Source organism: Agelaius tricolor, unplaced genomic scaffold, assembly GCF_023055355.1.
Source record: "Agelaius tricolor isolate 1412-34295 unplaced genomic scaffold, bAgeTri1.0.p SCAF_8, whole genome shotgun sequence".
In the NCBI taxonomy this organism is placed as follows: Eukaryota; Metazoa; Chordata; class Aves; order Passeriformes; family Icteridae; genus Agelaius; species Agelaius tricolor.
Window position 1 is genome coordinate 1,374,746 of NW_027269268.1, and position 256,935 is coordinate 1,631,680.

Consider the following 256,935-nt stretch of genomic DNA (forward strand, 5'->3'; position numbering starts at 1 on the left):
AGTAAAGTGTCTGCTAAAAAATAGAGATGCTGTCTTCTAAAATAAAAGCTGCTGGAGCCAGAGTGCTTTGAATTATAGAAACTATTAATAAATAGCAAGATTGATAACCTATGTCAGCTGAAGTGTGGATGTGGACCTATGGGGTGGAGACTACACCTGAGTCCCATGGTTTAGGCCAAGATGCTTCACTTTCCTATTTCACTAAATGACACTGCTTTGTTTATTCAGTGTGATTTGGTTATTTGATAATAACTTGTGTAAATGCAAGTGTTGGTGCAGCTCACTTCAAGGGCAGCAAGGAATGATGCAATAATTAATGCCCAGCTTGCAGTCAGGTTTGCTGTTGTAATTTCAGTATCATCTGCCTTACTCTAATATTCTTTCAAATGCTCCAAAAATAGACTTTAAAGACCGTTGGAATTTGCAGGTGCTTTTTAGCCTTTTTCACCTTCAATTCCTCACATCCTCACAAATAGCTCAGTACCAGGCTCTGTGGTGGCTTGGGTTGTCTTTGCACTTTTCCAATCTCAGGGATGTTCTTGTCCTTCAGAATCACAGAATATTCTTTACTGCAATGGGTTTATCACAAATGTGAATCTGCTGCCTTCGACTCGGAAACATTTGGTGAGTGAAGTGCAAATAGAGAAATGTATGGTATTAGAAAAATATCACTGCCTGTTTGAGGTGTGAAAATTACCAGGGAAATGTCATGTTTTGCCTGCTGAGTTCTCTTTGGAGTGAAATAGCAAAAAAAATACCCCACAGGCCAAGAATGAGGGTTGCATTTTTCCACAGGTACCAGCTTAACAAGATGATATTGTCAATGCTATAAAAAAAAGCAAGAGTGCAGGGGGTCTCCTTTTCAATTAAATGTGAGTTCCTGGCCAGCCATGGTCCCTGACAAAGCAAACTGTTTCATGGCTGTTACTTACAAAGACCCTGGAGAACCACAAGATTTTCAGTCACCTTGTTATCCTGTAGCTGTGTTTCTCTCTTGCTCTTCAGCCAGTTCCTGCAGTTCCTTGTGGGACCCATCCATTTCTCCTGCCAGTTCATAACTCCCTGTGCACAGGGGTTGGCAGGTGAACACATGAGCTTTCTGAGTAAGGTTGCCTCCTAAGGAGTTTCCTGGTTTCTCCCTTTGTCATCTGAAGAGTCTGCCCAGCATGTCAGTGCATACCTTAAGATAAAAATACCAAAATGCAAGACAAGATTCTATCCCACAAGAGTTTTTGCTAATTGTGCAGAGAGAAGAACACTCCAGCCTTTAAAGTTCAGCTTCTGGTACTGACATGAATATATGAATGGGTTCCAAGGTTTTAGAGGTCATTCTGCAACCTGTGATGCTCAGATATTCACCTTCAGGCTTCACCATCTCATCATCTCATGATGATGTAAAAATCCTCCTCTCCTACCTAGATATTCTAATTTCATTACATAACCATACCAGTCAGCTCAAATGGTATCCATTATTCTTACTGACTTCAAACTTCCTTCTTTCTACATTAGCTCAGTTGTTTTAATTCATACCCCTATCCTGCCACTTCATTGAAATTTTCCATCATCTGAACACCACATTCTGTTCCCCAGCAAAAATCATGGCCATCCTGCAAGCAGTCCAGGTCTGACTGTGATTTTTCAAAAGGTATCATTAACATTTCTTACTTATATATTCACTACTCAGAAAGGTGCCACCATGTGTATGAGCAAACAGCAAAACTATCACAATTAGATTCTTCCTTTTAACCACAGGGTCTCACCTGAATGTGCCACCTTAGCCTGCACTAGTAAAGGCGTTGAGTGCAAGCAGAAAATGGAAGGTTTAGATGGACTTAGAGGGTTTTGATGGCAGAAGCCTCTTGGATATTCTAAACTGACATCTTGCTTAATTTACTAGAGATTTTGTCCAGTGGTTCCTGGCCTAAATACTGCTTTCTGCTGGGTGAGGAAGCTAGCAGTCATCCACTGCTGGAATTTAAATGCTTATGGTATCACTTTAAATCTAGCCCAAAATTCCATTTTCTCTTATTTCTCTTTTTTGTATATGTGAGAAATAAGTCTATTTCTTCAGATGCAGATAAATGCAGGAAGCAGGTGTTCTAAAAGTACAAAAGCATTAGATTTGGCTTGCCATATTTAATTTCAACTGCATAACAGTAGGGAGTTATGCTGCAGGGTGATAGGGATCTGGGCAAACCAAGGGTGCTTCACAGAAAAACGATGGGAATTCTTGTCTTGAATGAAATGAAATTGAGTTTCAGTTTGTCTATCTTGCAAGGTGGTGTTGCACTAAGTTTGGTTGTTTTTTTCTTGTTGCTAACAGGGTAAAATGAAATGTGATTAATTAATCATATAGTTTCTATCCAGGACATTGCATATTAATATATTAGAATGAACTAAATTCAGGAGGGAGTTGTGAAGTTGTAGTGAATTTTCCTGAACCTACATCTGAATGGCTGGACTGACAGCTGGATAGGAATCTTTGCTGCATCCCAGCTTGCAGAGTTTCTTGGTGTCTTTCCCACAGAACGTGACACACATTGGAACAACCCCTGTGTATGCCTGGTACCTCCAGTTCTGTCGAGGTTTTTGGTGCTAACATTAATCTACACTACCTTGAGGCAAATATGCAAAGCAGGACTTTGAAATGTAGATATTAGGAACAGTTTAATTAGGTAAAAAATTGCTCGTGGGTACAATTGAATAGATTGGGAAATTCATCCATTAATAGTAAAAAAAACTTTGAAAGAACAAAAAATGAGAACCACCATGACTTTTTTCTAACCCATGACAAATCTCATAGTTGCTTCAGCACAATGTTTCTTTGAATGTACCTGCAAATGAACAGAAAGAGTTCTGTATAAAACATTGACCTGGAGGAGTAGGCACACAGTTATGGTGAATGTGCATTGCCCAGCATGAATTAATTCACCCAGAGTGATTCCAGGAGAGGCTGCTCCTGAGCATTTGCAGCTGGGGCAGGATCTTCAGGGACTCATTCCCAGCTCCCTGCCTTCTGATGCAGAATACTCAAGACACTTGATCTGACACATATTTAAATCAAGGAGGAGCTTTCCATATGAAGCATATCAAATCCCACCTGATCTATATTAAATGCTTATTTGGCATCTTTTCTCATTTTACCCAAGAGCCATTTCTGGGTGATGGCCAGACAGGAAAGCAGGTTCTGTAGAACACTGATTAAAGATGAGGGCATCATGCAGAGGCTTCACATCAGGCAAATACATTCAGGCAGAATTGTGAATAAATCAGTATTGGGGGGGGGGGGGGGGGGGGGGGACGACAATGGGAAAAGGAAAGTTTTGTGTGCAAAGCTCCTGTATCAGCTGCTTGACATACTTAGTCTGCACAGACCTTGATTCATGGTTAGGGCAAAATAACTCTGAGGTCTTACATGACTGCTAACACATGACATTAAAACATGTGGAGTTAAAGACTTGGCTGCTTGTCTCGCTGCATCCTCAATACTGAGCGTTTATATGTAAAAGAAGTGAGGGGTTGCACTGATACTGAGTTCTGTGGTGTGGTAGCAATGTTATTAGGAATGAAAGCCATCAGACAAGATGGGACAAGAAATAAGCGAGGCTTCCTTAGAGTCTTTGTTTCTCCTCTATTATAGTTGCAGGACATAGATCATAAAAGGCTTTAGGAGCTGGCAATCTAAATGTTGGAGCTGTGCAAAACCAGAGTTTCTTTCAGGGGAGGTTTTATAAATTTCAAAGTCTGGTCACACTGGGGAGTAGAACAAAATGCTAGCATTTCAGAATCCTTTACCAAGAAAAAAATGTTTGGTATTTTAAACATAAAATCACTTCATATTTGCAGTGACATATTTTAACTATTGTTCTGCTTTCTGCTGAAACAAAAGAAGACAAAAGCCATGCATTCTTACAATTTTGATTTGAATACGTTGGCATATTCAGATAAAACATGCTTCCAGTGCTGTTTTTGCAGCAAGCTGTATGAATTGACATTTCCTGTTCAGATGGTTTCACCTCCCCAATGACGTTACATGTATCTAAGCATGAATGAGCTCTAATGTATCACTACACTTTGTTGTCATGGGCTCGGGGCCCAGCTTTCCTATGGGGGACATCAGAGCCATTTTCTCTGGTGAAAGCCTGGCAAGTTTGCAAAGCTGGGTTTTCCAGAGGAGTCCGAACCTCATCCCCAGAAGGAGGCTTCTCAGGGTGTCAGACCCAAGAGCCATGGAAAGACTGCAGTGGCCTTGGAGGACATGTGTGGAAGTGTGACATCTGCATCTGCATTTCTTGATAAGATTCCAGGCCAGTTCTGGCCAGTCTTGGTGTGAATTCCAGCCCAAAGCATCCAGCAGCAGAGGGGCTGATTTGGCTCCCAGCCTTTCCTTTCTCTGATTCTTGCACAGAGCAATGTGTATCTTTGGCTCTGGTCTCCATTCCCCTTAGACCAGGCAGAGGCCAGCTGGAAGCACGAGGAGAAACTAGAATAGAATTCAGCTAGCAGGATTTTATGTTGTTATTAAACAGCTGTCCAAATACCATGTCACAGTTTCTTAGAAGAATTCTTTCTCTCAGGTTATAATGTACATTTCTCAAGCAGGATGATAATCTCACATCTTTATTTAATGCCAGATTTATTTTGAAATTCTATGTTCTTTATAGTTGAAGAGGATTTGCATGGCTGTAAATGGCAAGTGAATTTGGGTCATTGTGTGGCTTGTGATGCTTTGTTTGGTAAATATTGGCACAAAAGGTCTAAGTCCTGTAAAAAGTTTACTTCATACCACTGCAAAATGTGAATTGTCCTTTACAATGGGTTTTTTTGAGAAGTGTTTTCTCAGGCATATGTATGATTCCGGTTTTGTATTGGTGTGCTATAAAAGAGAAAAGTTTGCAGTTTTGTGTTTGATCAAATTATTGATTAAAAATTCCCTGTTTGCCCTCTTGGAAAACACAAAAATGGGTCAGACTCTAGTCACAGCTTGTGTGTATTAAGCATAACATGTGTACTTTACCTTTTCAACTTCTTTCTGAAAAAATACTGAAGAAAAACAGGGAGTTATGCCAAAAGTAGATGAGCAGAAGATTCATATCAGGACGGGTGGATTAATGGTAAATGGTGAGCTGGGCTAAAAAAGTCCTTGATAAATGAATTGTACTAGTTATCTTTAAACAGAGAGTTTAAAAGCAGGCATGTGAAATTCCAAATGGTGAAGAATAATGCCAAAGTTTTTCCCACCAGTTGCACACCGCTCTGCATCAATGACTCCTCCTCAGCTTGAACTTGCACCTTCTCTGATTAAATGTCATTGCCACTGTCAGCAAAAATGCAAGAGAGAATTGCAGTATGGTAGGGAGGCATTTTGATTTTTTGCTTTTAGTACAACCTAGACTGAGTCTCTTTTCTGACTGTGATAATTAATTATCATTCTAACAAGGGAGGGGTCACAAAACAGAGAAAAGGCCAGAACGACCACACAGATGGACACAAGAACCCCAGGGTAGCTGTGTTTACAAATACACACTTAGTTCTCAGAGATATTCTTAACAGGAGCTGGCTGAGTTCATTCCCCCCAAAAGTTGCACCCAGGGTGATCTATGGGCGTCAGAGCTGGTTTTCTCTTCACAGTGTACTGAATATTGCCAGATGAGCTTCACCTTGGTGACTGCTTGGAAAGCAAACAGATAAATGCCCCCCACTAGGAGTGGGCAGACTGGCACAATTGTTTAGTGTTGTAACGTGTGGAAGCCACTATAATTAGCTGCAAAGCTTAGGGAAAGTAGACTTCTAGAGCAAAATCTTTTTTAAACTAAAAGGAAAATCTAATGTGTATTTTTAGCAGGAAGAGAAGCATTTTTTGCAAGGTCTGCTCTTCCCCCCTTTGCTGTTCTGTGTGTATTTTTGTCAAGTTTTCATACTTTGGTGTTTTCCAGGAGTGGAAACATTATCTAGATTATCTACTAGTATAAATAATTGAGTTCTATGAACTTCTGCCTTTTACACCCACAGAGAATCTGGTCCATTTTTCAAAGACACATATGGGCACATTGAAGTGACTAATCTTTAAAGAATGTTCTGTACAACCATTGCCCACCCTTCCACTGCTGAGCTGCCCATTTGTACTTCTAAGCCTTTCAGTTTATTTTGGAATAATAAATAACCTGAATGTGCAAATCCATTCTATCTTCCTGCCCCCTTCCAGCTGCAAAGATTTTGCTTTCTTCTTTTTGAGCTATGATTTAATTGTTGGGATATATATTTTTTTATTCATATCCTTTTTGCTATCCAGTTCCCAACTGCAAATTCCCAACATTATATTCAGCTTTTTCACCATGTGTTCAAAATAAAGAGCCATCCTTTCCCACCCCTTTGGAGAACAGATCACTCCCAACTCCACCAATAAGACTTTGGGGAAAGACTTGCTAAATACCACCAGGCACAGAGGGGAAAAGGCAACACTCATGAAGATTCTCCTGTTTCTTCTCTCCAGAAGTGTTTCCTCACTGCAGCTGAGCATGGTAGGGAGTTATTCCCACAGGGTTGTGCTTTCAACAGAGTCAAAATTTACATTCTGCTAGCCCTTCTCCTTCCCACATGTGCACACAGAAGGGAGATTATTTTATATCTTGAATCTTGCAATATAGACATTAGCAACTTGTCTGAACAAGTACAAAGAGGACATTTCTTGGCATGCAATGCTTTTCCATGTTGAAAAAGTGAAAAATCGCTGCATTTACTTACAACTTCCCTCTCCCTTCAGCATATGGACACTAATCAAAGAGCTGGAGTCCAAAATCCCATTTGGAAGGTACAGAGAGAGCTGTGGGATGGCTGATGTCAGTGGGGGAGGTGGTTAATGGCTACCAGGGTAGTGAAGGCTCACATGGCTAGGATGGCTAAAAGGCTCCCACCCTCCTCTGTCAGAGCTCCACCAGCTTTGTGGTTTGTACTCCTGAGAGCCTCACAGCAGAACTTGAGGAGTCCTGGATGTCAGCAGCCACAGGCTCCAGAACCTTCCTCCTACAGAATCCTTGTCCAGGACAGTCAGCCAGATCACGACCTCTCCATGGGGCATGGAGCTCTAGCAGCCTCTTTGGTTTACTTACTGCTATTCCCAGGAATTTAGATTATCTGGTCAGATCCATGCCTTGCATGGAAACTCCTCTGTTAGCAGAAGAGCCCCAAGCTGGCCACTGGAATATACAGCAAACTTCTCTTGTTCTTTGGAGTCCTGGTTGTGCATGCCAAAATCACAGGATCTTTCCAGCCCCCAAACATTGCAGCAGACACCTAAGGCTTTTAGGCACTGTGTGCTTAATTCTTTTGCAGCCCTTGATTAAGTGAAATAAATTTCATCATTCACCTTTGGAAAGATCTATCCCACTTTTCTTTCAGAGTGTGTCTGCTGGCTGCTGACAAATTCCAGGCGTAGCAGCTCTGATCCTGAATCAGAGATGCCCCTGCTGAATTGCTGTCAGGAGCCACCTGCAGCACTTGCTGTCTTGACATTTCTTGCACTCTTGGCAAACTTTGTATCTTTCCCAGCTGCACCTGGGGCCATGAAAAAGAATTCCTTGTGTCCATGCCAAAGTGCATAACTCTGGAGCAGAACCAGCCATTCCCCAGGGTTCCAGAGTAGTGACACATTGCATGAACTGCCCTCACAGATGGGATCCACAGAGACATTTCATTTAAAATTAGATTGTTGGGAAAGGGCCACACACCTTTGGAAGTCCCTTCCCAGTGTTGGGCAACAGCTGGAGAGGTTTATGAACTGTCCATCAAACTTTTTATTCCTCAGGTACAGGCTTTGAAGAGCAGAGGTGAGCTGAGTTTCTGGGAACACTTTTGGAAGTACAGAGGCTTCAGCTACCCTTGGAGCAATACTGTAGGTGACTCACTGGCAGTGTCTGTGTGAGGCATATTTTCAGGAGCTTGTCAGAGGTATCTATAAGGGGGAACAGGCTTTATTTGCAGCTATAAGGAAATAATGGTCTTATCAGCAGGACACCAGTATATTTACTTCACAGTAAATAATATCTGGAAAAAACTAATCTTCACATGCCATAAAGCAGGAGAGAGCTATAGCTTATTTATAACACACTCACATTCTTCTGCAGAGCTAAAAGATCTATTATTGAAATAGCATTTTGCAGGTTTTGTGAAATGAGGCCTTAAAAATTATTTCAGCAAGTAAAAACGCTCAAGTCAGTCTTTCTATAGCAGGAACTATTCTTCCATGACATATCAATATGTCATCTGGACCAAGAATTAGTATCTTATAAAATGGTAATTAACAAGAAAAGGAGGGCAGATGTGAATTGTTTTGAGCAAGAATACCTGTTATACCTCTCCAGCCTCTCTGCTATCTCAAATTATGACAGAGCAAATTCAGCCATGGTATAAAACCAGTGATTTTCATGAGGCTGAATTAGAATTTGAAGTGAGGAGAGTGGAAGTGATCCATTACTCTTTCTCAGCTAAAAGAAACGGATAAGTGATGTCTATATCAAAAATATGGCAATAGTTTTCTGGGTTTCAAAAACTTAACAACTGTAATCCCTAAAGCTCTTTGTTCAGTGTGATGTTCTTCTAGGGAACAGCATGCTCTTCCTCATCTCCTGCAAAACAGGATACACCAATTTGGGTCTCTGGCTTGGTAAAGCAGGGCAAATTCACTGTGAGTTGAGAACCTGGCCCAAAGTGTGCTCAAGAGACCTAAGGGTGTCCCAGACAGCTGGGGTTCTGCAGCTGTGATGTGTAGTTAGGTGGAAAGGTGTAACTGCATCTTTACAGCCATTTATAAAGTTGCCTGAGTCAGTTAGTTCCTCTGGAAGAGTTAACCAGCCACATGTGGTTCTGGGGAGAATACAGACAGATGTTGCCTCTATAATCTGTAATCTGTATGTGGGGTGTTTTTCTGAAAGTAATGCAGCAGCAAAATGTGGAAAAAATAACATAACATAACATTGCCTCTGCTTTTCCCTAAGTTCTCCAAAGAATATGCATCATCACCAGTTGAAGGCTGTCTGAAGTATGACACCTTGCCTTGGAGTTTCATGTCTTCATAAAGAAATGCAGGGACTTTAGTGTTTGGTCACTGTCATGCCAAAACCCTGGGCAGCGATTCTGTTCCTCATTACTGGGCATGAACTGGACAATAAGGATGTCACAGAAAAGGCTGGCTGGCAGGAATGAGATTTGCTTTCCCTTGAAACTCTAGAGAACGGGGAATAAGTGACTCCTCCTCCTTCACTTGATGATTATCCAGTGCCTTGATAAGATCTGCTGAAGCTGGATTCTTTTCATCTCTGTGCTTTGCATGTGTTGTCTCAGCGAGTTCTGTCTTGCCAAGGGTAGGGCCCTGCTTTCTAAGTAACCTGGTGGAATATCCGAGGGTACTGCAGAGGACAGCACAATTCAAAGTGTAAAAGAACATTAAAGAGAGACCATTAATGCTCCTCAAGCAGTAGCCATGTGTTATTGGAGGTCAGTGGTACTCTGATCCCTGAGCACCACAGAGATTGGTACACTGCAAAGTGTTCAGTCTTCCTTATAGAGCTGTTCCTGTATGGAATAGCTCTATAACCTATGGAATAAAGGTATTTGCATTCCAGTAGAAGAAAATTGCATTTATATCACAAAAAAGAGAGTGCACAGTGTATTCTGAGTAGGTAGTTTGGTGGCTACAAGGGTACACGTGAACCTCATTAATTACTTGGTTTGAAACTTAAAATTCTACTAAGGTACTCAAGTTTTCTGCCAATGTCATTTATTTCTTTTTTTTATTGAAACAATGAGAGAATAAATCATTTCCCTAATTTCCCAAAAGCCCAGCTAAAGCAATACTTTCCAGCATGCATGGTTAGTAAAACGATTTGGGTTATTTGAAAGCAGGACAAGACAGTTTGAAAGTCAAGGAGTAGTCCCAAGAAAATAGCAGCCTTTTGACTCCTGTCAGGGACTCCATCCATCAACAATGTCAAAACGGGTAAAAATAGCACATCTTTCCATTCAAGTTCTGCACGGGGGAGGTAAAGCAACGGAACTGAGGCAGCTCTGGCCACTGGAGGGCTCCTGGATTTTCCTGGCTGCCTGCAGGCCGGGCAGGTCTCTGTGCCTGGCTCAGAAGGCTCTCACAGAGCCGGCGGTGATGCTGTCCTGGAGAACAAGCAGGAAAATAGACTTCAGCTCAGTCGTGTCAACACTTCCTCTACCTGCGCTCCAAAATCAGCTTTTCAGTCCTGAAGATTGCTGTTCTCCTTCCTTCATCTTGACTTCCTTTTACTGAGCTGGGAACTGTAACATCCGCAGCTGCTCTTGCTGTGAGGATTGCTCAGCCAGCCTGGGGAAAGGCAGCTGGTTTGGAAAACCTCTGTTGTCATGTAAACAGTCAGCTCTGAGTGCTTTTTTTCATTCTTTACCAACAAAGATTAGAATTGCTTTCTTGGCTCTACAATGAATAACAATGTATAAAGGGATTAGCAAAGTGACATTTAAATTCAGTGTTTTGGAAACGGGATGTGAAGTGAAATGCTGGGAATGGAGGCTTTTCAAAAACTTTTGGCTACCCCCCCTTCCCCAGTTAGGGCACTTGACATAAAGGATCCTTGTGTGTGACACTGCCAGGAGCAGATCTGTTCAGGCACAGCAAAAGAACAGAGCTGTGTGGCAGGAATTCTTTCCCAGTGCCCCTCACACAATTCCTGGGAAACTCCGGTGGTACTAATGTTTCTTTAAAAGCCATTTCCTGGCACATCTTTTAAGGAAAAAAGTCAGGAACTGAGCTGCTGTCTCTGAGCAGAGGCAGGTATGTGGCTAATGAGATATGAGCTGTATACATATAATTAAAAAGAAAAGCACACAGAGAATGTTATGGCGGCCTCAGAAGAGCTTTAGTGATGGAAACCATTGAATATTGAAATAACATGCATTTCCTAAATCTGATTGAGACAGGCTTCTAAGGTTCCAAATTTGCATTACTTGCCCCTAGACACTCTAGCTCAGGGTCAGCTGTGTCACGCAGTGCAGAGAATGACACTAGAAATACATTTACACAGAATTTCACAGTCCAAGTAGGAGATAATGAAATGTGAAGCTGAGTATGAAGAACCAATAAGGCAACACTGACTGCTCAGAGAAACAATATAACACAGATGCATTAGAAACTCCATTACCACAGGCTACCTACATAAACCTGCACAGGTTTTCGCTTGCTGCTTTTACTTAGTCCATACAGAATCTGCTAATTGAGGTCTCAGCATTGAGTGGGTGCTTGTGTATAATTGAGGTTCTCATTTGAACTCGACATCTTCTTGTGGATCTCTTGCTCATATTTTGCAAAGGGCTTGTCACCTGGGATTTGTCAGCACTTTCCCAAAAGGCTGAGGGAAGAATGCATGTGTTCTGCAATTTATGTCCTTTCTTGACTGTAATCAGGAAGATTATTCTAACAGCATCTTCCTCTGCTGAAGCTGTTCTCTTAGAGGATGACTGTACATGCTATCAGTAGACTTTCATCCCTCAGGATGTTATTATTCTTAATGTTATAAATATCAGGATAATGACTCAATGGTCTATTAGGCTTTCTTAAATGTTCTGAAGCACAGTGTGGTCAGAAGCTGCTTTGAACTTACCACTTCACTGATTTTTAAAAATATACCAAAGCTGACATTAAGTCTTAAATGCCTCATAGAAGCACCAGAGATGCAGCTGATGAAAATCATAAGATCTAAGTTTACATGGAGATCTCACTCTTTTTTCCTGTGGACAGCAAAATGACAGGCTCAGAGAGCACCTCCTGATGGAGGAAACAGGCCAACGTCTTCATCAGTTTTCTGCGCAAGTTAATTTTCCAGAATAGACACTTGATTGCTCATTGCTCATTGCTTTGAGATTATCCAAATTATAAACAGACATCTTTGTGTAAAAACACAAAAGGACTCGATTAGGAGAGGATCTTAAGGCAAATGTATAGAAGAACCTGTGCACCTGAGATCTGTCCAGTTTTGGACACCAAGTTCTGAAATACACGAAAATACTTCTGGTTTTCTGCCACAGCACTCTAAGAAAGCCTGAGTCTTGAACTGGTATTTTGTACATAAACATTCACCTTGAAAATGGGTCTGTAAAAGGATCCCTCTTTACAGCAAACTATTTGTGCTTCCTTTCTGTGGGAGTCCTTAGCCCTGCTGTGATAAAGGGTTTAGCCTAAAATTCAAGTGATCCTTCCAGAATCTAAAAGAATCCAAATTGGATTTGGAATGAAAGAACATGTTTAAAAAGACCATGGAAAACTGGTATTTGCAGCTCCTTTTAAAGAGACACTCTGCAGTAGGGACTGGTAAAAGTTTCTCCTTGAAAACATAGTCCAGCAATGAAGGAACAGGCTGAGATGAAAGGACTCAGACATTTAAGCATAGGTGGTATTTCAGTGAAGGCAAACAACCCCTGCATAAAAATGGCAAATGTAAAAGGATTTGCATCCTAAAGACATTTTGGTAATCCTGGGGATGTGTGTTTAGTGAGGGCTGCAGCAGGAATAGCAGAGTTTGGGCAAAGGGTGGTTAAAACTAAGTGTTCCCACAAGCTGATTGTGTAACTCTGAGAAATCACTTACCTCTTCTTGGATTTTTTCTCTTGTCAGTGATCTGTGGCTGGGGAAAAGGAAAAAGCATTGTAAGCCTTCATTCATAAATATTAGTCAAGCACTTTCCACTCCCTGATCTCTTGATACTATAATTGTAAAAGGAGAATATTGGAGGACTTTCCCTTTTTCAGTGCTGACCAACAGGTTTGGGGTTGGGCCTGAGACTTTCCATGGTGGAAAGTGGGGCTGTGAAGCAGCTCAGAACTGAGGTGCAGAGCTAAATACTGAGAGCATTTGGAAGAGATTAATGTTGTGTTATTAATGCTGTCCAGGCTAGAAAGTGATGGCAGTGCCTGGGGGTGACTCAGCAGTGGGTGGTTCCTTGGATTTCCAGCAGTGGTGTCACCTGTTCGGCTTGCAGCCACTACATCTCACCAAAAAATTTTTGGTTTCCATCAACACCCCCGAATGTTGAAACTCTGCATTTTCTTGCTGATGGATATAGTGATATTTAATGTGAATTCTGTGCCTTTACCCATTTGGCAGAGGAACCACTTGAACTATTGAGGAGGTGTCAGTAGAAAATTGTGAGGCATTTATTTGAGCCTCCAGCATCAGAGTGTTTCCTGAGCCACAGTTCAGGGCTTACACTGCTGAGTGGGAAATGGAGTTTGCCTGCTGGAAATAAATTAATGGAATGTCTGTGAAACAGGAGAATTCTTCCTGTTAGACTTTTCCCATCCCACTCCTCTTGCTGTGGGTCATTTATTATTGCTGCCATGCTTTATTGAAGAGGGTATTTCACAGAGGGAAATGCTTAATGAAATAAAAAAAAACTCACTTAGGAGAGTGCAGTGTTACAATATTTATACTGAATAGGAAGTGAATGGACTATAATAAGTGTAAATAATAAAAGAAAATTATATAATTCCTGAGATAAATGCTGTAAACAGTACAATGTTAAACATGTAGCTCTGTGGTATAAAGGAATGTACCATGAAATCAGAGAATCACAAGGCTGGAAGAAACTCAAGAGATCATTTAGTCCATTCCCTTTCCCCCACAACAGTGCACCAAATGCATTTGTCATTCCTGACACAGCTGTCAGGCTTTTTCTTCATTTTCCAGTGCTGATGTTCCAAAACCTCCTGAACCAATCTTGCTGTTTCAAGGATTTTTATAATATGAAGATTTTCATAAATCTTCCTTGATCCAATTCAATCCTTTTTTCCTTGTCTTATCCAACATGTACATGAAGAAAGAGAAACACTTTCTTCCATTTCCCAGCACTTACTTCTAATAGGTGGGCAGGAAAGCACTAACATTTGCATAATCCTAATCCAGCATTTATTATTTCCTTTGGGCCATATCTTCCAGGCCTGTTAAAATTTCTGCTGATTTCCTTTGAACTTTATCCACTTGTTCCAAGTTTTTACTAAAACACAGCATCCAAACTGATCATAATGTTCTACTGCAGGCTTAATCAGTGTTAACTTGAAAGATTTTTTAATGTGTCTCATGAACACTGTGATACTATGATAAATTCAAGGATAACTTGTGTTCTCTTTGTGATCCTAGGTCTTACTGTTCTGCAAGTAAAGTGAATCGGCATAATTGCTCCCTCACAAATTCATACTGGCATGAATTTTCTGTCCCTTGAACAGAGCCCCTCCTTATCCATTCTGAGATTTGGGGTTCTTTTCCCTCACAAAGTATGCTGTTCCTTTTTTGTTTGGAAGTTCTGTTTGTTCTGTTTTTTATTTAGCCCTGTATTAAATAGCACTGCTGTTTATTTGTGTCGATGTAGGGGAAGAAGAAAATGTATGTACCCTGGCAAAAATGCTGGGTGGCCTTCCAGAGCTTTTAAATGTAAACCAGAGAATGGTACAATTGAGGCTGATGTGATGCTTTTAAAGGAGAGCTTGTTCCTTGTGTGCAGTGGGAATTACAAATGAGTGGATTCTCACATACACATGAGAGCCTCATGGCCCACAGAACTGGCACATCAATCCCAAGAGCAGTTTCCCTCCCCTTGCCCATTTCTGAAGGGCAACCTCCACATCCAAACCAGAGATGGTATGCTTGAGAACTAGCAGCCTTATTAGTGACTTTTTTCTCCTTAGACTACATTGGCTTAAATTATTTGTACTGCTTCTGTTCTGTGGAGTTTGTGTTTTGTTTCCCTGTGTTCGGCAGAGCTCGCACGGCATCCTGATTCCCTGGAGCTTGACTTTGGCATTGCACACCTGCTGCTGTTGGCTGATCTGAGTTCAGGTTTCAGAGCAATGGGGGGGTTTCCTTCATGGAGATGATAACACAAAATGTGTGTCATCAGGTCTCTAAAATCTGTGTAGTTTGCTGCGTTATGCTCATGAAAAGATTTGAAAAAGGTACTTTTCAAATACACCAGTTCATTTGTGAGGGTAACAGGCATAAGTATTGAATTTGCAGGGATCCCCAACAAAGGCAGGAACAACAAGGAGGACTCCATTGATATCAGAAGGCTAATTAATTACTTTATTATACTATATTATTTTATATTATATTACACTATATTACATTACATCTAAACTGAATCTGCCAAGCACTCAACTCTGCACACACTGCACAGAATCTTGTGACTGTCAGCCCACAGTCCTGACTCACACACACACCTGGCCCCGTTAGGCCAAGGAAACAAAACACCATCACTTTGGATAAACAATCTCCATATTGCATTCTACTTTGGCACAAACATAGGCACAGCAAATGATAAGAATTGCTTTTCCTTTCTCTGAGGTTCAGAGAATGTGAATCTCAGAAATATTCTTGGGAAGAATTGTGCCTTGCTTTTCTCTGTGAAGAGAAATGTGGTGACACATAAGTGCATGGCTCCCTGAACTCCTGGAGAGGAGAAACACCAGACCAAATGGCTTTTCAGAGAGGGGTTGTGTCGTGCGGCAGTGGGAGCTTAGTTTGGGAAGTATAAAACCTTGCTGTGCTATCATTATCACTGTTTTTTAATGAAGGAATGGGATCTCATTGGGTTAAGAACGATTTATTGCTCAGGTAAACATCAGTCTCAGAGGCCGTGAGATTTTAAAGGAGTAAGTAGTCAGTTATAGCCTAAGGTAGTTTAGGCTAAAGAAGTTCTTTGTTATAAGACAATATATAATTTTCTAACTTAATAGACAGTTGCTACTAGGCTTATTTTGCTTTTTTAACTTATCACCTTTACTTGCTCTTATTGCACTGCAGATACTTTTGCTTAATGGGTTTTTGTTACACATCTACACAGACGCTTCTATTAGAATTTCTAAACTTTTAGCTTAATCTATATAACCACACCCCTACATTATAAACCCTTACCATCTTATCAATACAGTTTCTCACTTACTAAGGCCTATTCTTTCTTACAACTATAGAAACATAAGTTTATGATTTTTCTACTTAATGTCTGTGTGCTTTCTTTTTACATCAATCTAAGCTCCCCAAGGCTGCAGATCAAACCCTCCTGTATCTGTAGAAATTTTTATCTTTCCATTTCTCACATTGTACAACTTCTGTAATGACACAGAAATTGTCACTTGTTTGTGTGCTAGTTCCCCTTGCCAGGTAGGCAGCTCCTGCTCACCTCTGAGTGACAGAACATCCTGTTCTCTCTGTTCCAGCAGCACAGTACCCAAATGCTCATCTGCATACCTAGATATTCATTATCATTTACAAAACAAGTTGTTTTCTCTTCTGCACAGATAGTTTTCATCAATACAAACAAAAAAGAGCTAGAGCTGTCAAAATTCATCCTTTTGGCAGCTTCCCACACTCATGCCAAAAGAAAAAGTAAGGATTGACAAGGCTTAAAGGTAATAATAATAATAATGAGAAATCAGAATTTTCTGAAATATTTATCATGAGGAACCAAAACCAAGATACGTAAGCTGATATATTCTGAATAATTTGGTAGCTTCAAGCAAAAAAAGGAGAATGTAAAGAGTTGTCATAAAAATCTAATGATGACAGGTACAATGAATCTACACTAGCAAAAAGTTTGAGAAAAATTGGGGGTATTTTTCCTTACATACCCACAGTCTTCAAAAACCATTATCATCTTTTCTTTACCCTTGATCCAAGCTGCTGCCTCAGGCCAGTTATTTGAGCTCTCCATAGCTTAGCCAGCCTGGGTAGAGGTGCTAACACAGGAGCAAAATGTTGGCTGTTCTGTGGCCTTCTCAATCTGAGCACAGATGGAGTCACCCCTCCGAAGCCAGACCCTGCTCCTAGTGGAAATTGCAGCCACTGCCACAGCTTACTCTGCTCCTCCTCTCACCTGCCTGCAATGGCCGGGGCTTTTACAGCCAGAGACTTCCCCACTGGGGTTTGCTTATCCAAAAAGCACATACCTGCTCCCCAGGGTGTGGATTTACTGAATTACCATTATTAAACTCCTTTGTGTGTGTTTTTGTTGTGCTGTGCTGGCACGGTGAATGCAGCCATGACTGGCTCCCTGCCCTGCTAATTTCCTGGGGAGATCAGGAGTCAGGCTTCCCCAGAGAGGTTTTGCTCACAAAAGCAATTTCCAGGGAGCAAGAGGAGAGGTCACTACAGAACTTCCATTTTTTTATTGAGTAAGTTTGAACCATCAGCTCAAATGAGCAACGGCAACAGGTAAACATTCAGAAATAGCTTTATTCACAGAAGTGGACATTGCATAGCAGATTTTTGACTTACAAGCAGTCACAGCATTTCCTTGCATGTGGAGATGAGTGGAAGATGTGTCCCTCTATATCCTCCAGCTCCTTGGAATCTCTGACCCCTTGCTGAGCCTGTCCCCTTGTAACCTGGGCAGTCAGCCTGGGCAGCACACAGCAGATATGGTGCCAGTGAGAATATGCACCTGTGTCTGCATCCTGCCTTCCTGGGGATCTGCAGAGCTGTACTGGAACAGAACAGAGCCTGCAAGGCACTTGGTACAGAGGAGAAGAGTACTTAACCAGTGTTTTTCCCCCCAAGTGAATCTTTCCTTTCTTCCAAAGAACCTGCAGCATCTGAAGGGCTGCCTCTACTCAGCCCACAGATTGCTGTGCTCCAAGGATGAGTCAGGTAATCTCTTTATATAACCTGTAAATTACTTGGTCGTGTTCTGCCAAACCCCATCTGGTAGAAGGTTGCACTTTTCTATCTTCATATTTTATAAACCTCTGCCTAAGCTGCCAAGGCTACTTCGCTGCAACATAAATATTTACAATACTATCAAGAATATTCCCTGTTTTCCCTCTCATTTGTCTCAACCCTGCAAACACACTGTGTTTGCGCAGTGTGACTGGACACAGCTACGTACCTTCTTCACTCATTCCAACTTTGCTTTAAGTCTGGTTTTAAATTAGAAAGGTTTTCCTAGACACATCTTCTCTGTTGTAATTACTAATCACAAATACTGCAAAAACTTCCCAGGCTTGAAAGAGAACTTTTATTTATTTAGTCTGTTGTTCTACCTAGCATGCATACTAATATTTTTCACAGTTGGATAACATAAGAAGTGGAAGCAATTTGACCTGACATTTCTCAAATGGAACTCTCTTCTAACACTCTCAGTGGCCCTAAGCTCTCCCTCTCCTTGTAAACAGTCCTGTTATCTCCCAGATAATGGTGCCTCACCCAACAGTGCCAGAATTGCACCCTAAGTGCCTTCATAGAGCAGACTTCTATTAAAAAAAAAATTCCATCTGGGTGGAAGAACTTGGTACCTTTAGAGGCACTAAATCATTTTCTCCCTTAGGGATTGTTTTCTTGATTGGATTTTATAGGGTTTGGCAGCTTTTAAATCTGCTCATGCAGTCTTCTGTCTTGAAGAGATGCTAATGAAACCTGGTTCCAACAAACAAACACAATGGCAAGAAAGAGCTTCCAACTCAACTGCTCAGGCAGGGTAATTGTGGCAGTGCAGGATGCAAAGTGGGCAGGGACAGCCACCAGGCCAAATGATGCTCTGGGAGCAGCCACTGAACCATGGCTGATAAAATGGGCCAAGGACATTGGAAGGGGAAATAATGGTAGGACACAGAGGTCCTACAGTGCCATCTGGAACTTTGGGAACCTGGAGCTATATATAAAAAACGAGACTTAATGCAGCCACATACAGTGCTGCTCACCCTGCAATGAGAAACATCACTCATTGTAATTTCTACAAAATATCCCAAATTTTTTTTAAAAGCAGTAGGTAAAACTTTGGAACTGATTCTACCTCACAGCTCTCACCATATATTTACTTACATTTAATTTCACTTTGCTTGTACATATACTCTGGGAGAAGATACATGTGTCCTGCTCCATCTCTGGCAATTCCTAAAACACCTCAGACACAGTAGAAGTTAGAATGGTTGTATCCAATTCTTTTTGCTGAAGACTGGAGTCTGTAAGCTTGAGTCCTTACAGTGACTGGTGCTGAAATAAAATCTACTTCTTACAAGTTTCCTACCTAGGAACACAAGATGCAAGTTGTTTATGCAGAAACATAAATTACAAGTTGGTGAAGAGCTATTGTAGAATGATTGATAGGACTTCAGTTAAAGATTTTTAATGACTTACTCTTGTACATCAGGCAGTAATCAGTGGGTGGTGTAGGACCCAGGCCTAATTAATTAGCAGATAATCATAAGCCATGAATACATGCTTAGAATTAACTGTGTAAAAAACAAATGTTCTTTGGTATTTGGTGGTTTAGAGCTTAGTAATGAGATTGTAAATTTGAAATCAATTTTCCTAATTTATTATCTGAAAAAGATGAAGTCACTAAAGAACATAAGTGCTTCCAGTAGTTTTCTGGAAAGAGCTAGATAGCCCATAATAGAAAATGTCTGACTCAATGTGCCATTCCTGCTGTCAAAAAGACTGAGTACAACAGCTTCATAGAGCAGAGCACACATCTTAGTGGTGCTGCTGTTAAAAAAAAGGAGGAGCAGGAGGACTGGGCTTCTCTGAGAGCTCTCTGTACCCAGCCCCAGTGTGTGCCTTAGGTGGTGCATCCCTGAAATGGGAATGGTGCTGTCAGTGTGGTTCAGATTCCCCACAGAGGAAAAGAGGGGGACTTCATCCCGTTCTGCGCTGGCACTGGGAGCACAGGAGTGCCCCAGCTCTCACAGACCTGAACTGAAATAACCAGAGCAGGAGACTTGCCTCCTTTGATAATGCCTTTATTAAAAATCAGCTCGGGTGGGAGAAACCAACGGGTCCACTCTCATGCCACCACTGCTTCCAGAAGTAGCATAGTGCATAAGGCAAAATACAACTCCATCTGCTGGGCCGCAAGTTAACCTCAGAATATGGCCTCAGGAGAGCACCAGAAGATTCCCAGGTAATTGGTTAGACATTCGAGGTCCTCTGTCCGGCCAACATGTTTTGAGGTTAGGGTGAGGGGTAAAGGTCTTAACGGATACTGGATTCTGTTCCTCATACCTAGACATCACTTTGATCCGTTAATTCCGTGTTGGCTCGTTGTTTTTAGGGTTTTTTTTCTAGGTTTGGTATGGGGTTTCCTTCATTTGCATGCCAACTCCGATGTCTCCTCCTCTTCACCGTCCGGGTGCCATCCTCCAGGAAGCAGCAGGGTGCCACTCCACAAAAGGGGGAATTCTTAACCATCAACAACAGGTAGTTCATGAAAACGACAGGTGATTACAACAACAGTTGGAACTCCACCCTGGCAGCAATTAGCCTAAACTGTGAACTCTGCAACCTTTTTGAAAAATGGGCAACTTTTCTACTCATAACATGAACCCAGCAGCAAAAGGCTCGGCAAGGGAGCCCTAAGGCTCCACACAGCGCAGCCACATGTGGGCAGCCACAACCGTGAGCTTCCTGCCAGTGGTTTGCCAATTCCCCTCATTCTGATGTGTGCAGAGCGGCTTCCCCAGCGGCTTGGCCGAGGTTTCCTTCTGCCTGCCACAGGCTCCTCCCAGCCCTAACAGCCAGGGAGCCCGGGCACAGGCTGCCCCATCCCTGGAATGGTTGCAGGCCAGGTTGGACAGGGCTTGGAGCAATCTGGGAGACTGGAAGGTGTCCCTGCCCATGGCAGGGAGTGGGACTGGATGAGCTTCCAGGTCCTTTACAACCCCAAAACATTTTATGATGAGTTATTCTAATGTGCATTATCATTATAAATAAAAAAGGACAAATAGTAGCTGGTTTTAGCAGACATACAGATGTGTAAGATTTCTGCACAGTGTTTTTAGCTGCAGGAATTCCCAGAGCTGCTCATTCCCAGGGTGCCTTTCTCTGTAGCATTTACCCCACAGGACCACCTATTCAAGGCTATACTTGGCTCAGATGGGAGAGCATTTAAGACCATTTTCTGGCACTGGAAATTTCTCCTGATACCACATAGTCTGTCATCTGAAGTTAAAGGAAGTCTTTAAAATCTTTAAAATCATTAAAATCTTCCTCTTTTAATGTCACTGTCCTTACAAGGCTTCACAAAACTTTACAATCTCCCTTACAATTTTTCCTTCTGTGCTGTTTGTCTTGCACTGCTTCGTTTTTCTCTCCCTGCCACCCTTCAACACACGCATGGGAGTTTTTCTTCCTGCTGCCTCACAGTGCTTTCTGAGATATATAAGATGCTGCTGCTTGACAGTGGTAATGAAGAAAAAGCTGGTTAATATCAGTAGTATAGGGATGTTTTTAACTAAATGCTGGCTGCAGAAAAGAAAGTAAGAACTTCCTAGTGAAATGTCCCTTCTACAGAAATGCCCAAGCTGGATTATGTCTTAAATGTCTGCCTTTTAATAATAATAATACTAATTCAGCTTCAGTCACGAACTGGAAAAGAGCTAGGGCTGTAAGGAGCATGATTTCATCCAAGTTCCATGATATGAACTACATCTCAGCAAAAAAAAATCTTATTTAAAAATATGAGCAAGGGTACACTGAGAAGAGCAGAGAAAACCCTTTGAGAAAGGTTTCATAGATACTTATTGTAATAAAGCCAGACATTTGTTCATTGTTCATTGCTTCCAGCAATGCCTTTCTCACAATCACAAACTGCTAGTTAAAATAAATGTCTGACTGCCAGACATTCATGGGTCATAGGTAGGCGTAATCTGCTTATTTTTGTTTGATGATATATTTAAGAACAAGTACATAACAGGGATGATTGAAAGCAAAAAGATACTTTTGAAATATTTTATTGATATTTTTGGGTTTCAAAATCTTCCCAAAAGTTGCAGAACTCTTAGCCTGAGGGATAGAACCAGAAACAATATTATTTGCAATAGATGATCCAAGCAAATGCTGCCTTTTGATAATCTTGTGGCATTGTTGTACCTTGGACTATGGCCTGCTCATGAATAAATAGTTGGTAAAACAAATTGGGATGTAGGGATCTGACTTTTTTGTGCTTGATCTTACTGGTCAGAACACGGCAAACATGAGCATGTCAAATATTCTTATACAAATGTTGAGATGGTAGCAAACTGCTTCTACCTCTTGAACTCAGTATTTCAGCCGAAATCCCTTTCCTGTGATTTTGATTCAAACATATTTTTACTCTATTGAAAATCTCCCAGTGATGTGGCTCAATTGCTCCAAATCCAAGGAAATCCGATTTGATACAACAAAGTGAAAAAAATTAAGAACTTGTGAAAAGTGTGCTTTGTGTTTTTTCATAAGCAACTTGCCACTGTGAACATTCCAGAAACATTCCTGTCATTAAGGGCTGGCTCTGTCTCTCAGAGCACACCCCATTTCTGCCTTTGCAAGGATCTTGCTGCCCGTGGATTGGCTGTGTAGTGAGCATGCACTCTGTTAATTAAATGCTAAGTCTTTATTTTCAAAGATGAAAATAATTGCACTTTTTGCATTTGACATGGCAGCAAGCCCTTCTGCTAAAATGGAAATTAGCCACCAGCTTCAATTTTACCCATGAGTCTTGCCACATATTTTGCCTGTCAGACCTGACAATATGTCTAGTGCTCAAATTACTCTATAAAAAACTGGGACAGTTTCTTTTTGGTGCACCAGAATCAGGAAATGACTACAGAGTGATCACATTGCTATATGAAAATCAGAAATCTGTCTACGTGCTCCATTTTGGCTGGGACTGCTGTGTGATGGCAAACAATCCTTGGGGCTCCAGGGGAGGAGAGGAGCCTAGATTCTTCAGGGAAGGAGAATTTCAAATCAGTTGTTCAAATATGAGCCAAACCAACATGTGATGTCTCTGCTGAAGGAACAGCCTTTGCTTTTGGGTACTCTGAATTGGTGTGCCCTGACCAAGAGTGAAAATCTAACGCTGTTCCCTCTCCAGAATCCCTGCATATTCTGCCACTGAAATAAAGGAAAATACCTTTGCCTAAAGTACAACTGTTCTGAACCTCTCACAGCAGAGAGGAGTAGGTACAGTAAAGTGTCAGAGTAAGAAGTTGTCTCTCTCTCTCTTATAAATCAGTGGAGCCAGAGATGTTTTATTAAACTGCTCTGCAGGTCCATTCACTTTTTTTATGTGTAGTTTCCATGCTTGTGTGTGGATCAGCCTGATCTGTTTCTAAGGCAGATTTGTTTCTGATTTTTGCTGAGCTTAACACTTTCTCACATGGCTCTTCAGGAAGCAGGAGGGGTCCTGAGGCTTGGACTGGATTGTCAAAGGCACACAGGCATTTGCATTTCTCTGGGAGATTTCCACCAAGGCAGGAACTCTGTAGGTGGCTGCTGAGCTCATCTCAGTGTTCCTTGCTGATGACAGGGAAGTTCTCCTTCCTCCCCACCGTGTTCCTGTCCTCTGTATCTGGCACTGGCACATTCATCCATCTGATGCAGGAGAAGGTGGCAGTGTGAAAGCCACCATCTGTGGTGGCAGAAGTTCTGACTGTCCCTGCCATTTCAGAGACCTTCCCTAAAGCTCTTCAAGTAGAACATCTGAACACTTCAATTTGGCTTCATAGCAGTAGCTTAAACTCTTATTTTCTTTCTTCTTTTCTCCTTTAAAAAGCAGAGGAACAGTTTGGCTGAGCTTTCTCTTTACTTCCCAACTGTCCACACTTTGCCCTCAGCTTTTTACCACCCAGAAAAATACAAATCCCCTAGAAGTTACACCCAGTTTGTTTTCTTCCTCTCCTTTTGTCTTTTCACAAAAACTCTGCTGGCTGCACAGTGGCAGAGCTCAGGTCTGAATAGAAAGGCCTCCACCCAGCTGATGCCACAAGGGGAAGGGTGGGTTTGGATCCACTTGCAGGTTCACTGTCATTTTCCAAAGACCACACTGGGCTGGCAGTCTGCTTCAACACAGACCAGTTATTTTTATTAGTTCATTAACCTCCTCATTTAATTACCAAGGTTCTTCTGGAATCTTCCAGGGCAGTTAAAAGCTTTCCTAATAATTTTCTGACCATTTTTTGACTTGTGTTTTAAGGGGTGTGGTTCTGCCACATCCCTGACCACATTTGGGCTCAGGGAAATCACTGGGGCATGAAACTTAGAGACTTGAAATTTTAGTTCACAAATGCAAGCGTAGTTCTTAGCATGGATTTCTTAGCAGAGGGTAGAAATAAAATCAGCTGTGATCAGGGTGCAAAGAACCACAAGGCTCTGGAGCTCAGGTTTCATTCTTGGTCAGGTTTGGTGACTGGAAGATTGAGCACAGAGGAGTCAGACACATCAAGCTCCAGGACGCTCAGAGGTTTCGGGCACTTGCAGGCTGTGAGCCTCTTTCAGGGCTGCTTTCAAAGGTCACTCAGCTCTGCAGCTTAACTTGCCATTCCCTTTTCCACGCTCCTGGTGCATGCAAGCTCTTTCTTGCTCTACCCACTGCAGTGAAATGATTGTTTGCCCTGTGATACAGTCCCATGTAAGCTATCCCAAGCAATGTGTTCTTTTAGGCAGCTGCCATCCTCAGAGACTAAAAAGCTATCTTTGTTCATGGAACAAAATCAATGTAATAACCATCACGCTCCTTCCTATTTACTTGCTTTACTACACCCCTGATTCACAGGGAGTACCTAATATTGTTCCCAATTGCATTCCTCATGTAACCTCTCTGCTCTGAATGATGACAAGTGTAACACTTACACTTTGTCATGCACCCTCCAGGAATTACATTTACATCTCTCAAATGATTTTACATAGACTGGAAGTGGTATTTGAAACAGTGTTACATATAGGCAACAGCCAGCCAAAAAGGGCAGTGAAAGCATTTCAGGTTCATTTCATAGCAAAGTAGCCAACAGATAGTCCTGTTATGCTTCACCCCTTCCCTTAATAAGATATTTAAGATCTTTGTTTTGAGTTAGGCAAGGCATAGAACCTAAACCCAGAAATTATATCTAAAATCTGGCTTCTTAGGAATGAAAACAAAGACAGCAATGTTGAGTCATTTATTTTTCAGTAGATGATCATCTTAACAAATTGATTACTTTTGTGAGTCTTTCAAAAGGTTACTAAAGCACTTGGAAGTAGCAGAGACATACTGAAATTTGAAAAAACATATATCCTTTTTTGTTCAGGAAAACAATCACCTGCTATAACTTCATAGGACATTTCTGAAGCATTTCGCTGCCATTGGAAATAAAATTTAAAAAAAACCAAAAACAACAAGTAAATCATGGCCTGGAAAATCCTCTTTAAAAGAATGTTTTATAACTGTTTTAAAGTCAAGTGGGATCCATGGCTTGTGGGCTTCCCATAAAATTATGCATTTTGCAAGTTGCTTTAATTTTTTTTCACTCAGTGTGGTATTTTTTCAGGAGTATTTCTGCATGCAGGTGCTAACCCAGCCTATAGCAACACCACAGCACAGGAAAACTGAGTGCATTTTGCTGTTCTTAGGGAAATAGCACATACATTCAAAAGGAGTGAAAAATAAGCATTGCTATGATTAATGATCCTCAGTTCTTGGAGAGGATGTATGAGACTGATTTCTTCTGGCACTTCCAACAAAAAGCAGATCACATAATTTTATTATTAACATAGGTTCTTATATTTGTCTGCACCTTCCTGCTGTGGTAAACTGTAGCTCCCTTTGGGATTCTTAAATCACAGAAAGGGAACTAAGGAAATAGAAATTAGAAGAAATAAACTCATGCTGAAAATCCTTCTGAATTCTTTTTAACTCAAAGGTGACCCTGACTTATATAAAAGGAAGGAAATTGCTTTAGGCTTATATTCTAGCTTGCACTGGAGGAATCTCTGAAGGCTTGGAGTTTTCACAGTAACTGGGTAAACATGCAGGGATCTATCTTTTGCACCTGCCAAAATGTACTGGAAATCCTGTGACAACAGGTTTCTTGGCAAAAGTCACTATTTTGCTTTCAGACACAACCAGACCTAAGAAACGCAGAGGTGCAGAAAAATCAAAAGGAGAGGGAGAAAAAAAAAGGCAAGACAGGTTTTGAATCTGAGTGAAGTTTGCTTGCTGCCTTTTGAGTTAGTTCAGATTGGTTTTTATTGCATCTTGTCCCACTCTGAGTGGGCTTTTTACTTTATTTGTAATAAAGTCTGGCAGTCTCCCACAGCTCACTCATATTGTCAATCCCAAGTGGTTTATTCCTCCACACTTGGCTCCAAACAAGCAGAAAAGGGAGAATATGAAATACATCTCTAGCCTGGTACTGAGAAAGTAAAGAGACTTTCACAATCATAATGTAAATGTATTTTCTTGAAAAAATGCAGAGTGGAAATGTGCAGAATGTCAAAGAGCTTCTGGGCATTCAGGTTTTGGAGAGAAATAAGGGAGTTTCCTCACCAGGAGGGTTGGAAAAGCATCTATTATGATGGAAGAAGGGGAGTTCTGGTCTTTGAAGCAAAGCTGTGCCCAGGTAGAGAATTTTTGTTTATCTGTGTGACTGACACACTCGGAGAATGTGCTCTGCTCTGACTGTGTCACATAATCTCACTAAGGTACCACAGCCATGGCTGGCACTGCTCCCACTTGAAAATTTTAACTCTGAGATAGCTCACTCCATGCCTGTGGTAACTTTCTGTTGTTGTTATTGTTGAAAGAGTGAAAACATTTGTGAACAGTCTTGTATCTACAATTCCAGAGCCTGAATCACTCCAGCGTTTGTCTGGGTTTATTTTGGCACCAGTTTAAATGTTCTGGTCTACAGCATTTGTTTATTTGCTTAACTCTTGTCCTAAACTTTCAAAAGAAACCACCAATTTCCATTTAGTCACTCAGTTGCTTTTCTGAAAACCAACACCACTGGGGATTCAGGGAACACAGGAACAGGGAAAATCTCCATGCTTGCATGGATTTCTTTAAATTCCCATTGTCATCCACTGTGACAAGCAAACTTACAGACTGAAACCAAGTATCCAAAGCCAGCCAGGATGTTGCAGTGGAACAACCTAGACTCTGCTGCAGTGAACTCCCTAAAAGGAGACAAAATGGTTTTACAGTTCAAACTCCAAAAGCTTTATTAGAAATAAAAACAGAAGTGATTTTGAATAGGTCTTGAGAGAAACAAGACCTTTACCCACAAAACTCTCCCTTGCATGGAGCAAAAAGAGGAAGCTCAGGGTTATACCCAGCTTTCCTACAATCCTGCAGACATGCAGCTGCTGAAGTACTGCAGTGCTCCTGTTTCTGCAAGTAGTTGCAAGGAAGCCAAGAGATGTTTGCTGAAATCCTGAGAGGAACAATTATGTCAGGGAACTGCCAGGGAATTGCTTTCTGCTTGCTATCATACTCTGTCTTGCCTAAGAGCTGCTTGCAAGAGGGAATTTCCTCCTTCTCTGGCATTGCCAGCACCTGTTACTATTTTTCTTCAGGGCAGCTTTACTGCTTTACTTTGCTTTTGGGTTCAATTTCCTTCCCAGCGCATGTCCAAGGAAGATCTGCCTGAGGAAAAAGCAAAATTCTTCCCTGATATTTCTCATAATGCTGGCAAACATCTGCTTTATGTGCTTTAGAATCTGATCTTATTTGTCACTCAAAAGTGCTTTCTTCAAGGTGCATCTAAAAAGCTACTGATCATTTTTATCTTTTCTTTACCTCAATTTTGCTTGAAGCCATTTGTAATTTCTGCAGCAAGAGAGGAAAATCTGATGCTGTGGTTCTCATCCCTGAAGTCAGGCTTGTGTCAGCCTTTCCATTATATAAACCCTTATTTTGAAGAGTTTCAAATTCAGCTATAAAAATTCAGTCTAGGCTGGAAACTGGCAAATTAAGTCTTTGAATGTTCCTTTTAATTAAAGTATAAAAGAACTGCATTGAATTGCCTTTATGTTTCTCAAGTCCTTGAAAGACCTGTCAGGCTACACTTAGAATGGTCTTTCCATGCTTGCAAGATCAATTTTCAGAGATACTGAGTGCTTTTATCTCTCAGTTTGATGCAATAACCCAACCTTAGATTTTCTGTATTTTTCAGAAGCATTTTGCTCGTCAGGTTTTCATTTTCACTCTGTTGATCCACTTACAACAGTTTAAAAATTTAAACAATTTTCTTTCCTCTTAGTGGTATATTTACTCTAGGAATGTACATCACTTTCCTCTTCACTTCTATTCATATGCTATTTTCTAATAAAAAATGTAAAGGTTCTTTCTGTTGTGCTGTTCTAGCTATGACCATTGATTCCTACAGGGAAGTGGAACAGGGATAATTTAACTGACTCATTATTTCCATGGTGAAGAGTTCTTATTGCAACCTTGTTTACTGCCAGATTTTACCTAGTAAATCCTTCCACAGCAAAATGTGAAGGACGGGACGGATAATGCTGATCTTGTTGTTCTGGGAGATCAAAAATCACTGTAGGTCAGATGGTGAGGGAGGCTTTACTCTGTTCTCAGAAAAATCATGGGGGATTAATGTGGAAGAAATGGAAAAAACGGGAACTTTGCAGTGAAATGTAATCATTGATTAGTATATAAGTATTCTTCTGTATTGGACTTCTGTCTTGGTTAAGTGATACCAAGTTTGGAAGAAATCCATAAAACATGATCTTTATTTTACTGCTTTTTTCTATACCTGAAGTTGGCATCTCCATTTTTTTTGCACAGAAAAGCATGGAGTCGCTTGTAGACAAAGGAAAAAAAGCCATGAAATTACCCCTACAAATGGGCCAGGTGCCAAAGGAGAGTAGGTTGCAACTGAGTGAGCAGTTAGGCATATCCCTTTCCACTTATATGGGCTTAACTTTAAGTATGTGCTCACATCCCTTTGAAATCACACAGTTCAGTGCCTTGGTGAATGGAAATTACTCAAAGCCATGGTGGGACAACTGATAAGGATTGCATTTTGCAAGATCAGTAAATCATATTAATAGAGATTAGAGGAATGTAAGCTCCATTATTACAGGTGCGTACTTGCAGTCCCCAGAGAACTCCCCTTTGCTATATATTCACCTTTATACTATAACTGTTATACTGCCAATGTTATTACAACTATCAGAGAGAAAACTTCACTTCTTAATTGAAAACCCTTGGTTTTTTTCCTCAGTACAATTCTATTTTTGGCCCTGAAGTTTTATATTTCTCTTCATTTGCTAATCCATATCTCCCTGGCAATATCCCTGTGTTATACTGTACTTCAAACAATTTGGCAACCAAACGAGTGTTTGAAGCTAATTTAATTACATTAGCCTGAGAAGCCAATTAGATATTTGTAGAAGGATCTTGCTGAATGCTATTTCTTGAATAGCTGAGCAAGGCACGCTGGCCCTCAGCTCCTCATTTCCTGCCAGACTGACAATAATGTAAACTGAATCCCTTTCTACAGGCAGCCTCTCCACACAAAGGATAAACAGTGGATGTGCTTTAACTCCAACGGCCTCTTGTTGTAATCATCAAAAAAGATAAACTTCCAAGAAATGTCCTCATTTAGTTGTGTTTTGCCTTCGTTTTTATTTGAAGCCTTGGCACATTGACCAATTTTTGAGATGAAAATTGGATAACTTAGAGCTAAGGATGGGAAGCCAGTTTGCTTAAATTATCGTCCAACTATTCACTCAGAAACAATGTATCAAAAACTCTTGCATATTCCAGTTAGACATAAGGAGCAAGGACAGCTCTCATGAAGGCCAAGCTGATTGGTTTCCTAGTTTATTTCTAGGTTTTATGCAACGAGTTTCAAGAATGGGATTGAAGTCAGGTGTAAAATCCATTCAGGCTGTCAAATCATAATGCTCTGATCCCAGTAACAGCTTTTCTCTTGGTAATTCCCACTAAATCCCACTCTAAAACCCTACGGGCTAACGACTGTTCAGCAGCTCTACAAAATTCAACTTTTAGGAGGCTGGCTACGAATTTTGCAGCCTATCTGTGGGTGTATGTTTATGAAATCTTTTACCTCAAGCAATCATGATTCCATTATTGAGGTAAATCTGGGCAGCCTCTCTGTGGCTTCAATATATTGCTGTAGTTCAAGTTTAAATATTGATATGGCTCTAAAGGTGCTTGGAGCCATAGCAAAATTAACAGATGAGCATTTTGGCAACCAGTATGAAACCTATGGAAGGAGAAGACCTTAATGCACTACATTAGGTACTGCTGCTCCTGTTACTCTCTGGTCCTGGGAAGTTTGTCTTTGGAATGGGGCACTGAGAGAACCAGGAGCTTTGCACAAAGGCACAAAGCAAGCTAGAGGTGGTTATATAAATATATATATATAATATATAAATAGCAGTGGCTTCTGGGGCTCCTTTGCTCCATTGCAGCTCTGGCAGTTGAAGCGAGAGTTTCTCATCTCGGATCTTCTGGCAATATCCTGCAAAGAGCCACCCCATTGTATTGCACGGGCTGTTGCCATGGAAACGACAATATTTTTGGTAGTGCCTTTCAGCTGAAAATCTCCGGTTTCCAATGAACGCTGCCGGAGCCCGCAGCACCTGTGGGGCAGGGCAGGGTTCCAGAGCGGCGGTGATGAGACAGCGAGGGCTGAAGGGCTTCTCCAAGCACTCCCCACCAGCACCGCCCCCATCTCGGGGCTCCAGCCCCTGTAGCTGCCCTCCTGAGCACCTTTTCCCTGTCCATGGGAGCTGCGGGCAGTTCAGGGGAGACCTCATACCTAAAGAGACAAGCTGGATCTAAGGAATAATGCCTGTTACCGCTCATTACTGGGTTTTTTAAATTAAGAGTAATACTAACAATGAAGTTAAATTGGGGGAATTTGTCTGGCTGTTTAAAGAAATGTGAAAATAAAGGAAGCATTCTATTGAGAGAAAAAAAAATCCTTTAGGCTATGTTATTTGTGGATTGGTACTACCCTCACACCCTTGTCTTCCACAGAATAACTTTTTGTGGATGTACCTCCATTTGCTCACCAACTCCAGTCCTGATCCAATGTACGTAATTAGTGCTTGCACAAAGCCCTGTTTCCCCTGCTCTCCATTCCCTGCATGCAATGCCTGGGATTTTTGGTGCAGACAGTATGCATCTCAAAACATGTGCCAGTACAATCATTGCTAATGTGCAACTCCATCACATCAGTTGCCGTAAGTCACACAGACCAGCCAATCTTGCAGGATGTGGAACCTGTGTTGATATTATTTTTGGTTATTGTCACAGAGCACATTTAACTGTTCAACCAAATTCCTGCTACCGCCCTAACTTCTCTTTCCAAAAAGAGCAGCTTGAATTTCCTCAAAACTAGTAATAACTGGGCTTATATCTGGCTTAGAGGTCATTTGATGCTCTCAATAAAAATAATTCCTGAAAACACCCCCAAAACTCCCAACTCAGTTGGCAGCTCAGGGGCTGAAATGACTCCAAAGCACAGCAAGAACCAGTTCCATTTTGGCTGGAACCCAAGGAATCTGTCAGCCATTGTGCAGGGAATGTGGCTGTCCTCCCAGCGCTGACTTAAAACAGAAAATTAGGAGATACTAAGGGCTGGGGAAGTGATAATTTTATCTGGAATGTCAAGGCCAAATTCTGAGGACAGCATGAGTGTGTGTGTGGAGGAAAAGAGACCTTGCTTCAGAATGACCTCATCCAGAAGAAATCCCAGTGCCATATGTTCCTTTGGTCTTCATTTGATACCACAAAGACTCTCAGATACATGCGAGGAAGAGAGGGGGTTGCTTCTCTTTTTCAGAGGAAGAAACCTGTAACACAGTAGCTGTAGATCTGAGTCTTGGTTTGTTGGTGCTACTTATAATCACCTCCAGAGGTTTCCTGAGATGTAAAATGTAACAATTTTAGCTGGAAAAAGGGACATATCCTAGAGCAAGAGCTTACTGTTCTCCAACCGCAGACCACCTTATACATAGCAAGCAAGGCAGATTTGTCTTTTGATAAGCCTGGAAAACAGTGGTAAAACAGATTAATCCCTCAGTACTGGAGATTTGGTTCAAGTTTTTCCACCGATTTTGCAATCACCCTTAATGTGTTGTAGGAATATAATTTGTGATATAGTTGTTTTTTTTTTTTTCCTTTGAGTTTAAATCCAACTACTATGAAAGCAATGATAAGTGGAATTCGACTTTGGTTCCAAAATATTTTTGTAGAACGGGAAAGGCCTCTGTTCCCATTCCTTTTCTAAAATGAAATGGCTTATTCAGAAGCAGTGCTGCTGAGGGGCTTCCACCCAGAACACATCAACACTTAATTAAATTACAGTGCTATCTGAGGAAAGAGGTGCAGCAATTTCAGTGGCTGACAGTTAGATTTGCACACACAGATTTCTCCGAGGTGAGCCTCTGGTTTCACAATGCCCGGAGTCTGGCAGCACTTGGATGTCATGGCACGGTGCCCTGGGTGCTGCAGCTCAGCGCTCCCAGCTTGTGCCAACACAACCTCATCTGGCTGCAGGCTCTTCTCCTGCCATCCAGCTGGGCTGATGCTACTTAAAAATCCTGATCTCTCTCGAAGGCTTCCCAGAGATGCTTCCCAGCGCAGCCTTTCGAAAGAGAAGATGTCCCGGAAAAGGTGCCCCGCAGTCACGAACACGCTCCAGGAGGAAAGCTGCCAGGCACGCCCGGGGGCACACAGGCGCGGGGCGGGTGCTCCCCACCGCTGAGTGGGGCCATCCTCGCCCGGGCTGCGGCCATCCCGCTCCGGGGGATGGTGTGGGGGCCCCGTGGGGACGAGATGGGCCCTGCCAGGGCTCGATGGAGGCGGATGGAGCCGCCAGGGCTAGGCCTGGCGCGAGACCTGGGCCTGATGGCTCCCCTGGGGGCGGGGAAGGCGGCCCCGTAGCTCCCTCACCGGCTGATAATTACCGGCCTGATGATTGCCGCGCCCGGTAATGGCCGAGGTGTGGGATTACGGGCTCTTCCTGGGAGCCCTTCTCCCTGCGATGTACTCCTGGAAGATGGCAGGATGGTGTCTGCCTGCTGTAAGGGTGAGTCTCTCTGGTTTTTGTGGTTTGGGGTTCTTTTGGCTCCATGCTGGGCTTCAAGGAGGTTGCTTTGGCAGATAAGTGGAAGACAACGCAATGGTAGCGTTGTGGAAGGATGAAGGATTCCCTGCACAGTTGGAATGCGTGCACGCTGTAAAAGGATTAAGGATTGCCTTCACAGCACCAAGGCTGCCAGAGCTCGAGGAGCATTTGGACGAGGCTCCCAGGCACAGGATGTGCCTGTAGGATTTTCCGGGCTGTTCTGGGCAGGGCTGGGAGTTGGGCTCGCTGATGCTGATGGGTCCCTTCCAACTTGGCCATTCTGTGATTCGGCACGTGCTCCAAATGGGGCTGTGGCAGTTCACCAGGGCAGGTTTTATACCACATTCTGTCACGGAACTTAGCTGTCACTGTTCCTTTCAAAAAAAACCATCACACAGTACAAACAATGTTCTCTGTTTTATCTTAGTATGTGCCAAGACTTGCCCTGGTGTAATAACCGAGTGTTTTCTTTGAGTTTACTGCCTCATTTCCATTGTTCTTTGGTGGTAGGTACTACAATGATGGCAAGGCAGTGTTTTTCACAAAGATTTTAGGTTGGCATGGGGCAGTCGTAAGTGGAAATGAAGTAATTAAATGTTAAGTGGAAGGTTAAGATGAAGTAATTAAAGGTAAAGAATTTAACTTCATGTGATCAAAGGTAATCCTCAAACAGAGCCCATGGCTGTGCCCAGCTCAGGATTTTGGGCAGGTGATGTTGGCCCTGTGCTGCCGGGGTTGCGTTCCCTCCTCTGCAGGCGCAGCCGAGCTGCTCTGTAATTGAAAGGCAGGACGCAAAAGAGAGTGAGCACAGGAGGAGGGATGGGTCGCTTGCCCTCACCTTGAAGCCATTCATTCTCTCTAGATCCTTTCTGCAAAGGAATCACAGGCATTTCAGTGACCTCAGCTTAAATAAGATCTTCAATAAGTAATTGGATTTACAGATTGTTTATCTTCCCCCACTTCCCTCCGTCTTCAAGTGTATGCATTCTTATTCTGCGAGGTTGTTGAGCTTCATTTTAAAATGCTTTTGGTATTTCATTTGAAACAATGAATTTATGTGGAGTTTTCTCTTTCTTGTTTTGAAATTGTTTTGTCATAGGAAAGAAATGAAAATCTAATTCTTACATTTAAAAAACAATAGCATCTGGATTATTTTTAATAAGGTTCCTAAATTCCTTCTTTTTCTCTTGAGAGAGAACAATCTATCTAAAATTCTTGTCATTTATTGCATAAGAGATTCCTCTGAAGCACTGTGACAATTTGGATAAGCAACCAGAGATGTCCTTTGGGTTCCCTTCTTGTGGTCAGTTCTCTTCTCAGTTCCTAATAAAAAATATCATTGTATTTCCCTAGCAATTCCAGAGCATGTTGGAGCAGGGCAGTCATACAGTACCTTGATGTGTGTTCTCAGCCCTGCACTTCTCACACCCAGATTTCAGGCAGACTGGAATGAGAGAAATCCAGGGAGGATCTCCTCAAAGGCTGCTTTGCTAAGAGCCTTCACATATTCAGCCAAATAAGCTTTTCTGTAATAGAGCTCATGTGGTATTTGTGGATGTACTTCGTATCATGTATTTAGTAGTTTCTGTTCCTCCCAAATTTTGATTGTGAATCAACAGGTCAAGGCCCAAACTTCCTCATGGGGAAAATAATTGCAGATATGAGGTGCTTGCTGTGGTAATTCTGTTCCAGACTCCCTTTCCAGTGTTCTCTTTCCTTAAGTGTGCTTTGAAACTTTTATTTGAGCCCAGTTGTAGTTTCATACAGAATGGGACTAGCTGAATTGCCCATTCTCTTTGCTTATTCCTCAAAAAAGCAATGTGATCCCTAGAAAATTTGTTAAAAGCAAAGGGCAGTTGGCTCCTAAGTGGCCAAGATCCCTTTTCCCAAATGGAAGTGAGAGTTCAGAAAACACTTCTTGGGAAGTACCTTGTAGATTCAGAATGATTCCATGGCACTATGGTTGTGTCAGAGTACCAGGGCAACTCCAATCAAAAAAGAGATGATCCCTCTGGAAGAAATCTCCTCTAGGTCAGATGTGCCTGTGCTGCAGCACATCCATGATGACCTGCAGGATTTGGGGATCACTAAACCCACGGGTCTCACACAACATACTGAACAGACATTAAAAGTGTGACACAGGAGGCAACACTCAGCATTGATGAATTCTGTCTGTTCCACTTTCTTTGGCTTGCCCTTGAACATGGAAAGCAATTCCTCGTGTTTCCAGAGGAATCCCCAGTTTTTAACAAATGGCAGTACCAAGCATGACCACAGATTTTTTCTCTAGAGGATCAGCAAACTCTGCAGTTCTATATTCATTTACTAATTCATTTGTCAAACTAAAAGGCTCTCACTGTTTCCAGAAATTGAACTGTATAAACTCAAAACTTCCTTACCTTTATAATTGATCCTTGTGAAGCCATTAAACTTCCACATGTTTGGGTTTTTTTAGCAGTATCTGTGTGAACAATGCTATTTACAAGGTGCCACTTAGTACCTTGTGCTGTAGTCGTACCTGATAGCTCTCCATCATAGGAGACATCTGTACAGAGCTCAGAACTAAGCCCCAGACCAGCTTTTTTCAATCACATCCTTTCCTTCAGTAGCATGAGCTGGAGAAACATGCCTGCTTTGTAAAGTGAACTACCTCCTTTCCACTTTTATTTTGTTTTTACATTCCTTGCTTTCTCACCTTTGCCAGATATGATCTCCCAGCCCGTGACTGTGTTTGGGAAGGTGGAAGGAGATGGTGCTCTGAAAGGGTTTGGGTCTGCCAGAAAAGAGAATTACCAGGATAAAGCTGCTGATATCCAGTATTTTCTTCTGATTGTGTTATACATCTTTGTACCCATAAAAAAGCAGAGGAAAGAGTGACCTAGCTTGTTTTAATTCAGAAGTACTGTTGGATCTTTTTGCCTATTACTTGCTTTGCTTTTTATCAAGCCATTTTCTGGGAGACCTTTATTGCTTAGCGAGTGCATTGTGGCTGGCATTCATTTTGGTGATTAAAATTCAGATTCTGCAATTTGTTTTTAGCTCTCAGTGAAATGACACTTGTGGACCCATTCCTATCCAGTCAGCAATTCCATGGTGCCCTAAAGAGGAATGATTTCCACTCCTGCCAAAAACCGTGTGTGTGTTGTACTTGCCTCACGTGAGCAGTGGGGCTGTTTATGATTGGAATTTTGATTGTGAATGGCAGTGTGTGCAGGATCAGGGCTACAGTCAGCGTGGGGTAAAGCAGATGGTGCAGAGCACAGGTCTGGTTTCATTCCACTCCGAGGTACTGTGAGGAGCCAGCAGGGAGGAGGTGTTTCCAAATGCCTGGAGGCAGCACTCCCACACTGTGAAAATCCTGCTTATGCTGACGGATTTACCCCGGGCTTACATTTGTACTGAATTACAGGAGCTCCCCGTGTTTTCTGATTGCTGCAGTGTTTCTGCTTCCCTCTCCCTAGATGGGACAGCAGAGAGGTTCCATGGGTGGGTTATATTCCAGGTAGGCTTTTAGGGGTTTCTTCCATGCCTCTAAGAATTCCTGCAGAATTGCATGTTTAGCATTTACAGCTTGTGTTAACGATGGCTATAAAGTTGTTTGTCTTCATGGAATTAGATCTATCCATAAAGCACTTTCAAGCTCGGCTATGCTGAGGCAATAAAGCAAATTCTGCTGTCATTACTCACTGCAGTAATTCCCAAATAATTAGTCATCCTAGGTAATGGATGTGTGATGTGTCCCAGTCATAAAGTGCATAATGCAGGCTATGGACATAAAATACGATGACTGCTTGGGAAACACAAAACCAGAAGTCAAATTGCTCAAGTTCACTAAGGAGCCGGCTTCACACTTGCCTGTTCTCAAATCCTCCTGTGGAGCTTTTCTTCCACTTCTTGAGTTGGCAAACTCAAGGTCTCTTTTTAGACCTTGCATAAGTGGATTTCCTAGTTTTTCACTTCAATTGGCTTATTTGTTACTGAGAAGCACTGACGTATAATATATGCAGGCTTGTTTTATTTTCCCTCTCCTTACAAAGAGGAGTATCAATTGACATTCATATTGATACTGATACTGGCTGCCTTAAAAGCAAGAATATGGGGTGGGTTCCCCCCCCCGCCCCCAGTTTTACCTTTTGGCTGACGTTCTTCTGTCCTGGCATTAAAAGCTTCCCAGGGTGTAATTCATCCTGGTAAAGTGTTGTACATAGTGCTCACAGTGTTTAGCGAATGTTATACACGGAGGAAATTTACTGTTGGAAAATAAATCATCCTGGACTAATTCCAAAAGCATTCACCAAGTTTGTTTGTGTGTGCGTCTGTTTGTGCTTGGGTTTTGCCTGTGTGAATTTGGATTTTGTATCCCTAAACTAGTGCTCAATTTCCATAGAAACAGCAATATTTATAATATCCTAAAATCAGTTCAGTACATGGTATTACAACAATTAGCATCAATGCTGTATTACATTTTCTTCCTGAAGAATTTCTAAAACATATAAATATGTCCTTAAGGAGATCTCTGTGATCAGTGCAACAACAAAGGAAGGAGACAGATCGCTCAAAGCACAGTGTGTCATGCAGTAATTTCCAGTGGGCTAATCATATTAACAGAGAAAATACTGGTGCCAGTTTTTCTTTAACTAGTCAAGTTTTATTGAGTGCTACTGTCCCTAGCTGCTGCCCTTAACTTCATCTGATTACAAAACCATCTACAGTTTGGAACTGGTTTTATAGCTCACCCTTCTTATAAGGGAACAGCTGGCAAAAAGAAAAACCATGAAATACCAGTGCTTTAAATACAAAAAGTGGAAAAAAGATCATAAATATAAAACCCAAATATTGGTTTTCTTAAATCTGTGGTAATGACCTCACTGGGCTTTCCAAAATGCAAAGTAATCTGGATCTCTGAGACTCCCCTGAGTGTTATGAAAGTCAGTGGAATAAGCATGGTCTCAGTGAAATCCCACTGGGAAAGCCTTTTTTCTAGTTGATCCTGTGATTGTAGAGCCAATCAGTGATAAATTGGATTGAAGGGAGATTCCCCCAAAATAAGCCTCCCCACTGTTTTTGCTGTGCATCAGGGCAGAGCTATTCCTAATTGCAGATATGAAGTGATTGCTGTGGTGTCTCTGTTCCAGACTCCCTTTCCAGCATTCTCTTTCCTTAAGTGTGCTTTGAAACTTTCATTTGAGCCCATTCTCTTTTTTTTATTCTTCTGAAAAGCAATGTGATCCCTAGAAAATTTGTTAAACCTTATTTTAAAATTTTTTACACTTTCTTCCTAAGATATAAGTGGCTGCGACCCAGAAAACATTTTGGGGTCTCAGTTTTATGCTATTGCTAGGCCTGGCCTTTAAAGCTCCCTCCAAGGCAGAGCCAAGCACTCCCTGTCCCTAGCACACTGCTTTCTGTAGCAGGGTGTTTTGGGATTGACACTTTGTCCTTGCGCAAGTTGCAGAGTTCCCAGAGCCTCACTGGTGACTCATGTCTCTTTGCAAAGTATAGAAGTGACTCCAACAGAATTTATGGCAGCCAATTTTTGGGGTCCTGGCACTTCAGGTTGAAAAGTGACCTCATGGGGAGTTTAGTCCATTTTAACATTCCTGAAGCTATCTCAGAATGCATTTTCTTGTACATCCTTCCAGCTCTCTGTGTGTGATGTATTGGAATTTTGTGGCTCAGCAGTCTGTGGCAAGCAACAGGTGAAGAGAAAATCCTGTAGTTTGGGAATCATTGGAGTTCCATATGCAAACCTTGAGCCATATGTATTGAGTGATATAAGAGCCTCCACTGACCGTGTATTACTTATTTCTGTGAGTTGCTTCCAACCTCGCACACTTAAATCTTTTTAACCCCAAAATTTTACCCAAGGGACTCTCTCTCTGACTATTGGAAACAGTAGACTGGGATCAAGGTTCTGGATCGAAGTCTGATCAGCACAATACCTTCCACTTGAGAGTTAATACACCCACACTATTAGTCATAAAATATGGAAAGGAACCAAGTTTCCTGTTCCATGTCTCCAGGCATGTCCAAGTTAGTGTATCCTTGGAATGAGGACTATGGGATATTTGTTTGGTGAATTTGAAGTGAACCATCTAGGAACAGAACTGTGGATTTGATCTGTATTGCTAGCAATTGTGAGAGCTCTGCTGTAACCAGAGATTGGCGTGATTTGCTGTAAACCAATAAAGGGAAATTGATGTCTTCATCAGGATGGTGGGAATCAGACAAGAGAGAAGCCAGAGTTAGTTGCAAGCAAGGCGGTTCAGGGGTAGACCTCTGAGGTTTTTGGCTCCAGGTTTCTGCCGTGGCAGAGAATTGCCTCCTCAAGCCCCATCGAGACAGTTGCCAAGCCTATCTTTAATCAGTGACAGCTTCGGCATTAAGCAAACATAGGCCCATTTGATTTTCAGAAAGCAACTTGTGTGGTTTGCCTCTGCACAGACTGATTTTTACAGATGAGCTCAAGCATTCAAATCATAACTTTAAGAATAAATTCTAATCTACGCATTCTGCTGGTAAAATCAAAATCTATAAATTATGTTCAGTTAATCCATGTTTATGACAGTTCAGTCACAGATCCTCAGAGATACTCAGCTTTCCTTCCATGGTTATTCTAAACCTGATATTTTCTTCAATGTAAAATAGGTGTGTCCACTTTTATCGTTAAAATTGGCGAACATTTGGATGCTGCCTCTGATAAGGATGAAATACCGCTAAAGACAGACAGTACAGCTGCTGGGCTGCTGGCTTTAACGATTTTATCAGCCTCTGAAATTTACTTATGGGCTCAAACCTGAGTGTGAGAGGCGAGCGAAACATGCCTTCAGATTATTTGTGATAAAAATGTGGGACTGTTCTTGCTTTTTTCCCTTAAAAAATGAAGAGAAAATGCATTAAAACAACCAAGTTCAGAAGAGATATAGGATCCAAAATGTATTAAACAAATTAAATAAATTTTTATTAAACAAATTAGAGAAACTTTAATTAAACTTTTTTTTTTTTAAATCCCATGAGAATTAGGTGCCTGATCCATGATCTGAAGACATGGATCTTTGCCAGTGTTATAAATGCCCATGAATACATTTATAATTGTTTACTTTAGAGACAATATTAGAAGGAATTTCCTATAACAGTAAAAAAAGAGCTTCTATTTTATATCTCTTCACCCAAACCAAAAGATGGATATGGCTTACTTGTAAGTACTCATTGCCACTTGTCAGAAAAAGGGGCAACAGATTCCTTCTAGATTCTTGTATTTCAGACAGTTCTACTGCACAAAATACAATTTAGGTTTTTATTTTTTGATGATTGAAGTAGTGAAAGTTTAGACCATACATGTTCTTACTGTGTCCAGAATTCTGAGGGTTTATGGTAGCAGAAGTTCTGTGGGTGAAAGAACCTGTGCAATAAAGAGCATGGTAAATTAACAGAAACAACTATTGTTTTACCCATCATATATGTATATAAAAAAGTATTGACCTACAGGCAGCTGCAAATTATTACAGCTTTAAGAGTAGATATTGCCAAATACATGCACTTAAAGTCCATTTTCAGGGAAGAAGTGTAACCTGAGGATCAAATAACTCAAGGCTTTCACAGGCTGATACAGAAACTGCTGACACCCAGTTGAGGAAATTAGTTTCTCAGGGCTTTTTCCTCTGTTGGTCTTTTTTTCACTGCTGAGTGTGGTGATAGTTTCTATTTCACAGCATTTACAAGGCCTAGTACGGGGGAACAGAGGAAACTAAAGTAGTAAAACTTCCTCTAAGCTGAGGCAATTATTTTAGCAACTGCAGAATCGTGATGCTACAGCAGCTGCTGTCATTCCAAGAGCATTCCATAGCTCATTAGAGCTCCACAGCTGTATGTCCATGATGTTTCAATGGCTCTTACTTCAACCACTCCTTAGGTAAAGCATGTTCCTCCTTCGTGTAGGCACTGTGCAGTGGTGTGCACACTTCACAGGAAGTTCTTTTTTCCAGGATAGGGTTTGAAAAGGTAGCTGGGGCTGTCAGTACCCCCACAGCTGCTCGCACAGGGCATTCACACAATGTTCCATGCCTGCAGCCTGTGGCACAACTCAGAGATTTATTGTAAGCTCCTAGCAAATAGCAAAGAAAGAGGAGCAGCCTGTTCTGTATTGAGCACTTCCAGAAGAAAAGGCAACGTTTGCTCTCTAGAAACACAGAGGGACCTCTAACAACGCCTTCTTTGACCACTCTGCCCGTGCCTTTTCCTGCCCTGGGAGAGGGATTTGCTTCCCAACGCAACATGCAACGCTGCAGACTCCTCAGGCAGCATAAAAGTATTACTGTTCAGTGTCTGAAGGGATGTGTCCCTGGTGGAGCTGAGCTTAATGATACTGTCAGGAGTCCAGAGCTGGCAGCACAGGAACTGCATGGGTAATTCATCCCGAACGGGAAGGCCGGGAGACAGGAGGTTTTCATTTCAGCATGGGGAAGGAAACACAAACCCACCTGGGAGAGCAGCTTGGTTTTGTTGCACAGCTCTGAAGCTCTGTCTGCCTGAAGTCCTCTCGCAGGAGCTGAGCCTGTGCTTGGAAAAGGGATGGAGGAATGTGCAATTCTGAGAGGAGATAAGAACTGATGGGTGCTGGGGCAGGATAGCAGAGTGTGTTGATGAATCCCAGAGCGAAGCTTTACTTTGATGATCTCCTGGAAGAGGATTGAGTTTCCTCATTGGAGATGTTTCACAAGGTTTGTGTGTAATTGAAAAGACATCCTGATCCGAGCCATTGAACATGCCTGACAGGAATTCAGAAGAGGGAATTGGTGGGGCTTCATCCACGAGGCCAGGACGGTGCTGGGGCTATTAATGCAAGCAGCCATTTGTGTGATGTTACCAGAGCAGAACGCTGGAAAGGCTTCTCAGAAAATTCTTAATTTACTACGTGTGCAGTTTGGGCAGGCAGGGGATGGTATGTTTTCAGGAATCCTGGCACTCATCCAGGCCCAGCTGAAATCCCATCTAACCTGTGGAGCTGCTGACTTTGAGAATGCTCACACATTCCCAGAGGAAGTGAGAGAAACACTCTACCTGCAGAATTTCGGCTCCTTGTTATTACTAATACTGCAACAGTGCCCTGAGGCTCTCATTTGCATAACACACTCCTGTACGAGGTTTCACCTGGGATTTATCACCCTCTGTGGAATCAGAGGGGTTTTATGGTTTTTAATTACTGATTGACCTTAATCAGCAGTTTTTGGTTGCTCTGGTGTTCAGAACATGCTGTAGCCTACATTTTACATTTCTGTGATTCAGTGTGCCACTGAATTCCATTCTGGCCAGCTTTTGCTGTAGAATTTGATAAATGCATTCTTCTTCCTACTTACCTCTTGGTTCCTAAGCAACACTTATTTTCTGTCAGGTTAGTTATCCCTTTACCTGCTGCTTTATGGTGCAAAGTAGGCAGTAGTTTTCCTGAACACAGGAAGTGATCTTAGTGTAGAAAGGGGTTTTTAAATGAATGTAAAATTGCTTAATTGTCATTTACATGTGTAGCTGCTCTATTAATTTTGGGAGGAATTGATGATTATATCCTTGATCCTAGAAAAAAGTGCCTGCAGCAGAAAAAGGCACATGCAGCCATTATCCATCCACAAGAAGAATAGTCCTGGAAGCACCATGCAAGAGAAGAGCTTTATTAGACTGCTGTCCATTGAGGAGTCTCTTTCCAGCAGGCTGTAAATTGGGCTCACAAGGCTGTATCTGCACAGCAGCTTTAATGAAGTTTATCTTATTTGTAGATGGAGAAGTCATTTCTACCAAAGACCTTTTCTACCAAAGACCTATGAATGAGACCTAGAGTCTCATTCATAGAAATGGGAATAATACAGTGAGGAAATTTACGATATACATCCTCATATTCATAATAAATAGCATTTCGTTTGAAATACATTGTGTTCACACATACTTAGATAATTTACCAAACTTGCAGGAAGTATTGATTCATTTAAATATCAAAAAAGAGATTTATAGCACATTTCTCCCTAAAAGCCTTGTGGTTCTTTTTAAAATTTTAATCTTCTTTATCATATTCTGTCTCTCAATGCATGTTTTGGTTATGTGAGTAGGCAGAGAGTTTAGGATTGGATGAGGAATGCAAGTAGTTGCCTTGTGGACTGGACAGTATCAAATTCAGACTAGAAATAAAATACAGAAGTTTCAGTGATTGTGGTTAACAACTGGAATAGTGAATCAGGGTCTATAGTCATAACTTTTAAGTGAAGTCTTGGTTAGTTTCTAAAACATTTGCCCACATGTTTATAAGAGCATTATTTCAGGGAAGTCCTGTAGTCTCTGTGACATGAGTTGCTACACAGATGGTAATGGTGGGCTCTTCCAGCTTTAAAATCTGTAACTAAATGTAATTCTTACTGTCTGCACTAAGAGCTGGTGTGACGGCTTTGAAAATCTCACAGTAAAGAAAGCAAATGAAAGTTCTTGCAGCATGCAGTTGCAAAAATGAACTGTACTAGTGGGTTTCAAGCAAACCCAAGGCAGTATTTCTCACAGTGCATGAGCCAAACTGGTGATGAGATCAAAACCAGGAACAGGTTCAATAGAAAACCATATAATTTCCCTCCCAGTTATTGATTATGACACAATAAACTCAGGAAATCCCCAACCTGCTAGGTGCTGGAAGAGACCCATTTCCCAGACAAGAGGCATTTGTTGCAGCTCCAGGCAGATAAGGAATATGCCAAATCAAGCTTTACTGCTCTTTCCAGTGTGTGCAGGAGGAATGCAAGTTGGTGCTGCTCTGATTTGACTGCTAACTTCTGCTTTTGAGTTCAGTCCTCCTGTTTGGTTTGTGAGTAGCTGGGAGTAGTGAGCCACACAGATGACATTTATGATCCATGACCTAACACTTCTCTGCAGCAATGACATTCTAGCAGTTAATAATTCTGAACTAGGAACAAGCTGAACGAAATGGCCCAGGTAAAGGTGAAGAATTGAGGTGTTGGGGTGGGTTTGGGTTGGTTTGTTTTGGTTTTTGTGGAGGTAATGAGTGGGTGTTTTGGGGTCGCGATTGTTGGGTTTTCTGAGTTGTTTTGGGTTTTTTACTGTGTGTTTTGTTTTGTTGGGGTTTTTTACGTGAATCGTGATAAGGTGAAATTAGGTGTTATTACCAGAGTAATCTCTGATATTGCAATCTGTAGAGTTCTGTATGCACGAAGGCTTTTATTTGGTGTGTAGCAGTGAATCATCTAAATGCCATTTCTAGTATTTAACAGCTATTTAAAACATCCTGAGCCTTACAAACACTTCATTAGCATTCTTCCTTCTAAGGACAAGCACCATTCCTGGTTTAAATCATCCCTCTCCCTTAAAGCTTGCATTGGAAAGGTACGGCGTTTTTTCAGTTGTGCACCCGTAACCTTGAAATCAAATCCTTCCCAAGACCAAAAGAAATACTTAGAATTATATTTTTGCTGTAGTTGTACCCTTTTGACCTGTCTATATTTTCAGCTTTATTGTTGCATGGGATAAAAATGGCCTGTTGTGTGAATGCCAGGCAGTTGGTAGAACACTTGCAGCAGTCTGTTGTGTATCCTTCCTAAACTAGGAAAGTTTTGTTCTGGAAAGAGAAAAAGGGTTTTCTTCCTTTGTAAAACTTCAGTAATTTTGAAAAGAGAATAAATCTTCCATCCTGTTTGAACTTCTTAGATTTATGTTGCAATTGCATTCATTATAAGCTCATGCCTTGCCTCACTTCTCTTTCTCTGGCCTTTTTAAGTGCACTAGAGTGCAGTTTTAACCAAGAGTGCAAGTTTTAAACAGGACAGGTGACCTTTGTGTAAAACCCCACACTGTAGGAACAGATGAGGCTGTTCCCTCTGTACTGTTAGTGGCAAGGAAACCGTGCTGGAGACTGTAGCTGAGAAAGAGATTCAGCCAACATGCCAAAGCTTCAAAGCACTTACGTGCTGATGGCTGTGGCAGCCTCTGAATGTGTGCTGTAACCTCTTGAATTATTTGGCTCTTCAGAGACTCAGTAAAGCCAGAAAAGTGTCCACACCCCTTGCTCTGACAGCCAGAGAACTGTGACCTGTGCTCAGAGATCTGGTCCAGTGGGAGGTGTCCCTGCCCATGGCACAGGAATGGAACTGGATGGTCTTTAAGGTCCCTTTCAAACCAACCATTCTGTGATTCTGTGACTTCTCCTGGCACCTGCTACCAAAATGTCCCCTTTTCCTACAGAAGCACAGCAGTTGCTGTTTCCAGAAGCAGCCATTTCAGTAGGACTGCAGGAGTTTAAAGACTTGGTTCTGTTTCACTTGGGACCATAAACCTTATGCAACTGGGAAATGGGAGACGCCTCCAGGAAGGCCAGCATCAGCTCCCAAGTTGTGTTGTTTCAATGATTGCAGGGACTGACACAAGAGGGATATCTAAGGTCACATCCCAGATTTCCAGAGTGACTTTACTGGCATCAGTTGAGTGAGTGCACATTTACATCAGTGCAGGCAGCTGAGATCAGAATCTGGACCTTTGCCTACGACATACGGTGGGGAGCTGAGGAAAGTCTGTGTTAAATATAGAATAAGCTAAGAGCAAAGCTCTGTTTATGTCATCATGCAGCAGGGACTAAGCCATGGGTGGAATCTGAGCATTCCCAAGCAGCACATTTGAAAATTAATTACCAGGGTCCACCAAAGGAGGCAAAGGGAATGATGTCAAGCTTGTGACTCACCAGACTTCTATTCATGTTGTAGTTTGCTGTTTTCAGTAATGAGTGCCTGGCAAAAGCACAGCACCCACCTGGACAGCAGAGTGCAGGGATGTCCTGCCTTTCCTTCCTCTGTGAGGAAGGTATGCTCAGGACAGGGGTGTGCAGAAATGAGCAAGGTGAAAGGAAATGCACAGAAATTACTGTTCTTGGAAATATGTAGAATATTGACTCTGTGTGTAGGCCAAAGCCTGCTTCATTCTTTCTCTAGTTGCAGCAATTCAGCTAAAAATAGCAGTTCAAAAGCTGTTCTTCAGGCAAAGTTTCCTGGCCTCAGGCATGATTAGGAAGAGCACTGAATTGCACATCCCAAATTGCATCCTTCCTTGTTACTGACAGCTGTGAGTCACAGGTAAGAGAAACATGTAAGCTCCAGCTAGGAAGAATTACCTTTGTCCAGCTAGGAAGAATTACCTTTTCAAGACTGACCTAAGGGTTAGAAAAACAGCTACTGTAGGAGCCTTAGCACTTGAATCTATTTTTTTTTTCTAAAAACTGTCTTCCCAAGACCTCACTTACCAGTATTGTTCGTGTTTCTCTGTAACTTGGAGTGAAGCTCTCTCTCTCAGGAAGAGTGCTGGCACAAGGAATGGGAGTTTGCATGTCCAGCCTTCATGCTGGAGCTCTCTCCAGTCTCCTGCACCACAGGGCTGTCACCTTTGGGAGGCAGCTGGCACAAAGGGCAGTCAGGGCAGAGAAAGGAGACAGAACACGTGTTTTTTTTGGGATATCTTTGTGTGTCATACACATCTGCCTTGGGAAGAGCAGGTCAGTGGCAGCCTGACCCAAAAGAACCAGCAAAGGGCAGCTGTAAGAGCCCCCACCCAGGCTGCAGGTAACTGCAGATGAGCCTCCAACTGCAGCCGTCCTCTCTGCACAAATTTAATTTGATGGCCTCAATACACACAAGAGACTGCATAGCAAGGACTAAAAATATATTCTTTCCTAATGGTGTGCTAAATTCAGTTTTAACTAGTGTATGTTTGAATTAATGTTTTCACTGCACTCAAGTTCAAATACCTATGGATGTTCAGGATTTCTTTCACCTCAGGGAAAAAATACTTCCTTCTGCTTTCACAACTCTTCTGTTCCTTTCACTGAGCATCCTGAATGGGCTCTATAAACCTTGGCTACAATTTCTGAGCATCTACAAATATTTCCTGAAGTAGAATATTAGTAGCACATTATCTTCTAAGGCCTCTCTGCTTGAAGGTCACCTGAGTATTTTGCTGACATAAGCCTACTTTTGTTTTTGCAAAAGTGGGAGGAAAAAACAGAAAAAAAGAGGAAGCTTTGTCAGGCCTAAAAAGAGAGAAGGTCAAGTTTATAGATGTCTGGCAGAGATTGCCCTGGAATATTTTCATTTGCAGCTGGGTGGGACTAACAGGGATTGGTATGGTTAATGGGGCACTGGAAAGTCACAGGCTCTGCTCTCCTCCTGTCTTCTTAGACTGTTCTATGGCATCTTCTTGATAATATAGTTTTCCTACTTTACTGCTAGAAAATATGTATGTATAGATTTGATCAGATACTTATGATGTTCTGATTCTGATGTTTGCCTGGGTCCATGGTGCTACTACAGCTTATATTAAAAGGGAATCATCATATCTTGTTTGTGTTAAAGGCAAAATGGCATCACTAATCTGATTTGCACTTGACCATTTATGGATTTAGTGTCTACATACATTCTTTTGGTCTTGTAAGTGTGGGGAAAAGGCAGGAGTAAAAATTGGAATAGAATTAGAAAATTCTTTTAAAGGAAGTGTAACTTCAAGGAATCATAGAATGGTTTGGGTTGGAAGGAACCTCTAATTCCACCCCCCCCTGCCATGGGCAGGGACAGTAGATGAAAATGTCACAGTTTCTTAAGATTTTGGGTTGGTTTTTTTTTTTTTTTTTTTTTTAAGCTCTTGTGTTAATGTGCTGTGATTTCAGAAGATGTTCTACCTCAGAAGTTAAACTCTGCAGGTTTTACGGTGCAGTTGTTACTTTATTGTATCACTTTTCAGCGTGAACAAGCCTTTACTTAGCACACTGAAATCCCTAAATCTGCTTTTACTTCCATGTTTTCCTGCTGTACCATTGAAAACTTCAGCATAACAGTTAGTTATTTCTGAATGGGTCTTTTTCAATGGAAATTTTAGAGTGGGGACAGTTTTGTACAACCTGATGTGAACCGAATCAGTTAGATTCAACCCAAATTAAAGTTCTCTCAAGACAGCCCTACTTTATTTTTAATCCGGGAGGGATCCCAGAGGGATATAGAAAGTCCCTTGGCAGGGACCAGCTTTAGCTTAGCACAGAGGTGCAGGAACTAGAGGGCTTGGTCCAAGTTCCTGTTTAAGAGTTAATGCTTTATAAAACCTGGTGTGACTAAAAGTCGTTCGTGCTGACTCATGTTACACAGGTCAGACCTGCAGATTTACTTCAGCCTAATCGTGTGTGAATATCAGTTTCTGCTTGACTCGGTGTCTTCCAGGACAGGGCGAAGTTGTATTTTGCAACTGCAGCACATTCGTACATTAAGCCAAATTCTTAAAAGTGATTGTATTCTGCAAAGGCGCATTCCTGGCGTTTGCCACAGCCTCGCCAGAATTGGAGGGTTTGGGATTTGGGGCTGTTTTGTGGCTGGAAACAAATCCGGTACGTTCATACCTTCCAGATGTTTGTGGCCAAGTCAGAAACACTTAAAACAATCAATATTTCGAGGGGGCGGAAGGAGCAGGACCACCTCGCTGTGGGGGGGGAGGCCGGGGCTGGCGGCTGAACAGGGTGGGGGCTTTTCCTCTGGGATGCGGGGGGCGGGCGAGGGAGGGGAGGAGAGGGAAAGGAAGAAAAGAGTTGCGGACGGGTCGGGCCGGTGCCGGAGCCGGGCTTGTGGAGGGGCCGGGCAGGGAGGAGCGGGGCTGCGGGCTCTGCCGGGCCGTGGTGCCCCTGTCCTCCGGCGGGTCCGAGCACCGGGAGCCACCGGGGGCGGTGGCGAGGGTGGGCGGAGGGAGCGGGGAGGGAGCGGCCCGGCCCGGCAGCGCCGGCGGAGGCGGGCGGGGGGCGGCACGTCCCGGCCTGTCCCGGCCCCGTCCCGTCCCGGGGCGCCCCGGCTCGCCCCGCCATGGGCAGCGGCCCCGGGACGGGCTGGCAGCGGCGCCCCGGCGCGGGGCCGGGGGCGGGCCGAGGGTGCTGTGACCCCCGGCAGGGCCCTGCCCACCCGCCCGGCTCCGGCACCGGCTCCAGCGGCTGAAGTTGCCGAAGTTGGGGTGGCTGCGATGTCCCTCGCCCGGAGAGAGCCCTGACGGGCGCCGCCCGTCCCGAGGCCGCCTGGCTTTGTTGGGTTTTTGTTGATTTATTTCCTTTTCGTTCCTGTTTTTCTGCCCTCCCGCCGCGGTGGATGGCCCGCGGTGGGCGCCGCTGGCCGCGCCGCCCCAGCCCGGGGAGGATGGTGGCGGCGGTGCTGGCCGGGCTGTCCCTGCTCAGCCTCCTCACCTGCGGCTACCTGGCCTGGGGCAGCCGCCGGGGAGGTGCCGGGGAGGCGCCGGGGAACCTGCTGGGAGAGGAGCCCGCGGCGGGCGCCCCCCGCTCGCAGCCGCACATCATCTTCATCCTGGCCGACGATCAGGGCTTCAGGGACGTGGGCTACCACGGGTCCGAGATCCGGACGCCCACGCTGGACAAGCTGGCTGCCGAAGGGGTCAAGCTGGAGAACTACTATGTCCAGCCCATGTGTACACCGTCCAGAAGCCAATTGATCACTGGAAAGTAAGTTTGCTACTGCTTCATCATTCACCTCTCCAGCCTAAACGCTGTCCCTGTTGGAAAGAGCAGGGGTGAACCTGGCAGGTTCACGTGTGGGTTATCCTAAGGGCAAAAGGTGCCTCTGTGGTTCCCTTAAAACCTTGAATGGAATGGACTTGTGATAGGTTTGAAACAGCGAGATGGAGCTGTCACCGTGTGAGGCAGGAGGGTTCAGCACTGCGAGCTGCCCTGCAGAGTGCTGGAGCACGTTGGTGCTTACAGCATCACTGACAGACGTGCTGGTTGTCAAGTAACGTTGCTATTGCTGGGAGCGAGCAGCTCCGCTTTGCTATGTGATTTCCAGGGCACTCAGAGGAGGAGGAAATGCCAGCCTTTCGTTTTCTCCTCCTGTGTTCATTGCAGCTGGGTCACAGGTCTCACTGGCATTGTCTTGATGTGGGCTCTCTCCAAGGGTTATCCTGCATTTGTGAGCTGGTGTCCCAGTGTGTCACATGGGGACATGTGGGGCATGGGGAGTTCAGGTTCTCTCAGCACCCTCATAGCTGCAGCATGGCTCTCGTCACTTTGCAGACAATTACAAACTTTACTCCTAAGCCACTAAAATAGGTGCCTCTCCTAACTGGTGAGAGCTCTGGGTGGGTGTCATGTGCTTTGCCTTAAAGTTGTGTTATACTGTGGTCTGCTAACAAAATAATTACCCAAACTCAGGGCCTTCTTACGTCAGAAGGTTAATGAGAATTAAGGGGGGGAGTTTATGCATTTGAACTGTAGGAACAATTTTTAAATCTCCAAGTGTGGACGCATTTACTCTGGAACAGAACTTCCTTGTCTCTGTTTAGCTTAACTCCCTTTGACAGGAACAGGGAACTCCTAAAAGAGCAAAACAAAATGAGAGGAAAAAAAGTTTATTTTCTCCTTTCCCGAAGTATAAACAGGAACAAGGCACTGCTGGTAAAAGAAACACATGTTAAATATAACAAGCAACTGGCCTGGTGTCTCGCATCTCCATATGGTAGAGCTGGAGATAATTCCCAGTCTCGGTCTATTTCCCAGCCTTGCTGGACCAGGGAGATTTGCATGAAGAGCTGACTCATTAGCTAGAGCAAGAATTCCACACAGGTCTTTGTTTGGTTTTTTTTTTTTTACTTCTTTGTGCAGACTGTGTCTCAGAAGTTATTTCCAGGCACCTCCTCACTCATTCACAAGAACAGAGTTGCCCTGAGGCCGCTAAAGCAGCAGCTCTCAAGGGAAACGGGTGCCAGGGCAGCGATCAGTGCACCTCGGCTGTCTTTAGAGGCACGCAGCACTTGGAGGCCAGGAGCTCTGCCAGCAGCACGTAGGCAGCCAGCTTTCTGAGCATGATGGCTTGGGAAGCAGTGCTTCACAAAGGCAGTGTCATGCCGCACAGCAATGACTCATGCAGCAGCTGCAGGAATGGGATGACAGAGTTCCAGTGGAACCAGGGTGCTGCTCTGGCTCTTGGAGGCTGCAGAGATTGTCTAAACGTGAGAAAAGTACAAGTTAAGGATAACTGTTACTCAGTTTAACTATTTTCATCCTTCTTTAAATACAGTAAAAGGTAGGCATGTTCTGAGGAGCCCTCCTCTTTTCATTGGCTTGCCAGGTGGAAATGGTTCTGTAAATCTGCCTGCTTTGGTTTTGGAAACTTTTACAGGAAAAAAGAAATTTGCTTATACTTTGTCTTTATTTTCTTAGTCTGCTGGTCTGAAGCCCTTATAGTATTTTTTTTGATCTTGTTCTATGTTAGGGAAAAAAGGAGCTGTAGAGAGAGAACTGTTTCTCATGAGGGAGGAATCAGGAAGGGATTGGTGAGGGGTTGATAGGCTGGATAGAGTACTCACAGGGCAGGTTCAGAGAATACGGTTTCCATTCTTGCTGAAGGTAAATGCTTTGATGACTGCTTGTAATGCCCTCTTAGAAGAGGTGTCTTAATTAAAATGCCAGGATTTGGGCACTCCTAATCCAGGACAAGTGCTGGTATTTCTTGAGTTGTTAAATGTGTTAGTTCCAGGCTAAAGACCTGCTCATCTTCTGGAGGATCACCTGGATGCTCCATGCCTCCCAATACACATCCAGTGCTTAACAAAGTACCAAAGAATAGTTAAGGTTGGAAGGGACCTTTAAAAGTCCAGGCCCCTGCCATGGACATGGACATCTTGAACTAGAGCATGTTCCAAACATAGCCTGTTGGCTCAGTCAAATCCAGAGGGACTTGTGTAAATCAGAGTCATGATTGACTCAGGTTGCCAAGTGGAAGTTAAATTGTGGAGAAGACTTTGAACAGCCCAAGTTCTTCACAGGTCTCCAGACAGCCCCTCTGTGGCCTGTGTTAGTAAAAAGACCCTTCTTATGGTGGCTGTCCTGTATGTGAGCTAGTACAGGGCAGGAGGCTGGAGATGACCTGTTAGAAGGAAGAGGCAGAATTATTTTTTTCCCCCTGTGCTGTACCACAGTGTAGCAGCTGGTGAGTTTGTCATCCTGACCACTTCTGAGTCCCTATCAGCTTTCTCACACCCTGTGTGTGAGCCTTTGGCTGCTTTCATTCCTTGCTTTCCCACAGTATTGTCACTTTCCCCATTCACTCCATCCAAAACTATTGCTTTTAGGCCATTAGTAGGGCTGGCTTCCACAGCTTATTATTTTGGGCTGTACTTCTGGGTGTGTGTGGGGGGTTGCAGCTGAGCTGAGCCTCAGGAATGAAGAAGGGCGTGAGCAGTGGGCTGAGGGCCAGTGTGATGTGCAGGGGCTGTGAGGGGAGGTGAAGGAGCAGCTCTGCACAGCAGCTGCACAGCTGGTGTGGCAGCAGGGACCTGGGTGACAGGGTGTGCTCTGCCCTGGGCAGCTCTGGGACACTGCCTGGCCTCTCCCACCTCCTACAGCTGGACTAAACCTGTGGTTGTTGATGGGCTTGGCTGTGAGTGACATAAATTGTCTCCAGATGAGTTGTTTTGTGTGGTACAGTATTTTTTGTGGTTGTTTCCTTCTTGAAAGTATCAGGCATACCTCAAAACCTAAATAATTTGAGCAGAATGGGGTACCTGGCTGAAAGCCTATAAGCTTAGAGAAGCATGTCTTGGGGTAGCTGTCCCAGTTCTGTGCAGCAGGCATTATGCAATGCAGGGGTATTTGCTGGAACAATATCTAATTTAGCAAAGGAATCTGACAATTAATACTGACTGATAAGGAGGAATCTAGACATAATATGCTGTAAATGCTTTTGGCATTGTTTAGATACCTGCTTCCCCCTCTAGGCTCCTGGTTTTCTGCTGACCATCAGACTTGTAGCCTGGGGAACATGGTGTGCACTGGAATCCATCTGGGGCACACGAAGGTTCCTCATCTATTCAGGAATAGGGATCTCTCTTTATAGAATCTGAGGCACAGCTGGGGTTACAGATCAGTGAGAATCTGAAATCCTTTTCGTAGTCATGGAAGCCCTGCACTAATCTCTGGAATGAGCTTTGCACTGTAGATGGAATGCAGAGATGGAAGATGGTGGGAAATGCTGAAAGTCTGGGGAAATAAATCCTTTTTTTTTCCCTGGGATAAAATGGAATATTGAGAATTTGCTCATTCAAAGCAGACAGAAATAGAGTGTGTAATCAGTAAGCATAATCTGAGTGTTATTGTAATAGAAGTAATTATATCTCTTATCTAATTCAGAAATGTCACACATTTATAAGCATATATATATAGCTATGTGTGTTAGGCATATGGCTCTAGGCATCCCTGTGTAGTGATACCTAGTTCAGCATTAAAAATGACAATGTTTGAGCAAACTAAGACTTATTTTGGCAAACAGGAGTGGGCTCAGTACTTTGAGTTGCAGGCAGTGTAGCTGATTCAAGGCAAGCAGAAATCCTTTATTCTGTGGGTGTGAGTTGTTGGTCATCCTCCTCTCTCCCTGCTCTTGGGTGTATCCTGGCCCAGGCTGCAGTTCCAGCAGGGTGCTGCTCTGGGAAGGAGCCAGTACAGCAGTGTGGGACTGGGAATTACCTGCTGTGCTCTGAGTGCAGTGAAGGGTCCTGGAGCCTTGACAGGGTACTGGGAAGCATATCTAACACTCCATTAGAAACAAAACATCAGGGCTGCAGAATATCAGCCTGAAGAAGCAAAAGGTGACCTGATACTTTATCTGCTCTGGGGTAAAGGGACTTGGCAGTCAGTGCTCCTGAGCTTCATTCTGATCAGTGTTTCCATTAAGAACTGAGATGATGAAATAAAATGTTCTGATTAAATGGGCTGGTGAGAGAGGAGGGCCTGCCAGCATTAAGGGACTGTAGTGATACTGAAAATCATCTTGACAAATTAGAGACATAATCTGAAATAAAACAAAATTAAAGCCAGCAGTGATAAATAGAAGATACTCTGCTGAATTCCTGAAGCAGGAAGAAATTTAACAGGCTGAGATTGGTGATCAACAGTATTCCTTTAGAAAAGTATCTGGAATTACAGTGCATCATGCACTAGGTGTGAGGTCAGCAATGTCATGCTGTTACAAAAAAGGTGAACATCACATGAGTTTGTGAGAATGTGGGGCCTGGTGGGTCTGTGAGGAACCCTTCTCCATGGCTGGAGCACTTTTGCCCAAACTTGGGCATCATTCCCCAAGAGCAATGTCTGTATCATTGGAGAGTGTCCAGAGAAGGGTGATCTGATATCTCAGGGAGATAACTCAGGGGGAAGGATCAGAGGAAATGGAGCTGTTTAGTCAGAAGAAGAGAAAAATGGGAAGGGATGTGGTAGGCCTCTGGTGTTTTAAGAGCTTTGTAGAGAAGGGGCATTGTGTGTGTTCAGTGTCATGCTGGATGGTACAAGAAATGAGGGGCTTTCTGGAGCAGGAAAGCTTCAGGTCAGATCAGAGGGAGAACCTGCAACATAGAGATTGTGAAACCCTGGAATAGCTGGCTTTGAGAAATTGCTGGGTTTCTCCAGCGGCAGTCATTAGGAAGGATATGTCAGGAATGACATAACATAGCTGAGTCTGTCTTGGGGAAAAGAGTTGGATGGGGTCTCTTCCAGCTTGGATTCATCTGTGCTTCATTTGAAGTACAGATTAATACAGAAGGCCTTCTGAGGCATGGTGTGAATAAAACACTACTAAATGCCAGAAACTATTTCAGTGTTCACTCTGAGAGAAAATGCTGTGTGAAAGTTGAATTTCAGTTTTCTCCTAGAAATTCCTGTTTTCTTTATCCTAGTTTTCTCTGGAAATTTTCAAGATTTTTTCCCCCTAGGCCTCATAACTCTTGGATTATGTCACTGTTTATTTCTGCTGACTTCTTTCAGGACCATTTGTGGGACGGCTGCCAAAGATGTTGAGGTATCTTTTTCCATGTTCTTATGTCTTTCGCTTAGCATGACACTGTCCATACATACATATATATGAAGCACGCACAGAGAACAAGTAAATAATTAAATGCAAGGACTTATTTTTCTTTCTTTTCTTCTGCCTCTGTTTGCTCTCCTCTGTTCTATGGAAAATTAGATCCAGGTACTGAGCTGCTCTGGGGTATTAAGCTACAAGAGGTCTGTCTATATCATCGTAATTATTAATTGACTGCACAGAGGAGCATGTGGAGAACAGGGCAGGAAGGGAAACTACATGCAAGCAATCAAGATAAAAAGTGGCACATGCAGGAAGTAGCAAAGTGTAGGACAGGTTGTGATAACTTTTTCTTGCATCACTTTCTGGCAGCCTCTAAGAATATTGTTTGATAGGCAAAGTCTGTTGCATGGAGCAAACAGCATTGCCTGACATTTATAACTATGTAGTGGAAATTGATTTTTGTTTTTCATTTTCCAAGTTATGTACTTTTCCGAAGTACAGTAGGCTAAAGAAATAGAGTTGGAAATAAATTTAGAAAATCTGTAATTGTAAATTATCAGTACTCCAAAGAGCTTGTTATAGGCTTTTATCCTGCGGTTTGGTTTGTTGGGTGTTCCAACTGTAAAAGAGAAATTCAATTCCATGGAAAAGTTAAGCTTAAAGTAATTAAGGAATTTAGCCCTTTTAGCATTGTTCCTGATACATGCTTTGGCATGTACTGCCTGTGACAAGAAGCTGAATGAGCTGTGGCCATGGTCTCCTGTGCAGTTCTCCCTTTTCACTGTTACTCTTCCTTCAAGTGAATCAAGATGGGAACCTGAGATGGGTGGCTGAAAATAAAACTGGAAATTAAAATATGAGGTCTGCTTTCCTGTCAAAGGATTTAGACCAAATGAAATGGGACAAATTAAATTAATGTTTTCTTTAAGACACTTTACATTTCATAGAAAGATTTTCCAGATTTGTGAGCTGAATGTCAGAAGAAGGGAAGGATCTGTCCACATTCTTTCTGTCTCTGTGACACTTTTGTGGGTGGTAATACCACACCCAGGGCTTTGTCTTGACAATTGTGTGTATCTTAGTTCAGGGTTTGAATTTTTGTTGCACTTTGGGTTTAAAGTCAATCTTTGATATTTCCTATTCCCCCCATATTTTTTGCTTGGCTTTGTATTGATTCACAGTCAGATTTTCTGTGCTGAGTTTGGTCCATTCTGGAATGTCTGTTCCAGAATGAAGGAGGTAATTCACCAGCCATTTTTCAATTAATATAAATAGCACAAGGCAAAGAAGATTGGGCCTGTGCGAGTGATCTTGTGTAGGATGTGTTAGCTTTCTCTGTATCAGTAAGCATTTCATCAAAGCTACCCAATTTATTGGTTTTCTCACTTAAAAATCAGAAGACCTGGCTGCTGACCTCAGCTTCTCTCTGTACGTGTAAATTGGGAGGCTGGAATGCAATAGCAAGAGTTCAGAGAAAACCTAAGACAATCCTCATGGGTAACAAATGCAAAGGATTCATAATACAAAAGGTGTTTTTAGCATTGACTAAAATAGCTCCATGGCCTGTGATGAAATTGCAGGATTCTAAAAGGGGAACTTTATTGGTTTATAATAAGAAAGCAGTTCAGTATGTTTCATCATCCTAGTTCAACTGCAGTTGTAATACATTAATTGGTGGTGTCAGCTATCACCTGCTTATTAATTCAGGCTGTTAGCAACACATTATCAAGCTCGAGGTTGGAGGGACACAATGTTGCTGAAGTTGGAAAACAAATCTGGGATAATTAGGCAGATTTTAATCTGCTTCAAACACAAAATTATCTTCTCAAATGCATCTCTGCAGATATTAGATAACAAGCATTGAAGTAGCCATTATTAATATCATAAGTATGTTATGGCCCCAGAGCCTTTATTTTCAACCTTGGGGCAGAAATCTCACATCTGGAAACCAAACCTAGTCCTTATTTTCCTTACACTTAAACACGTGGTTAGTGAGGATGTTTGTGCCATAGCAGCTTTCTCACTGTCATGGCACTCTGATTGTGAGTGCAGAATTCAAACTAAATTACTTTGGCTTTTAATTTTTTTTTTTCCTTTTTTAATTGAAATATTAATTCAGCTTTTTGGGATAGATTTTAATTCCAGTGCATCCTCTTATCAGATTATTAGCTGTTTTCTAGCCAAATCTCTTGCGTCCATTTTCTGATTCAGTCTACTTTTATCTCCATTTATGAGTTTTAAAGCATTCCTTCCCTGAAAGAGATTTTTCTCCCATTATGTAATTTTTCTTAGCATTTATAGAACACAACTGGGTACCAAGGTACTGCTTTAGATGCGATCTCTGTGATAATAAGCTCTCATGAGAAATGAGTTCCCTTCTGTGTTGGAGAGGCAGAAAATTACAAATTTGAAGAAACACTATAATTTGAGGAAAATGGGAAGCTGAAGGGAAAGGAGAAAATTAGTCTCAGGATAGGGGGAAGCAGTGTAGTATCTTTAGACTAAATATACTCTAATAGACCCACTGTTGCCTCACAAATTGTACCTCTCTGAATGTAATAAATTTTGTCAAAACACCATTTACCATCACATTTTATATACTCCGATCTAGTTGCCGTGGATCAGTGTTGATGAAGTCCCAGAAAACTGGGTTTGAGGGGGCATCTGGAGGTTGCTGAATTAGGTCTCCTGCCAAATTACATCACACAGCAGGGACACACTGACTTTATAAACTCTTCTTTATTGTTTGTTTCCTCCTAGAAATAAAAAAATATTGCCAAGTATTCAAGAAATTGCAATCTTGACTGTTAGGGAGTTTCCTAACTTTACCATGCTGTTAATTTTAGTTAAGAAAAATGTTTTGTGAACTTTTTAATATTTTTCTTTCTCTTTTAAAGAGCCAATTGATCTAATTAAAGACTTTGTTAATGACCACAGCATAATGGCAGCTCCTTCCTTAATTTTTCCATGGTCCCATTTTCAAGAACCTTCAGAGGAAGCTATTTCAGCCTGTTTGCTGATTTTTTTTTTAAGAGCAGATTTTTTTACTCTTGTACGTACTTGCCTACCATCATTCCACATTAGTTCTGATTTGTGGTCTGTTTAATTCTTAATTCCTGAATTATGTTATGGTTCTGATTTGTCAAAATAAAATTGGTGGAGGGGAGGAAGGAACAACTTACTTCTGTGTTGTTTCTCCCCCTGTACAAGTACTCTAGGCAAAAAATGAAGTATTTGCTGCTTGGTTTATGGCCCTCTCCATTCTTACCAGCTTCTGTTTTCATGTTTCCTGCTATATGTGACCTGGAAGTGCACTGGGGTTTAATAGCCTGAATTTCAGCTGTTACCTCCTACAATGCCTTGTCTTTACCAGTAAACTGATTTAATGGGATTTTTAATATATGTATATATAGAAATGCAGCTTTTCCTGGCAAACCCCTAAAGTGCTTTTGAATCTGAAAAAATGTAACAACAACAAAAAACATTTATTTTGCTACCATTAACCATGGTGAGCCGTGATAATGCAAAATGAAATTTGTGAGCTACTTTGCTTTTCTTTATAAATAAGATCCAGCCTGAGATATCTTAAAAGAAAAAAAACATCAGAGTGGAGCATTTCTGTAGTAAATGATTTCATGTCATAGTTGGGTTTTGGGGGTACTTGGGGGACATTTCTGCTCCTTAATAAATTACTGATTTGCATAATAAATGTATTTGGGGTCAGAAGCAGAAGGAACAACTCAAGCAGTGAGTCAGACAACCAAGATTTTACTTCCTGCCCTTGTGATTGTTCACCTAGGTTCGTGTGTTTGGAAACCCTTCCTGTGGGTGAGGGTGCCCATCATCCAAGGGGAAAGTGGGGAGCAATCCCTTTGCTCCCCAGTCAGCCTGGAGAAAGCTGTTGCCTGGTTTGTGTTTCTCTGGTAATGGAGGTGTGTGTTTTACAAAATGGGACTATTTATTAGCTTGACCCAGTTGCCAGTTCCTTGTGCAGCCTCCCATCCTTCCAAGGGAAAACCACAGGAAATTATTGTATCTGCAGTAATACTGGTGCTCTGTGCCACCCTCCCCTCCTGTCCTTCAGGATGCCTCCCTGACCTTTTCGCACACTATCCCCAGTAAACACTCAGCCTTTTCAGGTCTTTCCAGAATTAGTTTGAAACATTTGCAGCCTCCCAAACCACTTCCAGGCTTTCCTGGACAGCAGCCCACCAGGATGTCCTTTCAGAGTCTCCTCTCTGCTTCCAAGGCCAATCAGTTTGGCTGCCAGTCTTAAATCCATTCTCTTCATTTTCCCCATTATCCTCTCTGGCACCAAGCGGAGGAAGGGCCAAACCAAGTCTTCTCCACAAGAATCCGTTGTCTCACCCTGTCCTTTAGTTCTCTAATTCTTCAGGTATTTTTTGGAATGAGAGCAGATTGATGTGTCTTTCAGATACAATAAGAATTTATGTTCCTGTTAATCAGTTATTGGCAGGTGTAAAGATTTGTATGCATAAAGAAATAATATTTATACTTTCCTTATCAGTATTTTAAAGCTGGATTAATTATAGCTGATTACAGTTGTAAATACACTTGAAGGAGTATAAAAGGTAATACTCCTTGCACAGTTCTGAAATTATTTTGAAACAGTTAAAAAGCCTGTTGTCAAAGGAGATTTTCTAATAAATGCTTGGGCTCACTGGATGGTGCTCTCTGGATGGTTCCCCTTATGGCTCCTGAGCTGACTGCCTTGCTGCTGGATAGTTCAGAAGGGAGGGAACAGACTGGCATTTGTTGCTTTGCATCCACAGAAAAGTCAAGAAAACAGTTTTAAGAAATCCTAGTAAATTACTATGTATCTCCTTCAAGAAATCATTAAAGATGCTATTTAAATATGTGGGAATAACTTTTTCCTAAAAAACTTTCAACAGAGATTTCCACACTTTCCCTAGGCAGTCTCAGCTGTAATTTGGGTTATATAACTTTGAAACTGTCTAACTTCCATCTTTCCTCCTGCAGTTTAAGCCTCTGATCTTTTGGCAATTTTCAGGTGAAGAACTTACTTTGCTACAAAAGGTGATAAATCTGTACATCTGAGTCTATTATCACATCTCTGCTCTTCCCTTCTCCAGCCTAAGTAAATTCAGTTCTTTCCATCTTTCCTCACAGACCTTGGTTTATATACCTTTGATGGCTCTTAGTGTACTCCTCTGGACTTTTATATCTGGGCCTATTTCTTATTGCAAAATGTCATCAGGAACAGGACACAATGTTCCAGTAAAAGTTTGACCAGTCCAGCCTTGCTATCTTGTTCTCAATCCCAAAGTTGCTAAAATATTTTCACAGTTGAGTAATTGGAAGGCAGCATAACAACTCCTTTACTGGCATGAATTTACCTCAGCAGAAAATCTGGGCAAAGCGTCTGTTTATCAGAGTCTTTGAGGCTTTTCCGCCACTGATGGGTAGGGAATGTCACAGAAACAACAGATCTTGTACTATTTTTACCAGTTCAGCTGTGATCTGCCAGTTAAACCAGGCTGATCATCCTTATGGGCTTGTTCCTTTGACAACTCCCACATTCTGTGCAGCACAGGGCGAGGTGCACTCAAACCACACCATCCCATGACAGGATAACGGCCAGGTGGGAGCTCTGTCCCCTTTCTCAATGCTTGGATATGAAGCAAATGCATTTTCTTTTCCTCTTAGAGACCTGGGGAGCCTGTGTTTTATTGCCTTACTTAAAGCAGGGTGTCAGGTTTTCCCTAACCCCTCGTGTAGGTCCTGATAAGACAAAGCTGTTTTCCATAGCACCAAGTCATTGCTGACTCACCCTCAGGCTGGGCTAGCAGCAAGCCCCAGATCTTCTTTTCTGCAAGAAACATAAGTTACTGTCATTGATTATTTGACCCCAAAAGCACTGCTTTGTGGTTATTGTAAGTGAATTGCCTCCTGTTCAGTTCAGGTTATTCCTCTAATTCAATTTCCTTTTGAATTTCAGCTCTTCAACAGGCAGTGCAGCAGTTTGATGAGTGCAAATTTACAGTCTGAACAGGTTGTGGAATTTAATCTGTATAAATTTCACCTTAAACATATATTCATAACCCCTATGAAAATAATCACTCAAAATGTAATTAACCCAATTGCTTTTTCTAATTCCTCACAGATGTACTTTAGGAATGAAAAAGCCTGCAGCTTAAATTTATTTATTCCAAATTTTTCATTTTACAACTTGAATTTGCCAAATCAGTTTTCAGGGTTAGTTAAAGAAATCATGTGGGCATATCATAAAATGTTTTGGGTTGAAAGGGACCTTAAAGCTCATCTTGGTCCACCCCCTGCCATGGGAGGGGACACTTTCCACTATCCCAGGTTCCTCCAAGCCCTGTCCAGCCTGGCCTTGGACACTTCCAGGCATGGGGCAGCCACAGCTGCTCTGGGCAACCTGTGCCAGGCTCACCCCCTCACCTCCTCACAGTAATATGTTTTCTTCAGGATGTCTTTTTCAACCTTGAGCTTTTGGAGTCTTGAGTGTTTGTGTTTTTAGTTTGTTTTGTTTTTGAAGTGTTTCTGCTCTCCCTTCTCTGTGTTTCTGGTTCATCAAGCAAAATAATGATCTAGAGTTTTGGCATTCCAGTGTCCAATGACCTGTGCCAGTGTCCATGTATCCTGCTCTGCTGGAGTGTCACTGGATGTCATCTGCAGGTATTGCAGAAAGATAAGAATAGGCTGATTGTTCCATCTTCATTTGGTTGGGTATTTCTCTGAAGAAATGAGGCAGGCAGTTTCCCAAGGAGCAGACAGAGCCTCCTCTGTAGCTGTGGTGTTGTGCTGAGGCCAGCAGGACAAGGCTGGAATGAGCTGGGAATCCAGGCTGTCCTCATCTGAATCTTGGTTGTGTGCAAGGAAGGATTTGTCTTTCACAAGTTGTAACAGATGAAGTTGCTGGATTGTGTTTCATCACAAAAAATGGTCTGTGTTGCAGGTCAAGGTGCTGGTAAGTCATATGCAGGGCCAGAAAACTAATAGGCAGGTACAGCTCTGGTATTCAAAAATACAAATACATTTGTGATCTTTAAAAATCTTACTTCCCTGCTGAGCAAAGACCAATTTCATGATGTAATGAACATTGACATATAAAGACATTTTCTTAAAAGACCATTTGAAGCTTTTGGCTCTTGTGGGGTGGATATATGGTGTTTAACAGCAAGGACATTTCCTACAAAATTACTGTTGGGCCTTCATTACATTTTAAAGATTGGAGCTGACCAATTAGGCACGCTCCAGGTGTTTGCTCTGCTATAGCTAATACAGGTTTTTATTAGAATTATGACCTTCATTTGCTTTTGAATCATATCCAGCAAAATGGAATAGTCACTCATTATCAGTGAATTGGATTTTGGTTTTGGGAATAAACCATGCCTGCTGTTATTAGTGCCATGAGAGTTTCTTCCTTGCCAAAAATCCATGGATTTGATGAAGAAGGGAGGAAAAATAATTCCTTGTCAGAGTAAAACTTAAAATATATATCTATATCTATCTATGTCATATATATGTATATATATATGAATAAATTGCCAGTTTCTTTTTATAAAATGGCATTACTGGAGAGGGCAAGGTCTGTTGCTCAGCTATTCTTGTATGGAAGGTAAATGTGCTGTCTCACTTGATCTCAGTCTTCTGGCAACCAATGTCCATGGCCAGGGTATTTGGCTTTGCAAAAACACAGCAAAAGTGTACAAAGAAAACCCCCACCCTTGTCTAGCCTAATTCCCTTGGCTGCACAAGGGAAATTTTGACTTTAGCAAATGGAACAAGTGTGCTCCCAGCCTGATCTATTTGGGAGCAGTTGATAAATGGTGTCAAAACAGTCCTGTGTACTTGGAATTAAATCCTGCACATTTCTGAAGAAACACTTGCAAATATTGCTGTTCTGCAGAAGTGTCTGAAACAGTTGGTGCTGGTGCAACACTGGCCTGACAGGAATGGAATTAAAATATTTCCTCTCTGCCTTCTGCTCGAGGCTTATCAGCTGCTGATGCCATAGAGAAACTTGGTCTATAGTACCCTGATCCAAACTGAGGATGTTCTCCTGCATTAAGATTTTTTTAAAGAAATCTTTCAGCAACCTGGGCTTTCACAGCAATGCTTTAATTGCAGTCAGTTTGTCTCCCCACAAAACTCAGCATAAAGCAAGACTTATTTCAGTGTTCTTGTGCTTCAGAAAATGCAATTTAAATTTTTTAATTTTTAAATTTTATTTTATTTTATTCTTTTTGCCAAACACAGCCAGTGAGTGTCCTTCACCTCCCAGGCTGTGCTGGATGAATGTATGTGACCTGTGTGGGAAGGTGTGCTCCCTGTTTTCCTCTGCCTTTCTATCCTGTCAAGCCAGTGATGCTCCATTAGCAGCAGGGACTAGGAATGGAACATGCTCAGTGTCCCTGCCATACCAGGGACATTGGAGCCTAAACCATTCTGTCATTCCATTATTCCAATTCTATGATTTTCCATTAATTTTTACATTGATACATCTTCAGTTTGTTATGTAAATACACCTGAATTTAGGAGCCAGTGAAGCTTGTATTCACAAGATTTTATTTAATACACACAGTTTTGCCATGGTTAAACTAGAAATAATTCATTAAACACAAAATGTCATTCCCTTGAAGCTATAATTTGATATACCTCCTAGGAATAAAAGTGTGTATTTTCTTAAATAACTTGTTTAGTTAAACAACTCTAAATAAACCCAGACAGTCCCCTTAGGTAAAGGAGTAGGTGCTTGAAGACAGGAAGTACATGCAAAACAGAAATGCACCCACAGCAACACACGAAATTCGAAATGTAGCTGAACTGTGTGTTCTTCCCTTTTCCTGCCCCCTATTGGGACTGTGTCTATGTGTACAAGTGGAGATTGGCATGCCAGGAACATGACAGGGAGAGAACAGATTGCTTCCCTTCACTGACAGGGATGATTTCGCCTATTTATGGCACTAGAGTGTTGGTACAGAAAAAGCCAAGCGTGCCCAGGCTGCTGATAGCACTTGTGCTGAATTCACACCTCATCAATCCATTATCTAAGGAAAGGAGGGAACAAAGGAACCATGGCTTAATTGGAGTGGGTGGATGATAATGCCAGGGAAGCAAGAGGCCACCCTGTGCCTTAGCTAATTGCAAAACTTTTTCTGGGAAGGAAAATGTGATTCTCTAACCTGTGATTGTTACCATGAGCATGGAGAGAGTCCCTGAGCCATGGACACGGCCACTTCTTGGCTCTTAAAGCCTTTCTTGCTGCTTCAGCTGCTAGCTTGTTTTAGGATGGAAATGGGCAGGCACAGTGTTTAATTTTTGTCACTTCTCTGCAAGAAAAGAAACTACCTGCAGGTAGAGAAAGGCCATCAACTGGCTTTGGAAAAGCAGCTGAAGCCATGGTCATTGTTGGGAAGAATTTTGACGTAGGAGTTAAGGCAGGAGAAATGGAATTTTTTAAGCACATTCCTGAGAGAGTGAGTGTGAGAAATCATTCTGTCTCCTGAGAATATGAAATAATGTGTGTGCATTTTGGGGGTTTATTAGTAGGCAACATGTGCTTTGTGTCATTTCATTTGTTTAACTACTTAATTCAAATCTATCTCTTCCATCTACAGGCTGATCAAGAGCTCCATAGTAGTCAGGCACTTGAAAATTTTCACCTTTGTCAGATTGTTGTTTTGTTGCATTTTCTTGTCTCAGTAGCACACCTTAGAAATTGTAGATTCAAGAAGAGAATGAGAATTTTCTTCTTTTTTTCATCCCTAGGTAAGGCAGGAATAAAGTAAAATTGTTGTTTTCAGCTAGAAAAGCAAAAGAAAAATAAATGGATGGGCATCATACACAGCTCTTTATTTTGTTGGCTCCATTATTGTGTTTGTTACCAGCAGAGTATCTGTATGAGCTATATTATTAGCTATAATACAGGTGATAATAGGGCTTGGATGGTCTTGGAGCAACATGCTCTGGTGGAAGGTTCCCTGCCTACTGCAGAGGGCTTGGAATTGGATAAGTTTTAAGGACCCTCCAAGCCAAATCATTCTGTGATTGCATGGCCCCAGTAAGGAGCCCCAGTGACCCAGAGAGGCTTTTATTCCAGCACATCAAATCCTTAGAAGTGCCTGATGCAAAGAATATTTATAGGCTCAGGAGGAATACTGATGAGAGGTCTTCCTGGAGCAAATGAAATAAAAATGAGGTAAATGAGGTTTGTTCCCAAGCAAGTGCTCTACATCATGGTGAAGCTAACATGTTAATTTTGAGTCCAACTGGGAAAGAGTTAGAGCAGTAGTTTCAGATCCTGTACAGGGAATACAGGTAATCTCAGAAGAAAAGGAGGTATTTCCTTGTCAAACAAAGCCTTCCAGCTTAGATCCTAGAAATGCAATTGGCTGTATTTTCAAGCATGGGGTTTGATCCTTCATCCCATAGGAATGAGAATGAAGACAGATGGGAAGAAGGGAGGGGGAAGAAAAAAAAAACCACCAAAGTTCTCTTGAACTGGAACAGTTTGGAGGATTCTAGAAAATGTAGTCAATGATTAAGAGCTGTTTACTAATGTTGGACTGGTAAATAGCTCCATGGACCATGTTAAATGCCTTACATTAGATATTTTTTCTTCCACAATATGAGAAAGTCTTGTGCACTTTGTGAAGCATCAGATGCTGGTCTGGGATTGCCTTGGAACAGCATGGGTATCACTGGCACCTACAGATAATTCCAGAGATGCAGTAAGATCCATAGCCATTATTTTGCTGGTGAAAATCAGGATTTACATTGTTCCACAGCAAAAGTGGAGCTGTTCTTCCCTTTTTCCTTTTCTTACATTTTGTTTGGGGGTGGCTAACTAAAAGAATATAAAGAATGAATTAAAAGCTGTTTGCACTTTATGCCTTTAATATATCAGAATGCCAATGTCTCCAGCAACCTTGCTATTAAGTGGAAATTTATTGTCCTTGGAGTTGACTTGTAGCATTGGCAACAAACAGGATTACTGTTGTGAGGTTTATGTTGGGTTTTATATGACAGCCCAGGATGATGCATTTCTCAAAGCACTTGAGATGCAATTTCAGAGAGGCAAATGAGAATCAGTCAATGGGTCAGAGCAACACAGTTCAAAGGCCCATAGTTCATAAAATATTTATGTGCTGTTATAAAAGTAAAGAGGAAAGGGAGCTTATGTAACATACCAAAAAAAAAAAATGAAGAGCCAGCAGAAAACTTCCTCTCCCATCCCACAACTGAACTGAAGTTACGTATTTCCAGAGAAAGTGTGTCCAGCCATGGCTTTTCCACAGCTATCCCAGCATGTCTGCCATTTCAAATCCAATTATTCAGTTCTTTCCTATTCTATTGTTCCTAGATGGATGCATCATGTCCAAGCTATGCTCACTGTGACCAACTGCAGAAAAGTAGTTTGCCGCGAGATTTTTTTTTGGTTTTTTTTTTTTTTGGTATAATAATGTAATTGCAAGGGAAAAGGGGAAGCAGGAGAGCGACATGCGAAAATATACTGGAGTGTTTAAATTTGAATGACATTTCAAAGAAAATCACCCCAAACCACCAAAACCCCCTAAGCAGGAAAAAATATTTGAACTTCTAATAAAAATCTGAGAGGAAATTTTGTTGCCTGTTAGCTGACTCATGGTGTCCTTTACACTGTTGTTGCCTATTGTAATTCAGATTTTTGGATTTATCTGGATTTTTAGATTAGTGTCTATTTGGTTTTAAAATACTGATTTTATACTGGCTCTATGTCTGAAAGTTCTAAAGGAAAATGTAAAAAAATAATGAAAGGCTTAATTTAAACTTTCGGGTAATGTTACTCATTGGAGGAAGCCCTGTTGGAATCACTGAGTTCCACTCTGATTATAATGTGGGGTTTATGGGTTTTTCATCTTTTCCTTCTTTCTTTTACCTTGTTTCTCCATAATCTTCTTACCAGGAGATGTGGCTGCAGTTTCCCCAGTGACCATCAGCCCTGCTTCCATCTTGAGGAAGTAGATTATATGAGAAGTTATATAAGAGAGATTATAGGAGTAGATTATGTGGGAGAAACTTCCAAGTCAGAGCCAGAATGCATATTCAGCCCAGACTCTTGGCTCCCAAGGAATGCAGGCAGAGGTTTTACAGACCTTTTGCTGCTCTCCCATTCTGCTGCTGCTGACTCTTTAGTCACCTCCTCTGCATTTTGATTTTGAACACACAGACCTAAGCCTGGGTTTGAGAAGCAGATGCTTGACTTTAACACAAATAATAGCAAAGAAGTTGGTCCTGCAGTTTGTTGAGCACTGCTCATGAAAAGCAGGGCATGAAATGGACTGTTGAGGAATTTTACTGTCATGCAGCCAGATTACCAGAATTCAGTATACTTTAAGCATGCAGCCATTACCAGAATTCAGTATACTTTAAGTGCTGGATATTGAACAAGCCAGCTGGGAGAGTTCATGAAGAACCAAGGCAGTGTGGTTAAGTTGCAGGGGCATATTTGTAGAAGAAGTTGAAAATGTGTTTTATAGCGTGCACCCACTCCTGTGAAAAACCTGGTGAGGTGATCCTGGACAAGCCCAGTGCTCTGACAATACATACAAAGTTAGCAGTGACTTACTGCTCTGACTTTGTACAGCTGTACACAGGGCTGTTGATATATCTGTTTGGTGGGGCAAGTTAGTAATGCTGTTCTAATTGCTGTCACTAATGGGACAGTAAAGATAAGAATGTGAGCTGACAGGCTCCCTGCAGTGTTCACAGCTTCCTCTGGCTCCTGTCTCCTGTGTGACCCATTGGAGCTACACCCCACAGATTTGTTTAGGGAATGCGAACAAAGCCGAGCAGATGTTGTGGTTCCAGCAGTGTTCCTGCCATGTTCTCATCCCCTGAACACAGCCACGGCTCTGTGGTGGTATCACCACTCGTCACCTCTGTGCTGTGGTACAGTCTTAGCTGCTACAGACACTGTACACAATGTCAGCAAATTGCTGTGGGGCTGATCTGCTCCTCCTTTAGCCTTCCTGGCTCCTGAAGAGGAAAGATTTTGCTTTTTCACTCAAGACACATGCAAAGCATGCCTGATTCTTATCTCTTCTCCTTCCCTCTTTTCCCTTTACAACCTCCACAGTATGCAAATTTCTATTCCCACTTAGAGAAGAACATTGAAAATAAGAACAGATTCTAACTGGTGATGCTTTGTTCAGCATTACACCATTTTGTAAATTTTGATGTTATTGCCAGGATTATTAACCACTGAAATACATAATTTCACAACCTGGACAGGATGTAAGTGATTTGGAAGCCACAAGTTACTTGCCACTGATTGAGTAATTTTCCACAGAGTTAACTGTGCTTCAGAAGAATGGATGGGTTGTGATCTTGCTGTCGTATTTTTCCAACTACATTTCCCACTGGAAACCCTGGGGTTGGAGACCAAATATGCAGGAGCTGCTTTTCTGTGATCACACACTGATAAATGCTAAATGTGTTTCCCTTTCTCCTGAACTAGTGTTTCTCAAAGAATCACTACTTATACCTTTTAATTTCAATTTTTAATGGGGATCCTCATTTTCCAGGGGGTGTCTGCCCTTTAACCCCTTCTCACAGGGTATGTGATGCTAATATCACTTTACTTAAATAAATGTTTTCAGACAGGGGGCAAAAGCCCCACAGAAGGCAGCATACAGTGCTGATGGTATCTCTGCTTAGGTTCCATTAGTGTATTGAGTTGCTGGATATGATGAATGCAAACGTCCAAAACTTTGTGTGTGTCCCTCACTTACTCTTATCCTTACTTACTCTTATTTACACCTCACTTACTCTTATCCAGTTCGCTCTGCTACATGAGTCATTTTTGAGGAATTTTGTCCAGGCTCAAAATCACCTACTAGCATCTTTAATAAGGCACAGCTTCATTAATACATTAACATTTTATAGCAAGTGCTTTATGTAAGCTTTGTCTGCTTTTATACATAATTGCTAGACATATAAGAGACTCTGTTTCTAGATTTTTGTGGGACCAACAGCAATAAGGCACCTATTTTATGCTCCATTTTATTTCCAGGGATGTTGCACCACAGCCCCAGTTGCTGTTAGGCCTTTGGACACTGCCTCAATGCAGCAGCAAAACAAGATGTGAGCGAGGAGCAGTGTGAATGAGAGTTAGGAGGGATTAGGGAGTGCAGCACTGACATCCAAGAGAGCACTGCTTGTTTTGCAAAGCCGGATTTAGGAGGGAAATAAAGAAGCATTTTTCCAAATCTCTTCATTATTCATTGCACAGTGGCCTAGAAACAGATGTGCTGTTAACCTCTGTCCCCTGTTAACTCCAGTTTGTTCCTTTCTGTGGTGGGGGAGGCTGAGGGAGGGGGAGAAATGCAGCAGAGTGATGTGAGGGGGCTTCACAGTGTCTGTGCCATGGCATCTTGCAGCCATCAAGAGTGACAGGGAGAGTTCTCAAATTCCATCACATTCCTGCTCCACAGAGAAGCCTTACATTTCTCCTAGCCCTTGTTTAGTTTGGGCAGGGAGCCAAGGTAGCAACTCAAATCTATTGGTACAGGAGCGGAGAAATTCCTGTGAAGTACCACTGAGCTTCAGCAGGTACCATTAGTGACAGGACAAGAGGGAGGGGCCTCAAGTTGTGCCAGGGGAAGGTTTAGGTGGGATAGCAGGGAAAATATCTTCACCCAAAGGACTGTCAAATTCTGGAACCACCTGAAGCTCAAGTCAGCATCCCTGACAGATTTAAAAACCACATAGGTGTGGCACTTAGGGACATGGTTTAGCAGAGGAATTGGCATTGTCAGGTCACTGGTTGGACTCCATCCTAAGTGTCTTTTCCAGCCGTGGGTCACAGTGAGCTGGTCATGTATCTGCTGAAGTTGCTTTGCTCCTTTTGAGTTCCAACATGTGGTGCTTTGAATGCAGACATTTTACTTCCCTTTTTAATGCTGTACTATGTAGTGTGTGATGTCTGATGTGGTAGTTAAAAATTGTCACAGAACTGACTGACAGCCCTGCAACACTGCTCCCCACTCTTCTCCCTGTGCTACAACAGCACACCTACATCCACTCAGACACTGGCAGTGAAAGCAGCTCCTTTCCATGTGGAATCTCTCCTGTGAGTAAACAAAGATGTTCCATTTCCACATGGTGTCAGTTAGGAACCTGTCATGTGGGACCCAGGTTAATGCAGTACCTCATTATCTTTGTCCATTATTTCTTTGGGAACCACACACAGTGCCTTTGTCTTGATCAAAACTGAACGAGAATATTGTGGTGAATTCTGAAAAAGGGATTTTCATGTTATATTTCTCAGGTGAATCAAATATCAGGAAATAGAAAGAAAATCCAGCAGCCAGCTAGATGTGACTGAACTCATACATGACTGCTGGCAATCACTGTAAATAAGCAGGTGCCTGTAAGTACCGTATTTTAACAAATACGGTTCCTAAGTGGTTTGGCATCAGGGTGAGGCTCATTTGCATCCTGCCACCTCTTTTATCAGGACTAAAAAGCCCATTTTGAGCTTTAGCTGTGTTGTGCAACAGGCATGGTTCCATCCCTGCTCAAAGGCATGAGCAGCACAATAGACCCAGAAACTGATATCAGAGTGTCAGAAGGACAAAAGGACTGGAGGTCAGTGGGGATGCTCAGGCTGAGAACTGTGCAGAAGCCAGAAGAGAGCATCCCTTGGCTGCCAGTCCTCCCTCCCTTTCAGGGCAAGGTAATTCCTTTCACTAATGGTTCAGTGCCACTGCTGTTGCCAGTAAACATCAGCCCAGAAAACCAGTGATATTGTTGAAAAGTCAAATTAGAGTTTGGAGTTTTTTTCCAGATGAAGCTGTTTTTCTTATTATTAAGGCTGTAGCTTTTCTGGGAAGGTGCTCTGGGGTGGCATGGAGCAGTTGTGGGTGGTGTCTGTCCCAGGGTAGTGTCTGAGCACCAGAGGGCATTGCTCTCTTGCTGCCAAGAACAGACCTCACATAAGGGGTCTGGGTGGGCACAGCAGCCTCTGTAAAACTTGAGCTTTGCTTGTTGAAGTGAGTGACACCCTCAGTTCTGAGCAGCACCTTATCATTTCATATGCAGCAGCATCCAGTGCTCTGGCAGAAATGCATAATTAAACTCCAAAGACTACAGCAGGAATCCTGCTGTCTCAGACTGCTGTGCCATACATTGGGGATGAAGGAGAAGATAATTTCCTTTTGATGCTTGTGTACATGTTTTACAATGATGTTATGTGATAGAATGCATTAAGTAGAACAAATAGAATAACAAAGTTGAGATGAAACAGGAATAATCATCCAAGAATGTTTCTTAATTAATCAGCATTCCTGGTGAACCTCCACATGAAAAAAAGGAGTTTGGTGCATTAATTCATAGACTCATTTTGATACTTTGATGACTCTGAAAAAAATTTACCTAGAAGTCTATTCAATTGAAATTGATTGAATTACACTTTTATTTAAATAGGTACATATTGATTATGGGGGGCAGAATCTGTTCTCTATCCTGTTATAGAATCTTGGAGACAGTTGAGCTTGAGACATCTCACAGAGCAGGATAATAGCAATATTATAAATACTAAAGAGAGCTTGTGGCTGTTACCACTTGATCATCATACTCTCCCAATAATAATTTATCTCCAATGTTAAATTACTGTCTGTAAGACTTATCCAAGGATTCAAATGGAGCTTAATGGCCTATGGTACACTTATGCTCACTAAAGCAGTGGAACTATGTTCTGCAATGTCACACTCAGAAATGGTGTGTTTATGTAGTTGTTCAGTGGTTAATAAAAAATTACAGCTGTCACAAAGCTCAGATGTTGTGAAGGTGTCTAAAACACTTGAGATGTCTCTGAAGCACCAAATAGTCCTATTTTTCTTTTCCATGTCATAATGTTCTTTAATTATAAAGCAATTACCTCTCTCAAATGATGCCATGTAAGCCTGTGATGTGGTAGTTGTTAACCTGTATTTTACATCTTGTGTTTTTGCCCTCAGTCATCCTTGCTGTCAATTCAAGGTCATTTTATAGCATTTAGGTTGATAAAGGCTCTAAGTGCTGGATGTGTGAATAATAGCTAAGGACAGTTTTAATTCAGAAATGGTACTAAATGCTCAAAGTGAGAACTTTAATTAGAGAGTAATATAAGACAATAACTGTTTGGCTGCTACCTTAAGGGCTGCCATCAAATATGTCATTTTTATGAGAGATATCTTCTTATGAAAGGCAGCCATATAATGAATATCTTTCATGTCCCTTAGGTGCAGTCATTGAATAAATTCTTCCTATATAAAGATGAACCAACTTTCCTAAACTGTCACAGAAATAGGTGGAAAATATTTCACACATGTGCATGGCAGGTAATGTAAAAACTCCTGTGTTATTTGCAATTAAAGTATTCTTTTAGACAGAATATGAGACACCTTGAAGTTTGCCCTGTCTGTAGCAGTGACTATTCTGAGATATTAGGAGGCTCTGGGGTGCTGTTCTCCCTGGCTCAGCAGAGAGCAGGGACCGGAATGGAGGCACCTCTCCTTTACAAACTGGGACGTGCTGTGTCCCTGTCCCGGGGCGGGGGGGGGGGGGGGGGGGCAGGGGGGATTCTTCTGCACACAGTTTTTAGACTCCATTTATCTCCTTTTCTTCTGGTTTTTCTCCTGCAAAAATGACCAAAGCAGGATGACAAATCCATCTCTAACTAATGGCAGAGTCATTTTAGGTTCCTTTCCCCTGTACCATGGTGATTAGGCGTCATATCCACTGGCATCTGCTGTTGCTGAGCCCAGAATTCGGTGGTGAGGCCTGGGTTTATGGTTGGCATGCAGAGCATTTGGTGACATTGCTTTCTTTCCATGTCACTCGCGTGCAGACATGGAACCGCAACACCAATTATGCAATCACACATTTCCCCTTTTCCTAAATGAATTCCAGTGATAAAGCTGGAAACATTGTGCTGTTTCCACAGCTGCAGCAAACTGGGAGCAAAGAAAACAATAGCTGCATGAACACATGTGCATTTCAGCTGCTGCCAACTCCCACATTCTCCCTTCTCCTTGCTCTCCTCCTGTAAGAGCCAAAATGAGGGATGTGAGAGTTCAGGGGCTCTCCAAAATGCAGTTTATTCCATCCAAGAGGTTACAGCAGTCCAGGGTCATGGGTGACAGAGCTGTGCCTACAGATGTCAGCTCCAGCTGCAGGCAGGCCTGGAGACCCTTTGGTTTTGGTTACAGTGCATTATATACTTTTCTTTGCTGAGCATCTTAATACAGTAGAACCAATCTATATTTTAACTATTATCTATAGCCTATAATAACTACTATAATTACCATATTCATGTTACTATTCTCCAATCACCAAAAGTTAGTACATTACAGTTTAAGCTAGAAGTTGTTTTTCAGGTTTCTGGCAGTGGAAAATTCTGAGACCATTTTTCTATTTGCCACATTTGCTGACTTGTTTGCCTGTGTATCTTTCTGCTTGGTAAAAACATCTTCTTGTTTGAGGTGGGTTTATCCTTTGCTCTAAGCCATAAAAACCCCTTCTAAGTAACACACCCTTTGTCTCCTTGGTTAGCCAGTAAGGCTGGCTCAGCAACTCTTTTCTTCTATATCAAAACTTGCTTCCATCTCTATTCCTTCATCAGACTTGACATTTAAAAATCTTTCTTCTGAGCATATATATCTGTGAGACTTTCTTGTCAAACTTTCATTTTTCCCAACATCCTCCCATTGGAGCAGATAAATGGCCTCAGTGACAGGAAAGGTTGGTAGCAGATAAGCTGCCAGTTGAAAAATAAATGTTTGGTAGAAAATTTGTAATTAGTGTATGAAAATACTAATTGCAACTTAATTTGGAGCTTCAAGCTTCTGGAACCAGGGAAAGAAGCCCTGAGGAAATGCAGATGAAAGTTTCTGTTCTTTTCCCTCCCAGCTTGGTCCCATAGTAAGATATTTTTCCTTTAAAACTCACAACTCTGGAGGCAGCAGTTGCTTTCCTGCTGTTCACTGAGCACTGCCTCACTCCTTGGGGTGCCAGTTGCAGCTGCAGGAGTTGGGAAGATAAAAGAGAGAGGATCTGGTGCATATCCTGGAGATGTAAAACTATTGGAATAGAGAGCTATGGAGAACAGCTTTTTGTGGCATGGTTCCCCAGTTTTCAAGCATTTCTAGGTGCCAGGTGATAAAAATCCTTCTCGCAGTATAAACAATATCAGGGTGTACGGACATTATTTAAATGGCCAGATGCCAGGGCTGGTGTGAGATCAGAATTTCAACATGATTCTGAGGTTGAGTTCATGCATCAAAATCCAAATGGCATTTGGCAAAGTAAGGATGTCTCAGCTCCTCTAAGTCCTTGGAGAAAGGTCATGGGAGCAACACTGATAACGTTATTAGTCTGCAAGGAAATTGCTACTTTATTTTTCTTTTCCTGAATTTGATGGAAGATCCTTAACTGATTTAAAAACAACAATGAAAAACTTGAAAGTAGGGCAAGATACAGAATCTTCCAAATGACACATATGCAATAGCATTGCCAGAGTGATAAAACAGTAAATAATGTGAGTTAGCCTTTTAATGTAAAGAAGTAGATGTTTTTTTCAGTCTGATTTATAAGCACATAAAAATTCTAGGAATACAGCTGAGGATGAAATAAATGTGTGTATGTCTGAGTGAAGACTTCAGGTTTGATTTGTGTGGGCTGACTCAGTGAAAGTCTGTGAAGGTTTGGAGTTTGTATTTAGTTTTTAATGTTGCATTTTCTTCTCTGATGCATTTCCACTCATAACCCACCTTCCCCCAAAATCCCAAAGTCATAAGCCAGAAGATAAAAATGGTTAAATGATAGATAATGAATGATATATCCAATATAGAAAATTGTATTTTTCTGCTATTTTTGAAAGCTGAAATGTACACTAATGTAGTGTGGGCTCGGGGCTCCTTGGGATAGGCACTGAGCAGACTATGTAGCATGAAAACTTTGATGCTGACGTTTAGAAGTGTATCCCATGGGATTACACGCAGTTGCCATAGACTGTAAACACTGAAGAAATGAGATAGATAGGATTTAGCTTAACCTGCTCTTGTCCAGAACAGATGCATAACCTGCTGCCCTAAGGAGTGTCAAGATGCCACCACTGCTTGGGCTCTCATGGCAGCTTGGCATTTGGAAGTCTGCAAAGTCAACCCTTGTCATCAGTCTCTAAGTTAGGGAAAGAATGGAAATAAGAAGGACATGAACATTTAGAAAACATTTTGCTTCTCAGCAAATTGACATAATAGCAATGAGACAGAAGCACTGTGGCTACGCACTCTGGCTTTGTTGTCATCAGTCTGAGGGAACCAGGACTTGCTGATGGCTTGGCAGCAATTCATGTCAGGCTGTAAGGGCTTTATTTACATCCAATTTAAATCAGCTCAGCTCTGCCCTCTGCCCCAGGGTCTCCTGGATCACCTCACCCCTTTTCCAGCTTTACTCTGATTTAGTTTTAAAAACCTCAGCATATGCAGCATGAAACATTTCATTTTTATGGCAGATATTTCTGCTGCAGAGTCCTTTTGTGTGATTCTTTCATGCTGGTCCATACCCAACATGCCCATGGCCAGGATCCCCTGCCCTGCTCTTCACCATCCTGGGTGGAAGAGCTCCTGAACTGCTCCTGCTTTCCTCACAAGCACCTTACAGAGCTGAAAACAACTTTGAGATGATTCAGAGTGAACATCCCTGCCCAAAGTAACAACTTTGTCAAACATGTAGGGCTTGTGGGCTCCATGCTAAAGCCTCAGTCCACTCTAAGAATGTCTTTGTTGTATCTGGTTTCTCTCACTGTTCATGGTGTCCTGCCTCTGATGATTTGCTGGTGACAAATGGAATCTTGGGGTTTTTTCCTCCCAGTAACTTGGATGTCTGAGGACTGAGAGCCCCCAAAATCACATACTTCCCTATTTTTTTACTCACCTGGAATTCCTTTGTTTTAGCTGTTGTGTTATACAAATAGTTTCAGGTAAGATGTCAAAGACTGTTCTTTAGTAACCCCTAAATTGATGTTCTTGACTGGTATCTGCTTATTGTATCTCATTATTTTTAACAGGGAAATGCACAATCATCAATAGTGATCTCTTTAATATATGTAGCATGCAGACCTCAGTGCTGTCACTCTCTATGCAACTCCTGGCAAACATGGGGTTTTTATTTAAAGTATCCTTTTCTGAATCCTAGGCTAGAGTTTATTATTTTTAAAATTGAGGTTTTTTTCAACATATCCTGAGCTATGCAAGCATAATAAAAATACATTTTCCACATGTACTAACTAGAGCTCTGCTAGCAAAAGTTCCTGAAATTAGAAACTTCCAGCTGAGCTTCTTTGTTAATCTACAGTGAGCCTTAAAAGAATCTCAGTTTGAAGACAAATAATGCAGTATTTGAAAATTGTGAGAGCTTGAAATCAATAGTGTTATACATGCACATTACAAAATCAGAAACATCCCAACTTCTTCCTCAGCATGGTGCAGAACCCACCCTGAAGTTAAGGGGGAAAACACTCAATAGAAAACTCCTTAGGGAAAGGTTTGTTCAGGAAAGTTGGCTTGGCCTGCATGTGTGTGAGGCTGTGCAGGGGATGTGGGGTGTGCCAGGAGAATCCCTTCCCCTCCACAGCCCTCCCCAGCCCTGCTCTCTGCCCTGGGGAGCCGCAGTGAAATGTGCAGAGATTCTGTCACTGCAGAGGAGAGCTGGAAACTAATGCAGCACTGCTGAGGGCATCAGAAGGGGGAAATGAAGCCTCCCTCCCAATGTTAGCACATTGCTCAAGCTCTGGTCTCGCTGACTTCAGTGTGCCTGTGGTGCTTTGCATCCATAACACTCCAGCACTTCAGTGTGCAGTTTAGTTTACCTTCAGCAGCTTCATGGGCTCTGCACCTTAGGACTGGAGGTGGGAGTGCTGTGAAGCCACTGCCTGAGCTTTGTGTCTAAATTAAAACAGGAGGGGAACTCGTGTTGGAAAGGGGTGTCATGAGCTCACACTCAGGAGGGAGGATTTATTTGCTTATTTATTTATTTTAAGAACCCTCTGAAATATTTCTCTGAGCATCCAAGAAGCAAAGGGCAATGAAGTCATTGGGATGCTCCCAGAGGGAAGCCATTGCTTTAAAGTTTCCCCTGCAAACAAGAAAACAGCTCAGTGTGTCAGTGAGCCAGCACTGAGCATCTGCCTTGGCTGCAACAGTCATCACAGTGGGTTTACTGTGAACATCTGAACAGCACACCAGGAAAACAAAAACAAGAGTAGAAAATGCACAAAGAGCCATCCCTGTATAGTGAGGAGAAATTAATTTTCAATATGCTTCTTATTAGCTGAACACTTCACACAAATTTTACTTAGTTCCTTGTTCTGCAGATTGGGAATTTCAGGTATTCTAAAGGAGACACCTATGATCCAGAATGTCAGAGGAGCAGGGAGAAGGAGAGCACAGCACATCCATCTAAAGTATTCCCAAGTCTTGAACCCCCACTCTTTTAATGGCCTCTCTCAGCAGTTAATGGCCTATATGCAAATAATGCCCATGAAGGTCAAAGTGTAAAAAACAGTAAAATTAGATTCTGTGGCCTGTCAGCATTTGCTTAAATTTGACTGGTTACTGGTGCTGAAATTCTAATAATGAATTCCAGACTATTCACAGTCCTAACTTACTTTCTGCATTTGGGATTAAATTCAGCCAATTTATTCTAAAAAATAGAAGCCATGAAATCTATAGGATGTGTCTTACAGACATTTCGTGGTAGTTGGTGAACTCATGACTTTATCTGGTAGAAAACACCCTGAAATCAGCATCTGCCTCCTAATCCCTTTATGTTTTTCCTGGTTCAGTTTTTTTTTTTTGTCTTGCACAGTCTAGAAACAGATTCAAAACAGTTGTTTTGAGACATTTTTCTATTGCTGTTAGTGCCATTTGCTTCCATATCATCACTGTCTTTTGCTGAGATTACTTTGCTTTTCTATGGATGCCCTGCAAGTCCTTTGAAAATTAAATGCTTTCACTGAAAAAGTAATGTTGGCACACAATGGATCAATTAGAAAGGCATGTGGTACAGGAAAGTGTACAAATCTTGACCTTTTTTGTCACAGTGAACAGTCTTCTGATAATCAGAGGTTGATATTTCTTTGAAGCATTTCTACACTTGAAATATTTCAACTTAAAATGTATTGGTTTGCAGACTTATTTTTTACACATAAGAGTGTAAAAATGTCTCTCTTTGTCTGTGTGCCTATAGGTATATTCCAAAGCACAGCCATGCCAAAAATAGCTGCCTTGTTTCCCAGACACATCTGGGAAACACACCAGAGTCTCCTGCAAAGAGGCAGCAGCAGGGAATGTAAGTGCATATAGATGGATGTGTGTTATATGTGCAGTGTTACCAGCATATTGAATAACTTCCTTAGGGCACTGCTGAAGCAAGGGGCACTGTTGAACGCCTCTGTGACTGAGGCTAATTCTTGCTGGGTTTTGGTTCAATATTTGTCAGATCAACAGCTTAGGAATTTCATGCTTGGATCCCTAGTTGAAAAGCCCTCGCTAGGGAAACTGCCTGGTGTTTTAGGAATTCTTGATGGGAATGAATGTTGTGTGACGTAGACATTTGCCTACAAGAGGAAGATTGGTTTGCAGTGTTTTGCAGATTCTGTGGCCTGTTCCCCTCAGGCCTAGCTTCTCAGTTTTCAGAGGAGAAGGATGGTGGAAGGATCCGGCTGGGTCCCTTCAGAGAAAATCCTGACTTCCAGCAAAATCAGCTTGTTACGGAGGAACTGCCCAGCTGGGACTGGGGGCTGACCTTGTGATCAAGGAGCCTGTCAGAGTTAAGAAAGCAGAAACTATTAACTAAAATAGCCAAGTGGGGACAAGGACTTTTCCAGTTGGATCAAAAAATGGGAATTTTCTGAAAGGATTTAACAAGGCAGAGGAAAAAGAAGGGGAAGGAAATGAAATGCCTTATGGACATAGCTCCCTGAGGAGTCCCAAATATGGCATGAGCTGAAGTATAGAGCACTGCATGGCTTTCCTGGTGTAGTTTACCTGTTTTAAGAAGAGAATGTTGTAGCTGAACCATTGGAAGGATGTGGGACTTGTGTGTGTGACATTTCTTTTACAAAAGCAAAGTGCAGATCCCAGAAACCCATAATTTTGAGGGTGTGTTTTAGCTCTCTCCTGCAGCACCTCCTGTGCTGTCAGCACCAGCCTGTGAATTTGGGGACAATTGGGTGGCATGGCTCCAGGTCCCCAGCCTGGTCCCAGAGACAATGCTGTGCAGAGGGGCCAGGGGGCGGAGCACAGCAGCAGCCCTGCAGTACGCTGGGTCCAGAGCAGCACAACAGCCAGAGCTTCTGCAAGCAGTTAGTGAGAGCAGAGCTTCTGGGTCCGAAGAAATTAGCTCCAGAATGAAATGGGAGTTACACAATCCATCCATGCTGCCAGCCATTAGAGACAGCTATGGCGCCTTTGGAGATCCTGGCCAGGAAGCCCTCATATGAAAGCAGGCTTCAAGTTATTTATGGACAGGCAGAGCCTAATGGTTTTAATTTTCTAGACAGCTCAGGAGGCCAATCAGATTGGCAACACCAGCAGAATTTGTCAAGAAGCCCCAACTCCTGCTACCACAAATTAATAAGAACTGGTTTTGAGGGAGATGCGCAGTATTGGTGCACTTGGCTGTTCTATGCATTGTTGAGAATTGAACCTCTTCTCACACTCAGGGAGAAGTTTTCTTTGGTGTACTATCTCCTGTTACATTTTCTTTTTTTAGTGTCAAACTGGTAAAAATATATTTGCCCTTGATTTTTGATACTTACTGCTGCCCATGCTGGATTCATTTTCTCATCATATGGAAGCCATATGTATTCTTTACACATAGCTTGTAGTGCACTGCAGAATTTATTACCCCATCCTTTAAACATACTGCTCTTACATGCTCAAAGCCCAGCATTTTTATATGCTGTAGATACGTTCACCGCTAGCAAATTACGAGGCACTGTAAAAATTGTATTTATCCACATAATTTTCTATAGCCATTGTTAAATGGAGACATGTGGAAGAAAGAAGGGTGCCTTGAAGTACCTGTGCTCCTGTATATGTAGGTATTTTGAGTAGCTCAGGTCATGGAGGGAAATGTTTCATCCCTCAGTGAGGCGAGGACAGATTCGATGGTGTGACCGAGCTGGTTTTTGAAAGCAGCGTACACAAGCACTCTGAAGTATTTCCAGAGAAGGCTTTGGCATGCATAGGGACATTTTATGTTAGGATTAAGGTGTCCATACACCTGAGCATTTCCTCCACCACCCTGATGCCTGTCTCCTCCCACCTCCAGGTACCAGATCCACACGGGACTGCAGCACTCCATCATCCGGCCGACACAGCCCAACTGCTTACCTCTGGATAACGTCACGCTACCTCAGAAGCTCAAGGAGGTCGGGTACTCCACTCACATGGTGGGCAAGTGGCACCTGGGCTTCTACCGCCGGGAGTGTATGCCCACCCAGAGGGGGTTTGACTCCTTCTTTGGCTCGCTCCTGGGCAGCGGTGACTACTACACCCATTTCAAGTGCGACAGCCCCGGGATATGCGGCTATGACCTGTACGAGAACAACAACGCTGCCTGGGACCACGACAACGGCATCTACTCCACACAGATGTACACGCAGAAAGTGCAGCAGATCCTGGCTTCTCATAACCCCAGGAAACCCATATTCCTCTATATTGCCTACCAAGCTGTCCATTCGCCTCTTCAGGCACCAGGCAGGTATTTTGAACATTACCGCTCAATAAACAACATCAACAGGCGGCGGTACGCAGCCATGCTGGCCTGCTTGGATGAGGCCATAAACAACGTGACCCTCGCTCTGAGAAAGTATGGCTACTACGAGAACAGCATTATCATTTATTCTTCTGATAACGGCGGGCAGCCGATGGCCGGAGGCAGTAACTGGCCGCTCCGAGGAAGCAAAGGTACCTATTGGGAAGGAGGTATCCGCGCCGTCGGGTTTGTGCACAGCCCCCTTCTGAAAAACAAAGGGTCTGTATGCAAGGAGCTGGTGCACATCACAGACTGGTTCCCCACGCTGATCACGCTGGCGGAGGGGCAGATCGATGAAGACATCCACCTGGATGGCTACGACGTGTGGGAGACAATCAGCGAGGGCCAGCGCTCCCCGCGGGTGGACATCCTGCACAATATTGACCCCATCTACACCAAAGCCAAGAACGGCTCCTGGGCCGCTGGCTTTGGGATCTGGAACACTGCCATCCAGTCTGCCATCAGAGTGAATCACTGGAAGCTGCTGACGGGAAACCCAGGCTACAGCGACTGGGTGCCTCCGCAGGCCTTCAGCAACGCGGGTCCCAACCGCTGGCACAACGAGCGCATCTCCTGGTCGGCCGGGAAAACCGTGTGGCTCTTCAACATCACGGCCGACCCCTACGAGCGCGTGGACCTGTCTGCCCAGCACCCCGAGGTGGTGAAGCAGCTGCTGCGGAGGCTCTCGCAGTTCAACAAGACCGCGGTGCCCGTCCGCTACCCGCCCAAGGACCCTCGCAGCAACCCCAAGCTCAATGGAGGAGTCTGGGGGCCGTGGTTTAAAGAGGACGAAAAGAAAAAGAAATCAGACAAAAGCAAAGGTGCAAATAAGCAGAAGAAGATGAAGAAGAAGAAGAAGAAAGCCAATCGGATAAAGGGGCAGTCATTTCACTGCCGGTCACGTCTTGCTGGTGGGTAAACTCTAAGCAGGGTCCTTTACAAGGCCTGAGTCAGCCTGGCCCCACTTCTTGAACTTCTGATGGAATAGACTAGAAATGCTAGTTCTGCACTATGAATGAAAGTTGTCATCTTTTAATTTTGTCTCTGATTTCACCAGCACAAGATACCTTAGCACTCTGAGTGACCATGTGACAGACTTTCTCCTCCACAGGATGAGTGGTCCTCACCCATCACCAGACACATTCCAGATAACAACAGCGATAGCATCTTGTTTCAGGAAACTTAGCTTTGATGGACAAATGATGGTTCCTTGCCTTAATTAGCTGGAATCTTTGGAGAGCATGGAGATGTTAATGGCAGATGTTCTCAAGCTGACAGATGGTTCAGAGGGAGAGAGGAGAAACAAAACCCAAGAACCTCTGTGTGTCAGTAAGTGTTAGTCATCAGACTGTGACATGTTTTGATACAGCACAGCAAAACTGAAGCCATCAGGGTAACTTTGTAGAGGTGCTGGGGCGGGGGGCATGATAGGAGGAAAGCTGCTTTAAATTAGATTTTGTCCATCTTAACTAAATCTGAAATATTTTTAACATTTCCTAGATGTGCTGAGCTCCCCCTATTTGCAGTAAAACACATGACCAACAAGCACACACCTCATGTAATTTATTACAGGATAGACAAAAAGACATCACCAAAGTGAATGTAATATTTAAACACTTTAAGATAACTATAAAACAACATGTAAAATAGATAATTTATTTTACAGCACAATCCTTATTTCTCTTCCATTAAAATTTCCTGGCTGATGCAAGGTACCCCTGTGGGTGCCAGAGTTGTTTGGGTTCTTTTAATGTTGACTTTTTAAATTTTATTTCCACCCTGTCATTCAGAGTTTATTTAACAGATTCATATCCTCAGAGTACTGTAAACCAAGGAAATACTGTATACACTGCTAGGATGAGGAAGGAGAACAATTCAGGTGCATCACTGCATTATGTATTTGCCTTCAGTGGTTTTGAATGTAACAAAGGGTTTATTTAATTTAGGAGTCCCATGAATATTGTTCATTTCTGTACAGAAGCTAGGCCATCTTGATGTTCGGGGGGAAAATTCTACTTTTAACCTTTTATTTATGTACCTATTAAAATAGTTTATTTTTATGGCATTCATAAAAGCGGTCTGCCTCTTTTTTTGCATCCAAAATAGCAATTCTGGCCTAGTTTGTTTTAAACAAACTCAAGTAAGCTGTTTCATTACTATTATTTTTGGTACAGGGATGTTTTATGACATTTTGCTTCTGAAACAGAATTTCTTCTCCCAATATATATATCATTTGAGACATGCTTCAAAGTTTGCCCTTTTCCAAGGTGTCTGCATGGATGATGGATGCACGGACTGGCTGCACATTGGTGGTGATCTGTGGTAATTGATAAAATGAACACACACATATAAGCTTCAAGATGAATTATGTTAAGTAAAATTGATGATTCATTTGTTGAATGGCTATAATTTATTTGGGTAAAAGTTCAGATAAATCTGATTTTCAGCAGTGTGTTACTTAACTCAGAAATTATATTTATATAAATGGATTATGGCTAAAAAATTGAGCATTCCTAAAATCAATGCACACAGAAATCTGAGTGAAATACAGCTGTCCAGAACTCCAGCAACCTCTGACCTTTTCAAAAGGCAACTAACTGCAGGTACATACTGCCAAACCCCAGTAAATGGCCTACTTAAAGATGTAAAGAAGAATAAAGCTGCCATTAACAAAACACAGAAACAAGTCAGGCAGCTCTTCGAGATACTTCTGTAATGAATATATTGGGGAGGACACAGAAAAATGCGCTTGGAGAATTGCATGTAAATAATAATTATAAAAGGATGGTGTGTATCTGCATAACTGCTTGATATTGTCACTGTTATTTTTCATGCTGCGTGGTCCTTAAGATGACTAATGAATTCCTTAGAAATCTGTCTAGCTTTTCTTCACATCCACACTATCCAGTGAGTAATCAGGAACTCTGATGTTCTCTAAATTCTCAGTTTTTAAAAGACATGCTGTTGATGTCCTTAAAAGAAATGAGAATAGCATATTGAGATATTATTCTTCAAAATGTGATCTATAAAACTCATATCTGTGAGAAGATTAATTTAATTTTCCAAGGTAGTTTTAAAAGACGAAAATTAGGTGTATAAGTTAAACTATATACAGAGAGACTAGAATATTTTAATTTATTTTGTCATAATAGCAGCAAGGCAGTGTGATAGAGTGTTATCCTCATAGAATTAATTATTGCCCTTTTTCCTGAAAGTTTTATGATGGCTTTGGCTTTCATTGGGCAAAAGCAGCAGGGAACATTATTCCCTGACAACATTTTATTCTATAATTATTTATATCTGTTCTCTGTCAGGCAGAATGGGAGTCCTTGAAAGTAACCAGTGCAACGCAGAGCAGTGAATCAGTTCTCTGTGTATTAAATAAATGTGCCACGAGAGTAAGTGTTCATAGAGTACTCAGTGGGAGTACATTTTCAGTGAATCTGATATTTTAATCTAGTGGAGGGCAAAATTTGGCTTTAGAATAAGGTAGGAAATAGCCACAATTGAGCTGCATTCATGAATGTTTTGCTGAAATGCTCTGTGTCTGCTCTCACACAACACTTGTTTCACTGCAGCAGCACCTTGGGCTCTGGTTCATGGGGGTGCTGTGTAGCTCTCAAACCCCACTGTCTGTTTGCTGAGCTCTCAGTAGCTCCTACACGCTCCCAGCTGGATTTCACAGCTTGTTTGCATCTGCAGATATGTTCATGCCCACTCTTGGGGAAGGTTTGATGGGTAAACTCTGGAAAAGAGACCTGGAGAAAGGCTGGGTAGGGGACGGACAATGGGGAGCATTTACTTATGATTTTTCAAATTGTCTCAAGCTTTCTCCAGACTCTGTGTGGGCACAAGGAAAAGGCAGGCTGGATATAACTCTGACCTGGTCCCAGAGACAACTACACCTTCAGGGGGCCAGCCTATTCTTCAGAAGAATACTGTCTTTTCCGGGTTTTTACAATTTTATTTTATAGCTCTTCACAAACAATCTTCTAATGGTAAGATAACTTTAACATCATCAGTGACTTTTAAAGTTTTATTACCAATAATATTGTTATTGTTGTTATTATTATTGTTGTGTTGTTGTTACTTAGTTTGACATAAATTTGGAGACAAAACACTTGCACAGCTACAGGTAAAGAGGAGTGGAAGGTTGTGCCAGGCAGGAATGGTGAGTAAAGCAGAACTGTCAGTCCTTCCCTGTCGGGAAGATGGGAGGGGATGGCCATGTGGGTGTGAAGCTCAGCCAGACCTGCAAACTTCAGAGCACGAAGGCATAGTGACATACTCTGCAAATTTTAAACACCACCCAAAGTAAAGCATGTCACAAACTTGAACTTGATAAACTTTAACTTAGCCAGACTTTGACTGATCCAGACACAACAGGGCACTTTCTAAGGCATTGTCTGGAATTTTTTAGTTTGGTGTACAATGTATTTTCAGAAGAAGGTAGGAGAAGAAAGAGGAAGAAAAAGGAGAAAGGTATGTAGGCAACACCCCGGGGCCCAGCATGCCCTGAGGGCCTCTGGATCCATGGCAGGGGAGCCCTGGGAGCTCGGGGCGTGTCCCAGGCTCTGCTCCGCTCCCCTGCAGCTCCCCGGGCACAGCCGCACTTTGATGGGCCCTGAGGGTACGCACGGACACACAGCGCCATTGGGGGTGAGGGGGACAGGCAGACATCTTGGAGAAGGGCAGGGGAAGGTGGGGGTGTTGGTCTGCCATGGTGAGTGAGGGTGTGTGAGGGAAACGGTCTGCGGGTGTGTGCTGGGCTGTGGGGTCAGGCCACCATTTTGTGTGGGGCTGTGGGGTCAGTCTGACATTTTGTGTGGGGCTGTGAGTGACAGCCGTTTAGTGCTGGGCTGTGGGGTCAGAGCACCATTTTGTGTCAGGCTGTGGGTCACCCCACCATTTTGTGTCAGGCTGTGGGTCACTCACTCTGCCATTTTGTGTTGGGCCGTGGGGTCACTCCACCATTTTGTGGCAAAGCATGGATTACTCTGCCATTTTACGGCAAGCTGTGTGGTCACTCCACAGTGTTGTGTCAGGCCATGGGGTCACTCCACCATGTTGTCAGATAGTCATTTCGTCCCAGTGGTATTCTTTCGTGCAAATGGGGGAGCTGGATGTCCCAGGTCCTACTCTGAATGGGTGCAGGAAATCTCTGAGAAAAAAAAGAAAGAAAATTACTTGTAATATGTTTGATAGGATTTTTTTTTTTCAGCTAAGGAGATCTATGAACAAAGAGTTGTTATTTTGATAACTATTGATGTGCACTATACCCAAGTACTGGAAGAAGTACCTGTTGGTTTTCAGGATGTAACACTCCCAGATTAATGCAGGTTCCTTTTGTCATCTGCAAATGACAATGTGACCACAAAAGAACACAAGCTCCACTTCAGCATCTCATTCTGTTCAGAGGAATACTCAGTAATGTACATGATTTCCTTTCTGTGGATCATAAGTCAAGGTCTTGATGAAGTGGGGGATTTGTGTCAAAGGCAGGCCAATGTGAAAATACAAAAATGCTTTCTTTTCCTGTGTTATGCTTCCTGCTTTCATCTCTGCCAAGCAAGCTAATAACAAAAAATATAAATACAGATAACCACGTGAAAGAAGGTATAATTAAGTACCTGAATTTGAATTAATGGTGCAGCAAAAGTATAATCCATTATATGGTTTAAAGTTATTTCATTAATTCCATTTGTTTCAGGTATAACCAGGGCAAGGTTGCTGAAGTTTAGCTTGTGACTGAAGTTACAGAACTGATTAACAACTGTTATTGTAAATTTCCATAACAAAAGGAGAACAGGGTCCTGAAATGTCGTATTGATGTAGCCTGAAAAATACTTTTTTGTAATTCCTTATAAACATCAGTGTCTCAGTAAAAGTCAAGTATTTAATCACCTGAAATCAATGCAGGCCATGACATATGTTTTTGTTCCCTAGATTTGCTTCAAAAGATCACTTACGAGCATTACTTGGCAAGAGCCTATTTATTCCTCATTAAATGTGGTTTGCTTCTGCTAGTTGAGCTGGCTCAGCATGCAACAGTGTGCAGGAGAAAGTCAGAGCCTTACTCTGAGTGTAGGAATGGTTCTACACCAGCAGTGTGTGGGCACAGTTTGGAAAGGGACATCACTAGTGACAACATCTGTAAGGATTTGCCAAAATCCAAAGCTAGGGACTAATTCCTTTTAGATAACCAAGCTGCATTTGTGGTTTTTAAGATGGCTGGAGAAGGAGGGGAAGTGTGGCCCTGTGAGAAGATGAAGAGCACCAAGCTGTGACTACTGTCAGACTTTGAATGAAGAAATTGCACATTGCTTAAAAGGCGCATTTTGGGACAGTGAGCTGTATGCCATTAAAGAAATTCTTCATATATCATCATCTAATATTCTTCTAAAGAAACACAAGCTTCAAAGCTCTGAATATTGGCAAAACTTGAAGGGCATAACTAGTAATGTCCTACCTTTGGGCAACGTTCTGAAGTCCTTCTCTCACGGCATACTTTTTTACAGTAATTGGTTCCAGTTTTATTTTGGTTTTCATCAGCAGATTCCATTACATCTTGTCACTCTGGATGGAGGGAATATAATTAGTGTTGATAAAAAGCATATTGAGTCGGTGGTGTTTATCTTCACCAAATTGTTTAGGCTCTCAAGTGACCCCTAAGCAATCTCTTGGCAGACCTAAAGAATTGATCTCTTATTACTCTGTGGCTGTGGAGAATTTGAAAGAAATCCACAATGAAGGATTTGAAAAAGTACAGAGGGAGCACATAGCTCTGGCCTTCAGCCCAGGTGACTTCAGCATCTTTTGTCTTTAAATGTGATTTCTTTGAGGTTTTTACTGCTGCTAGATTTTTTTTTCTCTTATCTTTGCAAGGAAAAAGGCTGCATGATTAATTCTGCTTTCAACATTGGATGTGAAAGTCTGCTTAGAAAGCCCCTGCATGGAATGGCAGCAGAGAAGAGCAAGAAGTGTCTGCTTTTTGTGAGGAGGAACACAGTGTGCTGTTTCCCCTGCCACAGCCACTGAGCCCTCACCAGCAGTCATTCAACTCCTTAGCCTGTGAGCCTGCCAAGATCCAGTAGTTATCCCAGGTAATGAGCAAGCTGAGATTAAATGGTTTTCCTGTCTTTCTTTTCCATCACTCTCTTACCCTGCAGCCTGACTGAACTTGTGGAGTGCTTATGTTGAAATCTGTGGAAAAGTCTCAGCAGGCTGAGATCCCTGTGACATTCTGTTTCTTTCTCGTCCATGCCAGAGGCCAGCATGGACCTGTACTAGGAGACAGTCCTTGAAATCCAGGTGGAGTCATGTCTTTCCTGTGTTAGCTGTGGTTGTTCCTCAGAGGCACACAGGAAACATTTCCTATAGCAGAGTCCTAAATTCAGCTAAATTCATAAACATCCAATAACCATTCTCACTGTCCTGTCTGCTTACACAGTAGCCTTCTGAAACACAGAACACAGTTCTGTGCCTTCCCAAAGGCACAGGGTTTAGGTTGCCATTTCTTATCATTGTCTTCAAGTCCCATTTCATTGCTCAAACCCAGGAAATTCTGTTTAACTGGAAAGTAGCTGTTTCTTGAACTAACATGAAGAAAAGCATCCACCTCTGACTTAGATCAGAAAAATATGGAAAATCCATTGCTTCCCACTGTAAATCTCTTGCAGTAGTTAATATCTGAGTTAAAGGTATAAATGCCTTCTTTTTAGTTTGATTTTTGGTCTGGTTACAGATTCCAGCTTTATGTTATTTTTATCACAAGAGAAAGAGTCCTTTGGCACCTGCTGTTTTCCTCTCTTGATTGTACATCTGTATTCCAACCTTGAATATTTTTTTAGAAGCTGAACAGATTGGCTCCTTAGAGTCTAATCATCTTATGGCACTTTCTCCAGTTCCCAAGTAGGAGCTGAAGTTTTTTTACACCCCTTCTCCAGATTTTCAGTAGACTGTACAAAGTGTGGTCATCAAAAGTAAATAAAATACTCCAATATTAGTGTCCTTCAAATGATGTACAGGAATATTACCTCCTGTGGAGAAAGCCCTGTGGGCTGCACTGAGCCTAGAGCATCCCCTGCTGCTCTGGGCTTGGGATGGCACTCCTAGGCTGGGAACTGGCTGTGGAGTTTGTGATTATTTTTGTTGTTCTGTGTGAGGCAATCTTTTACTCCTTAGGTGTTGTTTATTCTTAGAAAGAAAAAGAAATAACCAAACACTCAAGATTGAAAATATCCCAGAAAAAGGATTTAATGTTTTCTCACAGCATTTCCATTCTCTGTCTCAACCCCTACAACCATATTATAAAAGCTGCCTGTGCAAAGCAGAAAAAAGAAAAAGGGTACAGAATAAACTTTCTCATTATATTTTATATCCCATAATCTGCTCACAGCAGCCATGCCTATAATGTGTAATTCAGGAAAAATACACCTGTCCTTGTATGAGGATTATATTTTCAAAAGTCACTTTTTCCCATTTCCTCATTACAGAGGGTAGGAGGCTCTGTTTAATTCCCCCTAACTGAAATCAGAGAAATTATATTTGTTCAGATATAGCCCTCGGGTCTCATGCATAGTAGGAGTGTTTCAGTGGTTTCATTTCCCAGCAGAGCATGTTGAAGATCTTAGAGGTGAGTAATCAGTGCCATAAAATAGCTGCTCCATTTCTATAGTTAGAGGGAAATCTTCATTCTGATTTTCCTGGTTCCAAGTGCAGCGTGCTGGTTTGTCACTGCTGAATGAGGAAATTCACTCAGTCTCTCTTCTAATTCCAGAATTCATCAGGCAATAATTATCCAGTGATACTATTTCCCCAAAGCTCATTTATTTTACACTGGTTTTTTTTCACCAAGTACTTTCAGAACATACCAGGAGAAGTAGAGTTGCAGTTCAAGGGAGTCAGTACTGCTGGAAGCATGAACAGCTTTGATAATGAGAGTGGGGCAGGTCTGCGAGTTTGAAGTTCCTGCTGTGCACACATCCAGGTGAGAGACACACAGGGGTGTAGAGGGGCATTTGGGGAATTACTGAGATAGGTGTGACAGCAGTAAAGCAAGATTGTTCATTATGGGGAGGGTAGATGGAAGGAGAGCAAGTTCAGGTGTAAAGTTCTCAACACTTTCCTTGTATTCCCAGTGGAAAAGCCACTCCAGGGACTCTTCTCTCCCAAGACAGAAGACTTCCCAAGGTGTTAAAATGTGTTTCTGGTGCTGAGATTTATCCTGCAACACTGTAACCTTGGTTTTCCTTACCTTAAAGAAGGGAAGGAAAACAAAGGTTTTATTGTCCATCTTTAGCATCTCCCACCCATTATCACTACATTAGGTTTCTCCTGATTCACCCAGCCCTCAATCTCTCACTCTTCCCTGGGATTTTACCAGTCTTCTTGTTTGTTCTGTTCCCTTGCAGTTGGAATTTCTTTTCCTTGGAGGCAGCAGTGCTTTCCCAGGAGTGCTGGCTGTGCACTGGCCCTGTGAGTGTGTCAGTTTTGAAGCGATGCGGGTGTTTCCTGCCCTGTAATACAGAATAAACAGGTTACCCTCTGCGTGGAAGACTAAATCCATGCTTTTGTTAGCAAGTTGAAGCACAGGCTTTAGCTAAATTATCCCCAATGCCTTTGCCTGGCCATCTGTTTCCAACGGAAATGAATCTTTGGCTTTAATTATAAATCTCTTATGAATATTGTTTTTCTTTTCTTTTCTATCCCAATCTGCCCTTCTGGAGATTGGTTCAACTCTGCCTGTGATGTCTGAAAGGTAGGTGGGATCACCAGTGTGGCTCATGGTGTGATTCATTTTTTCTATTAGCCTTCCTGTTAATGACTTTAAGTCTATTTATGCTCTTGCTAGAAGTTGAAGCAAAAATCTGTGTTACCAAACCGTGTTCATTAATTTGCTACAGATACGTGTTCATTATGAAGCAGCCTAAGTACAAACATGTTAAACCATATGGAAAATCCGCCCCCATCTTGCTAAATTGTTCCAATGTTTAATTACCCAGATTGTTAGAAGTGTACACCTTCTTTGTAATTGTTTTTCTGATTCTAATTTCCTGATTTAGCCCTCAGATCATCTTAAAATTCTTTATGTATGAAGGTGTGCATAGATTGAGACCAAACACAAAAAACTCCTAGTCCAGGTGCTGCTCTCCAGCAAAGCATTACTCATCTCCGTAAGGATTTGTCATTAAAATGCTGTGTAGTTTATTATTTGTTTCCAAAGAAAGGGTGAAGTCATTCACTTCAGTTTAAATTAAATGGGGGACAGGGAGGAGGACACAAGGTGCTCTGGGCTGAGATGTCAGGGGAGTCCTTGGTAAGATCCTCTCTGGAGCCCTTCCCTTCTTCCTGGGAGATAAAGGGGGAGGTATTCACATCCTGTGCAGTGCAGGGCAGTAACTCCTTTTTGTGACCAAGAAAGAAAAGACAAGCTCACTGAGTTACACATCCTGGCACCTTTTCCAGCCCTGCTGGGGAACTTGGCCCTTGCTAGTCGGCACAAAGACCTTGAGCAAGAGAGGAACTTATTTTTGCCAAGATTTCTTCCCCAGCAGAGGCCAACTTGTAGCAGCACGGCCTGGAGAAGAGTCAGTGCAGGATGGACGTGGGTAAGCACTGTTAGCCCACCTCTCCAGAGACAGCTGCATTTATTTCTTCACCCCAGAACCACTGAGCTGGGCAGGTGTTCAACACTCAGCACTGGAATCCTGGGCTATGTGCACATCTTCTGCTCCGGCCAGGTTCACTTCCCATCCCTCCCCCTCAGCTCTTGGTCTTGCCATCACTTAGGATCATTCTCTTTAAAGGATTTCCTGTTTAGAAGGGTGCTGGGTTGCCTTTTCATCTTCTTGAAGATGCTTTCTCTCCAGAGTGACCAGAGTAACTTTTATCACCATCACTGGAGGGATTTAAAAGCTCTGTAGATGTGCTAGGTGGGGACACAGTTAGTAGTGGCCTTTCTGCCACTGTTAAATCAACCCATGGGTTTTCTTCCTGTATGATTTTGCTCTGCTGAGTTCTTGTACAGAAGCTGTATCTCCACTAAGTGCTTCATACAGGTTTTAAAGCAGTCCTGAGCAGGTTTTGCTATTACTTTATAGAATGAGACAGGGAAGTATCTTCACACTCACCCCTTTCCCCCCATTTCTGTACTAAGTTCAGTGAGTGCAAATGATTCACTCTGATTTGTTCTCATTCGTGCTCAAGCTGTCTTCTTCCTTTAAAAATACAATATTTCTTCTCATGTTTTCTACAAATACTGTGTCTGTGACTTCTTCCTCCAACATTCCTCATAGAGAAGTGTAGCAGCAGCTCCTGTGAAGAACAAGCATCTGAGAAGCATGAGACAAAAGGTGGGATTGTATCTGGTACCACTCTCTGCACCTCTGGGAGCCCTTGGAATAAGGGTAGAGCTCCAAGGATCCTTCAGCTGGACCTGTAAGCTTCTGGGCTGTGAAATGTAGAATGATACAGAAGCAGAAGATGGAAGATAATGACAGGGTTCCCCTCAAATGAAGGCTCTGGCTTTACACACTCAGCCTCTACGAAAAAATACAGGTAGAATTGGTTTATGGAGCAGGAAAGATGTTGATTCTTTGTCCACTTTTGAACAAAAAACTCCGAACAACGGAAGCATTCGTGTGGATTTTTATATGAGGAGATGACTTTAGTGTATTCTCAATCACAGTCTATGTGAATATTTAGTACAAAAGCAGATATTTAGGCAATGAAAGACAGTCCAAGACACTTGTAACTGTTATGATACAATGCTAGGAAAGTTACTCTCATAGTAACACAAATAGTTGTATTAAGCCTCCTGACCCAGGACTTTGGGCACCTCTGCTTTTCCATCCATAAAGCCTCCTAAATCAGTGACCTCTGGGTGTTGATGGCTTGTGTTAGGCCCTCTCTACATACCTTAGGAAATGTTGCTTGGAATATTTGTTTCAGGTTCCAGCTGCTGTGCCTGGAGATGTGAGAAGTGTGCTCAGGCTCCTTAAACCTGCAGGACCTGGGAGCTGTGCCTGTGGTGACAGCACAGACAATATTCCACATGAAACCCAAGCACTGGAGCTCCTTGGCATGAGGCACAAGCAAGCACTCGGGAGCAGTTCCAGAGCTGACTCCAGCACGTCTCCTTGTTTTGCAGCTGCTCACCAAGAGGTGGTTTGTACAAAAAAACTCAGAAGGGAAACACGTGTCCTCAGGCAAGCTGGAGATGGAAATAGTTCTCATGTGAGGATCACACACACAGGGACTGGAGGCTGCTTTGGGAGTTTCTCCAGAGACCAGAGACCTTTGCTGAAGATTGTGGGGAGCTGAGCTTTCTCCTGCCTGGAGTTTTGTGGGGGAAACAAAAAGCAGTGTCAGATGTGGAGTTCTTGCAGAGGATAATATCCTTACACATCTTCATTTCCCCAGGCTGAGAGAGGACTGCTTTTCCAAAACATGGATAAGCCAGCTATGCTACTGTACCACTTCAGTTGTTTCCAGCTATAGGCAGAGATCCAGATGCATTCTGGATCCATAAGGTGCATTCTTGATTCCAAAAGAAGGAGTCTTTCCCTTTAAGCCTGCTCATTTCTTCAATCTTAAAACAACTAACCTGAAATACTCTTATTTCTTTTAAGCTCTGCTTCTCAATTTGCTTTTGAATTGCTTTCATCTAGAGTGTGAAATTCCAAGTGACTGCAAAAAAGCTGTCTGAGGAATATTCTTGGCAGTACTGCTAGCAGAGAGTACAGGAAACCTCACAAGAGAGTTGGTTCCAGCAGCACTGCCATCCACGTTTCACACCTGCAGGGACATTCAGAGCAAATCCAAACACTGGCTTTCCCTTCAGGAGAGCCACAGTTACCCAGGACACATCCCTGGAAATGTCCAGGGCCAGGTTGTATGGGGATTGGAGCCACCTGGTGCAGTGGAAGGTGTCCCTGCCCATGGCAAGGGGTGGGTGGATGATCTGTAAGGTCTCTTCCAACCCAAACTGTTCCATGCTCCTGTGAAAACACTTGCAGGGGCCCCTTGAGCTGCTCAGCAGCTCTGCATGGGTATATTGGCCTCATCTGTGCACGAAACACATTTTCTGTTACTGGTGCAAGCTCTCGAATATCACCTGATCTGCAGTGTCCTTGAGATGGAAGGGGTCCTCAGCACCCCATTCTGGCCAGGAGATTATCTCTCTGGAGGAGACATCATGGAGGAGCCCTGAGGCTGCCCTGGACAGGCCAGGCCATGATGGCTTTGCCTTGGAAATAGAGAGGCCTTCATTGCAACAGCCCCAAGGTCTACAGGGAGTGAGAGCAACTCAGAACTGCACTGCTGCCTTCACCCTGTGCTGTGTGTTCCTGGGATGGTGCAGAGCCTCAGTTTTGCCTTGGCTAAGCCATGCTGTATAGTATTCACAGGGAACTCCTGATGAAGGAAGGAATGATGAGGAGGACTTCATTTTATTAGAAGGTTAATTAATTATTTTATTATACTATATTACACTATGTTACATTACATCTAAACTGAATCTGCCAAGCACTCAACTCTGCACACACTACACAGAATTTCATGACTGTCAGCCCACAGTCCTGACACACACACAGACACTTGGCCCTGATAGGCCAAGGAAACAAAACACCATCACTTTGGGTAAACAATCTCCATATTGCATTCTACTTTGGCACAAACACAGGCACAGCAAATGATAAGAATAATTTTGGGAAGAATTGTGCCTTGCTTTTCTCTGTGAAGAGAAATGTGGGTGTACGCTGCTGCAGCTTTGGGGCTCCTCAGCATGCCCCTGAGGGCAAGGTAACACAGGCCCTGCAGCCAGGGCTGTACCCTCACACCTGTGCTGGCATCACTGCCCTGCTCTTGGGCCTTAATCTCACCTGGCCTTCAAGTCTGCAATAGAACCAGCACTTTGTAAGCCAGTTACTTTCAGTGTTATTTTGCTTTTAGGCAGTACAGGTGTTATTTATGTATGGGTTTCACTAAATTTTCTCATTTCTCTACTGGAAATGACAGATTTTTTTCTGATCCTGGCAACTGCAATAACCACATAACCCTGAACTTGCTATTTAACCCACTGGTGTTGATTTAGGTGAAACCATCAGACAGGTCTCATACAGTTTTAAAAAATACCATTTATAGCAGTGTGTTTGTGGATACTGTGAACAGTGAGGTGTGGCAGGAAAGACTTCATCAGGAGTTTTTATGGAGGACTCTGACTTAGCATTTTCTATCATATAATATTGGAATAATACAACTTTCTTGTGGCAGATTAATTGCTGAGTAAAATTTCAGAATGGACTAAAACTGGAATACAAGTCAACTAATATGCTTCTGACAACTTTCCCAAATATATTAAACCTAAGAAAATACCTGAGGGTATTTTATATTTTATATGTTAAGGTATTTAAGATATTTTAATATTCTAAGGGTGTTTCAGGAATAGGAGATACCATTTTCTTGCAATAAATGACTTTAAAACAGAAAATAGTAATCATGTAGAAGGGCAGAGTATTAACAAATACTTGATTGCACTAAATAATCCTCTTTAAAAATTTTTCTGATTTTCCTGACCTTTTCTTTTTGTCACTTAGCTGATCTGCATGTTATGAGTTACCAGTTGAATTGGGTGTAGAAACAATTAAACCCAGTTCCCAAGTCTTGCAGAATGACTAAAGCAAAAGCAGATGATAGCTGGCAGATAGCTGTGCAATAGTATTTACTGTTCAGAAAATAATACACAGCAAGCTATGGAGGCTTCTGGGGAAAACACTGGGAAGAGGGAGTATACATTTTTTTTCCAGTTATTTTATCATCTTCCAAAAAAAACAGGTCACACACATACTATGTTTGTAGTAAGTAAAGAAAGTCCTGTATAAATGTCATCATTTTTTAAATGTCATCAAATTCAAAGAAAATTTCTTGTACCCTAATGTGCGCACACACACATGACGAAGAGCCTGCTTTTGTGGTAAATAGTAGCTTTCCTTACAGGTTTTTATTCAGTAAATGTGGAATCTCTGAATTACGCCATATTGTCAATTTACAAAACATAAAAAAATCCCTTTTGGTCTCTTAATCCACCTGCTTTGGCAGCATGCCCTGGCTGCAGAGGACTGAGTGCTCACTTCTCATGCAGGAATCACAAATTTGGTCTTATTTATTCACTTATTTCCTACACATCCTAGCCTCTTGCTTATGCTTTTTTCACAGCTGCACATTTTTCAGAGACTTCAGTGAAGTTCTTTGTCAAGTATCAGTGCAGTATGAAAATCACTGAACTGGTTAGACAGAGATATAATTTACCCAACATATTCAAGATCAAAGAGACCGAATAACCTTTTTTGCTCCCAAAGTGGATTTAACATCAGAAAGAAGGAACATATGGTTTCATCTTTTGTTAAGTTATTACTTTTATTCTTTTTCCTTTGCCTTTTTTTTCTGATGTAAAATAAATAATCCATGAAGACAATGGAAAATAACGGTGTGAGGACTGAAAACTCTTTAAGTCAAGCAACAGGCCATGGAAGCAGAGCTGTGTGGAGGTGAAGGGTACCCTCAGGACTTATTTACATGTATCTAGATAATTTATTTTTGTTTTAAGAGACTGCTTGAGTCCAATTACAGTCACTTTGCATTGATGTAAGTGTCACACTTGATTTATGTGCACAGTGATTGTACAAAACCATACCCAGGTGAGATATTGCCTGACAGTTCCCTTGGAGTTCCAGGAAAAGTTTGCTCTGTACCATTTACTTTGTTGTGACTTGGAAACTGATAGGAAGGTGCAAGTGGGACGAGTACCTGCTGTGGGCACTCTGTATCTCCTCTTCCTGATGCTGGTTGCTGGCTCTGACTTCCCACTCCAGGACTAAACCAGAGGCTTGGCAGTGTGGGAGCAAGAAGAATCCGGGTACCATGTGAAAGCAGCACCTTAATGCAGCAAAAGCCCTGAGCAGCTCCTCAGGATTTGGTGCTGTGGAGTGCAGTGGCCAAGGGAATGAGTTGGAACAGGCAGAAGTTACCCACATTCTTCTCCACCACGTGTGGTAAGTGTGTTCTAATATTGTTTTCATATATTGCATATAATGTTGTTTTCCTGGGAAGCTGTGGGAGTTGTTCGTTGGGAATGGCAATGTTTTTCAACAGTTTCTCCTTCTCAGTAGGAGAAATGCTTGGAAAAAGTTGTCCTATCCCACTGAAACCCTGAGAAATTTCCAAGCAGGTGAGATGTAGAGGCACTCACTGGGTTGTAAACTCTGATTCTGCTTTACTAAAACATTATGATATTTCTGTTCAGTGTCTACATGTGCCCAAAATGCAGTTTTAGATCTTTGAAAGATTCCATTCCTCTTCCCCCCAGCAGTACCTTAGTAGTCCCCAGGAGCAGGCTCTTCCTGCTGGCTTGGAAAGCCATTTTACCTACTGCAAACCCCAACAGCCTTTGGAATAAACAGAGCTCCCAATGAGATCTGCAGGTCTTGGAGCAGGTACAGCCTGCTGCAGGGTGACACAGTCACTCACCCGCTCACACACAGGGTGCACAGATGCACACTCACCTACAAAACCCTCCAAAATCTCCACTACTGCTCAAAACCAATCAGCGCATATGAGTAAAACTACGGGGTTTTTTCATGGCTTGGCAGAAATTGCTGTAAGGACTCTCAGCATGCAATAATATTTTCCCCTTGGAGTTTGGAGAGTAAGATTTAAGAGAGCTCAAATCCTGTATTATTCTGGGCAGCTGTAAAGGAAAGTATTTTGTATTGCTGGAATTGCTGGAGCGTGTACTTTAAATTGAAAGTGCTCACCAAACTGAAGTGGTCTAAATTGAAATTACCATGGTTGGTCACAAGCTTTAATACTTCCACTAGTTTAAACAAGAAGAGGGTAAATTAATGCTAAAAAAGCCAAGTGTAACGCATATACACTCAGTCTGCTATCTTTGCACTCTTTTAGCAGGGTGATTGTTGAACATTTTATCCATAGAAAGGGAATCAAGCCCTTGTTTCATTCCTGTAGTGTTCCAAATATTGCTTCTGCAATGATCTCTTATGTCAGTGGGACAGCTTTTGAGTTGATGTGAACTGTCCCGGGTTCCCAGGCTTTCTGGTTTTTACTGTGTTGGTGACTAAGTCATTAAAGCCTAAAGCTAAAGGGAACTTCTGTGTGTAGCCACAGAGACAACATTCAAAAATATTTATAGCCAAGAATAATGCAAAAAGAGAGAGAATGAATATACAAGTGGTGGCTTAAATGCTTTTGTTGCTTTGGTTTCTCCATTTCAGCAGCTGGTATGGCTGTTAGAGTCCTTTTACATTAAAAAGAAAGGAGAGAAAGAAGAGCAGGATATCTGGGGGGAAAATAAAAGAGAAAACAAAATTGTAGCTTTTGGGACAGTAATTATTCTTTCCAAGCACAGCAACTCAAACGGGTCATAAGTGGGTGAAATGAAGCTGTGAAGGACTCCAGCAGATACAATGTGTGCCTCTTCTGTGATTGTTGCTCTAATCTCACTGTCTGTTCTGGGGAAGTGCCCCGGATGCCGCAGTTATTGCAAGTGACAGCTGTCCTTTGGTGCTGCTCCCCCGGAATGGCTGCAGGCCATCAGGAGACCAGGTCTGCTGCTCCCAGCTCCTCCTTCTTCCCCGCTGCCTTCTCCTTCAGCTCAGAGCTTTCCTCTTCCTCTGTGTCATAGAAGGAGCACCAGTTATCTTTATCTACCCTCCAGTACAGGGAAAGTGGTAATGCTTCATGTTTCTTTCATGGCCCATCATAAATCTGTCACTTTGAAAAATAAAAAGATGGAGTTAAATTAATTACTCTATATTGATTCCACTTGGCCAGATTCATTAGGCAATGCTATCCCTGCATTAACCCCCAAATACCACTCTGGGTAAAACCTGGCAGAGAAATGCATTGGACTCATTTATATTTCATTGTTTAAGTGGTTTCCTCTGTAAATATTTCACAGATGATGTATATATTGAGGTGAATAGCGAAGCAGAAAACTTCAAAAAACCTTGACTGCAAACTTTCAGGGCTCTTGTTAGGGTAACCTTTCTTAATCAGAAAAGAACTAACAGCTCTCTCCTAGCACAAGCTGATTGGATTTTTACAAATGGTGAGTATTTACCTAAATACCAACACTTATACAAATACTTGCCATTAACAAACTGCATTAATTAGTAAATGGTTGCACACAAGACTCTGCTAGTGACTTACCTGCACACAAGTCTTATTATTCACATAAACATCTATTATTTGAACCAAAATTGAACTCCTATGCCAGGATGTAGAACAGGAGAGGTGGCCATTAATTTCTTCCATGCCTCTAATACTTGACAGCAAAAGCATTAACTTACTATTTATTTATTATTATTACTGTTCCTTTACACTTGAGCTGGTTCAGAGAGACCATTGTGCTCCAAATGTGTAAATTATGGAGAGAATGGAGATGGCTCAATGTAAGTAAAGCCATAGTAGCTCACAGAGTAGTGACCCAGGAAGAGTCTCGTGTGGTAATTGATAGCAAAACTAAACATTAGACCTGTAATCATGCAGGGGCCATCAAAATTAATTGTATTTGAGTGCAAATTGTTGCAAAGCTTAATCTCTTCAGGGGAGGATTTGTGCAAGTGCAGTATCCTTCAGGGAACCATGCAAATCTGCATTGCAATGGCCTTTTTTCCTGAGGTTTCCTCAGGGATCACAGAGAATTTATAGGGAGGCTGCATTTTTTTGTAGTCACACTGCCTTTACCAGCTGCACGAATTCTTCCTTGAATGACTACATTCCACAAGAGCTATTACAGAAAATGATGAGATTCTTATTTTCATTGCCTGTAGTTGTTCTGCAGAGACAACTTTTCTCTAACAATACCCAGAGAATGCAGGTTCCAGGAGGGAGAAGAGCCTGCATGTTTATCCTTTCCACTGAGGGTGTTTGGAAAACAGTGTTACATCTGCAGGCACATTGTATGCAACTGAAGGGGAACAGTGGTTGTGATTGCAAAAGAAGTATTAAAAAGAGCCTTGACTTGTTGTGTGGGACTGGATACCCAAGGCCACATAGACCAGAGATTTAATTCCTGCTTTTATCTCTTCTTGTATTGCTGCCTGGGAATTCATTACCTTCATCGATACAGAAAAATAAGCTCTTTTATTTTAAAGCAACAGCACAGTAAAAGAAAGCAAATCGTGACCTCATTTGTTGGTAGCAGTGGTGAGATGAACTGCAGCTCTGACCTATTTCTCCAGAGTTACAATTATCTGCAGTAATGGTACCATTTTGCTTCTTAAATCCTGGATTATTGTCATTTGAGATTTAGAGAAGTTACTCTCTCTCTCTGCTTACAGACCTTGGTCCTTCATGGGCAAGCCAGCATGAGGGATGAATGAATACACATGAGGGAGCAAAGACAAGGCAGGGGATCAAGCCAGAAGGATTTGGTAATTTTCATTTTAATATTTTAGATATATATAATTTAAGAAGTTGTCTGTGTAATCAATATAATTTTATTTCCACGTATATATAAAATATATGTTTATTTTAGTATATATATATATATGTATATATACACATGAAAAAATGTACTTCCCTATCCATGTGTGTCCCCACATGGAATGATTTAAACCAGGGTCACATGGTGAGGGATCTGGGTTTTGTTCGCTTGTCTGGCAAACTCCACTTTGCTGAGACATGATCAGCCTCTCTGTGCACCATGGGAGTGATAAATATAAAAGACTTGAAGAAATCAAGTTCTTAGGTATTCAGAACCAAACCCCTTGGCAACTGAAGTTGACACAGCTGCCTTTAAATCAATTTAATACTTGCTTAAATCAATGGAAGGAAAGTGAATTTCATTGTGTGAGGATCTGGTATTTATATTCTGATTTCATTTTTTATTTATTAGCAGTGTGTACAACCTTGAAGAACAAGCTTTTTTTTCCCCCTGAGTTTTGCATGTATCTGTATCACCAAAACGAGCAGAAAATATGTTCATATGTTTTCCTCAAGTCAAATTTCCATGGTAAATTTTCAGCCTTCAGAATATACCATAGATTCAGTGGGTTCTTGGCCATGGCTGTATTTGGTAAAAGCTGAATTCGATGGCCTTGAAGGTTTTTTCCAGTCCCAGTGATTCCACAATTCCACAGGTTTTGTTGTTTCACCACTCAGGGTGCTGTGAGCAGCATTTGCAGCAGCGTTGTGTTGGTACCAAACACAGAAATCATGAGTCAGGTTCTCACCCAGCACAGGACCAGCTCTAAAACCTGATATTTTAGCAAGAAAAAACCCAACAGACCAAACCAACCAAACCAACTCATGTCTCTTTATTTACCACTGCTTTGTACCACATCTTCAGCTTTGTCCCAGCCCATAAACACAAAACACATAACTCCAGGACTCTTTCACAGTTATGTGCCACATGCTAGAAACTGAATTCCCTGTTGTCACCAAGAGCAGTGCACAGACCATTCAGGCTATGGATTTCACAGCAGTTTCACTTACTTTATTCAATCCTGCTGGTTTTCCTGCCTTCAGTCGAACAGGAAATCGTTTCCTTTTTGGTCCCAGATGTGATCTGTAGAAGGTGATCACATAAAATGGCTGCTCAGGGCTGGCTTTTCCTCCAGAGCCTTTCATCTGGAGGGTATCATTGTGTTGGGTATTATCATCTGTGTCAGGGGGATGCCACAAGCACCACCCATGGAATATGTAGATTTTGAGGAGCTCTGCCTGCAGGAGGCCGAGGTCAGGCAAGGATGAGTAAACTGCTCTTTGTGAGGGGCCTTGTGTGTTTGGATTCCTGTGAAAAGTCAGGAAGTTTTTTGGGGGAAATGGTGCTGGCTGAGGGTTTGAGGGAGACATTCATGGCTGACACACAGGCTCAGCCTCTGCCGGCCTCGGACAGGGATGCAGGGAGAGCGCAAGGGTTTGGTAGAAAACAGGAGGTGCTTGGGCTGAGGCAGCTGACAAAGCTGAAAAATTGCTGCTGTTGTTTAAATTACTGTAACAAATTTTAAATCTTTCCCATCCAGGTAGAAAAGAAGGGATTGACATTGGCACTGATGGGAAGGAGACACTGCCGTGGTTTGCCCAAAAATGAGACAGAACATTCTCTTTCCTCCTGAGGGATATGCATTGGAAACAGGCAAAAGGTGGGTGCCTCAAAGTCACAAGAGAGGTTTGCTGTAAAAATGAGAACACACATTAAAATCTCCAGCACTAACTCTAAGAGTAAATCAAACATTTTCCTCATTCCCTAAACACAGCAACTCAGCAAATGCATCCAAAAAGGCAGATGAATAATCAAGCCAGTGTTGGTTTACAGATGTCCAGGGAATTTCAGGTACTCTTGGAATTCTGTGGCTCCTAACATGGCAGTAATGTGCATTTCTTACATAGGACTTTCTTTAGAATTCTCTTCTTCTTTTTGTCTAAATTTTTTTTTTTTTTGTGATAGAAGGGTATGTACATTAAGATACCTTCCACTATATGATCAGGTTGTTATGGGTATTATCATAATTAATTATTTTAATTCCCCTTAAACTATGTAACTAGTTTCAAGGTCAAGAAAATTAATAAATGGCCAATACCTAACAATTACCCAGTATATATTGAAATAAAATTCCTGAGAAGATCAAAAGTTGGTTATTAAGATTTCACAATGGATAAGAATCACTAGCCATGCAATAATCTAAAACATACAGACAAAAATATGTGTCTTTTAGTGTAGCTGTAATAGAAGTACTAGTTGCCTTTTACATGATTCAGTGTTTAATATTAAAATTTCTAGACTTTACGTCAAATCCTGGATTATGAAGAGTATCCCATAGATATTTTTCAGCTGTTTATCTCTACTTTGCTACAATTGTAGTAACAGAAATTTGTTGCTAAGAAAAACATAAATACATTTGGTACAATGTAGCTTGTTTGCGTTTTATACTGTTATTAAAACTTAGAGATTTGTTGTGACATCGCTGCATCTTAAAACAAAAACAGATGAACTTTATAGAGTAGTAAAGAGTTGATCAATTTTGAGTCAGGTTTGAAAGTAAGAAATTTTGGCCAAAATAGGAGAAGGTTTTAAATGCTGATTAAAACCAAATATGTTTAGAATCTGCATCCAGCTCTGCCCTCTCCTCTCTTTTTCCATGCTACCTCAAATGTTAGTCTAGGAAGAACTGGAAATAAAATTTCTCTTCGCCATCTGTTATGTGATATTTGGAATAAGTCCTTATTTGACTAGTAATGAGAGAATTAGGACCAGTTGGGCTATAAATCATTACCCTCAAATTTACAAATCTGGTACATTTTTAAAGATAAAACAGATAATGCCCTATGTGGAAAGGGCCACGTCCCCCAAGAAACAGAGGCTGTTCCAAGCATTCAAGTACCAAACAGATGGAGGAGCCTTTTAAGGGAATATACATAGGGGAAAAAATGCTGAGGAGTACAAGGTAAGAGGAGCTCAACAGGAACACAGAAAGGGTTAATGACCCAGGGATTATCTGTTTCAAAACTACATGGAAGACACAACTAGGAAGAAAAGGCTTCTCCTAACACAAACATCCAGTGAGGAAATAGCATACAGCAACATGGGATTATCCCCCAAAAGATGAAATTGGAAAGGATTTCCCATCCTAATTACATCAACTTTATAAGGATCAAGTTTAGACAAAATATCCCAAAGCTGACTTGACAACTTCACAGAGGAAGGAGAAAATCCAAAACAGACCCAGATGTTGCATGTTACGGGCGACTTGATATGAATGAGTCATAGACATTATGTAAGCAAGGACAGGGAAGGAGCAGGGGAAGGTCACCCAGGAGCTCCCTGTTGTGCTAGGCACTGGGAAAACACAGAGCACGAGAGGAGCCCAAGCTCTGAATCAAAGCTGGAGAAGTGCAGAATGCTGGGTTCAAGGGGGTGTGCCTGGGAAGGGGTTTTGCCATGCACTGGGAAGCTAGTGAGAGAGGAAGAGAAGTCTGGGACCACCACAGAGCTCTGGTGAGGAAGGGCTGTGAGAATGGCAGAGCAAGGCAGAAGGGAATAGCTGGTCACGCAGGGCTGGGGATAGTGTGCTCATGAGCTTCCCCTGGGGATGTGTGGTGATGAGGAAGGGAAGTGCTGCTGGTGGCAATATTGTGTTAATCCAGTGCTGGTTTTAGGGGTTTGTGGTGCTGTGGTACATCAGAAGGTGATGGCTAGGCAGATGAGGAGATACATTCTCTTTTTTGGGGCAGAAATATAGGTGGTAGGTTTCGCTGACTGCAGCAGATTGTGCTTTCAACAAACGGGAACAGCCTTCGGGTAAGAAAGCTGTGAATAATTTCTGTGTCTGTTTCTGCATGCTGTGTCAGTTGCTCATAGGAGATCATTAACATGCCTCAACACTATCACATCTGAAGGTTTTACTGTGAAGGTCCCCTCCAAATCCCCACTTCCCACATGTTGTCATTTATATTGCAAAGGTTTCATATTGCTAGATTTGCATACCTCCTTGATGTTTCTGGTAGGCAGCTCCTCGAAGCACTGACTCCTCCTTCTTCTCACAGCAGCCAACTAACTCCAGTTCCCCTCAACCAACCAACCCACTCTTTTATAGCACTCTTCTTACTGGCTACAGCTGCAGCCTGTTAAAGTCGGGCCTGCTCCTAATCTCTAATAATTGGCTCAGCTGCAACTCCTTAAAGGGTAAGATTACTTTCTATACTACCTTTATTTTCTTACATTGTATCCCCCTACGCACACACACCTAGGGCACAGGAATTTCTTTGTGTGTAGGAGTGCAGCAGGCCCCCTGGCCATAAGAGGTAAGTGTGTACAATCTGTTACTGTATATGAGATACACTCTGTACCCCATGGGAGTGGAAATGGAAGGTGGTTTTTCTCCAGACATCCAAAGGGAACATTCTGACTCAGCCATGGCTCTCCTCTTTCCATCCTTCCTAAGGATTTTATTTGCTTGCCCCCTGGAGAAAAGGAATAGGTAAGAAAAGCCTAATTGAGGCAAGATTAATACAGTTCCACTGAGAATAAGGGAAAGATTTATTCTCTTCCTCCCTTCTATACGTGTCTTGCTGTGGACTCTGCCTCGCCCAACATATGTACCTTTATTCATTTACTTCCTGCTGGTCACCTGGGAGAAGCCTTTCTCCTGGAATTTATTGCCTTGGCTGCTTTGTTTCTGTCCATGCTCACAGTAAGATGTAGTGAATGCTCATGTATTTGTCTTATTCTCAGATGTGACTGAAAGGACTATGTGACTATGCTGAAAAGTATGTACTTTTGGCTTGGTGCAGCCAGGAGTTACCGTAAAGAAAATGTTAGAGAAACTGGAGCCTCTGAGCTGGCAAGAAATCTAAAGCTGTGAAAGAGTGGGCCCCAGAGGAGCTGCTGAAATAAAGCATCAGGTTCTGTAGGAATGGGCAGCCTTGGGATGGTGCTCCATGCTTTTCTTGCTCTGAGCCGGCTCTCACCTTGGGCTGACAGTGTTGGCAGGTGCTGGAGGAAGGAAATGCTTCCTTTAAATACCTGCTTGATGAAAGGCTGGAGAAGAGACCAGGGGAACATGGGAGCACAATTTAATTGATGTGTAATTGACTCGGGCAAGGGGAAGGAGGATGGGCCAAGCCATGTGTGCTGTGTGTTCTTGCTAAGCTTGTCCTTGAGACTGGCAGACAGAAAGTCCTTTACAGCTCTTTCTGGAAAGAACAGGTTTGAAGGTTAGCCTGTGGCATCACTGTAATATTTTACCCAGAAAAGAAGCATCTTTACCCAACTGTCAGACTCTCAAACCTATCACTGGCATTAATAACCTTCAAACAGGCCTTTTTCCCCAACAGCTGCATTTACTGAAATTGTCTATACTTTTCTATATTCAAAATGTCATTTTCATTTTTACTTTTCAATAGAGGAAGGCAGCTGTCCTTTGCTTCTTCATGTACAACCTGTCCTTGACATTTTACCACTTCACATCTTGCCAAACACAAAACTCCTGAAACAAAGGGCTTTTGGGGTGCTGTGAGTGATGCTCCTGCTACCCAAACTGCTCCAAAGCTGCCACGGACAGCATGGGGACCAAAGGTACATTTGAAAAGCTCTCAGTGTTTCAGCTCTGCTTGCCAAATGAATCTTTCCACACCTTTTGCTTCCCTTTCTTTAAAGTGAAAGTTTTCACTTAGAGTCACTGCTGTCACCTTTTCCTTCTTCTCTTAGCCCATGCCTGGGAATGAAGGGAATGCTGTTGAACAGAGCAAGGAAATGAAAACAGCAATATTTATCTTGCTGTACTGTGGCTTTCATTTCCTTCAAAGCCAGGCTGCTTTTTAACCTGCAGTTCCCTTTTTGAGCCCAGGCTTGTGGTTTTGGGGGCATCTACTCAAAGTGTTTTTATTAAGTTCTCAATTGTCACTTCCTTCAGTTTAATTCTATTTTCTCTCACACCTCGTGTTGTTTAAAATTGGTTTTGGCTTGTGGAACTGTCTCTTAAACACCAACTAAAATATACTGTTATTTAGTGCTGGAAATGGCTTCTTGTGTTTGGGGACTTCTCTGTAATTTGTAGAAATCCTGAGGCTGTTTCAGCAGTAGAGGCCTGAGGCTGCCATCAAACTACAGGTTTCTTCCTCCACTTAGTGCTCAAGGATGTTCTTGTTGAAGAAACTGAGGGTCAATTCCTCTTTGTGCTTCAATTTGTAGAGCTTTGTTCAAGACAGCGAGTGTCCAGTTTGTTGTCATCATGATTACCCACGTTTTTTATATTTACTGATGTTACTTCCCTTTTACCCATTTGCTTCTGGCTCCAAGCAGTGATTTAATATTTAATTTATAAAGAACAAAACCAACCAAACCAACCCCCAAACACCACGAGATGCCAGTGCTGGTAGCTCAGATGGATACAGGCTAAACAATATAAAATTCCTTGTGTTATTATTTCTCCACTGCAATAGACTTAAATGACATCTTTCCTTTTGTTAAGCAGCTCCTTGAAATTTCTCTTGCCATCTTGACTACTGCTAAGTTATTTTTGCCTTCTCTTTCCTGTATTTACTTTTCCCTTCTGTGTCAGTTTAAGGGTCTCCTTACCAGTGTAAGCCAAGGGTCTCCTTACCCTTGGCTCACCACAGCATGAGAACTATCCAAGATGCCTTTAACCGTTTTACACAGCCAGTGGGGCACTTGTGGATTTCCTCTTTTCCTGTTTCTAGAATTTCTTTTAGGATCCTGAAACCAAGCCAGGGGAGCAAACTGGGCTTGTGCATCTCTTCACTGCATTCAGAACTCCCATTAGTCAGTTGATATGTGCACTGAACTAATTTTCTACCATTTATTTGTTTCCCTGTGTGAGCACACTGATCACATTTAATGCCTTTTTGGGGAAGGGAAATGAGATGGTAATTTGGGAGTTATTTCTGAATGATGATGTTCATTTTAAATAAGAAAACTCTGTTGCTGCAAGGCACTAACAATTGTTTTCATGTCAGGAATAGTCAGTAGTATTTTAAAATGATTTCCACTGATCCATCTCCAAATGAAGAAGTGCCATTTCTCCTCTCAATCTGAGATCAATGCAGAGAATTTATCTTAATCTCTTTATCTGAGCCATCCATCCTCCCAGACTAATAGTTGCAATCAGGCAGTGGGCAGGCCACAGATAGCAGCGCTGGGAGGTTGTGGTGACTGTGAGTTAGCAATTTCGCAGCAATTTTACTGCAAGACAGGTCACCAAGAGACATTTTAACCTCAGCAATTATTTTTCACAATGCCAATGACATCATGAAAGGAGCCAGAAACAAATTCCTTTGGACAATTATAAGCAGAGATTGCTCTTGACCCTGATATTTATGGGGTGCCAACCATCAGGAGAGGTTATATGGGTCTCCAGAGCAACCCTGCCAAAACCTCAGAGAAGTTCCAAAATGGAAATAATTCCTCATTTCAGTGTGTATGGCTAATTGTTTTTCCTGAAAGAAAAGCTCACATTTGGCAGGATCCTTTGTAACAAGAAGATAGCAAAGGTTGTAAATCCCTGGACAGCTATTACTGCACAATCAGATGTGGTAACTCATATCTATCTCCCCTGGAAACACAGTAATGTGCTGCTAAAGTCAGGGAAAAATGGGATTTGGGGCCTTTATGAGCTGTACAGAGAATCCTTAGACTGTTTTTAAGAAATAGAGCAGTATGATATTGATCAGTGTATGTATGTGCAATATGTGTGCAGTGGAGTGGTCTGCAAGTTTGCTACATAGAATGCATTTTTTAAAACACAATAGCGACAGAAACACAACTGTTTCCCACAGAAACAAATTATTTCTATCACTGTATACAAATGAGCACAGGTAAGAGGAAAAATGTTGATAAATCAAATATCTGGTGTACCCTACTCAACCAGTGTTCCAACCCAAACTTTCTCTTCTCTCATGGACAGGGAAGGAGTCTCCTCTTTTGGATAAAATCCCAGTTAAATCTTGGCTGTCTCTAGTTGGGTGTCTGAGCATCTAGTTTCCTTATCACTTGGAAGCAACTATTTAGAGATGGGCTTGACTTTGTCTTACTCAGATGATGGGTAATGGGACTTGTGGTGTCAGAATTTATCACAGTAGATATAGTATTTTTTTTTTCTATTTTAAGCAAGCATAGAGAAGGGCTGATGAGATGTCCCGCAAATAATAATTATAATCTGATTTAGACATTTAATTTTAAGTAATGGGTAGAAGTTGGCTTTACCATATTTAAAAAAGAGGAAGTCCAACCTGAAAAGCTGCCAGGGGGATGGAACAGCCTGATCTGAACAGCTCTGAGCAGCCATTCAAAGATGACAGGGAAAAGAAAAACCTGTCTTCTGATCAGAGTCCGAAACCAAGGACCAAGAGAGGATGCAGCTACACTCTGAACACACAAATGGTATTAACAGCATTTGGGGACAAGCTTAATGGAAATTAAAGGATAACAGTGGAGCTGAACAAATGACTCCAAGCTGAAAATGGCTATGTATGGGCTGGCTACCAGCAAAGTTTTCTAACTGATAATGTTGTATTGGCTTGGAGTAGAATTTGAATCTGATTAGCAGAGCAAGGCAAGAGGGGAAGCTGCCCATAATATAGATGGCTGATATGGCCCAGAAACATCCTTCTGGTCCTATATGTTCAATTCCTGTATGCCTACAAAAAAGACAAGGCCTGTGGGGAGGCTGACCTGCAAAGGAATCAAGTGAAAAAATGGGAAAGAAAACCAAGTAGCTCGTAAATTCCTTGCTGAGATTTTCTGTTGCCTCAAATGTTGGCATTCACATTGCAGTTCCATAGATTCCACCCTTTCTGTTCCTATCAATCTGTTGAAAAAGTGAATTTGCAAATGCTCAGTTAGGCACATGCATCTGTAAACTAATTAAAGACGGGACAGCGAGCAAAGTCATCTTCACTAGTCCAGGATCTCCTGTGGAGCCCTTTCATTCCCTATTACTGTTTTCCTGAATGACCTCTTCAGTTTTCATGATACCCAGGTAGTTGCCAGGCTCTCAGGTAACCTGTCCAGACAGCCTGGGCTGGAAAGGCAGCAGTCAATGCCAGGCAGGGCTGAGCCCAGGCCCCCCTAACCCAGCAGCTCCTTGGGGTGAGCTCATTACCTGCTGGCAGTGCTGGCACACTGTCAGGGCTGTCACAGCCAGGGGTTCAGCAGGTGCCTGTGCCTGTCTCCCTGCACACACCAGCCCAGCTCTCTGTGCAGGCACCTCTGAAAACTCCTGGAGAAGAGCAGCTACTCATGTCTCAGCATTCCATTCTTACCTCCTGTTCAGTCATTATGCAAATGGGGAGGTACTTCTACCTTCAATCTCCCCAGTTCCTTGTTACTCCATTCACTTAGCTTAGTGTAACCTCAATTTTCAACTTGAGAAAGATTTCAGCTGACAGGCATTATTTATAATGCTTATAACTTCAACTGTGGCATTTGCTTATAAATTATTTGTATAAAAGCATATGCTTTCCTTTTATAGAGACACAGGAGATAATTCCATTAGCAGTAGTTCAGTTATTAAACATATTCATCCACCTTAAAAAAGAGTCTGAAAGGCAGAGCAAATGCACTTTACTGAGGAAAAATGTTTGGGACTGATATTCAAAATCCCTGCTTGCTAAGAAAAGCACAGTATGAGAAAGTGTCTCAACCACGTCTTTTTCACACCAGAAACTTGTAATGTTTCTAGGGGCTCCCCAAAACTGGCATAATTAAGAAAACCCCAGTGCATTACTTGTACTTGATGATTTTAATACTTTTAACTTCTTTTTTTTCCTTTGAAAAAAGATGAGTAAACCTTGACTGCAGGTAGAGCAGAGAACTGCATAGAACCACTTCATTTTAATCATTTAGAAAATACCTTTTCCTCATATCAGAGGGCTTCAAGGTCAAGTAGATGTCTTATTTTTCAGCTGAGATTGGGAAGGTGATGAAAGAAACAATACAACCAGAACCCTGTCTCCATAATCTGAAGTAAAGAAGAAATCTTACATCGTGGATAAACTCATTTTTCTGCTGATGATGGATGAAGGGTGAGTTTATGCATGAGCTATTGCTGTTTATAGTTCCAGGGATGCTAAATTACAAATGCAGATGAGGGCTGTGTTTTAACACTTGGGAAACAGCTTTCTGAACCCTTTGGCAGGGCTGTTGAACTAAACACAAAGCTTTTATCTCTCTGAATCTCTCAGGGCATATTAATCCTTCACTTAGAGGTTTGTCAGATGAAAAGCTCTTTGAATGGTTTGATATTTTTTTGATTGCAGCTGGATTGTATTGGTGCTGGGTACAGATCACATAAAGCCAGAGTCAGGAGTCCCAGAAAGCTTCTGCTGGGAGAGACCAGGGCTGGAGGGACTGGTGATTTGACAGCCCTGTGTTTCTTATGCTCTTAGGCTCGTTGGATCCTACAAATCCTTACTTACCAAGCAATCTTCTCCCATGTAAGTAGCTTTGAGCACTCAGGAAATACAGGAATCTTTATCTGAGCATCAGAGCCACATTTGCTATGAAACAAAATAGGTCACAGTCATTTTTCTTTCACTCTACAGGCTTTCACTCTACAGACCCACACCGAAGGTGAGCTAGTTTGTGGGGTTAGAGGGGAAGCCTGCTTTTCTATGCCAAGTCTTTTGCCAGCCATTCTTAAAACTGATCCTAGCCTGTTATTCTACACAGAAAGGACACTCATTTTTTCAGCAAAGTGGGAGAATAGCAGCCTAATTTAATGCAATCCCTGCAATATCTCTTTTGAAGCTCAGACAGGATTCAGAGATGTTCAGCCTGTTCCAGTTCTGAATGTCTTACTGAGTTTTGAAAAACTATTACTCAAATTTTCCTTTGATTTTAACTTAGTTTTTTTCCCCATTTTTCTATAAAATTTGTCAAAACTGTTATAAATGATCAAATCTGTAACCAAATTTATAAAAATTTAACAGAGATTTATTAGATCGAATGACAAAAAAAAATAGAGAATTTTGAAATCCCACCACAGCCAAGACAGCGTCAGCCCCGGGTGCAGCTGCTGGGTGACCTTGGGTTCCTGCTGACAGAGTGACAGCGTTCCCCCTAAGGTTCACCCGGAGTGCTCTTCGCAGTCAGCTTATATACAGTTTATTCTGCCTGAGGCAGAGATGACCACATATTTCTTTGTGTCTCCTTGCATGTCCATACATGTGCAGAAACAGACAAAGACAGTGTCCAAGACCCAGACAAGTGTCTGAATACCCAGGCAGAAGATGTATTCACATGGAGTAGGTGATGCCAGCTCCTTGAGTACTGTAGATTTAATCAGTCCAGGTGCATGGTCTTGTGAGCTTCTTGAGACATTCCATTAATCATCTCCAGGAAGACCCAGATGATATCTTCCAAATGCTGGTGCCAGAGGAAACCCCCTCTGATAGTTCCAGTCTGTCCTATTCAGATCTGGTATTGTCTCCGCAGTTGTCTGGGAATCGGTTACAATGTGCATAACTCCGTTCCAGGTCAGAGCGACTGCAAACGTAGCTGGTGGCCCAGGGCTTCCCCATTCATAGGGTAACAGGTTCAATATTATCTTAACGCTGTCCGGGAATTGGTTATAATGTGAATAGAATGCTGTTCCCGGCCAGAGTGGTTACAAACATAGGTTTGATTTTCTCCTAATATTTTATACATACATATATCTATGTCTACAGCATCAATTATCTCTATCATATATAGCAAAACCAAGGCAATATCTTTGAAAGTGTTTTCAGAAATAAAACTCGGTTGTTGTTTTCTACCTAGTTCTGAAATCAAGCAGACAGAAATACCCACTCCTATCTACCTAATTAAGGTGTCCAGGGCATCTACACTGGAGCGTGGACACTTGCATGTATATACCTAGCAAAAACTAACAGTAAGGTTAGGACTAAGTCTTTTGTCCTTGGGTGTGTATGGCAGCCATCTTGACATCTTCAGTCTCATGCTTTTTATAAGCTACAAGAACGTAAAATTTGGTGGGTGATTGGTTGATGATTTGTGATCATGGTGACTCTGGAAATCTCTCTCCTGTTGGTTTTCTTTTCCCCAGGGAGGACATACAACTGTAGGACAACTACAGAGGTCTGAAGGACAATTATGTCAACAAGGAAGCAATGCAGGAACAGAAACCTGAATCAATATTCAGTCAGACCCTTTAATTATGCAGCTCATTTTGTACCAATGTAAGTAAATCCTTAATTCTGAAGCAACTTGTGCCTCCGGGAAAGGAGTGCAAGAGCCTGTGGTATCCCCAGAGACAGCCCCTGATGGGGAAATCATGATACAGTCAAGAGAGGTAAAACCTTAACCAGTCTGGAACTGAGGAGCAGTGGAGGCACCCAAGGAGAAGAGAATATGGACCTCAGGAGAAGAAATTATTTTAGAGACATGTGTATATATATAGAGAGAGGGAGATTTGACCCATGTTTTTATCAGGTGAGAGATGCAATACAAAAGGAAGTCACTGTGGTAAAGAATGTAAGGTTGTCATCAGGCCACAGAAAATCTCTTCACAAATTCTTTATTTCCACGTTGGAGTTCAGGAACAGAGGAATGTAAGATCAAACCAGCTCACATGCTGCAACACTTAAAGTAGCCTATTTTAAAAATAGAAATCAGATCTGATCTCTCTTTGGAAGTAACAAAAAGTATTGTGCAGAAAGTTACAGGAAGTTCTGGATCAGATTATGTGGTCAGCAGCCTAAGTGGCTTAAAATGATCAAAACTGCAGTAAAAAAAAATCTTTCAAAAGACTGTTCAGATTGCTCTGGGTATTTTTGTTTGAGTGGTCACAGCATGAGCAACACCCAGCCCAGAGCAGCTGAAATGGAGGAGCAGGGCAGCACACGGTGGGGTGAAACACCACTGTCACTGGAGAGTGAATTACAGCCTGTCAGTCAGTGAAAGGTGACACCAAATTACAGACACTGTGCCAAAGAAAAAGACTCCAAGGGGCTCCTTGGAACCCACCTTGGTGGGAACTGTGTCTCTGTCTGGGATGCACACAGGATGTCCTCACTGCCTTGAAGGGGTGGTTCCCGGGGCTGAGCATCTCCTGGGAGTCAGGAAAAGCAGAGAGAAGTGCAAGAGGCAGCAGCCTGGCAGCTAATAAACATCACGTTACTCTGCATCTCATAAATCTCCACCAAGTCCATTTATTCTCCTCTGAGAATGAGTAACTAATGAGAAGCCTCCTCTTGCCAGTTATTGTAGCACTGCACAGAGCGGGTTGGATGTGGAGCAGCTGAACAAGCTGCTAATTGGGCAGTTATGTAATGGCTTTGTTATGAAACCTAGTTTGGGTTTGACACCTTCTGTTTGCTAAAAACAACAGTAAAACCCCCAAACAAACCCTGGGTTAGCAGTGCCTGACATGAAATAAAGGCTGAATAATTACCAATGTTTCAAAACTCAAATAGAATTAAAAAGGGGGGAAAGATCAATTTGCTTCTCTGGATTGCAGCAGAAGTGAGCTGGAAGAGAATCATACCACAGATCTGCTGTTCAAAGGGATACTTCAAAGTAACTTACTCTAATACCTGCCCTGCAAATGCTGAAAAAATCCTCCAAGCGACCTGTTTCTGCAACTTGTGAAGTGTCAGAAAGTATTTCTGTAATTTAAGAAAGTTGTGCTTTGAATGAGCACAGACAGAACATATTTGGAGAAAGAAGGACCAGAAAATGCCTGTGTGACACACTCTGGTACAAATCGTGCATGAGGATGAGGCACGAATCTCTGCTCTTGTAAGTGACTGTAGATAACCTATAGAGTTTGACATTTTTAAAGTAACTTATTAAAAAAAAAGAAAAGGGAGAGAAAGAGGTGGGGATGCCATTTTGTTCCCTGCTATAGAGGAGGAGAGAAGATTGCAGTGCATTAGGAGGGAAGCTTTTATCCAGGGTGGCCCTTTGGAGTGGCTCTATCCCTCGTTACTCTGAAGGCTGGACATCACTGATGCAATTTACAGCCTTGGGAGCTGCTCCTCCTGGTGACACCCAGCTCCTGTCCCTTGCTTGTCAGGTGCTTCTCCTCTGCATACACCAAACACAGCAGCATTCAGAGTCTGCAAGAAGGATCCCTACAGACGTTTGTAGTTGTATGTACAGTGTTGTAATATTCATTGAAATGAAAATTCCTGTGAAGTGAAAATCCACACTATGCCAGCGGTTGTTGTTTGATCAGTGTTATCCATAATCTTTCGGTGCTGCGGGAGATCAAGGCTGTCACTCCAGAAGGAGCCCACAAACCATCCAAAGAACACTTCATCTGTCTGTTTACAAACATACATCCTCGCCTTTGTGCAGAGAAGCACATGGAATTTGCCTCCAGCGGAGGGAGTCACTTTACATTTCAGGAAACTGGGCACAGATACTACACTCAGCTCTGCAGAGTTATTTCCCACTGTCCAGGTGATGATAAACCCCCTGGTTTATCCAGCATGGTAGATGAGGAAGCTTTTATTCCAATAAAAGAAGACTCCACTTCATTCCTTCATTACTGAAGTATCCAGAGGAGGCAGCCAAAGGGCTCACAGAGACTGGATGCACAATGTCCCGGCAGCACAGTAATTGCAGCCAGCATGCCTAAAAAGCTGTGATAATTTAGGATTCAGCAAGTGTTGAAGGAATAAGACTGGAAATTGGGTGGTCCAGATGGCTCCCACATGTATCCAGTTAATTATCAAGATCTAGAATCTCGTGTCCATTTTATGTGTGTGTGTGTATATATATATCAGTGTGCAGAAATACATATAGACACTATTTACTTCATTAGGATATTTTGGAATTACCATGTGGCAAATAATAGAAGGATCTTCTCCTAAAACAACATCAACAAGCTTCCCTACTCCTACACATGAGCTGAAAGGAGTTTCCTCCTCAGTGCATGTTTTCAGTGGTAGTACAGCTTGTTTGTGTTGTCACTGCTCTTCTGTAACCTCACGTGTGGGAGCAGGAGGAGGCACCCAGTAGCTACCAGGAGTGGTAACTGTTCCATATTTCTGCTGTGGTGGTGCTGAAGGGATCCAATGGAATACAAACTTCATAGAATACAAACTTTGACAGAGTTCAAACTTAATCCACAGTCCTATGATTGCTTAATTCTCAGTTTTTCTGAATTTATACTGGTATAAAAGCATGCTTTTGCAATACTTCAAAATTCTAAAACACTTTAAACCCCATATAAATCTTTAACTGTTGTTTACATTTTAAAACCCTTAAAATATTTTGAAATGTCCTTTAAATTATATTTCAATATGGGAATAATATTTTCCTGTGACTGATATAATTTTTTCCCTCTGTGATAGTTTTTTTTTGCACCCTTTGCATTGCCTGCCTGTAGTGATGGTACATCTACTACAATTCCCTGTGTATCCTGCTGATCCTTGTTTTTCCCAAGATAAGGCAACCCAAGCCTTCTTGTTGGTGAGTGCATGTAACTAATGTGTGTCTATTGTCTGCTAATACCTGTTGCCATTTCCTGCTGGATTGATATTTCATTTTGTATCCCGACCACACTTTAATTGATCTCTGGCAAACGGTTCTCTAACGGAGAAACAGAGAAGCTAATTCTCTACAGGGATATCATCTAGGAAGTACCATATTTTTGTTTCCTCTGGATTCTACCAAGTTTTTTTTTTTTCTTTTTAATAAATGGAAAGACCTCTCTGTAGTTCAGAATCAAAAAAAAAAAGAAAAAAATCTAGGTATAAATCAGGATGTGAAAGGAGTTTCTGTCAGCTGGAGGAGATGGTGTTTATTTCACTCACCTGACCCAAATGTAAAGAAGCAAACACTTTGTACATTCATGTGTGTCTGGGGAGGATGTAAGCAGAGATGGAACTGAGAATGGTAGAGCTCATTACAGCAACCGTTAGCACCATGAAAGCAGGGGAAACAAGAGATAGGCCAACAAGAAACAGCTTCAAGTTGCACCAGAAGAGGTTTAAGTTAAATATTAGGAAATTTTTTTTCATGGAAAAGGTTGTCCATCCCTGGCACAGGTTACCCAGGGAAGTGTTGGAGTCACTATCCCTGTAGAAATTGAAAAGACAGGTAGGTGTGGTGATTAAGGACATGGTTTGGAAGTTGTGCATATCTTTATTCTTATGTCTGTTTTATTCTTGCCATGAGCACTCCCTGCTGTCTGGGTCATGAAACCAGCTGCTGCATTTCTCCTCTACTTACGTTTAAAACCTCCACAGTCTCACAATTGTGGGTTTTTTAAAACTCAGCTTCTTTCTAGTCAACAGTGTCTCATACGCACTGGTTTCTTTAAGATCTCCTTTTCTGACCAAGTCTTTTGTCTTCAGTCTGTCCAAACTTTTGTTGTTAAAATATTTCCCTTTTCTCACCTCCCTGACCATGTTCCCCTGTCTAAAATCTCAATCTTTATTTCCGCCATAAAATTCCAGCCAACCTCTTTATCAGTTCTGGTTAAATCTGCTCCCTCCTCTTGGAAAGCCTTTTCATCTCCAGTGCTGGCAATGCCTGTGGATGGGAAGCAGGGGGTGTTGTTATTCATTTCCTTCTTCAGCTTCCTTCATTGAAAGCATGCTCCAAACCAGAAACATGTGGTAGATCAAATTACAGTCACCTCTCGCATTTTTCTTTTAGGAAATGCCTGGAAGTGTTTACAAAGCACTCACCAAAAGCATTCAGAAGAAAGGCTGGGCACAATTTCAGTGCTGGCATGCCAATGTGGGCTCCTGTGTTTCCGGCTTCCCTTGCAGCCCTGGCAGCCTCTATGGAGTTTGTCAGCCAAGATCACACTTAGTTCCTCACCTTGATGGTATTGAGGTTGTCACAGCCAGCTTTTCCACGTGCAGATATTTCTCTTGGGTTTACATGGCAAGGTAATATTAAAATGAGTCCTGCCAGGCCAGAGAAATGCACATATTTCCCAGAGTCTCTCACTACTCAACCAGAAGTAACAAACCCCTGGGAACTCTGGAAGAGGAACCATTTATGCTTTCTGAGTCAGCCAGTCACATAGGGTTCAAGACTGGTGCTCAAACTTCCAGAAATCATAGAATCATGGAATCACAGAATGGTTTGGGTTGGAGAGGATCTCAAAGTTCATCTGATTCCAAACTCCTGCCGTGGGCAGGGACACCTTCCATAGACCACATTGCTCCAAGCCCTGGGAAACAGCTTTGATTCACAGCTTGAAATATTTTTTTAAGTAATGTTTATATTTCAAATCCATGTCATGAAAGCCAGTGGCAAAAAGTCTTATTCATGGAGTGTTACTGACTCTAATTGCTTGTAAAAAGAACTGTGTAAACAATGGAATATTTTGTTTGCTCAGAATTCATTAAAAATTACTCAGCTTACTCAGCTCAAAATAACCAGGACAAGTGCATTAAAAAGAAATCACTCTCTTCAAAAGCATTATTTTAAAGGAGTATTCTTAATTAAGAATACTTCAAATTAAAAAAAAAAGAGAGAGAAATGTATTCTTCAAAATTCTGGGATGAAACTTGAATCCTATCAGAGCATTTCTTGTTTCTTTCCAGTGCAAACAAATGAAAACATCTGTTTTGCTCAAGCCTGTATTTTTGTCCTTGCCCCACACAAGAAAGATAAAAAATAAGGCATTAATTTTTCATTTCTTTCTCCCTGTGGTGCTTCCAGAGGCTGGAGTTAAGTGGCCAGCAATGCCTCCCAGCCTGTCAGGAGTGATGGTTTTTTAGGCCAGAGAGAACCTTTGGTCTCCTGCATAGCAAGAGCGTGACAGAATCACTGAGCTATCAAATCAGTTATTCTGCCAACATCTTCCTGGTTCACTGAGGAGTGAATTAACCCCACCTCAGAGTGCTCCAGCAGCAGAGGCAGAGAGCACACACACTGCTCTGCTTGGGCAGCAGGGTGCTTGCCAAGAGTGTCACTCATGGAGAAATAATTCCTTTCCTTTGGGGAACCTTCAAGGAGCTACGTAGTGGGACAGCAGCAGCGAGAGAGCTTCTCCAGGGGGAGGAAAGAAGCCCTGGGACAGCTGCAGCAGCTCCACCATGGATCTCCATCACCCACCAGAGGGACTGGCAGCAGCTTCTGGAGTCAGCACTGGTCCTGTGGGAAGTGGTGCTGAGGGAGCTGCCCCAGCAGAAGGCCTTGGGATGGGCTTTAGGGCACCCTCATCACTTGGAAAGGAGGGAGTGAGTCTGTGGCACGATGTCACCGGTCCTTCTGCCCTCCAAAAGCTTTGATAAATAAAGTCCAGCAGCTCCAGTGAGAAAATAAGAGAGGTGCAACCTGTGGTGCAGCAGAGAATTCCACACTGACCTAAATCTGTGCCTCCAGTTCCAGCTGTTGCAGTGAACTGCAAACCCATGCATTTTCTGTGATTTGTCCCAGTTCATTCTCTTTTTTTACCCTGTTCCTGGTTTCCACAGCCATTTTTGGTCTTTTCATTGCTTTACTGCAATGATGTACCTCTGACTGCTCCAGTGCTGTCCATTAGTTTCCTCAAGTGCTTTGCCCCAGGAATATGTGCAGCCCTGGGGAGGACCAAGATTTCTGTTAAAGGCCATCTGCTCATAAAGTGAGTATTTATTTAAACCCCAGATTCCTCAGGTGTTCTGGGCATTTCCTGCCCAGGCCTCTACTGTCAGTGGCTGTGGCACTTGGTCACAAATTAAACATACATCATTCCTAAAAGCCCTCAAAATGAGCAGTACACACTGACCTCTTGGAAGCTCTCTTGACTCCTGCAAAACATAAGAAAATTGAAAATCTGCATTTGCAAGGTCAGAAATAAAACAAAAACCTCACTTCAGCTGTCTAAAGCCATACAAAGCAAAGACCTCACCGAATAGCAAACTCTTAAAATAAATACTATTTCCTTTGCCACAATAAATGTTTCAGTACAAAGTTGAATATATAATTCATTCCACTTATCTGTAACATTTTGTTAAACTTCAGGAATTTTAAGTGAATGACTTCAGTTTCTTACAGGCTTGAGCTGCACTCTTGAAAACCTTTTGGAGAAGAAAAATGTGCCCTGGGATGGCTTTGAAGCATTTTTTTGGTTCATTGTTGAGATCTGACATTCTCCAACAGCAGACAAATTGTTTCTGTGGCCTTAATGGAAATCTGAAGCTCTAGCCAGCATTTAGAATTTCTCCTCATGGACCGGATCCTTGGCTGCCATCCTGCCTGCTTTGGTCTGCTCAGGAGGAATTTGGGGAATGTACCAAATGTTTAAACTGCAGCTACAAATTCAGGTTTTCTTCAGCTCAAGAGGGAACTACAATTAAGACATGATTGTTGTAAGGAGAAAAAACCCTCTCAGCTGAAGTGTTTCCAAGCTACTCATCAGTTCCCTAGTGTTTGTCTTACAGAAATTCATCTAGTCCTGTGATATCAATCTTGTAAACAAATACTTTCTTTACTTACCTCTTGTGATAAAATTAATGCTTGATATTTCTCTAGTAACTCCTTGGCCTGTTCTTGTCTTCTTTTAGATTGGGAAATGTGGAAAAAAAAAAAGTTAAAAAAAAATCTCAGTTTGGATCACTCATCCTTATAATGACTTTAAAAAAAAACATCAACAAGAAAGTGAATTGAAATAGAATTTAATATTTTCTTCTAAAAATTCTTAAAATTAAATAATAACTGTATGGCACAGCAAGAGCAGATACTTGGTCCAAATGCTTCTTCTCATAATATACCATGAGGTAAAAAGTGACGTAGTGCCAGGGGAATATGTTTCATTTTCTTGTGTCTGTGTACATGTGGATGAGGAACCTGGCAGGCAGGTCCTGTTAAATATAGGGGTTCAGCACTGCTGATTGAGTTACCCATGCAAGTATTATACCCAGAGATGCACAACTTCCATGTTACTTTTTAGTTTGAAGGGATTTGGAAATGTGCTGCTGTTCCAAGTGCCAGAGATGGGAACAGATTGGAAATGTGCTGCTGTTCCAAGTGCCAGAGATGGGAACAGATCCTGCTGGTCTGAATGGAAACATCCTCTGGTCTGTACTGGCCCTGCTGCACAGAGTGTTTCCCTGGAGAGGAACTGATGGAGTAAATGCTTTGTACATGCTCACGAGTTCCCTTTGCTGCCACCTTTATGTCACAAATTCAGTGTGTTTGTACAAGGCACAGCTGCCTCACCTCACCTGGAGGAAAACTGCCTTCCTGTGTAGGCTCTGTACGTTCCTGTTCCTTCTGGGAAGGGTTGACAGGTTTTAACTCTTCATACGAGACCACAGCTCAGGATGCTGATTCTGGAAACTCCAGAGATTTGATGTAAAGCCCTTTGTTGGGTGCGTTTTGTGCACGTGTCTTCCCACTTAAAATGAGCATGGAGATGCTCCAGGCTGCCTTTTGTAGTGGAGCTCTGCTTGTAGCCTGGCTGCTGCTTGTGCTCTGTGCAGGTGTGGACTCAGCTCTTCGCTTGGCTCAGCACCACGTGGTTGATCAGAAAGGAGCAAAATCAGTTCAGGTTTATCAGAAAGGACCGAATGGCCTTCGGTGGCCTGGCGACCTCATTCCATGTTCAAATGCTCCCGGCTCCAAGGCTGTCAGAGCTCAAGGAGCATTTGGACAAGGCTCTCAGGCAGAGGTGGGATTTGGGGGGATCCTGTGCAGGGCCAGGAGTTGGACTTTGATAATCCTTGTGGGTCCGTTCCAGCTCAAGATACTCGGTGCTTCTGTGGAAGAGACCGAGACAGCTCAGCTGCTTTCTGTGACACTTCACGCGTGTCCCCAGCCCTTCCCGGCGCCCTGCGCGGGATGGATCCCGGGGCCGTGTCCTGTCGCGGCGGTGCAGGGCTGCCTGTGCGCGGTCTCTGCCGCGGGTCCCTTTCCCGAGCGGGCGGTGACGGTCGCGACCCGGCGCACGCGCGGTGCGCCTGTGCCCCCACGCCCCCCCCTTCCCACCGCACGCGGCCGGGGCGGCCGTGACGTCACGAGGTGCCCGGGGTGTGTGTCCCCCCCTCTCCCCGCGCGCGGCCGGAGCTGATGTGACGTCACGAGGTGCCCGGTGCTCCGCGTCCCTTCCCGCTCCCCTCCCTCCCCGCGCGCGGCGGGGGCCCCTGCGACGTCACGGCCCCCTTGCCCGCGAGCGCACCCGCACGCGCTTCCCGCCGCGCGCCACCACGTGACGTCACAGGCGGCCACTGAGGAGAGGGGCGGGGGTGGGAGGGGGCGCGCGCAGGTGCATCCGCTTCCCTCAGGGTGCCTCCCGCCGCCGTCCCGGGGCAGCGCCCGGGGAAAGGTCGGTGTTCGCTCCCGGGAGGACAGAGCGCAGGTTCTTCCCGTGCTCCGCCCGCCCGTGTGAGACTCCCATGGGTGTTGCGCCTTCCCCGACGGCAGGGAGTCGCGGGCCGGGGTCGCTAGGGGGAGGCACGGCACCGGCGGATGGGCTGAGGCTCTGAGGCAGAGGGGAGCGGGAGGGGTGGGAGCGCCGCGCCCCCCGCCCCGGTCTTGCTTTCCCTTTAGCCGCTAGCTTTCCCTGGCGGGCGTGAGGAAGCGAGGAGGATACGTATTTATTTATTTATTTAAATATTTGTTTGTTTCCTTCCCTAAAGGGTGAGGGGAGGGGAGAGGGAAGACCGGAGGAGGGCGCGAAGGCAACGCCGTCACCAGAGGAGGCGGTGGCGGGGAAGAGGAGGAGAAGAAGCCGGCGCGGAGCCTCGCCTCACCTCGCCTCGCCTCGCCTCGCAGCCCCTCCGCCGTCCCCGCCTCGCCGTCCACGGCCGCCGGAGTCACCGGCGGCCGCCCGTCCTCATGATGGCTTCGACCACCTGCACACGCTTCACCGACGAGTACCAGCTCTTCGAGGAGCTCGGAAAGTAAGGACAGAACGGGTTGTGAAGGCACCGGGGGCTGCGGGGGTCGGTGCGTGAGCCCTGGGGGGAGCCGCGCCCCGGGCCCCCTCACCGCTGCCGAGAGCCCCGCGGGAGCGCCCGGGCTCCAGCCATACGACCCTGGGGCGGCGACGGGCTCTGGGCGGGTGGCAGGAAGCTGCCCCCCCAGCCCCCGTGCCGCTATTTATTGTTATTTATTATTTATTGGTATTTTTTAGCTCTTAGGCTGTCGCGGCGTGGGGGTCTCGGTGTATGAGGGGTGTCGGAGCGCGGCGGGTGCCCCCCAGCGGCGGGGCGGGAGGCGCAGCCCTGAGCGCCATGTTGGGTGTCGCCCCCCGCGGTGTCGCCGCTGAGGGGGACACGGCCACCGCCGCCCTGTGTCCCCCCGCGGTGCGCCGGCATGGACCCAGTGAAAACCCGCCCGCCCTCCGCCCCAGCTAGCGGGATTGGTCACACGGCTTCTACCCCGCGGAGTTCACTGTTCAGCTGAATAAAATCAATGCTGACCGTCCCTGACAGAAAACCAGAAAATCCCTTTTTTTTTTTTTTTTTTTTTTAAATTCTGCCGACCTCACACCCCTCCATGCTGCCCGTTAGCTGGTAATGGCAGTGGAGTGTTTCAGTTGGACTGACACTTTGCCCGGTTTTGGTTTCCAGAGGGGCGTTCTCCGTCGTGAGGAGGTGTATGAAAATCACCACAGGACAAGAGTACGCTGCCAAAATTATCAACACCAAAAAGCTTTCAGCTAGGGGTGGGTATATTTTAATCTGGCGTTTGTGATGCCTCCTCCCTGTTTCTTGTGTTCATGTGCTAAGCATTAGGAAATGCTAAAAATAGTCGAGTATCTTAACAGATTTTTTAATACAATTTTAATTATTATTTCCTGGGTTTGAATTTTTTCCCTTTATGTCTGATTTTTTTTTTCTCTGTTAAATGTTTCATGGATTGACTGCACGGGAGTCAGAGGTTGCTGTAAATCAAGAAAAGATGTTCAAAAACTAAAATCTAACGTAATGCAGTCCCTTCAGTTTTTAATATAAATAATTTGAGTCAAAGCATTTTGCAAGCTTTTTTTTTTTTTTTTGGGGAGGATGGTCAATAATAAGTTTCCATTACAGATTTTATTTTAAACATTTACAGCTTCACTGACTTCTGTGTTCTCATTGCATTTAAACATGAACATTAGGGCCTATCCGACTATGAGTGAATGAGGAAAAATGTATTTTTACCTCAGACTAAACTTTTTTGTGAGAAGAAAATTATGATTAGGGAGAAAAAAAAGTGGGTTTTGAGCTAACTGTTGTGGAGAAAGTCCCCGTGATGAAGTGGTGAGGAGTGTTACTGTTCCAAGGCTGCTGTACAGCTTGTTTCTGCCTTGCCTCTGATGTGCGTTTCCAGCAGCTTGTCAGCAGCAGCGGTGGGGTTGTTATGATACATTGTAGGTAAATATACACACGGTGTGGGCTGTTGTTGTGGAAAGGGAGTCTTAGCGGTGTCGTGTCAATTGCTCGTTAATTCCCAGCTGGAGTGCCTGTGACCAGGAGTCGGCGATTAGGGATCACTCACCCTTATCGTTTTCTGTGGTTTTATGGGAATTTGCAAGGAAGACGGCAGTGAATAAGTAGTGTCAGAGCCTAAAGGTGCTTGTGGCTGCTCTGCTTCTGGCCCACAGGAATCACTGCAGGTAAAGGGCAGCCTCAAGTCAGTACGTTTAACATAAGACTTTGCTTAGGACCATATGGCAAGTTCTGATAACATGCTGCTCTCTGATAAAGATCTTTCAATGGTTGTTACTTGTGGTTGGTGAAAGTTGTGTGAAAATATACTTTTCTCTGAATTTAACTCTTTTAACTCTTACTGCAAGATCACTTTTCCTTTATATTTGAAAGGTTACTTTAATTTTTTTGTACAGTTACAGACTTGAAGGTAGCTTAAGCAATTTATAATACTTGAGATAAATATTTTCACAGGTTAGCTTTAAACAGATTTTTTTATTATTATTTAGCACAAAAATGTGATCTGTTGAATGTTGATGCATAAAATGAAACACCACACTTGATGTGACTTCATAGATCTGAGTAATTTTCAATGTGAGAAGGCATAACAAGGTCATCATCAGGTTACTGGTAACAGGTGGGGAATATGTGCCAGTAACCAGGTTACCAATATGTCATGGGTTGTGTGTGTGATGGGGTAAATCCTGGAATGCTAGGCTAAATGAGGAAAAACTGTGTTTATAATTACTTAGCATTTGGATTTCACTGTATTTCAAGCTGTAATTTTTGTACTTGGTTCATGCAGGAGCAGGTTGGTCCTTGATGTGCTCTGTTAAGTAGCAGAAATATTCTGGGAGAATTTAGCTCAGAAAATGGATTGAGGCAAATTTGATACAGATTTTTCTGCGGGTTCAACCCATAAAGGAAAGGGTTACACTTCAGAGCTGAGCTGTGGAGTATCTTTGGGAATCAGAACATGCATGGTGCCTGCCCGTGAATGCAGGGAATGCCTTTCCATCTCTGTTTTCAGACATCCCAAAAATAATTGCAGTTTTTTACTTGCTGGGCTGGTTTTTGTGGAGGTTGTTTTGGATTTTAGCACTTGGAAATCTACTAAGTAGTTTCTGAAGAGCAAGCTTCTTGGAGAAATCTTTAGAATCTTCTGAGGCAGTTTTTTAATTGTAGAAAGGTGCACTTGAATGGCACTTGTGGTGCAAAAAAACTAAACCTGAAAAAGCCTCAAACTGTGCTTCTTTCTCCTGGCTGCTATTGGGGAAGGAGTTTAATAATAAAGTGCTGGTTTTAGATTTAAGTTTTGTTCTACTCCATCTGAACTGCTGCATGAGGAGGTAGCAGTTCACTTCTGTGTGTCACACCTACTGAAACACCCATTCCACTGTAAATCATTGAGGCAGCTTCATCTGTGAGCAGAGTTAAGTGGAAATGTGTCCTCTTGGCTTGGAAATGTATTCCTTGTCTAAGGCTTGCTTCCCTTCAAATCTTTTAAACAAAATGTTGTATTTGGGCCTTTTTGCTTCCCAAGCTGGACAAGAGCAGTTTCAGTGTATGCTATGGAGGAGTCAAGACTTTCAAGACTAAATGAAACTTCCTTAAAGCAGTTTTGAAATTAGAATTTATTTAAGTGCCTTCAGCCCAGTCAGAGCAGTAGTTATCTTCCCCTTTCATCTCAGCCATAAATGTTATTGGAGATTTTTCCAAATTCTTACTTTATCAGTCTTTCTAAATCTGATCTGGTCACCAGCTAATGCCAGCGAAGATGTGTTCCCACCAGTTTCCTTGTATAGTTACAGGGAAATTTCAGGCAAATTGCATTCATGCAGAGGCATGGGCTTTGGCTGGAATTTGGAGGGAAGCTGTGCCCCCCTGTTCTAGCAGAGGGAACCATGGTGCTTTCAAGTTGATGGTCAGTTCTTTACAGAATTCCAATTCCATGTTTTTCTGATTTTAGTAGTAGAAGTAATAAACATTGGCAGTTTGAATCTATTTCAGTATAGCAAAAATCCTTTTACTTGTTATAATTACATATATTCTATTTTTAAAGTCTTCCTAAGGTGCTATTCAGAGTTTTGATCTTGGTGTTTTCTAAGTCTAAACTGCTTGAATATCCACAGCTGGTTTTGTATCAATAGGTTATGTTCTTGCACAAGATGATTATGCTGCTGATTGGAAAAAAGGAAAGCATAGAAAGGTATGTTACCCTGTAGGAGCACAGCTTGTGCTAATTGGGAGTGGGCCTGGAGCCTCATCCCCAATGGGCTGCAGCTGTGCCAGGCGGGGGAGCAGCATTGAGGGTAAGGAGCCATGGAGTGCCCAGGGGCACTGACCAATCACCCAGGGACCCAGGGGAGCAGAGGGCACACAGGTGCCGTGCATGAACAGGAGGGCATAAAAGGCTGGGCTGAGGAACAGGAGGGGCAGATCCTTGCAGCCTTCTAAGGTGACCTGATGTTGCTGTGTATGAGCAGCCCTGATGCCTTCTGATGAGGTGTGGGGTGAAGCCTTCTGATACTGTATGGTGATGCTCTGTGTGTTGTGGCCCTCTTGACTGTGGCACATTCTGTGGCGTTATTCTTCTAAAATTAACTTCAGTGATGAACAAGCACACAGAAAACCAAGAATAAAGTGGAGAATGTGTGTTGGCTGGTTCTGGGCTCTGTATGGTTTCAGTTGATGAAGTCTTTGGGATTTCCTTACTCTTCAGTAAGGGCTCGGGCTTGTCTGTGTTGTTTTTCATGTGTAGAAAGTCATGCAGATAAAAGTCAACTTCTGTGAAATGACTTTACTTTTCCCCTGTCTCTTCCAAATACCAAAAAATGAGCAGAATTTCTGTTTTGCCATTATCTGTACATCTTTTTCCTTCTCTTTTGAAAGTCATCTAGCTTTGATCCAAATTGATTTCACATAAACAGACTCATTTTCTTAGTAGGTTTAGCCCTCATTTTCTGTCTTCCAAAAAAAAAATAGGTAAGAGGTTGCTTTTCTGCTCATACTTGAAAAGGTACAGATAGATTGGTAGATTTTCACTGGGTGTATATATTGCCAGTAACTCCTACTGCCGGTGTCTAGTGCCTTGGGTGCAATGTGGTGGTGTCTGTGGGAGGAGGGGGTGTCCCAGTCCCTGCTCTTTTCTGGGGAGCTGGTGTCAGAAGCTGGGCACACCTCTGCCAGCCCTTGGGCTGCTGCAGCAGGACTACCAGCGCTTTGTTGATGAGCATATGCGCTACAAGGAGTAATGTGAGAGTCAGCTGGAGCTTATTGCTGCTCCCTGAAAAGCTCTCCTGAGCTTTCAGGGAGCAGCCATTCCTTTAGCTTCAAGCCTTGGAGGTGTGTTGCTGGATATTTATCTTCCTTCTTAGCAGGAAATTTCCCAAATGTTTTTCAGTATTTCTGCTGTTCTTTTCTGGGAGCTCGTGCCTACAGGTGCACGGCACAGCCAGAGGGGTTGGAGCCGGGCTCACCTGCAGCCTGCTCCGATGGGTGTGGAGGCTGCAAACCCCGCCCCTGGGAACGGCGTTCTGTGCAGCGTTGAGTAATTGGGCTGTGGGAAGAGTGCTTCAGCCTCTAAAGCTCTCCAAGTAGGGCACCTCATGATCCCTAAAGTGATTTAGAGTACTTCAGGGGGATGAATGAAATGGGAAGAGTGCATAAGGTAGTGTTGTTCAGCCCAGCTGTTTGTGACACAGGGCTAAACGTTTTTGATGTGTCACTAGACTAACATTTCCTTTAGTCAGGTAGCTTGTGTCAGTCCATGCCAGATGTTGCGCAGGAAGGCAAGCTCTAATAAGGCTTCCAGTGTTCCACAGGAGGAGAAAATAACTCTTTCTAATCTAGCTCAAGATGTTAATCTCTGAAGCACACATTTACCTGTGCCAGTTTATTAAAACACACGTATTTTTAAAGGTAAATTCTGTTCTTACGCACACGTGACGTGACTCCCACACAGACAGGACTGTCCTTGGGGCATTTAGTTGTCAGTGAGGCAGATTCTGTCTTTGTTAGGACAAGATTTAAGCTTGGGATTTTAGTGGTTTTCTTCCATGTCTTGCTGTAGTCTTGTTTCTCTGGTTAATTACTTGTCATTAAGAGTGGTTTAAAACTGTTTTTCTCTAGTATGTGAGAAGGCTCACCTGCTAACATGTAGTCACCCTTTTTAACGTTTGTGGTCAATGTTTGTGTTCAGTTTAGTCATGGCATTCTTTTCAGTTTGACATCAGTTGTAACACAACACACTCATTTGAATGTTTATCTGCAAGTATTTGTTTAATTGCAAATTACTGTAATTTAGCAGGCTGCTGGTTCTGTTGAAATTGACTCCATTCAGACAGCTCAGGCTAATGGGGAGAGAAGAGTGTTATCAAAAAAAAAAAACCTCAAAAGGGATTTTTGGTTAGGTGCTCTATTTTGTGAAGGTTTGGAGCTTTTAATTCTGTTTTGGTGTTAGCATTTACTCTGGTGTTAGTGAAGACCTGAAGAGCTTTCAAATAGCACTGAGAATAAGGACTTTGAAGCTCTGTGATGGGTGTTGGTTGGTAGTAATTGATTCTCACAGTTAAACTAGATTGGAAATGAAATGTCCTGGCAGTTCATAGTTAAATTATTCATAACAAATGCTGTGTTGATTTCAATAATGTCACTTCTGGAGTTTTTGCAAGAGCCATTGTGACCAGAATTTCTCTTAGAAAGGCATGGAGAGTAAAAAGGTATTTGCATCATCTGTCAGCTCAGTTTCAGCAAGCTCCTTAGGGGAAGAGAGGGAAATGCATATGAAAGGGGATTATTGGGGACTTCTTTGGCTGCTGGTCTCCAGCCATCTTCTGTCAGAAGTTACACATTATGGCACTGATTCATGCGCTTGTACTGCGTGTTCTCTTCCTGCAAAGTGGAGACTTCACTGCACGCTTGAACAGCTTCACTTGGGGAATTGCTGCTATTGGGAGAGAAGGGAGAACTTAAGATGCAGGGGAGAATAGAAACAGAATACCTTTCTAAGCTTCCACATCCTAATACTGAAATAGGGATGTGTGCTGTTCCTCCTGGTCTGAGAGAGAATGTTTTGCTATGTTCACATGGTACTTCTGAATGAAAGGTTTGGGTCAAATACAAAAATAAGGAAACTAACACAGTGGTCAATACTTTGCATTTATTGTAGATTGGTTCTGTTTGTTGCACATAATACCATACATAGAAAACATTGTTTTGGGGGAAACCACAGGCCAGCTCAGGTGTTTGTGACTTGGATCTGACCTTGTTGACAGCCAAGTAGAAATACACTTGTTCCTGGAAGGACTGAGAATCAGGCACAGACCAACCAATTTCAAGCCCTCACTAAACAGTGAAATTGAATTGTGAAAATCCCGCCATATGTAGGCATGTATTGATCCAAATGCTGAACATTAATGCACCTTCTCAGGTTGTGACTGGGCTATGTGAAGCCATCTCTGCTATGTTTATTCACACTTGTATTGATTTCACAGTCTGGTTTGAGGTTTGGATCTTTTTTCTTTCCCAAGGAATTGAGGAATGTCTGACCTAAGAGTCTGGAATAAAAGTCAGTGAAATATTTTGATTTACAAATGTCTTTACTGCCAAAATAGTGCTTTTTGTGTGTCTGTCCTTCATTTGACCTCCTGAGAGATGTAGGCCAGGGTGTTTGATATATCCAGCTTCCTCCTTCGTGCACATGTATCGCACATTTGTCAAATGCTTTGTGAGGATATTGTGGGGGTTTGGGAGATGATGTGAGAAACATAACTACCTCTGTGCTTGGAAAAAGGTTACTAGAGAACAAAACCCTAACTTAACGGTGGCAATTCCTCTATTTAATTCCTTATTAAAATAATTGTGCTTTGAAATTGAATAAACATCTGCTCTGTTGTGGAGAGGCACGGGAGTCCAATCTGTCTGTTTATTCCTTGGATGTAAAGAGCTTGTGTACATCTTGCAGTGCATGTTTGTGCAAACTCCTCATCCATTTAATCCTTGTATTATAAGAAATGTCCTGTGTGTGGTATCAGGGAGGGTGGAGAGTTTGTGTGATACGGGCTTGGTGTTTGCTTCCAGGCACACAGTTGTGCTGTTACCCAGTGTTGTTTTCTAGATTGTTGTCAGCTTGTTCTGAAATTCATTGGAGTTGTTTGGATCAGAGAACTCAGCTTTGCAGCCCTGATAATTTCTGTGGCATCTGATCAGAAGCTGCTGGGTGTATTCTGCTGTAGTGAGGGGTTACCTAATTCCTCTTGAAACTGTCCTTTTAGATGCCACTGGACAAAAGCAGGAGCTGTCAGAAAAGCCTGGGAGTGGCAACTTTTGCATGGGTTTTTTGCAAATTTTGCAAATTTGCATGGGTGTCTTATCCCTGATGGAGCTTCTTTTCTGATCTGGAGCTTCTTTAGTGGGAATTGACAAGTGTAAATGGTACTACAGCATATATTTGTTTTTTCTAATTAGGTTTTTCAGTCTAGAAAATGATAGGCAATGTGCTGAGCAAACTATTACAGAGATGTTTGTGCAGTTATTGCTTTAAATGGGTTGTATTTGGTAGAAAGGAACTTTGCCTGCCTGGTAGTTTGAGGGAGCTTCTGTTACATGAATTCCTGACCTTTTGTCAATACTTTCTAAGTATTTCACAGCAAAATTTGAGAGTTAATGCAGGCTTAATTAAAAAAAAAAGCCAACCCAAACCTCTTAAAAGTATCAAAGTAGATTTTAATAATTGGAAATGTGATGCTGTGGATATTTGCTGGTTGAGGTGAAGCATTTTATCTTGTGGTGAGAGGCTTTTAAAATTTTTTTTACCAATAACAAAGAATTTATCACTGCTAAATGTATAAAGTTAAAATCCTGGTGATGCTTTCCAAGAGAGCTGTCTGGCATCCATAAAACCAGAATTAATTTAGGTTTGGCAGTCACTTTCAACTTGAATGTAGAGTGTGCTTGTATATGTTCACAGCTGGTTGTGGGCTTTGTCTTGCTCAGTTACAGCCAAATCAGTCATTTTGGGCTGTTTTGGGGACAGTCTTTCCCATTGTCCTACATGTGCTCTAGGGAGTTGGTTTTTTACTGTGCAGCAGTTTTGACTCAGCCATTTGCTGCCCACAAATATCAGCCTTGAAGCTGATATTTGTGAGCAGCAATTTACTGCCTGTGTTTTCAGAACTTTGTTCCTGATTTAATTGTAGTTGGGAACTGCTTACTTGTAAGTTTTCCACAATGTGGATGCGAGTGTTGCAGCAACAGTCACGTTGCATATTCATGTAGCTGCACAAACAGATGGGGTTCCTACATAAAATCCATATTTGTCAATCTGATGGGATTTGCCAAGGCTTAGCTTTCATTTAAATTATAACCTCCTGGAGAGAGAGGTTCATGATTTAGTGAGTCAAGAGAGGCCTTCAGGTTATTTGTATTGCACAGCAGTTCTCAAGCTACTGCTTAGGTGTGATTTAGGTTTGGGAGACTTCTTGTAGGAATGGTTTTAATGGGCTACTGCTCATTAGAATAAATACTTGCCAAATTCAGAGATTTCTCTTGAAACCTTATTCATTTGGGTGATGTAACTCATCCTGCAGAAAGTGAAAATGTATAAGCAGTTATAACATGGTGTAACATGGACAGACTGGTGCTGCCTTGCAGGGAGCATTCTGTGCTCTAGGGCAGATGACCTTTGCTTTCCCTCAGGGTAGCTCCAGGTGCTGCTGAACTTTTGGTAGTAAAACACACTTGGAGACCTGCTTTACACCTTTCTTTCAGAGAAAGATGTCACTAACATTGTGTCTCCAAGATGCAAGTAAGGATCAGTGCAGAAACCTTAAAAAACTAGGTTTTCCCCATTATTTATTAAATGCTGTAGTTACAAAATTGAAAAGCTTGTCTTGGTGCTTTTTATACTGAGTCTGCTGCTTCTAAAATAAATCCCCCTTGGGTGTAAGGTAGCTTCCTGCTCCTTGCATTGCACAGCATGGACAGCTAGGAATTTGTGATTAGGATTGCACTAAGAAATGCTCATGGGACTAAATGCCTTGCTGGTCATGGCATAAAAGCCCTTCATTTTCAGAAATTTTTAGTATCACTGCTGCAACTGGGGGATGGGAAAAAAACAGGGTTTTTGTCACATTTTTGTATCTTTTCATGGTACTTTGATGATTTTCATCATTGATACTCAGTAAACTTTTGCAGGTTGAAAACCTTCTGAGGTTCTCCCTCTTTCAGTCAGAGCCTCCTGCTAGTCTGGTAACTTGGGGGAAGTGTAAGATTTATAGGGAGGTGTGTACTGGTGCTGGATGGAAGAACTCCCCAAGCCCAGTGACATCTCTTATACCTATAGCACTCCATGGTCTTTCATTGCCATTGCGTTTTTGGGGGGAAGGAAGAGGAACAAGAGGCCCCTGGTTCAGTGCTCTGTGTGTGTGCACGTGCACATGTGAGATGCAGGAGAAGATCTGGCAGAGCCTGTGTGTGCCCAGCCAGCTTGTTTGCTGTGGGAAAGTGACTAATGCTAAATAATCTATTAACTTAGAGTCACTTAACTTGTAATGAGGGCAGGAATTGGTGTCTTTGAGTTTTTATTTATTTGTGTTAAACATGATTTGTCTCTCTAAATGAAGTAATAAATTGCTTTCATTGCCATGTTAATCAAAACATGTAATGAGATGAATTTTCCCAGAGCAGAAGTTGCTTATGTGTGGTCCATCCCCTCTGCTTGGAGCTGTGTTTGGTGTTACAGATGTTTTGGGGACCAGATCGGTGACACAGCTCATGGTGGGACACTCAGTATCTCAGAGATGCTTTGAGGAAACCCAAAAGAAGAGGACAAGAACTCACAAATTATGGATATTTCAAACCTTTAATAGGTGCAGATTTTTTTAAGTTTCCAAGTAATGGAATTTAATGCATTTTTCAAAATGGTCATAGTGTGTTCTTGTGGCTGTGGAAATTTCACAGCTGTTACATCCCAACATTTAGACTCCTGAAAGTGCAAAATATTTGGAAAAAATGGGTGTTTTTGTCCTTTAAATAGTGTTGATTCACCTCCATCACCCTGAAATAGGGTTGATTGCTCTGTTACAAACTGTGTTCTTGCTTAAGTAGTTTCAGGGATAAGGATTGCTCCTCTACCAAAACTCAAGGGAAGTCAAGTTCAGAGTCATGTTTTGGCTGTCAGTGGTCTGCTCTTTGTTACATGAAACAGGAAAACCAGGTCTAGTGAAACTGAACCTTTCCACTTCCAAATCACCTTTATCTGCTGTCAGACTTCTGCAGGGTAGGAAAACCTCTGAGCATTTAGCACCTGGACCTGACCTTCAGTGAAAATTGGAAAATGAAATTCAGGTGTATTTGAGGTAAAGTTGAGTCCTTCAACAGAATAAATATTGTGATTCAGTAATTGTCCTAGGGTGACATTATGATGCTTGTATCCCCATTCATGTGCTCTGTTAATGTTGGATGTTATGTTCTGTACCTTTAAGACTGGCTCTGAAGAGGGAAAGTTTTGTTTTGGTTTTCTTATCAGCCTGGCAGGACACAGAGACTGCAGCTTTTGCTGCTTTTGCTTTTCGCTTTGCTCTCTCTCGCTCTTGCTTGCTTCGCTTCTGCTTGCTTTTGCTCATTAGCTAGTTTAGCTAAACTGTCCAAATTTCTTCCTGGACTGTTTCTCCTTTCCTTTTTCTGACCATTTCAAACCTGCCCTGGACTGGGACCTGGGAAACACCGAGAGTTTGCACCCTGTGGCCTGCAGCAGCTGTCCCAGTGCTGGAGGGACTGAGAACAGAGCGACCACCCCCCAAGAGAGACTTTCTGAATTTTTCATCTTTTTCAGAGCGGTGTCATCTGGTATTGTTAATTTTGTGTGCTGGGGGGTGCTGTGCCTATTAAATAAACAGGTTCTTTCCACTTCTCTCTGAGGAATCCTTCCCGAACCGGTTGGGGGGAGGGGCCGTGTGGGTTTGCTGTCTGGAGGGGCTCTCCTTTGGAAATTCTCCTCCAAATTTGCCCTAAACCAGGACAGTAATCAAGAAAATTAACTGAGGAGGTGAATGGGTTGGTTATTTTTGCTTTATTGAAGACAGAATTTAGTGTTGCCCTCTTTTACTTCAAAGACTTTACTAAATCTGGGCTGTAAATCAGAAATGGATGGTGTTTGTTGTCTGTGCCTGGGCTGTCCTTCAGAGAAGGGTTCATCTTTCATCAGTGTATTTATCAAGGACAATCTTATTCTGATTATTTTATGTAACAGCCATCTTCCCTTAGCTTCCTCGTGTATGACAGACTGGCCATTCTCCTTATGCATCCTACAAGCTAATTTACATATTTATATGTGGATGTTTGGAGTGGGGAATTGGAATTGACCAGAAAAAAAACACTAGGAGAGGTTGTCTGAGTATCTTTAGTATCACTGGTGTCTTTATGGCAGGGTCTTGCCTGGTGAATTCCAGTGTTTATTTACAGATTGATATGGCTGGTTCTGAGGCTGGTAATGAAGGAACTCATTTAGTAATTTCACTTCAGCTTTGCCATTCATCACTAGGTGTCCTGTCACCTCTTTTACCAATTTCAAAGCTAGTTTGGTAATTTCCATTTTTACTCATTCCCAGTTGCCTCATTTTCTTTGTTTTTCCTAAATATCGGAGCCTTGCCGGAGGCTTTGATCCCTGTCTGGAACAATTCCTCGGAGTGCTGTTTCAGAGGACTTGCTGTACCCAAGCAGTAACTGATATGCAAAGATGTAGGTAGCTGCAGGGTTTTGGGGAGTTTCTCAGATGATGCATATTGAGACTTAAGTCCAAACCCATTTCTTTCCATCACAGGGATGTTGAGCAGTTCTTGACACAGGCGCTTTCTATAGCCTGCTGTTTCTGTCGCCTCTGTGCCAGGTCGAGTGGAAACTGCTGTGAAAATAGCTCCATGAAACAAAGCTAAATTAGGAAGAGTTTCTGTTGAGTGTTGACTTGTCTCTGCAACCACAGATGCTCATCTAGTCAACAAAATGGCTAAAGAAACAGAAAATTGTACAAGTGCACTAGGAGCAGCCTAGTTCATTGTTTAAAGTTCTATTGATTCACACACTAAATAAACTGAAACACTTTTAAAATGTTACTAATTGTTGTTGACTGGTTCAGTCAATAAGATAGTGTGGAAGAATGCTTAACCAGCTCAATGGAGTTTTTGAGGGTTTTCCCCAATTGCTTTGCATGGCCTTTTTTGATATTTTTTTTTTTAATTGTAGCGGTCCTTTTTCTTCATGTTTCTCAAACTGCAGCTTATAGGCAGCTCGTGTTCTGTAGAGCTGTGATAGAGGACAGCAGAAACTTCCTGAGCAGGGAAAATGCACGAGCTCCCAGTGCCCTGAGCTGTGCTTTGTGTTTGTAGTTTTGTGAGGGAACTGTGGCAGGTACCAATAGCTGTGCTGGTGGGAGGGGCTGTGTAAGAGCACCCAGGTGCTGCCTGGCCCAGGTTTCAAGTCTTGAACATGGGGAATGTGCTTTGGGCTTTTTTCAGCCAAAAAAGTCATTCTAATGATATCAAGTCTCTGCAATCTGACCTTGAAAATTAGGTGATTTTACATAAACCAACAGTGCTTGGGTATTGAGCAATAATGTAAATGTGACAAGTAACGTGCTGAGCTATGCCAACAGGTGTGAGTACTCATGAGATCAGCATCTGGGTTTGCATCTGTCAGGTTTTCTTTCCTATGTAGAGAATAGACATTTTCATTTAAAATTACATAAAGTAGGTTTTGAATTAAATTTTTTTATTATTAGTAAGCAGAAAAGTTCCACATAAAGGCACATGCTTTGCCTGTTTGGCATTAAGTTTTTTTTCAAGATCGAGAAGTGTTTTGATAAATATGGAAGATAGATATTTAAATTAAAGGAGTATTAAGTTCCTTGCTCTTGTAAATATTTTGGTTGATTGACTGATTTAATTTTTTAAAGGGCAAGCATGTCCCTTGATGTTGATTTTACTGAATCTTAATAATGAAAAACTGATGCTACAGCAGAACGACAAAAAAAAACTCCCATTATTTTTAGTGAAGTGTTTTGGTTGAATTTCTCCCTGCATTGTGTCTGACTTGGATCATCCTCAGGGAAGAAGGTAAGATCTCCACAAGGAGAGCAGTTTTCCCTTGTGGGGCATGTTACAAAAGTTAGTTTTACAGAATGGAGGGGGGAAAAAGTGAACAGCTTGTTTGCAGTATTGAAATCCAAAGTGGAGGTGTGAAACACATCTGTGCTAACTCAGAATTAGCACTGCCTCAGGCAGTAAATAACAGACTTCTGCAATCATACGAAGTTAATACTTCTTATATTGTCAGACTTAAACAGCAAACATCAGTGGAACCAGATGGATATTCCTGACATCTCTTTAATGTTCATCAGACCATGCAAGTTCTAGATAAAAAATGGGATTATGGGAATGAGAACAGAACCATATACCTAATGCTGCAATGGCATTCCTCTCGAATCTTAGTAACGTGACAAATCTCAGATATCTCAAGTACACCTGCCTGCATCTGTGTTTCGTAGCGCAGAGTTAATGAATCATCTCAAAGGTGATTGGAAAAGCATTTGTTAAATTTCCTCTAAATTATGTAATGTAAATTCAGTGTCAGAATGACATATACAACACTTACCTGAATTACCTGTAGTGGCTCCAAAATAAGAGGTCAAAACTCAATTAATTGTCTTACTAAGCAGAGATTATCAGCTCCTTTGGCAATGTTACTACTAATATTAGCCAGAATTTTTTAATGATACTGTGATATGTAGCTATATCAAATTATCACGGTGAGTTTTGGGTACTCACAGGCTAAATCTGCTTCTGGACTCGCATGCTGAGATGCACAGAAGACAGGAGTTTGCATATGATGTTTATGTTTTTGAAGGATTCCCCTGCCCTTCCATGTTCTTTAAAAATGGATTTATTCTTTGCCCAGAAAAGAGGGTGTGAAGGAGCTATCCAAGAGCTGTGCAGGTTGACTTGGTCTGAAAGCCTCTGTAGAGGATGTTTAAGCACATGTGCTTTATTTTGCAACACTGAGTGGGCAATAATTTCGTTCCACTGCTGTAACCTCATCATGTTTAGTCTGGTACCTGTATCCTCAGCAGCTTCAGGTGATATCATAGAGGATATGGATGATGTCCATGTCTGTGCCATTCATGTACCCTTCTGATGTTCTCTTTCTCCACCAATTTTGCTGAGCTTCTGCTTTGAGAACTGTTGTTCTCAGTCTGATGCTTGAGAAGGTTTATAAAATAGACATCTGAGTGGCGTGTATAGGTTTGTTGGGTTTGTTTTGTTTTGGTGGATTTTGTCTGTTTCTCTTCTGCAATTGCTACATCCCGTCTCTGAGATGGGGTCTCCCTGACTTCATTACAAGGTAATCTATTTTAAACTCTGTCTCTTTCATGTTGTCCCTTTTGCTTGTTTTTCTTTTCTGTGTTATGCAAATACTCAGTGTAAAAAAAGTTCTTGTAGTTAGTTAAAATGTTAGAAAATCCTCTTTTAAAATGCATACTGTTTTGAATTGAATGTATTTAGGTTTTGGATGTATTCAATTGTGGCATATATTTTAACCAAAGTATTTTAAGTGTTTAAGCAATTTTTGGAGGTCACTCATTTTCATGCTAACATTTACCCACTCCTACCAGAAATCCATTCTGCTTCAGTTTTAGTTCAACTTCCTGGATTTCAGTTATAACCTATCTATGATAATGTAAAAATAGTATGTGGGACATCAGCTGGGGTCTCTTGATGTAACAGAGGCTCCTTATCTGAGCATGGACTCCCTGCCAGGTAGAGAAGAGGAGAAAAAGAAGCATTGGCACGGCACAGAGAGTTTCATGGGTACCAAGAGAGGAGGCTTCATGATTATTTTAAAGGATGAGAAACTGGAAGGTCAAAAAAAGCCTGATTATCTTATGGGGAAAGTGTGATGGCTTTTTAACCTGGTTTTTGTTGGTAGTTTTGCCTTATCAAGAAATGAAAATATTATTCTGGCATCCTATTATCCTGTCCCTCTAGCATAAGAGCTGAAGAAAAAGGGTTTGCTGCTAAGAGATTATTCAGTCATAAACTATGAGGTGTAGCTTGGTCTTGCATCAAGATATCAAGCAGAGTAAGACTTTGCAGTACAGTGAACTTCCAATTGCCTGTTTACAAGGATACATTTACCTTGTGAGTGTGGGAAGATTCTCCATATTTTCATAGGCCTTTTTATGAAACAGCTCAATAAAATGCTCTGCCACTGCTGCAGCCTGCTTCTCATTAAATACATTGATATTCTGTGGGGGATTGTTGAGTGACAAGCATCGCAAATGTGCCTGAAGTTTTCCTTAATGACTAAGCTTTATTGCCTAATATAAAAATGAGCGGCTGCGCAGGAGTGAGCAATGTTGTCAAACCTGTCATCAAGTTCTCTGAGTTGGTTTGAGTGCTTGTAATGTTCTTCCTTTAATTGACTTGGAAATTGGCAAAAGTTGCTTATAAACGGGGAAAAGCAATTTTTAAAGATGGTGGGAAAATTTAGCTTTATAGTTAACTGTGCAAAGGCCTCGATAATTAGCTATGGTTATATTGCCTGCTTTCATCAGCTTGGGATTTTTATCTTTTATTCTGATAGGATGAAATAACTTATTGAAGAATCTGCAGCCCTTTGACAGTGTTTGTAGGTTGCACAAAAAAAAAAAGTAAAAATATCATCTTTTCATTTGTTAGGTGTGCATCTCTTGTCATTACCTGAATGTCACTGGTTTTCCTTTTGTCAACAAAAGGAAAAAAACCTTACCCTTACTGCTAAAGAGGTCAAAAATGAAAGTTTTCAGTGTTTTCAAAAATGACACATCATGGTAACAGTGTGGTGATAACAGATTGAAAATGACAAATAATTCAGAAGCTGTAGTTACATCTTCCTCTGCTGCAGAGGTGGTAGTTAAAAAACTGAAGAGTGCATAGCTTGGTAAGAACTGCTTTGAATGCCCTCATGATCATCCGTAGCAAGACCCTGTGAAGCTTTGGGAGCACAGCAAGGTGGGGATCTGAGAAGAATCCACAATGAGCTCTCCTTCATCTGATCTTTATATTTTAAGCCTCAGCTTAATCCCCTGTGTCTGTCGGAGCCAAAGGTAGGGCAGTAGTTGTGTCCTGGGGTGACAGATCTCTGCTGCATTTGTCACCAGTGTCATGACCAACCTTTGTCTTGTACCCTTGTGTGATCAGAATGGGACCTAATTTCTCCTCTGAACTGTGTTTTTCTGATTCGCCATCTCAACAGCATTAACTTTAAAGAATAGCTTGGGAAACTGCTATTTTTTACAGCAGATTTGAACAACTGCAGTGCCAAGGACCAATGGGGAGGCAGTGCTATCAGAATGGCAGGTGCCTCTTGCACCCTCTGCCAAAGAAATTGCAACAAAAGACCAAGAGTTTGCTTTTTTTTTTCCAAAATAGCATATTATATTTTTCACTCTCTTATACTTCTGCTGTGACTCCCCTTGAAAAACAGGAGCTAGATCAGGAGCCAAAGAATTGCCCCTGGGAAAGTGATAGAAATTTACCGATTAGAGGGGTGAATTGAGTTGTCTTTTGTCTTGGAAAAAATGAGCAAATAACTGAAATGGTGTCAGTAATTCTGTGTAGGTGTTTGTAATGCTGCAGCCTGTGTTAAATCGAGCATGGGATTCTCAGAGTGATGCCTTAACCAGCTTGGCTGAATCCAAGGAGAGTTTAAATTGGTCAGAACATGAGGGTGAGACCTGCGCTGTAATTCTGACAGGTGACAGTCTGTAAAATGGCAATTTCCATCCCTCTGGAAAGGCTTGGATGTAGCTGTGAAAATTACCTGTGTGTTTTCTGATGTGGAGAGATGCTACCCAGCAAGTGACCCTGGAAGTAGTGTCAGGGATTTATCCCATGAGCACTGGAGCCAATAGGAAAATTGCAGAGCATGTCAAACATTTGATGTCTGTGCAGCAATGCTGCCACTCAGCCAGGCAGTGTGGAGCCTGATGGAGGAACTTTAACTGTCCCAAGGCTTTGTGCTGATTCTAGCAAGGGCTGTGGGGGGAGAGTTTTCAAAGAGGTTTGTCTGGCTGCTGGGGTTGTCTTTGTGCAGTGTGTGAGAACAGGGGTGCAAATGGTCTTGGCAAAAAGTCCCATGATCTATACATCACCTGTGGCAGCTTTAAAGGAGAACTTGCAGCTGCAATATGCTTCAATGATCCAGTAGCTGCTGGGAAGGTTTTGCTTGGATCTTGTATCCACTTCAATACACATATTTATAAGTCAGTTGGTTTTTCCTTGGAGAGAGCTTTTTGTCAGTGTAATCCCTTTTTATCAGGGATATTCTTTGATTAAATCTCAGATGTCTGCTTTTTTTAGTGTAAATGCTGCTCTCTTAGGTGGAAGTTCAAATCTATGCACATGACCTATTGTTGAGGTCATGTGCGTAGATTTGAAATCAAAGATCTGATTTATTTTATGTATTAATCCAATTTAAAATAATTGTCCCAAGTGACAGTTCTCTACAAAAGTCTGGTTTATATCCAACCACAAATTACTATACACTTGCAACTTCTTGAACTGTACTAGGGTTTAGATTTTTGAAGTATGTGCTACCAGGCTATTTGATTAATGATTTGTGCAGAGCACTCCAGTGAGGAATTGTAATTTTGAAGTGAGGAACCGGGACTAATTTATTCTCATCTCTAGAATACTCATAAGAGAGATGTCTCCTGTGTCAAATGGGATGGCTGGTACTGGCTTGGGAAGAAGGTTTACTTAAACAAAAAGATACACACTGTTGTTTTATCCTCACTCCAGTGGTAGTACTTTTACTGTTAGGGAAATCTGATATTGCATAATGTTAAAAATCAAGTTGAAAGGTGGTGAAACTGTGTCACTTAGGAAGCTTTATATCCTGATTCAACATGACAGTTTTGTGACTTGTAGCCTGTGAATAATCCATGGCACTGGACGTACCCTAAATCTGGTCGTGTTTACATTGTCTGCTAAATGATCATTCCAAATCCATTTCTAACTCAGAACAGGGATCATCCTGCTTGGCTCAGTGATTGCCCAGTTCTACCCAAACCCCTGGGTGCTGGTAGCACAGGTGATCAGTGCATGCCATGGATTGGCCACCCCTTGGTGGCTTGGCTAATCTGAAATTTGACGTTTTATGTGTATATGTCTGTCTATAGCACAAGGATCAATTATTGGGGTAATTTCAACATAATGGGTGCTATTTTTGTTTGCCATAGAAATCCAGAGGCAAGGAAAGCTTATGTGCAATTTATTAGAGGTAGAACTGAACAGCTACTATATCCTACAATAGTATTAAATATCCTAGCAGAATGTGGCCCTTAATTGAAAACCCTTGTGAAATGAGATTTCTGTCCATGGATTTTAAAAAAGGCAGTTGTCCTTTCTACCTATTGCAGTGTGAGCTGTGCAAGCTGCAAACTGGTTACTGACTTGATTCAATATTTTCCTCTTAAACTCCTATCTGAGAGTTTTTGCCTCTCTGGGATGTAGAGAGGGGGAAATTGTTTGCAGGTAACTCTGGGAAGTAGTCCAAGAGATTTGAAACAGTTGTGTAGTGTTTAATGGAATACCAAGCAAGATGTGGATCCTTGGCACCTTGCTTGTGCTCTGCCTGCCTCTTCCACCTTCGGCAGCTTCAGGTATAATCATGTGAAGGGCCTTCTCCAGTGATGCAATGAGCAATATTTGCTCTTGCTGCTGATATGGCACAAACAAGACAGTCCCTGCGAGCTTCACTTCTAAACACTATTATGTAAAATTCATCAAAAATTTGTAAGGGCTGAGGTCAGAACATCTTGTTTGGGATTAGCATCGCTGAGTCTGAGCGACAGGCAGAAGGAAAATGTAGCTTCTGCTTTCCTCTTTTCCAGGTGTTTCAAACCCACCTGGTTTAAATGTATTATTATCGCCAGAAAAGAATTTCTACTGGTGTCAAATACTGTGTAACCTGTGTTATGTATTGGTCTTTATTTTCATATGCCACAATAAAACATCATTTATGCAAAATAATTTTTATGCTGGTAGTTGACTGAAAATAGCTGAGAGCAATATTTGACATCTTTAAAGCTCAGGATGAGATGCTTTGATCATTATTGAAAACTCTATGGAAAAGCCTGGAGAAATTGATGCTGGAAATATGAAGTATTTTTTTTACAGGTGGGAAGGTGATAAAAGGTGAAAGGCTCTTCAGCTTTTTACTCTCATTTGGTTCAGGTTAGGCATAGTGTATTTAAAATGACTGTTGGATCCTAGGACCAAAAACCTCTCCAATGTTCTTGAAGGGATATCATTGCTGACAGAATTTTTCTTGAGTGCTGGGGAATAATGTACAGCCTGACAGCTGCACAATCCTTGTTGGAGCAAGGAGCTGTGCCTGTGCCTGGAATGCTGGATGCTGTGTTGCTGTGTGCAGGGGGATGCAGAGGGGCTGCAGCTGCTGGTGGTGGGAGGAGTGTCCTGCAGAGACAGCCAAACTGAACTCCTGCTCATGGCTGTCTGATGGCTCCAGTGCTCACAGCTACTGCTGCGTGTGCCTCATGTTCCCTGGCAAAGACACGTCTTGTACTGCCTCTTCACCTTTCCCAGTGCCTGTGTGTGCTCCTCTGAGGGATTATCTCTGTCTGATAAGCTCCTTAGCTGCTCTGCACAGGCCTTCTCCTTCACAGCTCTTCCTTTGGGATATTTATAGGTGAGGCATTAACCATACAGACCTTCTTCTTACCGGGCTGAGGTGGGCTTCTGTATAGGCTTCTGCAGGTATGAAAAATGCCAATCACTTGTTTTTAAAATTTTAATAGTTTAATAGTAATAAAATGGTTATAAAAATAGTAATACGATTAGAATAATAATAATTTGGACAAATTGAATTAGGACAATATGAGACAATAGAGACAAAGAGTTACAGACCAAGCATGAGCCCGAAAAACGACATCCCTGAACAAAGGATTAACTCTTAAAAACAACAGCCTATTCCATATTCATACACTTCATACATGATGCATAAATTCCACTCAAACACAGGATTCTGTCTGGTCTGTGTCAACTTCTTCCTCTGAATACTAACAGTGCCTTCAAGGCAGGAAGAAGTTGATTTCTTCTGATAAGAGGGCAATAAATTCTTTTTCTCTGAAAGATTTAGGTGCCCTGTGGCTGCTATCTGGTGTGAGTGCCTCATTCCTCTCTTAAAAAAATATCCCACTTACATAGGTCTTATTTTAACTACAAAAGTTACCTTTTAACTACAAGACTACATTTACCATATTATTAAAATGTTAATACAGTGCTACCAATCAATACATCAAAATACATATAGCGAATATCTGCATAGAGCCATATAATATGCACTTTTCACAGCAGTCTTGTTTGCTAAGGAAATTCAGCTCTTGAGTCTTGAAATTTTGGAAGGTGTTCATTTAGAATTCCATTCATAAGGAATATTTGTTTCTTGTGACTAGTGGCCCTCAGGGCTTTTTTCACCCCTCTTCCTACATTTCTGCAGTCTGCATGGGACAGAGGTGGCTTGTGAACATGCAGCAGAAGAAAAGAGCAAATAGAGGAGGCGAGGCTGGAAAGAGAGTGTGGTTTTTTTCACTTACTTGTTGGGAAGCTGTGAAGCCATAATAGCTGTTTCTCTTCCCTTTTGATACTTTGCTGTGACACTGTGGAATCAACCTTCACGAGATGGAAGATGGCCTTGTGCTGCACAGAATTACTCACCGGAGGCCATTCATTCTAGGAGGCAGACTGTAATGGAAAGGAGGTTTTCCTGCTATAATTACCTGGCATATGTTTATGTATATCATCTCTTCACAAGAAACTCTTTGAAAAGATGACTGTGCCTTCAAATCCAGTTAGGCTTTTCAAATGGCCAGTAAGAAGTACATGGAAAAGATAACAAGGATCTCTGAAAAGGCTCCCTGACGGAAAAGCAGAAATTATCACTTTTCATGGAAAAGTCTCTCTCGTATAGCTTACGGTCATTTCCACATGAAATATTCAGGCTGCTCTTCTTCCCACACTGAAGTGTGCCTGTGAGCTATCATTAGTTACTGCACACTTGTACAAATCTGTGGAGAGTGTTGTTCAGATGTTAGTTCTGTGCATAAACTCTTCTTAAAGAACTTGCTAGGCCATTAATATTAGGCTGCTTGAAATAAGTGTTTCCTAACTGCTCTTACCTTTCTGGCAAAACTAGGAAATGTGCCTTGTCTTTTTGCCCAAAGCAAAAACATTATTGCTGCTGAAATTGGTTTAAAAGCATTAATGTAAGAAAGGCTTCAGTGCCACCTGGTAAATGACTTCATGTGCTTTTACACTTGACAATATGCAGATTGATTATGAAGCTTTTGACTGTCCAAGAAGCAGCCTTTGTCTCAGTTATTTCTCTAAGAATGACAGAAAATTCCTGTGTAGTAGTATAATTTCTAAGAATGACTTGTGAGTTTGGATAAAATAATTGTGTGGTTTATACTTATAAATTAATATCTCTGGACAAGTACCTTGCTAACTTCGTAAATTTTGACATGGTTCAGACAGAAAAGCTTATTTGGGGACAATTAGGTTAAATAGAATCTTCTTCTGAACAAGTCAGGATATGAAAAGTTTTGAAAAGTTTTGAGAATTTCAAAGTGCAATGAAATGTGCTGAAAAAGCTTTTCTCTTGTGGAAGGGGAAGAAAAGGGTTCTCCTTTGCTGGAGGGGAAAAAAACCAAACCCGAAATTGCAACCCAAAAATGAAGAGCTCATCTAGAGAAAAAGTGACAATTGAGGAACTTGCTCAAGACACTTGGACGTCTTTTGCCCACATTGTGATTCAAAACCTTGCTGAAGCGCTCACAGAGGAAGGTGAATGGGAAGCACTGTGCTTCTCATGTACCATGGAGGAACTGAAGACACTTTTGAGGAGGAACATTCCTTCTCTTTCTGTCCAGACAGAATGAGGTCATGACCCCTTTTCAACTCGCTGCTGTAGTTTTGGATTAATATTCTTCTGGATATTAAAGAAGAAATTTTACTTAGCCTGAAGGATCTGCATAATATTTCTGCCAAGGCTGTCCTTCATTCCAAGCCAGTGATTACCTTCCCTCCCTTCCCCTTGGACAGGTTATGTTTATAGGTCATAAAGAAGCACCAGCTAAATATAAAACAAATGTAATTAAGCAGAGCAGAGGAGTAATACATTATTCAATATTGATATTGAAAGGAACGTAAATACTTTTAATTTTTCAGTGTAAGTATTTAACTGTGTGATTCTGATACCCAGTTATGGAACACTGCCACTATTTTAACTGTAGCTGTATGATTGATGTGGTTTTATAGGCTTTTCCTTTTTTACAGGTTGTCTACCAGAAAATTTCCTTTTTAAATTTGAATTTAAAAAAATTCCATTTCTGAGGCTTTTTTATCCTACTGCTGCCACATGCATTCAGTGCTAGCAACTCTTCAACAGCTAGCAACCAGATTGGTGAGATCCTGTGATTATTAGAAAATAAGTGAATAACAAAAATCCTTGCAGCTTAGGGGTGGGTTGGAGTTTGTAGGATTTTTTTTTTCCTTTTATGTGTATGTTCATGATGTGCTTTTCTGCACTAAACTGCCTTAGCAAGTCTTGTGGCCTTAATGAGAATGCTTCTCAATGTGTTCCCCCACTGGCTGCTCACTGATGTGCTAATCTCTGGAGTCATCTGAAGAGCCAAAGGATTTTAACAGGTAGAGAATGTGAGTCAGACACAGCTTTGCTGATCAAAGGTTAACTTGCTCTTTAGGACACTTCTGCTTGGCAGCTCTTGGAATGCTTTTTCACTGTGGAAATTCTTCATGTTTCAACCTGGTCTGAATCCTTGCAAGATCTAGTCCAATACTTTCATTACTTGAGTTGTCTTCAGTTGAGTCCAGATTTGAAGTATTTGCTTTTGATATTCTCCTCTCTCAGATTCCTCCCTCCCTTTCTCCCTCCCTTCACTCTTCATCTCCCATTTGGAGAAAGGATGGTGCCTGTCAACCTCAATGGGCTATCAGAAGGGTTCGTAAAGCCCATGGAGTATAATTTCCAAAAACAGGTCTAGCTGATAAAACATTTATACAAGGAACTGTCGGGGAGCTTTTGGGCTGGTGAGGCCAAAGTTAGACTTGCCCAGTGCACTGAAAGCCAAATGTGGCCATCCTGTGATCATCCTTTGGAGCCCTCTGATGTGCTGAAGTTCACCAATAACCAGATACTACATGGAAACTTTTACACTACATTCCTGATGGTCAATTGCCATCCCAATACCTATTTTATTTTTATCTGATAGAATTCAGATTTTTATTTCATATTTTGGGAATCATTAGAAAAGAGATAAAGGAGTCCAATTTCATTATTATTGATCAATAGACAATTTTGTTCAGTCTGGACTCACTTCTGCATCCCATTAAACCTTTTGAACTGTCTAATTTGATCTATAAGCAGAGATATTGACACATGACCCTTAACTGCAGATATGTTAAATTGAGATACAAGTGGGCAATTAAAAATGTATCTTGAAAGAGGAGTGTAATGTATATGGTATCCAGCCCATTAAGCAAACTGTCAGACTGTAGTTTGGAATTCTCTTTGCTGGGGGAAATTGGAGATTAAAGTTCCTGAGGTAGTGCATAGTGATGAAAATAATAGTGGAGCTTGGGGGATAGAAGATGGGATTTAAAAAAGATGAGCATATTTCACTTACACATGTATTTTGCAGCAAGTGAAGGACTGAACTTAAAATCTTCTGTGAGAGATGGTTGATATCTCACATTATTACCCTCTAAACAAATACCTCAAGAAGGAAGAAGAATTATTTTTAATTTTACACTTGAACCATGGATCAATGAATTCACATCACTGAGGGTGCTGCACCTGGCTGGTAGCTTGGCTGTCCTTCTGCATGCTGAGCACTGAGCTCACTTAGGATGTTTCAAGGCTTTGGATAGCTCCCTGATCCTTTTGGGTCCCTTCCAACTCAAGATATCCTATGAATTCTTGTAGTCTTTTATGAAAACCAAGAGAAAATGTGAGGATGAGCTCTGTGTTTACTGATGAGTTGGTTCAGTGGGTTCCTGTGAAAGCAAACAAGGCCTGGTTCCTGCTTTGCTGCTCTGAGCTCTCCTGGTGTGTTATATATAGAGGTAGGGGCTGGGAAGGGATTTCTCCTATGTGTGCTCTGCCCTGGTGTTGACAGAGCACAGCATGGGCCATTCACATGAGCTCCTGATGCTTCCCTTTGCACCAGCCAATGGATTCCTGCAGTGCAGGAGCTCAGATTGGTCTGAGGAACCATGTTTGTTCTCCACTGAAAAACCTGGAGTACAAATGCAGAGGGGAATCTCTTCATACTGTAGGGTTTTCTTGTTTTCTTTGTTTTTGTTTTCCCTGTGGGAGTTACCAGAGCTGTCTTTGGTAGAGGCAACAAAGCCTGACATGCCAAGCTTTAAACTGTTTGAGGATTTGACCCATTGATCTTGCGTGCTGCTAAGTTAGAATGAACAATTAATTGGTGGTAGAAACCTGATAAACTTCCTGTTGCTTAACAACGTCAAAGCAAACAATACTACCATGTGTTTTCTCTGAGCTTGTTTGTATTTAAAATAGCTGTGAACATGTCAAGTGGGCACATGAATTAAGTGCTGTCCGGATAAATTACTTGCAGAATTAAATTGATGTGAATTTTAAGTACTCATTTGTTTAATTTGGTGATGTTGCATTGTGCAGAGCTATTAAATTGGGGGTTTTGCAGCTGTTTCACTTACACTGGGATCTAAAGGGCAGCCTGAGTTGCTTTGTGCTAGTCTCCTGTTTATGTGCAGCAAACATGGGATCCAATGGTAAAAACACTGGCACAGTGCCCAAACTTGTCTGCTTTTGGGAGTCTCCTGTTAGGTTGGGAATGGTGGAGAGAAGGAATGTTTAACAATGTCTAGTTACATACCTACTTCACAGTTAATTGGCATTGTGTAATCAAACCATGCATCATTTGGCTTCATCAGTTAGGAGTATTAATGCTGTAATAAAGGCAAATACTGATTGGCGCAGTGGGCTTAGTGGGTTCCAGACAATGGTTTTGTACAAGGGCTGCCAAATTATCCAAAACCTTGACATTACATTATTTAAACAAAAGAAAACATGTCCTCATAAAAATGTAAATGTAGAGGCAGTATGGCTGAAAACTTACACAAGAATTCAAATTTCAGTTTCCCTTATCTCTGAACTGCTGCATGCGGAGGTAATGCAGTTTCTGTATTGCAGCTGGATGCTGGCAGGAGCCAGCAGCTTGAACCCAGTTGTGCACAGGAATGAGCTGCAGGCATGTTTGGACATGCAGGCTGCTCCTTAGTGTCCAGTTGTTCTTTTCACTTCACTTGGTGGAGGGAAGTTATGAACCTCCTAAACAACAGCCCTAAAAATTCCTGAAGTTATTACCTCATAAAATAGTTTTGTGGTCTTGGAAGTCATAAGTGTTTCAACTCTACTCTTTAGATGGAGTAAATGAGCCCAGTGAATCAAATATTGACCAAGAGTATTTACGACCTTATTTCTAGTGGTGTGTGCACACCCAGAGCATTTAAGTGGGTAAGAACATGAGCAAGGATGGGTCAGTTCTGTGGAACTTGAACAGGTTGTAGGTGGAAGTTCAGAAGCATAGGAATGTTCAAGTGAGCTGAGCAGACTAGAACAGCAGGAGAACTTCAGCCTGGGACCAGTTTATTCTTGCTTTCATTACTCTGGACAGAGAAAATAATAGGAAATTACTCAATTTACCTAGTTACATAGCATTTCTTTCCTTTTGGATCAAGGATTCCTTACCTGAAAGCAGAGCAGAACATTATTCTGCTACTTGCCAAAGTAGATATAACCCAAATAGCAAATAATTGTTTCTAATTCTTCCATTAGTTCATGTTAGTAATTGCAATGATTAACCTACCAAGTAGCCTGAAAGTATCTTCAGGTAATGCCAAGAGAATCAGTAGTTTTTTTTTCCTGTAGGAGTGGGAAGGCAGCTCTTGGGCCCTTGGCAGTTAATGCAGGTAGCAGCTACACGCTTGTCTTCTGTTCAGTGTCCCTTATGCAGATGTTGCTGCTGGATGTCAAACAAAGCTTCCTGGACATTCTCCTAAGGAATAAAATGAATGCAGATCAGTCAGACCATGGCTGCTTCAGGCCAAGGATTGAACTGTGCAGTCAGAACAGCAGGTCTTTTATGCAGTGAGAAATGAGAGGTTTTTATGACTCTCTGTGGCTTTTGTCTGAAAAATGTCAGTGTGTTGAATGCTGCTTGGCCTAACTGGTCAAAATTCCATGTTTCCACTTAGTGCTTTCTGTGGGCCTGCTCTGCAGAGGAGGTCGGTGCCAGTGTTGCACAGCACTTGGATCTATCGCACTTTTGTTAGTAGAGAAGTTCATTTTTACTCTGCAGTTGCTTCTCTTTGCAGCTCCTAGGTGTGGTTCTCCCTTGTCCCTGTTTAGCAGTTCATGTTTTAGTTTTTTTGAGATAACACTGGATGGCATCGAAGAAAACAGCCTCATCTTCTGTATTAGGGCTTCCAGGTATAAATAGCAGAGTTGCTGCTGATAATTTATAGCTGGTGGCTGTGCCAGTTGGCTGTTTAATCTCTTTCTCACACCTCTGATAGATAACTTGTGTCACACCGCCTTTTGTAAGGGAACTTTTTAACAGATGCTATGAATTAACAATATTTAGTAGTGGAATTACTGATGTTTCAAGATGTATCATTCTTGAGGCAATCCAGCACAGTTATTTTCCCCTCTCTTTCCTAACTGAAGTTAATAAATTACTGAAAGAGATGGTGTTACTTCAGGGAAATGACAGCATGCAAGGTGTGCTCAGCAATTCACACACTGAATAGTCTCATTTCCTATTTCAGCTTGAGACCTTCAGGTCACACCTGGTCGTAAATTTGTTGGTGGTGTTCATTTTTTTTTTTGAGAAAAAGCTTTGGCATTGAAAATGTGACACAGGGAGTTTCTGCTTGATGCTAATCTTGTGCTGTGCAAGGCACTGAGGTGTTGTGTACACCTGAGAGATGAGATGCTGCTTACAGCAGTCTGTCAGGTTAGGTGTTCTGGCTTTGGTGCAAGGGTATTAGGAGTCACTGTGGAGGATCTGAACAATGGATCCCTTCCTCTTCCTTGCTGGCAAACAGCTGAGATCATCTTGGTTGTAAATACTGCAAACTACCTTCTCTTGCTGAGGATGAGGTATGGGAAGAAAGGAAGAGGAGCTGTGCAAAGGCATTGACACCTAGAAGAGTAAATGAGTAAAAATCTTTGAGAAACACTAGCATGATAACTCAGGTGTGACAGCACCCTTGGAGAGGGTGCTACCTGAAGAATGAATATACTTGAGAATTTAACTGGGTTTGATACCACAGCATTACAAATGTAGTTCACTGTACATTTACTGAAAGGAATCAGGCACCTGATATTGAAGTAATTAAACATCCTGGTGGAAGAATGCTGTCAGGCATTCGGATTAGTCTATAAATAATGATTGGATTTGATTGCTTAGAGATGATCATTAATCTCTTAGGAGAACTGTGGGACTTTTTTGTCAACTGTCTTCTGAGCTCACCAGTCATATGAAACTAGGAATGTATTTAGTCACTAACTTGTGTTTTATTAGAAACAATGTTTTCAGTTCAAGTAGTATATGAAGTGTAAGAGGCTTTAATTTAAGGCCTGACTTCTCAAAATCTCCCCAGTTACCTGTCCCCTAATATTGAAAGACATTCCTGAATATCCATGTGGGTGCTTTTTCCACATGATTAAAACTCAGTTTTGCAGAATTCTCAGTAACAGAAGCAAGGATCTGTGGGGGGTCTCTGCACCTTGGGCTAATCTGGAAAGCACTGTTGATGTGGTGGAGCCCTGAGATTGTTTTGCTCTAACATGGCTTCAGGAATTTCTAAAATCTGTCAGGTTCTGTAAGTGTCACTAGCCATGTGAACCAGCAGGAAAAGGGAGATGTTCAGGAGAGCAGGGAAAAAGCTCTCCCTTGACTGAGCTGTGCAGGACCAGTGGAGCTGCTGCAGACTGTGGCCTTGCATCACAACTACTGCTCTTGCTTTTTTGGACCTGGGGAGGCAAGCTGCTCTTCCTGCAGTTTTTCAGCCAGATATGCTTTGTCTTTCGAGTTTCTGTGCATTTTTTCACCAGTCTCTGCTTTTTTTTTTCTCTCATCTGCTTGCCCATGTTTGTAGAGTGAAGTACCACATCTGCTCCCCCCTGTGCCCATAGGGCTGGGTCAGAGGAGGTGTGTGGGCCCTGGGGCAGTGCAGGAGGTGTCCCCTGCATATGTGTGGAGCTGAGTTCTTAGGAAGTGAAGAGTGGCTGGCTCTGGCAGCTGTGAGGCACAGCCATGTGATGTGCCTGGGCTCCTGCTGATGTTTGATCAGCTCTCATGACCGTGCTTGGGACACGGAGCCAGCCATGCACTGCTTTGTCTGGGCAGTGCTGCAGCTCCTTGTGCTCACTGAACGTGGTCAGCTGGGTGAGAAGCATTATTGGGTGTGAAAAACGCCAATCATTTGTTTTTAAAATTTTAATAGTTTAACAGTAATAAAATGGTTATAAAAATTGCAATACAGTTAGAGTAATAATAATTTGGACAAATTGAATTAGGACAATATGAGACAATACAGACAAAGAGTTACAGACGTCTGGGAACCTTTTTCTGGGCAGCAGGAGCCCAAAAAACGACATCCCTGAACAAAGGATTAACCATTAAAAGCAACAGCCTGTTGCATATTCATACATCTCATACATGATGCATAAATTTCATTCAAATACAGGATTCTGTCTGGTCATCCTCAGCTTCTTCCTCTGAATCCTAACAGCGCCTTCAAGGCGGCAAGTTCCATTTCTTCTGATAAGAGGGCAATAAATTCTTTTTCTCTGAAAGATTTAGGTGTCCTGTGGCTGCTATCTCGCTGCAAGTCCTTTCTTTAAAAAAAGTATCCTACAGAGCATAGTTTCTATTTTAAAATTTTTATAACCTAAAATTATATTTAACACACTACTTAAGAGAATTAATACAGCATTACTTTCTAACACAACACATATAATATTCATTTTAATATTTGCAAAAACCCAATCATAAAATACATGCTTTTTTCACATTGGGTAATTGCAGACAGCTGTCAGTGGGTCTTTTTCAAGTGGAGCATTCAGAATGGGGAAGTGAAAGAGGTTGCATTTAAAATCACATCTGTGTGGAGCTGATCTCACCTTTCAGTATTTAAAACATGAAAGGATAACTGTTCTTAGTGGTTCACCACTTAGATTGCTCCAGGGGAAATTTGGGGTTCGTAACTCGCTCTGAGCACGTCTGAAGTTGGTGAGGGTAATTTGATTAATATTAGTCAGGTTTGAATGTGGCATGTTAATCAAGAATGCTATTTCAAGGGGCAGTAATGCCTCTCTGATGCTTTTCACTCCTGCTTTTGCTGCAGGGAATTATGTTCAGAATTTCTACTCTGTGATTTCTTATGTGCATCAGCACTGGCCTGATTCCTTGCATTGTAAGGAGGCAGTTGCACAGAGGGTGTTCTTGGCAGACAGAAATAAAAATAAAGACGCAATTTTGTTCACAGAAGTTTTGCTGTTGGTAGTAATGCAATTTGATTTTTGAGTTCTAGGACAAGATTGCTTTTTGAAACAATGTTAATTTTGTAATGAAGTCCGTGTGGATATAAGGGAATGCAAGTTGTTTTGTCCCTTTTTTTTAAGAAAAGCTGCTCCAGAAGCAGGATCAAAGTTCTAAAATGTGCCTCATCTATGTTAGTATGGTGCCAATGGAATGCTCTCCTGGTTATACTCAACACAGGTAATTACTGGTTTGAATGCTTCATTTCTGGCATTAAACATTGACTTTCTTTCAGAAGAAGTGGGTGCTAAGTTTCAGAGATGGCTTGCAAAATATTGAAATGACCTAAAATACTGTGTTCTGGAGTATGATGGTCAACCCCAGAAGGTGTCAGTCACTTTTGAAAGGAGGTTGCACTGTCAGGGGTGTTTGCCTCCCTGGCCATGGCTGGCACTGCTCTCTGCCTGGCCACTGAAAAGCAGCAGTGTTCCCAGCTCAGCAAGGACTGGCCATCCATCTCCCTGGGTTCTCTTTTGGTGGCATTTGCTTGATTCTTCAAGCTGAGAGTCCTTGAAGTCCTACTGAAGTATTTCAGTGGTGCTATTTCAGCCTTCCAGTGTATTAAAATGTCCCCGTGGGTATATAGTGCAAACACAAGCCTCATTATCACATTTTTGTTTTGCTTTTTGACAAAGTGATTACACATTGGAGAAGTTTGTTACTCACTCCAAGCTGCTAATTTTCATAATCTATTGGAGATACTGAGTTGATAAAAATAAACATGTCTCTTAAATCCTAAACGGGTTGCCAAAACTGCACATAGTGAGTGGCAGCTTCTTAAAACACTTCTTTCTTACACCTGAAGCTGTAAAATAGCACTTTGCAACAGCTCAGCTTTGGAATTCAGGCTGGTAAATCAATGGAGTTGAGAAATGTTTATTTTTTTGCAGAATTGACACTTTCCTGAGTACTGCAGTCAGATGCTTTAAGTATGGGAACTCCAGTGTTTAGAGTGGTGTGGTCTCATTTAAAATACATTCCAAAAGTTACTGCTTAGGGAAAGGCATTTATTTTATTGTAGAACAATGAAAAAGTAGGAAAGAAATGACACACTACTACCAAAACTACATTTATGTCAGTGTTGCTAAAAATGCAACATGAATTAATGTTTTTTTAAAGAACCACTTAGTGTGGTCTTAGTAGTTTATGTTTTAACTTTGCAACTGTCCTTCTAATGTGAAGTTTTTGCTTGAGTTTTTATAGGTTCATTTCCCTGAGAGTAAGATCTTGCTTGTTTAATTTCCTAATGGCCAGACCTTTCCTCAGGTAGGGTTGTGTGTTATTATGTGGATTTAGTATGCTGTGAAAACAGGTGAGGGTGGAGGTGCTTACATGTATGGGGGTGCTTACATGTCATGTTAGCACTGAACCCTGACTCCTGAATGGAGTTCAGCACCTTTAGCTGGGCCAGGAGGAAACCTGATTTTACTGAAGCTAGAAAATTTGCTGTACCAGATGGTCCAAACAGACTTAGGTTGTTCTTTATTCCAACTAACTGGATTTGTGGCATTTGCTACCAGTGAACTCTTAAGTTGTGGGATGGCTTTAGTAGCAAGTTGTCAGGCTGGTGCTAGATCCTGGGGAGTGTCTCACTGCAGGCACTTGGTGTGTTTCAGCTGACATGGTGAAAAATGCATTTCAGTGGGTGCAGAGTCTGCAGTGCCTGGAAATCCCTGCTTTTTGAGGCTGCTCCAGCCTGAGGTGCGCAGATCAAGTGGAAGCTGTTCACTGGGTGCTGTCTCAGCACTGCAGTCAAGTACTTTTTACATTTGTTCATATTCCCCGTGCTCTTAACACGGCTGTGGTTTGCTTTTACCTTTTTTGCTTCTGACATTCAAGTTGGTACTTCACCCTTGCTCAGTCATTTCATATTTACAAATTCTACATCTCCAGCTGCTTCGTACCTGTATCCATGGAATGCACTAAAGCACACTTAAACAGAGAGCACTTCCAATGGCAACTGTTTTATTTAACTTGTATGCAGGATTGTTTACAAATGTAGAGCAAGGATTTCTAAAAATGTGCACAAATGTGAACGTGGAGGCCCAAAGCCTGTATTTGGGACTTTATTCTGGGAAAGGGAATTTCAAGGAATGAGATACATAATTATAAATCTGTTTCAGCTTGAAAATTAAGAGGGAAGTGCAAATCTTGCATCTGAAACCTGTCTAGCTTTCCTTTTGGCTATCTAGGTCACTGCTGTTAATATGTTAATATTTCTACATTTTATCTTGAGAACCTGAGCTCTGATGTCCTTTAGACAGATGTTTTCCTGAACTTTATTTGTAAAGAAGTTATAAATTCAGTTGATTGTGACTTCTTCCTGGTATAGGCCATCAGGCTGTTGACACAGGAGCAGAAGGCAAAGCAGTTGGTGCACATGGCTTGTGCAGCAAAATGTTTTGTGGTGAGTGTACAGGGGAGCTTCCTGGTTTCACCCTGAAACCCCACAGACTGATGCTTGTCTTTGGTATATGTAAACCTCATTTGCTGTGAAACTGCACAGTAAATTTTAGTTGTTTTTTCAGTGTGCTTTGTGCTTTTACTCTCTCAGGGCTGTGGTTCTCTTGGCCTCTGCATGCATAACAGAAGTATTTGTTGTTGTTCCATGGCCCTTGCAAAGGTGAAGTCTTAATGTTTTTATTAGCAGTGTCAATACCTAAATATTTTCTCATGCTGGCAGAGTTTCTCTTACAGCTCACACTGAGGCTGTTGAAGCCAGCTTGACTGGGAGCACCAGAGCTTAGGAGTGAGAGCACTGTGCTCAAAACCTTGAAGGAGATACAGCAGGGGCTAATGATTTGAAATAAAATTAAAAGCATAATTTGGACCTCACAAATGATGAGGACAGTCTATGTTCCAGATCAAAGACTTGTTAGTAATAGAAGAGTTGATTTCCTGCCTCTGTATTTTTAAACATTTAAAGAACTGCTGTCGCAGTGTAGTTAAATTGAGGGTTTTTTTTTATTTTAAGTCTTTTGTACTTTGATTACAGTATTAGTAAAAGTATTGGTGTAGTTTTTTATTCTTAGCAGGAACGTTGGTTTTACTTTTTGTGTATTTTGGTTGATGATTGGATTTTTTTTTTCAAAGGCTAATACAATAATAATAAGTACTTCTTCTATTTTCATAATTTCTTTGTGGTTAGCGCATGCTTAAGAAACGTCAAGTGTAACTTCCTTTTAGCAGCCACTTGGCAAAGGCTTTGGCTGTAGCCTGATTCACAAGGTCGCATCAAGAGACAAACCTGAGAGATCTTTTTTGCAAGAGAAAAATGTTCATGTAATACTTCATCTTATCTTTGTATTCTTGATAGTTGCGCAGGTCCCCAGCTCTTCACTGGTATCTTTGGACTGTTTTTAAAAAGTAGCAACAGAGGAAATTCTCCAGAGAGTTACATTAGAAATAAAACTAATAAAGATAAATGAGCTAAATAGCTTCAAAACATCCAATTAATAATAAAAGGCAACAGAAGAGTTTGTACAAACCCCATGGGAGGAAAAACTGAAGCTAGCCATGTCCAGTAAATCTTCTAGGCTAGCCTAAAATATATGGCAACAGTTACTTTGTTCAGATGTGTTTCTTTTGTATGGTAGCGCTGCTGCTTTCATGGATTCTTAAAAAAAATCCAACAAGGCAGCAGCTTAATTTCTGCCTGCCTGTGACTGGGGCCTTTGAGGAGGGAGGCAACAAAATAGATAATTTTCAGTATCTCGTTCAGTATAAGGTGTATTTGCTACTTCTACAGCCAGTTTGTGGTGCTGAATAGTCTTTTGGCTGCAGACACAGATACCGATACTGTTATGGTAAAAGCTGGATTGTGGGATGTTTGAGTGAATTTTAATTAGATGGGAAACAACTCCAGGAGCCAAGTTTTTGCAGCATGAGTCATGATGTGCGTGCCGTGGAGCAGTTCCATCAGTGAGAGTTCTCCCAGAGAAATGACTACAGTGCCTGGCCCTCTGCCAAGGAAGGGTGTGAGTTTCTGGCTTTGTTTACTGAGGTGACTATTAGCTCTTCTCTGAGTAAGAGCTCCTCCAAATTCCTAATTGAAAAAAAAATCTACCTTTTGAGAAGTGTTAAACTCGGGAATGAGCAGCTAACAGTAAACTTTGTGACAGAGGTAATTGTGCTGCTGTGATAACCACGATTTTGGTGCTCTGTGGTACCTTTGACATGTGGTGGGTGTTGTGTGAGGTTGTGCTCTCCTTGCAGAGCAGGGCTTTTATTGACAGTGTCACACGTGTGGGAGCTGCCTAGGTGAAGGCTGGAGGTGCCTATGTTCATACATGGTGCACAATAACCTGCACACAGCTCATGAATCAGGCTGGAGGAATGTCCAAGTTGGGCACTTCAGAGCCATGTTTTCCATGGCAGCATCACTCTGTTTGGCGCAGTGTAAGGGAGCATATCCTAGTCATCATGCAGGAGTTGGAGTTGCCTGAGGAGCAAAAAGGGGGCAGATTGCAGAGAAAAATCTGCTCAGCTCTCTTTGTGGTAGGTGTCATTGCATGCTTGGTTCAGGCAGTGCAGGACTAGGTGCCAGAAACCAAGCTCTCCACACCTAGTCTGGGGAATTCAGGGGATTTCTGCTAGCAGCCTGATCCTGGTGCTCTTGCCAGCAAGTGTCTGTCATGATGGACGCCCTCTTTAGGCTACAGATGGCTTCCTTTCACTTCCTTTCACCTGAGCAATCACAAACTGCTCTGGTGTGCAAAGGGGCAGAGTGGATACAGTTAATTGGGGTAATTTAATTGGGTTAAGTGGGATAGCTCAGAGTGACAAGTTCATGGCAGATTAGTCAGGTACTGTTAATAAAATAACCATTACCTGAGCAGCAAACTCCTTTGAGTTCTTAACATGGGAAACATCTACTCAGTTGCACAAGTGCAGTCTTGATGTACCAGGTGAAGGCTTGAGGAATGTGTGTGCTCCTGTGGTGGCATGAAACAGGTAATCCTGCTTTGAAAAAGGCTATTGGAAAGCTTGGTTTAACACTAGTCCACACTTTGGAACCCTCTCTGGAAAATGCCTATGAGTGTTTGCTCAAGGAATAAGGATGTGCCAATCATTTGAAACACTTTTGTGTGAAGACCCTGAGGCCAAATGTCCGTGACAGTCTGCTGGTGTGGGGTGTCCAGCATCTGGGATTCCTTCAGGCTGATGGCTCCTGGAGTCCCTCCTGGCTGAGGCTGGGCTGCTGCAGTCCCCCTGCTCCAGCAGGCTGCCCAGGAGCACGTCCAGATGGCTTTGGTACAGCTCCAAGGATGGGCACTGCACAGCCCACCTCGCTGGGCAGCCAGGGCCAGTGTCAGTCACTCTCACGAGAAACTGATGAGCTGTACTGGAAAGAAGCTGAGAGTTGCTGCTTTGCAATGTTTTTTATCAATGCTTTCTGTGTCAGTTCTTGGATGCTGTAGGAGAGAAGATGCTGTGGTCCTTTTTCTGTGCTGAACTACAAAGCCTTTCCATCTCTGAGAGCTGTTCCAAACTGGCTGGGAGCTCTTGGAATTAGCTGAAAGGACTGTGGGCAAATACAGCATATGAGTAATGAACTTCTGGTTTATAAATTTGGCATAGCAGTGGGACTATTTCCCCAGTGCTTTGCTGGGAATTCAATTAGAAGTGGCAGTTTTAATTAAATAACACAACTGGGGGCTGGGTTATTTCTCTCCTCCAGCTCCTTCTCAGTTTTAAAAGAGAAAATTTGGGGGTTTATCTACAGTAATTTCATTTTCTACAATAATTTCAGTTATTCTATATGCTGAGTAGAACGTTGAGCTGTACCAGGGAAACCACATTGAATGTGGTAGTTTAATAATAGTGGTACGTAACATCCATAATTTAAGGTATTTCCATTAAATAACTTTTTTGGGTATTCAACAGATTCCAGGAAAAAAAACAGCAGTACCAAAGGCTGATACTTAGAGGGAAGAGGAATTGAACAGAACATTATTTTTAATTTTTTCTTTTTATGTAACCTCTATCTGGTTGAGAGGTTTTCTGCTGAGTAAATCGCAATTCTTTCCTCTTAGTCTGAATTGCGTTTAATTCTTGTGGTTTAGTTGTGGTTTGGGCTTCGTGTTTTTTTGGAGGGGGCATGGGTTGTCATGGGTGTCTGCTGTATTTTGCCAGTGCCCCATGCTGTGATTTTTTTCAAAGCTGTGCTTGCATCATTGATTGGGGTTTGGCAATAGAACATCTCAGCCATACAATCTCTAATCAGAATAATAAAATTCCTGACTGAAAGTGAAAGCGTGGGTACTTAAAAAAAATGATGTTGCTGTAAATATGTTCTTATCTACTTATGTTCTGTAAATCATCAGGCTAATCAGATTCAGTGATTTCCCAATTAATATTGATTACTTTCTTCTTTTCTTTTATAACATCAGTAAAATACTGTGCAATGCTAATATCAATGATACTCCAGTATTTCCCGCTTAGACAGCTAGTATTTATCACTGTGCCAGAATCTGGAGTCTCTGCAATATTAAAATATCTTCCCTGAGTTCTTTTTTACAGAAACAAGGGATAAACATTCATTATCTGGAAAGGGCTGTTGGCTGGGTTTGTTCTATCCCTGAGATTGTGTGCTTTTAAAAGATTTATCCCATCTTCAATGCTCTTTAAGTGGAACCAGGGATGAACCTGACACCGTGAGAAACTGGGATGCGTTTACTGTTGTTTTACATATGGGGTTATTGGGTGATTCTTTTATTTTCCTGAGGTACAGAATGATTTGCTTGCCTTGTTTGTTTTGCCAACAGAGAGATAACCCAGTTTCCTACTGTTTCCCAAGAAGCTCGATGGCTTGGGAAAAGGCCAGCAGCTTGGGAACTAACACTACACGTGCAAATAAACAAGTGTTAATTCCCTTAATAGTGGGAAAAAGCTTAAATCCCTTTAGGCAGGTTTTGTGCAACCACTGTCCATTAAGGAGGATGGCTTTCCTCCTGGGGCCTCCTGTCTGCAGCACTAGATGATAGCTTCATCTTCTGCAGGAATTCTGTATACTTACACTTCCTTTAGTTATCTTATATATCCTTTTGATTGTCTTACATACACTGATTATGTTCTGTATCTTCTGGGCATAGCATATGGCACACTGTGCAGAATGCACGGCAAACGCACATTTAAGGGAGAGAGTTTGTTTACCCAGTAAATCCCCTAAATTTGTCAAAAGCTGAAGTTTAACTACTTGTTAATGCTTCCTTGAACTTTTATTTGTGGCTGGTTATAAAAATTTTGTTTATTTTCTCCTCGCCTTAATTAAAAGAAGAAAAAAAGCCTCAGGCTTCCTTGCCTGGGAGCATCTTTATTCTCTGTCTGTAGAATAAGTGGAGTGATGCAGCTGTTGAGTCAGACAAGCTATTTAGGCATGTCTTACTGAAATAAGACAAATTAGGAATTTTGTAGAATCCTGGAATGGTTAGGGCTGGAGAGTGCCTTTAAAGTCATCACATTCCACCCCCCGCCACAGACACCTTCCACTATCCCAGGTTGCTCCAAGCCCTCTCCAGCCTGGCCTTGAATGCTTGCGGGAACAAGGCAGCCACAGCTTCTCTGGGCACCCTGTGCCAGGGCCTGCCCACCCTCACAGGGAAAGATTTTAGCCTTGGAGCTAGTCTGACCTGTTGTTAGTTTGAAGCCCTTCCCCCCTGTCCTGTCACACAAGGCTGTTGTCCCGAGTCCCTTTCCAGCCCTCCTGTGGCCCTTCAGGCATGGGAAGGGGCTCTCAGGTCTTCCTTGAAGCCTCCTCTTCTCCAGGCTGAGCACCCTGAGCTCTCCCAGCCTGGCTCCAGAGCAGAGACACCCCATCTCTCTAAGCATCTTCATGGCCTCCTCAACTCACTCCAGCATGGCCCCATTTTATCTTGGGGCCCCCACAGCATTGCAAGTGGGATCCCCTGAGAGTGCAGTCAAGGGTATAAGAGCCAAAATGAGGGATGCAGGATTCCAGGGGCTCTCTAAAATGCAGTTTACTCCATCCAAGAGGTTACAGCAGTCCAGGGTCGTGGGTGACAGAGCTGTGCTGCAGGCAGGCCTGAGACCCTTAGTTTTGGTTACAGTGCATTATATACTTTTCTTTACTGAGCATCTTATTGCAGTAGAACCAATCTGTACCTTAACTATTACCTGTAGCCTATCATAACTACTATAATTACCAGATTCATGTTACTATTCTGCAATCACTAAAAGTTAGTACATTACAGTTTAAGCTAGAAGTTGTTTTTCAGGTTTCTGGCAGTGGAAAATTCTGAGACTTTTTTTCTACTTGCAACATTTGCTGACTTGTTTGCCTGTGCTCTCTTTCTGCTTGGTAAAAACATCTTCTTGTTTGAGGTGGGTTTATCCTTTGCTCTAAGCCATAAAAACCCCTTCTAAGTAACACACCCTTTGCCTCCTTGGTTAGCCAGTAAGACTGGGTCAGCAATTCTTTTCTTCTATATCAAACCTTGCTTTCATTTCTATTCCTTCATCAGACTCAACATTTAAAAATCTTTCTTCTGAGCACACATATCTGTGAGACTTTCTTGTCAAACTTTCATCCTTCCCAACAAAGGGGAAGAGTTGCCTCCCTTGACCTGCTGGCCACACTTCTTTGGATGCAGGGTGTGGTTGGATTTCTGGGCTACACATGCATGTTGCCCGTCATGTTCAAGGTGCATTTGGCCTTGCTGAGCCTTCCTGAGGGTCCCACTGGCCCAGCTCCCCAGGCTGCCAAGGTCCCTCTAGGTGCCATCCCTTCCATCAGCCTGGCAAACCCAGCATAGGGCTCTGTGCTGTTGGCAGACTCGCTGAGGGGGCACTCAATGCCATTGTCCTTGTCCCTGACAGATGTTCCAACGCTTGCCCTGAGAAATGCCACTTGTCACTGGCTTCCACTTGGACATTGGCTCTCCTCTGTGATTTGGCTTTTAATGCAAACACTGCTTTTGGGGACTATCTTTCACAAGTATGTGTTTGCAAGGCTAGTATTTCTTTTTTTAATGATTGGTTTAACAAACCAAATGAATTGCAATTCTCTCTGTCCACAAGAAAATTATTCTAAAAATAATGTCAAGACAATCCTCTTGGAAAAGACCATACCCATGTAGCTCAGATGTCATGGCATTACTATCCTGGTATCAAAGATTGTTGTAATATAAAGCTTCAGATGGTTAAATGCTATTCATGCACATGGTATTTGGGGAGGAGATTTGTTTTTATTATGAGCAAAGGCTTAGCAACTTAGCAGAAAAAAAATAATACAGTGGGTTAGTCATAATCCACTTCTTTGTTTTAAAGCAAGTGAACAGATGGAAGACAATCAAGTTACAACTTAACGTAGAACTCCTTTTTGAGTGTATTATTTCCATTGTTTGAGCTTTTTATGGCCATGTAGAAACAGTGACTTTACCTATGACTACTGTTTGCTAAAGACTGAGGTTTAGGCATCAGGCTATTTTTATTAATGCAATCATATCTTTAGTCCTCTAATACTAGTGCAGCCTACTGTTATTTTTGATGAAATAGTCCTGTAGGCATGTGCTTATGTATTCTTAGTGTTTCTTCTTGTTATGAGAAGTTTTGGCTTTGATGTGCTGCTTAAATTTCCTCTGAGTCATAATGGTAGCTGCCAAACCATTGTTTTTGTTCTATTTGGACTTGATTCTAGTTCTACAGTTGTTTCCTCCTAGGGAGTTAAAGTCCATGAGCTTTTATTAAGATAAATGTCAGTGATTTGGAGTGTATTTGCATAAAAAAAGCCCTTAGTCTCTGGTAGGTTAAGCCATGTGTAATGTTCAGTTTTAAAGGAACAGTGACTACAGGAAATACTGGATATAAAAGTTGTTGACCTTTTCTGCACAATAGAATTTCCCTTTCTATTAAATATTGAACACTGTCTCATCCATAAGCTGTCAGCAAACTGAACATCCTCACTGGTCATCCACTGTTTAAAAAAATTCACAAACAATTAATGCAACACCTCGTAGAAATTACATCTGCGAGGCAAAAGATGGTGACCATTGGTAGGATTTCTAAAAATAAGGGTTGACAAAGTGAAAACATCAAGTCAGAGTTCAGAATTTGCTCTTTGCAGCAGCTTTAAAATCAGGAACTTCTGCATGTCCCAGCCAAGTGGCTGTCACAAATCATGACTTGACACCAGTCTTGCATGTAGTAATTACTCATTTATATTAAAATAAGCTGGCATCAGTCAGAAGCTCACAATTTATTTCAAATTACCAATCTGCTACCTACATATTGCAGTAGCTGACAGTATGTTTTGACTTTATATGAAGCTGGGTTTTTTTTCTTTTGTTATTAGACAGTATTGTTTTAATAACATTTGTAAGGAGAAGGAGTATTTCTCATGCATGTCTTGCTGCATCACTTGAAAATTTGAGGGTGCCTTCAAAATTTTAGTTGTCAGACAGAAGTCTGCTCAGAGTTTGCAGCATTGTTAATGGATTTAATGTGTTTAAGATGGGCTCTGTAGGACTGGAGTTCAGCAAGGCTGTCAAGTCAAGTATATCCTGTAGCCCATCCTCTCCAGTGAACTATTTGAGTGCAAACAAATGCTTTAGTGTTCATTAGATTGATGAGTCAACACCTCAAGTTCCAGGCATCTCTTACATGATTTATTTTTCTGAACTTACTTTCGATTCCTAACATCTTTTTTTCCAAATATTGTTTCCTGAAAATTGCAACTTTCTGCAGGAAATGAGCCAAGAGAACTGAGAAGCCTAAAGAAATTTAAACGGCTCAGTAGAAAATAGAAGCTAGAAAAAAATGAGGAATACTGAATGCACTCACATATTTATCAGCAGAATTTAAACAAGTAGAGGGCAGGCAGCTTTAAGTTGAGAAGCAAAAATGAAAGGAGGGCAGTGAAATAAGGGAAAATGAAGGACATGCAGTTATGTGGGAATGGCTGAAGAAGACTTGGCTGACCATCAGCTCTAGGAATTGGCAAATTTGAATCACAAAGGAAAATAAACTGCTGTAGGGACAGAAGGAGGCAGCAAGGGGAAGATGAGGATGTGAAGTGCATTCAGGTTTTCCTGTTACGGCAAATGTAAGCCTTGCATGAGGATGTATCAGGGAGTTGCTACAAGGTGCAGCTCTGGATGGGTCAGATGAAAAGAGGTGATAGGGACAAGATGGAGCACGGGGTGACAGAGTTAAGTGGAAGGTGCAGGTTGGTGGGAAACAGATGGAGGTGACCAGGTGATCACACGCACACTTCTGTCTCTCAGGCCCTTTCTGTTTACTTTGGCACTGAAGAGTTTATAGTACTCCATCTGTTTCAGTAGATGGGCTGTTTATATAATAAAATAATAGATATAAAAAATAGATATAAAACTGCTATATGTAGTTGTGCACATACCTTATATAGAAAATAACAATTAACATGTATATATAACAGCAGTTCTAGACTTCCACTAATATTTTTCTTGTTTTTCTGAGTCAGAAGAGTGAAGGGAGTGAATTGCCAGCTGGCTGTTTCAATCCACAGCAAATGAGAGTATAAAAAGGTGAAAAAATAGCATTTCTTAGCTTGAGCTCAGTAGGGTGTGCCTATGTACTCTTGGGAACTGTTTAAAGGTTCCCAACAATTGGGTAAAGTCCAGTTTGCAATCGTACCATTCTGTTGATCTCTTCTTTCTGTTCATTATGGACATGGTTAAACACAAATCATGGAAATAAATGAAATCATGTGGGCTCAGTGCTTTGCTATTAATGTCACATGTTGTCTTCACTCCTTTTGCCAGCTCATGTGAAGTCAGGTACTTGTCAGTTTTAGCAGCAGTGCTAGAAACAGCACAAATGCAGGAATATCTGCACCTTTTGGTCATAGCAGGTGTCATAGAAATCAGGGATAAAGTGTCCAAAGAAGTGCCCTAAAGACACTTGCAGTGTCTCTGCTGCTGTAATATGTGCTTTGTAGATGGGAATCAGGTCTCTGTGTCCATTATCAATTTCTCACAAGCTGTGAAGGGTAAAACATTAACACAGAAAGCGGGCGGGAAGTGGAAGAAAGCCTTGCAGCAGCATCAGTCAGCTGAGAACTATTATTGTTGGAGGCCTTTGCAGCTGAGTACAAATGTGCCTTTTGTTTTCTTAATGCTGTGGGGCAGAATTTGAAGCTCTACAGGTGTGGGGCTTGTTCATTATTTCACAAAGCATCTTGGATTAATATCTTTTGCTTTTCCTTGATATTCAGCAGCTTGGTGGAGAGAAGTGTGTCTGGGAACACAGCCACAGAAATAACTGGAGGCACACTCAGTGCCCTGATTTCTGCTCTGTTGATGTTTTTGAGCAGTGGCCTAATAGCAGAATTGGCTGTGCTATTGTTGTTGTGGGCTCCTGCCCATTCTGGAGCAGGGTATCCATGGAGAAGATGCCTTCGTACCAATGAACACCTGGTGTGTGACTGCTGGGGAACATTAGGAGGGGCTGGGATTGTTTATTCCAAGAATGTCCCAGTTTCCCAGCTATAAATACAGGGAAGAGAGGAATAAGTAACAACTCTGTTCAAATATCTCCCCAGGAGCAGGTACTGAATGCTGGAGCATTCCTTTTGAAAAAGTGCTGTTGGGAATTGAAGGACTGTATTGCTTAGCGTTTACTTCTTTAGGAATAACAGGGGAGCTAACTGAGGTTTGTCTGTGAGCACTGCTGTAGCATGAACTCAGTAATGGAAAATTCAAAGAGCTGTGTGATGGACTGTTACATGAATAAATGTGGTTCGTGTTTTATCTTACCAGCTGAAAATGAATGCTTGCAAAATGCTAAAGGTCTGTAAATTGCCTTTCATAAGAAGGAGCTCAGGCAGGGGCTTAGTAATGGAATTGGTCCCCACTGTCATGGTTTGACCAAAGAGGCAGCTAAACAGCCTCACTCCCTCCCTCTTCCCACACCCTGCAGGAGGACTGGGGAGACAATCAGAGGAAATAAAATTAGGATTTTTGAGTTGAGTTAAAGATAGTTCACTAAGACAGAAAAGGAAGGGAGAATAATATAAGTAATAGGAGGAGGACGATGACAAAAGAATTAAAACATACAAAACAAGTGATGCATGATCCAGCTGTTTGTGGACCAGTGTCTACTCAGTTCCTGAGGAGCAGCCCCAGCCAGCTTCCCCCCAGGTTTATCACAGAGTGTTTGGGGTTGGAAAGGACCTCTGGAAATCCTCTAATCCAGTTGCCTACTAAGGTAGGTTCAGCTGGAGCAGGTTGCACAGGATGCTGTCCAGGTGAATATAAGAAAACAAATATTGGTACTGCTGCAAATTAGTTATTTTATTTGCCTACCTAGTAGAAACTCAATGCAGGCAGTCTAATTTTCTGAGGCAGGTGTCATAAATTATAATATTAGCTTTGGGTCTATTAGAACATCATTATATGAATGAGAACTAGTTCAAGATTTTAAGTTTATAAAGTCTATGAGTACCCCCAGTTTTACAGCTATATTCTGTCTGTTTCAGGTTTCACAGAATTTCATTAGTTATTGTAAAGGCTGAGATTTTCATCGTTCAGTGCATTAAATCTTGTTGTTTCTTTTTTTTTTTTTTTTTCATGGCGCCGTGTCAGATTAAACTTGTAGGTGGCTGCAAGGTTTTTTTCCATTAATAAACCCACATGATTCTCATTGCTGCTTCTTTGCAATGGTATCAGTAGTTGACAGGCAGTGATCTTTTTCCAATCTTGGAAATGGGCTGTTGCTGTGGTAGAGGCCATTGCTCACTAATGGAGACTTGCTTTCCTAAAGTAATCTAGAATTTGTAGAGCATTCCTTCTGCATTTGCTTTGCTGTGTTTTGAGCTTGTATTTTTCAACTAATTACAATTTCTTAGGCAGACAATGTAGGAGACCTGTTTGTAATTGAGTCTAGGTAATTAAAATAGAGCAAAGGAAACAAGTATATAAATGTACTTGTGTGTTCCCTTTTTATTATCTGTGACTTTCAAGCTTGGCTTCCTGCTCCTGATAATAATTTTTCCTGGTTTGTGTTTACCTGGCAGGTAAAGCAATTTTAGCTGGTGAATTATATGTTGTCAAATTTGAGAGGAATTAGCTCTTTGATCTTGATAAGTGACCTATTATTGCATTTATTTTTTCCACAACTTTTCCTGTGCTACTGTTGTAACATAAACATTTGACACCAGATGCTAGCCCAAACTTTCTCAGGGTTTGGGGAGTTTGTGCCTCCTTGGTAGTTTGCCTGGCTGTATGGCAGGACCCTTGTTTCCCAGTGGGCTGTGCAGTGGCACACCTTACCCTTCAGATGTTTGGGAGCTGAGTGCTTGAAGTATTTTGGTCTGCCCTGCCCTCTGACATTCACCTTTAGCTCCCCAGCACTTGAGCCCTGGCAGGAGGCAGGGTAACACAAATAGCTACGGGTGGCACAGCAGTTGCAGTTGCAAGGACTTGTAAACAGACCCAGTGCAGAGAGGAAGGAACAGGATTTCCTAAAACTCAGAGAACAACTGTGCAGGTTTTAGAGGAGAGTACTTTTCTTGGATATCACATGAAGTTAAATTTGCATTTGGTCCCACCCTCAAACACTTAGATACTGCAGACTTACTCTTCTAACAACACTAAGGAATGCTCTATTTCTTTGGAAGTGCAGCTGTCATCTTCTGGACCTTAATGTCCACTTGAATCCCTGGCTCAGGGAGCATTTAATGCTCTTTCTGCTGCCTCAGCACAGTGTGCAGGCTGTGAGGTACCTGCAGACACCCAGCAAGTGACTGCATCACTTCATACTGACTAATAGCAATTACTGTGACACAAACAACTGAAAGAGTTAAATGCAGATTTTCATTGTTCTGATTTACACTGACAGCAGAGAACTCCTGGTTGGTAATATACTGGTGTAGTTTGGAGTAAAAACCTGAGAATATATAATGCAGTCAATAATAATGATGATGATGATGTAGATGTTACCTTCACATATTGCAGTGCACGCAGCAGCATCTCTAAGATGTTTTTACTGTGATTTGAAAAATATCAGGTGTGCTTTTTTAATCAATACAATTATAATCAATAAATTACATTAACCACATCTAGTGTCAGTTCAGAAGCTGTGATATAGCAGTTGATAGCAAAGAAACTTCAACTGTTTATATAACATATTCACAGTTGGAGATGAAGTTCTTTATTATAGCTGTGTTATTCCTGAAGAGTCCACACAGGATGTTTTTAGCACTTCATAGAAGCCTGTCGGACACCTTCCAGGTTTCTGGCTGTGCTGCCTGATCTGTAAATATAGCTGGAGGTGGTGCAGAGCAGCCCTGGAAAGTAGAGCTGGTAGTGCACCAGTGCCACAGCTCCCACACTAAATGTCCAATAGCCCCTGGATTGTTTCTTTGCTTTTGAGGCAGTGTTCACATTTTCATCTTTGTTCTCACCCCAGCTTAGTTCAGTTTGCCTTGCAGATCATCTCCCTGCTTGCTCTGGGTAATGTGCCAAGTGCTCAGCCCAAGATTAAGTTACAGCCAGAGCTGCTGGACATGAAGGTACTATAACTGTAGATGTCTGTGCTTATCTTTCAGCCTTGCTGCAGCTGAATTCAAAAATATTAATGGGAAACCTCAGTGGCAGAGTTTAACTTTAGAAAAAGAGCTTTAAGCTTATGTTGCAGATTACTAGTTCTTTTTAATACTTTGAACTTCTGATTTCTTTTTTTTTTTTAGTAAACATGAAGGTAAAGAGGGTTAAGCTGACAACTTTTCTTATGCAAGTGGAGGAGGCTCTTAGGCCTCAGAAAGTATGATGGGTCAGTTGACAAGTTGACTAGCTCAAGAACTATCCCAGTTCTTAAAAGCATGTGATAATAATCTGAACTGTTAACATATGCAAAATTGTTTCACTTGTTGTTAGATTGACTGCAAATATTAGGAAGTACAAACTGCAGAAAAATTAAAATTAAACAAGTTTTCCTTCTTCTCCAGATTTAAAACATGCTGTCAGCAACTTGAAGCGTTAAGTATTTTAAAGGTGGTGTTTGCTTTCTCTGTTTTATTTTACATCTGTTGTTACAGTTCTCTTGACCTACATATCTAACTGGACACTTTGCAGTAAGAATTGAACTTCTTAATTCTAACATCTGATGCGAAATTTTTGACTCTGAAGAGTTGCCATCAAAGCGACTTTTTCTAAACTTGCTCATTTCTTAATATTTTCAAGGTTCAAAGCATATTCTTTACATTTCAAGCAGTTCTATTTTCCAAAGTTGGTATTTTGGAATATTTGTGTTGTCTATTGTAGAGAACAGAGCTTGACACAAGCAGTAGTATTTTATCTCCAGAAAACACTGTTAGGGCTCAGTGATGTAGAAGTCCTGCTCTATCCAAAGGTAAAAAAAATATCAATTCAATATTACAGTTTGGGTGAAAATATTAGTGGATCTAAATAAAGGAGACATTTTTTACAGATCTCATCAGGTGATGATGATGTGATGATTCTTTAAAGCAAATACTCTAAACTATGTTAATCTTCATACTAACAGCAACTGTTTGCTTTCTTTTGATGCAGATCACCAGAAACTGGAGAGAGAAGCTAGAATCTGTCGTCTCCTGAAGCATCCTAATATCGGTAGGAACATTTCATTGCTTTGTACACTATTTATCAGTTTAGAAAATTTAGGGGAAATGGAAATTAACAAATACAAAGAGCAGCTCAGAAATCAAGTGCAAATATCTCCAGTCAAGACTCTTTCTTTATCACATGGTGTTCCTTACGAATTCTGCTGCGGGACGCAATAATCTGATGGATCACTTGCAGCAGTGTGCAGTGGTCTCATCTCTGAGCCATTGCTCTGCCAGAGCTCTCTGTGCCACGGGTTTGGGGCGTTTTGAGCAGTGTGTAGGAGGGGCTGTTTGCAGGATTGTTCATGATTTTTGGAGACCTGCAGAAGAATTTCAGCTGACAGTGTCTGTTGCACAATGAGACAGACCAATGTCAATAATTAGTGCTGGTTTTAGTGAGATGCTTATTTTATATTTTACTTTGTGTTTGAGATTCCATCCTTCCAAGTTGAAGAAAGCTCTACCCTTTTTATTTCCAGAGTTGTGTGTTCTACCCATGTCAAGCAAAAAATAAAGGTATTTTGGAGGGCGGGGTGTGTCTGTCTCTTTGCTTTAGAAACAGTGTAGACAGGTAAGTACCTTGAACTTAAGAGTGTAGCTGGGTTTTTCAGTTTTTCATACACTGAATTATATGCCAAGGGTATCTCTCACAAGAATATTTGCTGAACCTGAGACTTCTGCAGAAGGGTAGGAATTTGTTTGTTATGGCATTTTTAGATTAATAAAATTGTTTGGTGCCTGTGATGACTTAAGTTTTAGCTTTCATATTTTTCAGATTCTGTACTGCTTTGGTGTGTAACTCTGAACTTCATATCAAATGTTAGCAAGTTCTCTTCACAGGGTAGTCAGACAAAACAGTCCTTCTCCAGCCTGAGAACCAAGGACACTGTTGTAGTTTCAGGCCCAAAGAAGGATAAACAATGGAGAATTTAGGAGAGCAGTCTGGGAGGATGGGCCTTGGTAACCTGAAACTGTAATTGGATCATTAACCCCAATATGTAAATGGGCCAAACTTATAACAGTCTGAAAATTTGTGAGCTGTCATCCATCTTGCATCCATTTTGGGTCCATCTTGGGCAGAGCCACAAGATGGCTCTTTATTCAAAGGTGTATCCTTTGAATAAATACCTACTTTATTGCTTTAACTCTGTCTAGCCTCTGTTCCAGGTAGCCTCTTGAGGCATCACCTGGGATGAAATCAGCTCCTTCCTTTAAATGATAAATAGAAAGTGAAAACGAGTGTACCATGGCTCAAAATGACATGTCAAATTTCTGCAGCATCGCTCTTAAGCTTACAGGTTTGACCTAGAAATTTGGTTAAGAAGGAAGTGGGAGTGTTATTTGTGCTATTTTATCTCACCAAAGGTTTTGCATTGTAAAATGGTGAGAGCTATGCGAATGTACAAATGCTTTTAGGGAGGAGGTGCAGCCCTTCTGCAGCTCTGGTTACACACGTGGTGTAGTCAGACTCCAGAGCCATCCACCTGGGCCTTACTAGAACCAGAACACATTTATGAGCTTCCACAAGTTGGGGAAAATGAACAAAAGACAAGAGTGAACTGATGCAGGGGAAGGGCTGAAATGCACAGAACTCAGTTGAAACAAAAGTCTAAATTGGTCCCATTTGGTCACAAGTCCTCAGTTTGTCAAGTGGCTTGTTGAGCAGTGTAGGATGGAGTTCAGCTCCTCTGGCAGGCCAGCTGTTCCACATGCAGAGTTTGTATCTGTGAGGTTTGGCTTGGAGTGCAAACAGGCAATGACAGCCTGGGTGACAGGCAGGTAGGGCTCTTCACAAACTGTATCACCACCTGCACCAAGGTGTGCAGTTCAAGAAGGAATGGACAAGGTGTTCTGCTCCTGTTTCAGAAAAACTGCCATGTTCTAGATCTGTCTGAGAGGAGATTTTCATGACCTGGAATTACCATGCTAGGGTTTGGCATCAGATGTTGTGTTCTGTAATGTTCCTTCTCCTGCAGCCATGCCCTCAGCCAGCTAAATGATCACCCTAAAATCATTCCAAGTGCTGCCAGCACCTCACTGGAGCTCTTATGCTTGGGTCACTATGACATCCCTGTTTAAATTGTCATCTCTGCTGAGTGATGGAGCTGCATCACATCAGGAAGCACAAAGAGTGAAAAAGGAAGTGTGCCAGAGGAGGGGAGCTCAGCTCTTACAATAAGTGTATGTAAGTTAAGAAAAATAAAAAAAAAAGGTAACTATTTTTTTTCAGTGTGATTTCTGTAGGAAAGCAGAAATCTAGTTTAATTGATGGGGTAGTTTCTCAACGATGACTGTGTACAGGGAGGCATTTTTGGAAAGCTAAATAAGGCGGAATGTTAAATGATTCTGTTTCTGTGCAGTCCTTACTGTCCATGTTCATAGCCAAGAAGTGTGATGGAAATCTTCCTTGAAGAAGTTGTTTCACTTCTTTTACAAGCACGTCTCCAGTACATCTCTGAAAGCTGAGCTTTTCTGTGCAGACACTGCTTTGCACATAACGAATTCGGTTCATTTTTCAGCATCTTTCTTCTCTTCATCCTTTTCATAAATCTATGATTTCTTCTCTGTCCAGCCTTGTAGTTATGATGTCTAATGAATGGTGTAGGAAAAATAAGGAAAATGGATTGCAAGCAATATTTTCTGTTCTCCTTTTTCACATCTCCATTTCCCACTTAAGTAATGTATGTGTGGAAGTTTAAAACCCACAGAATTTCCTCATCCTTTCCCCATACAGCTACTCCTCACCAACACTCACTGTTGTGATTTCTACCTCTTCTTACCTCAGTCCTTTAATATCACTGTAGTAAAAAGAGCCCTGCTGAATTTTCTGTGGCCATTAAAATGAGGCACAAGCCTCATTAGCTGAACTTGCAGGCTTTGCGAAGAAACTTTGAAAGGGGCTCAGAATCCTTTGTTTCCCATCAGTCTTTGCAATACTGGTATTTTCTCCTCTTCCAGCTGTGCTTGAGTAATCTGGCCTGTGCTACACTGTGGTAGGAAATTTCTAGGCAAACATAGCTCATGTTCCTGTGGTAACAGAGCTCCTGGGCTGCAGGAGGTTGTGCATTAGTGTGATTTTCAGCATTGCTGTGCTTCTCAGGGTCTTACTCTGGTGACATGGCTGTACATCAGTGCGTAGAGGGTTGCTTTTTTACAGAGTTTAAAATGGATGAAAATGTAGGTTAAGCCTTGCTGTTTGGAGCACCCAGTGCTTTATCTTTGTGAGATTGCACGTGGAGTTACAATATAAAAGCTTATTTCCTTTGGTGAGCATGTACCCACACAGGATTTGTCATCTTGGGTAACTGTTACTTTTCCAGAAGTTCCATGTGTACTAATGCTCCCATTTTTTAATTTAGAAGTTTGGAAAGAAAATTGCTATGTAATCATCTCTTTACCAAGAAATCCACTGTCATTTTCCCGATTTTCTCCTTTATCTTATTCTGGTAAATTTTGATTTCTTGGTCTTCTTTTAACTTGAGGCAAACTTAGTTTTTAGCACTCTGATTTCTAGTCTTGCAATTGACATTTTTGGTGGTGTAACACTGTTGCACCATCTTGTTATGACGTTTGGCATGGATTTACAGCTGCTTTGCTGATTTTGGTTTATGACATCCCAAATAATGATAAAATCTGCATTAGTCTGACAATAGAAGCTCTGACCCATTCTGAAAAACTGCTGATTGAAACCTGGTGAAACCATGGAATTTTTTTTTTCCCAAGTAGAGTTTGCTCTTGCAGGATTTGTGCTGTGTTTAGGTAATGTTTTCTTAATGGCAGTTACACAGTCAAGATCTCTCTGTAACTACTGGGGGGGGCTTCTGCTGGCTCTGCATTCCCACTTCCTTGCAGCCCATAATTCCCTGCCTCTGCCACCTCCTCCAGGCCTTAGAGACAGTGTACAAGCTGTGGCAGGCAGGCAGGGTCCATTAGCCAGCAAAATCAGGCTCGAGTCTGGCTCTGATTAATCTTCATCCCTTGGCCAAAGGCAGCAGCAGATTTTACTGACATGTGGCAGCTCTTCAGGTGATAAATGAAGTTCTTTTGGCACAAGGCCAGGCTGTCCCTGAGTTGCTCTGTAAGTCAGGGTACTTGGAGGTAAGTAGGACTGCCAGGCACAGACTCAGCCCTGCTAAGCCTGAGCCTGTTTCTGTGTATCTGCTGGTCCAGCCTTGGCCAGGCTGGGCTGAGGCATTGCCACAAGAGTGCTCTGATAGCAGCAAGGCCTCTGCTCCAGCAACCACTTCCCAAGGCAGGCTGGCCTTGCCGCAGGCCAGGAGGCAGCCTCAATGCAGAACAGACTGGGACAGCACAGGGAAAGAGACAAATCCCTTATGTGGTTTCATGAGTGTGTTGGTGTCCATTTGGAGTCTGCTCATTTCCATGCTCTGAGCTGGGAACTTCTCATCAATGGCTGAGGCAATTGGTAGCACCCAAAGTTGGCACTGCTCCTCACCACACTCTGTGCTGGTGTCTAGCTTACTAAACCCTCCTGCCACAAAAAAAAGCAGGAAAAGCCTGCATTTTGGAGTTACTTCCTGTCCCCACTGTAACACAAAACACAAACACTCAAGTTGTTAAGTTCCTCATGTGGGAAAAATAAGAAACTGTGTATTGCCTTGTCTTTTTTGAGCAGAGAGTAATTAAAGCTGGGGGGGTGTCTCCTTTATGCACAAAAATATGTCCTTTATGTTTATGGTCACCAAGTATGTGCATGACACTTCATAAAGCCCCAAGAATCTCAGGAGAAACACTATTAATATACAGAAAATGTGAATGCAGTAACTCCTTTCTGAATTAAGTTTATTTTACTATGGCACAGTTGTGTGTAGCTCAGCTGGTGTTAGTTAAGTTACTCTATAAACCAAACACAGGGTAAAAATCAGGTCTGTTCAGATTAAGTGGATGTAGTTCTTTAGCACAATTTTTTTTTCTGAGCTTAATTTAAGGTTTTACTTTATGTCAAAAATATATAGTTCTTTCCTGATGGAGTGCAACTCATACCAATCCCCAGCTATATAAATTCATGCTCAGTGAATGTGGTCCTCAGGGATGTATGTATAGCTATGCAAATAAATAAATAAAGCTTTTAATATAAATCTGAAGCTTTAGTTTGCGTGGGACTGATGCATTAGAGAATCTCACTTCCTTTAATTATTTTTATTGCTTAGATGAGCTGATCACTTCAACAATTTTAAATCTCATCCTTTCTGTTGAATTAATTAAATTTGCAATTTCTATCATGAATAAGGTACACCATAGTCCTTGAGAGAATTAAAAAAAAATATCAAGAAACAAATAAACCAGTGATATAGCATGATTTCATATTTAATGTAAGAGCCCATTTAGTGAGTATTATAAAATAACAGATTGAATGTTTAAAGTCAGCCGTGGCTACAACAAGTAACTGACTAGTGAAGTGCAACAACAGAATACAGAAGCTGGTTTTGCAGTTGCTATTTGTGAAATTAAATGTACTGGAACAAGACTGCACCAGGCAAGAGCACACAGGGGGGCATAGTGGGGCTTGTTGCAGCTGGGTTTTCTGCAGGCTTTCTCCTTCTCAGCAGTTTTTGACTGCTGTGCATCTGATTCCTTTTATTGCTGAAGTTCTTGTGAATCTGTGTTGATGTTTAAGAGGAAAAGCCTCAAAGTTTTGACTTCTGTGGTTGGAAGGGTTTGGTGTGAAAGGGCTTCCTCCCTAAAGTGAGTGGAATGTCAGAACCCCCCAGCAGTTAAAAGATTAAGTTATGTAGTGCTAATCAATGTGTCAGATTTTCAGTATGAGCCATATGAGGCATCAGCTAATGTGGTCTGAGTGTGCCAGCAAAGGAGGGGGAAGGCAGCTTTATTTGGTGTTACAGCTTTTGTCTCTTTTGTTTGCAGCAGAATCCTTTTATTCTGCTAAGTGGCATTGCATCTTTAAGTTTTGCTCTTCTGGGTTACTGTGGAGCATAAAAATGTCTTTGAGTGCAGACAATGACACCACTCTTTGCCATGCTACATTAGTTCTCTTTCCTTTTAATGGAGCACAAGGTTATTTTAGCTCAAGTGAAGCATTGCTGGCTGCAATATCCCTGATAACTGTAGCAGGATCCATAACAGACCGAGGAAATGAAGTTTCACAAAGGTTTGCCACTGATTTTGTAATTTTCTGCCTCAGAAAGTACATGCCTAATTTGCACCAAAATAGGTAATGATTCAGTATAAATCAAGTGTGAACCAGATCTTGAAGCATTTTCCATCCCTGCTTAAGCCTCTGTTTCTGTGTTTCCTTAAATGCATGAAAGTTCTTTTCCTAGTGTGTCCAGGTTCTCTTAAACATTTTTTCTTTCCCTGAAGTCCACTCCCCTTTTGCAGCCAGTCATTTGAAATGTAAAACAGAGTCACCCACAGAAATGGGAAGTGGAATTGGAACACCTCTCTTGAGGATCCTACTGTGGGGGGTGAGGACTGGCGTGGCTGCCACACTCCCACTTGTATTTTCATCTCGTTGTGTTTTACTTTCTGTATGTGTTTCCTGGAATGAAGAGTTTCATAATTGGCTGCACTGCTGACTTCAAGAGCTGTGGAAATAAACTCGACTGAAATTAATTGCTCTCTCTCTCTGCACACACAAGATGGATCTTTCAGAACTTAGATTTTTTTGTTGTTTGAAAGCTTTGTCTGTCATGAATCTGCAGCCACGTGTTATGAATACGGATAGACATCATGACTCCCAGCTAAACCACAAATATGTAATTTTCCTCTGGACTCTTTCCTCCAAAAACAGAGATCTCTACTACTTCAGCTAAACTAAGCTTTTTCTTTCAGTTAAGCTAGCACAGACATTTTTAGAGCATTTTTAGGGGATGTTGTAAGTTCTGTTCCCTTTGCTTTTACGATGTTGCTGAATGTCTAATAGGTGAATTCTGCACTGGTTCTTGGATCGATACCCAAATATTGGGAACCTTTACTTGATCTGAGGGTGAGGAAAAACAAACCCCCAACCAAAACCAGGTTGCAGTATATTGGGTTGTGTGGATGGGCATCACTGGATGGCATTAGAGCAGCTCCTGCAGCGGGGGGGTAAAACTTGTCATGTGTTTTCTGTGATAATCTTGCCTCAGCCTTGACATCTGTGCCTCTGGGCTGAACCCATTCAGTGGGACACTTTTGACTTGACCTCTTCCCTTTCCCTAGAGAAAATAGGGAATTCATTCAGGCAGCATTTCTTTCCCAGGAAGCCTAAATCTGCCCATTTGGGGTGTTTGGCATCCTAGCCCATGGTTACTATCACCCAGTATGTCACCCTGTGTGGGGGATAGAAGATAAGAAAATACAGTGTGGAAAGTAATCTTACCCCAGTTGCAGCTGGGACAATTATCAAAGATTAGGAACAGGCCTGACTTTAACAGGCTACAGCTGTAACCAGTGACAGGAAGAGTGCTATAAAAGAGTGGGGTGGCTGGTTGAGAAGGGAATTGAAGTCAGGTGGCTGCTTTGTGAAGAAGAAAGAGTCAGTGCTCTGAGGAGCTGCCCACAAGAAAGCACCAAGAAGGTCTGAAACTTTTGCAATAAGGAGACAACAGTATGGAACACCTGCAATAAGATAAGAACATCACCTTTCACCCTGCTTCTGGAAAAGGTACCTCCAAGGAGAAAGGGTTGGGCTGTCTGTGCCACTTGAGAGCTGCATCCCCCTCCACACTCCCACATTTCCCTGAGGCAAGCAGACAAGGATCTGTTCAGACATGGGGGCAGGGAGAAGGGACAGGATGGGGAAATGCTGGGCACATGTGCTGGGCGCAGAAAGACGTGAAAGGAAGGTCTCCTGGCTTTGGACCATGGGTCATGTTTTGGTTTGAGCCATAAGTCAGAAGTGGTGCTTTGGGAGCTCACTGTGGGGCCTTGGAATGTCTTTGCTCCTTTTCCGGAGGTGATACTGAGCCAGGAGACTCATTAGGAGAGACAATCTGTGGGGCTACTCCCATCTGCACATACATCTTGCTTTACTTACCTACCCAGCTCTCTGCAAAAAAATATCATGGATCATGAAATCATGTGGGTGGGAAGGAATCTCTGGAAGTTACCCAGTCCCAACTCCCTGCTCAAACCGTGCACAGTAAAGTTAGGTAAATCAGAGCCCATCCTGCCCATCCTCTACAGTTTGGAGACTGCAGAGAAGGAGATTGCCCAGCCATTCCAGGTACCACTCCAGTGTTTCATCACCTTCCTATCCATATAAATAAATAAATGCATTTCTGTGCTTAGCTGGGTTTTTCCAGTCTCCAGCATGTGTCTGTGGCCTCTTGTCTTGCCATTTGCACCCTGGAGAAGATTTATTTCAGTCTTCCCTGCTGATCAGCAAACCAACTACTGGAAGGAAAAGTGGATATTCCCCAGTACAGCAGCATCCATGTTAGGATGTTTTTGTTCTTTTCTTGAAATTGCATTTGCTTTCATTTTTAAATATTGTGACATGAATTCCTAAAGAAAGTGTAATTTGACTATAAACTATAAACAGCAACTTCAGAATGCAGGATTTCCTTGCTTCCAAGGTGTGGATTTGGAAGTGCATTTTATAGGCTGAACTTGTATGTGCCATGTCAGGTGCATAAATCCAATCTGCTTGTGTTCTGCATTTTATATGCATCTTCTGCATCTTTATTAATGGAATGCCCCTTCAGTAAGAGATTCTGTATCATCTTAGATACATATTGGAAACAACACATGGAAATTAGGACTCAGCCTGCCTGCTTAGCCCAGCATGTCCATAGCTCTGCTGGGGTGTCACCCTTGCCTGTCCTTGTGTGTGGCAGGGTGTGAGGGGCTGGTGCCAGCCTGGCTTATCTTCCCCTGGTGTCTGAGGGCCAGGGGACAGCACCAGTGAGTTCCAGACAGACAGACATCCCCCTAACCACCCCTGTCTTGCAGCAAGTGTTTCAAGTGCCCTTTAGATTTTTCCTTGCTCCTTCAAGCTTCAGCTTTTGAGAAGTCACTTCTCATTCTGATTTTGTTGCCCTGCTGTTGGGAGTATCTGTCAAAGCTGTGGCATTCCAAAGGGTGCAAGCTGGTCTGCTCCTTGGCTTTCTGCTGCATCCTGGCACAGGGTGAATGCTCTGACCCTGCAAGTAACATCAACCTCCATCACTGGCAGTGGATAAATAGCTCCTAATTGCTCAGTTCAGGCTGGGCTTTTTCAGATTTCAGCACTGGAGACTTTCCTACTCCTACAAAACTGCTGATTCTGATGTTTTTTTCAGTTGATAGGGGTTTAATGATACCTCTCTCCTCCTAGTCACTTTCCAAATTTGGAAGTTCTTTTTATAGTGGCTTCACCAGAGTGTTAGTATTCTCATGGACTGCTTCTAATTTTAGTTTGTCCTCTACATGTCTGTCTCTTTTAAATGCATCCAGCTTCTCATTCCAGCCACTCTGGGCCAAGTATGACACTCTGCTCCTGATACTTGTGCATTGAAGATGTTCTGGTGTTGCATTGTAAAAAAATCCACAGCTCCTGCCCTTGTGCTGCACAGCAGTGAGTAGCACTCGCATGTCAGCAGTTGTCCCACCCCAGTAGTGCTGTTTAATTAATAGGTTTGGTATGCTTTCATTTCCTGGGTGACCTTGAGGGTTATTTAATTGTGTTTCAGCAGTTTATACTTGATCTGGTATCAATGGTGGTAGTGCTGGGATTGTGTTGAATTTGACAGTGCACTCTTGCTGGGAAGGACTTGATGGATGATCTAAAACCATAATTGCAGCTGACTGGCTTGCAGCTATCTTTTGTAGCATATATGTATTTTGGGAGTTACTGGATGTGCTAAATGAGAGGAATATTTAGAAAGAGATCTCAATTGCAGCTAGTAGTCTGGGTTTGTGAATACAGACTGGCTTCTGCTCTCTCCTGCAGCATTTCCATCCAAGTTTATGTGGGTTGTCACCAAGCTAATTACCATCTTACAAATGGTCCCACAGGACAAGCTCTCTAATTTTCATTTATTGTGAGACTGTGATTAAAAGACAATGGCAGTTTCTCATCATAAGCCTCAAGTTTGTCATCTATTAAGTCAACATGCATTCCCTGCCTTTTGTAAAACAAACACTTGGAATCATTTGGGATCATCACTCACTGGTGAACATGCACGTTAGGGAAATGCCAGTAATTTATAGCTGTCTCCAGCTGTGGTAGCACCATTACTGTGATAGTTAATTGATACAGGGGCAAGGCACGTTCACCCAGAACACAATACAGATGGGTTTGAGCCCAGCCCAGTGGATAGAGATGGGGTGGGATCACTATGGGAACACTCTGCCTGGGCACTGTGCTTTGAGTTACTCAATCTGACACTGTTCACTTACCGAGAGCTCCTCCTGCTCAAGTGTTGCTTGGCTAATTGCAGAGGCTTTTGCTTTTCCAGTTTACAGCAAGGTTTTGTTCACTGCATTGGATGGATGAATGTCTGCAGCACCACACAGATGGAAACAGGAGACCAGTTACCTGACTTTTTCCTGCTTTGACACTTTTCAGACTGTGCTTTTTCACATTTGCTCTGAGTGTAAGAAACAGACTCAGTCCCTGCATTTCCCCTGTTGCTGCCATAAAGAAATTAAGAGGGATTAACTGCAGTGGTATGGATGGAGCTGTCTCTGGGATGCTCCTATTGCTCCTATTCAGAATGTTCAGGATTCCTGGTTGTGAAAGAGGGCACTAAGGACAGAGACGTCATTATAATCATGCTTTAGGCCTGTTGCATTCATTTTAGGTATTTTTCCTCAAAGCTGGTAACACAAAATTTGGGGACCTGGTCCTGTGGAATTGGTTTTAGCCTTCTTTGCTTGCACAGACATAAAAACTCCATCAGATAAAGGAAGGAAGAAGGTGGCTTTACAGTGGTACTACCTAACATGAGAAAGTAATAGTTAATTCCACAAAATACAGAGTTCTCTGTGAAGTTGACTTTATTGTCCTGGAACTAATTTTTTTGCTGGAGCAGGTCCGTGGGCTGCCAAATGCTGCCATCACTTCAGAATAAACCATTTTCTGATCTCCAAGGGCTGCTGTGCGTTGGAATAATGTAGAGCATAACTGAGAAGTGATTTAGAGAAAATGTAGATTTGGTCTGGTTGGAGACAAGACCTGGTATCTTAGCACTTCTTTTGGTTTTAAATTAGGTTTTTAATTTGGAAGAGTGCTCAGCATTCAAATGGCCCATTGTGATACATAGTACTGCCATCACAGGTGCCTGGAGCCTTAGTCCCTGGAGTGGAGGATAAATTATTTGGTTGTCCTGTTACCAAACCAAATAAACACCCATTAAAAGGTGGTACATAGTGTGATTAAGTGAATTGGTGGTTGTGCTTCAGTGAATTTTGCATGAGCCCTCAGAAAATGAGCTCAGATCTGACTGATGTTTATAACCACATCACTGAGGGGTGTACCTACATTTGTAGTGTAATTTATGGGGCTTTGACTTCTTATAGAAAAGATGATGCAATGTGTGATCCTCACTGCAAATCTGGAATAATTGAAGATCCCACCAATTCTGTTTGATGTAACACTTCCTGCACAGTGATAATTCATGTTACACTTAGCACATAGGAAGTAGAATTTTAGGTCTGTCTGCATTTAAGAGCTCCCCCAACTTAATCAAAACCTAATTTATTTTTAAACTGATGTAGCTATTTCTTTGTGGCCACCTACTGCTCTGTAAACTGGGAAGTTGTTTCAGCTTCAATTATCTAATGCTTTGTTTTAAGCTGAATTAAGAGAGCATAAACTTTGATTTTATGCCAACATAATAACATAAACTAGAGCATTTTTCTCTTGTAGACAAAGGTTTTAACAAGTAGTATTTGTAATGCTCACTCCACAGTCTACAAGAAATAAGAGCAAATAAAGTTCCTTTGTATATTCTTTTGTCATCTTCCCATAGGGGAGTTGGCAAGAATTCCTAGAGACAACTTTATTTGAAAATGAACTTTAAATGTTAGCAGTTTAAATGTTATTTACTCAAGCTTGAGGGAGAGTGAACTTTATGACTTGAAAGTTATTTATTGTTTACAGGTCTTTATATATATAGTTTATATATATATATATACATACACATATATATATATACACACACACACATATATATATATACACACATATATATAAAAACTAAAGCAGAGTAGCTTTTTCTGAACATCTGTATTTTCAGGTGACAGGAAGGACAGGACATGTCCTTCATCAGCAGGACAGTAATGATAATTTTGACATGTAGATATGTATATGCTGAAAAACTACATTCAGCCTGTTTTATCCAGTGTCTAAGATAGATTTAGAGGCAGGGCCTACAGGAGAGGATCTTTCCTTCTTGTTCAATTCCCCATCTGGCACTGGGCATTGGTTGAGGCAATTCCAGTGCACTTTGTTTTCTGTCCCCCATCACAGCAATGCTTTAGCAGTGAGATTTGCTGGTCTGGTTTTCTCTCCAGATGCATGTTTCTTATTCCTTTCTATTGTAGGAAATGGAAAGTTCAGCCTCATGGAAATATGGTTGTGGGTTCTGTGTTGTAGCTGCAATGAAATGTGTTGGGATTCCTTGACCATGAGTGTCAGGGATTTGTTTCTGCAGGCATAATTAGTCTCCCTTATTTACTTTACAGTGCTGCTTTTCTGAGAGAGCAGTTCTGTGTCTAGGATGAGTCATGTGATAAAAGCACATCTCTGTGTGCACAGTTATTACTTACCTGGGAAGCTGCTGTGGCAGATTGTTTACAGGCTCATTGACTGCAGGTCCTTGCGAGTGGTTTAAGCAGAAATCAGAGCAGAGACACTTTCATGGAGACCCTGGGTCACCCTGGAGTTCTGTGCTTGTTCTTCCCAACAGATGCAGTCCATATGGAAAGGATTTCTGCACATGTTTACAAGTGTTTATTTGTAGGAGTGGATTTGTTGCAGCTTTTTGTTCCTGTCAGGTTCTTAGAGCGGTTAAGTGCCTCAGAACAGCAAAATGGAATTTTATCTGTGGCCATTTGCATCACATCTGGGGGAAAGGAAATCCTTAATAATTAAGGATTGTATTTCATTAAATAGTAAATGGCCTGCTTGCTCTGTGGCATTACATGATCATTTATTAAATTCCTCGTGAAAGTAGTTTGTTAAAAACATCTTCTTTACCATAATTTATTGATCATGTTCCATCAAAGTGACCACAACACTCTTCCAAATAGGGTCTAGAAACATCTTCTGTTTCAATTATTTTCTCCATAGTATATCTGCTTTACAGTAGAAAATTCCTGTTTAGTCACAGATTTGAAAGTACTTCCTTTAAAAAAATGAATGTTTGTATTTTAAGTCAATACTGGTTTTGGGTTTGGATTTATATTATTCTTTTCCTTTTTGAGCTGGAAGTTTGGTTTGTTTTTTTTTTTGCATTATTAGTAAAATGAAAAATTCTGTGGATCTTGGGAAAAAGCAAACAGGAATATCAATGTTTCCATCAGCCTTTGAAAAGAGAGGGGGCAAATGTTTCTTGGTGGTTCACTGATTGAATAAGGATAAATTTGCATGCAATTTCTGTCAGGAAAAGGGGAATTTACAGGGCATTTAATGCAGTCATCAGACTAGAGAGCTGGTTCTTCAGCCTTGCAGTATTTCCATCGTGCTACAAAGTAGGTGTAATATCATCTTCTGAAGGATAACTGGGGGAGAAGGGCAGAATGCTTAGCTGCCTCCAATTGCCAGAAGGACCTGTTGTAGAAGCCCTTGTTCTCCTAAAGCAGTGAGAGACGAAAAAGCCACGACTGTGTATATAAGTACTATGTTTTCAGTATTCCCTTGGTCAAAGCTGGGATTAATTACAAATATTTTTGGTAGGATGTCAATATAGCAGTGGTCACTGGATTCAAATTGTATAAAAGAATTGGATTATTACTCAGTTATTGAATTGATATCTGACATAAACATCAATAAAGCTATTTTAAATTATTTTTTTCTTTCTTTACACAGTTCTTCTAATCAACTTTCAGATGAATTTTACTAGGTTACCTTGAATCCACAAGGATTTTGATTTTACTTGATGGTCTTTACTCTGATAAAGTAATGCTTTTAAAACTAAAAACCAAAACGGCCAAGACTGAAAAGTTTTGGGAAATTTAGACATAGTTATTGCTGCTACTGACTTAAATCTTTATCCTAGGTTTTCTGAAGGTAATTGTTACTAAATAAAGGTGCCCTAAATACAGTGGTAATTGCTTTGCAAGCATTGTCTGAGGTTGCTTGGGGCATACCTGGCTCCTGTGTGAGAGGTTTCTTTTCTGTGGTTCCTCTCAAGTCATGCCACAGGATTGCAATTTTCTGCTTTCCTTTTTGTTTGAAATATTTAAAGTAGACTGACTTTGTTTTCATAAGCTGATGCTTTTAAATACCTTGGAGCTCGGTCCTCATGGAAGGGGAGCATTTAAAAAATAACCCTACATGCATCTCTGAGTGGTCATTATGTAAATTGTTTATATGTCTGTCTTTAATGTATTTTAAGAAAGGAGAGCCAAGAAGGGAGGTTGTGTCCTACCCAATGGTTACAGCTCCTCAATAGCTAATTTTGTTGATGTGTGGGCCCTACATATTATTTATATAAATCTGTTCCCAGCACTGTAAATATTAAAAGGGATTAAGTCTAATTTTTAAAAATTGGGTAATTGCATTGCCTCCATTCAAGTACACTGTGTGGTTTCCTGAGCCTGTTAATTTTAATTGATGTAACATCTCTGTGTTACAGCTTGTCCTTTTATTAGTTAACACTCCATGAAATTCTTATGTCTTTATTCCTCTTCTTACATGTTCTGATAAATGTAAAAATAGTTAAAAAATGTTGGTGCTTAAAGCATCAACACTGGCAGCTGAGACATCAGTTTGCTCATAGCAAAAATTTGTGTCAGTCTTTCTTTTAATCCATGCAGTTATCCTCATAAAGCTTAATGTGATGACATTTGTAAGGCTTTTTGTTGCTTTGTAAAAAATCGTGTTAAACTTAGAAATGCAGGCCTTCAGCTGCAAAGAGGAGCTGGCTCACCCTGAAACACAAGATTTCCAGTAAATGACAGGGTTGTATATTAAATGAAGACATGAAGGTGCAGGTGTACATTTTAGTTCCCTGTTCTTTTGTGCAACAACTCCGTACAATTGTGCTGTTTTCATACATGAATAATTAAAGGTGTGCAGCTCCAGCTGTTCCTCTTAACTTCATGCATCCAGGATATAATTCCACAGAAGTGCTCTGGGCACGTGTGCACACAGAAATGCACAAACACCTGTGTTATGGTGCACTGAAAAGTAACTAAAGCCTGTGGGATAAAGAGATAAGCATCAGTTATCTCAACTGCTCTACATGGGGACTCCCAACACAGAATTAGATGTTTTGGAATACCTCTTGGGTTTTTGTTCTTTTCTTATTTAGTTAATTTTAGCTGGGAAATTTCATTTTTAAAGACTGTCAAGTCTTTAAACAAGAGTGTCTCCATGACAAAAGAGCTGGTAATTTGAGGTCATGTGCTTTGACATCAGTACCTGGAGTCACTCAGTCTCCATGCAAAATGTGATCTTTTATCGGCTTTGACAAGTAATTTTTCATTTTTTCTGTAGCAAGACTCTTTTGCTAACATTAACACTTTGGCCAAGTGACTTCTCCACGTGCCTGCAGTAGGCTGGCATTTAATCAGAATACAGTTGTTTATTGTGAGGGCCTTGATGGGGTGGGTTTTGCTCCCAAATGAATATTTTTAGAATATATGGCATTTTGTTTGTAGTACTCAACACTTGCTGTTGCAATGCCTTGGGGAAAAGGCAGTATTTCCAAATATTAAATTCTCTAGATATTTTTGTCATAGTTGAGATGGTTGTAATACAAAGCAATACACTCCATTTTCAGAAGGCTTCAAACTGGTTTTATTCTAGCATGCATGCTTTTTATACATTCCTACAAAACCCCTAAGTTTACACTTCACTCATTGGTCACAAAAGACAAAGTGCTTATTGGAATAGGCAGTTGCAGGTTTCTCTTATTTATCCTTCTTTCTTTCTTGGTTTCTATGTCAATGACCTTGGTAGAAAATTATTTCAGGGGTAAACGTGGATCCTCTTATCAAACTTCTCTCTGACTCACAGAAGTCACTGCAAAACCTCTTCTACAACTTTTCCCATTATTTCTTATTATATCAATTTTTGAGATGCACATGAATAGAATTTTTTTCCCTCAAGTTTTTGGCCCTAAATAATTGAATTTGCACTGTAATAAAAAATACCCTTTGAAGGAATTTGGGAGTTACATAGTTTTGGTTCACTGCTGCTGAATAGAGGCCACCTGCTAATGATATACACAGCACTGCTGATTTGCATAAAGTCATTTAATGAATGTAGGTATTGCATTTTACTGCTGGTGTGTTTGAGAGCATTGGGGGAGGATTATTTTCTTCAATATGCAAAGCATTACTCTTTATTTAGTGTTGTTCAGAAAGCAGCTGCCCTCTCTACAGTAGAGCATTGCTACTGTACTAATCTTAGCAGATTAGCCTCTAAATATTTCAGACTCTTAGGTAACAGCTCTTATTAGTGTTTGCCAAGTTCTCTTTGCTGTACCTGATGAGCTTTATTATAGAGGGCCCCAGGCTTCCATGGTATCAGCAGAGCAGTGTTGTGTGAGAGGAAATTTGAGTGTGAGGAGCAGTAAGGACAGCACAGACTCCATTTGCATGCTGAGTTCCCTGCCTGGGAGCTATAGCTGTGACTCTTCTGCACCACTGATTTAAGGCGTTTGGTGGCTCAGCAGAGATCATTTATAGCATTTAGACCAGGCATTCCAAAGAGGATGTGGGGACACGGTGGAGCACTGAGGTGCTGAGAATGAGGCTGCAGTGAAGCTGTTTTGTTTGAAGGGAGAAGATCAGTGCCAGCAGTAGCACTCCTGAGCACTGGGTCACAAACTTCTGCATGCTCAGTTCTGCTTCCTTGTGCAGGTTTATTGTGTTTACCTTGGGATCCCAGCACATTCCCCTTGGGATCCAGATTGAAAGCTGTAGGATGGATGCTGGCTTTGGTCTCAGTTCTTGGTACTGCTGTAAAGGCTCCTGCACTGGTGTCCACAAGAGTTTCAGGTGAAGTTCAACTGGTAACTTTATTTTCCGTCCCTTATCACTTTGCTTTATGCAGTAGAACCGGAAAGGTGGCAAAGGGTGACTTTGCAGGAAGATGGGAGTTCTGACAGTATTAAGCCACAGCAGATCTGCCACTTCTCAACAATTCTGCTGAACACAAGGCTTGCTTTGTCAGAGACAGCACAGCAGAAAATGCTTATAAACACATGTTTGAAATAGAAAATTGTGTGGTTCAAATATGAGTAAAAAATATATCTGGTTATGGATTTTCAGTGACTGAGAGGTTTTTTTTCAGTTTTTATTTTTCCTTTTCAATTTCAAATGCAACAATTTATCCCATATCCACTGGCAGACAGGTACCAATTCACAGAACACCCAAAGCTGACTTAAGCCATTCCATGAAGTTCCTTCCATTACATAATGAAGTTCATTTTTGAAAGGGTAGGGGGGAGGTTTGGTTTGGGGTGTTTGTTTCTTCGTTTCAGTAAGTAGTGTACGTGAGGTGTGCATAAATACTGTATTACACTTTTGGAAGTAAAATGAAGAGAAAGCATCCTATTCCTTTTTTCATCATTGCAGGAAAGCAGAAACTTGAAGTACTTTGCATATTTCAGCAGATATCACATAAGCTTTTGTGACTTTCAAACCCATTTTAAACCTCTACTACTGATTAATGTGCCCTGTAACCTCCTAGTGGTGCACTGATTTGAGACATCAAACTTCACAGAGTTACAGGACCTATGTCTCTGGGAGTCCACAGATCTTAATCTCTACTACCAAAGGGAAAATCAATGTCTTTACCATTGGCTGTGTTAATCCTTTTCCATACTCTGTTCATCAACACAATGGATGGGGTTGCATAGAGTGAGTTTTCCCCCAGGAGGATCTCTGGTGGTTTGGCACCTTGGTGCACATCTGTGCAGCTGCTGTGCTGACCATGCAACAGAACTTTGGTGTGAAGTTCAGTCTTCTCCAATAGTTTGTCTTTGTATCATGAACTAATTCAGATACCAAATTTAGCCAAATGATCATGAGCAGTTTCACACAAATATTTTAGGCAATAGGTTTAGCTGTGGTGAAATATCTTTGTCATCGAGAATTTCTCTCTGACTATTGACTGTTTGACTTGACTCCTTGCCTGGAAAAATTTGATTTTCAGTGGAAGTATGTGGAATACTATATTTTGATTTTTATTCTTTTATATTTTATATATTTTTATACTTTTTATATTTATTTTATACTTTTTATATTTTTTTATACTTTGATTTTTTTTCTTTAAAGGCAGAAATTCAAAAAGGAAATCATAAAGTTATTTGGCTGTTATGTCAAGCTGTTTTCTGTGGGATAGGCACAAAATAGTGCAGTTCAGCAGAAAAAGTCACATAAAGGAGATCATTTTACTTTTTGGTCAGATTGGAGCTGGCCCACACTAATGGCTAAATGGAAGCTAATCAAGCTAATAGGAGTTCTCCCTAAAATTATTGTTAGGGTATTTCCAGTGTGATGATTAGCAATTATTTCAGGTGACAATCAGTGCTGAGGCCAAAGTGGGGCTGTTCCTGATGGTTTGTGGGCTTCCAGTATTTCTCCAAAAGGAGGGACTGTAAGCTCCCTGGGTTCCTGTCAGGCATTCCATTGCTTAGGAGCAACAACTTTGAGTTTGTTAAGCATCTGGTAAGAACCCAGTAGAGGAGAGGGGCCACAGCAGGCAGGAGGAAAAGGAGCTACCTCCATTTCTTTGGTGCCCTCTCACGTGTTTGTTAATAACAGCATTGATGAAATATCTGCAGTTAATAATGATTTGGTCTAACTGAAGTCTTTTCAGAAAAGATAAATGGAACTGTTACCACTGATGAGTGCTTTGTGATTCTGAAGAAATAGGAATGGCAGTGTGAGCTTCTGATGGGAGTTATTATATTGGATGAATAATCTCTGTAATTGCTGCCTTTTGGTTGGTCATGCCTGAATCCTGCCTGATAGGGGTGTGTGAAGAACTGTGTCTGTCTGCAGTGACTGCACAAATACTTGTAGTGCATCCCCTCTTAAACTTAGTGTATTCTCAAATTGTCATCCCAGTATCCCGTGTTTTTCCAGGGCAGACTGAGTGCAGGCAGAATATCTGGGCTGTGTTGGATTAGCCTCAGTGCTAATCTAACACAGAGGAGAGCAATCCCTGGTGCACCCTTTGCTCTGCACCAGGGATTGCTCTCCTCTGCCCTTGCTTATTTGGTATTTCCACTTCACAGACATAACCACGTGCCTGGATTGACCAAAGGTGCCAACATAAGCACATGCCAAAAGGCAGCTCTCATCTTCCCCAGCTGCCTCAGCCTGTTTTCCTTTTCAGAAACAATCAGGGGTATATGAGCCTGATTCAGAGAAGGATTTGTTCCATCTCACTTCTGTGATTCAGGCCTTTGGGAAGAAAAGAAAGGAAAAGAAAGAATGTGATCCTTGAAGAAGCCATCCTTGAAGATGTGTCAGACTTGAGTTTGGCTAGCAGGGAGTTAGGCTCCTCTGGCTGAGCAAAACATCATCCATCTTCTAAAATCACAGCCTCTTTCTAGTCCAGAGGGACAGATCTGTGGTTCTGCAGGCACTTGGAACCAAGTCCTGTTCTGGAGAAGGAAATTACAAAAAAGAGCACCTCCTGCTTCAGGCAGACACCAAAGCTTGAGAAGCTTTCCAGGGTGCTATCCTGGCCTTCTTGGTAACAGGGATATGACAGAGGAAAATGTTGCTCTGAATTGAAAAAGCTGTGCTTGGAGTTCTTACTAGTCTATTTAATGAACAGGATTTTTCTATCGAAAAGTATCATTTGCTATGTATAAAGCTTAAAGAGTTGCTAACTTCTTTGTAGATGTACATGCATAGCAGACCAACTGAGCTCCAAATGTTACAGGTTTAGGGCTGTATAGCATCTGTGACATACCCAAGGGGCTGTACTAAATCCCATTTCATTAGCAGTATCTTTGATGCTGCTGTACAAAGCAATGTGCCAACAGCCAGATGTTTTAGGGGTCTCGGTCCTCAGCTAGAAATGTCAAGGTGCTCTTCTAAGCTGATACGTGGTGTCTCATCCCACATTTGGTTTGCTTTAAAGATGAGACATTTGGGGGTATTGAAAGCTCAGCTCAATGCAAGAAGACAGAAAGCTGATTTGGGGATGTTTGGGGTTTTTTTGGGAGGGTGGAGGGTGGTGTTGGCTGGCCCCTTCATAAAAACATGGAATAATCTGAAATACAGAACCAGCCAAAACCACAAACTCTGATTTAGACCTACTTGGCTCTTGTGAATCATCATGAGCTCTGCACACTGAGTCAGCCAAGAGCTGGTTTTCTCTTCAGTATTGTGTAAACACAAGATGTTTCTCTGGGCTAAATATTATTAAGTTAAAAAGTCATGTTTATTTGTCCTGTATAAAAAATGATTAATACAGAAAGTTACCATCTGGGGAGATCTGAAAATTCTTTTCTTTTACACTTTTTTGCTCAGCTCAGCTTTGAATACAGATCACTTTTAGGGTACCCTGATTTTTTCATTTGATTTTATAAGTGATAATTATTTGGATCAAACTACTTGACAAGGCTTCCTGTATTACCTTTGGAAATTGCAATTTCATTTAAAGTAATTAAGGAAAACCACAGGACTTAATTTGTAGTTGTACCACGATGTGGTGTGAATTCTTAAAATCCTAAGGGAAGATGATGCAGCTGACAAGCACATTTTCAGGGAAAGTTTTAGATGTGGACACAGAGAGCAGTGTGGAAATGTGGCATGGGGGTTTAGTTAGGATGTTCTGCGCTGGCCAGGAGATTTCTCTCTTTGCAACTCTTCACAGTATGTGTGAGAAATTGATGACAAGCCCTAGTAAGTTGTTACTCTGCTGAAATTTGTGACTAATTGTGGGGGGAATTTCCTCATCTTGCTTTATTTACAACTTACAAGATGTAATACTGCTGAGAAAAAGGTGGTATGACATTAGAAAAGTAAGAGTTATGGAAAAGGCTGTTCTGAGAGTAGGCAATTTAAAACAAAGCCCCAAAACCCACAGCTGAGAACATACAGAGGTGCAACACGAGCTCTGCAGTAGAATTATAATCCCCCTCCTTCTCCCCCAAACCAGCAGCAGCCATCAAAACATGGAAAAGGTGACTGGTGTTTATCTTTTCTTCCCCATTTCTATAGTGCGGCTCCATGACAGCATATCAGAAGAAGGATTCCATTACTTAGTCTTTGACTTGTAAGTATTTGTTTTGCATTTGCTTAGCATGTTGGGAATGGGCTGTTCAAACCTGGAGATGCAAGTGCAAGCTCATGGGATAAATGCCTGGTTCTGGTGCCATGAGCTGCACAAATAGATGGAAACAGCTGGAAGGACAGGAACATATTTCATCATTTGCATGTGCAAGAACACATTTGTAAGTGTTGCTGTAAGGATCCCATTTATTCCATAAAAACTCGTAAAACTCCACTGGTGAGGTGGATTTTAATATAAAGTGTAAGTATGTAAGTAAAAGTTGTGTTCTACCTACCAAAACGAAGCAAAGATCGACTCAGAAATAAATATTTGCTGCAAGTCAGTTGTCTAAAGGAAAGATAAAAAAAAGCATGTGGAACACTAATTTCCCTACAGAAAGTCTCAACTGCTGGATTAAAAAGGTAAGCCTGAGTTTAGAGAGGGAAAGATTCTTTTAGTATTTCATTCCTGATTGATATCTTACTGCTTTATAATGTTTCATTTTGACACCACTCAGAATGTAAAGTGCCCAGCATATAGAAAGGAAATTTCCTACTGATATTCTCTTTTGCTTCAGGAATTTAAATCCTGAGTTGTACATGTAGCGACTGGGCCTGCATGGAGCTTGTTTTTTCCAGATAAGGCTTTTTAGTGGAAGCAGGGATGGTGACAGCATGAACTGTGTGTTCATAACTTGAAAAGAGAAACTGATTTCCTCAATCTTCCCTGGGATGGGCAAACTTTGCCACTCCTTTGAAAAGTTACTGCTTAGGGTTTTGGATATGGACAAACCCGAATGATAGGGATTGTATTGCAAGACTGACTTACTTAAGTAAAATTATCTCTTTGAACTGTAAATTTTTAAAGGGCAGTTTATGGTTTAACAGACAGCACACCCACCCACCTACCCAAAGAGTTTTCTTAGGTCCCCCTGTGGTTTTGCTGGTTAGAATGAGAATACATTATTTCCTCCAAAATGGAGTATAGCCCATTTCTAAGCATACAAACAGAAGTATTTGCATTCAGCATGGCTAAGTTAGAACCTGAATCTTCCTGCACACAAGCAATCGTGTGCTTTCATGTTCAAGTTACATTCTGGTTTCCTTCCTGACTTAACTTTTTTTTAAAGAAATCTGTAAAGACTGTAAAGACTAGATTTCAGACTAGAAATACACAAATATTAAAATAGTCTGTCTGCAGTGAAGGGATTCAGGACTCAAATCCTAACTGGGTTCAACAGAAGCTTGTGTGTGATTTGTGTCTGTCCCAGGTAAGTGCTGTGACTGTTGGCTTGGAAATGGCTCCAGGGCACAAAACACATATTTGTTCTCTGACATGCACTGGGTTTTGTTTTGCTTTTTTTTTTTCCTTAAGGGCTACAAAGGAAATCTTTCTATGTGAAATTGGAAAAAGCTTCTTAATTCAGAACATTTCTAAGAAGTGCATGTAAAATTCTTAGTTCTAGGGACAATATCCCTTTTAAAAAACAGTGGCTTTTTTTGTTATTGTTGTACTGCTGTACTGTAGGAAGTGTGCCATACTATAATTGCAGTTAGTCCACGTCTGCCTTAAATTTAATATATAGTGCCAGACTTATCTCAGGGGGTTATGATTGTGATGTGAACTAAAACATTTGAACAGCTTCAGAATTGTAGATAACAGTATCTAGATCTCGATAGTAAGAGAGCAAATAGAAGCCTGTGTTTTGCAGTAAAATGTTAATGCATAACCCAAAGATACTGCCTTGGCAGAAAACTAGATTCCACAGGAAGTGCTCTGCCTTGGCTAGAACTTCCTCTGTTCCCTGTCAGTCCCATTCAGGGCAAACAGAGGAACAGCCTCAAATATATATATATATATATATATATATATATATATATATATTGCTTTTATGTTTTGGCCATGTGTTTTGAGGGGTTTGTAAAAATTATTTTGCAAAAAAGAATATGTCTAAATGGCAGAGGCAGTGACTTTGCTGACTGATCATAGTTTCTGGAGCAGCAACAGGTTAAGAACTCATTGCTTTAATGCTCACTAGTATTATTTATTAGTGAAACTTCACTTTTTACAAACATGTGGTTGCTCCATGATAAAAAGGTACTGTATGCACTTCTTGAACACACAGGCCAAGAACCTGCTTTTCTTTATTTAGTTTTTACTCAGCAGGAGCCTGACTGTGGTGTAACACTGTCACTCCACCCACACATGCCATCATGTCATTTTCTTAATGATTTCTTTCAGACTGTGTGGGATTTGGTATGGCTGTTTCCTCAGAAATTTCTTTCAGACTTCATCCCACGTAAGAAAGTGAAGGGGAAGACTGCCCTTTCTGTGGATAGGAAAAAACAATCATTGTTACTTTCTGTTTTGAATTTCTAATAATCTCTTTGGATTAAATGCCACAGAGATGTCTGCAGCCTATCGCTTCACTTGTATACCTCAGGCTGTGCTTTTATCTGGAGAAAGAAACAGTGCTGAATGTACTCCATTACAGATATGTTTTTGAGTGAACAGTTCTGCTGTCAAATGGGAAGATGGGAGTCTCTGGAAATCCATGTGGAAAATGGGTATTGAACAATGAACTTCATGAATTTAATAATGGACTTCATGAAGCTTTTGCTCCCCTTCCCTATTGGTTAAGGCAGCTGCAGTCAGGATTTGCGTCTGTTGGACCATTTCAGTTGCCAAGCACGAATGAGACTGTCTTCAGTCTTAATGATGTTAGATGAGTTCAAATCCAATCAATTCTGTCAGTATTAATTGCTGTATCTGAATGGAAACAGCTGTAGCACTTGAAAATTCTCTTGTGCAAGTCAATGAGATTCTCTATTTTCAGTGCCTCCCGTTTTAATGCACTTGATGAGATGCAACAATTGGTATGTTAAGAATCCTGGCCTTGCTTTTAGATTCTAGCTGCAAGAACTGTGTAGAATAAACAGAAAATACAAAAAAATAGCCTAATTTGGAAAACAGTGTTTGCCTCAGGTAAGTGCTTGGGCCTCTCTTTCAGAAGTAGAAAGGCCACAGATGAATTTAATAATTCTGTGGACACTGTAAGATGCTTCCTCCCATTTCCATTATCAAGGAAGTGAAGAAGTAAACGTAAGCCAGGAGGAAACCACGCCAGTCTGATCATCATCAGAGGCTGGTTTAGCTGTCTGTGCTAATGTGTGTGTTTCTCCTAATTAGTCTCTTTTATTTGCAAACATAAACCAGCAGTTTTTCTCATAGTGGTGTGGAGTGCCTTGGTGTTGCTTCATGCTGCTTGTACCTCTTCTGTGTAAACAAACCTATGTGCTTTATTTGTTGCCACTTTAGTATGCTCTTCTCAAAAATACAAAAGAACCAGAGCAATTTGTACAAACCAGTAGCTTTTAGGTCTTTTCATCATTTAACAATGCTTGTGAATACCAAGCAAATGTTTAGTGTCAGCACATAAGATTTCATAACCCCTTCCTCCCTCCATGCTGGAGAAGAGCAAACATCAATTTGGTACTCTCTTCTTGTCTTCTTTCTTTAGCTTGGATCAAAAAGAAGTGTTTTAGGAAAGAGTAAGATCAAAGGATGCTTTGTTTTTTCATTCATCACAAAGTGAGAATTATTCCTCTTTACCAGAACTGTGGCAGACAAATATATATGCAAAAAGGAGTTATGAAAGACTGTCAAAATATGCATCAATCAAACATTTTGTGCTACAGCAACCAAAGCCAGTCTCTGGAAGGTAGAAAGCAAAAAGAGAATACAAATTAGGCAACAAACTACTTTACCTCCTCTAGATTTTACTCCAGACTTTTGTACAAAATAGCATTCTGTTACCTGAAAATCTCTACATTAAGAGTCAGTAAGACAGAAACTCAGAAAAAGGATGGTGTAACCCAAATATAAATGAAATAATGAAAATCATGTTATTGAACTGGCCTTTCTCCAAGAAAGGAGCTGGGCTGCTGGTTGAGCAGGGCATTTCTGTCATCATTTAATGTGGCTGAAAACTGGGCTCTTCTACAAAGTGTTACTACAGCAGTTTGCAAGTGAATGTTACAGTTCTGAACATTCCAAGTATTCTCACCTTGACTTTTTAATCCTAATAAACCTAACTGTATTCAATACTAATTGTGTTCACTGTAGTATAGATTTTTAAGCATCTCCATCTTTAAGTGTCTTGCTGCACACTCAAGCTTTTGTGTTTGGGAGTTTATTGGAAATGTAATGTGCTGATATTCACATTCATAGCCAGCAATAAAATACAAACATTGATCTTTCATCTAGGAATTATTTATGTAAGCACCTGTATATGTGAAGAATTGCATTTAGCTGTGTCAGTCTATCAGCCTATAGCATAGGAATGTTACAGGAAGTGTCTTCCTGTGCTGAGTCCCCTCTTGTGACACAGGCAGAAATTACTGAAAAGCTCATGAATCTTCATCTTATAAGGATTGCTAGAAAACTTCTGATTTTAACCTTACATTTGCTTACAGGTATTGTATGCTCATGTATTATTGTACCAATATTATCCATTACAACTTCCCTCTAAGGGAGATCCAGGCTAATGCTCATCTTCAGTATTTATTTTCATCCCTCTTAACCTTTGTTTTGCCTAGCTAAACTGGGTTGGCTTCTTTGAGGGGACCTGATGAGTGAGTGACTGAGTGGCCTGGTAGCTGTTCATTCTGCACATCCAATTCTCTTTTCTGAGTTTGAGTGGCTAGAACTGGTACAATATGAGGAGGGATTTTACCTTGCTGTCACCCTATTCCAGATGCAATCCAAGATTTTGGCATCATCCTGCTCAGGGCTCATTCTGGACTGTGATCTTTGGGATATAAAAAATATAAAAAGTTTTATTGCTTTTCAACCACTTTCTACCGTTAAACCATTGATTGTACCAGGAGCCCCTGAGTATGCAACAATGCACAGCCACCTCTGTTACTGGCCCCAGGATCATACAGTTCTTCCCTTGTACATAACTTATTTTCAGTGGTGCTTTAACTAGACATTCTTACTTTCTCCACAAAGATAAATGAAAAATTTCTAGGAAAAATCTGCTGTTAAACTGATTACGGTACCCTGATTCTACTGATACTTCCCTTCCAACTCAGTAATGCTTTTTTTAGGCACAGCACAAAAAGCCAGCCCCTCTGGCACCTGGGTACACCTCTCTTGTGATTTGATCTACACTGAAAGACCCTTTTCCTTTTTTAGCATTGTTGTGTTTTAGCATTTCTTACCTTTGCCTAATATTGCAGTTTTCAAGTTATCCTGAACTGTATTGAGCTTCAGCCACAATTTTCCTGGGTGGTCAGTTCCCTTTTTCCTTGTAGTTTTACTCCTTCCTTTTGACATCCATAACTGATGCCTGGCATCTTGCCTGAAATGCTGCTGCCCTTGGCTTTTATTTACTATTTATGATTGCACTTCCACCACATCCATTTCATTCATGTAATGATTTGGATGGACAAACTGTCCACTTTAGTTCCTGCACCTTGCTGCAAAACCTCTTGCATTTCTGTACAAATACTTCACTTAGTCCTGTCTGACTTCTTCCTGTCAAGTTAATTCAAGGTGCACATTTTCACTTCTGAAATCTCCTTCTCCCCATCTTGCTTTTTGTAACAGAGTCACTGGAGGTGAATTGTTTGAAGATATAGTTGCAAGAGAGTATTATAGTGAAGCAGATGCCAGGTAAGTAATTTGTTTTTCTAATGATTGCCTTTGATAGTTCTAGGATAGTTACTTAAATATCCTGGTGTTTGGCATCAGTTTCCAGCACAGTCTGTGAGACTCTAGGATTTCTCCAGGAGTTCTCTTAGACTTGGAAGGGCAGAGAGAGTTTGGCAGTTTGAGCTCATGACCATGTGGTGGAGAACTCATGAGAAGTCTTGGTGTCTGCTGATCTGAAAAAAGCTGAAGTTGGACCTCAATTAGTACAACTTCTACCCATCGTTTCCTCTGCAAACTGGACATAAAAGTTCAAGTATCTCATCTATGGATTCTTAGATTTGCTGATCAAAGTCTGAAGCATAAGTTGATCTTAAAAGAATTTTGCATTAAATATGATTTTTTGTTCTTGGTCCAGAAGTGCTAATTTCCTTTTCCAATTAGAAAATTTTTGTTGTGTTTCATCAATAAGCAATTATACTGCGTGTCTCATAATCTGAGCTCAAATATGAAATCTCTGGCAATTTTCTGCAAGTGCTTGTTGAAAAACTTGAATAATAAGTTGACAATTATCATAATTTGCATGCATAAAGTATCAGGGCCACTCATCTCATGTTTGTCCTCATATAATAATAAATCTTAAATACTGTCATAAAATTAAGAATCCTAAACATTGTGGTCAATTACTTTAAAGAAAATATGTTCTACCACCACACTCTTCACATTAATTGATCTGCAAGTAAATTTAAAGAATCCTTATATTTCTGTATGTTTACAAACGCACCCCCCCAGTAATACATATTTAGTACATGCAATTTTAAATTATGCCTTTACATTTGGAGATCACTGGGAGATGATTGGAAAGAATAAAGTATTCCTAACAACAGTAGTAGGATAATAATGAACAGACAAGAAGTTACTCTGAATATTAGGAAGCTTCCATTTCCAGATCTTACTGCATCTGTAGGAATGATAGATTAATACTTTAGGCATTTAAATAAAGAACAACACGCAGCAAAACACTCTGTAAAAGAGAAAACAGCAGTAGGGTTTAGGTGGGGTGGGAGAAGAGGAGCTACATTGAAAAATTTTTCAAATAATTTTTTCCCTGCTGTGATTGAAGCAAATTTCCACTATTGATGCCAAAGGCCAGTATATGTTGTCCTTGTATGTTTTTAAGGTAGTTGGGAATTAAAAGGAAAAATTGCAATGATGATTCCTTCTGTTCCAGAATTATGATATTTTGGAAGGGGCTGTGCATATATATATGTGTGTGTATATATATAGAATATATATATATACATTTTATTTTTTCAGTACAAATTTGACCAAAGAAGTGCAATATCTAGTTATGATGCATCTCTGTATTTTGTGTATCTATCTAGATTTATCTAGTGTGTGTATGTGTGTATCCCTCTAGCAGTAGTTGCTGTTCTCTGTGGATGCCTCTCCCAGGACTGTCACACTGGTCTGCTCCTGCAAGCCCTTGCTCATGCCAGTAGTCTGTACTCAGACAAACCGAGCAGTGAGTTGTGAACTACTTGCCTAAGAAAGGGTTTTCAGGCTTGGGCTCCAGTTACTGATTATGACCATTCCTTCTGAATTCCATGGTCAAAAGGTTTTGGATGAGCAGCATCTTGGCTCCTGTGTATTACTTATCATCACTCTACTCGTGCCACAACGATGTCTTTAAAAAAAATGCTAAGCTCTTGTGGTGCCAAAAAAAGTCCGAAAAAGTTCCAGTGCTCTAAAATATTAATATTTTAGTTGTGCTTTTTGGCATCATGGATTGACCAAAACTTGCACACCTGGGTATGGGAAAATAGGTGCTAGTTCAGTTACTGAAAGCACCAAATTAAAATATTTGTCTTAATTTTTAATGTGGATTTTCACTCCCCAAGTGACTCCTAACTAAACTAGAGCTGGACACTATTTTAAATGAAAATGCGTGCCACCTTTTTGAATGACTTGGCTTTGTTCTGCTAATAGTTTTAAAGAAACCGTTCAATTCAAAATGAAGAATGTTTTGCTTTTCCTTAGCTTTTGACTTTTATTGTTTCATTTGTTTTCTGTATATCATCTCATTTCTGACCATTTTCTTGTTTCAGCCCTTGTTGTAATGTTAACTTCACCACCAAAAATTAAGAAAACCAAAGCATCCCAATTGTTTTACTGCCTCCACTTTATTTTTCCTGTGGCAGTTTTTGGAAACTGGAGAAAGCTTCCATACTGCTGAATGAAAATACAGTCTGATGAGTCTGTCTCATAGGTGTCATATGTTCCATGTTAAATGTCTTTTTTTGTTTGGTTCTGGTTTTTCATTTTTTGGATGTGCTGGAGCTGGAAATATCTCAGCAATGTTGTTGTTCCAGTTCAAACAGCAATCAAGACTTGTCAAGAGGTGTAAAATTGTTTTTGTTCTTTAACTTTTTCTTTTAAGTTTTATTTTTATTTTGTATTTAATGTGATTATGTGCCTTTAAAATGTTCTCCCTTCCATTCTGCCCTTGTATCTTTGCAGTCATTGTATACAGCAGATTCTAGAAAGTGTTAATCATTGTCATCTAAATGGCATAGTTCACAGAGACCTGAAGGTCAGTATCTGGTGCCCATCAATTGGATATAAGAATTTTGGGGTTTTCTTTCGGCTGGGTAGGGGCAGAGGGTGGGATGTGTGCGATGTTCCCTTGCCTATCCTATTCACCCTCCGAACAACAATAATGCATGATGCCTCTTTCAGTGTGTGCGAGTCTATAGCCTAACATACATCATGGCAAAGGGGGGGACGGCTGCCTAAAAAGTGTCTCTTGCCCAGGCGCTGGGTTTGGCCCCGCTGTGCCCGGTGCCGGGGCTGTCCGTGTGTAGCTGTGCGGGCCGGGAGGTGACCCCTGGCTGTGATGTACGGCAGCTTGCAGATGTGACCGCCACGGCTGCGCTGGGGCCCGGCGGGCAGTGCCACAAGGAGCGGCCGCTGTGACGAGCCCTGAGGCAAGTGCCGCTGATTGCCGGCTAAATTAAGCGGCTAGGAGCTAATTATTGACCTGGAATACCTGGTTTGGAGGGGCTTGGGGACCACTTCCATGGTCGCTGCCATTTCTAACCTAATTTTTTGGAAACTTCTACAATTCTTCAATGCCTCTGTGAAGGCTTTGAGTAAGCCAGGAGGGAAAAGCACAGAGGATGCCAAATATTTAATAAGACCTTGAATTAGTGGCAAAATTTGTTCCTTTTAAAAATTACCGTTTAAAAAGGCATTGGTGTTAATTTCCAAGCGAAGCCAAGGCAGCCGCCCCGCCGCCTGTGTGTGAGGGCAGCCCCGCGCCGCGGAGCCTGAGGCCGTGGTGCTCCGAGCGGGGCAGGGGAGGCCGGGCCGGAGCGCAGCCCCCCCGGCCGCGCCCTCGGCCGCCGCCCCGCTGCCTGCTGCTGGAACTAACGGGCGCCCATGGTGTTTGCATGCAGTCATTGCATTCAGCAGATCCTGGAGGCCGTGCTGCACTGCCATCAGATGGGCGTGGTCCATCGCGACCTCAAGGTGAGTGCTGCTGTCCCGCCGCCCTCCCGGAGCAGCATCCCTGCCCCACAGGGCCGCCAGCAGCCGAAATGTAAATGCTTCCCTCTTTTTGCTTTTCCCCTCGGTTCATTTGTTTTTAACTTGGCTTCACCTACATGCAACAACAAGCTCGTACTCACCAGAGGGAATCTGCTTGAGGCTGGCCAATACCTGGCTGTCCAGCACCCAGCGGTACAGGGAGAACAATACTGTGTGTATTTGTTGAATACATGGTCTTCTGTCATCCAGAGCTTTTGGGACAGGGCATGAGGGCAACTTCCCATGTCTCATCAGCAGAATCTATAGTGCTTTTGGGAAGCACAGTAGCCTTTGCATGCTGTGCATTTTATAGTGACAGAAGGCCAGCTGCTCTGGGATCGCTGGTACAGAGACCTCTCTCTCCTGCAAATGATGACTGGGCAACAAAACATCTTTAAAAAACAGGAATTTCTACAGTGCTCTCACCACACTCACCTGAGGAGTCCAGTTCCTTCTAGATGAGCTTTAACATTGGGATAGAAACCTTCCTGAAGATAACTCTGTGCTGAGAGAGCATTCCCTCTTTTTTAACTGTGTACATATCCAAATGGCTAGAGGCATCTACTGGAGGAATGCTCTCTGCCTTTAAAATATGTTGGCAAGGAAAGAAGCAAGTCTAGATAATTTTCTTTTATTGTGAGGCTCCAAGAGAGAAGGCTGTCCCAGAACTCATAGTAAGTTTGCCTTTTGGACACTTGAGCTTCATGATCCTCAAGGAAAAGAAGATGGTTTATTTTGAAATCAAATGGAAGCCTGCACTGTCGATCCTTCATGAGGCAGAGAAAAAATGGTGTGCATGCTAAGGCAGCAAAACACGCTAATCCCTTGTGGCACGGATTCTTGGGCTTCAGTTTTTTTCTGAATTAATTCTGAGGAGCAGAAATTTCCTTCTTGGATAAGAGTTTCTAGTGGTTATAATGAATAATAATGTTGGAATCAGAATGCTGTCGCCTTTCTTGGCAACTTTTACTCCCAAAAAAACTGTTCTTGTCTGACTTTATAAGGTCCATGTCATTGTCATAAGGGAACACAAAGGGGTTTGCTCCAAAAGCTCAGAGAGCAGGGTGAGTTTTGAAGATGTAGACCCCAAATTTTTTACTCATTATGCACTTCTGGATTTTCCTTTGTCACATTTGTACAACAGGAGACTCACAAATCTCTGTCCCATTTGTAAATCTGGCATGACAGCTGGGCAACGTGGAATGAGTTTAAAGGGAACGATGTCAAATTTGTCCAACTGCTCCAGTGGTTCTTGTCCACACTGTACATGCAGTCCTATGCTTCTGGCATCAAAAGGAGTTTTAAAAGCCAGGATTGTAGCTATGCAAGCTGATGGAATAAGGGATGCTTTCTATTACTTTTCATACATTCACACAAACAACTTTTTCTTTGGGAACGCATTAAATCCAGCTGTTGCCTGCTCCCGACCATGCGTGGGTTTCTTATTCTGACAAATCCAGGATGAATTGAAAAAACAGTGTGAGAAAAAGTGTTTCTGCCAAGCTGTAGTGCCCAGTTTCATTTGGGAAAGTGAAAACTTGAGGAAGCAGAAAACCATCCTTCTTCAGTTACAGCTTTGTGGCAAAAGCCAAAAAACCCAAAGAATTAAATGAAAGACTGTGGTGAAATCCGAGCAGAATGCCATGTGCTGAAAAGAAGATGCCAGGAGGAGAACAGCAAGATGTGGAAGGTGCTTATGGGCTGGCATGGATCCTTAAATTGCAAAACTTGATGGATTTTTTTCCAATAACTCAGTCCACAATATGATGGCATGCTTGGGAGTGAGGAGATTTTGGATGATCCCGTTTTATTTAACTTTCCTTCTAGGCTGATTCAGTAGCAAACAGAGAGGAGCTTTTGCAGCCTCTTATGAGCTGCAGAAGTTCTTGCTGCTGCTCTGTTTGTAATCACTGGTATAAGTCAGAATGGTGGTGGATCTTAGACCCAGAAAAAAATTAACTTAGCTTTACCAGCTAGCAAAAGTGCACTTCCAGGTAGGAATTCCAGTTCTTGTCAGGCCATAGCCTTCCTGCTTTTGTGAAACTTCTGTGATTTTGTGGTTACGACCCTCTTATCTTCCACCAAAGAGTGGCTGCTTTAGGTATATTCAAGGAAAAATACACAGAGCCTTAAATACTTGGTATCTTAAGGATTAAAGACCTCTGGGAAAGCATGGCATAAATCATGTTAATTTATTTGTAAGTAATTTTAGCAGTTAACAGTGCCATTGTGCATGCTTGGCTGCTGCCCATCACTGGGGAGCACAAGGTGACACCATGAATCCAGGAGCAAGTCCTGTACCGTGCTGTTAATGTTTCCCAAGTAATTGCACTCATTCCCAGTTAATGCATGGTAATCACCCACATGCCTCTGGCCAGCCTCAAACGGCTGCTGCATGTTGGTTAAGCACACAGTCCCACTTGGCATGGCCCAAAAGGCTGTTGTCTTTGGCATGGGAGTAAGTCAGGAATTCTGGTGGAACATACTCATCTGTTAAAGTGTACTTCTGCAGAGAAGAGGCATGCAATGGAATAAAAAAACAATCCCAAGAGGAAACCATAAACCAAAAAAGCCAACTAAAAACCAAACCAGCATCAGAAAACACAAAACCAGTTTTGAACAAAATCACTTTTTGGGAAAGCGGTATGTGCTCGGTGGGGTAGTGCTTGTATTTCATCCAAAAGGATGAGGCTTTTCACTGCTTTTGGCTTGCCTGAAGGTCACAACCAAATAGGATCATCCGCTGCTTTAAGAGGTTTATACAAGAACAGCATTCCAGGAATCAATTACTGTGAATGAGAGGAAACCTTGCAGAACTATGTGACTGTGTGTTGAAATTAGTGTTGTTAAATGGCAAGGAGTGTGACATTGCATTGATTAAACTAGAGAAGAGTCCTCAGCTATGCACTCACTGTTTCATGTAATGTAGTTGGGGTGGTTACTGATAATTTAAGTGAATGTAGAGATTGTGTTTTGTTCTGAGGGCCCTTCATCTCAATTTTTAAAACTGTGAAAATAGAAGATTCATCAATAACTATTGATGAAAGTTTTTTAATATTGTCTAGTCTATGACACAGCGACAAAGCGATGAGTGAGAGGACAGAAAAGATGTTCCTTTGGTGAGAGGGGAAAAAGCCACCTTTAGACTAAAGAGTTAGTTAGGGCCCCTTGTAGTGTTAATTAATAGAAGTATCACCGTGGCTGAGGTCTTACTTAGGCTCAAGCATATTTTGCTGGATACCTGACATGTATTAAAGATAGGCTTTGCTGAAAGAGGCTTATGATCTTAATTGTTTCCAGCCTCAGTACATGTGTGGGATTAACTGCCATCACATAAATAGTACCTTGGAAATGATATGATTGCTCCTGGGTTCAACCTGGAATACACATCAAAGAGTTTGCAGGATTGGGGCCCCAGCACCAGCCTGGCCATAGTGAAGTCCCTTGTCACAGACCACTGCAGAAATTTCTTCTAAGGAGTCACAGCAATACCTGTGAAAGTGAGGTTTTGTTATTTTGTAAATGTAGAACAAAACCTTTGTTAAAAACCATGAGCATTGGAAAGACACATGTGGCAAGAAAATGCTTTGAGGGTCACAGTTCTCTGAAATAATCTGTTGATTATTTCAGTACTTTTTTAGTTGTATTTTTAAAGCAAACATTCATACAATAAAGTTGTCTTTGGACAATTTACATTTGATGTATTTGCTAACTGGAGTTAAAAGGATTCATTATGAACAGTAGAATGAACACAATTGTTATGTTCAAATCCTTTACTTTTAATTGTGTGAGTGTACCATAGCATTTCATTTCAGATGTGACCAACATATACTCTACAGAACAAAAGCAAGGTGGGAACTCTCACTAACTAACGTGGTTATTTGTAAAGGTTCTCTGCAGGCACAAACGTGGGTGTGCTGGTTTTGCTGAAAGATTTGCAATGTAAATACACCTGCCCTCTGAATACAATCACGGGGCTGTCATTGTTGGGATGTCATGCAAAACATTTCTGTTTGACAGCTGTAGATGCCTGATCCTGCAAACTCCATGGGCTGGACTAGTCATCAATGAGTCCCTGTCCTTTGGGAGTCTGCTGGCCTATTTTTCCAGTAACAAGCTCTTGGGAATCTCTGAGCTGCCTTGTCACACAGCAGGTGTCACAGCTCCATATGCCCCTTCTGGCTCTCTTCTTCACCCTGTCCTTAGTCTTGCTAAGAGCTCATGAAGGCTGGTTACAGGCCTGGTAATTCTTTCCAGATAGGAATGGGAAGTGCAAATTTTGCAATTTCATGGAAAAAACTCATGGGTTTCTTCTCTTTTTCACTCCTCTAAGTATTTGTTCTTTTCCAGAGTACTGTCTAAAATATATTTACTTATCTTTTTGTTTCAATTGTTTTCTCTCTCTGAATAAAGCCTGAGAACTTACTTCTAGCTAGCAAATCCAAGGGAGCGGCAGTCAAACTGGCAGACTTTGGATTGGCTATAGAAGTCCAGGGAGAACAACAGGCTTGGTTTGGTAAGTAAATACCATTTTTCCCTCACCATTTATTCAGCATAGTGGTTAAGCCTCCCCAGCTGCCCCACTCTCACTCCAGAGTAGAACATGTAGCTGTGTGACTCTTTGACCCTGGAAAACCTGGATTTCCTGATTCCTAGCTTGTGCTACCTTCCATCAGCCTGTAAATCTGACTGAGGTGCACAGAACCCCTTTTCTCCCACTTTCTCCTGAGTAACTATAGGCAGAAAATAGGGGTGTAGAACCTGGGAGGGAGACTGGTGTTTCCCCTCAGATGACTGAGGAATAAGGCAGTAGGGTAATACTGCTGAGTGTACCTGCCCAGGCATCAGAACATTTTGTCTGAACAGGTCTCTGTCAGCTGGAAACACCTGAAAAATTGATTCTGAAGCACTTTGGGATGTGACTTCAATGAAAGGGAAAATAGGAGGGATTGAGCACCTGAGGCTGTAGCCAGACACTAATTACAGATTACTTGTTACAGTTAATAGATGCCTCAAGGAGAATGGTGGAAAATGTTTAATACTGGTAATTTTAAACAATAGTGCATGTACAATTGTGATACACATGTCTCACGTACCACCCTCTTTGAACAGATATGAAGCATGGGGAAAATTTTATTATAAATCCCAGGTGGAAAAACATACAGAATAAAATATTTATAGCAGCTGCCTAGTCTCCCTTAGAGGAGCTAGAAAGTGCAGTTTTCAATGTAACAAAGTGCTTGGAGGCTTGGAACAGAGGCAGAAAAGTTTTCCTGGGCAATGAGTTGGGAGGTTGAGTGTTCACAGCTGTAAGTACATGTTGATGCACAGGCAGTGCCATTGGACATATGTTGGCAGCTTTATAAGCCAGCCTGTTGTTTTAAATCCAGCCTTTTTATAAATGGATTTCAGTAATCCACAAAAGACAGAGGAGATTGCTCTTGCACATCAACAAACAGACCAGTGCAAAAGGAGTGGAATAGAAACAAGGCAAAACAAGTGGTTTGTTACAATGACAAAAGCATCAGGTAAACAGGAAGCATCTCAAGAAAAAATCAGCAGATTGAAGTTGACTTCAGGACTATTTTCTGTACATAGTGTACCTGCAGGTGATGCAGAGGAGGTTGCAATGCCCTGGAAAATCTTGGACTTTGGTTTTTTTTCTGTCATTTGGTTCTTGTGAAATGCTTGGTTTAGACTCATAGCATCATGAGGACTTGGGAGAAGGGAACAGAATGTCTTTTTAAATATACATGTAAGGAGGAGTTAACAAGGTAATGAAAAGCAAGTAGCCTGAAGGGGGTCTTTATTTTAAAAACTGTATTAGTCAATAAGGTAAGTGGGTTCTGTACATTTTTTGGAAATTGCTCTGCAGAACGTTTCCAGAGTGGTCTGAGTGCCTGGCTTCAGCTTTAGGAGTGCATTAGCAGGGCAGAACGTGAACTCCAGTGGACTGGGCATTTGGAACTTTTTCTCACTTTCTTTCATAAGATTTTTCTGCTTTCTACTGGATTCTGCAGCTCTTAGTGACTCATGGTGTGCTCTGATTCTAATTATAGCTCTGCATCAGTATGCTCTTCTTTATTTTTTTCTTTTTTTTTTCTCTCCTTATTCTGGTGTAGTCCTCTGGTGTGGTGGTCTCTTTTCTGCTTGAACCATGGCTGTGCCTCAGCAGGAAACTGGCTTGAACTCTGTGTTTGAATACAGGGAATACTTTCAAACTGTGTTTGAATACAGGGAATACTTTCCTGGTTTGCACATTTGCAAAACAAACTTGTTCCTTGCCTATTTGTAGAAAGCCTGACGGGGTTTAGTTGAAACCTGCCACCCTCTTTAGCAGGTGCTTAATGTACTGGGGAGGTGTAGGGCAGGTTGAGCTCAACAAAGAACGGATTTTGTCTTGGATTTTGTCTTGGTCCTCTGGATGCTTGGAGAAATCATATGAGTTTAGGAGTACAAGGAGTTGCAATCTCTTCTAGGCACTGCAAAGTCACAGTTTCCAGCTTTGCAAATTGCTTTAGCTAATGGAGTTAATACAAGCAGCAAAACTTTTCTGAAAAGTACACACTTGTTTGGGGGTCCCTCTGAGCAGTTACAAAATAACCTGATATATGACAGTTGCCTGCTTCCTTGTGTTTTTGTTGGTTTTTTTAAAACCAAAATCAGGGCTGTGTACCCTTCTGTGCGTGCTGCTCTAAACCACTCAGAATACTGAGGAGAGATTATTTTACTAGAGCATGTAGTGACAGGACAAGTAGGAATCACTTGAAACGGAAAGAGTAGGTTTAGATCAGATAACAGGAACAAATTGTTGCCTGTGAGGGTGGTGAGGCCCTGGCACAGGTAGCCCAGAGAAGCTGTTGCTGCCCCATCCCTGGAAGTGTCCAAGGCCAGGGACAAGGTTTGGAGCAACCTGGTCTAGTGGGAGGTGTCCCTGCCCATGGCAGGGGGCTGGAACAAGATGATTTTTAAGGTCCTTTCAATCCAAACCATTCTGTGGTTCTGTGTACTAAAACTGTACCAATTATTTCAGTTTAGATCTATTTGGTTTCTTCATTGAGAGATAAGGTTAGCTAAGTACTATACTTACATTTGCTTTAGAGTTTATTTTCGAATCTTGCATAGTAATGTTCATTGAGCTGTGGTAAGTTTTAAACTCAAGATGACTTTGCTTCCACTTTCAAATGAGCACTGCACCCAAGAAGAGATATGAAACAGCACTCTATTTAAAGCTACTCAGAACATCTATTTTTCAGCTTCTCTAAGGAGCTTAAGATGTGTTTCCTGTGTGATAGTACTCCTTAACAATTCATAGCTTCCATATCAGGAGCCTGCAAAAAACAAGCTTATTTTTCATGACCATATTTTAGCTCTTTTCTCAGTAGAATTCACAAAATATGTTCCTTCATTTCCTCCTCCCACTCCCAAGTAATTGGTGACTGCAGGGCAAAGGCTTCTTTTTTTCTGTAGTTGTACACTTTATATGTTATCACTGTCTCTCATGAGTTTTGTGGAATCCAGGGTGATAGTGCACAAATGGCATGTGGTCCTTCATGAAAACCACCAAATTCTCACCTCTCAGGAATTCCCAAGCATTTATTTTAGGCCAAGATGCCTGAAAGAGCAGAGTACTCACTGAAATGGTGCAGACTGTTAATGGTCATTAAGTTTTTATCTGTTACAGTGTTCTAAGAAAAGTAATGTTTATACCTACTTTTTGCAGTTCTGCTCAGAGAGGCAGCACTGCTGGTAATGAATAAAGGATGAAGAACATATAAATTTTAAAGGCCAGATTGCTTCAGAGAAGCTTCCTGTAAACTTTTCTTAAGAGGTTTCCAGAAGTGGAATGACTTGGCAGAAATTAGTTCTGCAGTGGAAAGATCAGATTAGATGTAGCTCTAATTTTGTGCAACCTATATCTACTTACAAATAGGGTACAGTGGCTACATACATATAGGGTATAGTAGCTGCCCCTCTGCTTACTTTTTGCAGAGCACATACAGGTTTTGACCAGAGTTGCCTTGCCTTTTGACAGGCTTTGCTGGTACTCCAGGATATCTTTCTCCAGAAGTGTTACGAAAAGATCCTTATGGAAAACCTGTGGATATGTGGGCATGTGGTAAGAAGTTGTTCTGAAAGTCATATTCAGTTCACTGTAAAATGTCTTAAGGGTCAGAAATTATATCCAGGCTACCTGATATTGTGCATCAGAAAATAGGTTTTTAATAAAAATTCAGTATTAATTTCTAGCAGAGGTCATTGGAATTTTTGTTACCCTACAAGCTTCTTTCTTAAAAATTTATTTACTAAGTTCTGTTATCATGGCATTCTTGGCCATGCCTACACAACACACTTTGAAAGAGTAGTCAAAGAATAGCTGCAGGTGTATGGTGCCTCATTAGTTAGTAAACACACCAGTTCATACTGTGAGCTGGACATTTAGTTTTGGTTCACAAGGAGCCTAAAATTTGGTCTGACCAATATACCCCATCTGGAGGTATAAACCACAAAATTAAATGTTTTCTGAACTGGAGGACAGAGCAATTGCTTTATCATCCACTTCTCAAAATTGCCTTCTGAGGCACTGGCAAGTGGCAGCTCCCCAGCTGAGAACAGGGGCTGGTTTCCTTATTTCACTTCTACCCACACTTTAGTGTGTGGTTTATCTATGAAAACACTTTTCTTCAGTCAGTCAGAGGGCATCATCTCTGTCAGACTAGCAGGTGGTCTTTTCAATTTCCTATTGACCAAATACAGAGAAATTTCAGTTTCCCAAATTTGCTTTGCATGAGAATAGTTATAACAGAATCTTTCAGACACCAGCATAAACCATGATAAAGCCATAAGAATGCATTTTCCTAGAACATCCAGAATCACGAAATGTTATTTCTCCGGCTAGATAAACATTTCCAATGTTCCTAATCTGATGTTGTCAAATGCTCATTATTGCCCATGTTTTCCCTAAGAGGTCACCTTGTCAACCCCACTTCTACTGTTTTCCCCAGCCTGAAGGGGCAGTATTTCTCCCATCCCAGTGGCTGGGATGATGCTCACGAGCCTTTTGTTTTACATGGTTGTTAGGTGCAAAATTCATTTCTGCAGTTTGTTCCTTAACACTGGTGTGAATTTTCTGCAGGAGTCATTCTGTACATCCTCCTGGTGGGATACCCTCCCTTCTGGGATGAAGACCAGCACAGGCTTTACCAGCAGATCAAGGCTGGTGCTTATGACGTATGTACCATACTCTATCTGTTCAGTTATTTGTAATTGTTTCCTAGAGGGAAAAGCTAAGAACTGATGAGGTGGTGGCATATGAATTCTGCAACATCATCTAATCATATTATGTTAGACAGACAAGATGTTGGTTGTTTATAAATGATGATGAGGTAAAGGCAGAGCCTTATAATTTTTAAGCTCTTGAATCCAGCAGTGGATCCCTTACGTAAAATTGTGTAAAGATTGTACAAGACAATATACACATGTGTGTATTTTTTTCTGAAGTTCCCCTCACCAGAATGGGACACAGTGACTCCCGAAGCAAAAGACCTTATCAATAAAATGCTCACCATCAACCCAGCAAAACGTATCACAGCATCAGAAGCACTAAAGCATCCATGGATCTGTGTAAGTAATTTCCACAGGTTCAACATGATCACTTGGCAGACAAATGGTTTATGGTTTGCTTCAGCATGAAGTACTGAGTGTGTTTAGAGAAGAACTTCTGTTCTTGTTCATGCAGCTGTGTAACTATAAATTGTTAAATTACAATTACACAGATATGATCAATAGTGGTCTGTATTTATAGAGATCTCAGCTTGGGGTAAGATTTTTGCAAATTTATCTCCTTTGCCTTGACTGTGTTGTGCAGAATGTTCCCTGCGAAAATTAGAGTGTTATTGTAAATTCTCATTGAGAAGAAAGTGCAGGAAAGTAACTTTGAGTTAGATAATGCTTTGCATCTTCATTTCCCTGAAATCATTCAGATAAAGATGAAATGTGCAGGCAGGGAAATAAGGGACTTGTGAAAAGTCAGTTTGCAGGTAGCAGAGGCCTGGCTGTTCCTGGATCCAGGACTTTTCTCTGTTCTCAGTATATTCCACACCAAGACTTTTCAAGTGGACTTTACACATGGAAAAGGCTGAGTAAAAGGAACACAATGGGTTAGTCAGACAAGGTAGAAATTAAAGGCCCAAGGGGGGGACCATGGGTTGTAATATGTGTGTTGTAGAGTAGACAAACCATAAACAGCTGGCTGAGTGCCTTAAAATAATTATTTTCTTCTTCTCTCAGCAACGTTCTACTGTTGCCTCCATGATGCACAGACAAGAGACTGTAGATTGCTTGAAGAAATTCAATGCAAGAAGAAAACTAAAGGTAAGAAAAAAACTTTGCAAAACAAATGGTCTCTGTGCAGATGTTTTCTAGATATTATTCTTAAATGACCTATTGATAGAAGATCAGCTTTTGGCTTGAAGATCTTAAAATTTCCATGAAAGCGAATAGAATTTGGCTTTAATTATAATTCAAAACTATAATAATCCTCTGTATTTATACAAACTAAAGGTATGCTCTTGAAGGAAAATCCTTAAGGTTATTCTTCTGAACTATGCTTTGTTTTTTCTTGGCCAGATATGATAACTTTGCAGATGTGAACTTGTCTAATGTGTACATTACAAATAACCTCCTATTCCTCCCTAAGAAAAGAATCTAAGAACAATAGTAAAGTCTCTTTCATGTTAATCTATGTATTTTGAATAATTGCTGAGCCTCTGAATACTCCTGGTTTGTGCATTACATACTGACAGTTGGTAAATATTTGGATATCAAGATTGCTGATAGGTGTGTAATTAAGATTAAATTATGATTTATGCACTCATGACATGGCATATGAGAGGAAGTGCACAGATAATCCATTCTCTCAGGGTTAATTCAGTAATTAGTGCCATTTACTCGTGTATTTTCCTTTTTGTTGTGTTGGCATTAGGAGTTTTACATATGTGTGATGCTAATTTGAGAAAATGTGTGTGTACACAGGGGGCCATTTTGACAACAATGCTGGCTACCAGAAATTTCTCAGGTATGTTCATTGAGCTCCAGATTGATGCAGTTTTTATATTTTAATGTCTGTGAAGGCTGAGGTCTAATTAGGACTCATTCAGGAGTCTCTAAGTGTAATATATATCATGTTATTTCCTGTGATGAAGCAAACAAGAATTTAATCTCTTTGGGCCTAAGAAATTCTCTTACAAGTGACAATCTGAATTTTCTGTAGAATTTGAGCTCCTTCCCTGTTTTTTGATTGTTACCTGTCAAAGACAGGTGGCATTTTCATGCCTATTTTGGTGCAGGCAAATTGAAAGTTATGCATATAGCTCCACATGCACAAGTATCACCAAACAACATTTTGAGCTTACGTATTTTTATATATGTGAAAAGCCATTATTCTGTTGCATCCTGCATTAAAAATATCGTCAGTACACATTCATCTCTTTATTGCTTTGCTAAGGAGTAAGAAATGTGGTAAAATGAGTCCCCATTTTCTTTCTAATGCCCAGCAGTGCCTAGCTGGTGTAAGAAGAGTTCTTTCCACTTCATGAAACAGTTTTGTCCTGATGGCTCTGGAGATTTAGATCTTACACTAAACAAGCTCTAATAGCAAAAGCTAAAATTGCTCTTAGCAGATTTAGAATTGTCCAAAGTAGTAGAATTGCCAGAATATTGATGCTGTGTTGAATTTTTCATTTTGCCATTTGAGATTTCTAGTGAATAGTGAAACAGAACACCAGATTTAAAAATCAGTAATTTTACATATCCTCCTACTCTGTGATGTAACTATTGGAGTGTAACATAAATTACTTTACAGACAAAAGCATGATAGTGCTCTGGGCATGTTTTGAATAAGAATAAGCACTGACTCATCCAAAAACATTACATAATCACAAATGCAAGAACAACTTGTTCAATTTGCATAGTACTTGAAATACAATTTCTTTCTTAGTTAAGTTCCCTTCTTTAGTACACACCTATACACAGAGGACCACATTTATCTAAATTACCTTGAGTTAGTGCTTAATGAATTCCAGTGTCTGCCAATTAATTTAAAAGTGGGAAGGCTGTAGGCTGTTCTTTTTGTAAAAATGAATTACTGTTAAATATCAAACAAACAAATCATTCCTCATCCCTTTTCATAACTGTCACTGTCTATATATGTAAGGATCAAATTCAACTTCCACGAACCAAAAAAGCTGAAGTAGTTTTAAACAGTACTTCAGCATGAAAAGCAAACAGGTTTTTTGGCTTTCTTTGGTTTTTTCACCTGACATCTCTTGTTTTACACCATAGCCACCTGTGTTTTTTCTTGATGACATTTTATTTTTTCGGTTTCTTTATTCATTGTATTTCATTGCAAAACATGCTTATGAAGGTCATTTGTCCATAATGATGTGGTTATAAAAGTGTTTTACTTTCCTTTTTTTTCTTCCTTTTATGTGGAATGTGTATTTCTTGTGAGGTAAGACCCTCAGCACGTGAAAGGAACATTTTTTTTCTCTTCTCAATCCAAGCTGCTGTTTGTCCTCAATCACTTTAATTTCTCCATGCTGTCACAAACCATTTGTTTCCAGTCTGCTTTCTGGCCTAGTAGCACTGCCTTAGGTTTTATTTTTAGCTCTTGCTTGTAGTTGCAAGAAATCTCTCATTGTGGGCTTAATTTAGAATATGCTGATTGCTTTGCTCCTGCAAATTCTTGAAATATTTGATTTCTGTGCAGTATCTGTAATTAAAGAAAGATGAATCCAAATAGTATTTAAAATCCATTGCAGCCAAACCCAGCAGAGTGGTGGCATGTGTAGCAATCCATGCTGGGCACACTCCGAGGGACACAATAAATACTCAGTGTTATTGCTTGTGGTGCCCCCATTTTACTGCCTCTCATTTACCTGTTTACATAGAACATGTAGTCTTTGGCAAGCATCAAAAGAACTCAGAAATTTCATGCACAAATTTAGTGAAAGGACCTACAGCAGTCTGTAAGAATTAATTTATGTTTTCCCATATTTTTATAAGGGCTAAGAGTGTAAAACAGGCTTTGAAAGCTATTAACTTCTGGGTTTTTTTGTCCTTAGGTTTCAGAAATATCTCGTTCCCATTGCTTTCCCTAAATAAATTCCTGAAGGTAATGGAGTGCCCACAATATTTGTGGTAATGTAAAATCTAAGGCACTCTTGCCTCAGGTCCTGAAAGCACACATTGCCTCAGGGAGTGTCCAATCTCCAAACTATGTGGAGAACAATTTGGTTTCAATATTTACATTCATGTTTCTTTAAATGAAAACATGCAGTGCTACTGCTGCACAATACAGGCCAATTTATTTTTGTTCATTTTAGCTGTAAGATGTGGCTGTGTGGGAGGTCTAATGGTAGTATTGGCTGATGTCCATAGTTATTAAACTGCACTTGGAGGGCTGATATATTAATGAAGTTAGAAACATCAGCCTGGCTTCACTTTCCCGGGTTTATTTCATGTAAACAACACAATAATGGACATTAGATATTTCTCTACAGTTGCTGAGGTGATTCTACATTTTCCGTGCTGTAAAATGAGCACCTAATGCAGATGTATCTCAAAAATAAGCCACGATTACAAGAATTAGCTTTAAAGATACTTAGTAACTCCCACATCCTCAGCCAGCCTGAGCAGCCTTGGGCATGTGAAGTCCAATTGATTTGGAGTTTTGGGGGTTTTGTTAAGATAAGAATGCCAGTAACGATGGGAGCTCCATGTTGGGACTGTCTCCCCTATATATAGAACAGCAATTTCTTCTGACCTGAGCTGTGGAGCACTTTCTGATGGGAAGATTGGGTCATAAACAACAATAAAACCCCAATAACAGCAGGCTTGTTGTGTAATTTATTATTCTTCAAGTCTTTGGCAGTGATTCATGAAGCATTTACGCTTTAGTGAATAGTTTATATGGATTTGGTAGGTCAGCCAGCATGTATTTCTGCTGTGAATGTTTTCAGGTTCAGAGCTGGGCTGTGCTTGCTTGCACGTTAGCCTTCCAAATTTAATAAATCCAGATTATTTGATGCCAGTTTTAAGTGGTGGAATTCAAAGTCTGGCATGTGAATAACATTATGGCAAATGAAATTTTGAAGAAATTTGATCAGTGTGCAACATGATTCAGAAAATAGCATGTTTTCTTCATTAGGAGCTGAAGCAAAGCCTAGAATTTGTTATTATTGCCTCACAGGCAGCAACCCTTGGAAACAGCTGACAAATCATTCTTCCTTTCCTCCTTGCAACTGTGCTGCCCTTTCATGCAAGGAGGCTGATGCTGTCATGGTGGGAATGACAGAGGGGCATTATGTGTATTGGTACCATCACTGAGATACCAGTGGGCTCTGCAGACACCTGGTCCAAGTCCCTGCCATTAGAAAAATACCTTTTCACAATCTTATCAAACTCTTCCTATCATCCAATAGGAATATATTGCAGTTGTGGAAATGGCTGTAGCCAAAGCTGCTGCTTTTACACTCACCCTGCTTCCATTTCCTCTCTGCCACGCAAGGAGCTCTCTCCTTGTAGAAGTACAGTCAATCTACAGCTTTAGTCAATGGAAAAAGAGATGTTTGATAATCCTAAGGACTGGTGATTTCCTAAAGATTTCATTCCCCATGCTCAGAGAAACAAAAGGAGGAAATAAAAGCTGAGGACATACCTGGAGCAGGGAGGCACTGGGGGTTTGCTGTACAGCTGGGTGACCTCAGGAGAAACACCTGACACTGAAATTATTTGTCTCGTTTTACAGCAGCCAAGAGTTTACTGAAAAAGCCGGATGGAGTTAAGGTAGGTTAAACACCTGCTTTCTATTTCCAAGATAGATTCTTAGTCTCCACCTGTCTGTAACTTCTGCCAGGTTTTAGAATTGATTATTGCTATTTCTTTCCTTCATAGATTCTGTTAGTAAGTGCCTCTCACTAGCTATTTGGAGTGGTTCAAGTTAGTAGCTGAAGCTTAGAAATGAAATAAAACAAATACTCGAAAAGCCAGCATTAAGTAAGCAGAAGATAGAAAACTACTGGAGAAAATGCTTTTTCTTGATTTTTTAATGAACAATGATTATGTAATTAATAAAACAGAATTATCAGTTAACTTGTAAATAATAGTTTGGTGGTGGGCTTTTTAGGCATCACTGTTTATGTGCAGCTCTGTTGCCTCTTTGTTTCCCCCTTGACTTTGCATTAGATTTGGTGGAAGACCAAAAGTGTACGTGTAGGCTTGGCTCCACATGAGGTGTGTTCTGCCAGATGTACTTGCTATATTTGGCAGAACTTGAGGGGTTTACTGTCTCAGATCAGCTCATCCTGACTAAGAGACCTTGCTAAGAAGGGAACATTTTGGCAGCTTTCGTACATGATTTAGAGCTCCTGTTCTCACGTCACCAGACCTTGCAGGAGGAGAGATGCTTCACAAATGAAAGTTCTGCATAAATACTTGGGGGGGAAAAAAAAAAAAAACCAACAAAAAAACCAAAACCCATTCAGCAGAAAACATATTTTGTTTTTTTTCTCAGTGGACTCTTAAAGACTAATATAATGCCATAATGCTTCAAGCTTTCTTTGTAAGATTCAAAAGATATTTTTCTGTGCTCTGTGTGTTTATTCAGAAGGGTGTCTTTGACCTGAATTTTAGTTTTCTATTTAATCTTAATGTCTTACTTTAACAAACATTATAAATACTTGCTTAAATACCACATTCACAGTATATTTGTGCCTGCTGTCTGACAAATGCACTTTGCCAATCAAAAAATCCCGAGCTTAACCCACAAAGAAATGAGTACAGTACCATTGCATTGCTTTTCACTGCCAAGCAGTGGAGATCCCAGTCACATGGAGAAGCACACATTTGGAACAATTCTATCACTGCTGGAAAACCCTGACCATGTTTCATTGTGGAATAGATAAAATTTATGCACTCTCTCTGACCAGTTTTCCTTTTTAAATATTATTCCTCCTACAGGTCTACGATGCTGTTTGTTCTATCACAATCTCAATTATAGTATGGGAAACAATTGTTGCCAAAATTTTGCCTAAATTTCACCTGTTGGGATTCAGTTCTTTGGTTTTCAGCACATGTTATGTATCTGCTGTTAGTCTGCATGGTCATGCGGAGCAAAGGGAGTAAATGTACATCTGGGGAAGTCTGTTTTTGTCGTTGCTGTTGTTGAGATGCTGTTATTGAGATATTCTGTAGCATTTTTACACCCATTCCAACAGCTGTAGCTGTCTTTTTCGTATTTAAAAAAAAAAAAAAAAGCCAAAAGAGAAATATACTGTACTCCATGCATTGATACTGCAAATCCAACCAGTCACGTTTTCTTCTTTTCCTTTCTCTCTGACTGGTCAATTCAGAAAAGGAAGTCCAGTTCGAGTGTTCAGATGATGGTGAGGATCTTTATCGACAGATTTTTTTTCCTCCTGTGAAACATTCACACTTAGAAAACAAACAGTTGCATTTAGCTTTGTTAACTTACTGTGAGAACTGCAAGACCTTAAAGTACAACCTTGTGAATTTTAAGCCTGCAGTTGCTATATGCCATCCACAGTGAATTGTTCAGTCATTCTTTCAAACAAGTCTTTACTTTTTTTTAACCTGGGGACATAAAAAGCCAAAAAAGTAGATGTAACATCAGCCAATGCAGCTGTTCTTAGTAAATAAGAATAGTAACAAAATAGTAATCTTGTAACAGCCTTCTCTTTGTTTTTAAAACCTCCTTATTTCAAAAGCTAATAATATTAATATTGCAAAATGTAACACAAAACAAGTTGCACAGTGATACGGTACTGCATTAATTGAGTCACAGTAGCCCAAGATGCCATGCTAAATGCTCAGGAGTAAAAAAGCCAATTTCCCAGCCTTCCCACACTAGTTTCCCAGCTAGCTTGCTCCGCAGCTCCGGGCTGTGTCCCAAGGTGTCCCAGCTGACAGTCTCAATAACTTTCCTTCCTCCTCAACCTGTTCTCCAGTCTTGTGTTCATTTGGGCTCCGTGACCCCACACGGTAACTTCCTCTCTTGCTGTTGGTGGTGGTTTTGAATGTGACCTTTGAGGTGCTCATGAGGATGGGCTCTGCCTGCTGCTGCTGCCAGCAGAGAGAAGGCAAAGGGCCCTCATCCACACCTTTCACTGGGAAGCCAGCTCTCCTTGGGAAGCAAAAGCTGCTGGTCAGGCGTGAGCAGCCGTGCAGTTCTGTAGGTAAATCCTCTGTTCCGTGGGTGAATGCAGAATTCCAGTGGCAGGAGCCACAGCATCCAAAGGAGGGGCACTGGGAAGGTGCAGTGTGGTTATTGCCAGGATCCCAAACTTCAGGTGTGCGTTAAGTCTTTGGTATAGAAGTATTGTGTGAAAGATAAAGCCCCAAGATACAGGCCTTATTTGGTAAAATATTTTCATATTCTATGGAAAAAAGGCCAGTCAGGATACTAGAGTTGTGCCCAGCTGTTTGGAGTGTGTGTGTGTCTGTCCCTGCACTACTGTCACACCTCAAAGTGACTTTTGGCAAGCGATGCAGCAATAAAACATTGTCCTTCACAACAAACAGAAGAACACTGGTTAAGCACAAATTAGCTTTGAAGGAGCTGTTTCATATGACAATATTGTAATCCTTTAGGAGTGGTTTCTCTTTGGTGTCAGAAATACATGCACCATGTGTTCCTAGATTAATGTCTCTTTCTATGAGAGGGAAAACATGTACAGCTTATTGCTGTTTTCTTGCAAAGTTTCAAAGGGTTTTACCAAGTTCTGTTTACGTGGAAGAAATAACTGTATTTTGAATCACGTTCTCTCTCTCTCTCTTCCTGATGAGTGCTGGATTCTCAATACCTCACTGAAGAAGTTTTTAATAGATTTCCTGCAGTTTACAGCAGTAGCTGTAATGAATATTGTTTCTTTTCATAGGGCTTTCACCAAGGGAGTATGGACCAAAGCCTGCTCTCCTTACTCAGGCAAAATTGGAATTGAACTTTGACTAGCCTGTTTTCTTTATATGTTCAACCAAGAACACTCATTGGGATACCACTTGGGTTTTTGTATTAAGCTGCTACTGAATAGGACTGTATGAAATCTGGTGAAATCTTCATTTCTTTCCTTATGTTTTTCCTTTATGTCCATTTGCTTTTTGCTAGGGTCTTTTTAATCTAGGCTCTCAATGACTACACTGACGCAAAAATATGAATCTGTAGTTATGCAACTCCATATGCAATTTTTGTCTTGCTTGGAAGGTTTAGTCTGCTGTCAAGCAGCTTTGTTTGTGTTCCCACTCTTCTACAGATCTCCAGTAGAACTTTCGTTTACTGAAATGGGTGAAGTTATCTTTAAAGTTTTTTCCTGAGTAAGGAGTTCAGGGTTCTGTCCATCTCAGAATCCCATAAATACCAAAGCAAGTAAAGTACTTGCCAATACTTAAATCTCCCCATGGAAGACTTTATGCACAAAGGTGTTTGTTCTCTCCCTGACTTGAGACAATCCTACAGCTTACAGCTGTAATTGTGCATAGAGAAATGAAATTTATTTGGCAATGAGTAAGCCAAGTCAGGGCATAATCAATTGCATTTCAATACTGACTCATATGTTCTCTTAATGACAATTTCTGCAGAAAGATCATTGTTTAAAAAATAACTGCTCCTCATCATCCTGCTGTAGAGCATCATGAACTTTGCTTTAAAATCAAAGAAAATTATTTTTATTCTATATGGGAAAACAGTATTATTATTATTATTATTATTATTATTATTATTATTATTATTATTATTATTATTATTATTATTATTATTATTATTATTGTATTATATAGTATTATTATAGTATTATTATTATAAAGTATAATTATAGTATTACAGTATTATAGTTATTAATAAGTATTATTAAATAACATTTAGTGTCTACATAATGTTCCCTGATTAACTAACAAAACTACTTTATATTCTTCAAAGCCAGTTAAATGCTGGTTAAAAATTAGCAAATGTGCAGTCTGTAATTCATTACTACAAATCCTGTGGACATTTCCATAATTTAAACGTATCCTAAGTAAGATTCACTTCAGCTGCAGGCTCAGTTCCTGAAATCCCCAAGTCAGCTGCCATGCCTGGCCCAAACTAAAATAATCATCATAAAGTGCTGAGGACATGGAGTCTGTGAATTTCATTTCTTTCCATTCCATAAAGTTAATTACATTTTTAGGAAAATCCATTAACAAAACAATTTCAGGCATTTCTGGTTTTGCTTTGCACACTTACTACTAAGTACTATGACTAGAAGGTTCAGTAGAACTTGGTTTTTTGGATTAAAGTCTTTTCAGATCATCTGTATCTATATACCTAGTTCTGCATGATGCTTTGGACTACCCTTGTTAAAATTGGATATGACCAAAATGTACATAATATATTTTCCTCTTTATTGAGAGAGGAAAAAGTACATCTTTCAAACCAGTTTGACAATACTTGAATCTTGCTTCTTAGTGCACGTAAAAAGTGGCTCACTACATTATTTTTAGTATTTCTGTTCTTCCCATACTCCATGGTATTAATGAAAGTTAAATCTTAAAAAATGGATTTAAAGGATCAGATACTTTGAAACTTCATGCTGAGCAGTTTAATTTGAATTAATATTTTATACAGATAAAAGGCAGAAGGTGTAGCACTATGCCAAGCATAAGAGATATTGTGAGGACCTATATGTAAAGTTAAACAGAGAGGTGCTGATGGCTGGAGTAAGGCTACAGGTACCATAGTGGGAAACCTGGTGCTTCCAAGTCACAGTACCAGCACTGAGAAGCTGCCAGTGATTTTCTGCTAAAAATAGCACCACAAAAGCTCAAGGGGCACAAGTCTCTTTCTAGCCTCAGTCACATTTATTCCGAAGTGGAATCAGAAGCCAGTAGAGCAAATTACAGATTCTTGAAGCACTACAAATACTCAAATGTTATTTATGGTAGGGATAATTCATTAGAAATAAAGAACTATTGGGTGCAATGACCGAACACCATTGCATGTCACGAAATGGCAGTGACTATTTATTTAGGACTTTAGTTCTTTATTCTTCTTAGACCTGCTTAGCTGCTACTTAAGGGCTCTCTGCTAAGTGTCTCAGCTCAACTCATCCATCCCTTATCTAGACCTTGGTGCAGGGCTCTGGCAGCGCGTGGGGAGGAGCTGCCAGCCAGCTCCTGGAGTTAGTGTCCGTGTTCCTGCAAGTTCCTAAGTTCATCTTTCTGTATTCTTTATTTCCATATCTATATCTATCTATAGATACCGATACCTGTCTATAGATGTTGTGTGCAGAGATATAGATACCGTGCCTACCGTGAGTTCTAAGGCCTGTCTGTTTCTGTTTTCTGCATACCTACAGATAAACAGCAAAACCAACGTGGTAACCAGCCCCAAGGAAAATATTCCTACCCCGGCGCTGGTATACCTGGAATTTTCCTTCTCGTGCTATCTGGCAGTTTTTGACTGTCCTTCTGTTTGTTCTTCCTTTTTTTTTTTTTTTTTCTTCTTTTTTGCTTTTTCATGCATTTACTCTGTTTGCTTTCTAAAAACAGGTTTTGGAAAACCCTTTTTTTGTTTGAATTATGCTGTCTTTTTTTTGTGAGGAAACCCATTAGAGCGTGTTTATTGACAGAAAATGTTAAATGGAATCTGGATGCGGTAGAGTCATAGCATTTGTAACCGTAGCTGAATTTTTTGCATGCTGTGCCAGAAAGTGAGTAGAATGCGCTTGGTGTTGCTCTTAAGTCTTTGCCTGATGACTGTTGCCACCTTCTAATGCTAACCTTTTGCACCAACAAAATCTTTTAAAACCAGCTCTATTATTTTCTCAGCTTTGTCTTAGTTAAAGTGTTGACATCCAGGAGAGCTAACAGGATTATTACTAGACTGCCATAAAACAGACCTTATTCAGATTTTCATTCCATATTTCCTGAAACTCAGCAGGACTTTGCAAGACATCTCTGGGATCAAGAGGCATCTAGAGCTAAACATATTGCTTGTTTCTCTTCCATTTAAATCAGCAGGAGACATTATTCATTAATAAGCTCTACTAAGGGCATATTCCAAATCCAAGTGATGTTCCTGGATGTTTACTGTAGTCTGGCTTTTATTAATAGCCCTATTTCTAAGGCACCTCTGTATCACAGGACTCACCAATGTAAATGCCAGTGCCAATATACATCGTGTTGTGACTTGTTGTTTCCCATGCACATATGAAACTTCGAAAATAGGGTAATTCACACACATTTGGAAGCATTTTTCCTCTGCAATTTTTTTGAGCAGCTGGCACTGAGGCATACAGTAAGTTCTTCCTAAGGCCGAGTCAGCAGGTTGCATGCAGGAGTTTATGGCAATCTGTTCCCAGACAGAGCAGTGCCCAATGGCCCATGCTGAAAGCATGCTGGCTGCCATTTCAAAGATGACTGAACCTTTTTTTAAAAAAGTTAAAGCATTTGGGGAAATTACACTTTTAAATGGCACAAAGATCTCTCACACTTGGTTTTATGCAGCTCTGCCAAGGCAGGAGTTCAGAGCAATCCACACATTCCAAACCACGGTAGTGTCTAGGGGTAGTCATCCTTAATCCTTATCAATTCCACTGTATTTCAGTTAGATGACTTCATGCTAATACAAGCAAACATGATTAAGGAGAAGTTATTAAGGCTTAAAGATTTGTGACTGCCCTGCCTGTCCAGGTTCAGACAGGAAAGCCCACAGAGCATTTGGCCTGCTCTCATCCAGAAGTGCCTCTGCAGGTCTCCAGAGCTTCTCAAAGCCCTGCACACCCCGGTCCTGAATAAGGTCTCTGCATGCTGCTGCATTAGGTGAGATGGCCTTTTTTGCTGGCTTGCTGTTGAGGAAATCTGTGTTAGAGACATCCAGTTTCACCCCCTGGCGACAGTTAACATTTGTTTTAACTCTTGTCAGTGTTCAGCATTTGTGAGCTGGCTCTTCTTGCACTCCCTCACACCAATGAAAATGTATTTACCAATGGGAACTCTTTCTCTCTTTATTTTGTTCTCGCTCAGGAGCCCCAAACTACAGTAATCCACAACCCTGATGGAAATAAGGTATTCAGAAAGAATCAACTCCATCTTGCTTTTCCACACCACACTTTCCATCCACTATTCCTCAGCGCAAGTAGGGCCATTCCAAGAATTTGTGAAGGAAAATCTCATTCCTGCGTTTGTACACCCAGTGTCTCTCAATCCTGTTTTCATCCATGTCCATCTGCTGCGTGCATCCTGCTGCTTCTGAGCTCCTGAAGCTCTTGGGGGAGTTGGTAGCAATGGGCAGAGCTCAGTGCCCTGTGCAGCCCAGCCCGGGGAGCAGGGGGTCTCTCTCATTTCAGCCAAAAATGCTGCAGTCTAAGGGAAACCTAAGAGTGCTGTTCTCAGAGTGGGTGAGATGATCCCGGCGAGTTTTACGTGCAGTCGTCACTCAGACAAAGATGTTATTTCCATTTATTCCATCTGCTGTTTCTCAGCATGCTTATACTCTGTGTCGTGATGTGTCTTTGCACAGGACTTTGGTTTTCTTCCATAACATCACTGGGCAGTTTCCAAAAATATTTCACATTTCAAGTGACAAAGAGATCTTTTGATTTTTACATGTTTTCTTCATGCTCTTTTCTTTTTCTTACGTATTGTGATGTTTGCATCTGGCAGCTGATCCCTAAAACGTGTTTTGTTTTGTTTTTTTCATGCATGGACTTGAAAAGGGCCAGGAAATACCATGTGTTAATGTTCCTAGGTTTCCTGAAAAGAATTTATGCTTCAACAAGAATTTCACTGTTTGCAGTGCTGATTTAATTCACATCCCATTTATCTAGTCTTAACTCCCTGTGGTTATTTCATAAGAGAAGGAGTGGATCTGAGTGACGACATAACGCATGCATCCATTCCTCAAGCATGGAAGTGCTGATGGTGTGTGTTGTGCTTGTGTGTCCCAATCCTTTATGTCCCCTGCATCTGTCCAACACAGAACTTGTGTTTTCATGTTACTACTCTTTGAGCTCCCCAAGTTGAAACTCATAGGCCACCAGCAGCCTGTGTTTGAACAGCAGGCTGATCTTTATCGCTGAAGTCCACTAAAGCCCAGAAACCCAGATAAAATATTGGCATGACTACATCTACTTGATTTTATTACATTATCTCAACAACTGAGATACTCAATGTCCCAAAAGGTCACAGCAAACAAACAAACCCCTTAATGTGGAGAGTTCCTCCTAAATTTATCTGAAAGACTAATCCTTGTAGTATGGCAACTGGAGTGGATGCTTCAGTGTTAGAGGCTACATCTGCCCTGTGAGCTTTGCATGGTGTTTACAATTCATATTTGTGTGAGGTTTTTGTTCATTTGTAAGTACTTTATCTAATCTTTGAAGTGCTGGAGCATGATACATCCGTGTAGAGTGGAATGTCTAACACAACCGGGGCAGGGGCAGCATGGTGGCTCATTCAGTTTTGTTTGTGTGTGACTTAATTCCTCTAGTTTGACTTATTGATGCGCATTTGGGTTTGGAAGGTCTGAGTAATGCATTAGCCCTCTTGAACGTTCCTTTGGCTCAGCCTTGTGAGGACACAGTAAATGAAGGGCACTGGCAAATTTACCTTTCATTATGTAATTGTAAATCCTTAAAAGAATTAAATACAATACCAGTCCTGTCTTCTGTGTCAGATAAAAACAGATCAGTTAATCTTTTTTGTTATTGAGCTGCAAAAAAAAATAATTTTACTTTTCAAGAGAGTACAGAGATAAAAAAATCATCTAGCTTAAAACTTTCCAGCTCTCTGCAGCTGTTAGATTTGACAGTGCCCTGTTGAATTTCCCCATTATATTTCATGTTTCTGGTAATTAAGGAAAGACTGAGATACAATATCCTTGCCTTTTTAAGTGTGATGGCTTAAGAATAAACTGTCTGATAGATGAGTCATTCCTCTGCATGACTGGTTTGTTGAAGAATACTGCTACAAAGATGCCTTAGTTTGTCAAAGTTCTTAATATATTTTCATCAATTCATCTCCTTAAAAAAAAAATCACAAAAACCAATATAAAAATGAGATCATCTGATCCAATATGCTTCAGATCACTGTCATTTGAATATACATTGGATAAGTCACACGAGCAGGAAATCGGTTGTAAATTGTAGCTTGTGGAAGCCTGCATATTTGGAAGGTGGAATTGGAATGGAATGACTTATTTTGCACAGTTGGTTTAATCACTAAGCTTAAAATGGCAAGCACTCCTACTTGGCTGAGGTAATTCATACATTTCAGATGGACTTTGTAGAGTTGGATGTTAAAGAAAAAAAAACTTTCCTGTACATTCCTGTGAAGTAAAAGCATCAGAGTGCAGGAATTGTGTTTCTGTTCCCTCCTGTGGAGAATGGCAATGTTTGACATCCATTTCAAGTGGAAATGTCTCAATCAGTGTGTGACCATTTGTTTGTGAATGACATCCCACCCTGCTTCAAGGCTTTGCATGATTCCTGTAACTAATCCTGTCATTTTCCTAGGCACGCAAGTAAGGCTTGCCTTGTTTTGTACATTTGACTCATATTTACTTCTCAACAGGAATCTACAGAGAGTTCCAACACGACCATCGAAGATGAGGATGTGAAAGGTATGATTTTATGCTGGAAATGTTTGGAGAAGCAGTAACATGAGTTTTGTGGTTGTATTTCAGTAGGCCATTAAACACAGGAACCCCTAATGAATTTTAGGAGATAATAGTGTTTTCCCTTTTTTAGAAGAAATTACTTTAGATGTGTTTGAAACTTAACTGTAATTTTTCAGTTCCCAAAACACTATTTCCCATGATGTTTTGGGATTAAGAGTATAAAGTTACTGCTTTTTGACTAAGATATTAGTTCCAGTAATAATAGAAGTAGATTATAAATGTCTAAGTCAGTGCTTTGTAACTTTTACTTAGTTTATGTTTAGCATGCCATTTGTGTTTTGGGTTTGGTTTTGGTTTTTTTTTTTCATGTCACCATTTTTATTTTTATTCTGTTCAGATGCCAGTGTATCTTTTTGGTTTCCTTTTGTTTTGTCCATACACTTATTTTAATATTCTTTTTTTCTTTAAAAAACTGACATCAAAACTTTTTTTATAAACCTGTTTTTGTAGCTTCACAGATAATATTTGTTTCCATTTTTCCTGCTCTAAACATTATGCTGTGATGTTACACATACCTATTTTAATAGCATTATGTTTTAAAATGCAAAGGGTTTGAAAAAAAATATTTGGTTTGTGTGTCTTTGATTCACAAAATAGGTTGGCTTTTGACCTCAAAAAGAATGGTGTATGTACAGATGAAATGTGGGCCAGAGGTGATAGTAAGATAAAACAGGGAGAATGGATGCAACAAAGTGGTGGTGGTTTGAGTTACTGTGAAAGGAGAGAACAATTATAGGGATCTGCAGCTGATGCATTGGAAAACACAGTGTAATTCATCTTTAATCGTAATGCTTTGTATTTCTTTCTTCGAACTATTTGATGTAGTTTAACAACTAAGCTTATGAAATTAATAATTTAATTATAGGGCCTCCGTGTGGTGATGTAATGTAGCGTTATTACAGTAGGGTTTTAGAAAATTCTGTGTGACACTTACCACACAAAATTGTACCTCAGGGGATACAATTATACAGAAACACAACAATGAAAATAATTTGCCTAATTCTTTTATATGATTCTGCAGTATCATGCAGTTGGATGGCCACAATATATGGTATTCCCAAACCAGAAAAGGGGATCTTGCAGTAAGCACAGGTCTGAGGAACAAGATCCTGTTTGTGTCTTTCCCTGCAATGTACAGGGATTAAGTTTTCTGTTTATTTAAGAGACAAATATAATTTCCCTCTTATTAATTGTTCATGAACTTGTGTGTTTTTCACTTTTTTAGTATTCCTCTCACACTTCCCATCTTTCCTCTGGAGACTGTTTTTCATACTGTTTTATTATAAATTAAAACTAACAGTGCCCCCAGGGTCTAATTTGTAGAATGATTCAGGGAATAGGCAGTCCTGCATCCCTGACACCTCTTACAAGCTCAAGCTTCTTGCTCTAGCAAGGCACTTAGGAAAGATTATTCCCCCCCCCCCCAGAGCAAGATTGAGTCCTGGATGTATGTTTTGTAGGAGAACAGTGAGAAAGCTGTTCTCTTGTCAGCAACAGCTACTAGAGATAAAATACTAATAGGAACAAATGGATTGCAGAGGAAGGAGAGAGAATTCTCCAGGTCCTTACATGTATGCTCAAGATGGCTCAGGATGTTTGTCACCATGTTCAGATCCAGAAGGAATGCTTTGCACTTTAGATGATAAAGAACGTTTAAGACCTTTTTGCTTTTCATTGCAGCATGGAGTAGGGCATGGGAAGAGGCTCTGTCCTTCCTGGGAAGGAGCAGGGGGCTGTGGCTGTAACTGAGCAGCAGTATTAGTGTGTGTTTTATGGCATTGCAGTGTGATCCACAGCCCCCAGGGAATGGCTCTGCAGAGGCTGTGTGTGTTATTCCGTTCCCAGTATCCCAGTGCTGTACAGACAGAGCCAGGGCCCTTTGCTTTGCTGCAAACATCCAGCTCTGCACCAGGGGCTTTGTTCTGTGGGGTTGATTTGCCTCTCTGCAGAGATGTGGCTCCCATGGGTCTGTTTTGGGGTACAGTATCTCCAGTGCACTGTGGGAGCTGGTGCATATGCATGTCCATGCCAAGTGTTATGGATGTTAGGCTTCATTAAGACAGGGAGCAATTAAAAATGTCTTACATTACCTATCATTAATGTATCCTCAGGATCAAATTCTCCTCCTGTGTGTCAGGGGTGCACAGAGCATTCTCCTCTCGTGTCAGGATCTCGTCCTGTTTTCACTTTTGAAGGCAGGTATTTAACTTGAAGACAGTAAAATCAGGTTTACTTTTCATTTTTTATTTACTGGAAATCTTAGTGTCTGTAACTTTGCCTTGTTTACATATACACTTACCCCTTCCAGGACTTGAACATACTTCTTTTAGTAGAAACACTGCTTGCCAAACAACAGTGAGCTTTCATAACTCAAGCAATAAGTTAATTATATCGTTGGAGTCTGACATGGCTTGAAGCTGTAGTTCAGGTTCCTTGCTAAGATAAATTTCTGACATTAACCATCAATCATGGGCTTATCTGCATGACAGTGATCGCTCCTGAATATGACAGGACAAGACAGGAAGAACATGCTGAGAACTGGACTGTAGGCAATGCCTTCTTCTGGGATTGTTTGTGGGATTTCTTCTTCCTGTAGTAATGAGACTGGAACTATTGGGGAGCATCTCTGTAATATGGGTTTGATTTTTCAAGTAATGCTATGGAATAGCACCATTATTTTTGTCCACTGATTTTCAGAAAGGTGAGTTGTTAGATGGACAGGAGATGTGAATTTCTCATGGTGTCTTTTTGCCCCCAGAGACAAGAATCATGCTTGGCAATGGGGAATTACTGAGCTGTAAGGCGCTTAGAGATTTGAGAAACTGTGATTTACCTGTGCTGCTTAATACATCTGGAAGGTATATTGCCTCAAAATAATGTATTGGTAATTAATTGTACACCTGTTGGCCTAATTTGATTTAACGGTAGAAAGAAAGCAGTTCAAACTATTTCTTTTGGAATAAACATTCCTTAAAAATCATTCAAATTTCTAAGAACAGTTTTTCCAAAGCTCTTTCAAAGCCCATTGTGTCTGAGTACCAGATACAGGGGTAACTCTGCGCTGGCATCTGAACAGAGTCACTCACACCTACGACCTTTACAACTGTTCTTTGGTACCCACACTGCCCCTGAAAGTACATCATTAACATTGTTTGTATGCTCAAAATTTTCTAAGTTCTTGCTGCTTCTAATTAAATTATCATTATTTTTCTTTTGGCCTTCTTCTTTTCTTCCTTCACATGTCCTTGACCCTCACACAGCTTTCACAAAGGAGGAGGACATGGAGAGGTTGAGTTCCACCCACCACTCCTCCTCTTCCATTGCTTCTTCATCCCACTGGTCACCACCCTTGCCGTGCCCCAGAGGCCGCTCCTGCTGCCAGTGCCTGCTGAGGAGTCTGATCACACTCTACCTCTTCATCTTTGTTTGTTCATATGTTGTGTTTCTTTCCATCAATTCAGCGGGCAAGTCCATGAGAAATGCAAACTCAGAGAGTCAATCGCTTGAGTCTGAGCTCTCCCACTCCACTCCTTCCTCTGTACTATGTAAGTTGAGAGACTCATCTATCAGATGATCTCCTCTGTCTCTTCTCTTCCCTCCCCCACCATCTGACAGAAGCTCAAAAAAGGTCAATTGCTATGATCTACCTGATCTAGGAATGACCTGTGCTTAGCCTTTACAAAAGTAAAATTTTTTAGCTATTTTTTTCTTGTCATTAATTGTAAAAATATTTTCATCAGCCATAACAGCAGGATTAATATGTCTGTATTTCAGACAGCTGTATCTTGCAGGAGTAATCTTCGCAGTAGTTTTCAACTTAGGGAGAGACATTTGCCTTAACTCTTGCTTGGATCCTGGATAGGGCCTCAGTATTAATTACCTGTTACATTTATTATATCAAGTTCCTTTCTTGAGCATCCCCATTGATAAATCAGCCTTGAAGCTGCTGTGGCAGGTGCTAACTCGCAGCATTGATAGGACAAGTGGGAAATGTCATCCTCTGCTCAGGAGGAGATCTCTGATGATCAGTGACCAACTGACAGTAAAGGAAATCTCCAGTGTTAAAATATGAGAGGGGAAAGGCGCTCTATTGGTAGAATACACCAACAGCTCTGGGTAGAGCATTTCTTGTTTGTAAATGAACTCCGAAATTCTTCAGAAATTCCTTGGAGGGGCGAGACCTTGTAACTTGGAACAGGAATGACTTCCTAGGAATGAGGGTTCTGCTTGCCAGGTTCTGATCCTGCAGCCAGCGTGTGTCAGGATAGTTGCACTGGTGGTAAGAGCGGGAATTTGCACAGATAAAAGTGAGATCCAGGCAGGCCCTTGGGAACATGGGCTGTGTGTTATTGGCCTGAACCTTATTTTAAACATGAGTGGAATTTTTGGTGGGGTCAGCTAGTGCAGGTGGGAGGAGCCAGTCCCATAGGGGATGGGCTGTCTCTGGTCCCTGCTGTTGCCAGGTAATGCCAAAAGCACAGCTTCATTCTGTGGGAGCAGTGGGATAGGCTTTGTCAATGTATGGGTGAGTGTGGATCAAACTAGAAGTACAAACACTGCCAGCACAAACATCCCAGAGCCAGGGAAAAAAAGAGGAATTAATAGGAGTTCTGGGCTGTGTAACACAGAGGGTTGGCACGTCAGTAACACGTGCCATAAGGCTTTGTTCCATCTATGGTGCATACCCACACAATGCCTTTTATGTGCCCAGCATTTCCAGATCTGAGTGCTGGCAGCCTCACATGTCCAGTTCCTCTGAACTAGTTGAGTGATTAGGCAGGAACACAGTTTAAATGAAAATAAACACAGCAGCAAAGCTTGTTGATGTCTTACTCATCAAGACTTGGGACACCATTTCTGGAGACAGCAGCCAGATTCCATGAAATTGTTGGGAAATCATAGTGCAGTGTCTTGTAAGTGCAGTGACCATGATGCAGCTTTGATCTGAGACTGTAGGTGATTTATCATTAAAAGATAATAATTTACCAACATTTGCTATGCTGTATCAGTATTAGTGTAATTTTTTAGTTTAATTACGTAAAGAGAGAGCATCTTTAGACGTAATTGATTCCATACAAATAAAAATATACTATGTATGGCATGTGATAAGTTGCTTAATTTTAATTGAAATAGACACATGAATTTTGTTCGATCTGTTTTGTCAGTACAGGGTGGAAAAGTTCCGGGATAATTTTTCAGATATTTGCCTACATAGCTAAAGAATTGAAATTTTTTTAGGGCAGTAGCAGGCTTACCAGTTTTCAGATAGGTGAGAGATACCAAATAACCCTGATAAAAGTCTGCAGATCATCCATCCATTTCATAATTGGATGACTCAGAGTGAGTCTTTGGAATTGGCATGCTCTAGGAAAAAGATGCACATGTGAGAAGACAGCTCAGATGTTTTAGTCCCTATCAAACCTTAAGGTTCAGTGTGGGCTAAGACATAAATGCTGGCGTTCTGTATGCTTAATCTTGATAAACTTCTTAAATGAGAAGTTCCCTGGAGCATGCCTTGTCATCTGATGGTCTAGGTGGTTTTATGTAGATCTGAAACCCAGTCAGTCGTTTATTTTCTTTTCAGAAATTATTTAGTTGGAATATTTGTGGCAGAAATTGTAAGAAAAGCTATCAGCAGAGAATTTTCAAATATTGGTGTCATGAGAAGCATTTGTAGGAACATTGTGTGATGTTCAGCAGTCCATGCTGAAAAAAAAGCTGAATGAAATCTGGTACATCCACACAGCCAGAACTTGTTATACAACAGAGGGTAAAATTTCTAGTATCTTCCTCTTTCTTTTCAGACTTTGGTTATTTCCAGAGCATAGAAATAATTTGACTGGCTGTGTGCTTTCCATCTATCTGGTGTTTGTTGGGACAATGTTCAGATGGGAAGTGAGGCCAGGTTCCCCCTGCTGTGCTATTCCATTTTAGCAGACCACTGTCACCTCAATACCAACTGTCCTGTTTTAAAACAACTGCACAACAGGGAGGATTGGTCCCCCTGGATTTAACCCTCCTCCACAGTGTAGAGATCTGTGTTTGAGCTGGTTGTCTAGACTCCCTTTAGCCAGTGCAAATAGGTCAGATGAGTCACACTTGTCTTAAAAATCTATTTTAGGATATGATGAATTCTGCCCTGAAAGTGCTGATTTCTCTCCCTTGGCTGTTAGGGAGGGGAGTTGAGAGAACAAACTCACTTGTCTGTACTTATATGTGTCCAAAATGCTGTGAGATTAATCCAATCTGAGGTATACAGAGATACATAGTTAAGAGTACCCAGATGAAAAGTTTTAAGGGTTTTTGCCTTGAGAAACAACATGTGAGCAAGTCAGAAGCAAAATCATTTTAATCATCTCCAAGTGCATGTGCAAATGTGGAACAAGGTTACCTTGTTCTTCTGGAAAGGTGCTTCTCTGCTTAGGCATTGCAGTGCAGTGGTGATACAGACAGGCATCTGAAGGGTTGATGGCAGGAGAAAGGTGTTTCAATATCTGCCTGAAGCATAAAGTGGTTTAAATTATTGTTTTCACTGGGGTCACTTTTGAAAAAAATGATGGGTAATATGGTGGCCAGTGAGTTACAAGGGCTCTTCTCTTGTGTGTCAAAAAACATGAAGTTTTAGCTACAGATATTTCTGAAGGCTTCACTTTCACATATCTACAGCTCATTTTTATACTGCACATTCTCTCTGCAATCAAAATACCAAAATATCTGTCATTTCTGTGTGATTCTTGTAGGTTGAGTTTATAAATATTTCTTGGGGCTACAGGAAGAGAAGAAAAGCCAGAGTTCCCTGCTGGAAAATGGCAGTTTTTGCTGCTATTTTATCCTTTTTTTTTTCCCTGCGATATTTGATGTCACTACCTGGGGAACTGCTCCTTGTAGGTTGAAAGTATTGATAGTGTTAATGCTTTTTGCTTAAATGGTGTTTCTCCTCATTTTATGTTGTTTAAATCTTAGTGTTAATAGTGGTCTTTAATTTAGAAAGATTATCCCTCACCCTGTAGCTGAGCAAGGAAAAAAGGTAATGCAATATAGCTAGAGATTAATGACTCATTTAAAGTTAACATATGTGCTGCAGCAATGCTGAAGAAAACATTTTAGCCAGTGATTGGAAATGTTCTTTTTTGTTCTTTTTCTTATTATTTGGTCTTTTTATAGCTCTTCTTCATAATATTTTTGTTTCAACTGCCTTTGTCTTAGTCGTATGCCTACTCACTTGCCAAAGCAGGGGGTTTATTTTTTTAGCTGCTAAACCCCTATTAATTACCTTAACTCCTTCACCCAATGGGGAAAAAGGTGTTGTAAGGAACAGGTCCATGGTCTTTTCTACAGTGTATTTACTTGACCCATATTCTGAGCAAAGAATGTCAAAGCCACCATCTTCTCCACACAAGCTTGCTAGGCCTGCAGTCTGTTTCCTTCTGGTTTTCAGGAAAATGGCTCAGCACCTTTGACTTGTCAACAGTGTTCTTCCCTCACACCTCAGTTGTTTGAAAGACACAAGGTGTATTTTTGTTCAGTTATCCTTTGTGTACAGAGTACATATTTTATGCTGTGGAAAGCTATTGTCATATTCTAAAAAACTATAGATGTATCAGGCTTTACTTTTTGAACTGACTTTGACCACACTCTGTGGAAAAAGTAGCTGAACCAGTTTTACCAGAATCTCATTACAGTTGTCAGTTTTGTTTAGGAAGTTTAGTTGCTGTAGTTTTATTTAGGGAGTCCTGACTGCACATCAAATGAAAAGTATAATAGCATGAAATTGCCACTGTACATCAAACAGCATAATTGTCCTAGAATTCAATACAAGCCAAGTTTACTATTGGACAAAAAAATAAATAATGAAAAAGTCAAATGCAAATGGTGATTGTAAGTGACAGTTATCTGGCAGATGGGAACTGGCCAGATGCCTCTTCCCTAATGCCTTGTGTTGTCCTTGTATAGTTTGGAGTGTGTATTTAGATGGAAAAAAAACCTGGAGTGATCGAAGAGCACATGTTATGTGGAGTCCATCAAACTCAGAATGAAAATTGGATAATTTTCTTACCACTCCAAGAACTGCCAATTATTTGTGTCAGATGCTGTCTGCAGTAGCAGGACACTGTTCCTACCAATACCATTTCACCTTAGTTTATGTCCAGTGCCCTCCCTATTTTGTCCTCTGCACTAAGGGAAGGTGCAGGGATTTGACTGGATGCACATGGCCACCAAGTCACAGCTGTATTTTTGTTCTGCTGCTTTCCAGTCGCCTTCCAATTCTCTACTTGTTATATTTCAGTTTTCCCATCTTTTTTCTTTTCCTTACTCCTTCCAGGTTAAACTTCTGTTCCAATGACAATGAAGCAGTAACACTTTTGGTCTCTGTTTGTAGTCTGGCTCCCTGCACCCCCACAAATACCCACATGAGAAGGCATAAAAGCTAAAAACAATGAGGAGGAGGAGGTTTGTGCAAAATCACAGTGGCTCCTGAGTATTTGAATTAGTCTTTGATGTCTGCTGTTATTTCATACTGCCTTGTTCTTGTACTGAGTAAGGGCTAGGAAGGAGGCAGAGAATTTTGCACGATAGGATAAATCAGTTCTGGAGCTCCTCTCTCTGAATTGTGCTTCACCTCTCCCTTTGGCTCACTGCCAGTGAAACTGCATAGCAGATCACTAAATAGCAAGAAATGTAATTTTCTAATATGTGTGTAATTGTGTGTCACTAAAAGGTGAGAGTAGCATAGTGGCTTTCATAGTTTTATGTAATGCTTGTAATTTTGTAGAAAAATTGAGGACTGAGTTGAAAGGCAGATGATTTGGCAACATCTTCCTGTTCCTGACAAGTCTGCATTGGGAACTGTGAAGCCTTTCCACAAGTGCTGACACCAGTGCTGGAGTTGGATGGTGATTGATTTGAGGCAGTGATAAGTGCTGTAATCTCCTTTGCTGGCTTTGCTGGCCTCTGGAGCTTCCTGATGGATGTGTTTGACATCCCATGGATATGTCTGCAGACACAGCTCTCCTGAGTGTTAGTACAGCCCAGGCAAACTTTGCTGGAACCCCATTAGGTAGTATAAGGTGGCTTCTGTCAGAAAGCTTCATGAAAACATAGGTTCCACTGCAATTTCATTTTGGAGCAAAAACCAGGAAAACCAGCAATTTGGCAGCACAATTCAATTTCTTCCTTCTGGGCTTGATGTGGAATTATATCTTGTGTATCTCAACATCAAAGGTACTGTGGTAAAACTCAGGAAAGGCGTGACTGATGTTAGTGAAAAGGGGAATATTGCCAACTGTCTTGAGCCAAGTGATGATAAATTATGTGTCCATGTGGTTTTGTGCCTCTCGTGTGTGGGAACTTTAGTACCATTGCAGGCATATTAATTGCTGATATCATTATCCACTAACATGAGCTCATGATTATGTAGCAACTGATCAGAGATTTTTACCTCATTTCCCACTGTCTGATTTAATGGTCTGTAATTTCCTTGTCTCTGATTGAGATGTGTTACTGGGTTATTTAATCAAATCCTTTAGCTCAGCTATATGTATGTGAGATGCTGCGTGCAGAACTGGTAATTTCCTCACTGCACGAGGTCTGCTTGTTCTGGATCTCTTTTTGCCAGCCTTCTGTAGGACTGCACCATTATTTCTGACTCAGCCATCCCACCACTTGGCTGGTGCTGGCAATGCCATGCAGTGTCCACACAGTCTGCCCCATGTTGTTTAAACCAATGATGATGGAGGCATTGCTGCTCTCTTCATTAAAAGTCTTTGTTCTTTTCACAATCCTTGTGAAAAATAAGGCAGTTCATACTTGAAATGCTCTCAGCCACAGTGCTAACAGTCAAGAGCTGCTCACAAAAAGCCTTGGTAGACCTTTACATCCACTTTTTTCACCATCACATTTTTTCTTGCTGGTTTCTTTTTGATCCTTTTCACCTGAATGCTTTAGGTGTGCACTAAAGGAGAAGGTTAACACCACAGTGTCAGTTTTGAGCACAGCATTGGAAAGGTAATTTCTCTGTGTGCTCCCCAGCATTTTCTTTTCAAGAAGAATGTGATCTCTCTCTGCACTTTCAGTTTTAACATTCCAGGCATGTTTTTGTTAATGGTCAAACCCATGTGTGGGAGTGTGCTGTACAACTGTTGCTTGCAAACAGAGCTACTACAGCCAGACTGGCTGTAAAACAGTAATCAGCTTCCTGGAGTTTGAAGTCTAGAGTTGGGCTTGGTTTGTTTTGCTTTTTAAACAGCAGAGCCTCCGGTGAAGGAAAGATAATTAGAAGTATGATAGGGAAGTGGATTGATCTTGACGTCTGTTTAATTTCCTTGTGGATACAGGAGTGCACTGAAGGCGAATCAGTGTAAAGCAACAACGTAACATCATGTCCTTTGGTTGTAAGAAGGAGGAGAGATGGCTGTTGTGGCAGCTGGGGAGTGACAGAATCCCTGTCAGCTGTCACCTTCCACTTTGCCTTCCCCTGTAAGATTGGGTTTGTGTCTCTCCCCAGCTCGTAAGCAGGAGATTATCAAGGTGACTGAGCAGTTGATTGAAGCCATCAACAACGGGGACTTCGAAGCTTACACGTAAGCTCCTCCTTTGGAGGGGGTGAGGACAGCTGGGGTATTTGACACTGTCTGTGTAAATATGCATGTTTATGTGTGAGTGCCTGTGCTTGGAGTTAGGTACTGTTGAAATGCCTTCCCAGATGTCCCCTTGAAACACAAGATACGTGCATGGCCACTTTTCCCTGGCTTCATACATCACTAGTTTTAGAAGAGCTGCTAGTATGACTCCAGTGTAGTTAGAAGAAAATATTTAAATCTGGCTTACATCATGATGCGAGGTGTAAAAAATATCCCTTGCATTGCACAGCCACGGTTTTCATTGTCACAAGTGAAAATTCCTACTTGTAATAACACTGACTTGTGGGTCTTTTTTTGGTCAAAACATGATTTATGTGAAATGGGGTCCACTCCAAGTAAGCTCCAAATTTAGTAATTGAGCTGAAACCAGAACTCCATGCCTGCTCCTGATGTTAAGTTCTGTTCTTTTCCAATGTGATGGCACGAGTAGGTGAAATGTTTGGTAGGCATAAAAGAAACAGTTAAAAATGATCTCTCCAAAGCAGTGATCCCTAACCACGTGTGCTCATTGCAGAATTTCCTCTTTTCCATAGAAAAATCTGTGATCCTGGCCTTACGTCTTTTGAACCTGAAGCTTTGGGTAATCTGGTAGAAGGGATGGACTTCCACCGGTTTTACTTCGAAAATGGTAAATATTCCAGTTTCATCTCCAAGTCTTCATCTGTTCCTTGTGACTTGTGTCTCTCATCTAATGAGCTTTTTGGTCTGGGAGTTAGTTAATTGGCTTGGGCAGGGGAAGGGAGTATTATTTTTTTCAGAGTTCTGCTATAGGTGTTTTTCAGTCTGCTTCTGCTCTGCTCATTCACACATCACAGGGCACTTCACAGGGCAGAGGAGAGTTTCAGGTATTTGGAACTAAAAAGTCAAAATTAAGAATGAGTTAAGAGTTTAATTATTTTAACTGAAAATATTGAGTACAAATGTCATTAGACGTAATAGGGAAACTGAAATGTTGGGAAACTCCAGGTGGTGCCCTCCACTTTATTTAATCCATATATGTGCATGTGTGACGGTGTTTGCAGGGGTCTTAGGATGAGGGAAGAGACGAGAATGTTGACTCCATGTTTCAGAAGGCTTGATTTGTTATTTTATGATATATATTATATTAAAACTATACTAAAAGAATAGAAGGAAAGGATTTCATCAGAAGGCTAGCTAAGAATAGAAAAGGAATGATAACAAAGGCTTGTGACTGATCAAGACAGTCCAAACAGCTGGACTGTGATTGGCTATTCATTAGAAACAATCACATGAGACCAATCACAAATCCACCTGTTGCATTCCACAGCAGCAGATAATCGTTTTATATTTTGTTCCTCAGGCCTCTTAGCTTCTCAGGAGAAAAAATCCTAAGGAAATGATTTTTCATAAAATGTCTGTGACATGCATGGATTAAACATGTTTACTTATTAAGTAGTGTATAATAAGTGATTGTGCTCTGTCTACGAAGTATTTTAGTTGTAGGTGTGATTATCATAAAACCCTAGCTATGATTTTGTATCTGCTAAGCCTGAGATGTTTGTGTGTAAAACAGATTGGCATGAGTTCTTTTGGCTTACCCAGAGCAAATGTGGTTTCTCTTGTGTGTACCCCTGTGTGTGTATGTGTGTGTGTGTGATAGCTCTGTCCAAAAGCAACAAGCCGATCCACACGATCATCCTGAACCCTCACGTGCACCTGGTGGGCGAGGACGCGGCGTGCATCGCCTACATCCGCCTGACGCAGTACATGGACGGCAGCGGCATGCCAAAGACCATGCAGTCCGAGGAGACGCGTGTCTGGCACCGGCGCGACGGCAAGTGGCAGAACGTGCACTTCCACCGCTCGGGCTCGCCCACCGTGCCCATCAAGTAAGGAACTGCCCCAGCACCAGCTCACTCCTCCTAGGCACACCACGTAGTCCAATAGCTGCTTTGGGCCTTAAAAACCGCGAGCCGTCCTCTGGTAGTGTCATTTTTTGTGGTTGTTCATTATGTGTTATACCCACTGCTGTGTGTAGTGTTGGTGACAAGATTTCTAAAATAATGCGCTTTTTTGGTTGTTGTTTTCTATTCTGATGCCCACTGATCCAACTCGGTCCCTGAACTGACAGCTTGAAGAGCAGGAAAGTGTTTTGAACTAAAGAAAGCTTGATAGAAGTCACACAAAACAGGATTAGAAAACCTAGAATACAATTGCTGGAAAACCTGAGAAAACAAAAAGCAGTAGGATATATGGAGCTGTCAGAGCTAACCAGAAAGTTTCAAGTAAAATGCGTCATTATTAGGAAAAACTGAAGTTTGACTAATATTTAGTGTGATTTCCAGCCACCTCTACTTTCCCAGGCCTAGGTATGTTCACTGCAAGTTGGGTGTTAGCCAGTTTACACATTTACTCTGTAAATTGAGCCATCTCAGTCCCTCTCACGTTCTTATCTCTTTCCCCACACTCTCTGTGCCTAACTGCTGAGTATTCCTTGTTGGGCAGTTCTGACATCCCCATGGGACAGCCTCTCATCTCTCCCATCAGCATTTCTCTCTGCTGTTCATCCAGGCCCTGCCACACCCTCAGAGTCAGTGACCAAGTTCTTTGAGCCACATTGTCACCAGGGTTAATGACAGCACACTGGGGGTTGCAATAACAAAATAAAGAGTGACAGCTTGCTCAGGAGGTTCTGCTCAAGCCATTGGCTTCTCTGCTTCTTCAGCAGCCTCTGCAAATGAGCCCAAACCTCAGTGACTGGTGGTTTCCCAAATAGGCAGCCTGGTCCAGGCCTGGCTTTGCTCAGTTGTGAGCCCTCTGTGTAGGATACAATTCCATTTGCATCAGGTGTCTTAATGTGGAGACTGGCTGAATTTCCTGGTGTGGATGGTAAGGGCTTAGATTTCATCTTTTGAACCATCATGTCTCATATTTTACTCCTTGCAACACTGTTCTCCTATCTGAAATAATACTTGATGAAGTAAAAATAAGGTAGAATGAAGTGTTAAACTTCCATGGTGATGATTTTGTATTATTTTCTTATTTAGGAAAAAAGAAATTTTATTACTTAGTGATAACTTTTTATTTCAAAATATGAAGCCAATGGGAACAGGAGCCAAATGTTTGTTTCTACATTCCAGCTGCACTGCCAGTGTTTCAACAGATGGTATTCAAAGAGCAGTTACTCTTCCTTGAAATGCAGTTTTAGGTAAATCTTTGAGGTCTTCAAAAGGAGTGTTTGTCAAGGGATCTGAGCTGGGTGTGTGTAGAAACCAGAAAGCCCAAGTGAAGCAGGTTCACCTGGCACACTGCACTCATGAACAGTCAGTGTTTACAGGACAGTGGCATGAAATGGACTAGAGAATCATTTAATCATTTCCTCTGATTTTTTTTCTACCTTTGTCTTTTTTGGGACTATAGGTACTGTAGGATGTCCTTTGCATCTGCTTGTGCTCCCTAATAAAGATATGGATTTCTGTGACTGCCAAGGGTGGAAGGAGAAGAAAAATCACCATGGAGTAATTTTTTTGCAGTTGCAGAGTGGATTTTGTATTGGTGAATCTTTTGAGCCAATGGGGTCAGACAGACGAGATTTCAGGATTGCAAGGGGTGTCCAAGCTTAAGGGGTCACAGAGGAGCCTTAGAGCCAGACTGAGGCTTAAGGAGAGATTCCCTGAGATGGCAGCCTAGCCCTACTTGTGTAGCACTGGCAACAATATCACATAAATCCCATAACCAGCTCTCATCTTGAATTCAGGGGAGTTTTTTGGACTTGCTCCTAGCACTATTCCAAAATATCGTTGGTCTGATAGTTCAGAGCCTTGCTTTCCAGTGTAAAATTCGGTCATCTTCAGAGAATCCTTGGTTTTTCTATGCCATGGTTGTTCTCCTGCGCTGGTTAGGTGTGCAGACATGAACTGGTTTGTAGGAAGCCTGATCAGATCATTGCCACCTTCTACTTCTGTAGGGTAAGCAGCCAGCCCTACCTCAGATGGCTTTGTCTGATAGGATCTCCATTTTCCTATTACCTTATCTCCTTACTGTCTTTTTTTGTTGGAGGTTTACCTTTCCATTAGCTTGGCTTCTTCTGAAATGCTCTGTCCAGTTGGAGTCAGGGCTTTATTTAATTCCCCAATATCTTCTCCCTGCTCTGTTGCACAATTTTTGCACTTTTGTCATCTGCAGCGCATCTCAGCCAGCCACCTGTTTACCCTCAACTCTCATTTCCAGCCAGTGAGTACACAGAAACTTCTACAGAACGTTGCACTTCCTATTATTCCATGTAATATTTTTTGATTACCCAGCCCTCAAGGTTATTTGGTTCTCCTTGCACAGTGCTCCTGTTTTCTTTTCTATTTATAGTGCCTTCCACCTGAGTGTCAGTATGCTATGTGAGATCAGTCCTACTGCTTGTGCTCAGCACTAGGGAGTCTGCTCTAGGCCGATAACTCCCCTTTCAGCACAAACATTGCCATTCTTTCTTTATTCCCCATCTTCTAAAGTCTGACAGGGAGATTCCCATGTAGCACCTAGCCAGACCCATCTTCTTCTATAACTCATCCTGAACATTTTTACACTGTCTCATATTTCACCTTTGCTTTTCCCAGTCAGAGCAGCAAAAACTCCATTTTGGAAAACTAAAGGAACCTAATTAACTTATTGTTCTAGTTCCTTTATTTGAAATTTATACAGTCTACAGATACTTATTTAATTATTACCAACACACAGTAGTTAATAATGGCAGTTCCATAATAAAAAAGTATTTTACACATCATGTCTGAAGATGAATTTCAAATCTAATAAAGTTGCAAAAACAATTATAGCTGTGATCTGCTAGACACAGTATCCCAGATGGTGTTAAACCAGTTGCTGCGAGCACAGTAGCTTCCTTGTTTTCAGGAAGGAGTGTGCATAAATCTAAGGATAGAACTGAGCTCTTTGGTAGCTATAGGTACAGGGAGAGGTAACCTTGTGGCAGAGAACTTACTTGAAAAAGGATATGAGCACAAGTATGTGTTTAGTTTATAAAAAAAAATTTATTCATGGTTTTGCTGTGAATGAGATGGGGCAAAGTTGGGTTTCTGTCTGGTCCATGGTTTCTCTCTGAGTGATAGGAGTGACAGTAGGAAATTGTTCTCTGTATCCATGTTCTTAGGGACCTGTGCTAATGTGTTTGTGCAGAGCTGTCTGCTTGTCCTCGGAGACTGCACCTGCCCAATATGGGCAGTCAAAGGGGCTGCTGGGCCTAAAAGTGACTCCCTAACCTAACTTCAGCCTCAGTGAGGCTTATGTTCCCTCCCTGATCACTGCTCACACCTTCTTATGCTTTGATAAGCGCAGTGCCAGAGAGCAGGAATGCAGAGTCAAGAGTTTATTCTGTGTTTGTGCAGTGCCTAGCGCAGAGGGATCCCAGCACGGCTGCAGCCCCTAGATGCTACGGTAATACAAATTATGCTACAACCTCAGTTAGCTCCATACTTGCTTCCAGCTCCTTTCCCTTCCTTCTCTCTCTGCATTTGGCTCTGGCATATCTTGCATGTGAATGACACCTGATTCTTCCTTGGCACTTGGTCCAATCTTTGTACAAGAGCCTCAGTCCATGGCAGTGCCTGCGATGTCCATGCTGAGGAAGTGAAGTTACAACCAGAGATTCACAGCTGAATTCTACCCTCCCTTCCTTAAGGAATCCCTTAAGACACTTTGGCTTCCTGCCTCAGTTTTCTTTTTTATTTTCACAGCCTCTCTGGCATCTTGCAAAGATGGAAAATGTCTGTTAAGTGGTTTGATAAATAAAGGAATGCTTTGCCTGAGTGGAGGTTTTTTCCCTTGTTTTTTCCCCAGAATCATGTTTAGTGATCTCGACAAGATGTTTTTTTTTCAATAGCATTGGCTAACACTTGAGCATGTGTTGTTATCTGGTGGTGATGTTACCTCAGTAATAGAAATCTGTTTGTTTTTTTTCTCCTTCCTCCTAGCTAAAAATATCAGCGGTGCCGCTCTTGCATTTTCTGTACCCAACGCACCTGGTTGATTACCATCTTGGCCATCCCGTTCTCTTCATGCATGTTTCTGAGTGCATGAAGTTGTGAAGGTTCTTCATGTAACACATTTGTGATGCACCACGTTGCTGTATATTCCATCTGTACACTGTTAACATTTCAATGAAGGTGATGTTCCATGCAAATAGAGAATAACAAGGCGTAAAAGACAAAAAAGAGATATTGGATGGACAGCAGTAGACACACAATACATTTGTCACTTGCTACATTTATGCCAAGACATAAATTTTGACAGACAACTTTAAAATCTAACATGTTTATTAAAAAAAAAGGAAAAAAAAAGAAAAAGTATATTTTACCTTCTTTTTTTAAGAACTGGTTTTTGACTCCTCCTTTTCTCCTGAGTCCCAGGATTTTGCTTTGGTTCTGGCAGGAATGGTTAGGATTTCCGCTGGCAGCTCCATTACTGTAAAACAGATTTTTATCCTAGATGGACAAAATCACTGATAAATGGGGAAGTGTTAATATCTTGGCTTTGGACCAGCTGCAGCCTTTTTAGTTTATTAGTCTATGTAAACTGGAAAAATCTCTTCATTTGCTGGCCTGGCCACTCCAGAATTAACTGTCAGTGTTCTGATGAGTCAGCAGCTTCCGTTTCTTTTGAGTCCTTTTCGCTTTCTTATTTTGCTTAACTGAATGGTTCTGTTGGATGATTAAGCAAAATTAACAATTGTAAGGAACTAAGTGATAATTGAGAGACAGTTTTTGAGGATTAAAATGGAAGGAAAGAGAAAGATTTTTATCGCTTTTAGGATGTACTGTAAATTTTTTAAGGAGGCTTTAAAAAATATAATATGTGGGTTAATGTATAGACCAGTTGTGTGGATAATATACTCAAGAAATATTAGGCCTTAAAGCTAAATATGAAGAGTTTACTTACATTACACTGCTGCTGTTGCTTCTCTGGAAATGAATTACGGAGACATCGGTTTTCTGTGGGACCCTCTTGCCCTCAATCCACTCGTGGTTTCTCAAGCTCCCCTGGCAGCGCTCGGTGTCAAGGCCAGCAATCCCGACAGGCTTGTCCCAGCTCCAGGCCGAGGGTAGAACGCCATGCTGGCAGCACAGAATGCAAACTTTGCAACAGGGACTGGTTCTCCTTCCCTCACATTGCTGTAAAAACACACCCTTGCAAGAATTTCAGTTTCTTCCCTTCCACTGTTGCAGGAAAGGCCAGGCTGGGCTGCTCCTGTTCTCCCCGTGGTTCTGTTAGCAGCAGACTCCTGCTCCCCGCAGCGCTGTACAGTGCATGGTGTCTGAGTCAGTGTCCTTTTTAGCCGTCCAAAATTTACAACTCGGCCAGAACTTTTTAAAATGGGAAAGCTTCCTAATTTGTATCATTTCACCTTTCTGTGTTGATCAGAAGCAATTCTTAAACATGTTGATGTTGTTACTAGTGGATGTATGGTAGATGGACTTAAGCTACTCTGATAATTACTACATGATTTTAAACAATATATATTTAAAGTAAGCATCTACAATAAATGTGTTGAGCCATATTAACCTGCCAATGGGATCTGTGAAAAAAGTAATGGCCTCATTTTTTTCTCATTAATTTCTTTTTTTCTTTTTTTTTTCTTTTTTCTTTTTTTTTTTTTTTTTTTTTGTGAAGCGGCTATAAGTGGCATAACTATATTTAAAATTAACAAATTAGGTGTAGGGTGTTTTTTTTATACTTCTAACATAGCATGTGGTGTTGATGTATTACTGTAGACCAAGTTTGTCTTCCACACCAAGACGTGAGGAACTTGTGATTTGTTCTCTCCACCACAACTGAATTATACACTTCTGTCATTTTGGAACACTGCAGTTTACCATGGGACACAGTGTACATATTTCTTGCCATAATGGTAAATGATTGATATATTTAAGAATTAATAAATTTGTGATTTCTGCTGACATTGTGCTTGTCTTTTAATTTCCCAATTAATTGTGATCTTCGCAGTGGAAAATATAGTGTCTGTTTGAATTAAGATGCCAGAGGCACAGATGCACTTTCTTAGGAGCTGAATTTTTGGTTTGAAAATACAAGAGTTTGCTGTTGTGGTTTTTCCTTTGGTTGGTTCCTAAGTGCCTTTCCTGGGGCTGATGGCACACTGCTCATGCTCTGCTTTGTTGGTGGACTGTGCACATACCTTGTGCTTGTAGGGCCATATTTAGAAATATTTTAGGTAGTTCCAACACTTCTGTTGCTGCCTTGCTGTATTTCATATATATATGCTCAGCTGTAACACAAGACTCTGTAAGATAAGTTATTGTATGCTATATAATGCCATAAAATATATGTAGGAATATAAAAACATACATATAGAAATATAAAATACACTTATGTCTATAAATAATTAGGATTTAAAATAACGTACCAGTTTAAAAGCTTACATATATGTCTGTAGTGATTTCAGTCTCTCTTAAACCATGTTGAGCCACAACTGAGGACAGTCTTTTATACCAGCAGAAAAAAGAAGGACGAAGGAGAGGAAACAACTTGCAGCTTTCCTGGGTTAGGGAGTGCAGAGCTGGACCGGGGCCAAGGCAGCGTAGCTGGAGCAGCAGCGTTGGCGTGGCAGGTAGCCAGAGCCTGTCCTGGGTTGGTCACAATTCCAGTGCTTCTTCTTCTTCTTGGGTGGCATTTCGTAAACAAAAAAAGGTAGTAGTCAGGAGAGCGCTCAGGGGATTGGAATTTTTCACTAAACCCCAGAAGGAGCAAAAGCAGTTTAGTCTAATGGGAGGTCTCATATTTTGTCATATCGCTTTTACTTACTTTTTTTGCTCATTTTTTTCCAGTGAATGCTATTCCAGAAATCAGTTTGATTTCCATTTTAACCATGCTCCTGCATAAAGCTGTTTGACAGCAGTGGAATTGCTACTGATTTCAGGTATGCAGAGAAGAGAGATCAGTGGATAAAACCAAATGTTCAGCAGGGGGCTGGAAGAACACATTTCTTCCATATCAGGTTGAATATTTGGGAAAGCACCAGGATTTGGGGGGTGGTTTGGGTTTTTTAATGGTTATTCTTTTATAGCACAAATATTTTAATCTGCTGCCTCCTGGTGGCTTTGTAATACTGTTTTCTATTTAGGAGTGTACAAGAAGAGGCTGTTTGTTCTGAGCAAAAGGGAGCCCAGTGCTTTCATTTATTCAGTTTTTAATGTAAGTAAGGAACACAATATTTCAGGGCCTGAAAATTACCATTTCCTGGGTCTTGAATATACCCTATACATACAGCTGAGGTAATCAGATTGATTCTGTTTTCTAAAAATGGCCTCCCAGGACACATTGAAGAAAAGTACCATCTCTTAGGGCTGTATATTAAATCCAGAGTTCATTGTGTCTAGATTAACTTCACTGTTTCTTCAGTGAGTTATTAATCCATTGTAATTTATCCTCTCCTTGGGCTATTCTCTCAGAAAACAGAATTGCTTCATGCTTCTCAAGGCTTTCCTTTCTTCTTAAATTTGTGCAGTCATACTTCATACATAACCCATCATAAAAAAAACACCATTAGTCAAAAAATTAACTGTAGTCATTGAGGAATTGATCCAAATTGCTTCAGGAGTTTTAGCTTCTTCGTTCCTTACAGATTATTGGTAAAAGAGAGGAGTGGGTGGACTGGAGTTCAGTGCTGCGAGGTGCAGCTGCTAAAGCTGTTGTTCTTGCAGGGAGAGTCCTGGGCTGACACCCCTGTACAGGGTACAGGGAGGTTTGGCTCCTCACAAAAGGGAACACTTAGTAATTCTGCAGCCCATCCAGGCCTCACAGGAAGGGAAGGCTTCTCTCTCTTCCCCTCCCTCTCTAGCAGAGATCCCTGTGGCTGAGCAGGACGGGTTGTAGGATCTGCTTCCAAGGCAGCGTGTATGTGGAAGGAGACAGGAATTCTGTATGCTCACATGCTGCAGAACAGCAGTGCCAGGGCTGCCTGATCTAGCATGTGCTTGTCCAGACCCAGCCCAGGCCAAAAGCACTGCAAACAGTAAGTTTGGGGAAGAGGAGAACATTTAATCAGAGGGTGTGGCGAAGAAAATCAGTGCAAAAAAAAAACCAAGCTGATAGAAAACAGGATTTCCAAGGCAAAGAGATAGAAAAGCGCTATTTCTATGTTACAGAAATGTCACATTCTTTCTTCAAAGCGGTTTCCAGAACCCAGCTGTTGGGCTGGACCATCTTAGGAACTAATTGGGAATTAGGCCCATATAACCTTTTTCATCACAGTGACCTCTGAGTAGTTAACAAAGTTAAATGGCTAAATGTGGCAAGTAGTTGAGACAGGGCTGCTTCCTTAAAATAGCAAGGGCTGAGTGTGCATAGCCACCCTCTGAAAAGTTTTGTTAAATTGCAGCACAACATTTATCAGGAATCTGACACACCTTACTGCAGCCAAGGGCCTTGCTCTTCTGCTATCCTCTGAAGTCAGCCTATAATGGAAAGATGCTGTTTCATGTCAGGGCAGGACTGGCAGCAGTGTCTGTCTGTCACCAAGTCCCCTGCTCACTGTCAGGTAATTCCCAGGAGCCAGCAAGCTGGTGCAGGGGAGAGGGGAGTATTAATTCATTAATTCACAGCCACTGTGTTGGGAGAGAGCCCATGGCAAACAGAATGGCCCTGGGGAAGTAGAGACTGCTCACCTCTCTTGCCACTCCTTTTCCCACCCTGCTGAGGCATCCAGGGCTGGCCCTCAGAGAGGACAGCTGCCCAAGATGGCGACACTCACAGGACCTTGAGTTACACCAAGGGACCCTGCTAGCAACAGCCAGCCTGAGAGCAGGGGTAAGAGTCTGCCTTGGAGAGCCATACAGCTCATTGGATAAATGAAGTGCTGAACATTGGTACCTAAACACAAGTCAAACCCTTAGTGGGGATGTAGAAGAGAGTGCTCCCAAGCACCCACCTCTGTCATGTTAGAGCAAGACATGAACTGAACTAAACATCATTCAGAGCTGTCATTGTGTCCTGCACACCAAGGAGAGGTAAGTACTGAGTCAGAAGCAAGAGTTCAGTTTAAGGTACCTGGGTAAGTTCCTCAGACAAAACGGGCACCTAAACATCTACTCCCTAAATAAAAGTGGTGATTTCTGGGGCTTTTTTCTGAACAAAACTTTTTAGAGAGTAAGCACAAAAGTGGGGTCATGCCAAAATTTGCCTGCTTTGTTCATTGTAGCAAATAGACTTATGGAAATCTTCATGGATGAATGAAGTTTCTCAAGTGGATACCTCAGTTCCAAGCAAGTCTTTATAAAGAATAAAATCACAAGCACAATGAGTAAGTATGTTTGAAAAGTCTTGTTTATATCCCACTATGTTGTCAAAATTCTAAATCATCAAGCCATTGGATCACCCAACCGAGACAGAGACAATCAGAAGTTGTAAAGGTGCACGTTTCTTTTTCCAGTGGTTCAAATCAATCCTCACTAACACAGGAAGGCTTATGGAATTTACCCTTATGGACATTTGCACTGTCATATGGGTATTTTTTGATTGAAAGTAGGTACTTTTAAGTAATACAATTTAGTAAATGAGAAAGATGGTTTATTAAATTAATTTGGAAATTGGTTGGAAAGGAGATTAGTGACAGATAATATATGTTGTAGGTGAATAATTGACAGCTTTGTGTTCTTCTCATGTAGCAGCCTCCATGTGAAACCCCCACAGTCCATAAATCACAAAGTAACAGAATGTTTGGGTTTCGAAGGGACTTCTGGGGATCCTCTAGTCCAGCCCCTGTTAAAAGCAGGTTCACCCTGAGCAGGTTTCACAGGGTGATGTCCAGGCAGAGTTGAACATCTCCAGAGGAGACTCCACAGACTCTCTGGACAGCTCCTGCCAGTGCTCTTTCCTTCACAGAGCCCCTTCCCAGCAGGTCAGGCCCTCACTTGCATGGGTGCATGGGGTTCTTCTTCCTGAGCTGTCAGACCCCACACTTGCTTTGGTTGGGCTTCTCTGAGTTCCTCTCCAGCCTGTCCAGGTCTGGCTGAATGGCAGAACAGCCTGCTGGCCTCTCCTGCCCTTTTGGAAGACTGGGATGACATTGGCTTTCCTCCATTCCTCCTCTTCTCCATGACCTTTCAAAGACACACCTAATCAAAGATAAATCTAATAATACTGAAAAGTTACTCTAAAAAGGATTTTGGATACAGTAGGGCACCTTTACACACAGAGAGATTGGTAGCATGGCCAGCCTTTTGTTTGCAGACTTTGTTTCTGATCCTCTGGGTGGCCTTGGGCTGCCTGGAGGATATGGTGTAAATTTGTGCACTAGTGACTGATGTGGCAATTCCCATTTCCAGCCCATCATTGCTATTCTTTGTGCAGCTAATGTTCACATCATCTCTCTAAACCCTGGAGAATCAGTGGTTTCCAGGGTTCTTTGACAATGAACAAAATTACCTTCTCTTAAAGACTTAAACACTTTCCCTGTAAGTATTTTGAAGAACCTGGGAATATGAACTACTTGCCAGCATCTGAGAGGGTGTTGGCACATCATTGTGGGGTCTGGTTTTGGAGGCACCATTTCAGTCTCCTGTTGGGATCTAAGCACTTTAAATAGTTACATTCTCTGTGATGCAGCCAGATAAGCACAGCAGCAGTAGGCTGATTTCAGGGCCTGGATTTAGATCCACTGACAAGGATCTGGGAGATGTGAGTAGGAGGTTTTGGTCTTTTGCATTCAGGCCAGGAATCTGAGCATGCATTCCTTGTGCAAGGTCAGTGCCATAACTACTGAGTGAGTATCTGAGACAGTTCTTGTCCATTTTTTCACTGAAAAATAAGTAGGGAAGGATCTGTTTTTTGTTTGGATGCAGTTTTTAAGAAATGGTCTAAATCTTCCTGACAACAGTGGGAAGGATCCCTTTCCCTGTGCATACATCAAGCAAAGGTGCCCCAAAGGTTTAAAAGTGCCAAGCACTAATTAACACAAAGCTGAGAGCAAAAAACACTCCAAGTCTCTTTTCTTAAACAAATGGATGTGTTTGAGGATTTAAATATGTGAACAGATAGAAAAACAGAGGCTTAAAAGGTCCTGGGGTTTTGCTGATCCCTGCTTTGCAGTGGATTTCCAGTGCTGGGACCCTGAGGTGCACTGGGTGTCCATTCTCTCCTCTGTAGTTGAATGGGGATCTCAGTATTTGTGTCTCACCATGTTCACACCTTTCTATAAACAGCTTCCCAGTTAAGCCCAGCTCTTCACACATGACAAGGCAGAGCTACTTTGCATCCCACGAGTCTTACACTGCCTGCCAAGAGGATGTAAGGGGCATACTTGGGAGAGTGGAAGAGCCAGAGGACAAGGACTCCAGTTTTCATTAAGAGGTCTCAGCAGCTCACACTACTCCTCTCTGAGGAGGAGTAGCTGGCACAAAGATCCAAACATTTTGATGGCAAGAGGAGACAGCAGGTGGAGGCTTCTCCTCTGTAAGATCCTTTCACTGCTCTGCCGAAATGCCCCTGTGCTGCTCCATGCCCCTCTGTCTGGATGTTTGCCTCTTGTCTTTTGTGCTGCTCCTGCCCTACCTTCCTTCTTTTCCCAACCTTCTCGTCTTCCTCCCACATGAAACCCCATTTATCTCATTGACAGCAACGTGTGCCACTCCTTGGAATGAATCATTTACTTGTATGTCTGAAATTCTACTCCCCCATCTTCTTTTTTTTTTTTTCCATTTCTCTTTTGTGTGTCACCCTTTCATGTGAGACCCGTTCCCAGGATGCAGCAGCAGCTGGAACAATAGGCAGTGTTCCAGGAGCAGCGTTGCTGTGCCCTGGTGTTTGACTGGGAGTCTTTTGAAAGCATTAGCTACTTACTCCTCTCGGTGTCACTGCCTCCCTGCTTTCAGCCTAAGACCCTGGCAGTGTGTCATTTGCCCAAGGCCACAAAGTTATTGGATGGCAGGGGTTTCTAGGTCCAAGGGTGAGTTTCCTTCCCTCAATGACAGTGATTGCAGGCTGCCTGTGAAGGATTTATGGCCAGAATATAAGGGGAGCTCAGGGAGTCTTGAGCTTGCTAGCAGCCCAGCATTAGCCCCGGGGAGCTCCCTATGAAAAGCCAGGTTCACATCTGTCCTGGCAGCTGGAACTCTGCAGCACTTCTCAAATCTCTAAAAGGCACATCACACTGTTCTGAGGGCAATATTCCAATTGAGGGCAGCAGCCACAGACCGCTGTCCTCACAGAGCAGGAATATCCTGGGAGTACTGAATGTCACACTAGTTAATTATATTAGCTAAACCTAGCTTCCTGCATCTGTCAGCACCTTAAAGGTAAGACAGCTGTAAAATATTAGCACTATATTGTCTTTGTACATCCAGAAAAAAGGCAAAGAGGAAAAAAAGAAAAACCACAGGAAATCCTTCCCAGGAAAAAACATAACCCCAGAGTTAGTGGGGTTTCTGTTTTATTTTTGACACTGATACTGACCTAGAAAAGGAGGAAGAACCTGATCTGATGTTTAGATACTAGATGAATCTTTCTGAGCTGGCAGTTAGACAAAGGGAGATTTGAGATGGTGATGAATGATAGAGAAGATGTAACTACAAGGTTTCAGTTTTACAGTGACTAGGTTCGAATGTGGTGCTACAGAGCATACACACACAGACTGGGACACAACAAAAGGTCCTGTTATTTATTTTTGCAGGGGTGACTTTTTTGAACCTAAGGGCTGACAAAGGGGTAACAGAAGTTTAATGGCCAGCCCAAGATAGTTCCACTACCTGCACTAGGCAATGGTACCAAAATTACTGGGAGCTACTCCAGGTCCATGAGCACAAAAAAATCTGTTTTGATCTTATAATAATAGAATCCCAGAAAGGTTCGAGTTGGAAGTGACCTAAAAGTTCCAACCCCATACCACGGGTAGGGACATCTTCTACTAGACCAGGCTACTCAGGGCCCCATCCAGCCTCGCCTTGAACACTTCCAGGGATGGGGCAGCCACAGCCTCTCTGGACAACCTGTTCCCAGGTCATTGCTGTGAGATCCTGTCCTTTGACCCTGGTTACAAAGAGATCCTGCTCTGTTCTGAGGGCTGAAAACACTCAGTGTGCTGATACAAGAGAGGTGACCAGTCAGGTAAGTGGTGTCCTCAGCTTGTAATGAACTGGGATGGAAAAGGGGAGTTCAGGATTGGAAAAACTTCTATCCACCACCCTTCATTAGCATCTGCTCAAAGAGGCCAGTGCTGGGGGTTTATTACCTTTCAGAACAGGGGGCTGGATAACAAAGTTCAGGTTTATTCTTTTTGGAGTCAGTTCCCTCCACTTATGTTCTTCTTCCAGGAGGCAGAATTTACCTACACACAACATGAAATAAATCTCTCCAGCTTAGGCTTTCCATCACATTTCAGGGATCAAGTGCTCCTGTGGGAGCTATGGAAGATAGTCAAGGCCTACTTTATTCCTGTTGCTCCTCAAAGCGAATTTCAAGATGCAAATGGGAAGTAATCTAAACCGGATTTGGATTTACAATGCAAATATTTTTAGGGTCTAAGTCCCTTTGAGATGATTGACAGTTTGAGATGTCCACAGCACAGCTTGTACATCTGCAGTGAGGTCATTTGGACTATGCACAAATGGCTTTGGCCAGAACTGCTCATTTTCATAAAATAATGCAGACTTTATGTTACACTGTGGCAAGAGTCTGATCAGGTGTCCCACCATCACACAGAAATGACCCCACAGGAGTTATTAATCATTTCTGTGACAATTTGTTGGAGCACCCACTTGTTATTGTCAGCAGTGACAATAATGATGATGGTGGAGAATCTGAGCACAACCCAGAAAAATGCGTATTTGTATTTATGAGAAACATTGCTTTTGCTTCACTGCTGCCAGCCAGTCTGTCTCCCCTCAGGAGTCAGCATAGGTCAGATGAGTGAGGAATGAGATGCCTTTGATTCATAACTCAGGATAACATTTGAGAAGTTTCTGGAATATTTTTTACACATGAGCTGCAACTTCTCATAAGAGTTTGGTTTCAGGGAATAAAACAGCAGTTACTGAGAGAGAAAATGGGAATGTGAGGGAGAGAAATATTGTGTATATGTCTTCCATTTCCTCTTTAGACTGTAATTTTCTCCTTCTTTCTCCTTTGCAGTCAAAAAATAAAACGTGAATTTAGTGGCAGGTGAGAGTATAGAGATATTACAGACACACCATAGGCTTAGTCATACTCTTCTGCTGCACATATCTTCTTTGAACTGCACTTAACCATGTGAAGGATTTACATCCAGACAAGCAGAGGATAGCTCCAGAATAACACAGTTTATAGGCATTGCAAATAAAGTAAACCCAGCTTCCATCTGGCAGAAGAAGGCCATTTTCAGACACATATAATGATACTAGAAGCATTTCTAGTGTAAGTATATTCTTGGTGTGAAAGTCTGATCATTTTTCTCATTCACATATCCTAAAAATACCACCTGGTTGTTTTTCATGGTTGTTTTTCATCTCTATTCCAAATTTAAGGGTCAGGATTTTTTTGTGACTTGGGCAATGCTTCAGGGTGTGCATGGAATATGTCGTGTACAGGCAAACAGCAACCTGCAGGGGAACAATTCTCCTAATGATGGATGTAACAGTTCAGGCAGCATCTGAAATCATAACAAGTAGATAAAATGCTTGCTGTAATTAGTGGAATGGGGAGGTTAAAGAAGCGCTGAGCATGAGTGGTGTGAAGACTTGGCACAAGCTTAGTACATTAAGGGACTTGGACTCTGATGTAGTCCCTGGTATAAATTTGGAGCTGTACTTGGTGATTTGTAAGGAGAAAAAATTTCTGTTGAATATAATTCAAGTCTGATAGCAAAATGATGCTGAAGATGGTTGCAGAGATAGGCTAGAGCTTAGAAGCTGTCAGGGATATAGAAGTCCTGCCACTACCAAAGCAGGTCTGAATTCCCATATACCATTTTACCCATCTCCTCCCACAGAAGTATTTCCACTTCCTAAGGGATGAGGCATTTTGCTGTTTCTGCGACATATTTATTTGTAAGTTTTTGTAAGCCCTGCCCAGGGCTTTCTCTTCAGCACTGAAATACTGTGTGTCCAGGAGACCAGCCAGAAACCAACCAGGACCATTCAATATTCCAGTGACTTAATGTCCAGAATCTGCAACAGCTTTTCTGGTACCTTTCAATTGTCAGGCAAGGCCATAAATGCCACCCTGTAATAAGTGCAATTCAGAGTCTCTGTTGCAAAGACCTCAGAGAAATGGCAATTTCTTTTTCAACATGTTGGAAGTAAATGCACAAAACCTGCTGTACACTATTCAATCGTGATACTCAGATAATAGAATAAGCAAGCTAGGGAAATTTAGTGCAGAAGCAAAGACCTCTAGGCAACGATGTAATATAATACAGAAAAGATATAACTCAATTGGAAATAGCCAGCTGGCACTAATGGCTTATTCGTTTAGACTCCTATTTCTGGGCTGTCTGGCTTTTGGTGAGATGGGAGCAAGGAAAATCACGCCTGCCTGCCAACAGCTATCAATAAAAGCACTATTAAGTAGAGCCCTGAAGCTCAGGGGCCACTCCAAACTACCTTGATAACTGGGAATGGTTTGAGGAGAGGTCAAGAGGAGGAGATGGTCAAGAACCCAAGCTTTGTCTTCTCATCAGTTTCCTGTGGTACTGAGGTTTGGATAGTGTGCTGGGGGTGGGAATACACCACACCTCACTACACACGGCCACGACAGAGCGCTCTGCTCTGCACATAGCAGAGGCCTTGTCTGTGGCAAGCCTGAATCAACTAAACTGCCTTTTAGGCCCCTTGCTGGGCCTGACAACACAGCTTGGAATGACAATGCCAAATCCAGAGCCTTTAGATGTACTGGAGGAAGGGTGAGAGCTGTGGGAAGCAGTGGGCACTTAGCATCTGGCTGGGAATGGGCTCTAGCACAGGAGTGTGACCCATCTGTCTGGGCATTGCCATTTTGGGATGGAATGCATCCTGCCTGCCTTCCTCCCTCCCCTCTGGGCCTCCTGGACACAGAAACTGGTTTGACTCCTTGGTGAGGAACACAGGCTTGGTTTCAATGTCCTATTCCACCTGCTGTGATCAAGCCCAGGCCCCATTCATATGCTTATATTATCCCTTCTTCCATTGTTTGCCCTCTGTTTTGTCATCATTCTGCCTCACTTACTTTGCCTCAGTACCCTCCAAAATGAATAACCTGATGACTTTTTCCTGGATGATCCTAGTTGTAGTACATCCATAGCCGCACTTGGTACTTCTGATACTGTTACCTCGAGGAAATAATAATAATAATAATAATAATAATAATAATAATAATAATAATAATAATAATAATAATAATAGTGATGATGATGGCAACAGCAGTGACAAGGCTATTATTATGGAGTGCCTAGGAAAGGGTGGCTGACTGGTTTTGCTGGCAGGTATCCATGGCACAGTGGTTATAGCTGTACACAGGGAGCAGCAGGGCCAGAGGAATTAAGTCACTGAATGTCAGAGTGAATGACCCAAAGCTCTTGGAAGGAAAACAAAAGAGAGTGAATATGTTCTGTGGCACCAGTTAGAAATGACTCATAAAGAACCATACATGATACATGAATTTTGGGTTAAAAGGACCTTAAACTTCATCTAGTCTAACCCCTCTGCCATGTGTAAGGACACCTCCCACTATCTCAGGTTGCTCCAAGCTTTGTCTAACCTGGCCTTGGACACTTCCAGGGAAGGGGCAGCCACAGCTTCTCTGGGCAAGCTGTGCCAGGACCTCCCCACCTTCACAGGGAACAATTTCTTCCTAATATCCAATCTAAATCTGTTCTCTGTCCATTTGAAGCCATTCCCCCTTGTACTGTCACTCCATGTCCCTGCCAAAAGCCCTTCTCCAGCTTTCTTGTAGCTGCTTAGCTGCAGTGATTTCACATGTATATGTATCTGATGGGTTTTTTTCATTATTTTTTATTATTCTCCTTTACCTTTCCAAAGAGTAAACCACACCTGGAGCTGAGTTATAGAAGGGTCTGGGTTGGTTCTCTAAAAGTGGTTTAGTCCTGGACATTGGACTGTTGGGTAAGGTGCCAGGTGTTCCTCGTTTCCCATCAGGAGAGAGCACAGCTCCCTCATTTCTCTGAGGGTGGTTGGAGGAAGATGGTCACCCATTCTGTGGGATTTGCGTTGTACTCCTGTGAGGAGAAACTTTGAGGAATTTGCTGTGGAATTTGGGATGCTTGAGCCTTGGTGAGAAGGAGCAGATTTTCCTGTGAGTGCTCTACAAACTGTGAGACTAGGCCTCAGTGGCCTCATTGTACATTGTGTGGGAATATGGTGTGGCAAAGAGCAGTTTGGGGGACTGGGAAGGGGGTGGAAAAGGCTGCCAGAAGCTCCATGAAAGTTTCTTTAAAAGGTCACGTTCTGCTGATCTGAGCTCCTGGTAGGAAAGCAGGCCTTGGGGGGGGTCCTCATGTGTGAGGGGGCCAAGGGGGCCCTCGTTTGTGAGGAGTTTGGGGGACTCTTGTGTGTGAGGGCTTTGGGGGGCTCTCGTGGATGAGGGGTTTGAGGGGGCCCTTGCATGTGAGGGCTTTGGGGGCCCCTTGCCAATGAGGGGGCTGAGGGAACTCTTGCACGTGAGGGGTCTTTGGGGGGGGCTCCTGTGCATGAGGGGGTTTTGGGGGGCTCTCACGCATGAGGGTTTTGGTGGGCCCTCATGCGTGAGGTGGCCCCTGTGTGTGAGGGGCTTTGTGGGGGAGCTATTTCACGTGAGGGGTTTGGGGTGGCTATCGTGTGTGAAGGGGCCCTCACCCGTGAGGGGGCTGAAGGGGCTCTTGGGCATGAGGGCTTTGGGGGGCCCTTGCCCATGAGGGGGCTGAGGGGGCTCTCGCGTGTGAGGGGTTTGGGGATCCTTTGTGTGAGGGGGCTTTGTGGGGGGGGCCCGTTGCACTTGAGGGGTTTGGGGGGCTCCTGTGTGTGAGGGGGCTCTTGGGCATGAGGGCTTTGGGGGGGCCCTTGCCCATAAGGGGGTTCTCGCATGTGAGGGGTTTGGGAAGCCTTTGTGTGTGAGGAGGGCTTGGGCCCTCATGCATGGGGTTGGGGCCTTGTGTCTTACACAGCAAAGAAAAGAACCTGGAGGTGATCTGCCAGTAAATGTGGCTTGGATTTTTTGCTTCTTTTTATTGCTCCTTGTGTGGAAGAGGCTTTAATTTTAAAAGTGTGTTTTCTGCATGGAAAATGGAGTATCAGTTTGCCAGGTGAGCTTCCACCTGTGTTGGAAGCTTCCACCAGCTTCCACACAGCTGCTCTTGATGTTCAATTGGAGCACATGAGCCTTTGTTTAAATAATGTTTCATATTTTGGGAACTTAGAAGTATGTACAAGTCACAGTGTGAGAGCAGTTTAGTTAAATGTGCTGGTTTATTTTCACAGACTTGGAGTTAAGTGTCCTTTTGTGGCAAAGGTACTGCTGCTCATGATCCTTTTTTATGAAAATACAGTTTATGAGAGTAATGGATTTTTGTCTTGCTGGGAATTTTACTGGATGTATGCCAGAACTTTAATGTTGATGAGTTTTTTTGTATGTTCAGCTCTGTCCACACCTTGATAAAAGTAACAGAGCTGTTGGAGTTTTTTTGTGGTTTTTAAAAGGTGCTGATTAGACTAAGTGTTTGTAGAGCTTAAAGAAATTATGTAAATGCTCTGGTTGCTGTTGAATGTTTCCATGTGTTCTTCTTCATCCTGGCCACACTAGAAGGAAACAAGAGTGTGAAAATCCTTCTTTGTTATCAGACTAATAGTAGTGGCATACTCTTTATGGAAAATAGCTTTCTACATTAACTTCTGTTTTCTCACAATTTTTTTATGGATTGATAAGTGCTGAAATACTTAATGGTATTGGAATGATTATAGAAGTGTGCTGTTTTATGTGATGTTCACTTAAAACATCTCTCTACCAGCAATGGTATGTCAGTCACTGCTATTCTAGCACCACTGTGGAGAGACTGAGCCACAATTTAGCTCTGACTGAAGTTCTTAACTCATTTTCTCAGATATGCATGTGACTGAGATGTGCTTACATGGGTTTCATTGTTTGAACAAATAACTGTTCTGCCAATAACCTTGAAGTGCTGGTTTGTGGCCTGTTAAAATCCTCATGCAAGAAGCAGATGAACCATGCTGCAGTTTCTACCACTGAAGTGCTGTGGGAGTCGTGTTTCTCCCTCCATCTGATAAGTAAGTAAAAATTGTTGTGGTTCAGATTATGTTTGCCTAATTTCAGCCTTGTACTGAGAAGAATCTGATATTGTTAAATGATTCACAGACTGCAAGAAAAATGATGATAAGTTATTTGTTAAAAGTGAATGTTAAGCTGTAATTGTGGAGTTTTCATGTGTTGAGGATTGTATCCCTTCCCTTTTCTGATTTAATTTCAAATTCTTTGTTTGATAAGAGTCTTGAAATACCAATTGAAAAAAAATATGGTACTGTTTTTTTAGTTCTATCGATTAATTAACTGTTCTGATCTTGTTCTAACAAACTCAAAGAAACTAAAAATGTTATTAGAATAGTTGTGATGTCCTTATACTGGAGATGTGATTATCATGTACTGCAGAGGTGTGTGAGGCAAAAGGGGCATTTGACTGAGTATCAGTTGAATTTGTACCAGCAAAGGATGTAGTTATGTAATGCTTGATTTTGCTGAGTTTTTAATTAATTTCTCTGTTTCCATGAAAGATAGATAGCTTTGTGGAAAATGAAATTAATAACTGTGTTCTTAGTCTCCAGTGACAATTAGCCTGTTGATTTGTATTGCAAAGGGAGAAGTATCAACTCTGTGCAACAGTAACCTGATCCACAAACTTTAACTGCGAGTGGTCTCCGTGTATTTCTGTTTATGTAACTGTATATAAGCGCTGTTACTATTGGAGAAAGTCACAGAGAAAGTCTTTGGAATGTATTTTAACGTTACAATCAATGAGGATTTTCTATACAGCATCTCTAAGTCCTGTTTCCCAGGGCAGTTGGTGAAACAGTTTAACTGCAGCAGTTTTGGATTGGTATAAAACTTTCTGAAGGGCCAGGTTGGGCTGAGCCCCCAGGTGGTCCAGCCTGTGCCTTACCTTTACAACCTTCTCTGGGTTTGGTCAGCTAAAGCAGAAATAGGAGGGCCAAAACTGTTCACCTTTTCCCCTTTTTTATTTCTTTTAAATGTTCTTTGTTGACCAGAGAACCTATCTGTGTG

General features: G+C 41.6%; 2 protein-coding genes and 2 long non-coding RNA genes across 16 annotated transcripts; all 4 read left to right on the forward strand.

Moving 5' to 3' along the window:
* The first annotated feature begins 48,698 nt into the window (after positions 1-48,698).
* ARSJ (arylsulfatase family member J) lies at positions 48,699-82,656 on the forward strand. The gene is made up of 2 exons (XM_071431180.1): positions 48,699-49,387; positions 80,106-82,656. The coding sequence occupies exons 1-2, from the start codon at positions 49,020-49,022 to the stop codon at positions 81,508-81,510; spliced, it is 1,773 nt and encodes a 590-aa protein (XP_071287281.1). The 5' UTR covers positions 48,699-49,019; the 3' UTR covers positions 81,511-82,656.
* Positions 82,657-96,358: 13,702 nt separating this feature from the next.
* Positions 96,359-101,769, forward strand: LOC139592580 (uncharacterized). Its single transcript, XR_011680046.1, has 3 exons — positions 96,359-96,643; positions 99,953-100,045; positions 101,639-101,769. It is a non-coding gene; the product is annotated as an uncharacterized lncRNA (long non-coding RNA).
* Positions 101,770-104,160: 2,391 nt separating this feature from the next.
* On the forward strand, positions 104,161-112,559 carry LOC139591966 (uncharacterized). Its single transcript, XR_011679819.1, has 3 exons — positions 104,161-104,298; positions 110,037-110,156; positions 112,178-112,559. It is a non-coding gene; the product is annotated as an uncharacterized lncRNA (long non-coding RNA).
* Positions 112,560-121,241: 8,682 nt separating this feature from the next.
* On the forward strand, positions 121,242-242,645 carry CAMK2D (calcium/calmodulin dependent protein kinase II delta). 13 transcript variants are annotated; one of them, XM_071431185.1, is made up of 23 exons: positions 121,243-121,351; positions 121,665-121,928; positions 122,601-122,695; positions 168,706-168,765; positions 190,065-190,119; positions 195,730-195,795; positions 199,230-199,302; positions 203,773-203,875; positions 207,395-207,478; positions 208,496-208,590; positions 208,861-208,983; positions 209,650-209,733; positions 210,394-210,436; positions 214,172-214,206; positions 215,772-215,804; positions 219,765-219,824; positions 221,434-221,475; positions 223,981-224,029; positions 234,591-234,666; positions 235,260-235,354; positions 236,348-236,576; positions 240,078-240,126; positions 240,663-242,645. In XM_071431185.1, exons 2-22 carry the CDS (start codon positions 121,864-121,866, stop codon positions 240,082-240,084), a joined length of 1,572 nt encoding a protein of 523 aa, XP_071287286.1. In that variant the 5' UTR covers positions 121,243-121,351; positions 121,665-121,863; the 3' UTR covers positions 240,085-240,126; positions 240,663-242,645. The 13 variants fall into 13 exon arrangements, with proteins under 13 accessions (XP_071287295.1, XP_071287286.1, XP_071287294.1 ...); XM_071431184.1 differs by lacking the exon at positions 199,230-199,302 and adding an exon at positions 198,292-198,364 and having other exon boundaries at positions 121,244-121,351; XM_071431182.1 differs by having other exon boundaries at positions 121,244-121,351; positions 214,169-214,206.
* The last annotated feature ends 14,290 nt before the right edge of the window (positions 242,646-256,935 follow it).

Excerpts from the sequence above, each read along its gene's own strand:
- CAMK2D (XM_071431182.1), top strand. The coding sequence starts at position 121,864 with ATGATGGCTTCGACCACCTGCACACGCTTCACCGACGAGTACCAGCTC. Across the intron at positions 195,796-199,229 it reads TATAGTGAAGCAGATGCCAG|TCATTGCATTCAGCAGATCC; the intron begins GTAAGTAATTTG and ends GTTTGCATGCAG. Across the intron at positions 209,734-210,393 it reads ATGCAAGAAGAAAACTAAAG|GGGGCCATTTTGACAACAAT; the intron begins GTAAGAAAAAAA and ends GTGTGTACACAG.
- ARSJ (XM_071431180.1), top strand. The coding sequence starts at position 49,020 with ATGGCCCGCGGTGGGCGCCGCTGGCCGCGCCGCCCCAGCCCGGGGAGG. Across the intron at positions 49,388-80,105 it reads AGCCAATTGATCACTGGAAA|GTACCAGATCCACACGGGAC; the intron begins GTAAGTTTGCTA and ends TCCCACCTCCAG.